This window comes from Neolamprologus multifasciatus, chromosome 9 (assembly GCF_963576455.1).
Source record: "Neolamprologus multifasciatus chromosome 9, fNeoMul1.2, whole genome shotgun sequence".
Lineage (NCBI taxonomy): Eukaryota > Metazoa > Chordata > Actinopteri > Cichliformes > Cichlidae > Neolamprologus > Neolamprologus multifasciatus.
In genome coordinates, this window is record NC_140447.1 from 20,087,332 (window position 1) to 20,375,689 (window position 288,358).

Consider the following 288,358-nt stretch of genomic DNA (forward strand, 5'->3'; position numbering starts at 1 on the left):
TTTGTACTTATGAGCCCAAAGTGTGCAAAGAAGACATCTCCCTCGCCATTACACAACCAGCCAGAAGTGTTGATAGAAGGCAGGATGGATCCATGCTTTAATGTTGTTTACACCAAACGGCAGAAGCAAAAGAAAATGAGATTCATAGCATTCGTTCATTGCAGTGTTTTTCCAGTTTTCTGCTGTGTCTCATTTTGGTGAGCCCGTGTAACTTTTGGCTGTTCTTAACTTAAAGGAATAACACCCAGTGTTGTCTTCTGTTTGCTGTAGCCCACCCGCTTCGAGGTTCAAGGTTTTGCACATTTAGCGATGCTCTTCTTACTCGGTTGTAATGACAGGTGTTGAACTCCAGGCCTCAAGGGCCGGTGTCCTGCAGGTTTTAGATGTGTCCTTGATCCATCGCAGCCGATTCAAATAGCTAAATTACCTCCTCAACATGTCTTGAAGCTCTCCAGAGGCCTGGTAATGAACTAATCATTTGATTCAGGTGTGTTGATTCAGAGTTAGATCTAAAACTTGCAGGACACCGGCCCTCGCGGCCTGGAGTTCGACACCCCTTGATGTGACTGGTGTATTTCCTTCCTTGGCCTTTCTCCTCCAACCTCTGGTATTTTGGCTGGAGAACTTAAACTCACTCGACTTTTTTCTCTTTCAGAGCATTCTCTGTAAACCCCAGCGATCCCATCCCATTAGATAAGCAAGTCTGAAATACCGAGACCAGCCAGTCTGGCACCAGCAGACTGGCTGCTGGTGCCAGGTTCATAGACACTTCTACCCATTCTGACGCTCAGTTTGAAATTCAGCAGGTTTTTGATTGTGTCTAGATGCCTAAATGCACTCAGGTGTTGATAAATAGATATTTGTATCCGTGAGCATCTGAACAGATGTAGCTAATGAAGTGACCGGCAAGTGGCTGCAGCATGAACTGTGGTGGTGATGTGGTGGTTATGGACTGCCTTACACCTAAGATGAAACAGTGGATATCGCTAAAACTGAATAACAAATTTTTGAAAATGTAGGCGATAAACAAATAGCGGGACAACAAGCATGTAAATTAAAAATGAAGCCACTACAAGTTAGTGTGGTTTTTTTCTTAACTTTATTTTGAAATTCTTTGTCAAATGTCAAAAAAGTACTGGAATAATGGAAAATGAACCGTTGAATCATTCTCGCAGACACAAACCAAGCACTGTGAACTACTCTTAGAGGAATTTTGTGCAAATGAGTAGCTAAACACATGGAAAATGCAAACCAGATTTCTCTTTGTCTGAAAATATTGGGCAGTTGCCAAAGCATGAGAAGCACGACAAAAAAATAATAATAACTGGTCAGCTGAGAGCGGGCAAATAAAAATAGTACACTCCAAAAGCACTCAGCCACATCTGAACAGCATTAGAGAATTTCACTCATGTCAACATCACCCAAACTATCAAGAACAGACTCACACACTGTCAAACTCTTTCGGAGACAACTAGCGTTAATTTCAAAACGCTGGCATAGACATGAACCAAAGTATGTGCACTGCACGTCTTTTTGCTCCTTAAAAAAATCCTTAAAAAATAATAATTTAAAGCACGTAGAAACAAAGCAGAACCATTCATCTCTATTCCTCTGTAATGTGCTGTATTTCGTTTACACAGACCCATTCTGCTCAATGTACATTTTGGATAATGAGGCTGCCATCGACTTTGCCAGTTCCTCGTCCCGTTTCTTTTGCATCTGCGAGTTTCGGCACCAGTCCTCATACTCTGGGTTGGGCAGACACCTGTCCAAGAGAACGTCATAGTGACCGTTGCTCAGCCAACTCAGCCAGATAGCCGGTTTGGAAGGATCCTCCTCTCCAAGAAAGTGCACCATGGTGGAGACAGTGGGACTCTCCAAGCTGCCCCCTGTTGTGAGGTGGATGTTGACATTCAGCATCTGGCTCATGGCGAGAAGCTCGGGGTAACCGGCCCAAGTGCCGTCCTGCGCTGCGTTGATCAGGAATTCCCCCACATCCTCTTCAATGATAGGGTTGAACTCGTCAAGGTGGTCAGCGATGTGGTGCACCGTCTGCTCCCTCAGCTCTGCATGTCTCGACTGGTCCCCGTATGTGGCTTTAGACACAGCCCTGTACAGACAGTTGCCATCTGGAATGATTTGATACCTGTATTTGTGCCTCTCCTGGAGGTACTTATTTTGCTTTTCCACTTCAGCCAGGTATCGGGCGACTTTGTCGTTGATCTCCCCTCTCTCCTGGACTCTCTGTGGAGGGGACTCCTGCAGAACACTGAGCTCAAAAGCCCGTCTCTCTTCAGCTGCTGGAGCAGCTTTGGCCGTGCTCATTAAGCTAAAGTCTTCTTTTATGAGACCCTTAGGCTGTACTGCCTTGGGGGGAACCAGCTCCTCGTCTTTCAATGAGGCCCACGTCTTGCTTCTGAAGGGGGTAATAGTCAGTGAAATTCCATCATCCCCACCTGAAGTTTCCACCATTCTCTTGTATTCTTCTATTCTGGGTCCACTGGTGTTGTTGCTGTTGGTAAGCTGATTTCCAGTGAGTTCTGGGCAGTCTGGGAAAAGCTCATCTGTCCCATTGCTCAATTGATCTATCAAGTCCACTATCACATCAGGGTCGCAGTCATTACAGTGCAAAGTTTCACCGCTATGAGAGTCTGGGGAAGGTGGTTTGACTTTGGACTCCCTCATAACATGCACAGGCACAGACCTCTCCACTCCATCAGGTCTCCGGATTAAAATTTCAGCAGTCGAGGTGAAGTAAATTGGCCTCATGGTTGAGGCTTCGTAACACGACAAGGCAGGCATGTTTGCGGAAGACACAGACTCGCTCACCGGATCACCGTTGGTCGCTGAAGTTGCGTCTGGTTGAGTAAATCCCGGCCTGTCAGCCTCAGAGGAACTTGCCCCGTTCAAACGCGCAGAAGCGGTCGACAAAGTTATTGTAACTTTGCGAGACGACCTCGGGTAGTGTGTCAGCACACTGTTGTACAACTGCATTTTGAAAGAGTCCTTTATACTGAACGGCGCGGCTGGGCTGTTACGGAAAGATGACAACAATAGCTAAAAATACTCTCCATGTCATCAACAACAGCAAAGTTGTAGGGAAGGTCTCCATGGCTCTGAGTCCCGCTGTCATTGACACACAGAGACGACTAGACTGTCCAGTTTAGTCCTCTTGCGTCATTTGCAGTTGGGGTGCCTCCCTAATTTTAGACTCCAAACTGTAACAGGACCCAGTCCTCTTCGACAGAATCAAGTCCGACGAAATAAAACCAAAAAACACTTTTCAGTTGGATTATTTCAAAATAAAATCCATGGTTTACGCACACGTGCGCCTTCGTTATGAGCAATCATGCTTAACTGCCTTAGATCAATGAGCAAAAGTTTCTTTAAAAAAAGGCAGAAAAAAATGTTTTCATGCTGATAAACAGGAAAAGATGCTTTAACTTTAAAGTGCAAAAAAAAAAAAAATCCTTACAAAATAGTGAACGTTTTTATTTTTATGTTTTAAGAAGTCTCATAACTAGTTCGCTACGTTTACTGGGTTTTAATTTACTTTCAAAAAAGTCAATTGTGGTGTTGCTTTCATTCAAATAGCCACATAATCATCAAATACACTTTCTTCCTCTTTACTAACATGATGACTTGAAATGAAATGAGCACTTCAAATAACAAGGTAATCTAAATAAAAACAGCACATCCAATTACTCGCAAAGCGTTAATTGAAGCAGATGTTCGTAAAGCTCAGTTTTAGTGTAATTAGGCCTGTGATTTTTATTTATTGATTTATTGCGAATGAACTGGAACAAAGGAAAAACGCAGTCCCATAAATCCCGGATATGGGAACAATTTACCAGATTATGGTTGAACCATAAAGTATTCCGATTCTGATATTTGAACCACAACAATCTTATTTTGAAAGAAAAACCCCACCAGTTTCCTGTACAGTTGTGGCTGTCTGTAACTTCACACAGCTCTCCACGGTCGTCCTGACTGATGCCGCGACGCTCGTGGACAAATGTGAAGGATTTGATGCGTCACAGTCAAATGAGTCGAGTGACACAACAGTAAAGCAGCAGAGCTACCGCTCAGCTAATAATCGTGTCTATTCATTAAACATTCGTTTCCCCTCTAAACAGACTTATGTGGCTCTTGTTATTAATCCTACAAAATAAACATAAAAACATTCATTAAACAAGTGAAGTGTTATCTCGGTCTGGAAAGTATAAAACAAACACTGAGCTTTATTTGTCGTCTTACATCACCACTGAATTCCCGTCATAGTAAGTGTAAATATTAATAAAAGAAATGACTAAAAAAAGCTCGCCAAATGTGTTGATTATACAGAAAGCATGAAAGGCTCAATGTTCAAAATTAGTCATCAGCACAGCTAGTCTATCAGACTAAATGACTATTAATATTACTGCTATTATTAATTACAAAAATCAGCCAATCAATAAATATCATTTGATCTGTCACAACTGATGGGAAGCATACCTAGTATCTGACAGTAGCTGGCTTTGGCCTGCCAAACTTAGTCGTCTCTATTTTTAACAGTGACTGAGCTGGAAAACACACTCACGCTGCTTGTGTTTGATAATAAAAATATTACTTCAGTGAGTGGGTGTACATTTATAGCAGCAAAAACCCCAAAAAAACATTAACATTAATAATCAGTAAAGGTGACTGTTTATTTTTGTTTTGTTTTAATGCTGTAATAGTATACTGAAACATAATAACACTTTCTAATACGGCCTGTGACTAAAGGTGAAATTCCCCTTGACTTTCCATGTATTTGACCTGAAATTACAATATAATTGCATTAACCGACAAATACAACAGAGTAAGGAGGTAATAATTCAAGTATTTACATCAATCATTATACTATCATCACACATTATACATTCATTTTGGCTAGTGTATTCAACAGGAAATCAGACACAAATTATACTCTAAGTAATTTTACGTAGTGCATAATTTCCAGGTATTTTAAGATGCATCAGAGAAGGGACAATGATCTGTCCTCTTTCTCCTCATCTTCATCATAAAAGGGCAAAAAAGCAGAAAAGAGAAAATAAGAAAACGAGCCAAAGAGAAATAAAACAGAAACGTATAAATAAAAGTTTTCATAGCTAATAAGAAAAGTTTATTGTCATTTCTTTTGTGTTTAATATAAATAAAACCCAAATTATTCTTTGGGAGTCTTTCTTCTTTCACATTAATACATTTTTTTGTTTTGTTTTGTTTTCCTCACAGTCCTTTCCTCACAGTCCTTACATTATTTCCAAGCAAAAAAATAAGGTTTGATTTTGCTTCATCATTATAAGATCACATGGGCAGATGTCCTGCAGTGTTTGCTAGTGTTTAATTTTAATTAGGAAAGGGAGAAATAGTCTTCATCACATTGTCACATGTAATACAAGAGGACTTGTTGAATATAATATGATGCACACCAGTGTAAGGCATAATAGAAATGTAACAAGGCAAGGTAAAGCCACTACACAATACGGCTCCCTAAAAGCACACCGTATTTACGATGTAAGCTGTGGAAATTTTGTTGGTTTTTCCACTAAAACACCCAGAAATTACACACTACTTAAAATTGTTTACATTACAATGATTTCTTCTCTTTTGTAAAAGCTATCACACCCTTATTCTAGAGTATCTACTGCTAATTATTTGTAGGTAAATATAAGTACATTGTATTTATTGTAAAATCAGTGGAAATTCCATTTAGTTCGAGCAGAATTGCACTCTTAGTCGTGGGCCGTGCTATAAAGTGTTACCATACTATGTCATTAAAAAAAGGGCAGTTCAGTTCAGTTAATTCTTAATCTTTTTTTGACTATATAACATCTCCACATTTAAAGCAACTTCTTCCTTATCTACGCCTGAATTGCAGTGCAATTAAATCCCCACCAGAGGGACCCCGAGGACCTCGTGTCTGCACGCCGCGTTGCATTCACGTACAGTTCCGCTTGTGCGCACGCGGAGGCGACATTTAGCTTCCGCAAAGAGAACTTGAATGCATGTCTGGAACAAATGCATGCAAAGAAACGATGCTACAGCAGCTGTCGCATGGTTGTGCACCGCATACAAATGAAGGCATTGATCGTTTTCATCGCAGTGCTGCTGTTGTCTTTAGTAAGCCGAGCTGGTGCACTAACCTCCAGCTGCTGCAAGGTTTGATCAATATATCCCGCAGCTACACCCATGTCCACACTGTATTTTTTAAGCATTTCCTCATTCCTGTGAGAAATTACAGCAGCTTCTCCTTATATAATGTTTACAATTCAATCGGGGTGACATCGATAGCGCATAAGAAACACGTTTCACGCCTATCTATAGGGATACAGAAGAATGGACTACTACAGTGATAAGACGGGAGGAAGAGGAGGGGGATGCACAGTAGTATAAATACGAGATTTGCTGCTATTACAATAAACACAACACGAGGCCCCTATTGTAACACACTGCAGCAGCCTATGCGAAGCCACATTGTTAAAAAGCACTCGCATGCACAAGAATTATTGTTGGGAGTACGTGAAGGTAATTCTTCACGATGTAAACAAGCGATACGAAAGGTGATAAACCACAGACTGTGATAAGGCGATGAAGCTTGCGCCACAAAAACACACCGACGCTCATTCGGAAATATCCGGCATAGCCTGTAGCAATAATGTGCTATATATATGTTTTAAATTACTGTGGTTAGTTTAGTTATTTTTAATCTGTAGGTGTTACCACGAGGTCCGCAGTGCTTTCCCCCAGTCTGCTATTGTTGTCATTTTACTTGCCCGCCTAAACAACGCTTTCTGCATATTATATATCTATATAGATATCTATATAGATATATATTCACTTTATTAGTAGGGTCTGCAGCAGTTAAAGCTCAGCAAGACTGTATTCATGTCAGTGGAACAAGCCATGCTGATGTCAGAGATTTTTCCTGTTCTCCACTGGTGGTGGGAGGATCTTTGCGTTTAGTCACGCAGCTGTCAAAGATAGCTGTCACCCAGTTTCAGGATCAAACACACAGTCAATGAGAAAAGGGGCTTTGAGCAGAAAGGGACGCAGAGATCTCAGGTAACCCACAACCCCCCACCCCCTCTCCTGCCACCTCAAGTCTCCAAAGAAGGACGACTAGAAGAGAGAAGAACATCTAAAACGGGAGAAAAGAAGCATTTTTTAATGAACAAGGATTTTCGAGATATCGGATACACGCTGGGGATATCTAGGGGGAAAAACACAGCTCTGACAGAGAATTTGTCTTCTCCGCTTGCCGAGGAATAAGCGGGCATTTTTCAAGATGAAGACCAAAAAGGGTAGGTGGGATTTAAAAAAAATAACATTAAAGTAGAAGGGAAGAAAAAGGGAAACGACTTTAGACGGAGACGGCGTTAAAGAATGAGTAACAGAACCGTTTCCCTCATATGCAAACCATGCAGTCTATTGTTTCCTTTCCAGACATGACAGGGGGGCTTTTTCTGCCATGTGTTGGCGCGATGTCAAAAGTCGACAATAGCAAGGTTTAGCCACCGTTTTAGGTTATCTAAATGTGCTTTATTCAAGTTTTCACACAATAGGCTAACGCACGACTGTGTCGCCGTGTATTGTTTTCCTAGTCGCGGTATAAACTGGGACAACTTTCAGAATGATTTAAAAGACGCTTTCGCTTTTTTTCTGTTACGGTGGAAACCTCATATAAGCTACATTTGTGAAGAAGTTTTTTGGTTCTTAATAAGTGGTGATAGTCGATACAAGTCAAAAGTTGTGCGACTGTTGTGACTTCAGGGGTTGTTACATTTTGGCAGCCTGTAAGCTTTAAAAAAAAAAAAAAAAAACTCGATATTTTGTATCTTTTTTTTAGTCACGAACAGCGAACGGAAACAGCCCTAGCGCCTTTAAAATATGACCAAAATCCAAATGTAGGCTAATGTTCATCCTGACCTCATTGTGGGAACTTGCTGTTGCCTTGTTACATTCATGGACCTCGTGGTGCAGCTCGCTCGCGCACGCACGCACACAAAAGAACCCTCTTACAAGTTGTTCAAACTTAGAAAAACTGTCGCGTTTCTCGGGTTAAAATGTCTTTTTTCTGGCCTTTCTGTGGAAGCGACGTATTTCGGCTGGTGGAAAGTTTGCGCCAAAGTCGCTGTTTGCGAGCAGAAACTTTTGAAACGCGTACAAAGGAGCAGGCAGCCCTGGATTCTTTTGTTTAGTCTGGAGACGCTTATTTGCAACAGGTCTCCCCTCCCCCTTCGCCTCTCCAACCTACGTAATTACCTCATCCTGTTGGCCACTCTTGACTTGGGAACTTTCTTACTTCTTTCCCACTAGTTTGCCCGGGAGCTCACGGTTGTACAATAAATATCCTGGCCTGTTTTATTCGCTATGACCGCTTGGCTTCCCGTACAGTAGCCTAGGTGCTGGTGTCCAGGTGTAAATATTGACCTAAAATCACAGGAGCCAGTCTTTAATAAACCTCAGTGTGTCTTTATCTTAAAGACGAGGGACGCATATTAAGGTTTTATATTGGTTAGATACTAAATGGGACTAAAAATGTAATATATATGCCAGATGGAAAATGGGACAAATTTAAAAGCAGTTCAAAAGCACGTCAGTTTGCCTGGGCTGTACTCTTGACATTCAAAGCAATTCAGAGCACTTCCTTTGATCATGATTGACTTTGATTAGATCCTAAGCCTCCCATTTAAAAATACAGACTCTGTAATCTTTCAGATTCAGCGCTCCTGTTCTTCAAAACAAACTCTCCCCTTTTACACAGAGATTGTTGCTGTGCCAGCTATCAGCCTGTCTAGAATAGACCTGGCTTGTATTTGTTGAGGCAGGTTTTATAACTGACACAGCATCAGGCTAGCCTTTGTGACGTCCCCCCTTTCTACATCCACCCTCCCCTTCTTCCTCCTCCTCACACCCTCCCTGGCTCCTTATATGAATCACATGGCTGAACTTGACAGCTTGCTTCTGACACATCAGCTGCCTCCCAGACAACTTGAGCGGCTGTGGCAGAGCCGCTCTGACAACGGGGTGGCTTGACATTAGAGGATATAAATTCTTCTTTGTCCTGGCCTCACACGCTCTTTTTTTTTTTTTTTTTTTTGTCCTTCTCTTGCACTCGCTCGTGGTTTTTAGGTTTGATGATGCTGTCGGGCAGCGAGACTGACGATGAGGACAGCGTGGACGCCCCTCTGGATCTGTCGTCCAGCGCGGGGAGCAGTGGGAAGAGAAAACGGCGGGGAAATCTGCCCAAGGAGTCCGTTCAGATCCTCAGGGACTGGTTGTATGAGCACCGTTACAACGCCTACCCCTCTGAACAGGAGAAAGCCCTTTTGTCCAAGCAGACCCAGCTCTCTACACTGCAGGTACGGGCACAGATTCTGACGGGAAAAAAGATAGTACCACCTGAAACTCTTTTTTTTTTCTGCCATTAAGCCCAGAGAGTGTAAATAGACCACTGTAAAAGTCAAGAGGAAACAAGTGTCAGCTTGACTGAATCATTTCCTGTCTGGATCACAAACAAATCATGACACATACACACTGTGAATTGAAGGTCATCCAGATCAGCTTGATGTTGCAACATAAAAGTCTGAGACAAAGTGAGTAAACTTACTCCCTGTGTGCTGTGGGCTTGGCCGAGGCACTTGGACAGGAATTTCCCTCCCTCTAGCCCCTTTTCTATCCCAGCTGTCTGGGAACAATGCGGAGTCATTTACATAGCTGAAAGGCTTCCTAAGCCAGTTACGACTAGCCTGGAGGACTGAGAAAAAGAGTGAACTGTGAATGCTGCTATTACAAAAGAAATCTAAACTGACCTTTATTAAAAAGGGGATAGCTTATAATCAGAGGTGTCTTTTGTCATTTCTGCAGTGGTGAAATGATTAAAACAGGAAATGGTTGCAGTGTGTGAAATGTCAGCATGTGATAGGTAGGGTTTACCTTTCACTCGATTTCTCTGCTAACATGTGCAGACTGCACCTGGGGATAAATGTACCAGCAGATTTTCTTTTAAAGCGCAAGGCAGAATGGAAGCGAGCCATGTGACGCACCTTTCTGACTGTGTGGGTTGTTGTTGTTATCGTCTTCTGCAGGTGTGCAACTGGTTCATTAACGCACGCCGGAGACTTCTCCCGGAGATGCTGAGGAAAGATGGCAAAGATCCCAACCAGTTCACCATATCCAGGAAAGGTAGCAAAGCTGGTGACAGCTTCTCTGACAGCTCCCAGTCCCCGAAACACAGCAGCCCCGCGGCAGCCACAGAAGAGAGCTACGACAAACGGGTCCTGCACCCGTCTAGCTTCGACCCCGCCGTTCCCAGCGTCCTGAGAAAAGCGGTGTCCCCCACCGTGCCCTCTCCGACCTCCGCGTCCCCGTCTCCTGGGCTCGTGCCCACCCGGCCTTCTGTCATCTGTCACACTACTGTCACCACAGCAATGCAAACCAGCCCGACAGCTTCCCACCCCAGCGCGCCCGGCATGAACTGTGACAGGGCAGCTGAGTTGTTGCATGCCGTGCAGGCTCAAGCGCTGCTTAGGTGCCGGGAAGAAGGGCCAGGCAGTCAGCCACTACCCAACGCCACCCCCACTACCACCATCCTCAGCAGCACCAGCATAGAAGGCAACCTGAGCCCCCGCAGTGGGCTGTTCAACACCCCTCCCCCCACCCCTCCAGACCTCACACAAGACTTCAGCGGTTTCCAGCTCCTGGTGGATGTGGCCCTCAAACGGGCTGCAGAGATGGAGCTGCAGGCCAAACAGCTGGTCGCTTAAAGGAGGAAAGTTGACAGAAGAGGAGGAACTAGAGACTGACTTTGCATCTCAGCTGTGGAACTCTTCGTTTCAGTGACTCGTCTGCACGTAACAAAGAACAAAATCCACACGAAAGCCTGACCATTTCTATTTTTGGTATACCAATCAAATTGACATGGATGCTTTTTTTCTTTCTTATTGAACAAAAAAAAAAAGAAAAGAAAAACCGTATCGAGGTGCCTTGGCTGTAAGTTGTTTATACATTTCATATACATGTATCTTTATGTATCTACATGTGTATTTTATTTGCACACAGGGACCAAAAATGTTATCAGAACAATGCTGCCTGTCTTTATGTCTTTCCATTATACTGTATTGTAGTAAACGGAGCAAGAGCAAGAATCAGTCCTCCTTCACAGATCGGTCAGGTGGATTGGTCGCACCCACACGTTTTAATTTTTTTTCTTTAATTATTCTTATTATTATTGTTCAACATTTCAGAGATCAGTTCATGATTGGTCTGCCTTGTTTGTTTGCACACTAAAGGCAGAGGAAGGTCATCTCAGTGTCTTAAAAATACTTTGCTCTTGGCATCTATGACAAACTTATTCACTACTGTAGTAAATGTTTGTTTTCATAAGTATAGTTTTGGATTTTTGTTATTTACTTTTAGCTATTTTTAAAAGGAAAAAACCCTTTATGCTTCTTTTTTTTTTTTTTTTTTAAAAACGTTTCTTTTTGTCACCGAGGGGTGTTTCATAAGACCAATGTAGCAGGTTCTTAGCATGAGCCTTTATCCCATCACTCAGCGAAAAATGACGGCCAGTGGACTGGAAAAATTAAACACTACATATGTTTTTCTGCATTTGCTGTTTTACAACCTGACAAAAAAAACAGCCCTTTTTTAAAAAAAATCACCAAAAAACATTTCCTTGTATAATAGGACCATGTGTATAGTTAATGTGACATGATGCCCAATGATGTGATTTCTTTTCATACTGTGCAATGTTTGTGGCAACTAGGGGTCACATGGGATTCAAATAAAGTTTTGTTTTTTCTACATCTCAGAGTTGATCATTTTTATTCGTATTTTGCCCGGCTTTGGATCATTCAGATCACTTAACTCTACTGCACACATTTATCCCTTAATGTTGGAAGTAGTGTGATTAGTTTAATTGTTCAGTGTATATAAAAGAAGGGAATATGAGAAAACAATAGTGTAGCATTCCTGTCTTTCTACAGGAGGCAGTCCTGTGTGTGTGAATGCTTTAAAACAGCTCCCATGCATTAGCATAATCCTGTATAAATTAACACAGGGAAACAGCAGACGTCAACACTTTCTCACTGACAGGGTTTACGTGCCAATAAAGTCAGTGTAAGGAAGCTTACATATGAGTACAGCTGTTCCTATCTGGCAATGCTTCTGTTCTCTGTATTAGGTCAGGCAGGTACACCTTACTGTTTTTGTTATACTAGTCTTTTAAGCTGAACAGCAGTTTACTTTTAGGATTTTAAGGGGATCTTTTTTTAAACATCTTCATTAAAATGATAATCCGCAACGTTACCTGTTCACTAACTAGCAGGCTATGATATGTAACCACTCAAGATCAGGGGTTGAATGCAATTGAACTGCAGTTAATACCATGTAGCACTGACAAATTCAGCATTTATACATGCTGCATAGGCTAACTTTTGATCAACTGATGAAACATTAACTCATTTAATAGCATAATAGGTGGAACAGGCAGGATTCCTTTTGAACCTTTTGTGGGTTCCTGTCAGAGGTGACAGCGGTTGTGGCAGAGGTTGGGTCTAATCTAAATGATGTAATCACTAAGGGTTTAAACAGACCTCCAGGCACACAAGTAGGCAGATGCAGCCCACCATAGTAGACCATATGATGGGTAGATTGACCCAGGGCAGGCCATACACAGAGACAACACCCCCACAACCCTTTACCCTAACTCTAGCCACCGAAGCCAGCACGCCTCGCCTCAGCACGACTGATGTGTGAATGACAAATCACCAGAAGCTGCACGTACAGAAACGTCAAGGCTAAGCCGAGGCCAAAAGCGGCGTCTAATTATGGGGATCCGCCCCTGCGGATGGGAAATGCCCTAAAAACACACCACGCCGGCCTTGTAATCGGTTTAATTATATTCTAATTGAGAACACATGTGACAGGAAAGAAATGAACACAACAAAATTATGGCAATGAGGTTTTTTAATGCTGATAAGAGCTCATACACGTGCCATAACATCAAGAGTGTAATAACATTAATTACAAAATGTATATCTGCTTGTAATATGTTGTTTTGTTCTTTTAGTTTACATTTACATAGGGAAACATTCATGTATGTACAAATGTTTATTTGAAGGTTTTTCTTATAATATAACTACATCACAAGTTTCAGATTTGCCAGGACTGCTGGAGTGAGTTTAGCAATTAAAGCACAATCCAACATTCTGGTTTCTAACTCCCTGCTATACCAGGAGGGTTATATTGATATGTTAATATAATAAACATAAATAAATGAATTGTTTATTCGACAGACAGTTTGACTTGAAACAAGTTCCAAAGAAAAAGTACTAAAATGAGCATTGTCTATATTAAATGGCATGAAGTTTGAACTATACTTATAAGCACCCTCTCTAAAAATATTTATTGACCAACTAAAGGAGTTACAAATCATACTGTATGGTTACATCATCTGAGTTTCTTCACACATCTCTCGATGAAAAGCTCAGGTAGTAGTTCAACATTGTGGGACAAATAACAGGAATATACCGTGTTTCCTATAGTTATCCAATGGCACACAACTTTATCAGATCAATACAGAAAATTGGACTACACACCAAAGTTCTGCTAGTCCGTGAAGAATTAAGTGACCATAAACTTACTCGGGATTGTCTCCACATTCAAGCAGCTGACAGAAGTACCTTGTTTTACTGCAGTAAGCCGGGTTGAGTGCTCAGTAGAAACATAATTGAGAATATGGTATGGACACTGGTTGCTTTATTAAGATCATGGCCTATCCTGCTGGCAGGAATTATGTACAATAAGAGACAACAATATGGGTCATATACAGTCAGATGAAGTCAGTCACACTCTCTCTCTGAACCTCGCCAACACGCAAACACACACTCACTCACACACACACACATCTTCCCCTGAGACTGCAGTTGTGCTCGACTAGCGCGATAGAAATTAAGGCTGATCACTGAAACGGAAAAGACAAAAAAGGCGCCTGTCATGCTGGAGAACATAAATAAAACACAAACACAGTATAAGGGCCTTGTTTTCAGTGCATAATAATAATAATAATATAATAACAATGGCAATAAACAGTCATTGTTCTCCTAATCAATAAATTAAACACTAATACAAAATATTAGAAACTGGATTTTTTTTTTCTCTTTATGACCTTCAAATAATTGTTTCGTTTAGAGGCAGAGGGAGTGCACACACAGTGAGGAGAAATAGTCCTTTCTCAGTCCCGTAGTCTCAATACTGTCCATAAACTCTTCTTGTCTAAAAATGACATAATAAAATATCGTACAACTACCAGTATTGTACCACATATGAGTCCTTTAGCTTAGTCTGTTACACTGAAGAGTTTAAACGTGGTGTGAGTAAGGAATAAATCTGTTAAAAAAGACAAAAATATCAGTTACCTTGTGTAAGCATGCACTTCATGTCATTATATATCCTTTATACAAACTTGTTCTGCTCAGTCTCAATTCAGACAAGACGGGTGATTTGTTTTACAGTCTGCTGATGCTGCTACCTTAATCTTCGATTACAGCTAGGACCCTTTAGACCTAGAAAAATAGGAAGCACTTTTGAAACAAACAAGTTAACCAAAACACGCACACGCTCATTCTGTCACACATACAACACATATTCGGTTTGTGGCATTTTTTGGGAACCTTTCAGGGTACTGCACTCTTTGCAGAGGCTGAAAACCTAACTCCTACTGTCTGAGGAGCCACTTTGCTGAACCTGGAGGAGCAAAATCTAACCTCTTGACCTTTCCTATAGAGTCGCCCTCTTGCAACTGGAAGGACCCACTTTCAGGCAGAAGGTGAACTGTGTTACCAGCTGCCTCTATAAGCAGGCTTTTTAATATTACGTTTTAAAATGTGACCTCAATAGACAAAACACAGACTTTTGTGGCTGTAGTACTCTTAGAGTCAGATATTGATTTCTTTTTAAAAACTAGATTTTTTTTAATAGAAAATATAACATAATAAATATCAAGAATGATTCTGGTCTGGTCGCTTCAGTTGATCTGATAGATTAAATACATCACTTACAACTACCTGTGTGTTTGCACGTATAGACATATAAGCACCTACACACGCACAGAATCCCTCCACCATGTTATTGCGTCCTGGGCTCCTGAAACATATCCGTGTGAAGCAACACTGCTGTGCTACACCAGGTTTATCTTTGTAATATCAGGTCACTTAAAACGTGGGGATTAGTGAGATAATTCTTTGGGAGCAACGAGCAGGTGGAGGTACAAGGAACAGAGGGAGTGCTACATCAAAGCTGGGAGAAGGAAATGAAGGGAAGAAGAGACAGAAAGATAAATTAATTAATTAATAAATAAATATTGTAAGTGTACATTACTTCTTCAACCAGCTTCCATAGCAACTGACTTCACAGTGATCTGGGAAGTCTGCAAAAAATGTGATTATGTTACAGTATGTTAGCACCGTAGCTTTACCATTCAGTGCTATTGTGTTTATGGGACAGTGTACTGGACCTGTGTGTTGTTATATGAGTTTGTGTGTCTCATAGTCTGGTCTGAGCCTCAGGAATATAGATTTCGATACTGTCTGCGCTCTCGGTAGCAGAGCTCTGCCGAACTGACGCGGCGCGTTTGGCAGCTAGCAGGCGTTTGCGAGCCTCCAGACGCTGGCGCTCAGAGCTCTCCAGGGAGCGGTCCCTAGCCAGGGGAGGGTGGCCCTTCTGGGGCTTCTTTGGCACAGGAGGAGGCATCCTTCTCTCCTGGACAGGAATGACAAATAGTCTTAAAGACAGACCAGAGAGTCCTTATGGCAAGCTGCAGGTAAACACATGGACGAGCGACATGACTGCAGCCGGTTTGCATGAGGGTTAGCAAGAGCGGTGTGGCTGTTGCCGGCATAAGCATGCAATTTTTAATGAGGTTATGGTTCACAGTGGCAGCCATTTGTGTGGGGAAAGACAGCACGATGGTGGCCATTGCATGAGGTAAAAGACCATTGGAGATGGACAGGCCCCAACGGTGCATGGCAGGTAGAGTGGCATCTCAAAAGCGGCTCACTGTCGACAAGACAGAACAAAACACACAAATACAAGTGATGGCGTCAGGCAGCCGACAAGACAGTAAGCGACACATGTAAGCATGCTACAACAAAGCTTAACTGTAAATCATTAGGACTTACAATTCAAAGTATACAGTAATGACAGAAGATAGCATGCGGGTTAGTGGAGCATTCCAAAACAACACTGCAGTTAGGTCATTTGATTATTTAAAATGGAGTTGGCTGAAGCTCGTATTTGCCGTATGTGTCAGCACCTGGATTTCTGGAGGAGTCAGAGGTTTCCAGTTGTTGGCTTTCAGTTGGTGGAGTTCATCAAACTTCAGGCTAATGTTCTCGATGGACAGCTGGAGCATGTCCCAGAATCCAGCCAAGTCCTGAGAGACGGGCCGCGGGTGCGCATTTGGATTCTGATACACAAACATCACATGCATGGAAACCACACATAAAAAAATTAATACGGTTTATAAGATTATCACACACTTTTTCGAAAAAATACTATTGCTCTATAATATTTAATAGGATTTAGAGGAATCACAAAATTGGCTTTAACTGTTTAGCCAAACATTTTTTAGAACTGCAATGGAACAGATTTTCTGTAAATCAGGTGAGACAGTTGCATCATATTGTGATAAGTGGGAGTACTGGAGTTGGTCTGAATCATAGATCTGCTGTGATTAAAAAACAGTTTGTTAATCTGTCTTGTCATCCTTCACTTAAGAAGGTTAAGCGATCCATTGCTACATAAACACAAACACAGCAGCATTCCAATTGTATATTTTTGGATTTTTTTTCTCAGTTAGTAAAAGACAAAAATGATTTTTTTAGTTAAATAAATCTCGCTGTTTTTAAATAGCTTAAATGTTTGTTAAATAATCTATAAATAATGCAACATAGAATTTTACATTTTTAACAAAAGGCACAAAAAAACATAAATCTCTGGGTTTTAATGAAGATATGTAAATCCTGGGATCAGCATTCAGATATCCACGCAGCCATGCTCTTTCCTTTCATCTGCGAGTGACTGCAAAGATGTGATGTCTATAGTAGATGCATAGTAAATGAGTTCTGGCCTGGCCTGTCAGAGTGATTTGTGCAGGATGATGTCAGTGTGGGGGAGGGCTGAGGGGAGCATGCAGAGGATGAGGTGACACATACCAGATTCTCCTCACACAGCTCCCGGAACTGCTGGAACTTCTGGGACATCAGCAGCTGGGCACTCCCCACTGCACTGCGGATCTTACCCAGGACTGCAGAAAGACACAGACGCGCATGCATGCACACACACACCCACACACCCACACAATGCAATTACTCACAGGACTGCATACTGCAGGCATGTTGCACCACTAACAGAGGGGCTGCATTAGTAATGCAACAAAAAAGGATGGATTAGAAACCTGCTTCATACGAGCATTTCAAAATACAAAACATCTGTGAACATCAGATGAGAATGACACAATTCTTTTTCCAAAAATACAAAATCATTAAACACACAATGCAAAACACTGCATGTTTTAAGCATGGTCAAATCAAGCACCTGGTCTCAACAGCAACCTTTTATTTTTCTTACAATCACTTTCCAGCAGACTCATGCATAAGATAAAAAAAGACTACACAACTAATTTAAATGTCACTGATCAGTGATATGGACTCAACTGCTAGTACATAAGGCTAGTGCTATTAGAAACTGAGAGGGTGAGTAATGAACCTGTGCTGCAGACAAAGACTTCAACCCCTTCAGGATGCGTGCGAGTGTGTCTGTGTGTGCACGTGTGCATTGTAGTCTGGGATCAGGGAAAATATGACCTTGAGACAGCCTCCCTGTTATCCATGTTCTGTGAGAAAGTCTCTTGCCTGGAACCAAAACACTAGCTGCAAACGCAATGGCATTTTCAGTAAAACATGAAATCAGCTACGCAGTAAGGACAGGTACGAATACAGTGCTTACAGTCTGCGGCTTGTTTACTCAGTCTGGTATGTCTGTTTGAGTGTACGTGTGTAAAACATATTTCGATGTGTGCATACAGGCGAGCGCTGTTCTGTGTGTTACATCAAGATGAAATAGTTGCCTTGAAGGGGCACTCGGCAAACCCCGTGTGAGAGATCGTTATGCAGTGTATCCAGAGGACACAAGCGTGGCTGGGCCCAGCAGTGGCCTATTGATAAGTATGCACGGTATGTCTGTGGAGGCCAGAGGGCCTGAGACAGGAACAAGCAGCTATTGTGGTCCAATACCACGAATACCAGCACCCTCCAAATCAAAAGAGGAGAGGAGGAAAGGAGGAAAAATAGACCTAATATCACTGTATAACAGAGTAGAATTTATCATGACATTTAAACATAATGAATCAACTCACTCTCTTCAGGCAGCTCATTCTCCATCTCGTCCTGCTCCATCTGTTTACACCAGCCCTCCATACGCTCTGTCTCAGCCTGCAGCAACTTGAGGAACCAGCGGCCGTCACGCGGGCACACCGATCGCCCGACCGCCTCCAGAGCCTCACCCTCTGGTTCAGGTACGTTGTCCATCCAGGGGTCAGGAGGAGGCAGGATGGACGGGTCAAAGCCCACCTCCCCGTAGTCATCTCCGGCACAAGCGTGGTAGTGGTTCCCAGAGCCCTGGATGCTGACGGTGGAAGTGGCAGCATCGCGTGAGTGCTGGCGCGGCATGGTGGCGCAGAGACGCGGCGGCAGGTCCGGAGCGTCTGATGGGTCGTCGAGGTCAGCCTGCACAGCTGTGGTTACACTGTTGGAGCGGGTCATTCTGCGGTGACTAGGAGAAGATGTAAGAATAAGTTTACGTGGGACGCACAAAAGTATTATTGATTCTTCACCTGTTAAACATCTGATTAGTTTATTTTTATAGCCTTCCTTTTAGCAGCAATTATCATCACAATGATCTCAGCGATGAATAGCTTTTGTATTGTGGAACATCTTTTGTGTGTGAGTGTGCGTGTATGTTTTGTCACCTGGCTCATTCAATAGCAACAGTGTGTACAGGCCTCTGTCACACCGCAAGCCCTGCTGTGGGACCGCTGCGCATACACAAATAGTGGTAGCACAAAAACACACATGCACACACACTCACACCTGGAACCCTTCTCTACAGCTGGGCGTGCCATGTCGCATTTGACTCAGAGGCTTTGTGCCGCTGTCGTGCAGCCTCTGCCAAGTCTCTCCACACTATGTGCAACAGCAGAGACATGCACACACATACACACACACAGAGCTGGCGATGTTCTATAGAGCAGCTCACCACCCAAGAGATAAATGGGATGTTAGAGGGATGCGGGTGTTGGGAGAGGAGAGGGGGGGAGGGAACTGGCAGGCTAACTTCACAGTGATTGGACAAGCCATTAATCTAATAATTGATTACAGCTCATGACTTAAAGCACATAATCGAATAACATATACAATAATGTAGCAGAGTGGTGGTCATTGAGACACTTTAAAAATAAGTGATACACTTTGATGAAAAGGCATAAAAGCCCTCATGGACATGGGCTCTAAGGATAAAAGAAAATAACTGGGTATTAGTGCTCATTTCAGTTCAACACAAATGCCCCCATTCAAAAATCCATTATCCTACTGTGAGACATATATGGGATTACAATTGTCCTGTCAAAAGACCTTCTCCACCAGGCCTGTTAGCTTTACTCTAAACCAAAAACTGCCCACAGTCCTCTCACACATGAAACCTCAACCTGACCTGCCTGCAGCATGACACACACAAATGATCACCTCTCGCTCAGCCCATCTCCGGACACACACTCCTCCTGAACTCTACCCATTCATCTTTACTTCCCCCTTTTTCTCATTCATCTCCCCTCTTCTGTGAACACAAAAAAAAAAAGAAAGCAAGATGGGAGTGGCGTCGGGTAGATCAAACAGCGTGCATGCGCTTTACGTGTACATGCCAGCAGCCCTTCGTGTGCGTGTATGTTTGTGCGAGTGTGAAGAGCAGTTAAAGAATAACTCCTCCAAGCAGGTGTTCAGATCTAATGACCACAGCCTGCTTTCTATCAGGCTGCTAACAACTTCCTGCAGGGGCAGAAACAGGCAAAGCCAAACACTGCCCAGACAGACAGACGGTTAGATCAACAGACAAGAGGCAGAAGAACAAAAAGAACTAGGGCGTTTTAAAGGATAAAAGTTAATGTGAAAGAGGAAAAAAAACTATAAAACACAAGTAAGGTATGCAAGAGCTAATAAAAATCACAAAAAATCTCTCCTCTTCCTACATTCAAGTAATAGAAAGTGATAAATCACCACAGAGGTTGAGTTGTGCATTCCATATGCTGCTGCTGCTCTGAACCAGAAGGTCCTACGTTTTCTTCATTTTCCTGTCATCTGCAGATACTTGGTTTACACTTAAAAGCAAGAGGAAATGGCCCTAAAAACAGAATCATGCCTTATTTGGATTTAATGTCAATGAAAGCCTTCAGTCAGCTAGGACAAAAACAAAAAGGCTAACATTGCTAATTATCCCTTATATTAAGTTTTCAGGACTAGTGCAGTGCCTGTGTGTAACAAAGGCAGTGCAGTTTGATGGGCTATCAGCCAAATGGTAAATTCCATGGCTGAGAAATGAAGTGTATCAAAAAGAATAAAAAATGGCAGTTTTTAATTAATAAACATTGAAAACAGTTTTGTCTCTGTGGCTAATTTTCTTCTTCATACTAACATAACATGAGGTGTCTGCTAGGCCTCACCTCAGCTAACCCGAGTCACTGAACTGAACCTCTGTACATTGTTTGCAGTACTTTTGCCATTTGGAGACTTTTAAAATGTAATTATCTGAGAAATAGTTTGGTTTGATGTGATTTACAGCCCATCTAAGGAAATTCTGCTTCATTTTTGGTGAGTGTCATGTTATGTAGTATATTAATAACCCAAATTAGCAGGTTTCTTGGTCTGTGTGATGCATCTAAGCAGCAGCTTGCTAACTTCCCTTGCTACCCCTAGCTGATAACTTACTGCTCCACCCCCTCATCCAAATATGGTCACTTCTGGCCATAAAAAACATGGTGGCCGCTAAAACGTCAACTTTGGGGCTTTAAAATGCGGTCCACAAACCAGTAAGTGACATCACTGTGGTTACATCTTTACACTGTTAAAGCCTCTGATGACAAAGGCAGGAAGCTGCTGAAAACATACCATGGTGAAAGTGTGTCAGAAAAGAATTTTTAGCCAAAACATGAGGAACACCTATCTAAACAACTTCATATTAGACACTGGACTTCTGGAACACGAGGTTCAGAGCAAAACATCTGCCGAGTATGAAGTACATCAGATGAATGTTTGGTGAAGAAAGCGAAGAATACACACAAGCACACAAATACAGAGAGAGTCCTTCATAAAACCATAGCAGTGTTAATTCCTCCTCTTGCTGGTGACAGGTAGTGACGGGAAAAATCAGGGCTGGCACTAGCCTTCGTGGTGAGATTAGGAAAGAATCTGTACAGTGTCCAACATACCCTAAATTTAATTTATGGGGTCGTAAAAGACCAACCTACATAAAATAAGTCAATCTGTTCAGTTTGCATTTAAGTAAATGCTTCATATACAAATATTATCATATTAAAAAAAAGAAGTAAAAGAGAGAAGGAAGATGTTTGTCTAAAGACAAGCATGTTATTTGTTCTTTCCAACACTTTTACATCTCTTTTCACTGCCCGTTACTTAATCCTAGTTCAAACAGCAAGCTGAGGTTATGACCTATGACTGCTGCATAAAAACACACAGACACTCACACCCACACACACACCTACAGACACACTGAAGAAGGCCGTAGGAGTCTGGCACTCTCACTGTCTGGGAATCTAATGTAGGGGGCAGCATGCCCAGACCTCCCAGGTGTGCACTCATACACACCCACACACACACCATTAGAGATGAATACCAACAGGTAAACAGTCATGCATGTATCAACAAAAATACATGCCAACCAACACCAAACATTAACCAGAAAAATGCATTAGCTGCAGTCCAGCATAACAACAAGTCCAAACTTAGGTAGACTACAGCCTATCTGGATGAGTTAATATTTGGCTTGGCGTATCCAGGAACTCAGAGCATGGTTGATCAGCTGAGACCTCCTCCTTTCAGAAATCCCCTAACATTCCACGTCCAGCACATGGCGTGGCCCTCTCTGTGACCTTTGATAAAAGCTTATGTCGCTTTGAATTTTAGAAGAATCCCTTCAATGAGTTGCAAAAACCAGAAACTGGCTAAACTGGCTAGCTTTCCTAACTAAACAGAAGGTGACTTAAAAAAACAAAAGTGTGTGTGTGTGTGGGGGGGGGGGGGGGGGGGGAGGAATGAAAGCAGACAAATAAGCCACAAATGGCTGAGTGTCCCACCAGAGAACTTAAAGGAGTTTGGTGCAATGTGAGCTAATGAAACAGCGAGCACACTAGGCTCTTCTCCTCAAACTGGGAACATGCAACAGAATGAACGGCTAACTGACAGCGCAGCGGTCTCTCAGACCTAAACAAACTCAATAAAACTCCCTCCTCTTCTCCCTCTCTCACTCCCTCCCACACATACACAAACACGCAGCCCCAAACAGCCTGAATCACAATGACTGGAGCAACAGATGGCTGTCAACTCACCCCCTCAGCTTTCCAATCTCCCTATACCACATCCTCTGGCCCAGCTGTCATTTGGGGCCCTTAGTTGAGGGGGCTCTGACGCCAGCCACCCCTCAACTGTGGACAGCTGCTGTAGGGAAGCCAGTGCGGAGGGGGTTGGGGGCAAAAGCTTGTAACGCACATTATCAACCTCCCCTGGTTTCAAAAAGCCCTCTTTCTGATATCCCTGTTTCATCTCTCTCCTTAGACTTATCCAGTTTCACTTTAAGAACATCTACTCCCTTTTTTGTTTCTACTCACCATCGCTCGTCCTCCACCTGAATTCCTATCGACTGGAATTTAGACTGCTCCTCTGTGGGCCCTCCTTCTTCTGGGTCCACCTAAGAGAAGGGGGAGAAATTCTCAAACTGTCTGCATGCCAGAAAAACTGGATTAGAACTCTGACTGAAACCCAGTCTCATTTGCAAACCTGGATCCCTATGGACAGGCACTTGCGGAGAGCTTCTCTCTGCGCCTTGGTGTCCGCTGAGACGTGTGCAACTGCGGAAGTGGTGGCGGTGGCAGTGATGGTGATGGTGCTGTTGGTGACGTGCTGGCTCGCAGGGCCGTGCACCTGAGCGTTAGCTGCCTCTATGGCTGCCGTCAGGGCCTTCATGCTATCGATGCTCTCTGTAGAGTTGGACAGGCCCGGCTGGGAGCTGATACCCGTTCGTGTGCCGGGACCCCCGTCCATGTACGCATCCTGGGCGGACTCGGTGCTGCTTTGGGCTGTGATCGATATAAAAGGTTTGGATGGGGTAGTTCGTGGTGGGACCGGAGGAGGGGTCTTTTTGTAGGTGGTGATGCATGATGACACTGCAAAGAAGACGCACACAAAAAGACCGATGTCAGAAATATCTTGGTGCTTGAGTCTGTGTTAGAACCTAGAGGTGCGAGGTTTGAGAGAAGTGGATATTTGTGAAGCAGGGTCCACTTAAATGCAAGTACAATAATAATTTAATAGACATTTAAAGAAGTAAACGTAAAGTAGATGAAGGACATCAAACATACAGTAACCGTCATTGAAATTAATTTTTTACATATATGTAGATAGATGGCAGTTCACCCAGAGGTCTTAGACATCTGTGCTGCAGTCAAAATGTGCAGTAGATTAGAGCCAACTTTGACAAATCAGAGCTGCATCTAGTAATAGGATTAGTATGTCAGACACTTGACCCACTGATCTAGATGGTTAAGCTCTATACGCACTGACTGTACACATCCAGAGCAATGTGATTGTGCCAAATATAGCTCTCCCTGCTTATGCGTCTTTATGTGACAGAAGGTAAATGACACTGCTGAAGCCAGCTACAGAGCTGCATGCACCCCTGAGGCTTTGTGTTAAATGCAAGCATGTATGAAAAAACAAAATCATCATTGCTTTTCCCAGTAACTGTCTTCCTCTTGCATTCTCACCCTCTCATGTTACAGCTACAGGTTGTGTGCAGACAATGGAGCCTCTCTGACACACACACACTGAGTAAGAAGCCTTAGAAACAAGCCAAAAGACAAGAAGCATAGCCTGTGTGAGGAAAGACAAAAACAGCCACCTCCTAACTATATTATGATTTGGAGTCTCCTTCCTGGCTTAGTGCTACCATCAAAAGTAGGTCGCCCTTTCTGCATTCTGTGGCAAAACTAGGACGGCAGGTTTCCTGGATCCCTTTTTAATCCCTACAAAAGACAAACATCCTACCATGGTGAGATCGGGAGTCTGTGCGCGGCACACAACTGTTACCAACCACACCCAGCACACGCAGCTCTCTGTATAACTATTACAGGGAGAGCTCTTGTTTGCTTTGTGTCTTGCCATCTTGCTGACAGCTACAGAGAGGCCTTAACATACTGGAGGTGAGCAGTGGGGCTGACTTCATCCTTTTGGTTTGTCAGAGTCATTCGTTTGTACCCGTCCTCCTCCTCCTCCTAGTGAAGATTTGAGCCTTTTGACAAGCTGGAAAGTATTCAGATAAGATGAAGCACTCACTGAGTGGAGATCACAGCTTGTGAGTGTCTTTGATGATGGCAAAACAAACCACAATAAAGGGAAAAAAGGATGATTTTCTGTATTTCCTTCTGAAGCTAAATACCATATGTAATTCTTTACAGTGTGGGAATTACTGCCAAAACCAAACAAACTTATCTAAGTGTGCCATATTTGCACTGTTGTCTCGTTCTAACAGTTTTCTAGGGAAAATGATCGACATCCAGGTCTAATCTTCAGAAAGGTCACACAGTACAAACCCATAAGCACAAAAAGATGTACATCGCACACACGCATGCACTCACACACAGAGAGAGGGCGAGGTCCTGCCCCTATCAACCATGGGGTTTCAAAAGAGAGCATGCATCATCTTTCAGTTTATATTCCCTGAAGTCATCTAAAAGTCACATGTGTGTGTATGTGCACATGTTGGATGACTGTATATGTGTGTGAACTCCTCTCAAGCCTACGGAAGGGTTAAAAAGGGTTTTCATCTGCTCAAAGGGAAAAAAAAGAAGAAAAAGACTGCATGAAACTGGAGACGACGCGCTGTGTCCCACCCTAGCTGTCACTGTGAGAGCCAGAGACAGTGGAGAATGACAGGGGTTTCAAATGCCAAGACAGGTTAAGTAAACACTCGGGAGTCTGAACATGCCCACGCACAAGTACGCGCACACAGGCCTGGAGAGGCACACAAATAACATTGACACAACCCTGCTTAACATTTCAGCTTCTCCACATCAAGGCAGACCGCACACTTCCTGCCAATGATATGCTCTCTATCCATCAGGAACGGTTGTCAGCAGCGTACCAGCCTGTACCAGTGACTTGTATGCAAACTCATGAAAGGATGTGAAGTCAAGCATTTAACAAAATAAAGGATTTTAGTTTTATGTTGAAAAAACTTTCAATAATGAAATTAAACAAGTGATTCCTTTAACTTTAGCCTGTATGTACAGAAAAATTAGTTGAAAACATCTGACCAAAACAACTCCCCGGATTAGACTGAGACCAAGTTTCCAGTTTCCACATAGCTGATAAGAAAATAGCTTGACCGCCTTACAGCCATGAAAGCATTAGACAGCTATACTGCCCTGGACCTCCCACACTCGCAAGCATTCAAGGACAGAGTAAAGCAGGAATGTGATGCATGACTCCATCAAACCCTTAGAAAGGAATGTGAAAACCTCTCTTTACTAACCACAGATAAACAGTGACGAGCACACAGGGAGGTTTGTCTGTCACTTTATAATATCAGGTCAGTGCAGCCTTGATCAAAGAGTAAAGCAAGTTCATATTCTCTTGTGTGCAAAAAACCAAAACCAAAACAGGACTAACTTCCTCACTTAATGGAAAGAAGAATGTGGAATTTTATCTCTCTTCCCACGGAGAGGTAGGTGCAGCCTGCTGCAAGCATTGTCATCTCCAAGAGGAGAGGAGTTTGTGAATGACAAAACTTTAGTGGCTCTCAGCCAAATCCTCTTTTGACGAACGCTTCAAAAGTCCCATGCAGACAAGTTGGTGTGAATAGCAGTTCTTCTTGGCAAGGCACTCTCCCCACCCGTGGGCTTGATAATATCAAAGAAAGCCCTCTTCCCTCCCCTGAGACAAAGCAAGTCTCCATTCATTTCTCCGGCCTTAGGAACAAAAACAGACTCGCTAGCCACCTCTTTTTTTCCCTTTTCTTTTTTTTGACTGCGCCCCATTTGTGTGCCTGCATAGGTATATGCTGTTTCCTTTATTTAATCACCGTGTTCATGTTACTAGACAGATTGAAGGCAGGCAGCTGCCTTGTAATCTCCAATCTGTATATCTGTGGGATAGGCCACTTCAAAGAGCAGACGGTTTGGTTTAAGAGGCTAGCTAACAGGAATGAGCTCCCCCGTGCGGGGGCCAAGGGCAAATCCACCACCATCCAAAGAAATACAAAGACTGGGATGAGGGGCGGTCGGTATGGGGGAATATTGACAGCTGCGTCCAGCTGCACTATGTTTGGGATCAGGGTCTGCCAGAGGGGAGAGAAGAGCGAACACAGAAGAAGAGTCGAACAAGATGGAGGAGGAGGGACCGGGGTAAATCACAGAGTTACTGCCCGACTCCTTCTGCTCACTTTGTCCATTTGTCCGTCTCACTCCCCATCAAGCACACTCACTCACACAGAGGCCCAGCTGGAGTCTTTTGTGATAGCGTCACCATGGCATCACATAGCAACATAAAGTTTGCTGGGAGGCCTGGTATTTTACCACCAGCAAGCAGAGAAAGAGCTTCCACTGGTCATTTGTTTACTCTGACAGGTTACACCAGTCAACAGGAAAACTTAAAAGCTGAAGTGAAAAAAGTGAAACAAAAAGCAGAATATCAGCAGAGGCACGGCAGCTGAGCGCTCCTGCGCTGTAAATAAATATCCCAGAGCGTTTTGGTTTTTTGGGGGGGTTTTTTGCCTTGAAGAGCTGCCTTTGTACAGCTGAATGCTAAAGTCTACCAACCAGTTTTTCTTGGACTGTTTTCAAAAAGGCTTGTCATTGTGTTTCAGGGACAGTGTTATTGGATGACAAGCACTTGAAAGGTTCAGACCGTATGACGTTTCACTGCTGTTCTGAACAACAGTGCAGCACTAATACCAATCCTGACTCAACACTGCCTCTAGAAGGCTACTTTAAACTGAAAGAAACTGAAAGAGATTACGAGAAGCCTTGTCCTTTAACATTTTCTACATGCTAAAAACAAAACTTAAGATAGCAGATTAGCTGTTTGTTACTTATCACTGTTAAGTTAGTATTACAGACACAACAAACACGGCACATGATATACAATGAAACGTGAACGTTTCTGACAGGCCTGTGAGTCACCTAAAAGTTTCTATGAGACTTCGAAGTCAGTCTGCAGCTCCCAGCCACCAGAGGTCAAAGGGCAGCAGAAAGGGTTTCTGCTCTCCAGATGCCTGAGCACTCAGTAACAATAGCTCACTGTGTGTGCCTATGCATATATGTGAGAAGGAGGGGAAGGTGGCGGTCTGCGACTGCCCTTTAAAGGAGTATATTTAGCATGTGTGAGTGCTTTTGGGGGTGGTAGTCTTTAGTGCAAATGGTGCCAAAGTTGTAAACATCCTGAAACTGCTGATTTAAATGTATTTTTTTTACATTATCATAAGGATGCATATCAGTATGAAACATGTGTCAAATATGCCTCTAGTGTCCTCACAGCAGCAGTGCTATCAACAAAGTTGTGTTCTCAGCATGCCCCTACTGACAGAAACCCGTGTCAACAGTGGGTAACTGCCCTGGCAGGCTTGTGTCTCCTGAATCACTAGATAAGAGTTTGTTTACAACTGTCAGCCACCGCTAAATCTGGCAGGCAGCTGCTCCCTGTTAGGCAATAGATTTATTTCACTTAACCTACTTTCCTGTGTTCCAAGTTCAAATAGAAAGCCTGGTTACCTGGATTCCTCTTTTATGGCTTGATGCTCTCCCCGCCCTGTCAATCAGTGACAGGTGTGGACAGATACAATTAAAAACTAAAGGGGAAAAACAATAAAAACTGAAAGTTCACATTAAGCTTTTCATTTTAGGTGTAGATCTAATGTTTTAGGATCACATCACTCTTGAACTACGCAGCTGATTGTTTTATACATGTATATAAAAATCATCAAATGACTAACAATTACTCTAACAATAGTGTAATTGCCAACATCAACACTGTAAATGCATGCTAGATGACACTTGTTGCACTGACAGGTATAATCAACCAGGCTTTCACATAAATATGTACTCTCAAAGTTCCTCCCAGTACAGTCGTGAAGCATGTGGGCTTGTCTTCTTCCGACAAGCCCACATTTTGTTGTTTTAAATCAAGGGGCTTTCTTGTTAGACCTGCCCTGTGATGGCTCCAGGCCATATTTTTTGTTCTCCCCTTCTCCTCGGCCTGACGAGCCAACAGACACACGAAGAAATACATCAGCCTTTTCTTTCTCTCCAAAAGACCTGCCTGCAGGGGCTGAAAGCAAGCATATAGTCACTCAACATAAGGGGGAGAATTAGAAAAGCGTGAGAGAGAGATAAAGATAAAATAACAGAAAGGGAAGTGAGATGGGACAAAGTGTGCCATGCCGTTTACTTCACTTACTATACATTCCAGCAGCTTTGTGGGCCATAAACCTGAGTATTAGCTCAAACACTAAAGCTAGCACACCCACACATCTCACGCATGCTTTCACTGCACTCATTTCCCACAGCATTGCTCACAGAGTGACTGATACTTTAAGAGCAGACTAGCTCAGTGTGCGCGGTGACACATCAGATGTGCTGGCAATGACAGCATGGGCAACTATAACAAGTCTAGCATACCGAAAAACAGAATCATGTAGCTGAGGGGGAAATCAGATAAGTCATTACGTGAAGTTATATTTGTGATTGAGCAGTGCCTAAGAATATGACACTTGTTCAATTCTTTTTAAAGAAGAAGAGAGAAGCCTTGATGTGGTCTTTTTGTCTTGCTAAGTGGATAACACAAGCCACTTAGGCCAGTGGCTTTTAAACTAAAAATACACACAACACACCAGTGTTGCCACCACACTGTCTCCAAGTGCTGAATACAGTTCAGATAAAACATGACTGTCCTCTAGAACTGAGAGCCTGTGGAATTACAGCCAAGCACAGAAAAATAGAACCACAAGCCTTGGGAATAATGTTCACTGGGCATAAACAGCAAACACAAAGGCGACAAAAACACAAGAGGCTGATACGCAAACACACTTGCACGCACGCACGCACGCACGCACGCACGCTTGCGTGCACAGAGGCATCAGCTTCGGGGCCTGAAACACAATACCGATGTCATGTCATTACATGAAGGATCACTGCTTGCTGCAGTTGTTATTTACATATAAATGCAGCAGAATGTGGTCAAAAGTTCACTTCTTCTTTCCTCCAACAAGAAAAGGCATGCTACAAGCTTCCTGTGGAGTTACACTAAAAGTCCCCCCCTCAAAAAAAAAAAAAAAAAAAAAAAAAAAAAAAAAAAAAAAGTCAAAACTTGATTCATAAAATGACCGGGCACAAAAAGTAAAAGGAAAGCTGGCTTGCTGTTTTTACAAGCGTTTGAGTTTACTCTTCCAGGAATGTCATGAAACATCAGTGTCGGGTGTTGTTTCACAGCATTGGGGTTTTTTCTCCTCGCATTCCTTCCCCCTTTCCCCCTCTTTGACGTTCTTTGTCCTGACCACTTGCACATGGAGGGGAAAGGAGACACTGGCGGCCTAATCCACTGCCAGAGGCACACTAAAGCCATCTGGGCCCAAAACCAAACGTTTGGCCTTCTGTTTCTCCTATATGAGAGGAGAAACTGGGAGGTGGGGGTAGATGGAAAGTTAAGAGAGAGGAAGGGGACAACGAAGGAAAAAGGAAGGCAGAAGGTACAAGAGAGGCTAAAGGGGGATTTGGAACAAGAACCAGGCAACACTAGTGCACAGTCTTTTGTGGTTTTCATTCCTGACCTTCTGACCCTATACATCCTGTTGACGGGGTCGGGGGGGCAGAACGAAAGATGAGATTGCCGCTATAGGCATCTGTGTGCGCCCAAAAGGAATGTGAATGCAACGAGCATGAATCAGGACAAATATGAAAACCTATGAAGGTGATACAGAGCTCTGGGTGTCTCTCTCAGGTGTGACTTTTCACACCCCTCTCTCCCTTCTTCCTGTGTGTTTACATGCACTCCCTGCTGAATCTTATGGGGAAGGAACAATGGTCTCTCCAGCATTCCCACTCTCCTGCTGAGAGCACCCGTTTGTCTCCTGCATTCCTTTTCCCATTCATCTCTTTCTCTCTCTTCCCTCCTGGAAAAAAACTCCTGCTACTTTTTTTTTTTTTTTTTTACAAGGGGGAGGGTTCTGAGCATGTGTCTCAAAAATCTGAGTCAAATCAGTCCCCTTCGACACAGCCTGCCCCCTCCTCTTTCCTCTCTGTTTTACTTGGTTAGTGAAGCAGCAAAGCTTTAAGAAAGGGAGGAGAAAGAGGAGATGCATTCTTTCTCTCCCGCTTGCTGTCTCTCAGTATGCACCAGCGGTGAGTTGCGGCTTATTTTTAATGACTGGTAAAAAAAAGAAAAAAAAAGAAGGAGGGCTGGGTGTCTTCCCCGCCGGCCGCTTGCACACAGGCTCAGTTACTAAGGCATACACACACACGCACACATTACTGTAGCTGAGTCTGGGACTTTCACAGAGAAGTCTTTAATTTGCACTGGGGCCTGGCCTCCCACACTGTACAGCCCAAACCACCCACTTACAGCCATGCACTCTTCCTCTGACTTACTCCAACATATTCTCTCCCCTCTCCAGAACAGTGAAAGCAACAAGAACTCTCAACCACATAATGTTGCTGTCAAATAAAGTAAAAACTTTCAACATTCTGTAAAGATAATATGGCAAAAAAAACATGTTTTTCTGCTCTTCAAAAAAACTCCCATCTCCTTTGGAAGAGATTTAACTATATATCCCACTCCCTCTTATGTTTTCATTCCCTGAGGGGTTTAAGTTTGCAGGCCCTGCCCTGCCCAGCTTTAGCATTCAGGAGCCACGAGGATCATCCATAGTCAACACTAAGGAAATCCTTTCAGGGCTTTGCTTTTCCTTTGCCCCTGATGCCAAAACACAGACAGGAAGAGCAAAAATGGGGAGTGGGATAGTCCCTACCTGACAGTGGAGCCCCTATCCACCTGATCTAACACACCAAATGAGCGGTTTACTCTTTTTAAGTAATCCTCAAAATAAAATAGTGAATTCCTCACATTAACAGGAAACTGTTGTATTTGCACTTTCTGCAGAGTGGAGACAGCAGGGGTGCATTGCCGCAGCCATTCTTTGTGTTTGCAGTAGCCCTGTCAACTCCTCCCCGCGCCCCTTTCTCATTTTCCCCCGCTCGCTTAACTTTGTTCCAAACCAATGGCAGGACGAGAGGAATGAATGACATTCTCTTTGCTTGTGTTTCCTGTGTCAAAAGCACCACTCTTCCTCCTTAAACGGCTATAATCAAAGCATTCCAAGCCGTAACAAGCAGGGACCAATTAAGTCGTAAGTAAATATAGACACCCAGCAGCCACCTAAAAAGCTTTAAGTCCTGCAGATTTATCCTATTCACTTTTATTCTGCTCCAGAGCATGTTGAGGCAGGAAATCACTGATGATTCAGGTCATGGAAACACATAATAATTAAATCTGATTGATGCTATGTTATAGCAAAAGGCCTGCAGAGCCAACTTTTAATCAAAGGTTACTTACGATCACATTGCATCAGACCTTAGGTTGTGCATTATATGGGACAACACTTATAAGTTGGTCCAGATTGCCAAATTGAACTGGCAAAACACTTCAAAGCAGGTGAAACTATGATGACATCTAGTGAAAGATTTCATATTGCATGTCTTTACTTTGCTACATCAGAATCACAAGAGCCGGATTTCCTTCAAATTGAATTTTCTTTTAGATATCTGACGGATAAGAAATTAGGAAGGAAGGTATACGGTCCAGCACATCGATGATACATTTAAAACAGAGCTGGAAAAGCTAGAAAAGCAGATCCACAGATGTAAAACTTTTGAACTAAATTCAATTCCTCTGGATTTATTTATCTTGTGACTAACACTCTTAAGCTGTCACTGTGAAAGAGATGCTCAGTGTTTTCCACTCAAGTCAGTGAAAGAGCGACAGTGCAAGTTCCCACTGGCTTGCATTCTCAGACAGTCGTGACAGGATGAAGTAATTACTGAGCGGCTGACACACCAGCATGGCTAGGATTTATCTTCTCCAGGAAGAGAGATAGCCAAATCACAGTTTACCCACATTGAGCTCCCAGTTTGGGCTTGATCCCGCAGCTGCAAATGGAGAAGCCACACACAAACACTTTGACACCGTCGCATGCATACACACACCCTGATGCTCAAAAAAAAAAACCCATCGAGTTACAGCTGCCAACCGCAACTGAGAATGGCGTCTTTCTCCTTTTTATTCCACATGTGTGCTGCGCCTGTGCTAGTGTGTCACTACATGCCTTGACCCAGCCCTTGTTTCCTGTCAAACACACCTACTCGAACCATCAAAGCAAGTAGAATGACAGCATTATGCAGGTGTGTGTGTGCGTGAGTGTGAGAGAGAGAGAGGGTGCAGAAGAGAGAATCAGAGACAGATGACACCAGAGTACTGTTTAATTTACATCCCTCTTTGAATAATAATTCCACCTTAGAAGATGGCACCTTTGATCCACTAACACACAGGTGTAGTTCACATACAGAGGCGTAGGTTGCTAACACGGGGCTTTATCTATCCCTATAATTAACGGCCAGAGCAGGATTCAGAGAATACTATATGTGTTTGTGCGTTACCGAGGAACAGGCATGGTTCGGAGGATTGATGGAGCTCAAAGGTGCATTCCTGTACAGCGTCCTCAGCAAACACTGTTTGATGTCAGTGTCTTGGAGGCATATATACATCAAGGATAGCATGAATGTCAGTCATCACTCAGGGATACAGCAACTCTTATTGATGACTAATTCCTCTCTCCCAGTCCCTGTGTATGTTACACACACAGAAAAACACACCGGTAGCATTGATGAGGCAGAAACTCCACCAAAAATAATATCTGACAGTAATCTGAGAGGAAAACTTATGACTTGCCTCACATACACAACCTACTGTTGTGGTAAAACACCAAAAGGAATTATTCTACGAGTAGGAATTCAGCTCCCTCTAGTGGTGACCAGCTAGGACTGAAAGAATGATCATTTCATTAGAAACACTGCCCTGTGTTGTTTTTCTGTTTACAAGTAAGATAAAAATAAACAAAAATCTATTTTTATTTAATATCATCTACATATCAGCTTCATATATAAATTACATTTCAGAGAAATTACATTAAAATAATTAGCATAAACTCATTAGCTTGTTTTATGCAAAGAAATCTTGCCGTGTGCTCATATATTTTGTTTATTTCTATAAAAAGCCAAGTCATGGTAGAAAGTTCACAGTTTTTAAAAATGTGCAAGACTGTGACTTTACTTGTTTAATGTTCCAGTTCAAAGATACAGAAGATGAGTTGCAGTTTTTTTTCCTGTTTATTTGAAACTGGAATAATGTGAGTAATAAGAAAAAAATATTTTTGAATGCTGATGTTCAAAAAGGCACCAAAAAAGCCTGCTTCACTAACTAATACACATTCATTATTAAATACTGCATCATAAATCAGAGAGGTATAAACTTCTGTAACCCAAAGAGTTGTAAATAGCACATACCAGAGTAAAAATAATCTTGTACAGCATTTTCAACTTCTTCCAAATAATTGGAGATGTTTTTAAATAATAAAACATGGGTGAAAACATGCAGTTCTATTCAGAAACCCAAAAAATAATCATGTGTTGGTAAGAAGTTGGTTAGAGCTCCAATAGAGCTTCATGGCTTAGTGCTTAGCTGTTTTAATTAACAACATTTTCACCTGACCTCTTTATCTTTGTTCTTTAATCTCATTTCAGCTCTTCGAGTGGATTACCAGAATTAACCACAGTGCAGAGGAATCAGCAGGCTGATGAAAGGGGAAAAGTTGAAAGCGAGTTAAGAAAACCTCAGCAGGAACACCTAAAAGTGAAGGTTAATTCTGGCACATCGCATCCAAAGACATGTCAGTTGCTCTACTAAACAAATGCTGCAGGTGAATGACTCAGTAAATTTTTAGTGAGGTCATAGCTTCTACTTTTTAATTTTCCTTGAGTGTACACATTTATCATGCAACCCCTCATTAAGTCTCTAACCCAAACTCAGTGCGACTAATAATAGCTTCTCTGAGGACTGAATTGAAAGGTAAAAAAGGAGATAGAGAGAAAAAAAGAAAGCGTGACTGAATCTGTTAGTCACACAGATGCACACACCCCAAAACACCTGAGGCAGCTTTGTATCCAATACACTAAACCACTCCTAACTCTCCCAAACTCATAAAATAGAACAAGAGACTCACTGGCCACTTTGTTAGGTACACCTGTTCAACTGTTCATTAACAAAAATTTCTAATCAGCTAATCACAGAGCAGCAACTCAGGCTTGTAGACATGCTCAACAAAAACTGCTTAAGTCCCATTCTGAGTGTCAGAATGGGACAGAAAGGTAATTTAAGGGATTTAGATTGTGGCATGGTTGCTGGTGCCAGCCAATTTACAGAGTGGTCTTGTTTATGTCAGAGGAGAATGGACAGACTGCTTCAAGCTGATAGGAAGGTAACAATAACTCAAACAACCAAGGAATGCAGAAGAGCATCTCTAAACACACAACACGTCAAACCTCGAAGCTCATCTTAATCTTTAATGGGAGATTCCCATCATGGATGTGCAACCAACAAATCTGCAGCAGCAGCTTTGAACATACAGCTTGAAGCAATAAAGTATTGTGCCTATTCTCCAAGAGATATCCAGCATAAAACACATGGTATTACAGTGAGCTGTAGAGGAGCTGATAAAAACAAGAAAATGTGGTAGAGAAGCATTATCCTGTAACTCTGCTGTTTAAAGTTCACTTGCTTTATGGAAACAATAAACATGTATCACACTGCATCAGTTTAAATGGCAAAACATTTGCAGAACTGCCATTTAAAAACTTATAGTGGTGAAACTTTTCCCAAGAGAAAAGAATTTTCTGGGCAAATTTTGAGTTACTGCTGATGACTTGGAACAATTGACTGAATAAAACTGATGGACAGAAATGATCCCTTTGGATAAAGTTTGCACAAACCGTACAGAATGAGGGAAAAAAGCAATATTTGAGATAAGAAATAAAATCAAGAAGAGTGTAGCAGAGGTGTTGATTAAAACTAAAGTGGCAGAATAACTGTCACATTCAAGCTTAATATATAAATAAATATTAGCCTTTACTAACTCTTGAGTTATTCATGACCTGATAATCTGGTGTTCCTGTGATGAAGGTCTTTATGGATTATAATATGTCAGCAGGAGAATTCTCATTAGTTTATATTCAGCTCTTTCACTTACATGATAGCAACATAATCTCACATGACCATGGCCTAGTTGGATCACTGGAGCCATGTGTGTAATGTACATGTGCATGTGTCCAGAGCATGTTGTGCTCAGGAGAGACACTGAGCCTCATCTGAAAATAGAACGGTGAAAGATGGTAGGTGAGCAGGCAGGCAGCATAGCTGGCAACCCTGTGCATGACTCACTCAAACACAGATGGTTGGAAAGAAACATGGGGCCACAGACTGCTCATCTGTCAAGCAGTGGGGACTTAGCAGCCCTCCATCTATCCTCCGAGGCCTTGGACTGGTAAGTAGCACCAGTGATATTCCTCACTGTGGGGCTCAGCATGGTTCTCCTATGCCCTCTGGATGCTCACTTGCACGCACAGAAGTCTGTCATGAACTCCTGAGCACCCCTAAAAATAACTATATTAATAGAAGTAATAACAGCGTATTTTAGTGTTATTTTCTGGAATTATCTTCATTTGTTATATTTTCCTAACATGTCTATTAAAAACTGTACAGGCTAGAGTGCAAACAGACTTTATGTCCAGTGTTGTTGATATCATGATATTACAGTGTGCTCACACAGAGGTTTTGCTGCTTCTGATGCAGGTTTGTCACTAATAGCCTAATAATAACTTTCGTTGCTGCATCAGAAAAAGGATGCAGAGATAATCTCATGCCACAAATCAGTGATGCAGATTCAAAACGCGCTTTAACTGAAATATAGCCAAAGTTCAAGCTGTTGTGATGATGCAGTGACATTGCGGTGTCCTAGCCCAAGAGCTGGTGTTAAAAATGTTTATTCCTGTTCTGGTAGAATTAGGCTTCTGTGTTTGTTTACAGCACAGCTCCAGATCCAGGTGACAACAAGTTGAATGCCACTACACTGATGTGATGGACTACAAATCTATTCTCCACTTGTTAAATAGGGGTACATGACGCTCTGTGCTGAGACTGCATAATAAAGGGAGGCTTTGTATGAATTCATGAACTTTAATATAAAACAACTCTATTACCAGTTTGCTTCGTGTACATGTCTGTGGAGTGGCAGGTTGATTTTCCTATGTCTGTACTGAATAATGCTACTTTAAGTGCTTGATGATTTGGTGAACTGCCTCTATGTGGTCGAGATATAATGTTGTGCATGTTTCTACAACAAACAGTTATTAAACTTCTTTAACGACTCGGACTTTGCCTTGAGTTTTATAGCTAAAGGCTCCACCCTAAAACCAGTGCATTATATTGAAATTTCTGATTTTCACTCTGATTTCCTGAAAGACACTACAATAGGTCATATAACTAATTAGGTTGCCTTTGAGAGATACATTTTAATGTGTATCCAGTTGAATTGAGGTTTGCAAATGTGAAAAGGGCTGATTACATTTGCAAACAGCATATTCCATTAATATTAACTACAAAGCACCGCATGCATCTCATTAAGATCGGGAGTTGAGCCCCCCCCCCCCCCCCCCCCCCCCCTAAAAATGTGAACGTAGAATAGCCCCTGGTTTGACCTAAATAACTAGACCTTGCAGATGACTGTATTGTGATGCTGTGCCAGGGCTTACTCTGCGCCATTCAGGCCACACCTGTTCCCAGCCCCCCACCAAGCCCAATCAGACATATACCAAAATAAACCAGGAGCTGGAACACGATCAACATTTCTGGGCTTTTATGAGCGGAGGCTGAAGGCATGTAACTCGTGGCTAATCTCACAGGGGAGATGTTCAAATGGAGTTCAGTTTGGAGGGAAAGTAGCTGCAGAGGGCCTGAAAGTTAATTTAACAGCATTTTATACAGATGACTCAGCAGAAACTGTTAAAACTTTTAGATTTCAGTTGATTTTATAAGGTTTAAAAATACCACGGAAGGTAAGAATGTACTTTCTTAAAATTATTTTTAAAATTGCATCGCTTAATTTTATTCTCCATTAACATTAAATGAAGCACTTTGGTCATCGTTATATTTTATTGTTTTTAGTTTTTTTTAAGTAATTTCTTTAGAAGCATGAATAAGCAGAAAGAACGGGATGGGCACGGATGATCTCAGTGTAAAGAGTGTCACAATAAAATTTCCGCTCTGGACCTTCACAGTAAAATGCCACTGACGCACTTTAAAATTAAAAAGTACAACTTCCTGCATTTGACAGGTAGGTTTTACGTACATTATTTCTACTGTGGACACCACTTCGACCCTTTAAATATCTTTATCCAAATTATTCAAATAGCCTAACACAATTTCAGCGCGTTACGGGTTCACATTTCGCTGCACATGCTTTTATTTTGAAGGTGCCATCGCTCATCTTCCCCGCTTCTTGCCGCAGCTCGCCTTCGGTCTCACCTCGCTCGCAAACGGCAGACAAACACAACAACAGTTTGTACTCACAAAGGTGTATCCAGTAGTCACACATGGCCACCAGCGCGCTGTACAAACACTGAAGTAACGGCATGTGAAGGGTCAATCGGCAGAACTGTGCTGAGATGAATCTTCTCTCCCGGTTTTCCTCTTTCACTCTGACGATATTGGATCTTCTGTCAGGATGTAGACGCGCCTTCATTTCGCCCCCTCCGCCCCGTGCAAGCAAACTTAATAAGTCATTCAAGGGTGGGACAGTCCCGCGTATGGTCTCAGTGAAAACTGTACGCTAATAAAAATCCCCCCTCTCTCTTCATAAATGCCCCTGTTGCTCAGGGATTTAATCAGATATTCAAATACGTATCGCTTTTTAAATCCTAAATTGGCACCACTATTGCTTCATTTTTAACTTACATATGCGACATATGTCGCATAACTTATGTGTACGACAACTGCGCGTAAAGTATCGAGCCGCTCATCTTTTTATATTTTGCTAGGAAAACTGGATATAGTTTGACTAACTTAAAGAAAATACAGCATGAGGCAAAAAAGAGTTTGTACAATTCCAATTTGCTTTAAAGTCAATGTTTGGTGTGACCACTTTTGTTCTTCAACACAACCTGAACTCTCTTAGGCAAGCTTTCTTCTCATCTCTTTAAGTAGTTTTCAGGAATAGTTCTCCAGGCTTCTTGAAGGACATTCAAACCCCACACTACTTCAGTAATGTTGATGTCCCTGTGACTGATAGCGTCCCATTGTCTGTTTTTCTATTCAGTTATGCTTTTACTGCCTTGGCACTGTGTTTGGATCACTGCCATGCTGAAAAATTAAGCCATTGCCAATCAGACGCTTTTGAGACAGTAGCTGCATAAACTGAAGGGCCAGATGCATCTGTCAGGTCCTGTGTCACATTTTTGATGCATCCTGCCCCCACCACTGGGTTTCTAATTCGTTTTTAGACCTGCCTATTCTTCTTTTGTTCTCCACTTCCCTCAAAATTTCTAAGAACGCACTGCACACCATGCCAAGATATGCCACACGTCTGACTAATAGCTCACCCTACCCCTTAAAAAAGCAAAAAAAAAAAACAAACTATTTTAAATCTGTCAAACTGTGTTACTGTGACGGGCTACTAGTAACAAACGTCCTAAATATACAGTTTAAAATGGGTTGTCTGTTATGTGCACACACAGCACCGATTCAGCCCTTGAATTAGTTGCCTATTTTATGCTTAAATGGTTCATAGTTCAGTGTTAAGGGCATAGCATACAAACACACATAAAGCATTCCTCTGAAAATGGTCAGGTACGAGGAATAAACCAAAATGAGTGAAAAAATCAGCCCATGTCCAAATAAAAACATTGAAAGGCCTTCAGAAAGCCTGGAGCGCTGCGCTTGAGAAAACAATTACAAATAAATAAATAAATAAATCATCACCTTGGAAGCAAAACAAAAAGAATTTAGGGATGGCTCAAGACTTTTCCACAGTACTGTACATATATATATAAAACAACTATTGTATTTTTTTAAAACCGTTATCTTTTATCCACTTACACTTCCCTTTTTTCTTCTTTTTAAAATAGTCATATGTTTGGAGATTTAATCCCTAAACCACAGGAGATCCCTTAAAATGTGGAAATACTTAGAATATGTACAATAGCCAGACAATATAGTCATGCTCCTACTGCAAGCCAATTAGAAGTCTTCCCTTTCTAGCTATCCTCATGTGAGATGGTGTGCCAAAATTTGAGAACTTTACTTCTTTTGACAACCAAATTTGAAAGCAACACAACTGACATCCCTACATATACAACTGGAGTTCCTTTAATGTGAAAACTTGAAAGCACAAAAATAGCCAAACAGAGGATGTGATTCATAAACTCAGTGTGATGACTGCCACCTTGTGGTTTAATAATAAAAAAGTGTCCTTTTGCACTAAGCTGTTCCTAAACCCAATTGGCAGCAATTTTATTGGAGGGTTAGCCTTTGTTATTGCACACAGTTCCTATGGGGGTTGTGGGATTGTTGAAGTTTTGATCTTCTTGTATGCAGATTATATAAAATACAATCTTTTTTTCTCCCCAACATCTGTCTATATCTAATCCCTTTCATTTTATATTGAAAATGAACTTGCAGAATTGGCCACCAGTCAGAATACATGGCAACGACACAATAAAAAATAAGTTGATTGCCCTACATTTTCAGTCCTGACCTTGCTCTGATCTCATCACTCATCAACGGACACAACCGGCAAGCAGATGGCCAAATCCACAGTAACTGACTACCGCAGCCTGAAGCTGAGAAAACCTACTCTGTGGTCATTGTTCATGCGACTGATGGATCTGTCAAACTTAATGCTGCCACAAAGGCCTTTCACCTGTACTCCTCCTTAAACGCACCTTGAGAGAGAGGAAAAAAACAAAACATAGGAGGACACACAGAGAGAGCCCAAAGTGGCATTTTTCTTCCCTTTTATAACATATGAGTCACCCTGACATATGACACACAAAATTCTGCCTTGCTCTGGGATATTTGCGTGGGCTGGTGGAGGTGTGAGGGGAAATCTGGCCCGATGCTTGGCTTGATCTTGATTCGGCCAGACTTCAGCGGTCTGTATCCCAGCCATATATATTTAGCACATCTAGAGATATTTATTCGCACAAGCTCTCTCAGAACAGAGCTCCTGGAAAAAAGCCAGTTATTGTTTTTAATTGGGTCAAGCTGTCTTGTAGTTTTTCATCCGCCCACTCACGGAGCTTCTGAAGGAAGAAAGAGCAGAGGTGTGGTGCTGTGCTTCACTGAGCCCCTGGGGGCAGTGTTGTACAGGATTTATCTCAGCCTGCAGTTCTCTACTGTAAGGCAGAGTTTGGAATACACATGCAGGGCTAGACAGAGTAAAGTCTGAAAACATTGCAGTAAGTTTAGTGTTCCACACTCAGACCAGTATGTTGAGTGTTTTTAAACATAGAAAACCAAATGTGGGAAAATGCTGCTGTCTGTAACTAATAGGAAATACCAAAACCAACAAGGTTTCTGTCATCGCCTCTGGTGACACCTTTCCACTAACTCCTACTGTGAATAACTGCCACTACAGTAAGCTAATATCATTGGTATTAGATATTTGGAAATTACAAATATTTACTACTGATGCAAAAATTATGTTTTTAATTAAGCTATGCTTATTAACAAGATTTTTTTTATTTAAATAAAGCCAATAAGCATATTTCCTCAAGCATTAAACCTTTTCTTACAGGAAATAAGATTCCCTGTCATTTATACTGTGCTTTTTATGAGATCCCCTATTGACTTTTGGTGCAAATACCAAATTTACAGAGGTTTTCTTAGCAGAATGTATTAGATATTTGTTCCGGTTTCGAGAAGTTAGCCTACACTTACTCCCAGCAAGACCACATTTGGTGTGCAAAGGTCTTTAGAAAGTGGTAGAGAAGTAATTAAGAACAAACCTAATCAAATGAGAAAATTCTTAATCCTTTCTCAGTTTATGTGCTGCCTTTTTTAAAATGCAGCACATAAAGCAACTCGGCCGTTCTCTTTCTGAGCAACTAAACCTTTATATTAATTTGCATGTTAAATTATTCTTTTGTCTTTTACTTACACTAAAACATTTTTTAACAAAAGCGGCCAATCTAAACTACAGTTATATATGACAAGTATTTTATTAGTATTAATTTTTTTAATTGCTCTTGTGCAGTGGAAGCAGATAGAAAAAGTATGCTAGAAGCTGCATAAGAGAACTAAACGGTTGTTTTCCCTTCAGTGTTTGCAAGACCATTGGCAATATGGAACACATGCATGCCTTAAATGCTTACTTAAGGAATGCTTTATTCAGCACAATGCCTCTGGTAGGGGCTGTAAAAAATTCACAGCCATTAAATCAAATATTGTCCTATAACTGATTACATGAAGCTAGGGCGTGAATACCTTTTTCTTTTTTTTAAAAAAACCAAATCCTTTGGCACCTCTGAAAAATAGACGCTGGGAAATGTGATAAATGACATTAGGTCAGCAAGCATGAGAAACAAGGGGGAGAGAAAGAGAAACCATAAGAAGCTATGGCAAAATTCCCAGACTTAAGATATGCATGTATACGGTTTCTAATACAAGGTCATTTATTCTTCCTGAAGAAGTGCCACAACAGGTTGATTTACCCACACACCTAGCTTCGCTCGTATAAAGGAAGCGGCTCTAGCTGTTGAGCAAGAAGGCAAGGGAGGACAAGACAAAGCAGGGGTGAGGAGGTGATGAATATGTTAACTGGAGATGACGTGGGGTTGAAGGAGCAGGGCTTAAAGGCAGTAAAATCCTCACATTAACCGATTGCTATGGATTTTCCGAAGCTTTAGAAAGAGGATCTGCTCCAGATTTTGTTAAACCGATCCAAAGGACCTGATGTCTTGGCCAACGTGTCTGTTCGAGGCAATAGCAGTATGTCTGCATTAGTGAGTTTGCAGGTTAACGTGTGTGCGTGTATGTGCCAGTTTAAGCGGGCACGGACGCAGGCAACAGCAGCCACAGCTACTTCACATTCAAAGAGAAGAGATCAAAGGACGACCCTTTACTTCGGTCTCCTTCCTCGGGATTAAAAAGATCATCAATAATAATGGGCTGGAGCAGTGCAGTGGGCAAACCGGAGACAAGCATGAGCGGAAGCTGATAGGTCTCTTGCCTGCTGTGTGTCTGTGCGTGTGTGTGTGATATTTTGGCGTTTTGCCGTGGGGACAAGCGGGAGCTGAAAACCATAAGTGCGGGCTGTTTTTCTGGAACCGGTGCTTGAACCAGCCTTCAGAAACATCATGCAATATTCACTACAACAACGTCTTCATTTCTCGCTTTGGGCTCCCAGACGATTTCCTGTGAAATGTATTAATGTGCGTGTGTTTGCTCGTGTGAGCGATCACATCGCGAAACAACAGAAATAAACTAAACTGTAAAAGCTGTGAATGTTTGCTTAGGAGGACGTCACCGTGCCGACAGTTATATGTTCTTTATAGCCTACTATGTGAGAGCTGAGAGAGAGAGCGAGAGACTGCAAATGTCAAATGTCTGTTATGAATGTGAAATTATAAAATGCATATTGTTTGCTGTATTTTCCCGTGGGTAAAGGGTACTTTGAGTACTGAGTGCTGTAAAATGCTAGCCTACAATAATTTTACAGCAAATCCCCATTATGTGCACACGTTACCTACATTAATATGGACAGGAGGCAAGGTTTACAGCTACCGCACATGCTGCCTTTGACGGCTGAAACACATTCTAGCCTTTTGATTGTTTCTAATCCCAAACAGCACTATAATCCCCCCCCCCCCCCCCCCCCGTGCTTATTTGCCAGTAATTTACTGAAATGACTAAAATGTTGAGATTTCCAGTTCATTTCCAAAAACAGCAGTTAGAAAGAAATTTATAATATCCTTCAATAGTTGGGAAGAAAAACAGAAATTCGTAGCCTCTGTAAAATCTGATTATCAGGTTTAAGGAGTGTTAAGATGTGGGGGGTGTTGTTTCAGTGGTTCGAAACCATCTGCCATCCCTGCACTTTACACACTGCATTAGGAGAACAACTCCTACCTAACTTTAACCAGATGATCACATTAAAAAAGTCATCCATTCAAAATGCAGACACATAGAGACTTTTCCCTCCTCTCTCCAGTCTCCATCTCTTCTTTTACTCTTAATCGCAGTCTCGCCCCAGTGGGAGACAAAGGAGAGGTTGAGATAATTAATCACAGTGACTGATGAATTTGTGATGAAAATCTGAGGTGACGAAGTGTACAGTAGTATAGTTATGACAGTAATCTGAAGCAATCCCCTACCTTTAGTACCAATTACAGTTAAATGCTTTCCTCATCACCTTGTAATATATCACTGTTCTAATGTCCCATGTTGCGTGCTTAAATCTTGGTTGCAACTGATTTTGAGATACCAGGAGGTCGGTGGGAAATAAGGGTCAAGGGTAACAAGAGGTCGACAAAGTACGACACAAACCCGAGACAGAATATTGCCGTCAACTGGAAGGAGTTGTGTTATGTTGCCTCATCAGTACCATACACTGGGCTATTATCTCATCTTTGAAATTCCAAAAAATAAAATATCTGTCCATCATCTGTCCAACTAAGGCATCACAAGGATGTTCATTAAAATGCCAACAGCTATGAGGCAACCGCTTCTAAAATATGTGCTACAGCAAAGAAATCTCTGCTTAGTCACCAGTCACCTGACAAATGTTTAAAGGTGTTGCCTTTGTGTTACAGATCAAGAGCGAGCCCTGCAAGGCGTGTGCGAGACAGCCAGAGAAATAGAGACTTCCTGTACCACGTGTAGCAGCTGTCTAGGATGAAAACCCCATTTTAGTCCCTACAACACTTCACCTGATAGATGATCTTCATTATCTCTTCCTTCCTCCGAGGAGGGAGCTTTGAATGTCTTCCTCTTATCACTCTCTCCGTTTTATAGATCAATAAGTACTACCAAACAACAGAACAATCAAATGAATCCTCCATTGCCTTTAATTGCATTCCTAACTTGGCCTCTTCTTTGATATATAATCATAGAAACAGTGGGGTGCAAATTCATATTTTGTCTAATTTCACTAACTGGAGCAGGAAATGATAGTCTGCAAAGACGTCAGTTGGAGCAGTTTTTAAAGAGCCTTAAATAAATGTTTGCTCAGAGTCAGTAGTAAGCCCTTTTAATTCACTGAACAAGTTTTGCAATTCTTCCAATTTGCAGTTAATGTGTTTAATTAGCTGGCTGTAACCTTTGTCAACCTGGTTTGGGGAAATGCTGTCTTTTAATTGGCATAATTAAATAATAATGGAAGCGAACACCAATGTGCGTCAGGCTATGGTGACTCAACGTGCACCGTGTAAGGGAATGACGTTTGGATTTGCAGCGGGAAGCATAGAAGCACCCAGTGCTGGATGCCAGCACCACTCAGCATCAATACTGCATGCAGTAATGCTGGAAAACTAAGCACTCCAGACCATGAGGCACACAAGAGGGCTAAAATAAGATCCAGCAGTCAGTGAGCTTTACAGCTCAAATAAGCTCTTATGCGAGAAAAAAAAAACAGTCCAGCATTCATCTTATTGTATCAGAGAAGAAAACTGGGTCAGATGGATAATAATATAGAGGGTCTGGGTCTGTGTTTGCAAAGTGAAACTAGTCTGCAGCTGGCTAACCGAGTCAGCTCTTTTTTATGGAAATAACCAAGACTGGGTTTCTTCAGAAGAGGGAAAGAAAGGAGAAGATTTGACTTGATGACCATCAATCATGTGTATTGCAAACTTTCCAGCGAAGTAAGCAAGTAAAGTGCAGTATTAAGATATTCATTCAGAAATCAGAGTGCATCCATAAAATATACTTTCTAAGCTCATATGAATTTATGATAGGTTATGTATGTTCACTCAGTCATGAACACATGAGTATGCATGCTTTAAGCACATGTTCCCACCCACCTGTGCTGCTCTGGATGGTTCTAACAGTGGTGGTGGTGCGTGGGGGTGAGTTGGTCCTCCTGCTTCCCGCGGTTAAGCTCCCCTCTTCCTCTTCCTGTGAGCAGCCTTTCTCGATGGCACGCACGTAGCTGTGGCTCCGCATACGGAAACACCCAGGCATGGGCAGGTCTAGGGCATCCACTGCTTGTGACTCCATCTCACTGAACACTGACTCACACACCGCCTCGATCTGCCCATTCACCTCCACCTCGCTCACCTGTGGAGGAGGGGAAAACAGACAGACATACATACAGTATGTGCACACAAACATCCACACAGAGGAAAAAGAGAACACCTTGAAAAATAACAATGCACAGGTGTATACCAGCACAGTGTATGAGAAAGGTGAATGGACAATATATTATAGTAGCAAAAGCCAGAGAAACATCTTTTAGTGCAGCAAGAATTGCTGTTACTGTACTACTCTACTGCTCAAAGCTTCACCAGGCAGGAGTTTTATATACAAACACAGTTAAAGTGCAAATTGGGTGCTGCAACATAACATTGGGGTTTCAGCGTTACCCATAATTTATGGCAGGCAGATTCACCACATTTGGTCAAAAAAAAGAGAAAAAAATATATTTTTGTTTTGTATAAATGCATCTCTGCCAAGGAGAAATAATAAAAACCGCAAAAGTACTTTTAACAAAACATTTTTCAAATCTTTTGACTGAAATCCAGCCATCGAAATATTTGCTTGCAGTGAATTATGTTCTACAACTCTGTGCCTTTTGGTAATGCATCATACACTATTCAAGCTTTTTTTTAGCACATCAAATCACAGAATTTCCATGTCAGTGCAGAGTACAGCAATTCATTTTTGTCACTGCTTTTACCTCCACGCTGTCTTATGAAGCTTTAAGCCATTTATAGGAATTTCCATATAGCCCACTTAAAATAGAAATACATTGGAGAAAAATAAAAGACTATCCAAGGGGTGCAGAGGGGGAAGAATCCCTGTAGGATAAAACTTCAAAGGGCCATACAACACAGTGAAATACTACGCGTGTTATTAAAGGTGAGAATGGGAAGTGTCAAAGCTAAGACTACTGGGATTTGAAATGTGACTCAAGGACATCTAATTACACCTACATCATTAGCTAGTGCAGCTTCAAAACAGGCTCTAAAGCAAACACAACTCAGAAAACTTGTGACAGACTTGCAAGATGGGTGTGTGGGACAGACTGGGTTATGTGAGGGCAGATAATAGGATAGTTCCCAGGATATCTTCACAGGGAGTGACACAAATGAAAGAAGCAGGACTTGGTAAGCAGAGTGTAGAGTCAGAGGTGTAAGTGCACATTTGTAGAGTTGGGAATCAGGAAGGTTTGTGGACCTTGATTCAGTCTATTGACACCAGCTGACACTAGATGCAAACAGTGAAATAGAGAACCTAAGCAGCACCTTTATTCTTTTTGTTGATGCCAGGTCCAGTGTGACATTCTCTTCTTGGCCTGCTCCATGCCAGGACTTGAAGGGATGTCTCAGGGGTCCATCATTCAGATGGTGAGGCAAACTGTTGCCCCTGGGCTTTAGAGGGGAGTACATATTCCCATTACCCCAGGCAAAAAGGTAAACTAAGTTCCCCTGTCATTACAAATAATGCAATGTATCAAGCACTGCTCAAAATCCCAAATGACTAACATCTTATTTTGCAGCTGGCAATACATTAACAGACCTCCACCAGGCTAGTGTGTGTCTTGTTTCCTGGCCAGTTCTTCAGTATGTTCAATAACTGTCACATCACCTCAAATGCCCGTTATTATTTGGAACCTATCCGACTTTGAATTATTCATAAAAATCACATTGCTGCATGTTAAACGAGTAGAACAGCTTAAGCTTGTCATTTTGGTTCGCAAAATATGCTGATGCAGAAAGAGCGTATTATGGCAAAAGAGGGAACTGAGGGAGGTCTGCATCCCCTCCTGTTTAATTAGCCAATCTGAAAATATCAGTATCATCTGAGCTCCAGAAAACAGCATGCACACGTACACACTAATTAGAAGATTGTTTTTTTTTAAATATTTTTTTCATAATTTGCCGGATGGTGACCTGATTGCTAATTTAGGTCTTAGAATGGCTACCGATGGGATTTCCTCCCACTGCACAGCCTTATCGGATGTAACAGTAGAGGTACGAGGGCCGTAGAGGCTAACAAAAAACAGGCATGGGAGCCAGAGTGCCACCAACCTGGCTGATGGTGCTCATTGCTCTCATGTAGCTCTCGTTTCGGGAGCGGAATTTAGGCGAAGCCAGCAGCCCTGCTGGGTCCAAGCTGTCCAGACTCCTATTGATGGAAACCTCACTCACCGCCCGCAGATAGCTGTGACTCCGGATCTGCAGTTTGGGTGAGTGCTCTGTGGAAATCCTGCCATAAGGGAGGGAAAGAAAGAAAAAAGGAAGGGGTAAAAAACAAACAAAAAAAAGTCAAAACAGGAAAAGCAAGAGATTAGTAAAAAGGTGAAAAACTAAGGATGATAAAGGCAGAAAAAGAGCAGAGGTAAAGAGGGGGCGATGAAAAGAATGCAAGAGAAGGCAATTTCAAGTACTTGGAAGTGTGTGAACCGAAAGATATGGATCAATCCACAATTGCTTCAGGACACACCATTATCTAATCAAACAGCGTAGTTCTATTGAGAACCGCTCACAGTAGCTTAGATAGTTTGTCCTTGAAGCTCCTTGTAAGCACTTTCTAAAACGCTTAATCATGAGAACTCTTGTATATAGAGATATGAACGTCTGTTTCTGTATGCCTGTGAGGTATACTTAATTTAGAGACTGTGACATAAAAACACAGAAATATATTTGATACACATCCTGTATGAAAGGTATGAATAGATGTCTCATTAATTGTCACCTGCTTTCAGCCTGATTGCTTAGCATGCTTCACATCTATGTGCACGTGTGCATTTGCGTACCCGCAAAAAAGGGTGCTTGCTGTTTAGGTTAAATAGCAATTGGATGCAAGTTAAACAACTAATTAATCACAGCAAATAAAACCTAAAAAGCAGACTCACTTCATTCTTGAGGAACATGGCGGTCTACTAAACCAAGTGAGGAAAGAATACATCGCAGATTATATACAAATTCTCAAATTAACGGTGAGAGCCACATCTTTTTGTAGCCTCTCTTATTCCACACACATATAAGAGCATCCGCATATAGATACTTTGCTTATACAACTCTTAGTCTCTGCCTTCATGTCAGGTCAGCTTTAATTATGCATTTCTGCCTTAAAATAGAGCGCGGTTACCACAGCAAAGCAAACTAGATTACTCATTCTTGGATGGAAGATTGGAAAGGCGAGGTGAAGTGGAAGAACAGATAAACTACTGAGATAAGAATAAGTGTGCCGAATGGACAGTTATTAATTTTAAAACATGTCTCCATTTAGCCCGACTGTCCTCCTGGCTCTTTAATATTGAGAATAATATACTAGAAGCTACTCCACAGACACAGAAAAATTCATGAGTTAGTCATGCTGCTGCTTTGTTTGATCAACACAATTGATCATTTTGAGGTCTTCCATCAATGTTTTCTAATAGTTCCGCTGTATTTTTAAGGAAAATCATTTTTTCCACCAGATGACAGGAAAAGAGAAATCTGGTGTATCTGAATCACCAAATAATGTTTTGAGCCAAATGTCATGTTTTATTATATCTTAAGTATTATTAAAGCTAGATGAATTTGATTGAGAAAACAAACTCAACACAGCTATATCATGCCTGGGAGTAACATATAGTGGTAATGGGTGATCTCAGAACCGAACAGAGAACTCATAGACAGAGTCAATTAAACAGCAACTATCACGGACAACCAAGTCCATCCTTGGGATGTACCATCGACAGATAGAGGAACTGGCTGACATAAAGAAATCCTTCCAATAGCTACAAAAGGCCAGGTTAAAAAACAGCACAAGCCTTGAGCACCAGGTCCATAGAAGCAGGAGTCTACTGAAACTGACAGAATCCAAGTTGCAGAGTGTATAAAAGCACCTAAGAGACTATCCAACACATAGTAGCAGGATCTAAGATCCAAGCTGGGACAGCATAGACTAACAGGCCCAACCAAGAGGCTGGGATAGTGTACAGGAAAATATGCACATGGACTAGGAATCCCCAAGTCCTGATGGGAGATGCCACGAAAGGTGGTTGAGAACAACAGAGCTAAAGTCCTGTGGTACAAACAAGCAGTAGCTGCTAAATCAGCCAGGCATAGTGGTGGTTTCCAAGACAAGAGTTGTGATAGATGTGCTAATCCCAGCAGACAGTGACAAGTATCAGGGACTGAAAAAAACAACTGGAGCAGATGTGTAAGTCCAAAGTGTGTAAGTAAGTCCTAATGCATCTGTTACTGGTAACAGATGCATTAGGAGCTGTGACCAGAAAGCAGGCAGATTCCAGGCACAACATCGGAGATCTCTGTCTGGAAGAGGAAGTAGCTGATAAAGAAATCCTACTAATGGCTGGTCAAAGCTGGACTTAAAGACAGCACAGAGGCACTAATCGTGGTTGTGGGGGCTATGGCCCCTAAGGCAATCCAACACGTAACAGAAGAGTGCAAGATTCTGGCAGGCAGGGCATACATCTGTGCTGAGTATGCCCTTTATCTTTAGGTCAAAATAGGATGCGTATAGTGGTCCCCGTGGTAATCCGAGCACTTAGAGCAGTGACCCCCAAACTGGGCAGGTGGGTCCAGGAGATCCCAGGAATGACATCTGAGATCTCTGTCCAGAACAGTACACAGCAAAGATGCTGTGCAGCACCCTCAAGCTTCCAGGTCATTTGAATGATTGCTCCATATGATGCATGATATACTGAGATATTCGAATAACTATCAAATTAAACAACCCATGCACTCCACATGAACACCTTCTGATACTGCCACTAATATCAGAACTCCAACTTTCAAATCAATCAGTTTCCTAATCAAGCATTATTGTGGTTATTTGATTAATTTTAGATATTTTTAAGGAAAAGAAAAAGTCTAAACTTTGGCAATGGTTAAAAGATCATAGCCTGTAGTTTACAGGAGAAAAACAACAATCTCCCATGTTACAGTCAGGCGATTTAACCTTCAACACCAACATACACAACCTCTGTTGCTCCTGAAGAGACTTTTCAGGCTTTTAATTTTGATCTCTTTCCCAAAATTTCCGACCAGTCTGTGTAATTCATGGTTCCAGTGAAAATGTGACAAAACAATTCAAAAAATGTTACACAGAGTAAATATAAAGTTTGTACTCCTGTCTATGTTCCACTGTACCTATAGTTCCCCATGCAGCACTGCCTACAGTACTGCAATGGTTCACTTGATTATAGATTATTTAATTATTTAAACGGTACATATTCTAAAACCAAGAAAGCGAAACTGGTGTGACTCATTCATATCAGCCACCTTGTGTCTTTGGCTGTGGGTGATTCACAGAGGAATCAAGTCAAGGAAGAATCTACCCACATAATTTTTCTATCCACATCTCCTCTTGATTTCCCTGTGGGGCTGATTATAGAACCAATGATGTCTATTGTGGCCACTTAAATTGCAGACCCAGCCAGTAATCAGGACCAGTTAAGGATTGGGGGGAGTTTAGCATGTTGCAAGCTGTTCCACTATGAAACAAGTGACATAAATGAAGACATTACATCAGGAATCTGCCTGTCGTCTGCCGATTTCCTCCACATTTCTCGTTCTTTTCTCATAATTCTACATAATTCTTCTTTTCTGTTTTTCATCTTCACATCATGTCTTTTTTTGCATTTTGCTTCAAATGTTTTTTTCCCCAACCAGTTCCCCCTGCCTCTCCGCGTGACAAGATTTCTCAGTCTAACTGCTTTTACCTTCTCCGCTTTCATCCTTCCCTTGCTTTCCCCTCTTAGTATATCTAAATAAAGAGCCTAAACACGGTGGTTGGAGGGATGGAAGGGTGTGTCTTAGAGACACACAGTAAACATGATAAAATCTAGGCCACAAATAAATGTTTATGGCAAAAAGAAAGCTTGGAGTTTGTGAGTGAGCGAAACAAGAAAGGATGTAATTTTCTCCTGAGCTTGTTGTTGTGTGTCAGAAATAATCCCAACCATTCATATACACTCTTTATCTGCATGCCTTGTGTTTTAATAAAGGAGGAGGTTGCAATTGGACGAGAATTAGCAAATTTCACAACTTCTTAGGAGCAATTCCCAGCTAGTCAAGGACACAATGGCCGCAGAATGAGCTCGAAAACATATGGAACAACAAAGCTGATTATTAAATCATTGCGGAGTGTAACAGACTTGTGCCAGCTCCCAAAAGCAACATTTGAAAACAAGATGTCAGCTGCTCCCGCCTCATTCTCTATCTCCAATGTGCAGCACTGCAGTTTGGTTTGTTCCATTGGGTTCCATCAGATGATGATGGCGTTCCCGGGGCCAAATTCAAGTCATTAGTAGGCCCCAAGCTGTGCCACTTGCACTTACGTAAGGGTGTGTGTGTGTGTGTGTGTGTGTGTGTGTGTGTGTGTGTGTGAAACCAGTAACAATGACGGAGCACTCACTGGTGTTCTTCTCATCTCTGTATATTACACAGCTAATCAGTCACAGCCTCGTGCAGCGCCATCAGACTGTCCTCAGTTCTTTAACTGTTTCAGTGCAGTATGACGTAAGATATCTCCAACGGTCAGATCACGTGTTGTTATACAGAGTGGTGGTATAAAGAAAGGACACCATCAAAAAACAGCAACAGCAATTACATCCTTTCATTATTTATTTCATAAAAACTAAAGTGATAATGCAGAAACAGTGTGTGAAAAGCCAAGCACACTCCTTCTATTGGAATTAAGAGGGAAAGCATTAGCCACATGTTGCTAATCAAATGCACTTTAACTGATTGTAGGCAAGTGTGAGCACCTCCATAAAAGCACAGGTTTTGGCAGCTTGTCTGGGGCATTCAGGTGTGTTAGCACACTGTCAAGGAGGCAAGACATCAGTGATGAGCTTACAGAAGCAATAGTTGCTGCCCATATGTCTGGAAAGGGTTATAAGGCCATTTCAAAACAATTTAAAGTCCATTATTCTACAGTGAGAAAGATTCAAGACAGTTGCCAATCTTCTGAGGAGTGGAAATTCACCGAGAGCTCAGGCCGTGCAAAGTACAGAGAAACTAAAAAAAAACAACCTCAGATGCTACAAGCCTCAGTTAGCATGTTAAATGTTAAAGTTAGGGCGACAGTACAATTGGAAAAAGACTGAACAAGTATGGCTTGTTTGGAAGGGTTACCAGAAAAAAGAACAAGGCAGACTAGCTTACATTTGCATCTTAACTAACAACAAAAAGTCAGGTACAATGTTATTTGGGCAGACAAGACCAAAAGATGTTAAGCCATAATGCTCACAGCATCTCAGCACGAACACCTCATAGCAGCTATGAAGAGCGGTGGCAGAGTAGGTGATGATTTGGGATTGTTTTAAAGCCACGGGAACGTGCACCAACTGCGCTGAAAACAAATATCTTTGGATACCAAAATCCAAAATATCAACTATATCAAAGGTTAGGCCAACAGCTGTCCAACAGCTAAAGCTTGGCCAAAAATGCATTATGCAACAGGACAATGATCAGAAGCACATCAGCAAATCTACAACAGAATGACAGAAAAAGAAAATATTCAAAGTTTAGACCTCTAACTGAAATATTGTGATGGGATTTTAAGTGCTAAATCCAATTGTAAATCCACAAAGCTCCATGAAGTGAAGCAACGTTAGAATAATAGAAGAGACTGATAGTCACACAGAAAGTCATTACCTCAAGTTACTCCAAGTTATTGCTGCTAAAGACTACAAGCAATTGAGGTGCACTTAGTTTTCCACAGGACTATATTTTGGTTTAGTTTTCATTAAATAATGAATAATGTGTAACGTGATTTATTGTTCATCTGCGGTCACATTATTCTAATTCAAAAATCTGTCAATGATTAGATTTTTTTTAAATGATGAAATGATATGTAAAACCTTAGACTCACTGACTGACTGTACATAACAGGGCAATGGATTAAAAAGGCAATTTCTGGTATATTACAACTCAGGTTTTTATGTTTTCGGTCCTTAATTCTGTGATATTACGATAACTGGTACTCCGAGAAGTAACAGGAAACAGGATGACATTGCTACAAGGGAGCTGGGGAAGCAAAAAACACGAGCTGTCAGAGACAATCAGACAGGTTGTAAATAAGCCAACAGATAACCTACACCACTGCACTTGGAGGAAAAATTAAAGCGACTACACTAAAGTTGCAGATAAAACTCCCACACTGCAGAGCAAATCTGTGTATGCGTGTTCACAATTATGCCAAGAAGGGTTGGACAGCAAAATGTAATTGATGACCTCCCACCATGCTTCCTTACCATGAACATTAGCACAGTGTTTTAATATTACAGGAATGCTGGCCAAAACTACAAACGTGGTATGAAATTAAAATGAATACAATTTCAATCAATTTGAAGTTCCAAAAATTGAATGTTCCACTTGTTTGCAAAGAGATTAAGTTCTGCCATTGGGCTTGACAGTGTGGACTAGATAAAATATAAATAAATAAAAATCTTGATGGACTCTGTAACTGCTGAATACTTTATAAACTCGTGCTGTGAAAAAATAGATTGCAGAGCAGAGAATGCCCTATATAACAAGAAACAACAGCTTGAAACTCTTCAAATAATGAAGCTCAGCTTTTAACCTCAGATCATTCGAAAAGAATTGCTTCAAAAGAGAGGCAGAGAGAAATAGCTGATGATGTTCTCCACTCACAATGCATTTCTGAAGAACACAGCGCTTACTTCTTTAAAGAGATTTCAGTAGGTGAGCTGGCATTGTGGATTTTAAATCAGGGCTCAGTCGCTCTCAGTTCAGTGTGTTTGTGTATTTGTATGCCAGCTATGAAAATAGAGGCATGTCTATATTGTTGTAAACACAGAAAAGGTAATTAATCTGTGATCACCAAGAGCCAGGAACTTACACATAAGCCAAACTGCTGCTGGGAGCACGCCTGACTAACACTGACTGCCTCCATCTCAGTTGTTTGTTGACTTTTCTCTTTCACTCTCATTCCCTTCATCTCTCCAGTCTGCTTCACTGACACTGTGCAGAGTGACTCCAGGCTTTCGGCACACTTAACACATTTTATTCAGTAGCATATAATACAGAGGTAGATCTAAAGTTACAAACAGGGGAAAAATGATTAGTCTATTAGGGCTCAAACCCAGGACAGAAATGTAATCAAGATTTTTTCCCACAGATTAACAACAAACAGTCAAAACACAAAACCACTCACAGCTGCTGCTTCAGATGAGCCAACTTTATTTTTTAAAATCTTTTGCATGCTACATTAAAGAAAGGGCAACTCTGTGTTCTTGTGTAAACAGCTTTAGTTTACGCCCGGCATTTTTCTTACCTTTTAGATTTATTTAATTAAGAAAAATCCAAATCTTTACAACGAGTAATTTCAAGTAATAATTTGCGCCCTGGTACACACTCACTTGAGCGTAGTCATCTCTGTGAGAGACGGCTGAGTGGCCTTCAGGTAGCTGGCTCGTCGTGCCTGGACCTTGGGCGAGGGTTTGGGGCTGCAGTCCGAGTCGCCGCTGTCCTCCTCAGCCATGGCCTTGATATAGCTGCCACTGCGCATCCGCCGGCATGGAATCTCGTCATCTTTCCCCAGCGGAGAGAAATTGCTCCACTCATCCTGAGGCACCTGTAGAGATGAGGTGAGATTAGGTAAAGAGGTATTGTATACATGTCACCCTCTGCACTTCAGAGCCCCTGCAGACATACTTACACATGAATCGCGAGCAGACTAAAAAAAACAAAAACAAAAAAAACCCCAAACCCAATATTTTCTCAGTTGTCTGCACTGAACTTTATACCTGTAAAGATTCAGAAGTAACAGCATCAATGCAAAGTCTCCCTTGATCATACCATAAGCCTGCCAGTGCCAGTGGCCTTCTTTTGTCTGTCCTGTGATGCATGCTGCATATCAAATGCAGGGAATTAATTGTTTTGACAAAATGTTGCAGTACCTCAGCTTCTGTGTGCACTCCTGCCTTTTCACAGACACTAATGAAGGTAAAATTAAAAGGAGGTAAAGCTATCTTCTAGCCCTAATCTAAAAGAGAGGGAGTCAAAGACAGCAGACATGGAAAGAGAGAGGGTGGGGGAAACAAAGGGGGTTTTGTTCAACAGAACCACTGCAGTGCTAAGGTGAGTGGCTGTTAGGGCACCAGCTCTGAAGTGAAAGAAATGAGATACAGAGCGAGAAAAAAGTTCACAAGGATCATTCAACAGACTCGTGTGTAGCTAGGAAACCAAGCTGACCTTGATGTCAGGGGTAACTACAGACTGTGTTAACATCTCAGCAACAGTGGTTTGGATGGGGACGTCAAAAGTGAATTATTTTAAGACAGAGTGAAAAAGATGAATTGAAATAAAAAAAGGGTATTAATTTTGCTTTAATCAGCTTTTTGATGGAGCATAAGAGTATGGAGGATGGTGTAGGCCGCTCCCTCTGGGTTGGAAAAAGGACACCAACTCTGAAGTGGCAAAACTGCAGTTCTTCTAACGGCCACTTGAGGTTGGCTCCAAAAGCGAGTCATCTTCAGCTCTTAAACAAACAGCATACTCAAAAAACTATTTATGGTCTCTGTAGCCAATGTTACTCTTTACAACCGATGAGGTAAGGATGACTTTTTATAACCCACCCTTTTGGATTTGGTCTTTTGAGCATTTTTAATGCAGTTACTGGAAGATTTATTGCATGCTATGAGGTAGAGCCCATCCCAGAAGTTTGTGCTTCTGTTTTGATTACTCAAATTCTTTTACTACTATTAACTAACTGCAATTCATGACCCCTGCTTGATAACCAGATGTGCTAGTGTTAGACGTTAACTTACTACCCTGTCAGCCAAAACTTCAGAAACCAGTTGATGACATCATCCCCATTTTAATATGCAGTCTGCGGATGTAACCTCTGAATGTTTCATGAAAAGGGTCAATTAAGTGAGTGTGTGAACTTCAAACACCGGATTACAAAATCCCATCCCACTAGGTGATGCAAATAGCATGTCTTTTTGTTTTAAGCATTCAAAAAGTGTCTGGAGACTAACTTGTCAGGCTGCTCTCCTTGAAAGCCACTTTTCCCTTCCGTCTCGCTCTCTGGAGAAAAAGCAATGGCTCTTTTAGGCTAGAAGAGTTGTTGCCACACTGCAGTGACAACATCCTTCCTTGATCTGCTCACTCCGTTTTTCAGGATGTTAAAATGCATGGCCATACAGAACTTTGTCTTTTATGTTTCCCTACTCTGGCATTCTGCCTTTTACTTTCTCCATTCATGCACTCTTCTGTTGCCCTTATTTGCCCCCCCCAAAAAAAACCCCGCACACACATACACATGCTTTTGTCTATTCTCTCCGGCTTGTCTCTCCATTTCTTTCCTCGGGCCTAAATTTGTAGCTCAGCTCAATGCATGAAAATGCATGAAATCTGAAACACTTTTATCTTTTCCCAGAAAAGTGAAGCATGGTCGGGTCCCTGTGTGCATGTGTCCCTGTGTATTTTTGAGCATGTGTGGCCACCATGCTTAGGAAGTAGAATGGTTTTCTCTTCATTTTTTGTCTGCTGACCTCTGATCTCATAGTAGCACCACACTTTTTCTTTGTAAATAGGATATATTCAGACATTTACAACCATATACCCACCAATCCTGCTATGACCAATGCAATTATAATGTTGACAGCTGTAATAATGTAGTTCCATTCTGCAAGGTGTCATTAATGCTCCACAAACACAAACCAGTCAGGCTTTTACACTGAACAAAGAAATAATTATATTGAAAGTAAATGTAAGTTGTGCATAAGTAATTTTAATTACTTCAAAATTTCCTGGTAATTTAGTGGAAAAACAAATAATATTTTCTGAGCTTACAATGTAAGTACACTGTACTTTCTGGGGTGAGGGCTGTATTATGGAGTGTACTGTAAGTAATCTTAAGTACAATATAAGGTAAAAAGGATGATTAAATAATAAAAAATTCATCAACATAATGAAGATTAATTAACGATGTAACAAAATAAAGCTGTAAAAAGGCTAAATTAATCCACTTAATAATAAGGCTCGTGCCCTGAAAAGTATAGCGTATTTACGATGGGGAAATTTTCTGCGAAATTACCAGGAAATTATGCAATACTTAAGTAATTGTAACTGCATAAGTAATTTTAATTACTTCAATTTATACAGTACATACTTACATACTTAAATTTTGCTTCTTGTAAAAATCTGACTTGTTACACCTTTATTCTAAATTACCTGCCTTTAAGAATTTGTATTTCAATATAATTACATCGTAATTTGAATTATAGGGGAATTAAGCCCTTAAACTCCAGCCATATAATTATAAATATTGTAAATATTTCAGTGCATTCAGCCACAACCACAGAGGATTAGATGGTATGTGATGAGTCTGAAAAATGTTTATGATTATATCAAGAATAAATTCAACAAGAGATCAAAGCTCAGGGGAATGAGATGAACGAGTCTGGGTTGCTGTGACCCTGATTAGTCTCTCTCCATCTCTCTCTCTCTAAATCACAATGACGCATGCAAACAAACAAATGCAGATTTTGTGCAGAAAAACAGAAACATGGAGGAGCGGCTCAAACCAGATGATGCATGAAGCTTGACACATTAGAGGTGGGGCTGTTGTAAACAGTCCTACCTGAAGGAAGTGGCAAGTGCGTCCCTGCTCGGCTTTCACCAGAGCTTTATCTAGGTTGACTGAGGCCTTCTGGTAGACTTCTCTTGCTCTGCTCACCGTCAGAGTAGAAGACCATGAGCTCTTCTTCAGTTGAACTTGGCCATCGAGCGCACTCATCAGCGGCAGCCCTCCACCGCTGCCCCCCGAACACGTTGAGCACTTCACATCGTTGTTGCTACGTGACGTCTTGAGAGACTGGGCGCTGATAGTGTTATAGGACTCCATGAAATACTGCGACTGGGATTTTTCTGGATGACGCCCCATAGTCATGACCCCAGAGGGCAGGCCTCCACTGTTGCCCGCATGTTGATGATGGTAGAGGCACACTTCCCGGTCAAGCGTGTCATCTGAACTCCAGTAGCCTGAGATGGCAGAGCGCATCTTAGGCTCCGACTTGGAGCGGTCTTTGCTCTTACTGCGCTTGCTGTGCTTTAAGGTGCCAGAGGATGATGGTGGATCATCAGGACTGGATTTGCTGCCATTCATCCTCCCACTTCCTCCTCCAGCAGACCCTGAGGGCCCCTCCAGGGAGTGTGACTTTGTGAAAAGCTTCTGGACAGAGTGAACGAGGTGGCGGATTCGACCGGGGCTGTCACTGCGTTGGTGCTCCACAGCAGTGCGCTTATACTGCAGTGTGTGGTAGCCTTCACGCCGCAATGGTGCCTGGCTCTCAAACTGCTCTAGCAGGTTAGAGGGGATGCGATTGTTGTTTCCTCCTCCACCTCCCTTACTGCTCGGCCCGGTGTAAGGCACCAAAGCACCACACTCCTCCTTTAGCTCATGGTGAGAGCTGTACTGTCTGCGAGGGAAAGTGCAGCTGGCCAGATCAGGATAAGTACTGCACTCAGACTGGAAGGAGTTCCTTTGGGTATAGCAAGGGTGGTCAGCAGGATGAGCATCCCCAGAGTTTAGGAAGTAGGACCGACGATCTGAGTGTCCCAGGGTCATCGAGTCGTAAGAAGGGTCGCAGGTCACTGTGTGATGGTGACTGCGACTGCTGGACAGACCTTTCATTGTCATCGTGGCCAGGTCTTCAACTGCTGCAGCAGGAAGTCTGCAAAGGCCCAGAAACTAGCTCTGCAAAGAAATACACAGCCATGGGGAAGAACAGACAAACAAACAAGAACAGAGAGAGACAGAAAACAGAATTATAAATATCTTCTATTTGCATACACTTAAAAGCACAATTTAATGTTTTCATCTGATTTTTTTGAGGAAGATGATTTTTGGCCGTCCTTCACAGCTGAGAAAATCTGATGTTGACAGGGCTTGGACCTATTCTTGCCTCAAAGTCTTTGATTTTTGCCCTTCAAAACTTCAAAAGGAGGATTTCTAAATATAGCAGCCATTTGGCATGTTGTCCCAGACACCCAGATCTGTCCTCAAGCCTCTTCCTCCATTTCTCTGTTTAGTCTACTACATTTCAGTGAACAAAAAAATGACAGTGAATCAAGGAAACAGAGAGAACTAAAGCAAGAAAAGGTAGCAAGGAGACATCAAATCTATTTCAAGTGTGTGCTAAATTTGTTCAAGGCTACTGTAAAATGAAACTTCAATGGAAGTCAAAGATACAAGAAATCAGGGATGGGAATGCAGCGACTTTACCACCACTGTCCCCTGTCTCACAAATTTAATCCAGTGCTTTTATGTTTGGGTAGCACTAAAACAAAAAAGAAAACATATCTAGTTTTGCTTTACAGCTTACCTGCTCGCTGGGTAAATATGCACATCCCCACACCCACAAATACAATCAGTGATCACATATCCCCTCTATACCTCTAGGTCTTCTAGGGGGAAACCAATTGGCCAGTAAAACCCAGCTGACAGCTTCTGGGCTGGTTGAGGCAACTGCAATAAACGGCTTTGCCCTTACAGGGTGACTACAAAAGAGCGGCATACATCAGCACCCTTAAACTGCCTTCCTTACCCATGTGGGGCTGTGGCTGGCTGGTCGGTGAACCCACACTGTTTCCAGTGGACTGGAGGTATAGCTAACAAGACAATAATCGGAGCCCACGCACCTCAGGGTAGCACAGCGACAGCAGTGAGGCTTAGCCTCAGCAGGCAATTCATTACACTGATTTACAATGCAGTACCAAAGGCCACTAAGGTATATTTTATTAAAAGAAAAAATGGGAAAAAAAGGGTTGGGAGTTAGGGTGGGAGAAATGAACATAGGACAAACAAAATGATGGAGGCCGAGCAGCAGAATTAAATATCATGGCAAGCGTTTACTTCCCTTGAGGACATGGTGTTGGGTGCATGTGAGGTGCAGTTAAGTGAATGGCTGTACTGTTGAGAAATTTATTATTTTCTTTGACTGTAAACTAGGTGCTACATTAATTGAAAAACTAGGGGAATAATTCATGCAATTTCCTTGTCTCCGCTAAACCGGAGGATTAAATCACTGAGGGAGAGAATTAAGCAAATAGATTTCTCTTATTGTATGAGTGAAAATGGAAAATCCACAGTGGTCAGTCCCCACCCCCACCCACCATCCGCAACGCACTCACAAGAGTGAATTCACATGCGGCACCCACCGCGTACAACAAAGACATGCACAGTGTCTGCTTCTTGCAGAGCACTTAAAAAGTGGGCTGTGTCCAACTAAAGGTATTCATTGCAGTTGACAGAGATCTCTTCTGTTGGCCACTGAAGCACAGAATGTGACCTAAATAAAAGGCCCTTGCGGTGATCCACAGCAGCGTGTTTGTGGCACAGCTGTCTGCAGAGCTGCGCTAAAGCTGAAAAGCTGAAGTTGGGTCATGTTGGCTATTTGCCTGCTAGCAACAAATACCCATGCGCGCACACACACACACACACACACACACACACACGCACACAGACACACACAAATACGTTAACCTGACAGACTGCATATACATGCAGAATTTTGATGCTGCTCGCTCGTAAAGAGCAGTTTATCAACAACACAAAGGACCTGGTTGTAACGGGTTTGTCAGGTATGGCCTTCAGTTATAAGCGCTCAAAGACACCTGTGGTTATGTATTATGCTGTATGTCCACTGGAGTTGATTGACCCAGTTATGTCTACCTGTCTGGGTAACCAACCACAATTTTGTGTGCCAGGAGTTAATTGTAGTGTCAACTGAACTGTGGAATAGGGGTCTTTATGGCCACACGGTTTCATAGCACATGTAGCTTCTCCTTTATTTTGGCACACACTAAAAGACGGGAGTAACCAAATTGCAAGCTCCTTCATCACTCCTCACAGTGTGCAAATATTACATAGCACATGTTCTGTTGCTCTAATTACAGGACCAGTATGGACCAGGATCAATATGTAAAGAAATGTAAAGCTTGATGAAGGCTTAGCTATGAGTGTAGAGCTGCTGCTTTGGGTCTTCCAGTGAGAAGGGGTGCTTAAAATCATGGCTTCCACAGTACGAAAAGCAACAAGCAAACAAAAGAACATCAAGAACTTTGAGAGAACTTGTTCCTTCTACTTTGTTTAAACAGCCTCTTAAAACTACCGAGAGTTCATTACATTTAAAGTGATTGCTGAACAGCAAGGTGTGCAAACAAAATGCAGGAGTAGATAAAACAAGCCAGGCTATGAATGTTAATGCTCATTAACACCTGTGCTTCATCAGCACAGCGGGAAAAAAATCTATTTGGATGCCAGCTTTCTTTGGGGTTAGATGAGATGAATGTAAAATAGATTTTTCCTCATCATCTAACAGCGTTAGCAGGCAAGGACGCAGCGTCACAGTGGCAAAATCTACTCTTAATCTTCTTCTACCTCGCCATTAGTGAGTCACACTTAAACAAATAAAAAAAAAGTGGCATGGAAATGCAAAGCAGCACTGACTTACAGCACACCATCTTAGGAAGTGTTGGAATCAATAAGCATTAGAGTGAGAAGACTACTGCAGCTTCTGCTGGTGAAAAAATACAAAGCCGCTGTACAGACAGCAGACAGTCTATCTTCCTCAATCAACACTGAAAACTAGTTGCTGGATGGAGCTCGGGGTTTAGAGAGCCCCCATGAAGCCTTTAGAGGCTGCAAGGCTACAGAAAGTCTTCACTTCTCTCTTGAGCCTGGGTAATGCTGTCTCCAAAGAAAAAAAGAACATTACCAATCTCCTCTTCACAGGAGATCAAATCACCACAGCAAATCTGGCTCATACGTGTGTGTTTGTGTGTGCGTCTATGTGTCTGTGCTTGTTTCTAATCAAAAGAAAGAGTTCAGCGCTTTACCTCCAGTTTCCAGATCCAGTAAAGTTCTCCTTTGATCGTGCAAATGTTTGCAGTTAGGCATACTGCATAATATTACTGACCAGACAGGATGTAAAGGTGAAGATGCTATAGACACAAAATAGATATTTTTTTTTTTATTGCTTTCCATGTGTAAGACATAAAAGGGCAATAAGTCTTTACCCATGTGATTTTCAACTGCAATGTATGTCTGTGTAGGTTCTCAGTCATCCAGGTCATGGTAATCTAAGGAGCTTGGAAAGAAAAGCAGTGAGACTTCTTTAAGTTTCTTGAAAGACGCTTCACTCTCATCCAAGAAGCTTCATCAGTTCTAAGATCAAATGGTGGAGAGACCCAGGTATGTAAGACCTAGTAGGAGTTGTCCCTTAAGACGATGGTTGACCCACTATTGATTATGTGACTCATTACATGAGACAACGTGTGAAAAAGTGTAACGCTGACCCTAGATGTGTCAGTTGATCCCAATTACTGCAGTGTACATGCTTCTCAAAAAGACAAATATTTACTCCTACATGCCAAATGATTCAGAATTCAATATGTTTATGACAAAATAGGCAAATAAGATTTTCTTGACATTTCAAATATGACATATTTGTCTCCCAATACTTTGATTACCTGCATGCATACTTACATGTTGCAAAGGTAAGGCGATACTGTACACTGCTCTGCATTTTCATAAAAAGTTGAATGCAAAATACGTATTTGTTTTGGTTTAATGGGCTATCCTGCTCTGCCCTTTTTTCAGGTCAGTATTCGTGCACGTATAACCTGGTGTGCCTACATATGAAGCCATGCTAATAGCTTTGGTTTCATTTCTCTGGTTTTAACATCTGTTTCTGAGCTCTGAGACTGCCACTGCACTTCACCAGCAGGCAAAAGGCTGTGGTGCCTCTAGAGATGACATTTGAAAAGCTTAACTTTAATGTCAAGCAATTTAAAATAAAGTGTCTCTCTGTAAATAAAGCTCTGGTTAATTTGAACGATCCATAGATCTTGCTGGAGTTTTTAAACCGAAACATAACATGCATTTTCTTATGGCTTTTCTTTTCTTACTCGAGAAGGTGGTGCGGGTCAGTCACGTTCACACCTAAGGCCAATTAGAATCAGCAGTTAATGTAGAAGTCAACATAACCTGCAGGTTTGAACCTAATAAATAGCCTTTAACACCTCAGCAATAAAATCCTGAGAGTAGCTGATATCCAATAACTATGAGTAACTAAGTATCCAGTATAGTTTGTTTTTGTGAAATAAGCCATTAAACAGCATAAAAAGACTACAGACTTCATAGATGAACAATATAATTACAGTAATGCTTTTCTGAGTGAACAGATCAACAATGAAACGGAAAGTAAAATGCTGCCTGCAAAATATCGAGTATTTTAAAAAGTACTAAATTCTCTACCTTGCCTCAGACACAAATACATACAAGGTTTATTGAGAAATTCTGTCGAGCCACTTTAGCCACACACTAACAACTTCAACAAAACTCACCCACATTTTTAAATGTACTTGAAAAACACCCATGAGAGAGCTGCAGCTGGCAGTGAAACAACAGTGACAGAGAGGATATTCTCATCCTGAATGTGTGAACAGTGTCTTAGAAAAAAAAATCCCACAGAGAATGATGTTGTAGAACATTTTTAAGACAGCCAGGGGCCCAAAAAAAAAAAAAATTGAGGAAATGGTATTTTTTTTTCTGTGATTATGTAAAAGTGGCTTTTAGGAATGCCAGGAGAGGCTGGGTACCACTAACTTTAATGTCTTGCTGTTAAAATGGCTCTTAAATGATAGATGACTGTCTTGAATGACGGTCCTCACTGACTGCACCAAGACAACACTCTGAACAAAAGCTGCACATGATTGCTTCTGGTTTATGAGATATTCTTCATTAAACGTATGTCTGCACAAGCAATATCAGACATGATAGGAGTCACACAAAAAGGTAAATTGACAGAAATAGCACACTTTCAGCATGCCATCTCATTTCCAGCCCAGAACACTTGATGTTACACCAAGAGATAAGGAGGCAGTATATCTTTACCATATAAATAAATGACAGCTTACGCAACGTGTTTCCACCGTAATTTGTGATTGTTAGTGGGCTTTATTCAAAACACTTGCCACATGCTGCTGGCATCCTATCAAAACATTTTAAATAACTTGACAAATAAACACATATTTAAGGCACAGCTTTAAAGCGTTTTTTTTTTCTTCTTTTGCTTAGCCAAACAGATTCTTCTACCTTCTGATCGAGGTAGTTTCACCTGATGCATAATAAGCGTGCTTCCTTTCACTGTATTGGCTGCATTATAAACCTGCATGCCGTCATGGATGGATTGATGTTCCTGGTTTCCACAAGACAGCTCCTTTGTCACAACCAAACTAATTAGGCTGACTGTCAGGGCTCCCTCTGACAAATGGAGTGACTGTGTTGAGTTATAGCTCAGGACCCATCAGAGACAAATTCCTCTGGTGATGAGGTCTATTTGATGAAGGTAAACAAATTAACGCATGCATTAACTTTACAAAAAGCCTGGTGTTGTTGGTGTCAGGCAGAGCTGTCATTGCAGGATGTTCAAAGAAATTCAATAACACAAACTAATGTACACAATGCCCCAACGGAGGCAACTACGCAAGCGATTCAGAGGTCATTTTAATGTTATGTCAGGGACTGTGGATTGTGCGAGTGCATTTCTGTGTAATTTTTTGATTTGCTCATTTATATTTAATTCAACCTTTCTTCTATTTTGGTTTCCGTTAAGGTACCACCAAACCTAAAAAAATATTTGCTGAGATTTTGAAGGAACTTTAATGTTAACGGTAGTAAACTTAAAAGTCGACTTCTGTTAAAGGTGCTATAAAAATATAATAATAGTTGTTTTTCAAAGTTTAATCCTTGAATTTTTAACACTTTAAAGCCTGAACAACGTAATAGTTGCCAGAAATGTTTAATTTGTTGAGAATTATTTGCGATTTATCTTTGGGTTATATGTGGGAAAAACTACACTTATACTGTGCAGCAGGGTGTTGTTCAACAGCTTTGTCCTGCAACTGTTACTCTCTTATTCTAAGTGAATTTCATCTGTTAAACATTATGAACAGAAACAACAAAAAAGATATAATATAAAAATAGAAAAGCACTGTAAAGCTCCCATGCTGAATAGGATTCTTGACATTTCTCTTAAATAATGTATTCATTCAGGAAGCTTTTGGTCTTTAAAGAAAAGGGACTCGAGTAGCTCTGACACTGCTTTGCCTCCATAACGAAAGGCCATGACTCTGCTGAGATTGCAGTTGTATGGCTTCAGGTTGAATCTATCATGGATATACTGTAAGAATAAAGGACAAAGATGCAGCTTCTAGATGCCACTTTCTTTTTAAAGGGTACGTTTGTAGTCAGATATGATAAAATCAGTTTTATAAGGCAGTCATGTGATCTCTTCAGCTTGCTATTTGTAATTTTAACAACTTTAACAACCCCAATCTATTTTTTTGGGTACAGCTTTTTCTTTTTTAAAAGATATCTACTATGAAATATCTTCTATGATGACTGTAGTATATGTGTATATATGTAACTCTGTATGTACCCCATCTCCTCCTTAAGGGTGGGCCAATCTGAATGAAACTTGCACAAACACAGAGCAGATATTAGCATCTTTATCTTTTAAAACACGTGTTATAAAATCTATTTAAATGAGTCATAAATAGATTTATAATATAAACGAATTAAACTATAAATGATTTATTATTAAATCAGCAGTTTAAGGTTAAATATTACTATGTATTATGTTTCTTAAATGTGTCTTTAACAATTAGAGGCTAAAAATGTAGGTTTATTTGGTGATTATCACTGGCTATACGAACATTATTATATTCCACGTAAACATTAAACCCAAGGTTTTGCTTTCCTTCAAAACTGAACAGATTTATGTCGCCTGACTTTGTAGCTTGTTAAGAAAAAATACAGTGGGGCAAAAAAGTATTTAGTCAGGCACCGATTGTGCAAGTTCCCCCACTTAAAATGATGACAGAGGTCAGTAATTTGCACCAGAGGTACACTTCAACTGTGAGAGACAGAAAGTGAAAAAAATATCCATGAATTCACATGGTAGGATTTGTAAAGAATTTATTCGTAAATCAGGGTGGAAAATAAGTATTTGGTCACCTCAAACAAGGAAAATCCCTGGCTCTCACAGACCTGTAACGTCTTCTGTAAGAAGCTTTTCTGTCCCCCACTCGTTACCTGTATGAATGGCACCTGTTTGACCTCATCATCTGTATAAAAGACACCTGTCCACAGCCTCAACCAGTCAGACTCCAAACTCCGCCATGGCCAAGACCAAAGAGCTTTCGAAGGACACCAGGAAAAGAATTGTAGACCTGCACCAGACTGGGAAGAGTGAATCTACAATAGGCAAGCAGCTTGGTGTGAAAAAATCAACTGTGGGAGCAATCATCAGAAAATGGAAGACATACAAGACCACTGATAATCTCCCTCGATCTGGGGCTCCACGCAAGATCTCATCCCGTGGGGTCAAAATGATCATGAGAACGGTGAGCAAAGATCCCAGAACCACACGGGGGGACCTGGTGAATGACCTGCAGAGAGCTGGGACCAAAGTAACAAAGGTCACCATCAGTAACACACTACAACGGCAGGGAATCAAATCCCGCAGTGCCAGACGTGTTCCGCTGCTGAAGCCAGTGCATGTCCAGGCCCGTCTGAAGTTTGCCAGAGAGCACATGGATGATACAGCAGAGGATTGGGAGAATGTCATGTGGTCAGATGAAACCAAAGTAGAACTTTTTGGTATAAACTCAACTCGTCGTGTTTGGAGGAAGAAGAATACTGAGTTGCATCCCAAGAACACCATACCTACTGTGAAGCATGGGGGTGGAAACATCATGCTATGGGGCTGTTTTTCTGCCAAGGGGACAGGACGACTGATCCGTGTTAAGGACAGAATGAATGGGGCCAAGTATCGTGAGATTTTGAGCCAAAACCTCCTTCCATCAGTGAGAACTTTGAAGATGAAACGAGGCTGGGTCTTCCAACATGACAATGATCCAAAACACACCGCCCGGGCAACAAAGGAGTGGCTCCGTAAGAAGCATTTGAAAGTCCTGGAGTGGCCTAGCCAGTCTCCAGACCTCAACCCCATAGAAAATCTGTGGTGGGAGTTGAAAGTCCGTGTTGCTCGGCGACAGCCCCAAAACATCACTGCTCTTGAGAAGATCTGCATGGAGGAATGGGCCAAAATACCAGCTACTGTGTGTGCAAACCTGGTAAAGACCTATAGTAAACGTTTGACCTCTGTTATTGCCAACAAAGGTTATGTTACAAAGTATTGAGTTGTATTTTTGTTATTGACCAAATACTTATTTTCCACCCTGATTTACGAATAAATTCTTTACAAATCCTACCATGTGAATTCATGGATTTTTTTTTCACATTCTGTCTCTCACAGTTGAAGTGTACCTCTGGTGCAAATTACTGACCTCTGTCATCATTTTAAGTGGGGGAACTTGCACAATCGGTGGCTGACTAAATACTTTTTTGCCCCACTGTAGATATATATTATTATTCTTATATATGTGTATTCTCATTCATATATGAATTTTTTCATATATGAATATGAAAATTTTTTTTCATAAGTGTTTAGAAACAAACAACTTTTGTCATCAGTTTTTTGTGGTTTGATGAAGACATAAAGAAGAACAAGATAAACTAACAATACAACTCTGCGCCACACACAAGCAGTGAAAAAGCGCTGGGGGCCTGCCAAAAACTGCCCCGAGGGCAGGTTTTTCTAATAATAATAATAAAACTCAGATTGTTTGAATATACACAGTATATAAGCACAATAAACCAACAGACTTATACACCAGCAATGGTAATTTATGAAATACCCTACAGGCTACATTATATCAGTGCAGCTGTCCTAAACAAAGCTGTCGGTAACGCCAAAACTGCTGATGAAATATTTCCCTGATAAATTAAAACTTTAGTTTAGTAAAACAATATAGAATAGGCTATTAGGGTTCGGTCCAAAATCCTCAATGTAGACTAGAACATTAAACTTAATACAAAGCAACAACAGAGGTGCACAAACAAGAATAACTGATTATGGGGAGTATGTGTGTTGCCCAAAAGCAATTTTAGAGGATAATAAGGCTATAAGAATAAAAGGTCACTTTGACCTGTTCCAAATAATCCACCTTCACAAACCTTGATATTATATTAGTGTGACAAATTACTATTTTCTTTCTCCTCCCTCTCTCAATTCTTTTTTTTAATAAAGTTCAATAAAGCTATCCATAAAAAGCAGTCAAGGAAATTGGACAAGGGAGGACAGCATCGCCATGGAAACAAATGGATTTTCTGGTGGAAAACAATGTGTTTTCAGCTCAGCTAGTGACAACTCATATGTACCAACCGCTTTGGGATCATACATGCGGACAGCAACAGGAGTCACCATTTCTTGTGCTTTATATCTTCATGTGTCCCCGGGGCATGCAGGGAAACTGTGAAAAATGTGTGAACCTCAGACTTATCATCTACATTTAGAGGGAAGAATTTCTGAGTGGTGACAAACACAATTCTGACCTATTTATTTTTGTTCTTGAAGAAACGTCTAATTTAACATGATGAATGAATAAAAACCCAAAGGATTTCACTTTTGTTTATGATTTTGCACTACAATGACCAAAACACATCTTTATTTATATATTTCTATGGCATGAAAAATGAAGAGCTTCAATCATTCTCCTTAATTTGCATTTTGCAACAATTCCTCTAAGTGGGACGCTGTAACATTTAAAATGCTATTCCGAGCCTGCCAACGCACAAACTCATAAAGCAGAAGGTAAAAAGTATAGCCTGTGTCACACAATCTCACACAATAGTAATGTTTGTGCTTTTATTGTCTCTTAAGAGCTATGAAATCTGGGGCGCCTAATTCGGGACTATGTCGAAGTGGTGTAGTGATGACGGTGAAAGCTAAATCGAAACGTGGAGAGTCAGGATCTATGTGCATGTGCATCTGTGTGCATGTGCTACATAACTCTTTGTACCCATCATCCATCAAGCGCATGCATGACCCACATGTGAAAAAGTTGCTAATGCTGCTGATGTTAATGTACGCCTTGCAACTCTTTCCTCCTTGTGGCATATTTGCTGTGTTAATACACTTGTAGCCAAACGCTGCTTCATTGTTACGGCTAATTTAAGTGATGCAAATGTTTCAGAGCAGCACATATAAACTGAAAAAGGGCATTTAAAACAAGCATTAAATGGGGGGTATATTAGACCGCCTTCTGATTTTTCTTCCTGTTATCCAACACTGTGATGCCGCATGGTGCGTGACTTCATTCATATTGTAAAAGCATTCGTGTTGTGAAAAGGCATAAAGACCCACATTCACTGCAGTAAAAATCAGGTTATGTGCATGCACTTTGCTTGTACAGTATGCACAGTATAGTCACTTGCTACTGTCGGGCAAGATTAGCATCACAGTATTGCCAGAGGCATGGGCAGTGTCACGTGACTTTGAGCAACTGACTCTACAGTTAATTACATGTCAGAAAACAAAGCTGGCATGAAGTGCACATAGCTATGTGTTACTATGCTTTTAGCTAATATAGTACTCTGAACTTTTATTGTACGGGACTGATGCAAAAACAAAACTAATACACATGAGGCCTAATGCCAAACAATGACATGTGATTTGCCAGTATTGTAATTCTATAATGAAATAACTTAAACAGCTTAAAAATCCAGAAAAAAAAAGCCCCTGCAAAAGCATTAATTTTAACATCTGTTTCTGTTTGGTAGGCACTTTCCATTAAGGGCTGGCAGCTGACTGAGGCCTTTTGGTGAGATTACCTGTACACAGGAGTGCAGCAGTGCAACATGGGGAAAAGAATAACTTAGAAATATGTCACATATTAACTTGTTTTGTAAGCTCCAGTATATTTTTCTTTGTTCCAGCTTGACTGTTATCAGCTGGCCTTTGTCACTACTCCAATATTCACGGCTCTTTGTGGATTTAGCCATCTGAATTCAACAATAAGCAGATGTTTCATGAGCTATTGTGACTGATTTCCAACCCCTAGACACCATAAAGCTAGCATTAGATTCCTCCACTGACTCAGCATTATTATCTTAAATATAAATGAATGACTGCTAACCTTGATTTGACCTAGTAACAGTACCCAAGATGTAACCAATCAAACACAGGAATCAAACACAGGATGAAACTGGCTATTATTTCCATGCAATCTTTAAATAACACAAAATTAGTAAACTTCAATTTGCTTTGCAATACGTTTAACAAAAATATGGTTCAGCAACACACCAAATAGAGATCCAATGTCCACAATGTCTGATTTAAAAATTCAAAAATGAATTAGGACATTAAATGTAAGTTTCAAATTTCCAGCCTATAAAATTTCCCTTCCTCTCCTTTCCCCTCTTTCTTACACACTGATGATTTTTATTTCACTGGGAAACAAAGCAGCTGTACATTTCCCTCACACATTTTTTGTGACGACACACAGAAACAGTTTGCTTTTTTTGTTGCTTCTGAAATTTCTTGCCACTTCAAAATATTAATACTTAATTTCAGCTCCTGTTCTGTAGCTATGTAGGTGCACAAGTACTGTGACTATAACTTTACATCTGCACAATGCAACACATCATACTGAAAGTAAAAGGGATGTTGAGGCTGTAAGTGGGCCTTGGGATGTCATTATTTTCTTATTACTAAGCAAGTGTCTCCTTGCTGCCACTGGAAGCAAGGCCAGGATGCCACACGTGAAAAGTTAACCCATTCAACACTAAAATGCATTAACCTGCCTATCAGATTTAATTGCTTATTAATTGAAGGTGTCAAAATGCTACTCTGAATCTTTTAGTCCATCTTTAAGTCCTAACTGTGCAACACCTCTAAGAAAAAGCTTGGCAATTTGTGTCTCTCCCTTGCAGTGGGTGGCATGTCACATCCAGGACATGTCAACAGATGCTTGACAGATCTGGGAGTGTGATCCAACTGAGCAAGAGGGGAGGATGGGGGGTCTAACCCACTGCCTATTTGTATGAGTGCTGGTGGATGCAAATCCAATGTGTCACATACATGCACAAGGCAAGCAATCGTAAAAACAGATACTAGCCAGTGAATAAACATGCTGGACACACACTCACACAGAGGCTAGGAGGCATTCTTCCAGCTCTCCCTGCACACTGTGGAGAGTTGATCCTCAACCAAACATGCTGCCTGCACAGAGAGCAGGTGTCAGACCAGGTGAGTACTGTGCACTGACAGGTAGCATGTGACCTCGCATCAAAACCTGGCGGCACGGACAGGGCGTGCAAATTCCCAACTAAATAGCATCCACAAGGCTCATGTCACCAAAAAAGCATCTCCTGCCAACTCAACCCTAGTCGAGACTCAGCAGCTGGCAGCTGCATAAGATAGTGGTCACCTTCATATATCACTCTGTGCAGATGTTCAACAACATCTATAATCAATAACAAACTATTAGAACAGAACAGAACTGCACCATTTTTAATGATGCACGATCTTATCCTCTTTGATAGAATTACTTGAGCCAATATCCTAAAAGCAAAATAACTCCCAGTTTAATAATTTGCGTGTTTTTTGTGCACATAGGGCCATCTTAATCAATATTTCTGCATACGTAAACCTCCCTTTGCACGATTCAGGGATTTTTCAGGGTCACCTCTCTACTTGCTTCAATGAGATGCATTAAGCAATGTTCAGAATATTCTGCTCTGCTCACAATGTTCTTTTCCATTAAAGAAAGTTTCAATACAAGTAAGTGACTTGCAAATTTTAAAAAGTTATCTACTACTGCTGCACTTGAGCCAAACTACAATATTTAGTTTCAAGCGTGAGGCTGAATACCATCTATTTTCACAGATATCAGGACTACAGTATCATGTAAATCATATCACCTAATTATGCTTAGTCACTGAATTTTTTTTCATTTATACAATGAGCTAAGAACACATTTATAGAAGTATTTCTCAAGTTGGTCCTTTACTGTCAAGGGTTTTTATTAGAAACAAAGCATTAAGTGTTGATAATGCTTTGCTGTTGAGTCTTTTATGAACAGCTAAATGAAGTGTGAAATGTGCAGTTCATTGAGCAAGTTAAATTAGCTTCCCATTTCATAAATTGCTTAGGTACCGACAGATAACAGCCTCCAACTTACCGGTACTGTATACTGAGGTAACAAACAAGCACATTAAACATCACTTACATTTCAGATGTTCTCATGGGAGGAATCATTTTTGCAGGAAAAAGTTTAAACATGTCTTACTGTGAACTACAAAAGTGAGATGTTCAAGCTGGTTTCTACTTCTCTGTCTGACAGACAGTAGATTAAGGCTGATTTGCTGAAAGCTTCCAGAAAAGTTGTGATGCTGTGTAAAATGTAGATAAAAACATAATGCAATTAAATACAATAACATCTCTCAGTTTTTTTTTCTTTGTACTATTTTCAATTAAGATTGTTGTCTAAATGAATTGCACCCTGTTTTTACTCAATGGGCTTGTATACTTAATTTATTATGTGCACAGTGCTACTATTTAAATCATTTACTACTGATTTCTTACACTTAATCTCTCAACTAGTCTCTACTGCAGCCTACTTATGTAAGAAAAAAAGCAGCGAATCACGACTGAAGCCCCCTTGCAGAACAAATGTGCTACTTCTAATGAGACTTGAGCAGATAATCTCATCCTTGCTGTTTTCTGTTAATCTCTGAGTATCATTGACAAGCACATTTGAGTGAATCTGGCATCATTTACACACTGTCAGTGGTGTATGAAATATCCATCTGGATGTCCAGTCATTTACTCCCAAGCACTCTCCCTACTCATTGCCTTACTTATAACCTTTCCCAATTATTTGATGATTCTTCTTCTATCTTCTCCATATTCCCAACCCCAGGTGTTCATTCTGTTCTGCTGTGATTGCTAGTATCAGCATCATGGCTCTCCTCCCACTGGCCAAGATTGACTTCATCTAATTAGGTCCTCATTTGCTACATAATCTCCACAAACACAGTCTAAAGAAGCCTCTCGATGCTGGACACCAAATGTGTCATTTCCACAGGAAAACATCAAGATTTTAGCATTTTCAAAACTGTGAATTGAAGTGTAGCTGCACAGCAGGAATTCTTAGATATATCCTCAGCCGTCGACCCATTTCTGTTTCCTTCACTTCCTTTTCATGCTTCCCTGGGATTCACAGTACTTTGGCTTAGAGTCTGTTGGTAAAGAACATTACTTCTTTTCAAATAGATTCATATGTTGACCCATGCCAATACAATGATATGTTTTCAAATGGTAAGCTGTGCTTGCTGTAAATCCAGCTTTTTGGCAGTATCCCCAGACCTTAGGGTTCATGGTTGGCTTGTGTACAAGAGCTGAGCCAAAAATGTCATCCCATGCATGATTCTGTATTAACCACTAAATGATGATGGACTAGTTCCTATCTAATTCAGCTGCAGAACACACTTTTTATACTGGAAAAATGAAAAAAAACACAAATTTCTGAAAAATACTTCTTATTACATTATTGCACCGTTTCCCATCTAGCTAAACACAATGTGGTAATTTTTTTTTTTAATCAATTTTGTGAAAACAAAAAAATCAAAAACTATGGTTTCAGATTCTGTATTCAGAAACCTGTTTTAGTAATTTGTAGAAGCTCCTTTGGCAGAAAGTGCACACCCAAGGTTTCTTTGGTAAGTCTCCATAAACTCTGCACATCTTTGTGGATTTTATCCCATTCTTTCTGATCTTCAGAAAGAATGGGATAAAGAATGAACTCATGTCAGATTGGATTAGGAGTCGTGATCATCAGGTCTCTCTAAAGATGTTTCTGTGGAGTTTAGGTCTAGGCTCCCATCAAGGACAACCAGAGACTTGTTTTGAAAGAAGGAAGACGAAGGAATGAGTTCATGTAAATGTATATATACACGGCCAAGGCTGTTCTTGGCCATATACATGAACTCATTCCTCCTTCTTCTTCTTCGGGCCGCTTCTTTTAGAGGCCTCCACAGCAGGGATCATACATACATCTCATAGATGTCCTGCACCAGCCTCACATACTTCTCTGCCACTCCTGCCTTCAGGTTGAGTGTCGTACCACTTCACCAATGTCAGGTTTTGGCACTGTAGCAGGTTTTTTGGATTTGGCTGCACTTATCCTTTCTTCACTTTTGACTTCTCTCCATGTCCCTGCTGCTTAGAAGCAAGCCCCATAGCATGATGCTACCACCAACATGCTTCACTTAAGTCACATCATTAGCAATTAGCTAGCATTAATTCATGTTTTCAGAATATGTTGGTTTGAGATCTGCCCAAAGAACTCAGCCTTTGACTCATCAGCCTAGAAAATCTTATTCTCTGCATGCCCAGTCACTGAGTGTGATTGGATGAGCTTCATGAAGGGTTTATTTGAATAAGAGTCCTATTTGTTCCAAAGCTTTTCTCAATTCAATTATTGATACTACTATAGTTAGCCCAAAACTTAATGGTTACACACATAAATCTATAGTTCATAAATTCTGCCCTGATCTGTTAGGATGCCTGGGTCGTTGACCCAGAGTTTTGAGTTTATTATATTATTTATCATTTCTAGTCTTTGGTTTCTTAGAGTTCTATCTTATGGTTTATGTCTCTGTGTCTCCCCTGGTCCCGCGTCTGTTCCCTCTGTTGTAGTGCCTGCCTGTGAGTCTATGTCTGTAAGTTCAGTCTGTGTTATGTTTCCTGTTCTACTTTGAAAGTCCTTGTCTCATGTAAATGCGTCTGGTTGTGCTTCCTTTGTCTCGTTAGGCCTGATTTGCCCCAGCTGTGTTTCCCTCCTGTTACCCATTCCCTGATTGCTCCCTCTGTGTATTTAAGCCCTGTGTTTCAGTTTGTCCGTGTCGTGATCTACCCTCATTTATGCTGTGTGTTCTGGCTGCCTGCTTATGTAAGTTTATTTGGATTTCTGTTACGTTTTGCCATCTAGCAATAAAAGCTGAGTTTGAAGTGCACTTTTGCCTGCTGTGAGTCTGCACTTTGGGTCCACTACTCCTGCCTGCACACAGCGACACATGACATGATCTATGCCATAGATATTATGACTTAAGGTTTTTTTGGCTGACATGCAGTGTGGACTGTAAGAACATATACGAATAAACAGGTGTGTGTTTCTAAGGTTTGTCCAGTCCATTGGCTTTGTCATGCCAATCAAATTACAGACACATTTGATAAATGTGTCGACTGACTGCATGGAGACTGATTTTTTAAGATGTCTGGTGAATATAGAAAGCTAAAATTCTATGCTCATGATTTTACAGCTTTAACTACTACATTTTCACTTAAATTGATATGTTAATATTAATAACAGAATTAACTGAAACAATTACTAAACAGGTCTGGGGTATATGAAGTTTTATATCACAAAACAAGTACTCTACTGAATATGGCTGATGTATCAGTAATACATTTTGTGTGCTCAACACAAACTGAAGTACTTTCTGGGCACAGCTACAGTTTTGCCAGATTGTTTGGTATTATTTATTATTAGTATTATTTTTAGGACATAAAATCCTTAGAACTGGGACTTGGTTATAATGCATGAGGCATACCACCGAGCACTAGGCTAGATCTTTGTTTGTATTTTACGCTATATAGTTGTGTTTTTAAGCACAAAAATGTCAAATTCATGAGCAGGATGGATCACAACATAAAGTAAAAGAAAATGATCAGGTGGGGTTGTTAATCTTAATGCTGGGATTAGCATTTTTATTGTTTCTCCTTAGAAATCCTTTGGCCTCCTGTCTGTTTGTTGTCTCCACCACATTGCTAGAGTGCTTATGCTGGCAGAGTAAACATGTTCAGCACTATTACCCACTATTACACATTTTCACACACCTTTTAAAAAACTGTTTATCTCACCACCACCATCCACTCGGTAACAACTTATCATTACACAAAGAGGGAAAAAAAAACACTTTCATCCAGCAGCCCGAGAGAAACCTTTTTTCTTTTTTACCCATTCATCTCACCTACGCATCTTTCTATCATCCCCCTTTTTTCCTGCCACTCACCCCACAGCCACTCTGTGCTGTGTTTGTGTCTCTTTCTGTTTTTGCTGTCACTGATGGTAGGCTGTCAATCTTGACAGATGTGTTGCCACTAAGGATGCACTAAAAGGTTATATCTGCTGTGCAGAAGAGTGATTGCAAAAGGTCAAGCGTGAATTATGAATGTGCAGGTGCTTTGAGAAGGAGCTTTAATAAAGTTGATATTCTATATGTTAAGGTGTTTCTTTATACTACTTTAGCCACTTTCTAAGTGGTCACTGGCCATGGTGCAATAATAAAGGTGCATCCAAAGCTGCTTATAGCAGCACTTTGTTCAATATAATGATTCAGTGGAGAACAAACATTTAAAATGTAACTCACCTTCTTTACTGCTTCATCTTCGGCATCTTTTCTCTCCTGTGCTTAATTCCACACCCCTTGTTGTCTGCGTATGCACATTTCTCCACCTTGAAGTGAATAAAGAGAGTCAGAATGAATTTATAACATATGAAAACACTCCTGTGGTGCTCTGCTGGCTAACGTGCTGGTCCCTGTGCCATGTGCTCATGCTGTGCTGCTGCTCTCTGCTCTTTTTCTAGGTTCACTTCAGACATACAACAAATAATGTAATAAAAAATTAAATTAATGCACAAATCATTCCCCCTTTTTGTAGAACCAATAAGAAAAGTCTAGTCTTCTTTGGACAGAGTGGTTGGCTTAAGACATTAAATGACTGTGTGCATAATCAGCTAAGCCCCGTGTTGTTTGGCTGTAAAATCACAGCACTAACATGCTTGTTTTCAGCCTAAAACTCATCTTTTGGGGAGCTGTGTTTCAGGAAAGAGGGAGGAGATATGCAGAATTCATTTTAAGCCTATTTGTGCTTATTTAATCTAGTGTGTTAAATCCTTGAGGTGTTTTGAGGGAGGGTGAAAACAGTCTTTGTTTCAGGGTAACTACTCTCTAATATTGAAAAGCAGAGTGTGCAGATCACCTATACTCTTTTTCAGCTTCTGAAAAGTTTTAAAGAAAGGTTTATGTATGAAAAAAACAACAACTGTGAGATGTGTTTTTAGTAAATATTCCTTCCTTGTAATATCCTGTCTAACTAGAGTCACTATGCTTTTGAGAATCAACAAAGCTTTTGCAAATTAGGTTTCTAGAAAGCATCTCTTTTTTATTATTCCATGAAGGTGATGAAGAGGATGTGGCAGGTAGTTCATTGCGAGGGCATGGAACAGATGGTGGTCTGTCTGACGCTCGCCGGGTGGGACTTGGTTTGGACAGGCTGGACATACACCCACTCGCACAGACACAGGTCAAGGCGAGGGCACCAACACTCCAGGGGGCTTTAGGTCTGCTTTACATGACAAGGATGTGTGGATACTCCAAACAGGGTAGTAATGAAAAGTTCATTAGAATTTGGTGCAGAAGTGGAATAAATCATATTCTCTTCATTGTGGTTTTTTGTATTGGTAGATGACCAAGGGATTCACGAGCTTAAACAAATGCTAAGTAAGTGTATATAAAGTCATTTTTGACTTGCCTGAATACAGAAAAGATTATTTCTACCATCCCAGACAGCTAAGTTAAACATGTAAATTAAATAACTTAGCAATATGATATTGCATGTATATAGCACATGTCATAACACAACACACAAACACACAAATAAATACAAGTCTGTGAGAATAAAAAAGGTTTTAAGTTTGTTTTTGAATAGGCAGTTCTAACTGACCTCAGGTCAGCGGGCAGCTTCTTCCAACAACAACTGAAAGCATCCTCAGCACACTGAGATCTAATTCTAGGAGCAGCTAAAAGATGTGCACTTGATGAGCTGAGAGGTCTAGTTGGTGTACACTGAGCAATTCAGGACCTACTGGTGAGGGCCAAACCACTGGGAGCTTCATGACATAAGAGAAGGGTTTTAATGGTAATTCTGTTTTGAACAAAAGTAAGTTGGAGATAATAATTCTCCAACTTTTGACATGTTTAAATGTTAGAAAGCAGTTCTGGTAATCATATTTAAATGGCTATCAAAACTGAAACCATTAACCAAAACAATGCCAAGGTTCCTGACATGTAAATTATTACATGTTAATTACTACCTTAGGAACTTTTTTAAACCAACAACAAATATTTCTATTTCATCTCTGTTGAGTTACAAAAAGGTTTCTAGACATCCACAAGTTAATGTCATGATTGTTTACGATAGTACCAACTAGGAGCATGTAATGGTTAAAGAATAACAGACCAAGAACTAACCCTTGATCAACCCCTGATTTCATTTTTATTTCTGCAGATCTAAAACTACTAATGGAAACAAAAACAACTTCTGCCCTTCAGGTATGATAAAAACTAATCAAGAACCTGACCTATAAAGCCAGCTGAACAAGCTGCGCTTGTCAAACATTTTTAGCTCCAATCATAGACTAATTCTGAGGTCTGGTGCTAGATGAGTGTTTAGAATTAGATGGAATTATCCACACGTAAAATGATCTTGAACACCAAATTCAAACCATGAAGTACTTTATTAAATATTTTTTCCATGTAGGACATAAAAACTATATTTTAATGTCTGCTTGTTCACTATGCTCATATATGAAAAAGCAGACTAATTTATCATAATATGCTTTTATCCTCATTACATAAACGCAAACAGTGAGACATCAAAAACAGCTGATTTCCTTTACAGTAGCATTCCTGTTTGTGGTGCAGTGTCGTTTAAGGGCCTGGAGATCACGGGCATCCAGTATGGGTTTACGCCCTTGACCCTTACGCACAGAGATTGTTCCAGATTCTCTGAATCTTTGGATGATGTTATGCATAGTTGATGATGTTAACTGCAAAGTCTTTGCAATTTTTCGCTGGGTAACACCTTTCTGATATTGTTCCACTATCTTTCTGCGCAACATTGTGGGAATTGGTGATCCTCTACCCATCTTGGCTTCTGAGAGACACTGCCACTCTGAGAAGATCTTTTTATACCCAATCATGTTGCCAATTAACCCAATTAGTGGTAATTGGTCTTCCAGCTTTTCGTTATGCTCAAATTTACTTTTTCCAGCCTCTTATTGCTACTTGTCCCAACTTTTTTGGGATTTGTTGATACCGTGAATTTTGAATGAACATATTATTCCTTTCAAATGATACATTTTCTCGGATTGAACTTTTGATCTGTCATCTACGTTCTATTCTGAATACAATATTGACATTTGCCATCTACACATCATTGCATTCAGTTTTTATTCACAATTTGTTTGGTGTCCCAACTTTTTTGGAATCCGGTTTGTATTAGTGTCAGTCTGTGATGGACACTTATTTACAGATATGCATAACAAAAAATCCAGAGACACTGTTCTAAAAATGGTTTAGCGACATTTATTTACCAAGAGCAACGTAGACGTAGATGTAATGTAGTTTTTGGTATGAATACTGTGCCACTAAAAAACATTATAGCAAAAACTTAAGTCAAAGATGAGATTTCACATCTTCTGTGCCCTCTCTTCTCTGTCAGAAAAGATGAGAATTTCAATTTCACACTCTGCTGGGGTGCATAACACACACATCACTAATACACAGGTACACAAACAGACAGATGGGGGGAGGGTTGGTTTGTTAAAAATGGAGCAACATATGTATTCATGAATGAGTAAACAGCCAAGGGATGAACATAAATGAATACATTCGACACAAGATAAGACCTAAAGACCATATACATGCATTGAAAATTTACCGGCATAACCTTTGTTATATTTATTATATTATTTAACCTAAATGATGCATTTGACTTCAATTAAACATCTCCTTTAATCTTTCTGTAAGTAAACTGCAGCTCTCCATTTTACAGTATTCACTACCTGCACTGTGAATAATTCATGTATGCGGGATAAATAGTTAAATAGGCAAAACACGTCTGTCAAAAGTAAAAATGACTACGACCTTGCCTGCAAAAATAGGTGGAAGTTGGAAGAGGGTTGCATAGACGGGGAAGAGAACCGACAGAAAGATAGAAACAAATCAAAAAAATTGAACAAATGAGAGAAAAATTCCTCTCTTGTTAAAGAAAAAACCTTCATATGCTGGAGTGTGATACGGAAATAGGCCCTCTGTATTCATGAATCTCTTAAGAGCACAATCAATGGGGTAAGCAATACATAAAAGATGAGGCTGAGTTTGACCTGTGCACTGAGGGGGAGGGGAGAGTGTTCTGCAGAGCCTGGACTGGAGGAGATGGCGATTTAGACTCTGTTGGGGCATCCTTTGAAGTTTTGGCAGATGAGGATGGACTGTGGATCAGCCCGTGGCCCTGCTGCATTAACCCCCCAAGCCCCAGCTATGCCTGCACTGAGTCAGCAGCAGTGGCAGGCTCCCTGCCTGGCCAGCATTGTGCATAATCTCTACACTATAGTGTAGCACAGATCCACTACAGAAAGCCATCATTCAAACTTCAGCAGTGATTATCTCTTTGCTTTATTACATTTTCACAGCAGCATGACTTCTCACCAGTCAGCTACAGATCTGATGTTGATGCTCATTTTGGACAATGATGGAATTTGTGGAGCACGAGCTCATAACATCAACCTGAAATCATTGCGGTATTTCTTATCTGCTAGCACACAGCACACAGAAACACATAAATAAAAGCAAGGACCATTATCATGCTGAAGATCAAGATCGGCACAGATTGAAAGTCACACTTACACGCATGGAAGCACGTAAAAATACACACAAGCAAACTGCTAGTGCACTTGTGCCCGATTGTTTAAAGCATGTGCAGACACTAAATAGAGGTGATTCACGTCAGAAAGAGGATTAGAGGGGGTTGTGAAAAAGCCGAGAATTATTGACAGAAAAGAGGGGGATTTAGATTTAGCTTTGCCAGTCCGCAAGTGCCTCTAACTCCTCCCCTCCATGTACAACCACTTACACATAAACTAGCGATGACTCAGTAAGACCGTGTCAGGTCACTTTGAACTGACATTGCTCAGGAAACTTCTTCCAAGCAGTGGTTTGCTCTGACCCAATCTTTTCTATCAGCGCTTACCCTAACGCTATAAACCCAGTCATGTATGCACGTACAGTAAGCATCTCTCAAAGTCCTGAGGGCCATGCATTACATAATGAAAGAAAGAATGATAGAGAGTCAGACGGGAACTTGTAGAATCTCATCTATCTGCAGGAAAACAAACTAATCCGATTCAAAATGCAACCAAATCTCTGTGTGATTAAAATAATTCCAGATTCTGAATTAATCGAGGGAATGACTAAACTAACCAGGATGCATCTTTCAAGGTTAAAGTTTCAGTCATTTTTTTCAGTGCATACAAAAATACCTCAGCTGCTCTGAAATATAGACAAGCCTTTGTTATCGCTACTGTCCAGTGAGACAGATGCAGGGTAAACATTTTGATGTGGGTTAAGCGCGAAGCATGGCTAGATGTATAGACGCATGTGCATGACTGTGAATGTGTGTTTTTACAAGGGCACTGAGATGTGTACAGTATTTGCAATTGAAATGCTGGGCGTGATTCTGAGGCAAGGCGGGAGGCTTGATGGCACCCCACCTGGCTCGTTGGACTTCCAAAGGGCACACTTAATGAATTCACAGTGCTGTAATGTGAGAACCGCACACTGATGACAGGTACTCATTTATTAAAAAGCAGGTGTTTGTGCGTGTGTGTTTGTGCGTACATCAGTATGTGTGAAGATGCATGGAATACAGGACGGAGAATCAAGACAATGTTTGAATCCTTACTGTAGAAGCTTTTGTTGTGTGCCGTCTGAGATGACAAGCATGAATGATACAAGCTTATTTCCAAGTGACAGAAGTTTTATTTTACAGCTGGAGCTTATTTGTGTCATATTGCACGCAACTTCTAAATCTCTTTTTAAAAACTACTTCTTTATATTCTTATCTGTAACGCCAATATTTCAACAGATTCCAGTTTTGTGGGATGTCACCATATTTATGCAACTAGTTTTAAATTTAGTACCTCTCTTAAAGCTATCCAGAGAGAAGAGTAGAGTTGAAAAATTAGATTTAGGATTGCTTCCTTATCCAGCTGTTGATTCTTGATAGATCCAAGCACGAATGTATCTTTGACTACACGGGGGAAAGCATGCTGTAGGTATAAAATTAGACGTGCTATCTTTTGTTGTTATCATCTGTCTATACCTGTTATTATTTTTGACATCTTTGTGAGTTTATGTCAAAACATATTATGGGATAAATCCTAAAACATCCAAAACAGCGTCCAAAGCAGGAAGAGTTTCCAAAACGATCCGCTATAAACTGCAGTTGAAATCTAGTGGAAGCATAAAGAGAACATATGGTGCATTATCCCTGACTGTGTAAGTGCAATGAGTCTTAAAGTAAAGTGAACACCACTGTGATAGAGAAAAGCATAAAGCACCAATCACTCTATACAGTTCTCCACCTTACAGTCTGACTGAGTAGATGGTGATTGGTAGCATAACACAGCCCTGCGGACTATTTCTTTCTCTTTGTCTTTAGGTAAGTGTTACTATTTCCACTGTTAAACAATTTCATACAGTTAATGTGACGCACAACACGTACAGTCATGTGAAACATTAAGTACAGAGCTGTGACAAGTTTATTCTTGTCACAGCTCTCTTAAGGTCTCACCACAGCAGGTGGATTGAGGTTCTACTGGATTGCAGTCTGGACTTTGACTGGGCCATTGCAATACCTTGATTCTTTTCTTTACGAGCCATTTTGTTAAAGTTTTGATACTGTGCTTGGGCTCATCGTTCCCAAGTTTTCCCTGTCAGATAGATGCCCTCACATTTGGCCCAGGAATACTTTGAGTTCATGGTTGACAGGTCCTGTGACTATAAAAGAAGTCCAAATCATCACAGCTCCACCACCATGCTTGATAGCTGGTATGAGGTGTTTGTACTGATATGCTTTGTTTGGTTTTCTCCGACTATAGAATACGGACAGACGAGACCATAATGAAGATGTCTACCCATAATTTTCCAGGAGTCTCGTTCAGATGCCACTTTTTAAACAAGAACATGCTAACCTGTCATGTTCTTTTCAGAGAGACTTTCTACGGGGAAGCCTTCCAAACAAGCCCTACTTTTTAAGTCTTTTTCTAATTGTACTGTCTCAAACTTTGATATTTAACATGCTGATTGAGGCCTGTAGTCCAAGGTGTACCTCTTGGATCAGACATCAGACACAAGGAAGGAATTTTTAAAAATCTCCATACGAGCTCTGATCAGCTTGATCTTTCAGTCTCCCCTTGGCAACTCTGACAGAATTAAGAAATTTGAAAAGCCCAGTTTTTCCCCCAAATTGTCAAAGACTGAGCGTTCAGTTCTCCTGTGTGAGATATGCACACCTGTAGTGATGCCCTTTAATCAAATCAAATTATTGTCCATGAGTCAGGGACGCATTCTGAATGCTAGTACATACACTTCCTTACACCTTATGTGTCCTTACATATGTTATATAAATGCTTAATCTGTGATGCTTTAATAAAATTCCAAAAGGTCAAGTGAAGGTCTATAAAATGTTGCACATTTCCAATAAATTCAGCATTAATTCAATAGACAAAAAGAAAAATTATAAATAAACTGGACTCGCCTCCAAGGCCTTGGCTTTGAGAGACAGAAGTAGAGGGAAAAGCTGTTTTGTCATAGCTCTCCACTCGTCTCTGCCTCTCCATTCATAACCGTTTCTCTTATCTTCTTTCTGTCGCTCGTTTTCCAAGCTTATTGCCCCCACAACCTTATTTCCAATCTTTTCTTCCACTCTTTTGTTCGCTCTCATGCATAATCTGTGTTCTTTCCTGTCCTCACTTTACTTTCCCTGGAGACAATTTTGTCTGTCTTTCCCAAGCTTCTTCTTTTTTCACTCTATCACTTGCCAGTGCTCAGTCAGAATAACAACAGCGATCTATCAGAACATTTTTTTTTTGTAACCAGAGGACAATTTTCTGGACCTGGCAGAGCATCAGCCTATTGCTAACTCTAACAAGACACTGTAATAATAATAATATCAGCAACACAACAAAATCTGATTATTACATTTGTGCTGCAGCAACGGAAGCTGCAATAGTGGCTCAGCAAAAGTCCAGGCCAGTGAGTTCATGCAAATTCCCGAGGTTACCATGGGCTATGAATGACTGACATGAGCGGAGGGGAAGGGTGCATGCAAATAGTGGTTCGAGAGATGGGCGTGCTCAGTGATTAAGTGGAAACACAAGCCTGGGACTCCAATCAGGCCAAATCAATGTGAACAAATTCTGTACCAATTGAGAAACTGTGGTTCAATGCCCAGGACCTAATTTAATTTCTTTCAGAGTCCTTGCTGTGAAGGAATTGATTGAAAGTCCTGGACACATGCCAGTAAAGTGAAAGAACACAGCTATGTGAGGTTTTTTACTCTTCACAGACAGATCTCTTGGTATTCAGGAAATACATTGATTTTGATGCATTTTAATGTATCTACCCCATAGCTCAAGACTCTGCAGTGCTTTGAAGAGATGATAAATGGAGCAAAATGGGAATGGTGAGGATAAGTGAGATGGGGGTGGTGGTGTGATGATACTTTTTTTCACCCTGATTGGCCTCTCTTTGCTAGGTTTTCTTTTATCTCTTTGTAAAAGCCTGCCCCTTTCTCATTTCTAGCCTTTTACTGCATATTAAGAAGTATGTGCACAAAGGTGCCCTCTCCTCCTCACACCACAAGAAAATACAACATTTTCTGAAGTAGACACATGCAAGAAACTCAGGGTGGATTTTTTTTTCTTTCCGCCAAGAGCAAGAGACAGTAGGGGACGTGAAAAAGAGATGGTGACTATGATAGTACAATTTTCCAGAATATAAACTTCCTTGTTGTGAAAATCTCTTTAACAATTTGTGGTGGTTAAAAGTAGCTCCTGGCGCTGTGAGATAAAGGGTTAGATATCACAACAAGGGCTCTGCTATGTTCAGTGTTGTACAGCTGCCAAGTACTGGTTGTAAGCAGAAACTGAATAATGTCTTCATTGTTTATTTTACCTTTGTTTTACCGGGAAGTCCCACTGAGGTTGAAATATTGTTTACAAGAGATATCTGGTCAAGGCAGCAGCTGTAAAATTACATAAAATATTTAAATGCAGGACATGCAACCTGATATACACAAATCTACAACAAAAAGAGCAGTGGGCTATCAAAAAAAAAAAATCCTCCTTCACCACATCCATTATGATGTCCATCATTAATGGGTGTAACTGTACCTAAGTAAAGACCTTATGGCAAATTATTCCTTGTCCAAGGTCTATAATCAGAAAATGGGTGGGCTGAAAGCAGGAGTACATTGAACTAAGGCTCTGTAAAAATGGAAGAGCTTGTATTTGAATACAATAAAATCATGAATCCTAGTCAGAAAATTAAAATCAAAGTAATGGGCCTCATTTCTGCAAAGGGAAATTATTACTTAAAATGCACTATTTACACGTTACAAGTGCTCATTTGTTTTAGGAAATGACTGAACCTTTTTATTCCATCACATGCCAAAAGTGCTCTTGAGATCCCATGACTGTGGAGACCAATTTGTGTACTGTGACTCACTGTCAGGTTCAAAAAACCCATTGAGATGAACTAAGCTTTGATCTGGCTCTTAGAAGATGGGTACACTGTGTTTCCTGTTCTTAGTCGACAGGAGTAGCACCCGGTGTTTCCCATCTGCTTGAAGGTTGAATGTAATGTGGGTTCAGAGATGTCCTTGTGCATGCCTTTGTTGTAAAAAGTGGTTATCTGAGTTACTGATACCGTTCTATAAGCTCAAAGCAGTCTGGTCATTGTCCTCTGACCTCTGGTATCAACATGGTATTTTTTACCTAGAGAACTACCGAGAACTAGGGCTGTTCATATAACAATATATATCGGATGACGATATAAAAACGTCTATCATTTCATTTTATGCTATCGTTTGTTTCGTGGTGTTGCAAAATAAACTGTTTACGGCAATATTTTTTCATCCTTTTGATGGTCACTGCAGTTGCTATATTAATTTCCTAAAGTTCTCTCTTTCTCTTATATTTTATATAACCACACTACTGACGGACAAGCGCCTGTTTTATGCGTTGTGGTTAGCAACAACGACGGTAACACCATCGCGTGTCCGCTTGTTTATGTTCCACATGAACCTTTCACAATAAAGCTCAAGATCCTGTTGAGACTTTTCAAAATAAACTGAATCACGTGAAAGAGCAGATTATTTATGAATGAGAAGTAAAAAAGAGCCGCCAGGTGCTAAAAAATAAACCTTAAACTCAAACGTTAGAACAGGCTTTTCCCTGCAGCACGCCATGTAATAAATACTCACAAAGAAAACGGCGGCCTTTACAACTTATGTCTAAAAATGTATAGTTTCATGCATCGGTTAAAACACTCGACTCCAGGTACACTACGCGCAGCTGGAAACACTTCCCGCAAGTCGAGCTGCCCGAGATTCACATAATTTACAGAAAATGTTAAATTTTTGTGATTTATATTGTTATCGGGACGATAGAATTTCTTATATCGGGATATGAGATTTTGTTCATATCGCACAGCCCTACCGAGAACTGTTGTAGATCAGCAATTTCAGAAATACTCAAACCAGCCTGTCTGTCAGCATCAACCAGACCACATTCAAAGACACTTAAATGACATTTCTTACCTATTCTGATGCTCAGTTTGTTTTCAGTAGGTCATTTTGACCATGTCCCAATGCCTATATGTAAGAAATTGCTGCTACTGCAAAGGGGAATTGACTGGCTGTTTAGATATTTGTGTTAAAAAGAAATTGAACAGATGTGCCTAATGAACTAACCAGTTAGAGTACGTTTTCACAATAACCATTACCTCCATAATGTAAACTATTAAAACTCCGTATTTTACCACTAAATCGACCACAATTAACATTTTTATGTCTGACTATATTGTAGATTATTCAATTTGTCTGGTCAGCGACATCAGAGGTAAACACCAGTCGCAACCCAGAAGGTGGTGCGTTCATGAGTCAAATATTCTGAGAAATGTCACTCCATTGCAGAGATGACTTGAAATGCTTTGCATCTTGAGCTAATGCTTTGTGGCCAGAGCAGACCACAAAGAGCAAAGTGATAAGTAACTCTGGGACGTCTTTGCCAGGCTGGATTATTGACACACACGCACATACACACACATGCACACACACTACCAAACAACAGAAGGTGTTTGATTGTCAGAAGCTGTTTATTTAATTGTGCCAAAGTGTTCTATGCTGTACTGTTTAGTTTTTTTTCGTTTGTTTTTCATGTATTGCCCAAACATAAATTGAGAGAGAACGGTTATTTGAAAAAACACTTAATCCTTTGAATTCATAAAAGTGCTTACATAACTGCAACATCCTCTTGAGAAGTATAATTCACTGAGATTTCCTTGACTTTTTAAGGTTACGCAACTCAGCGTTTCTGCTGTTTTGAATAAATTGATTGGATGAAAGAGAGAAACAGATAGACGGTTCTCACACAGACCTACCAAGCTGAAGGAAGTAAACATCACATCACTGAGCCTGTGTAAAAGTGCAAAGCTCTATCTACACTGTAGGGCAGCAAGCATAGCATATCTTTAACCACACTGTTAAACCCTGACATGGAGTGAGCCTGGCAGAGAGAGTGAGAGCGAAAAACCCTCATGTCATCCGCAGCAAGCAAAGTGGGACCGAATGAGCATCTAGACTGCCACTTGGATGAGTTACAGCTGAGAGACAGATGTATCATACAGGTCAGAGGCCCCACAAAAGAACAAACAGATTAGATTAAAAAAAAAAGGAAACTATTGGACACAAAACACGGTCTGTCAGGGATATAGGTCGGCATTTGAGAAAGCCAGAGTTTTATAATCTTCAGCAAAATTGAAAGACCACATGAAAAATGAGAGAGCATAATAATGTGTGTTTTTGTTTTTTTGTTTTTTTTATACCCAAGCAATATAACATCAAGCAAGCACTGAGTAATTTTGCACTGTTATGAGACAAGGTATTAAATGCCGTAGAAAAGCTACAATTCGTTTGGCTCGAGTACTCTGTTACATGTAATCACATTTCTCTGACACAGCTTTGCTCTCGCTGGCAGGCTGAATACAGTGTAATAAAGCATAGCATGCCCTGTAGTACACACTTATTGTCTCTCGAGAATCCCATGGTTTCCTCACCACACAGACGTAACCTTTACAACCCAAACACAAAAGCATCAATAACCACGAGAACAAAACATCATCAAGAACAAACATCTTGCTTGTTTTCTTCCTCCCCCACTATAATGAAAGCATCAGGGCAGCTCAGTGATGCAGCAGTTAGCATTGTTGCCTCACAGCAACAAGGTCCTGGGTCCAAATCCAGGCTGGGATTTGTATGTTTGGGTGGAATCTCTATCTTCCTCCACCGGTACAAAGAAGAAGAAAAAGGGAAAATGCTAGTTTGGCTGTAGGTATAAATGTGAGACTGTTGTGATGGGGCTGTGATAGGCTCCAGCCTCTCTGTGCCCCTGAACTGGACGAGTGGAAGGAAAATGGATGAATGGATAAATAGATCTTTAAAACACATAAAACCAAGAAGCCAACTTTAACCTTTTATGTAAGGGAGAATTTCCTCATAAGAAAAGCTACAATTTATGTCCTTTTATACTTTACCTCCTGCACACCTACTGCTCCCTCACTACTTCCATAAACTACCGCTTTCACTCTTGTCCAGCATATCTATTATGTTTCTTTAGCACGTGTCCAAAGCAACTAAATCTCAACCCTTTATCCTTGAACTGTGGAACATGAGCTGCCCCTCTGATGTACTCATTACTATTCCTGTCCTTTGTTGCCACTCCCACTCCCAATACTAATCCCAGGTCCTGTTTTTTCAGCCACTTTATTTCAGCAGCACTGTGTGCAACCGATACAACATATCTGGTCTCACTACCATCATGCAAACTTGCCATTCTATGCAAATAGATGTCAATGATAACAAACTGTAAAATTATGAATTTCCTGCATTTTATGGACTCATTTTGCAATGAAAGACTAGAGACAACAGTGGCACTTTACTGCTGTACAATCTATGTGATAACACGTTGTGAGTCCCATATGTAAAATAACAATATGCTCCTATTGTTTTCAGCCATCATTTTAGATTAACTACAATCACAGTGTCATTTGTGCAGCACTGCAGTTAGCTAATTGAATACAATGGACCTTTTTAATTCTGACTTGTTATAGCAGAGGAAGCCAGGTGAGACAAGGTTTGTTTACAATGTTCTCAGAAAGATAATAATAATCAACCCAAACATCAATTTAGCGTAATAGTTCAATTAACAGTGATTGAATAAATAAGAGTATCACAATGTGACCAACATTCTTGCTAATAAAAAAAAGCCCATCACACCATTGTCAACTAAGCAGATTAATAAAACATTAAAACCTGTTCTCTCACTGTGATAAACTGCAATAATTATGCAACACTGTTTGCATAATTTTGCACTACTCTGCACACGTCTTTGTACAGTAGCTCATTTGGCTTCAGGCACTATGTTCATACTCCCGCTCCACTTTCCTCAGTTATCTCTTAAATTTCCTGCAACTACCTTGCACATTAATATTACTGTGCCCCAGTGCACCGGTGGACTGCCACCATCCGAGCAAACTGTAATTTACTTGTTTGAATAAAACGCTATAGGTTATATTTTTCTGCTCTTCCATATACTACCTTTTATGCTAGTTAATGTTTAGGTATGCTTAAAAGAAATAGTTCTATATTTTGAAAAATATATATTATAGAAATATTTACAGAAAATGTTAAATTATTATTATTTTTTTTTAAATGTTAAAATATTAAAAATTTTTAAATATTCCTTCTTGCTGCTGAATTTGATGAAAGCATTAAAACTAATCCCAGGTCTCTGTGTTAATTACCAGAGCCAGGTGCGGGTAGCTTAGCTTACCCATTCAGTGGCATGGGAGGCGCAGCTGAACTGTTATGAGTTATTACTTTTTCTGTCTTGATTATGAGTCTTGACAATGAAGCGATTAAGAAAGCATTTTAAAAAATAAAAAGTACTGTAGTGGCCCGAGGGGAGGGGCAACTCGTGCAAAGACTGGCATTGTTCGTGTGGATGTTAGTGTGTTAAATTACAGTGTTATAACAGTTATTGTAATTATTTTTGTTTGGGTCCCTCAATATTATTGTTAATTTATGATATGGGCTCCAGTGTTTTCTTGTCTGTTTGACTACGTGTGGTGTTGAGTGTAGCTAACAATGGACCACCATGATGGAGACTGCTGAGGCAATACTGTCCATATAAATGTGTGTATTAATACAAATATGAAATCATTCCTGGTATTGGCTGTGGGCGTCACAAAGAGTAAAGTACAACACTCACATCACTGCAACTGTCTTTTCTAATACCAAAGAACATAATACCAACCAACATACCACAGGACTAGTGTAGATAAACTGTACTAACAATATTTGCTGAATTAAAATCAAAGTAAATTAATTAAATTTAATTCTTATTAATCACTAATCTAATGTAATTCTTAATTAAAATTAAGTCAATTTTTAATTTCAATAAAGCTCTTGAAATAACAGAGCAGCACTTCTGAAAAAAGTAATACAAAGTGACCCCAAGAGGACAGACAACCAACAAGACATAACAGCACCACTCACTTTATGTTACCATAAGATATTGACTAACAGATGGATGGTAAACATGTCTAGGAGTCCTTCAGGATTTTTTTCTTCCCCAGGTACTTGAATCACTGCTTTTGTTGTTTGTTGCCCAAACTCAGGTTTCTCTTACTAATACTAATAAATTGGATTGACAAATTTGGGGAAAAACAGTTTAGAATTTATGATCAAGTGAATTAAAAATGCTTAGCTTGTGACAATAAATCTACAAATTAACACAAATAACAAATGACATAATTTAACTATATATTTTGCAGATTCTGGACCCAAATGCATGAAGTGGGAGACAGGAATACACTGGGGGAAAAAAAATCGGCTTTAATACTGTTAGGAGAAAGGAATACAAATAGTGTAAAACATTTGCAGCACAGGCAATCCAAATAGCAGAAATCTTAGAAAGCATTGGGCAAGATGACACACAGATATGGGGGACAATGTGAAAAGACAAGGGAAAGCTCAGACAATTACATGCATCCCAGATACCAGGAGGAGAGGTTTAACTTACACTAATCAAGACAAGAAGACACAGGAAGTAAAACCTAACATGAGATAAAAGAACAAAATAAAACAGGAAGGGAGACACAACTGAATGAGTAAAAACAAAAAAACAAAAAACAACCTGACAACTAAACAGGGAGACAAGAGAGACAAAAAGACAAATACAGAGACAAGACTAGAACTAAACAGCTAAATATTAGAGATGCATCCCAATCATAACCTAACATGTAGGACTTAGAGGAAGAAATACAAACAGAGACTGCTAGAAAATATAAATGGCATACAGAAAAAATATAAACAATATAACCTATGTTACAAAAGAAAAAAGGAACAAACCCCAAATGCAAATGATTCTCAAAACCTAAAAGAATGAACTAAAGAAAAAAAAAAGCTTATGGTCTAAAACCTGGGGATCATGACAACAACAGGTGTAATTCTAATGTTTCACTATGGAACCTCATTAGCCTAGACATCCCTCCATCAGTCCAACCAGATAAATAACAGATAATGTCTATTTAAACATGCAGTGAACCCAAACATTAGCATTTGTGTGCAGAGAGTGAATCACAGACCTGCAGACTAACACTCAACCCTCCATCTGGCTGCCACTTGCTAGCGCTCTCTCGCTAGACAATCCCATAAGAAGCATATAAAGTCATTAAATCAGTGTGTACACACTATATTCTACCTCCCATTAACTTGTTAGCTCGTGTATAATTGTTCACAACTCTCTGCGAGTTACACAATTAATGCAGCGTGGGATCACACTTAGACTTACTGAAAAAAAAAAACGACAAAAAAAAAAACATAGCTCATCAGAAAAGATGCTTGGGCTTCTTTAAGGAAAAACATCTTTTTTTATCATGGCTATGTAACTATTTTTTTGCGATATGAAAAGTATACTTATATGTCCAAACAGACCAAATGCAAGAATGCAAAGCAGATTCCAGTGTGTGTGAGAATGAATACAGATGTGCACTGGAACTGACTTCAAGGGATAATTATAAACACAACCATACACAGCATATGAATTTTATATTCTGCATCTATTTTGTATTCCCTATCCAACTCTATAGCTGCACACTACATGAAGCTAGTTTCATTGTAAGGAACCATGTGTCGTTCTTGATGCTGGTGAGAGGGGCACTTCTTGATCTCTACCTCAGCTAATCTGAAGTGAAAGTAGTCAGGCTATCAGTGGGGACTTTAAGGGGATTACACATGCTGAACAAACTAAGGCTTAGCGAGAATACTACACAACCAGGTGCATAAGCTCATACATATAACATTTACAAAAAGGCAGTGCATGTCTCCATGTCTCAGTCATGTTATTGACTGATGTTATTTTTCCATAGACCCATCAGTCGGTTCTAGAAATCTGTAATTATATTAAATGCTATATAGGCCGCATAGTTAGAGATTAAATAGTCCTCAGATGAATAATTCAATAAAAATTCAAGCAATAGTTGTTAGATTAAGCCTTTTAAAGGACTTCTACAGGCCTTGTGTGTCTTTTTATAATATGCCAACATGAACGTGTTTGACTGCACTTAAATTTTGATGACTCAGTGTCCAACTCTTCTATGCTATCCACTCTCCTCATGCCCAGCTGTGCCAAAGAAGCTGAGAGAGGAGTCGAGATGGGTCGAGTGTAGGTTATAGTTGGCAGCAAGTGTGGCAGTTATATCATCGGACTTATAGTAAGTGCCATCACCTGAGTAGACCGTGGTCCCAGGCGCCAGCAGCATTACACTGACAAGCGGGAATGCTTCCACTGCCTGACAGTTATTTGCTGATCTAAATGTCGACTAAACTGGACACAAACATGTCTAGTTCCCCACTATCCTGCATCGTGCTTACAGGATTCCCATCAAAGAACAACACAAAGATTCAAGTAAATAATTAAATATGCATAGAAATGCTGACTAGATGTGCAAAACACACAGAATAAAGAGTATAGAATATAACCTTCAGCGGGCTGAGCCGACTGCAACACACAATATGATCCTGAAAAATCATCATTAAGGACATGCAAAAAAACAAAACTGCAGTGCAAGATGAAATTTAAGACGGAAGCATATATTTTATCCGATGATCCCATGTCATGATTGTCGCAGTAAGTCTGTATACTGTGTGCCAGAGCTTGTCTGAAATGCTTATCAAAATAAAAGCCTTAGAAAAGGATTTTCCTTTATGAGAAAAACCAAACCCCAAAAGATATAAAAATTAGGCTATAAAAATTTAAAAAGTAGGCCATTATTTTACTTAAACAGCAGATTAAAGAGTCTAATAACAACAGATGTAGTGCATTTCTTCTTCTTCTTGACTAATACAGAATAGTTAGTTAATTATTTTTATTGACATTTGCTTAAGGGCAATCAGAGGATTTTGATGCATCACAACTGTGTGGTCTGGCTGTATTGGGGCTGTGCTTAAATCAATAGACACACATTGATTGTTAGCTATCCTATTACGTTAGCTGTCCAGTTGGCAGACGTTTTGCAGGTTGCTGTAAAAAGGTTAAATATGGTGAATGGTGTTCTTTTAATGTGTTAAAGACATCGGCGTCCTCATTTGCCGTGTAAACATTAAATTAATTTATTCCATTTTTGACTATCAAGAGAATAAAACTATCAGAATTAACGGTTGGCAAGAAACAATAGCTTAATTAGAAATCTAAATGCCTGGTGTGACTTCAACAGGATTTGTTCCAAGAATTTATTGTATGGCTTGCAACCAAACGCAATGTTTTTGTTTGAGCTTTTTTTCCTTCCTATCAAACTGTGTAAAGATGTTGCCCCAAATTGTGTGCCATTTGGAAACATGAGGTATTCCAAAAGCAAAGCCAACATTTAAAGGATGAACACAGGAAAAAATGTGGAATGTGTGTGTTTAGGCTTGAAGGAAATCTGCCATTTATCACAGTTGGGTGTAAGCACGATAATTGCAGCATTTACCAACAAACCTTCAAAAGCACCGAACCAGTAATGATCTCCCCTTGTTCTTATCTCGTGTTTTACATATTTTCCTCAGCTCACCTGTTCACATCAGCCAAAAATAAATGAGTAATAGCTTAATGGTTCACATGAAGCAGAACCATTTCCTTTTAATTTAAGCGACTGCATAAATTACAACATCACGAAGTGTAATGACTCACACATCGGTACATTTTGTTTTTTGCAGCCTGCATATGAAGCAAAAAACCCCAGTGAACAAGGAAGAAAATAGTGTGTTTGGTGACACCCCTTTCCAATACACACACACTTCTCTTTTCCCCATACCTCCCCTCCTACACACCAAATCATTATGACAGTGACTGCTCATCCCTCCGGCTGCCTCCTCGTCAAAGCTGGCCCAGATTCCATCAGATTATACAAATGACATCATCAAAGTATGTGTGTTTTTGTGCATGTGCATAAAATGGATGTACTTTGTCAATACAGTATCTCCCACTCTGTTTTGGGGCAATTGTGTTTACCTGTACATTTCAGAGCTATAAATAAGACCCAATATATATATATATATATATATATATATATATATATATATATATATATATATATATATATATATATATATATATATATATATATATATATATATATATATATATATATTTTTTTTTTTTTTTTTTTTTTTTAAAGACATTATGATAAAACAAACAAAGTGTCTACAGAACATGATGAACCTTTACCCTTAGCTAGGAGATTTCAGTGGACTTTCATCCCACTTAACAAAAGCTTAAGAGACATGGCTTGTGTGACAGGACGTACAGTGCATCTGTTGTTCTGCGGGCCACTGAACTTGAACAACAATATATGATTACATGCATCTGCAGTGAAAAGACAGATGCAGAGAGAAAAAGGCACTTTGACATGGAAAGAATAATCCCAGCAGGAAACAGAGGCATTGTGACTCAGATGACTCCAGACATACTGAAGCTTTCCCTTTCTGATGTGGCTGTTCATGCAGATTAGAAAAAAAATACAATCACCACTTGTGATTGAGGTTTGTAGAGTTAAATTATAAAAAACATATACACCTATGACATACAATTCTGTTTTTAAAAGGTACAATTTTTTAAGTATTTTCTACTTATGGTGGCCCCACCATTCACACTACTCTATCAAATGTATGATAACTACTCCAAGTAAATACCGTGAGAAAATGGTTTGTTGGCAAAGTCGCACCAAGAAGATCTTTTCTCACTCGGTTTATTGGAGCCTGAGAAAATGCCCTGGCTTGTCACAGCTATCCAAAGCTATTGGCTAGTGATGACCCTGACTAAGCCATTTTCTGCTGCCTGTGCACTTGTCTCTCTCTCTGCCAGAACAGCCAAAGAGATTTTGGTGTCCTCACAAATGCCAGTATTTCATGCCTTTGACATGCAGGCTCTTACTGCCTGTCTGCCTGGGAGCGTGGAAAGTGTTTAGTGAAGAGGAAAAAAAAAGTCTGTATCCTCTTCTAGACAACTTGCTAATTATGCTACAAAGCCTTGCTTGCCGTTCATAATGCATTGGACACATCTCATTCAAAAAAATGGGACAATGCTTTTAATTGATTTGCTTCATGACCTCAAATTAGAGCGTAAATAGGTGTCTGTCTGCATTTTCCACTTGATCTTCTTTTTGATGTGCCAAGTGCAAACACAAGACAAGAAAAGAACTTTTGAGAACTTTTAAGTGTAATTCAGACGAGAGCCATCTTGCCCAGACTAGAATGTTCAATGAAATGCCTGTCTAAACGGAGTCAAGGAAGTAAGCTAGACGGAAATGAATATTCAAGTATGGTGGGGATGAAACAGCTTGGAGATGTGTCCCCAGATCCTCTCGACACTGTTAGGCAGGAAACTAGTTTGATCTATCTCATCTGTGCGATGTCAGGCAGCGCCTACTGTACCTAGAAGCTGAACATCACACAAACTCAAGCAGTCATCCTTTTGAAACAAATATGTCTCTACCAGCCAAGACACACTGGAGGCTAAAATGAACAAATATGCTTTTGTATAGAAGGTTCTGAAACCAAGCTGTTGTTTCCGATTGTGTCCAGAAACTACTAGAAAGTGTGATTTTAGGATTTCTATTCTCTATTCTGATGCTTCCTTCTTTTGTGCAATGCCATGCGAGAACCATGAGTGTTTGCCTGCATTTATCTAACTACATTTCCTTAAATGTGTAAGCTTTAAAAAAAAAAAAAAAAAAAAAGCAGATAAATATATCAGGTAATGCTCAGCTCGGTTCCTTTCGCAGGCTGCAATCTTGAGTTCGCTGAGCTTGTCACAGAAAGTTGCCCCTCAGATCTTTGCAGCATTGCAATGTTCATTAATCTATAAACGTGCATTCACTTTTCAATCGGTGCGTGTGTCTGTGTGAACAGATGGCGTGTAGTGATACAGATAAAAGAGTATTGTGATGTGCCTGGAGCATGAGACTCTGTCCGTGGTGCTGAAGTCATTCCTCCAAGCTGCACTAGCTTGCTCTCAGTCAGGGACATTCATTCATCTCTCCCTCTTCCTTTTCCACTATGTCTCTGTCTCACTCACACACAAAAATACACATACAGACACACACACACACCATCACTTAGTTTCAGCCAAAAACATATTTTGATCTCCCTGCAAATCTGCTGTCCTGAATTCAATCCAAAACCACTTTTATTATGTACATCTAGATTATCCATACTAAAAGTGGCATGTCCCTGAAAAGGCTCAACGAGAATGCAGGCGTAGCTGGTGACCTGAAAAAAAAAGCACCAATAACAGGACGAGAAGCCAGCTAATTCCACATCAGCCCCATCGCCCAGGCCACAGGGCCAGACTGATGCCTGACCTCCAGCTGTCAGTCCATTTTGTGCTCAATTAGCAAAGAACTCTCCCCGTCACCCATGTGCACAGATCTCAGCATGTGTGACCTTTTTTTCTTCCCCGCTAATTAAATTACAAATAAATCTAGCCTCTAAATGTCTCAGTCGCTAAAGAGTTGACAGGATGTGGGTGTGGATTTTCAATGAATATTCATTTTTTCCCCTATCTGCATTTAGTGTACATCCCCTGCAATGAATTTTAACAGTCACCATTTAGGTGCATTTTAATGGTGCCCCAGTAAAGAAAACAAAACAAAAGAGGAAAAAAAACACAAGAAAGAAATGGATGTGACCAATTTGTCTTCTTCCTGTGGGTGTGAAATGACTAACAGTGAGCAAATGCATGATGCATGTGCCCCAAAATTGTCACAACTCGCTTACTGTGGTCTGTTATGTAGTTTGAGCCATTTTCGAGCCTGTCAAACACGTCGCAAAAAGAAATGGAAGAAAATGGCCTCTCGTGTATGTAGAAAAATAACCCCTAACACCCCTGAAAATGCTAGTTGCGTGAAAGGGGGCAATCTAGATGATTGGTTATAAATAGGGGTTTGTCCTTCAGTGCCTATACATGCAGCTTATTAGATTGAGAAGAAGGTGTTCCCTTCTCATCTTCTCCCTCTCACTCTCTTCCACCTCCTTCCGTGCCTGCCACCTTGGCATCGGTCGTGTTTTGGCTTTGTACCACAGATTCAGCCCCTCCCTCCCTGCCTCCACTCGTTCTCTTTCCTTCTCTTGCAGTCAACGTGCAACATGGTGATTTACGGCAGAACCTAAAAACACCACACGCGGAGTTGCGTTTATTTTACACCCCTTCTGGCATGTTTTACAGATTCGTGTAGTAGTATCATGTGAAATCGTGAAAACAAGCCCGATAATGGTCAGTGTGTTTGTTGGCCTCTGTAATCTGTATAGACTTGAATTTACAAATGATTGTCCCAGTAAAGCACACAAGAATCCAGAAATTAATGCAAAAAGGATTACTTCTATTTAAGATTTTGTTAAGGAAGTCTTGAATCTGGATAAAAAGCATAACGGTAAGATAATATAATCTGCAAATAGTTTGACACATCAAAACACAATTTTTAACACAGGATGCTAAAAATAACCATCTTTTCTTGCCAATCAAACACTGACAATACTGTTCTTAGCACAACTAATTTATAATCAACTAAATTGAAAACAATATTCAAAAAGTGTTGCTGTCAAAGCTGACCCTGCTCATGAATCACACTGGAATGAAATCAAAACTGCCTGTAAGTCCAAGTCCCTGCTAGCATCAATATCATCAAGTTCAATGAAATATTTAGTTATTTTTTTCCACTTGTTTGTGTGCAAAAACAACCCCAAAGCAGTAGCGTTCACGTATTCACACTGTGACACACACATACAGTCACCATCTGTCATACTGTAACCTCCCCAAGCTCGCTCTCCCTCGCCATCCTGCTGGGACACATGCTCACTAATCATTCCATAACTTTGTTACCACCTCATTATGGCAGTTAGTAAGCACCATTGCTAGATTTAACACTTTGTAATGAACTAGCAGTGTGGACTCATCCACTTGACAATTGTATTGATTCACTGCTCCGTGACAAACAGGACCAGTGAGACTGCGTGGTAGCAATGCTGACCTCCACCTGTCTCAAACTGCTCCCATCATTATATCCATCTGCCTTGTCTTCTTCTACATCTGATAATCCTGCAGTAATGGTTACCACTCAACATTATGTTCAGACTTCAATAAGGCATTGTTGCACACAATGAAAGGCTGTCATGTACAACAGCTTTCAGAGTTGAACTGGCTCCATTCAAAACATGCTGACTGATGTGTTTACACAAACACATCGATAGTTTCACGCCACCTGGGAAAAAAAGAAATATCAGAGCAAAGTGACTTGCCAGGGAACAAAAACAAAAGCAAGCGCCAAGATTTGAAGACCAAAATGAGGAGAGAATTTGTGCCAAATTGGCTCCGTAGCAGAAATCCCTGTGAGGATACAGCATGAGGAACTGCCCAATGCATCTATGATTATATAAGTTAAATGTGCATTGTCTTTATACCGTTTTGGGGGGACTTACTAAAAGATCTTTAAAAGGAGCCTAGAATGATTTTAGGCAAAGGAAGATTCTCCTATTGCCAGAAGGTTTCTTTTGAAAGCAGACAGACAAACCTCAGTGTTTGCAGCTGCTGTGAATTTTTATTTCAGCCAACTGGGAAACATCTCATGGGAAGTGTTATTTAAAAAAAAATGCGAGAGAGAGCTCAGTACAGACTGAGCTACTCTTACTGGTTAGAGTGAAATGGGAAGCTACTATGGGTGGAAACCAAATTAGATTAGTCAGGGACAAAGTTAAGTAGGAGGAGGGGGTTGACTTAAATTCAAACTGGCCCGATGACCTCCTGGTTAAGAGAGAACCAGGTGGTCGTTGAAGCAGATAATCCCTGAACAATCCTGCCCCCAATGCTACCCATCTACTCACACACAAATGTTCAACCCCGGTGATGCACATGCAGTGCCATTTATTTGTTTAATGAGTTTTCCCTAAATTAACTCCTTTATTATGTTTGTGCAAAACACAACTCCCACAAAGAGACCAGAATCATTTACAGAGGTCTTGGTCATACTGGAAGCACTCCCAATAATGTATAACAGAGGAGCAAATGTGATGCATTAGCACTGCACAAGTAATAGATTTCACATCTGCATCTACCTCCAAAGAAAAGTATTTTAATTTAAGGACGGTTGTGACGTGATACACTCCTTTTAACAACTCGTGAAATCATGCTCTCTTGTTTGACTCTTCTGCACAGCACATTAGCCATCTCCTCCTTGTTCTCCCGCTCGCATTGCCTCCTCATTCATTGGCCCTTGTGCCTGATTTAGCCAGTGCCTTGGGCCTGCAGCAACTGGCAGTGGTATAGAGGGCCATGTAAATGTCACCGTCTCAGAGGCTGTGCTCTGCAGAGCGTGAAATGAAATCTGGCAGAGTTTTAGGGCCCTGCCTTTTCTCACATGGACATTCCTCAGTACGTAGGTCCTATATGAAACTCCAGCACATGTTATGATTACATCTAGACCCACACCCTGTGCCTCCTCTCTTTATCAATTATTTAAGTGTCAAAACGTGCTGCAGTGTTACAGTCAGTTTCAAGTGGGAATTAGTTCCCAACCTGATTATTGTTATTAGTTTGAGAACAGATTATTACTGCTGTCATGTGAAAGTTAGCTTCGCTAATCCAAACTAATCCTATGAATCATGCAACCATATCAAGATTACCCCATGTTGTATTCATGTGCTGTATACAAAATGGGACAAATACACTTCATGTTTACCCAGTGATGGACACTTGTAAGCTTCATTTCTAACTACTCAAATATCAATCGTGTAATTTTGAAATTACATCAGCTTACGCTCTGTTCCAATAAGAGAAGCTAGAAGAGCTGAAAAGACTGTAAGCTGCCACTGAAAGTCAATGGGTATTTCAACTTTTCACAGCAGGAAAAGCTCCCTGTAGGGTTTACTGGGAAGATTGGCACTATGCTTGAGGGCCACTCTCTCAATTAAATCCAAAACACAAAGGGGCTTTGAGGCTGCGCCGATGCACTGATGGAGGCCAGTAGGCCGAAATGTTAGCATGTTTGTTGACAGGGCTGGATTAATTAGTGAAATTGAGATAAGTCTACTTTGTCCTGAAGCCCCGCATGTGCTACCTTTTTACCCTAAGTTATTTAACGGTTGATTATATGACATGGTTTAGCACCACAAACTGCTATACTGGGTGCATCCTTTTAATGCTTTAACTAACTTTCAGCCTGCACTGATGCCATTCTGGATCTAAAACAACTGTGTCAAACCTCCCTGCGCAGTCAGTCCTGCCTCTGACGATCTCATGCAGGCTTTTGTTATCAAGGATTGGATGAAAATAAGCATGTGTACTGTGCAGGATTTAAAAAAAGGGGGGGGGAAATGCATCAGAATTCCTGTACGACATTCAGGACACGAGAGCTATCCTTCTAGCTAGCGCTGTCAGGCTTTAGATGAGCTCAATAAAAACCCCATTGAAAAGTGATGAGATCAATTAAAGGCTGTCATCACAAAATATCTACCCTTTCAAATACCCATTGTTAAAATTACCCTCTATTGCTTATCGTTTCCATTCATCTCCCCGCCATGCACTTAAAGTCAGGCACTTGTGGACATTTACAAATAGGCTCCTCTATTCCATTTAGAGCTGTACCTTTTGCAGCTTATCTTGTGTAATGGGCTCTTAAATAAATCTCCTTGCTTTAAATACACAAGAGCCTTGCTCATGGAGGCTTTCCTCGATGTAAGATCACATGACAGTCTGGACCTCCCATGGAGACTGACAGGCACGTGACATGCTAATGCCCACTGCTGAGCGTTCTGCAAAAGGAGGAGATTGAATATATAGCAAGTTAAGTAAAACACTAAAACACCATTATTAGGGAGACTGCAAAGTGCTCTGTCATTAACCAGAAACTAATAAGAGACATACACATGGGCCTTATTAAACAGTCTGCCAAGGCTGAGGAACCACACTTGCCCATGAGCTATAAACTGGATAAATAAAACTGTGATCACACTTTCTCCCTGCGTGACACTGCCCAGCATCTCACGGAGAAGTCGATGCTGGGGATATCTTCGTCATGTCCCTGATTCATCATCTTCCTCCTTCTCCTGTCACAGCTAGTGAGAGGCGGCCAGGCCAGCTGCTAGAGGGCACTGCAGAAAGCTGGGGCACGAAGGGATGCTGGCTGGTCAAGAAAAGCCCCCCCACCCCCTCCCTATTGTTCCTTTAAGCCACTCCTCAGAAAAATAGTATGCTGAGTAATACAATTGTATGATATCTGGGGAAAAGAGGGAAATCCTTGATGGAAACCAATAAAAACTGAAACAATAAAGATAGTTTGACATATGAAAGTAAAAGAAAGTGGAATTTTCCTTTAAGCTTTAATCTTGAAGGCTTAAACTTCATCAAATGCTGTTATCGATACTGTTGATGCTTTTTATGGTGTCATTAATGGCTGACATCCTTTAAATAAAAGTATACTGACAAAAGCAACATGTCCCGAGTTAGATAAGCCCCAATGTTAACAGCCGACTCCATAACCATATCAGACCTGCATTAGTTGAAGGCAAGCTGAATATTGTCTACTGCTGTCACTTCACATCAAAAACAACCAACTAGTAAAACATGGAGTGGCTTTTATTGTGAAGCAGTTACAGCAAATGCAGTACTTTTGTCCCAGAAGTTAATTCTACCCGTAACAGCTTCTGACAGCAGATCAGTTTTCAATATTACTGAAAGTAAATTAAAAAAAAGATTAGATGTTCTGGCGGCTACATATCCAAACAGGAGGGTTTCTGTCCTTGCTATAAAGAGAAAATCCAAAAATGCCAAAAGTAATGACATTAGCCTGTGTTAAAAACAAAACTTTCCTAATTGCGCAATATAAATAATAATAATAACAGTTTAAGCTGTGTGCAATATGTTTGCCCCCACATCAAAACTTCTTTGGTGATCGTGGCTCAAGAGTTGGCAGTTCGTCTTGTAATCGGAAGGTTGCCGGTTCGAGGCCCGGCTCCAACAGTAAGTCACTTCACCCGTTGCCTACTGGTGGTGGCCCGGTGGCGCCAGTGTCCGGCAGCCTCGCCTCTGTCAGTGCGCTCCAGGGCAGCTGTGGCTACAATGTAGCTTGCCATCACCAGTGTGTGAATGGGTGGATGATTGAATATGTAAAGCGCTTTGGGGTCCTTAGGGACTAGTAAGGCACTATACAAATACAGGCTATTTACCATTTTACCATTCTTCAGGAACTGATGGTCCAATAACATGCCTAAGCAGGCTCCGGCTTTTCTTCTTAAATGCCTCTTAAATTTCCGCTCCCTTCCCAAAGGTGCAACACGGTGCATCAGGCTTGGATTGGAAAATCTCCCATCAGTATGAGGCAACGGTGAAAATGTCACATTAATTTATTACCGCAGGGATGGGACACCTGTGCTATTTGATGGTCAAATAGTTTGACATGACACTGATTGTGCTCCTACTAAGCATCCTACCCAGGTGGTTAGGGTTTCATGAGGATGATTGCCATGAAAACATGGGTGCTGCAGCAACAGGACCCACATTAAAAACAGCTGCTAGACTTCTGTCAGACAGTCATCAGATTTTATTTAGTCAATAACAGGCTATATATGTTATAAAATATTTTTTGATTGTTTGGATACAAAAAAAAGACCCCTGCTTTTAGCAAAAATGACAAAATGTAGCAAAATGGACATGTGCACACACTATTATTGGCTTAAAATAAAGCACTGCTCAGGATTACCTTTCACTGTTCTATCGATACCATAATCTTTAATGCCTCCTGCCAAAACAGCAAGATCTTGTCAAAATCTTCTCAAAGAGGCATCAATCCTCTCCTCTCATTACTGTCAGTCTGGGAGACAAGCTATTTAGACTTTCCTAAAGCTTCAGTATGCATGCAAATGAAAGCCCTTGGCTTTACTGTGCACACACGCTTACAGACTTTGGTGCAAAAAAAAAAAAAAATAGCATCAATGCTGCCGCTGGCTTTTCAGATTTTAGTCAGTCAGTGTTGTTTGGAATTATAGGGTGAAATCCTGTTTAAATAACAATGTCATGATGCCACTTCTCATGCATGTGAGACACATGTCTACTAACCTACTAACCCACCTCGCAACTGGGGCATTTAGGGACTTCACTTAGCTGGAAGGGGCTTTTCACACGCATAGAAAAAACACCATGGAGCTGTAAGTGAGAAAAGCAAATGTGTAAACCTTTTCAGGAACAACATGACTGGTATTTGGCTTTTTTAAATAATCCAGCTAATGTTAAAGTGGAGGAATTTCAAATCAGACCATGTGGATGTATCAAGTCATCCTGAACCACTTTTTTAAATGTTCTACTTCGGTGGTTAAATGTAACAATTTCTCAAATTCCTGATTCATGTTTACCTGTGGAGAAATCTAATCTACCAATTTAAAATGTTTTGAGTCATTATATTCAATATGAATTTAGGATCAATGGGCATTCTTTAGGCACTGTAAAAAAATTACATAATTACATTTGTAAGTTGGAATACAGAATACAAGAAGGATTCCCTCAATAGACTCCTTTTTGGCATAGATTTACACATTACATATACAGAAAGCATAACAGCTGTGCAGCAGTTGTTGTTTTGTGTTTTTTCCCCTGAGACTACGCAGTTGTTAAAACTTCTTACATTTGGTTTACACACATCCAGAGCTAAGGAGAATCAAATTTAATGTCCTTCTCCAGTACAGGCAGTCATATAGTGGATTCAGCTTCTCAAATCTAGTACCACTGAGGTCATAACATAATGTTTCCATTGCTTTATGGCATGCATTAGGAATGAAATTGAAAACTGAAACCAAAGAATTTGATTATCTTTTTTTAATGAAATCAAAGTAGTTAGCCAACTACATTTTCTGTTTATCTTCTGGTTTAAATTGTGTACGGATAGATAAATAATACTTTAATCAGGCAGCCTGAATCATGTATATCTCCCTCAAGTGCATCCTCTATCTAATGTGCATATGCATCCAGAGTATGTGGCCTCTATGATGGGAAACCATTCATGCTAATTAGATTGCAAGCAACCCAATACTTGTAAGCACGAGTCTATATGTGATCCATTGTGAGCTACTGCTTCCACTATTAAACCACAAATCTGTTTCTCACAGACACATTATTGTTGGCATCCATTCAGTAGGTGACCACACACTCCACAACACTTGATTAAAACCATCCAGACAGTTATCTATGGGGTACATTTTCACAGAGGAGGCATTTGCATGTCTGTATTTCTTAATCCAGGCCCTCAGTTCGCCATCACCGGAGAGTATCAGGATCTACCACTATCAAAAGACAGTTTAAATGAGGCAAGTAGCAAGCAGAGTGTTTCTGCTCAGAATGGCAACAATAATGGGATGTGTGTGCTGTAACCTCACACACAAGTTCGGTAACACTTCAGAATTGCTTAGCATTCAGCAGCTGATTCCAACACTGAAAGGGATATGCATCTTTACTTAGAGAGAAAGAGAGGGAGAGTGTGTGTATAGGTAGTCCTCCCCAGTGTCTGGCTGAAGGCCTCCCTGGTGGATTATGTTACCCAACAATGGCAGTGGCCTTTCACAGTTGGAGCATGCTGCAATAGCTGGAAGGCAAACGACCATGACTCTCTCCCCATTTCTCTCACTCTCCCACCAGAATTGACATTGTTCCCTGGCAAAAGCAGGTCTAATGTATGTCTTTATACTAACAAATGTGTGCTCTAGTTTCTGGTGTGAGGAAAACAGAAAAGCAGGCAATCACCCCACAGTTTATATATATATATATATATATATATATATATATATATATATATATATATATATATATATATATATATATATATATATATATATCACAGTTTTCAAACATAAAAGCCTTGGACTGCAGATTGGATGTAAAAAGATACACTGTACGCTACTTTGTGTTTTTAAATGCGTATAGAGATGCATGCTGTCAACAGTGAGAAAGAAAGGCAGCCCGGGGCTTAGACTGTAGTGTGACCTACAGGCATTAGCAGGCATGAAGGGAAGCTGTAATGGCAAACAATGCTCCTCATCAGTGACTCAAAAGCTGCTGCACACACAGAAATCCCACAGCGGAGCACTGTATATCCACCAAAGTGACATTATCAGTGTCAGTGTACTTTGCCTCATGCTTTAGCTGCAGTCTGATATCAGGGTCCCCACAAATTAATTATATTTGTCAGCTGAGTGACTGTCTCAGATAAACAAATGAATTATGGCATTCAAGAATATAGAAAAAAATGTACAATATCAGAGATGCTATTACGAGCAAATCCTAGGAAGCAGAAAGCGTTTTGTGGCTTAACCCTTGCCAAAAGACAGATAATCTCAGAAGTGTAGTATTAGTACAGGTTGCCGTGCACCGAGTATACGTTCATTCAGCATCCGGCACAGTGTGTCCCGTTTCACTGGTGATGTCACACCAATTCTTCACGGGGGCCTGTGCACAGTCTCTAATGCAACCGTCTTTATTAAGTTCGTAGTTTGATCCTAAAGAATAACTTTCTTTAGCTTCTCTGAGCTAACCCACAGCTTTTTCTCCTGCTTTAAAAAAGATTCACAGGAGAAAAGCTGAAGAAATTAAATTGGCCTGCTGACAGCTCCCATACGACCAATCTAAGCAGCACCAGAAAGTGCGCAGGCTGAGATTAGACGGGTAGAGCAGGAGTGCTTGAAGAGTCCCCTCAAGCCAAACTAGTAAGTCTTCTTATTGCCAGAGTGAAACTTTGGAAACAGAAGATGTCCTGTTCTCATAAGTGAACCACAGACGAGCAACAAGACGTAGTGAGACCCGACAGGGCTCGGCGCTGCTGAACAGTGCAGTGTAATTAAAATTCAAGAATGAAAAAAAGAACACAGCCTGGATTTATAGCACATCAGAGAATCCGGCAATAGCTGACTCATCATTGCTGTCATCCACAACCATCATTATGATATGACTGTGACTTCTGGTCTTCACTAATAAAACCTGAGGGGCGACAAGTCATGAGTAACAGCTATGTCATCACTGTGCTTTGCGAAATCTTCTTTGCCGTCATCGTGCCTTAATTTTATTGTAAACCCTTGAGGTGTCAGAAAGCAATATTTGTCCCACTGCTAGTCCAAGCCTCCCTTCTGCCCCCCAGGCTTCTCAAATCTGATGGCCCCTTTAATAATTGCACTTTAATTTCAGGCTTCCGTGGCTTAAGAGGCAATCTCATGCAGAAGAGAAAGCAAGCTTGTTTGGCCTGCCCGCGATGATGATACATTTACATCTGGACAGCATTATTTGCATGATTGAGTGAGACTTGGTGAGGAAGGAAGAAGTGTGAAAAGTACAGATATTCAGCATCCATTATCTCACCTCGAAAGCATTCTTAATATTCCACTGGCAGCACCCAGAAAGCAGTAACCGAGGAAGTGTTTAAACGTATTTTTTTGTAGCAGAGCAGATATCATTGCGATTTTAACTAAACAGGATCAACAAAAATACAGTCCGACAAGGACAAGCCCCTCGATTACTGATGTGGACAAAGTAATGGCTACAAATCATCCACAGTTCAGTCAGTTCTTACATTTTCTGTGACTTTGCTGAATATGTGGAAATGACACAAGGGGATGCTACTAGAGCTGATAACAGCATCAAGACAAAAGGGAAGCTAATGAAGGATAGGGTTTAGAGTTCAGCCCCGAGTCCATCATTAACTGACAGGCAAAGACGAAATGCTGCTAATGATCACTCAGACACTCCTCCTCCTCCATGGTGGTATGAAGCCACTGCAGTCAGTAATATGAGATGCAGAGGGTCTGTAAAGGAGGACTGGGTTGGAAAGGTGAGCAGATGTAGGGTCCTTGTGTTTAACAAGGAAAGCGTGCATGATTATAGTTTAAGGAAGTGACACATGCGCCGAGGGAAGATCAACAGATTGAGGGATTGTTCCCTGCTTCTTTCAGATAAGAGAATGCGCTGGGGGGGGGGGGGGGGGGGGGGAGGTCTGCCGTGCAATGCCTTTCAATTTCTGTAGGAATATAAAAGAGGAAGATAACACGGGGAGAGAGGGGGAAAAAAATCATTAAATATGCTTCTTGTTCCGTAGCACATGACCTCAAAATGTGCAGATCTGCATGAGCTGCAGCTTTCAGTCAATAGTCCCATTTCTGTGTGTGTTAAGTGCTTAATTCATTTTGGGAGTCTATTAATGGCTTCTTCATAGTTCGTTAACCTCTTAGCCTTGATCCCTTCCTGTCATTCTTGAATTCTGTTCTCTCTACCTTGTAGCATGCATATGCATATATGCATATATATATATATAAAAATCAGTGCCCCTCCACACACGCAATAATTACTGAGTGTATCATTCCCATCCATAATGAGCCATTAATGCAGCGTTATTTTTGCAGACAAACGCCTTGTGCATTTTTACATCAGACAAGTGATCCATTCACATCACATCTGGAGTTAGTCCAGAGAGTAATTTACAGATGTAGCGTTGTTCATTTGTATGGGCTGAATTACACAGGCTACTACTCGAGGCAGTGTTTTAATGACTGGAATCACACATTCAGGCTGGAAGAAGTGCAGAATACATTCAACACCAAAGCCAATTTCCAAGGAGACTGGGTGACCAAAGAATAGTCTGAATAAACCCACAGAGCAGCTTGACGTGGATATAGAAATAAGGAATTTAACCCCTAATATCCAGCAGAGCTCGCACCATCTCCAAGGCTTCAGCGCTGGATATTAAGAAGTGACCAGAATGCTACAGAATGCTACCCCCAAACCTCTGGACGTGGAGAGTCATGGCACATGTTCTGATGGTCAATGCTGCATCCTCGTCTAACAAGTGGAAGGATCATGTTCTGACCCCCCCCCCCCCCCCCCCAAGCATTCATTAGAAGAATCACTGTTTACTGTGTTCTTGTAAAAGACAAATTCTGCAGTTTTGTCGTCATATTAAAATCCCAAATACGCAATTGCAGACGCGGTTGTTCCGTCAAGGCGCACGGAAAGGGTGATTGGATATTTTTGCCTCATTATCACTTGCGGCAAGTGGTAGGGACAGCTGTCAACGTGCTAAAGGGGAACGTCCAGCCCAACAACTTTGCCCAAATATGAGGCGTTTTGTGTTTTTGTTTTTTTTTTCCTTTTTAGGTGCCCCGTGTTTTAAAGAAACTTGTAAAAAAAAATAAATAAATCTAAACAATAAATCGTGAAAAAAAATAATTTGACAACATGAGAAAAAACAGTATTGCATCCCAGGTTTGCATGTTTTAATAAAAGTAGATGTCGAAACACTACTTGATCAAAGAGAGGATTGTTTTTAAGTCACGACAGGTGCAAACAAATACTCACTGCAGAATGAATGAAACGGGGGGAAAAACAATTTGCGCAGTTGCCCTACCTTGTCAACACAGTAGACTGACCGTCCCACAGTTGCCTCCAGAGTAGTCCTGGGAATTCGGCTGAAATTGCTTCTTTGCTTTGAGATTATTACAAGTCGGGATTGATCATATACGACGTCACTTGGATGATAAGGTCCCACTGACTGTAGTATCTTCCTGTATCGCTCCGTCCGTGAGCTGCAGAGGCATCACTGAACGTATGAAACAGCGCTTCACACGAACGGAGAAAGGGAAAGTCCGACATGGAGTCTGATGCCTGGATTCCTCCGCGGTAGAGTCGTCCGGTTTTGGCTCACGAAACATATTAGAGACCAGCTTTAAAATTCTTACGATGTCATTTGAATTAACACTTAAGCTTAGGTTGTTATAAGCATAAGGCGGGAAAATGTAAATATACTCACAGCTGCATTTAATTAGCTAATTTACAGGCTAGGTTAAAGGTTAATTACTAACAGCTAGAAGCTAATATTGCCATAACTCAACATTTACCTGAACAACAGGAATATTGAGGCTGTACAAGGAGTTATTGACAGGTATGTCTAATAAAAACAATAGCGGCTTCAAAACACTTAATATTGTAAAGCAAAGACCCTACAGTAATACCAGGAAACCCCAAACACCCAGACAAGCGCCCTACGAACAAACACTTGGCGCTATTGGGAAGGAAAAACTCCCTTTTCACAGGAAGAACCCTCCAGCAGGCTAAGGGAGAGGCAGCCATTTTTCCACTGGGGGTGAGGGGAGGAAGACAGCACAAAAGACACACTGAAAGAGAGCCAATATTAGCCTAATAGTAGCTAATGACTAAATGCAGAGTGGTGTTTAAAGGTGAGAGGAGAAGACACAGTGCATCATGGGAAGCCCCAAGCAGCCTAGACCTATTGCAGCATAATTAAGGGAGGATTCAGGGTCACCTGATCCAGCCATGTATGCTTTATCAAAAAGGAAAGTTTTAAGACTAATTTTTTAAAGTAGTTGTCCAAACTGGGAGCTGGTTCTACAGAAGAGGGAGCTGGAAGCTGAAGGCTCTGCCTCCCATTCTACTTTTAAATATCCTAGGAACCACAGTTAAGCCAGTAATCTGAGAGGGAAGTTCTCTAAAATATTAGGGATAAATGATTTAATCTAACACAGCTCTTTAAGCTAAAGTTTTCAATTCCCATCTTTAATAAAGGAATCAAGAACTGCATTTTAGCCTCAGTTTTTAAGCCAATTTATATCAAAAGATTGTACGTGATAAATAAAATAATACAAATTTTAAGCGTGGGTGAAATATGGGCTGGTCGCAGCAGGTGTCGTACAGGTCATGCACCACTGTGGATGTCATCCCATTTGTAAGAAAAATGCATTTGGCAGAGAAAATCTGTTTTTCAGGGGCCCAGTCCATTTACTTAGCTATGCTGCTCAACCCACAAGTGCATTTTTCTTACAATTGTGGCATCATTTAAAAGGGACATAAACAGGCTTTCCAATGATATAAGATTAATTTGCAAGGAGCGTTGTTACAAGAATAAAATATTGAACCAAACACAAATTGCCTTACTTTTTGTGCTAAATTTATACATATTAAAGAAAACTACTGTTTTGCAAACATTCTCATGAGTCGTTATTACTGCATCTACTCTGTGTTCTGCATTATTATTAATCCAGACTTATTTATAGAGATGTTATGTCAAATTTGTTGCGATTTCTGTTGTCCTCTTGGATAGATCTGTCTAGAAAAAAAAAAAAGTAATAATTAATCACACACATACACAAAAAAATTCATAACTGTGTCACATAATGCATACTTCTCCCATTATGCTCTCTCTCTGCCAGTGACACTGCTGAATGACTGGAGGCTACTTTGCTAGTTAAAAAAACAACAAGAACCAACAAAGCATGGCAGCCAGTGTGTTATGCCTGCCAGGCAGCCTGAATCTGATAACAAGGTTGCATACTTCAATGGCAAAACCCTGGTAACAACAGCAGCAGCATCATAGACTGGTGTTGGATTTTGAAAGATCGGGGTTTAACCAAATCACTTATGCATGTAGAATGTGATACATGGCTGTGCTTTGGGTTTGACAGCGCACAAGAAAATAGCTGCATTGACACATTATTAGGAGGATTTACTGTAGCCCAAAGGCTTTTCATCAACAAGCGATCAACAATTTATTGGTGGCAGTCAGTCAATAAAGGCGTTCCCGGAAAGTGTGGGTGAAATCAATATTTCTGTGACCCAACTCACAACCCGAAGTCTGAGAGGGAGGGAGGAAAAAATAAATAAATAGAGCTATAATGAGTTGTTACACTTGCTCTGTATGCAAATAAGATTGATTATTTGCGTTGCTGGTGAAGCATTAAGAATGAACTGAGGTGAAATTTGTACAAATCACACTAGCCAGTTTTTGTTCCTCATTTCACTCCATTTGATGTTCATTATGGGTGTAATGATTCAAGCCTGCCTGATCCCAGTGCGATGACAGACTTTTCTTTCTGAAGGGAAAACTAAATTCTCCCTCGAAGCTGACAGCAGTAAATCTCTCAGAGCTGTCCTTCAAGAACAACAAGGGCAGAGATCTAAACACAGCAGCGTGTGTGTATGCATTGTACTTGGATTGTGTGTGTGCGTGAGTGTGTATGTGATGTCTTCAAGGGAACTTGTGCTTATGCTTTTAGTCCCTGAGGAGGAATGTGTTGTCCGATTTGCATCACAGTATCTCGGATGAGCAGAACACCAATGACGCTTACCTAGGTCCACATATTAAGTGTGTTATGAGGCTTGGTTCCTTCAAAATTTGCCAAGAAAAACAAAATCCATAACGCTAACTTAACCAAATCAGCAAAACGGAAAATATTTAATATTGTATTTTTAAAAAAAGAGAGAAGTGTTTGAAGACATTTTTCAATGAATTTGTACTGAACAGCTACTCTTGGTGTATGCATTTGTGTAGCCGGTCTATGAAAAAATCCGGACCATGTTTTACCCTTCTCTCAGACTCAGCATGCAACAGCCAGCTATTTATCAATAATTCAGTCCAAAGGAGGTTTGCAAACATATAAAAAATGACAGAAAGTGAAAAGTAACTGTTAGATTCTGTCATCACAATTAACCTCAAATGACATCTTGATAGTCTGTCAGGAATCACAGACTCTTCAGCTCTCAAAGAACTCCAAGATGCTATTATAAGAATTAAGAATACATGTCTTGCTTTTCATTTGCCTTTATGTAATTCAATATTAGTAATGTTCAGTATTTTAATGTAAATTTAAGTATTGACTCTTACAACAGAATAATCTGGTGGCTCATGATTACATTTCAGTTTATTTGATTAATCATATTTATGATGCTTGGAGATGAAGCACAAGCCATATTCATGTAAATTATTAATCATTCATTAAAAATTCTGCTGATGCTGCCACAGTAATGACAGCATAACAGTGTCAATCCTAATGAGTCTGTTTAAAAATGAGACCAAAGCATCAACTAGTTGAACTTTTAAAAGAGTAATTTGCTTGCAGAGATAAATATGTTGGGTGAATAAAAGTAAAAGGAATCTGGACTGCATAGCAACTGAAATTGTAAAAAATTAACAAAACAAATATATATTTGCATCCATGACAGCTTATTGATTGCAGCAGAAGTATGCACCAGATGTCAGCCAATTTCAGTTCTACCTTCCAATCCTTTTCTCTACTGCCACTTGTCCTTCTTCTGCTGCTTCTCTCAGAACGATTTCAGACTTGAGAGATTAGCAGTTCTCGGCTACGAGGCGTGGCTGGATGAAATCAGTTTCACTGGATAGGAGACTGTAAGCACATTCCCACCCAGCATTTTTGATCGGTGCTTGTGGAAGAGACCCGAGGGACATGTGAAAACCTTTGATGTTCCCTTCAAGACTGTTGCTTTCCAGCTTGATTTAATCCAAGCCTCTTTGTCTTGGAGAAAATTCATTCCAGGCTGGAAAATAACGGGTAAACATTACTATCTAATTTAAACCTTTCAGTAGTTTTAAACTTAAGTGTGCACACATACAGTGTACTACAATGGCAGATGCTGTGTGTGAAGGTCTGAAGTTAAAGATCGAACAAACATGTTGCATTTTCTAATTTCACAGTTAATGTTGCACATCTTTTAGCCCAAGGAAATGATAACTCATTACAAGTCCTCATGCACATAACTAAACATTCATATTCACAAGAAAGAACAGAAGTGATGCACAAACCAGAGGAATTTGTTTATGATCTGTATGAACATACACAATATGCTGATTATCGTGTTTACTGCATGCTAAGTCTTCTTCTGCAGCCATCTAAACACTAGTAAAATACTAAGAATAGAAATGGCACTGGAGCTAAATAATTCAGATGTAGGGGGTGGAATACAAAATGAGTTTTTCAAAAACTAAAAAATTACAAGCCCCCGAAATGCTGATATTATAAAATCACAAATCATTAGGTAAACATTATTTCAGATCAGGATGAACAAATCGGATCTTGGAATTGTATCATATTGATCCATTTAGGGTGTATTGATTGAGTTCATGTATTAAGGATTATCATAAAATAGTTAACACATACCACTAAAACCAAATTGGTAAAAGTCTTTTTTGTACCTCTGGCCTTACTTTCAACACTCTAAACCGCTGGATTTAAAAAAGAATCAAACTCCTCATCTTTCAGAACAGAATAGGCGACATTTACATTTTTTTACTGCTCACATTTACGCGGCTGCCCTCTGCCATTCATGCTTAGCCTCTCATTCCCCTCTACGGGACTTTTGCTTTTCACACTTAGCTAAACTTTACAAAAGAAATTCATGGGGAAGTATTAAATATTGAACAGTGCGAGTAAGAGTGTAACAGCGGTCATCTGTCAGCACAGGGGATGAGTGGGAAAGAACAAGATTCATGGGTAAAGGAAAACAGCTCCCTACACCAGAGCAAAAAGGAAGAGATGAGAATAAAAATATCTGTTATTGATCTCCATTTTTAACCCATCCTGAAAGCTTGGAGTAGTAGTCCACCAGCATATCCCCGCATGAGGACTGACTAGAAGATCATGTAAACACAGTAAAACCCTGGCCCCATGTGGACTCTCTTACTGTGAAGCAGTGGTGCTTACTACTGAGTCAGTTTCTCAGTATGCCTTGTTTGTGATCATTCGAGTTTCTTAAATTCTCTGCAAATTCTCAGTCTAAAGAATTGATAACTTAACCTATGATATGAGAAGAGGAAACCACAGATATGTCCTGAAATTAAACTGGAAAGTGGTGTGAAAATCAGCACAAACCAGATATTACAGGAAAACACAGACACGTAAAAGCATGTTAATGTGAGGACCCAGTGTAGCAACTTGCCCCTTCCTTTTAAACTGTACTTAATATTGCTGGGCTGCATTTTACATTTTCATTGTTGAGCTGTGAGTGTCCAACTCAAGCAAGTTCGCTGAGAAACATCTTGACAGGACAGAAGACAACTGTCCAGATGAATACACAGCATGGTGCACACACTGAAGCGCTGACCCTTCAGTCATGGGGAAGCCATGGGATAGTCTCTCTAATAACCACAGAGCAGTCTTGACACTACATATTTCATACATTCCAGTGGGCTTTCATTACACAAGATCTTTTCTTTCATTTGAAAGAAAGTCCTACTCTTGGGCATAAGCTCGTACTATTGGTACCATAGCATTGTGTCGTTACCTTCTGTCACCGTGTAGCTACCATGTCCTTCTGGTTGAGACAGACTGGAGCACTTCCTGCCTGAACTGTTCACTGACAGGTAGGAAGGTGCTGACAGAACCAAACAGGGACTACATTATCCTTGCTTCACTGCACTGCTTTCTGTTTCCTTTTCATGCTCTGTGCCCTTTCCTTCTCTCTTCTTCCTTTTCCTATGATTCTGGGCCAAACTGAAATGACAGATGTCAGAAGACCTTCTCTCATATTGACTAAAGACTACGACCTTGAAAAAGGGTCAGTTTGTGTCACATCTATCAGGAGTTCTCTCTATTGCCCAAACCAGTCCAAAAAAACCAAAACAAAACCTAAATACGCTCATGTAAGTTAAGCTATTAAACTATAGGAGCAGAAATGCAGTGTACATTTACTATATTTTTTGAGTTTATATTGAAATAATTTTGTTAATAAATTCTGTCATGATGTTGTACCTGTCAGCGCGTCACTTAATTTCAACAAAAGGGCGCAAATTCAGGGACTGAAAGCTGTGGCTTACAGATTACAAAGTGTAGATTTCTTGCAGCTACAAATTTTAAATGGCACCACTAACTTTACATATTGGAAAAATGATTTGTTATTGCTACTGCTGTACTACTGCTGTACTCTCCAAATTACCCAGATGCAACAAGTACAGTTCTATTTCTGCAGGATGCTGGGAAATACATGGATAACCAACTGCAGCAGAATTAGACATGGCATGGTAATTACAACATTTCAGCACAGAATAATGCAAATGGATAATACAATGTAAAGCACCAAGAATGGAGTTTTTCTAGTTTCAGGGAAAAATGTCTTTGTGAGAAACAAATCCATGCAAACCTTCCCTGGAATCAAGCAGTTTCACATTTGAAACACTCTAACAATGCCACTAAACCACCATGTATTCTGCTGCTGGGAGTTTATAGCTCCGACAGTATTGGATTCAGAGATGAAAGAGCGGGGGTGGGTGGATATGAAAGTAAATCATGGATGATGGATAGAAAGAAAGCTGGTGAATGAGAGACATGCTGCTGCGGGAAGACATGCGCTGTTAAATGTTAGTTTGCAAAAGGAAAGCTTTGACGCTGGGGTATCGGTGCAGGATCATTACTCTAGAGTAACCACAGTTACACTATCAGTAACTTAATGAGATACAACCTCTACAGAAGTATAATTAATCATGACACAGACCAGAGGAGCCAAGCCATACCAAAGCACACATCATCTTATTTCTCTTGATATGGATCTCTCTGCAGTGACTGCTTTTCATAGATTTGTCCCCTTTGGGAGGGCACCAATTAATCTTCTGCATATTAAATGTTCACTTTACCTTCCATTAGCTTTTCTTTCGGTTCAATTATGCATTATTTCTTGGACAGGATGGGTAATTTGCGGAAAACTGTTTATGTTTCATGTGACAGCAAGGAATAGATTTACATGACAGCAACGAAATCTTTAAGTCAACTTCAATATGTGGGCAGTCATGAATATGACAGCACCCATACAGAGGTCTGACAGTGAGAGATGGTCCTTAATTGGGTGATTGGGTGATGGTGGTAAAGAATTCAGTCAAACAAATTAGGATTTGTTTTTAGCCTGTCGTCTTTAAAGACAAAGAAATGTCTGCTTGTCATCCTTCATCTTGGATACATACGCTGTTGGATGTGACATTCTCGTTTTTTCGGAATAGATTTAAAGATGAAGATAAATTAAGACAATAGTTTACAATGAAACAAGTTAAATACTGATATTAGCATGCCAACGTCATCTTTATTCAGTGATTTGGCATAGGCTACTAATATTTGCAAATTAGCACTGACCACAAAGCTTAGACTTATATCAGTTTTGATTGTTTTGCACAGATTTTGTTATATTGTCAAAAGTTTTCATTGAGTAACTTATAAAGAAAACCTGTGTGTGTCGGGGCTAGCGGGCTGGACTCAAGCGCAGGCAGTGGGTTGCGTTCAGTCTTTTAGCTTTATCACACACCAGGTGCTATTTACAAAAGTGAGGGATTGAGGAAGGGCTTCCACGGGTCCACGGGTAGAAGAGGAAAGGGACGGATGCTCCAAACACACGGGGTCTCAGCCGCTCCTCACACTCCGCTCTCAGCTCACTCACGCTCACTTCCCCAGATTGTGGGGAAACAGGAAGGACAGCAATCACTAACGATGCGTGACACAATTCACCGATCTATAAACTGGGATTCTCACTAACGTGGTGATTCAATATTCCAGCGACGAGATGCTCTGAGCTGCTGCCTTTAGTAGGGTCCGGGAATGGTGATAAGCTACAGGTGATTGATTAGTGGCAGTGCATGCCAAGGGCAGGAGCCCGAAGAGAGCTCCGCCCCGGCCGAGTGCTGCAGGAGCAGGAGGGAAGGGAAATGAAAACAAAACAAAAACACATGTAGCCTAGGGGTGGGTTTTTATAATCGATTTATCGATTAAAATCGATTCTGGCTTGGATTACGTAAAATCGATTCATTAAAATCCTGAATCGATTTTTTAATACAAATTTATTTTGCCCGAAATGCCAGAATCTCTGGTGAAATCTCACAAAATTTCAACAACCACCAAACAGCTAAAACAGTAAATGAGAGCAGGAACACGGATTCTGCACAAAGACATAAACACACCCGCGGATCAGAATCAGTTAGATGTCGAATTTCTCACAGTTGGGGCTGAAAGCCGACAGCCCGCTGATTCTGATCTGTCGGCGGGTCCGCGCTTTGTGTTCACGCCCTTTATGCGCTGATTCTAAAGCTGTTAGTTTGATGTCTCTCCAAACAATATTGACCGAACCAGCAGCAAAAGAAGATCCAAACTACGCTTCACATAAACATCGTCATGTATTCACTCTTACTTTTACTGTTTTGCTTCTACCATGAGGCACAGCTCTCTCTCTCTCTCTCTCTCTCTCTCTCTCTCTCTCTCTCTCTCTGTACTGTTTTCTGCATTATTCGCTTGCTTGTTAAGCACAAGTCTACCTTTGTTTACAGCGCTATCGCCGACTTTTTTTTTCTTTCCGTTTTATATACTTCCGAAAAGAAAACCTAATTTCTGCCGTTCAATGCTGAAGAAATTTAAACTTTTTAAAATTATGCAAAATGCAAAACGCTAAGCCGTGTCTCTAATAAAACCGCTGTAACTTCAGAGGTAATGTTCATATGTTGATTAATGGTTTTCTTTCGTTTTTGATGTACTGCAGAATATTTTTATAAAATCCCAGGCCAGGAAAAATCACCTTCATGTGTTTCTGTGTTTTATCTTCAGCTACTTTGACACAAAGGCATCTGCTGTGACGCTCAAACCTTTGATAAAGTCTTGCGTGTGTCAGCTTCCTTTTTATAGATACAAAAATATGTAAATGTACTGATCTGAATTATAATATATCTGACTGTCAAAATTTCCCAGATTCAAATCGAAGTGAATCGAATCGAATCGAATTAAATCGAATTGTGGATCGAATCGATTCTGGACCTTGTGAATCGGAATTGAATCGATTCTAGAAATCAGTGACGATACCCAGCCCTAATGTAGCCTAGCGGGGCTGGCCGGGGAGACACAGGGACCATGACAGTGTGAATAAATATACTAAATAATAATAAATAAACCTACAGTTGTAAATCTCACCACTAGATCTCTGCAGTACTGAGTTGTGGGGTTTTTTTTGTTTGTTTGTTTTTGGTTTTTTTTTTTTACATCATAGCTAAGTGGCCTTTAGGACAAACAACTATGGTTTATGAATCTGTGGTAAGTGTGGGTTGTCAGTCTGCTGTTTACCTTAGCTGTCAATATGTATCCATGTATGCTAACTTTGGAAGAGGCTGTAAAACTTTGTTAAAGGAGTAATATGAGTTTCTAAGTCAATGTAGCTCCCTCCCGTCTAAAGACAGCAGTATTAAGGTGAGGTGTTGAGGATCTGATGAGCTTTTCTGACGATACCTGCTGTTGTTACCCTCTGTTAGCTGGTACCAGTGAAACTTTCTTTGAAGTAGATGTAACACTTTTGGACTTAGCAAATAAGCTCTCATGTCATGTAAGAAGGTAATCAAACTGTTTATCAGAGGAAACGTGTAATTTTGTAAGGCACTCAAGCCTAATAGTAGCTGCCATAATGTGCTCTTGTCAGCTTTCCAAAGACGGGAGGGTCGTGTGTCTAATCTGCTGACAATAAGTACCCGCAACAATATAAATGAGCCTGTTTATTAATGTTTTCATGTGTTGGAGCCCCCACTTCAGTTAAGGAGGTGAGGCTTGATGTGAAGAGGAAGAGGATAACGTTTAATCCAGTTCCAGTCGCGTCTCTTTCCTTTTCTTTTGCTTCTTTGGTAAAAGGGATCATAATAATATCTCATGATGAAATGATAAAACATAGGTATGATCCTTCATATCACGAGCGTGTAGATGCTGATGTAAATTAAAATTTGCCGCAAACGCCCACGAGTTCTCTTCTCCTCTGCCTTTGGTATACTAGTTATGCAGACATGCATAAAACATGCCTAGGCCGAACAGGGATGTCCATCTGTATTAAAGATGATTGGGCAACAGGACAGCTTCCACAAACTGGCATCTGCTACAATGTATGTTTTTTTATCAATTCAAATTTTATGAGAATGAATCAGTTACACACTAATCAATGTATATTTATGTGTACAATCTAATTTCTTCAATCAGATAACCTCAAAAAACGATGTACATTTAAAACGGGGACACTAACGTTTGCGTCACATTTCAAGGCAATCAATCAAACAGTCTGAGATATATTAGAATGGCAACAAGTGGTGTTTTATGTACTTTTCCCACCAGGGTTTTGTCTCTCAGCCTCTCTGATTCATCTTGCTCTGGTGACCAACATTTCTGAGAACCAGAGCTGTTACACTCTGATTGCATGTTGCCCATGAAGCCATGTCATGTCTCAGTTTTCTGCTGCATAAACTCTACCTTTCATTACTTACATGGCAAGCATGCCACTGAACTATCAACACAACTATAAAAGCCTTTTCATATTTCATACAAGAACGTTTATTTGAGAGTGATCTATTATTTTTGTTGTTGTACCAATTGTAGTTCTAGGTCAAGCTGAGAAGATTTAATCTTTAAAATCAAATTTAGTACACCGTCACATGGCTTGCCTGATAGCCATCTAACATTTTCACACTGCACTTGCAGCGCAGACAACCCGCGGCATTTAGAAAGGTTGTAAGTCTATTCTGTAAGCAACCTGAGTTTTATCTGTGTCCAAACTTGATCTTCACTGATAATGCAGGCTTACAGTAAACAACAGTAGCTAGCATAGTTTTAAAAGAATGAAAATTTTATTTGAACAGACTCCACCAGAACAAAATGATTTCATTTCAGTTTCTGTTCTTGTATGACTTATGTGAGTGAAAAAAAGCAAGGTTATCACACTGAATGTGATACATGTGAAAACTATATCAGAGAAAACATGGAGTCTACTGCTTGGTCAAAAGGAGTGAGTCATTTTTAGATTCCTAACAAACCCCACTGAGGTGTAACTCATAGTTTTGTTTAAGCCTGTGCTTTAGAGACTTAAACATCTTATTTTTCTTTCCTAAAGATTCAATGGTGTGTACAGTTTTAACACGTCTCTAATAAAGGGCTAAATTAGAGTTCTGGGACTCTGAGTAAGTCTTGATTAAATCTGGGGGCTAATATCCTCCACTCTCACCTTTGCTGTCCTTTGCCATCCTCATTTGTAATCTAGTTGGCACAGTCACCGCTATTGGTCATGGCAGTGTAATAGTGACATTAGGCGCCTTGGTTCCAGAGGGATCCACAAATGTCGTCCATAAATACAGCGTGAAAGTCACATAGCCTGGGCTGCGAGAAGATAAACGGTCCAAACACACAGAGCTTGTTAGTCACGGTCCCTAATTACCAAACGGTTCATGTAGAAATGTCCCAATTGTCCAATCTAGTTTGAACAGAAATGATGCTGGGGAAGCTGTTGCCATGCATAGCTGTAATTTTAAGATCTTTTCAAACACACTTTTTTCTTTTTCTTGCTGTGATTGATCACGAATTCTAGCGACAAACTGTTCTGTTCTTTTTATCTGATTCCCTGTCTGTCCAAGGTAATTGCTTTTCATGCTGGCACCCCCCAAAAAATGTTGACAGTATGTTAATATTTAGCAGTATTTGGATGTAATCGCTGTGTGATTCAGAAGGGGGTGAAAATTCACTGTTGCCAAGATGTACATGAGTACATGAATCATAATGTATTACCAAGCTGACAGTGATCTTTAATAAAACCCATCATGCACAGATCTCTCATAATGTAAGTGATCAAAGATGGCGGGCGTGTAATTGGATATGATTTCATTCATTAGATGATGAGCAGCCGACAAATTGGACCTTGTCCTCTGCCAGCAGTACGGGTCACAGCAATCACTCAGTCAACTTGAAAGAATCATCCAGACCCACTGTGGGATAACAGCATCATAAAAAAGTAGTATAGTTGTATATTTAGTGTCTTAACAAAGAGCCTGTGGACTTGATGGTCATGTTAGTATTCATGAGCATCAAAAAATGTGAGTCTTCCATATATAATAGCATACCTGTGTTTATGACTCCACGTGTTTGTCCATAAAAGCCCGCAATCCAAGTTCCACTGGGGGAACTCAGCATTAATTATTGCAGAGCGTTAAGTGGAACACACCACTAGACAACAGCTGGTGCTGGGTGAGGAATCTGGTGGGGGAGTTTTCCTGGATTGAGTGCTCCCTTTAACCTCAGCTGTGCTGCCGTGTCACAGTCCGGCTGCCCACGATCTCAATCCTTGGCAGCAGAATAATTATATCATCGGAAAAATGACACAGAAAGACACAAACACCCATGTTTTATATGATTTTACCAGCTATAGTCTTACTATTACGCTGGTTTCCTCCCACAGTTCAAAGGCATGCATGTTAGGTTAACCTGTGAAATCAGGTACAGTAGACCTGTGAGACACTGGTGATCTGTCCAAGGTGTACCCACTACCACTCACTCAGTGTTAATTGGCATCGGTTCCAACCATGCTATTGTAGTTGGATGTTGGACTGTTCTTTGCTAAAGTCTTAGTAGCTTTAAAATGCAAAATAAACAATGGAAACACGTTCACCTGTCACAAAATGACACACAAGTTAAGGAATATATCAAACTGTTTTTGACAATTTTTACAAATTTTTACAATTGTCAACACACAACCAAAGCAACACACAAAGTGTATTTGACAGTTTGTAAAAATTGCCAAATACACTTTGTGTGTTGCTTTGGTTGGTAGAAAACTGTCGTCTTCGAGGTGAAAAAGAGTCGCCTAACTAAACTGAATTTTATGGGGTGGCTGTGGCTCAGGTAGTAGAGCAGATCAGCTACTGATTGGAAGGTTGGTGGTTTGATCCTTGGCTTCCCCAGTCTGCATGTCAAATATCCTTGGGCAAGGAGTTGCCCTCCGATGTGTTCATCGGAGTGTGAATGTAGATTAGTTTGCACTTGTGTTTAGAAGTGCTTGTATGAGTGGGGTGAATGAAGCATGTTGTATACAGCGCTTTGAGTACTCCAGGAGAGTAGAAAAGCGCTATATAAGAATCAGTCCATTTCAGCTCTGTATAGCCTGTTACAGTTTTCCAGTGGCTCTCATCCTGTTATCTGTCCCATTTTGATAGTGTAAAATAATTTATGCCCCACACTTTTAATCAATAATAAAACTGCAGTCACCATGATCGCTTGCTTATTTTTAACTCAGTTTGGTCATCTACACCCTGCCATGCACCGTGCCTCAACCAGAGTCATAATTTTAGGATCACTTCTCTAGTAGGAATGAAAACAGCATCATAACCCCAAAATGTACTTTCCTTTAAAATGATACAATTACAGATTAATTACATATACAATGTACTGATGAGCTATAGTGTTACTGGCACTTCTATACAGTATGCACTCAAACACTGCCACAGTATCATGCAATGGTGCCACTGTGTGGAAGCAAGCTGCATACACAAAACCTGCACTGATTTATCTTTAAAGTGACTTACATGTGGAAAAAAAACTCTCACTGTAATAAAAAAATAATCAGTGGAAGTGTAGTTTCTTAAAAACTCATAATTTTTTTTTTAAAAATATATGTAATCTGCATAAACATATGTTTTAATAATGAAAATCATGTTATAATATCAAATACCATATCATAGAAAACATGTTATTGAGCCCAATGTTTGTAGTTTGCTTGTAATCCGTGCTTATAAGCTTTTTCCTTGTAGGTAGGTTAATGCTGTTTGTTTTTACTCTCTCTCTCCTCAATTATGCTAGCATATTCTTTTCACAAGCTCTTCACTACTCTTTAACCTGCTTTTAACTGCTTTAACAGCAATCTCTTTATGATAGGTAAAGATAACCTGCCGCTCACTGCAGCAACATAAAAAGATATGACACAATATATATCAACCCAAGGCAAGCTGTTATTTTGTGGCATTTTCTGACCTGTAGGACATTAACTGCATTTGTTGAAGGAATGGGAAAGACTACACAAGTGTAGATTTGGCTACTTACAAAAATATTTGAGAATATATATATATTTCATTGCTAATTATTTATAATTGACCAATTATCCTCTTGTGGACTTTTACCCTCCAGCAAAACATCATGGCAAATCAAAACCCAGCCCGTGTGGTGCTCATGTTGGTTGGATTGTGTACCTTTTTAGCATCCATCACGTTCGACTCGCTTTCAGGATTTGGTTCCAGATCAGGTAAATATTTCCAGAAGAATTCATTCATGTAAAAAGAACTCAATTATAGTACTGGGAAAATAACAAACTGCTTACAACAGTGCAATGCTTATCTCCCTACAGTTGTATTCAAGCAGAGCATAGAGGATGTGACACTTAAGTATACAACACAGATAACTCCTGCTCAGTGGACTTTTTTCGTGTGGGATTTCACATACTTTTGGGTTTTGGCCATGTATATATACTTTTTACTTGCGCTCTGCAGAAGGTATGTCCCATTTGTTGTATTTACACATACAATTCGCATGAGACTGCAATGTTTGGCAACTGCATCACACTCCAGAAAAGATTCGATTTTTGTATTCTTTTATCTCACATATGAAAAATTGCATGTGGAAAATCATCCCACCTGGTCCAGAGGCAATTTAGACTGCCTCCGTGCAGTCATTTTCTCTTTAGATATTGCAGATTGTTCTCACGCTGTATTATGAGTCTGATTGTTTCCCCACAGGCACTCTTTCTGCACTCTTTCTCCCAATCTAACAATATTATCCATGCTCCCCACAGGAATGCTTATGACTGGATGTACACCATGCCAGCAGTGCTACCCTATGGATTTCATGTCTCTATTATAATCAGCCTTTGTTTGAACATTACATGGCTGTTTCTTTATGACAGAGAGTAAGTGAACGAGCACAGTTAAAGATAATCAGCTGTATCATTTACTGTCATTTGGGCCAGTTTAAATGTCTGTTTTCTGTGTGTCTGTGTGTCTGTGTTTGTGTGTATAGATTGTTGCTGCCAACACTGATAACCTCAGTATTGATGATGCTCACCGATTACATTATCCTATTTTTCTCCTGTCATGGTCTGAAGATCTATGGAGCCTGGTTGAACAAATACCACATCACAGACCTCTGGCTCTTCAGAATCCTGGTAAAACTATATATACAGTCCAGTGAAAAGCTAAGGGCAGCCTTACTACTCCCACTGGAATTAAGAGGGTTAAGTGGCAGCCAGGTGTTGCTAATGAAATGCATTTGATTAATATTAATAAAATGCCAAAAAAAAACAAAACAAAACAAAAAAAACAAGAGCTACAACTCAAAAATTACAGGCCTCAGTTAGCATGTTGAAAATTGTTATTTACTGTTCAAATTCATGGCAGCCACTTCTCAATAGTCCAGTCCAGGTCCAGACCTCAAGCTGTTTGAAATGCTGTGATGAGACATGAAGGGAGCTATGCACAAATGCCTACAAGCCCCAATGAACTGAAACAACACTATAAAGTTTAGTAGGCCAAAATTCCTCTACGACCATAATAGAGACTGAAAAAGTCAAACAGAACTTTTTTTTTTCAACTTGCAGCTAAAGGTGGTCCTACAAGCTTGTGAATCGTGGGGTGTACTTAGCTTTTTACACACTGCTACTATATTTTGGCCTAATTTTGTTAAATAAATAATGACACAGTGCAAAATGTCACCTGTCATTGTTTATCTAAAAAAAAAATATGATACCTATAAAAAGCAATTTTTATATGGTGGTACTAACTGCCATTCAGTATTCACGTGTGCTCGTAACATAATCCAGGATGGAAGTAGGTAGAATTTAAAAGCAGTAGTAAATTCCAGAAAGTTCTTCATATAAAGGGCTAAAAACAGTCCAAGGTAGTCTATGTCAGAGTAAAGGTAAAGACAGCACTTTATATAAGACTGTAACACCTTTACGTGTTTTATAAATGTATCAGTAGCTTTCCATTCACAGTCACTCTTCCATAAAAGCTGCTGGCTGTGCCAACACCATATTCATAAATTATAGGTCCTACTGGCTGTGTGGTGTCTGCGCAAAAGGCGACAGTGGTGTGACATTTGATGATTAAAGTCAGCCGAAAACAAACAAACAAAACATAAATCTGCTTCCTTTGTGTTTATCTGTGAACATGTTAAAGTGTCACATGTGAGAAACTTCTAGTCTTACGAGCGCTTCAGGATCAACTACTGAAGCAGGTCACAACTTCCAAACTGTCTGCTTGTAATTCTGAAATGATGAGTGAATTGAATGATTTAAAAAAATGACTGACAACAAATTTGATAATGAAGTAGTATTCATCAAGTTAAAAAAAATCCATACACACCTGGTTCAACCCATATGGAAAAGATATATATAAATCTTATAAAGTTTGTATCTGTCTTGTGTGAAACTTGTATGAAAAGCATACAAGAGTGAAAACAGATATAAGATCCCTTGAAAAATTATATAAATGAAACTTGTATGTTTTGGATACTTACTAAAACAATATATGAAAGTAATGAGAAAGTGGCCACTTTCATGAGTAAATCATATAAGCCTTATATGATTCACTATATGAAGTAGGCCACATCTTATGCAAGTTTTTACTATTTCTTTTCCACATGGGAATACATCAATGGTCATATTGCATTACTTTCTGAGATTGTACAGACTAGCCAACCAATAAAAAAATAAATCACTTTTGGAAATCGCTCTTAATTATTGTTTGCACTATTAGCTTTTATTATACTCTTTGGATTTAGACGCAGGCTGCTATGGATAATTCTATTGTGCATTAACATGCATTGGCTTTGTTGAGCAATATAATACTTACTTACTTACTTCATTGTATTGTACAAGGTTCAAAATGGAGTAGCAGTGTGTGCAACGTGGGGGACCCTCTCTGCCTTGCTGAACCTGACGATATATTTGCAGTATCAGGCAGAAACAGCGAGATGTGACTGTTCAATGATAGCACTGACGCTGCTTCTGATGGAGCTGCTGGTCTGGTGAGTGTGCTTCCTCGCTGTGTTCTATAATTTCACCAGTGGTGTTTCTGGCATAAGCAGAGGGCACCAGAGGACAATCCTTTGTTTCTGTCCTCCTTTGCGTTCAGGTTTCTGTTGGAGAACTTCTGCTTGGATAAGCATGTGCGTTATGTTGTGACATGCTACCCTGTGGTAATCCTGTGGTTAACAGGCACCCTGAACAACTCAGAATCTCAGGGAAGTTTCATTTACATCTTTGCAGGTAAAGTTTGCACTGAGGTGAAATTAGCATTCTTGATTTTTGAAGAAGAAGAAAGCTTTTTTCTACACACTGTTAATTATTTACATTAAAATATTTGATCTCCTCTTCTCTTCTCAGCTGTGATCCTGAGTGCTTCCTGTATCATGTTTGTGATTCGTATTGCTCTTGTCACATGGAGGCATCACAAAGTTCCACTTTACAAAGACAGCGAACCGACTATGTCACCGGTTGAAATAGCCTTGAGACAAAGAAAAATCTTTCTATGAATACTAGTTTGAATAGTTACAATGTAAGTTTTTGTTCAAGTGTTGTGTTGGTGTTTACATTTATGCTCATTTTTTTCCTGGAAAATGTCATTTAATAATTTTTAAAACTGAATTGTAAACAATTTTAGATTTAAAAATGTAGAACATGGATAAATAATTGGATTGTGCTGTTTTTTAATGATGAATGAAAACGGAAATAAATGAATAATATGCTAAACTCATTATAAGGAATATTAACAAGGAAGAGGGATAAGACTATCATGCCATAATTCACCGTATTTATTTGTCTTTTTTTATTGGAATGAACATTTTGTTCTATTTAATTTTCTTGTTTTTAAGTATAAATAAAATGTATATACCAAAACATAAAATCTGCACTAAAACCTTTAACTGATTATATGTTCTATTTAATGAGTTATGGAAAAAATACATACACAAGTTTTATGTGTGTGAGAGCCTTAGTAATCAATAAAATGTTTCAAGGATATACTATTTTTGCCTATTACTAAGACATATAATTTCCTTAATTGTCCCACTGAACAAAAACCCTGCTGGAGATGGAAAGAAATGCACTCAGCTGTGTTGCTGTCATGTCCCCCATCTATCCCTGTTGTCTTGGGTAAGAGATTCTGGGCTATACTTTTCTCCCAGTCTAACACAGCAGGCTAAAAGTGTCTCTGTATTTTAATAACTGCAGCGTGGTTATAACAACCGGTAAAGGCAAAATTCAATATAGGGGAATTTCTTTTTATAAGAAGCTTGAAAACGCACGTTGCGCCACACAGGCTCATCCTGTTGTCGTCGTTAATATGTAAGTGTGCTACATATTCACTGTTTATGGGTGTTTTTTAGTTCAATGTTCAGGTGAAGTTATTGGGTCCATGACCTCACTGCAAAGACGGTCCGCTATGTGTCATGGATAAATGTTTAGTGATCTTTATGTCTTTTTAAAAAAAATATGTGGGTCCATTCTGGATTCTATCACCTTTAGGTTTCATTTTCCTTCTGATAACCATCATGAGCTTAAGCTGTTAAAGCCTTGACTCTCCATGCTGGTCAAGGAGAGTCAAGGAAGGGCAGCTTAAAGTTTCTTGTAGAAATTCAACCTCTTTCAGCAATAATGGAGGACAGTTGAGGATCTAATATGTGTTGCAATAAAGATGATTTAATTTCTTTTAAAAAAGCATCCACCCAAGCACTCTAACTTACTTACAGTTTTTTTTAAATTAAATATCCGATACAAAGACCCAAACTGAATCTGATTTTTTTTTTTTAAAAAAAGGCTATTAACTCAGTCATTAATACTTATAACAAAATTCTATTTTACAGTCAGCACATTGCTCTTGTTTTTTCCAAAACTGTACAGTTTATATTTGTCACCAAAAGGGGGCAGCATTCACTTATTTCACGTGAAATGGTAGATTACTGTGTTGCACCAGGAGATGGCACCTTGGTTCAAGCTTTCTCAACTCTCAGCATAAGATAGGAAACTGAATTGAATAAATAAAAAACACACTTACCCAATACAATACAAATCATACAACAGTGTGGTTCATACTAACTATGTTGGGGGAGGGGGGGGGGGGTAGGACACATTTGATCTTAGCCTTTGCTCAAAACATTAAACCTTAAAATCAAAGCATAACCTGGAAGAAGATAATAACATCATAGCTCACTCCCTCGCCCTCTCTCTGTTTTGTGTGGTTGTGTGTTTAAACCCAAATCCATTTTTCTTCATCTGAGTGTATTACTGTGTCTGTGATGTGAGAGCACAGAGATAATCACACACACGCTCAAGTTTTTAAGTGCCCTCTTTCTTGACGCAGCTTAAAGAACAGAATATCAAACACGTTCGCTGGCTGCGGGGAAGTGCAGCACGACCTTTGATGAGGTGGCTGAGCTGAATGGAGCTGAACATCACATGAAAGCAACGGGGTGGAAAAAAGACAATGGGGATACAATGAATGTGGCCATGGGTGGACAACGATGACCACGCAGCTGAGCGTATTTATCTCCATCTGCAGCATGGTTTTTGTTTGGTGGGACAAAAAAGAAAGAAAGAAAGAAACGCAAAATGCCGATTGTTTGTTTATTTTCATATATTCTTTGTGAGAAGCAGAAATAGTACATCCTTGAAACATTTTCTTGATTATTTAACAAACTATTGAAATTGTAATTTTTTTTCCACTGCTCTTGGTGAAGGGTTATTTTGGTGTTTACAGACTGAGATTAAATTGCAAAACCGCCTTCTGTGGTGGGTGGACATCTGTGACCCTGATCATAAAGTCACAGTGACAATTTATTTGGCTGCCTCGTTTGGAGAAAACTCTGCAGAACATTGTTTTCTCTGGCATAAAGCAGAACCGATTCGCTTTCAGGGTCATTGTACGTGGAGCTTGTGTTAGAGCACAGAGGACTGCAAAATCACTAATTAGCAGACATACCACTGCAATTTAGCTTTGCGTGGATGTTTGGGTAATTAATCTATTTCCAAAAGCATCGATTGGTAGAGACCTGCAATAACAACGGTGCGGCTCACAGGAAGCTTACCACTGAGGTTTGGTTTGAACCTCTTTACTACCATAAGGAAGTCTTTGAGAAAGCTTTGTAGAGCAGTGACAGTCACTTAACTGATGACCGCTTGAGAGTAATTGGGACTAATCATTCAATCAATGGCCTTTGTTTCCAGCTACAACTGTGAGAAAACACGGAGTGAAATTAGATGCGTATCTAGTTCTAGTTTTAATATGGTAGACAACCAGAAACACTGTTAAGGATTACTTAAGCTCCACTGAGGTCAAGGAAGAGTGATTAAGTAGAAGGTGATATTTGGACTATGCGATTGTACCCTTGGTGCTTTGAAACCTGCTGTGAGCAGAGTGCATAGATGATCAGATGCTTACTGGTTAATAACTTTTCAATCAGGGGTCTATCAGTATACCCTGATTAATCCATATTTTTTATGCTAATTATGACAAATAATTTACCCAAATTAACTTCATGTTTTATTCAGTATGGCTTGAAACTAGTGATTGAGCCCATAAAAAAAAAGACTTTACTGAGGTCACAGAGCAAGGTGGGAAGTCCTTTGGCAAACACAGGAGTCACATGCCCGTGCACTTCCACACTAGCTTCACATTTCAGACCCAGAAGGTTTTTATAGTCTCTACCGGTTGTGTCTGCAGCTGCTGAATCACTTTTGCAAGCATGGAGGCAAAATGAATTAGAAAAATGCTCATATTAGTGCAGTGAAAATTGCCTTTTTGTGGTGAGATATAATAACTGTTTCTCAAAAAGAAACATTTCTGCGACTGTCTCCAGACATCTACTGGAGCAATTTTCAATACAAAAATATAAGTAACTTAAAATAATAAGTAGCTTCCTTTCGAGCAGCATGTTCCAGTAGTCGATTCGCCTCTGACAGCCTAATGTACCACCTTATATGATTAGAAAGCTCTGGATTTTGGCCCAGTGTTCTTACAAAAGTCTTTCTCCCAGCATTTATGAGACAGTATCAGATCAGACAGTTCCAATCAAATTTTCTTTAGAACTTAATTTCAACTGTTCCCTCCTGGGCAAAACAAATTATAAATACCTACGAGTAATTTAAAGATGTCAGGTGAAGTCCATTAAATTGCTTCATGCCTCTGACTCCTGCACATATTGCAAAGTGACGTTATCACATCTTTCCTCTAGAGGCCAAATCCTCCCTGGAGTAAAACACTGAGTGGAAATGGTAGATGTGAAGCAAGAAATGGAGGTATTTTACTGTCTGACTGCCTTGTAATTGTTTCTATAATCTCTAAAGACCCTTTTCTCCATAAGAGAAATAACCTAGATATGCAAATGTACATTCCCAATTAATTTAATTCACATAATTATGCAGAGAAAAGAGATTGGGTTGGAAAAGAAGTCGCACCTCATGCCAAGTTGTCCTCCCACTCAAGCCCCCTCGCTCTGCAGGGTACAGCTAAATTAGCTCGGAATACTGAAGCATGCTTGGCTACACAGATGAGCATCAATTATCGCTAACATTTTAATGAGTGGTCTTCAGCATTTGCAATCAACAAACGGTGAGCTGGTGGTAGAAATCAATAAAAGCGCAAGTTTAAATGCAGTGACTGAATGCACAAACACGACCCGTGACCCTATGTTCAGCATTTATTAATGCTCCATTTTTAATTTGCAACTTCACAGAGGCCTATTTGAGCTGATTTTACTGCAGTGTACTACTACATTTTGTTGCTTTGCCATCAAAGTTCAGTTTAAAAGCCCCTTAAAAAGTTTAATGGACTCTAACTGATAAAAGGGGTGGGAGTTTAAAGATGGCTACAGGATGAGGAAGAAACCGTAGACTGTATATATGAGATGGATGTGATCTCCTTGCCATCACCCACTGGTTAGTGCAGCCCCATCTTAAAGATTTGATCGAATCATTTTGAAACTGGACATGGTAAGCAAAGGGTGGATTTCATTTCATGTTCATGAGTTAGCAGGTCATCAATCACAAAGTAGACCTGCCTTTATAATGCTGTGCTTTACTGGACTTACTGACTTTAGCTGGCGCCATCATTTACAAATTGAACTCCACGTTGTATTCAGTAAGACTTGAAACTAGACTGAGCCCATAAACTCAGCAGTAAAGTGTTCTAAGGTCATAGAAGCAGCTGAACGGCTGTTCTTCCTTGCAATTATACAAATATTTAGCAACATTTCCAGATTACCTTCACTTGTCTTACCTGGAAGCTAATTCCCTCTTTTACATACAGTTTATTTAAATAATACCCTTTTTGAAAACCGTGTGAAAGTGTTTTATTCCTGCTCTGCATGATTTATTTATAGTCTAAAAAGAGATTTAGTATAAGATCAAAATATTATGAGCTCAGCTGCCTTTAGAAATCATTCAAATTTTAGTCATTGTTAGCTTGTATGACTTTTTTCTGTTTGGTGCTTGCTATTAATTAGAATAAAGTTAAATTCATCAGTCAGAAACTCACTTTTATGAGCTCTTTTATGAGTCATTAAATAACTCATGACTAAAATGATTTTTATATTTATTTTGTACAACTGAGACCGAACATTAAATATATCTGCTCACTTATTAGCAGTATTATAGTCTATCAGCACTCAGTATAATATTAGCACAGTGCAAACAACATAATAATACCCTATATGTTCTGCTTTTATTGCAGTAATTATGGCACCTCACTGAAATTACTGGGCCTAACCTAAAGCTGTAAAGATCAAACTTTGAACACATGACTCTATGTTGGCTTTGGATGGAAGCAAACAAATTTTGTCAGATCTCATTATTAAAACTGAACATGGTAATGCCAATTACCTTGCCAATTAGACAATTAGAGTATATGTGTAAATGCTGTGAATTAATTAATCCCATGACGAGGATGCATTAATTAGCTGGTAATCCTTGACTCTGATTGCTCCATACTTATGTTAAACCCACTCAGTCCAGATATGGGGACAGAACACACCAAAGTGTGAAATCTGTAGGAATAATTATTCCTTTAAACGAATGGGTTTAAAAAAAAATAGATCTGGCTAATTAGCGGCATTACTTCTCTGTCTGTGCAAATGAGCATTGACAGATGTCTTCTAGGACGCAGGCAAACCAACAAGGAGCATGTTGATGTTAATCAAAAGATATAGATTTAATTTACAGTTGTAATTAAGAGGGTAATAATTATAGTGAACATGGTTCTCTAGTGGTCTTTAAATGACTTTAAAAAGACAGAAATGTAATTCATTCATTATAAAGGGTCTAAAGTGCCGAAGAGCTGACAATTATGCTGTTATGTGTTTATATGCTTTCCTCAACTCTGATTTCAGTACAATCTGCTCATTATCACATTGCTTCCATGCAAAACTAGATGGTTGACTAAATTTGTTGCATGGCTCTAAATTGTGGAAATCATGTCAAAATACAAACCACTTTAATGTGTCACTGTTTAAAAAATCATCATTATGGTGATGGAATCCCTTTAAGTTAGCAAAACTGGGCCTAAATTCCCAATAATGCTGAAGTGATGCAATTATAAGTGCATGCCAGTATTTTGTAGGATTTATCGTGTGAAGTCTATGATAAAATGTCACTCTACTGAAAAAAATTTCTACAGTTTGGTTGAATTGCTAACTAGTAACTAGTAACTCTTTGTTGATATGTTAACTTTTTTGCAGGGGTTTGTTGTGTGACCTTCATGTAAAAGAGAAAGTAAACCCTCTTATAAGTCTAAGACTTTATATAAACAGGCAAAATAAAACGTAATCAGGCTCTTAGCTGTTCTTAAAATCAGTTAAGACCTCAGGTGAATAGCAACAAATGCGATATTACATCATGTAATAAGCGAAAATGCAGAATCGGTGTGTGAAAAACTAGCACAACCTTACTTCTTTCATAGTAATTAAGAGGATCATTAGAAGCCAGGTGCTGCTGATGAAATGGACTTTGATTAATTGATCTTCAGAAAGTGTCACCATTTCTATGAACGCAGATGTTTTGATCATTTAGCAAGGAAGAAAAACATCAACAATGATCTTAGAGAAGCAATTATTGCTGCCCATCAATCTGGGAAGGGTTATAAGGCAGTTTTCAAACGATTTGAAGTCCAGCTTTTCATAAATAGAAAGGTTATTCACAAGTGGAAAACATTCAAGACAGTTGTCAGTCACCCAGGATTGGACAGACTGCATTGTGCCATGCATCCATTTTCTTCTACTTATCCATGTCAGGTTTTTAGGGGTGCTGCAATCTGTCGCAGCTGTCACAGGGCAAGAGGGGCATACCCTGAACAGGTCAGAATGTGCATGCATGCTATCCTCAGGGAAACTGCAAAAACCCCAAAAGCTACATCTCAGATTCTTACAGTCTGAGATGTAGCTCATGACAGTAAATCATGATGACAGTAGTTTGGAAAGGTGGCCAGGAGAAAGAACATGGCATGGCATAATGCGCAACCAAAGTTTATTGGAAACTGGGTCATAGAACAAGAAAATGATCACAAGCACAGCAGCAAATGTACAACTGAATGGTTGAAAAAGAAAAAAAAGATCAGGGTGTAAAACGTGTCAGAGTCTAGACCTCAACCTGACTAAAATGCTCTAGTGGGACCTGAAGAGAGCTGTGAATAAATTAATGTCTGCAAGACTTAATGAACTGAAGCAACATTATAAAGATGACTGGGTGTGATGGCCTCAGCCACACATGGGTAAAAGCAGTCCACACACTCACCACATTAGTTTGGTTTGCAGTTAAACATGCATTTCAGTAATATAATTCATTCATTTCTCTGCTTAAATCTAACAGTGATATTATGAAGTGCACACATAATTAGTATTGGTGTTTGTTCTGTCCCCTATTGTAAATAAATGATTTGGTGTGTCTTTGTGTTTAGGTAGGTTTGTGAGTTTAGTTGTGTAAACTTTGTGGGTATTTAAAGTTTTATATGTCACTTTTTGATTGAGTTATATTTAGCTGATCTCTTATGGCCCCATTCATTATAGTTTGAATTTTGTCTTTTTTTAACTCTATGGGGGGGGGGGGGGGGGTCAAGATTTAAAAACAAACAAAAAAAACCCCTCTGCCTTTGCTGTTTGGTCCTTCACAGTGGGTCAAAAGTCCTCCACAGTGATGTCAGAGACCGACAAATTCATACAGAAAACAGTTACTTATAAAGCTGGTTCTCCAAGCTATTGAATCATGGGTGTACTTATTTTTTTAGAAAAATATCTTTGCTCTCTTATAACCTCAGCACATGCTGCATACTTGAATATTAAAGTCCCCCAAATGCCACGGCCGTAGAGGTCAATTCTGTCTAATGAAATGTTGGCACAAGTTGGCTTAGATGTCAGCATGGCTTTATTTATATAGTGCCAAATCATAACAACAGTTGCCTCAAGTCGCTTAATATTATAAGATAAAGACTACAATAATAGAGAGAAAACATACAAAACTCCAACAATTAGATGCCCTCAAAGCAAGCACTTGGCGAAAGTGGGAAGGAAAAACTCCCTTTTAACAGGAAGAACCAGGCACCATCTGCTGGAATCGGTTTCTTTCAAACTGAAAGAAACAAAGATAAAATAAATCCAAGTAACTGTTTCAGTGCAAATGGTAAACCCAAGTCAGGAGACACTAAAAATAGCAGGAAATGAGAATTTAGCAGAGAATAAGGTTCATGAGTAATCTAACAGCCAGTAGCCCATTTTTATTCATGTTACGCAGAAGACAATTTGTTACAGCGCCATATTTGCAAAAGCATCTAGTACTGAAGTGATAGCCTCTCAACAGCCCTATCTGCCACCAAGGACACACATTTCCGTTGAAGCCAGTTCAGTTAAAGCGTTTGTGTGAACGTTCATTTCCTTTCACCAACTCAGAAACTCCTGCTAAAGTTTCTGATTTAGCAGGAACCTTTCCTTAACGTAAATTTTGTTTGTCCAACCAAATATAGCAAATTTCTCTGATTGTGTTGAAGCGGCCGTTTAATCTACAAGTGAAATGGATTTCCGCTACAGTCACTATTGTTTTAAATGAATTTTAATGTCAAGGGAAATATTCCTGGAGCTGGGAGAATTATGGTAAATAGCGATTTTCATGGGCTCAGTGGATGCTGTTTTGAAATAGGGCTCCGAGCTGTGTCAGTGTGGTGCATAATTTAATTTAAATTTCTGTAAGATTAATGTAGGGTGAAAATTACACGCTCGCGGGATCAAGACCTGTACTAGAGGCCGTAAAAAATGCTGGGAAAGAAGACCGGCTCATCTTTCTAAATTAGATGTGTCATTGGTGACTACATATTAAGCCTACCGACAAGGCAAGGCAAGGAGCTTACAGATGGAGGCAAAAAAATAGGACAGTATACCCTCGTTGTATGGTGTCTGGCAACAGAAGCGAGGGATCAATTTCAAGTATATGACTCACTGTACCCCAAAGGTCCAGGGTCTCTGATTGCAGCAAATTACAGCTTAAAGGGTCCTTCATACTGTTACACAAGTGCTCCAGACACACTGGCTGATGTCTGTGATGACATGTGATGCACTGGGCAGGGTTGGGGTGTGTATCAGAGTGTGTGTGTTGTTGGAGGGCAGCGGGCTTTAGTTCTTCCTCCCACTATTTATTTTTTTTACCAAGCAAGGTGACAAGGGGATTCGAGTGAAACAGCCAATGTGTCAGATACATAAAATGAAGGGAAATAATTATGCCCTGACAGCAAACTGCATGCATGTGCCTCACCCGCTAAGCAGTGCACGGATGCCTCCTCAAAGAATATGTTTAATGAATTTCCTGGCTGCAGCAAAAAAATATCAGATGAGCTGGTGGAAGTCCAAACCACGGCGTTTCCCAAGCTTCTGTTCAAAAATGCTAATGTGATTTTAAAATAACATGAAGCTTCAGCCTGTTTTACCTTGGATGGTCCCTGGGAGCAGTATGGATGGCTTCTCTCATGCTTTCGTGGCACATGACCTTGAGTGCTTTATTAATTTCCTTATTTTTTTAGGGCAAGACCTCGGGCTATTCACCTAAAAGATGAGTCAGGGGATCACTTGAGGCATTAAATCTTAAATTAGACAATTTCCAGTTAAAAAGACTTAAGCAGTTCATTAACTGCTTTAATTATATATTTTTTTTTGGTGGAAGAATAGTTAAATTACAATTATCAAATTAGCCTCATTGCTTTATGCGCAAGCTTCCCTTTCAATTAGTCAAAAGGTTGGAATTATTTAAGATCTTTGGTGACCAAAGTCTGGTTAGCATCCAGTCGTGTCAGGATCGTTCACTGGGAAAACAGTGGATGCATAATACCTCCATGCTGGATTACAGATAGGACTTTAAAAAGATAAACGCAGGAGAGATTGTCTTGCGGAATAATCCGATTGTGAAGTGGAGATGCTTTGAAAATGCTTCACTCAAACTGGCATTTAACCACTTGAATTAGAAGTCTTATTCACAAAGAGGATAAACTGTGCTGGAACAATCGGTTTCTCAGCTGAAAGCTATGAATGAGAAACTGTGTTTGCTTTTGGAGAGAAGAGATGTGGGTTCATTTTTTGACAGATATCTATAATGCCGTTTACTCGAGGAGTTAAGTGACCGAGGATGCACAGTTCTCGCACTGACTCATTGTGTTTTGAAATGCGCTGCACTCCATGTGTCATCTCTCTAAATGTGTGAATAAGGCTGAATATCATCTGCATTGTGGCGCTTGAAAACTCATTTCCTGACTGACATATACTAAATCTCTTTACTGCCTTTTGTAAGATCTAAATATAAAGTGAAATATATTAGTAGCAACAACAAGGGGAAACAACAGTTAAGTGCATATTTATTCCCTTGGAAACAAGCTGTGAAAGCATAAAGGGGTCAGATTTACATGGTTAGCTTGCATGGAGTCATAACGTATAAATATGAACATTCCTCTTGTATCATATTACCCTGAAAATTGCATTTGTAGAAAAGAAAAGCCTCATTCTGTCATTTGCAGCAGCTTGAAATTCTCATAACATAGGAGTGTGTTACAGGATTTCTAGTCTAGCTCTACAGCCAGAGTAATTTATCATGATGATTGCTGTACAATAAGGACACCTCAGTCCACCACGGTATGTGCAACGCCTAACAAGCAACCAGATATTTCAGAGAAGATCATATAGATGGAATAAAAAAGGTAGTGTGTCGATAACAACTTAAAATTCAATGCTAGATGCAAAGATATGTAAACAACCATAACAACCAAAATCTAAAAAATAAAATAAAATAAAATGTGATCATCTGAAATCAATGGCTTATAGCTGTAGATGATATATCACAGCCATTCCTTTGGGTGCCTTAATGACAACAAGTTATTATAACACAAAGACAGAATAAAATTGCACTGATGCAGACAGAAGGTTCTAAATAAACACTTTACATCCAAGATTAGACAGAAAACACAAAGATCCAAACAAATCAAGAAATGAAGTCACTACAATGATCAGCACACACTAATCATGATGAAGATGAATGAAGACTTGAAGGAGATTGCAACCTATTTTGGCTGTAATAAGGAAATAAGTGGGATAAACCTGAACGTGTCAGTCACAGGGCCAAAACAGGGAGACGTGCAAGCATCCACACCTATTTTTAGAGGGTAGCTTTTTAATAATGACAAATCTTTTTCTCAGTCAGGCTACAACTGTGTAAAAATACGACCTTTTAAATGTTACAGCATGTCATTATTTATTTAGCGCAAATTAAGTCAAAATGCAGTGTGTGGAAAAACAAAGTGCACCCTTACTGCTTTCAGAAAAATTAAGATGAATGGATGCCATGGAAGAAAGACATCAGCTATGATCTTAAAGAAGCAACTGATGCTGCTCATCAATCTAGGAAGGGTTACAATGCCATGCCCAAACAATTTGAAGTCCATCTTTCTAGAGTCAGAAAGGTTATTCACAAGTAGAAACCATTCAAGACAGTTGTCAATCTTCCCAGGAGTGGACATCCCAGCAAATTCATCACAAGGTCAGACTGTATTATGACACACATCCATTTCCTTCTGCTTATCCATTTCAGAGTTGCGGGGGTGCCGGAGTCTATCACAGATGTCATAATGCAAAAGAGATGCACCTTGGTCAACAAAACCCAGAAGCTACATCTCAGGCTCTACAGACCTCGGCTGATATGTTAAAATTCATGACATCACAATTAGAAAAAAGACTGAAGAAGTATGACTTGTTTAAAAGAGCTGCCAGGATAAAGTGTCTTCTCTCTAAAAAGTCTGTGGCAGCAAATTTGGAACAAACCGCTAACCTTGCTCACTGGATGCAACCGAATTTGAGATATTTGCTCACCACATGTGGCAAAAACTAAACACAGCATATTAGCACAAACACCTCATACCAACTGCAAAGCACAGTGGTGGAGGGGTGATGGTTTGGGCTCCTTCTGAATTTTGGCTTCGATTGTGTTAAATAAACAACAGCACTATGTAATATGGCATGTGTTGCCAAGTTGTACTCACCTACAGATTTTATTTGATTTTTTTTATCATATCCGGGTATGTAAAACCTGAGAGGAGGAGCGTGCACTTTCGTTTTACCGTGGCTGTATTTTTAGTACAAGCTGGGACCATTATTCATGAGCAGCAATTTCTGCTCCCTGTGTGCTGTGCCAACAGCCTGTCGAAAGAGAACCGCCACATCTTCATTTTCTTGATGTATTGAATCACTTCTTCCTTTCCTTTATCTAGTGGTCCTTGCTGCTCGCCTCAGCACATCGTGGCTGAACACCTTGCCTGTCTGAACCCAGTCCTGCTTCGCCAGCTACTGACATACAGATGCTTTAATTAGGTGTGGGTGTTACAGTGAAGACCTTTAGCTTTAACTTTCAAGGAGAGCTGGCACTGAATCTTGACAGTGTACAGGTGTGCAAGTTTAGTATTTTAGATTCACCAGTATATTTAGCCCGTCACATCATTTAGTGTCACCTATGGAAGTGTGCTGAACCCCCCCAGTGCAAAAGGCAAGGACATTGTGCACATTCGCCTTTCTATAGCATGTTAAATTATGCGAAAGTACTGAGTAGCCAATGAATAGCTATTAACATGATGGTTGGGGATGTGGACTCCTATATTACATTTATGACCCTCTGAAAGGCTCAATAAATCATTTCACTGCTTCAGTTGAGCAGCTTCACTTTTATTATATATAATACATTGACACAAATGACCCACATGTGACTCTGTAGGATCATATAGCAAAGGGAAGTTGCTCTAAAATGAAATTCTATGTTTATCTGTATGTCTATTCTGTATATACCATTCCATCATTCACTGCACAATAACTGCAAACCAGACACGCAGGCACAGCCTGTGATTTACCAGCAAAGCCTCTGTCCCAAGGCCATATCATAATTTCTCCCTGGCCCTTTTCCACAACCTAAAGTTATAGTTACTGGGAGCATAAAATTCTTGTAGTAATGGGAATAATTGATCACTGGCTATTTATGGGGATGGGAGCAGTCTGGCGTAACAAGGTCAGAGATGTGATTTGCAGGACAGTGCCTGGAGAATAAAGAGAAAATAAGGGAGATTCTTTGCCTCAGATAAGAGGGAACAGAGAGTGGAGGAAGTTTGATGTTTACATTTAAGGTGAATCACAGCAGCTCAGAACAGGATGCAGTGTACTTCATCCAGTGACACGCTCAAAAGCACAGTTCAGTTATGAAAATAACTGAAGAACAGATTACACTCCATGATGTGAGACCCATCCGGCGCTTTTTTTTTTTTATTAACTGCAGTGTATTTTCATCAGCTTGAAACTAAACAGCTGGAAGTGCAAGTATATCATCTGTTCTAATGAGGAGCACATTGCAGTGTCACTTTAAGTGGTCTGCATTAATGCCTTTGTAGCTCTATAATTAGCAAGATACAATTTTGCAAAACAGGTTATTCAGCAGTGACTGCGGAAGCCACCGCTAAGCTGATTTGATTTTCTGCCTCACCTGTAAGGGGCTGTTAAGGAGGAAGAAGAGGGAGGGGAGGAGGGGGTGATTGGGTAGGAGGCAGGGATGTAGTAGAGTCATATAAATGTTTTCCTTGAGCAGAAGATGGTGTGATTTAAAAAATAAATAAATAAATTTAAAAAAGTCCAAGAGTGCCTCTGGCTGTAAACAGCTGCATATTTCAGGGTTAGTGATAGACCACACTTACTCTGCTTGAGCATTTTCAAGCTAATCCCAAGGATTAGGAGGAGGTAAGTGTTACCTGTAAGATGCTGAATCTTGTGCTGAAACAAACTGGATTTATTTATGATGCTATATTGTTTACTAAAAATAAATAAATAAATGAATAAATAAATAAATAAATGTAGGGGTGATGTTGCTGACCATGGTGCTGAAACCACAATTTTTATATGGGTACACCTATTATCAGTCACTGTAGGGACAGCTGGTCTTTTTATAGCTAAGGCATTGCTCAGACGACTTCTAATGTATTTCTCGATAGCTTGATGTCAGTCTCATTCACAGCCTGACATTATAAAATCTGACGGGAGCACCTTTCTCTGTCCACCTACAGCTCTATTATTTTTTCGCAGGCAATCACCATTAAGAAGAAAATCTGTTTTGTATCCGGATGGAACCATCACCAATAGATTCTTAAGTGACAGATGGCCGGCTAAACAGCCTCGCAGTGTTCTGGTGCTGACTGTGATGATTTAATTAAATTAATCATTTTCTCAGGCCATTTTCGCGGGACAAATGAAGTTTCCCAGTGGGTATTCCACAAAGCCCAGTCGAGAGAAACTCGATTACAAGTTGTACACAGCCGCGATCCTGCACACAAATTGGATCTGAATTACATTCCGCGAAATATGGATTAATCAAGATGGTGTGGGTTAGAGGAAATGCCACGGGAGTGGTGGTGGCACGAATATCATCCATCATAAAGCAGCATGAGCCGTGTCTCCTCAAGCCACATCTGATCCCTGCAGAGTAAGACTAATTAGCGAGAGGGAATGTTTTCTGAGCAGGATGAAAACTCTGACGGGCCCGAGACGTCGTCTTCTCCCGCGCCACGCGCATCTCAAAATAAAGCGCTTCCCTCGTAAAAACGTGCGCGCGCGCACGTCTCTCGCACGCCCGGAAAGCCAGTGCTTATCATTTGAGTGCACTCAGTTCCCCCTCCAGACCACCAGTGTGGTTCATTCCAGCGCCTCTGTATCCTCAGTGCGAGGTGTGCTTCTGCTGTCATCCGCACTGAGCGAGGCGGTTCAATCACTCCTCTGACAGACAGCAAAGTGAAATACGATGGAGAGCGAGCAGAGCTGGTCTTGTGCTGGACGCGTATCTGGCAACGGGGTGAGTTAACAATGAATTGATACGAATCATTGGCCGCCCAGGGTTTTTTTTCCCCTTTCTTCTTTTCTAACAAGCAACGGGGCTATAATTTCTTTTTACACTGGAGTTCAAAAGTGGGGACGCGTTTTGTGAGGTGATGTGTAACAAGTGTCTTTGGCTTGATTATCGTCTGCAAGCAGAGACGAGCGCAGATAGGAAACCTCACGGGACAAGTGATCTCCACTGAGATGAGATTTGTGATTATTAAAATGGTAAAGTTTGATTGTTTTTGTCAAATTGCCGTAAATTTCAAAGAACCACATAAAGAGTTGTAAAGATCATGTGATCCGAGGATTTGGAAAACAGGAGACCCACAGAGAAAGAGAGAGTAGACTGGTATGAAATCATGGTAGAGGTGCTGAACGCACAAGAGATTTAGAGGTTTGCTATATGCTGCCTTGTGCTTTTATTATCACTCAAGTCAGAGGACACATCTACATAGCTCCCCTCCATACACCTCCAAATGTCAGCTCCGAGATTCCCCATGGGGAAAATTGTATAACAAATGAATATACAACAGTTTCAGAGTGGCGAGCTTAACACAACGAGTATGTCATCCACACTCTTGCAGATTTAATCAAAAGGCTGTGGAAGTGCTTTTGGACACGAAGATGAAAATGAAAATAACAAAACAAATTCCTTTCTTACCCAACTCTGTTTCTGGAGCAATCCAGGGAATATATTGTTTAAAATTGCAAGCTGATTGCAGTAGTATTAAAAAAACACATATTATCAGAAGCAGCATAAATAAAGGGCGAGCAAAACTCTTTCTCTTTTACAGCAGGAGGTCAGAAATAAGTGCAACAATAAAAAGCAATCTTAGCAAACGTATAAAAGGCATTCTCCTATTTTTGCTGCCCCCAATCAAATAAAGGAATGGCTTCTTGATTGCTGCAGTATTGGCTGCAGTGTGGTTATCCTTCAAAAGAGTCTGAAGTTCAGAAACAGATTTCAAATGCAGATAGATTTGTTAATTTGAACTGCATTATCTTTCGCAGGTCTGTCAGGATCATGAAAATTCGTCACGGTTATAAATATCATTTCTCTTTGGTCCTCCTACCACAAAGTACCCTGTGTACAGATCTTCTCAGACAGATCTTTTCTCAAGTAAAATCCCCAAAGGATGGCAAGCACATATGCTCAGTGAACCAGCTGGCACAAGTATTAAGACAACATCTGACCTGAACTGACATTTTCCCAACACAGCTGTGTGAAATAACATTAAAAACGAGATCGATTCAGCTCTCATGCTTTGATTTTGCTATCTTAGACTTTTCTGCCAGTGTCTCACTCTTCGCTCTTCTCCCATATGCTTACACATACAATTGCATTTGTTGTATTTTTTATTCTTTCTGCCATGTGCCTCAGACTTTGAGTGAGTGGCAGCCGTCTTTTGAGACACCTGGCCTGTGATGTCCCTGGAGAAACTGCAGCATTGCTTTGCCGAATGCTGCATGTTTTGATTGCCTCTTCCTTTCATAACAGTTGTCCAATTTCATGGCTATTAGGCTTGTTAATAGGAGCGGGGAGAAGAGAGAGCACAGAGCCCATTGGTGTGCTTGAGGTGGAACCTTTGATTAGAGGGGATGGATTGTGATGCTAAGAGACGGTGTCACATGTCACTTATGTATAGAAACTGATAGAGACGTGGCCTGTGTTGTTATTACCCATCGGGCCTTACTCATAAAGCCCAGTGATTGATAAAAGGTAACTCAATCTGACACGGTCCCTTGGGTGTAGAAGCATGAATGAAGCATTTCACAGAGTTTATTTTAGTTACCCTTCTTGGTTGATTGTACTACAGGAAAAAAGGTAGAATTTGGGCAAACTTTAGCTTATTTATCATATTGATTGTTTCATAATATAGCCAAAAGTAATGCAGCCAAACAGCCAGAAAACTTTCGTCCTACTGATTAAATTCTGTAATTAAAAAGAAATTAATAAAAAAAAAAACCTCAGTTACAGCCAATTATTTCAGCAGCATAATGTGCATTAGTTGTGGTCATTATCGACACTTTGCTTCAAGACCTTGTAAAAAAAACCCGAGCTAGAAGAAGAGCCATGCAAAATGAATGATTTTATTCAATATTCCACATCACAGGTACAAATCTGCTTTAAATGTCTCCGGTACACTGGGTCAAACTCAGAAACTGTGATCTGTGCTTTTAAAAAGCTTGGGAGGATTCCCGAAAGACAGAATAAGTCATAGGAATATGCTAAAGCAGGAAGAGTAATTCAAACTGTGAATGTATAAATAAGGACTCACGATTAATGACTAAAATTAACATTGCTAAATTAGGTTTGTCTGAATATGTGTCCCAAAACACGATGCATGAAATCATTATTGCCCCGAGAGATGCTGCCAAAAATGAGGCTCCTGTGAGTCAGATGTGTATTGGCTATCATACCACAGTCCTGTGGGTAAACAAACCAGTATAGATTTTTAATGTTAGGCAAATGCGTTTGTATATTTTCAAAGTTTGTTGGTAATGTGGCCATTTATCAAACTTTTTCTCTGGTGAGGGAGTTGGTCTCTTCAGAGCGTTTACAGTAGTTGCGAGCTGTACAGATCAATACTTTACAAACAGCCAGCTGTCAGAGTTGAAGTGGCTGGTGTTTTAGGATTCATTGTTTCTGCACTGCTGAAAATTGTGTAGAGCAGCTCGCCGAGCCTCTCCTGTGAATCTATTGATAGAGCTGGCATGTCAAATCTTTTCATTCCGAGCTTGAAACTGAGATAGTTGTATGGTAATGCGGAGGGTCTCTCAACCACACAGTCTCGTTTAAAGTGAAACAGATTCCCCTTCCTGCGACAACAGAAAGCACACAGCTCCGCAATGCTTAACGGTGGCATCTCTCAATTAAAAATGAGATCTTCCCAAAGGAGTCTGCAACAACGACTCCACTTAAAACTGTCCATTGTGCAACAGGCCTGACTTTGATGGAAATCAAAGGACAGCAGTGGGATGATAAAACTGAATATTTATGGCCTTTTCCTGAACCAGAGATGTCCCCGAGTACTTTTGAGCCTTTTTAACAGCAGATGAAATTGCACTTGAAAGTTGTAGGCAGGTTGCTCGACAACTGAAATGAGGAGCTCAAGTGCCTTTTACTATTGTGAACAAATCACTGAACTACCGCTTTGGTCAATGACACATAGGTGCAGACTGGTGCATTTGCACACTCGTGCAAACCCAGAAGTAAAAGCTACTAATTATTTGAGCACTGCATCTTTAACCTTTAGTGTGTAGGGCACTGTTAAGGTTTAAATCTGTGTCTTTTTCTCTCGCCCTGCTGCAGAATGCATGAACTGTCTGCAGACGCTGTTGCCGAATCGTCTTTGGCTGCAGGGCTGTGAGCAGCTACCATGACGTACCCTAACACCAGCACGCTCACAGTCAACTTCACTGGAGCTTTGGACGGCCATGACTCCGGAGGAAACATCTACCGCCCCTTTTCTGTCTTCAGCGTTCTCACTCTCACTTTACTGGCGATGCTGGTGGTGGCCACCTTCGTGTGGAACTTGCTGGTGCTGGTCACCATCCTGAGGGTGAGAACGTTTCACCGAGTGCCCCACAACCTGGTGGCTTCGATGGCCATCTCAGATGTGATGGTGGCTGCTCTGGTCATGCCACTAAGCCTAGTCCACGAGCTGAACGGCAGACTGTGGAAACTGGGGCGCGTCCTGTGCCAGGTGTGGATCTCATTCGACGTGCTCTGCTGCACAGCCAGCATCTGGAACGTGACGGCCATTGCGCTGGACCGCTACTGGTCCATCACCAGACACCTGGAGTACACACTCAAGACACGCAAAAAGATCTCCAACGTGATGATAGCGCTCACTTGGCTGCTGTCCTCTATCATCTCCTTGTCACCGCTCTTCGGCTGGGGAGAGACTTACTCAGAGGGGATGAAGTGCCAGGTGAGCCAGGAGCCTTCCTACACCATTTTCTCCACCTTTGGGGCGTTTTACCTCCCTCTTTGTGTGGTTCTCTTTGTTTATTGGAAGATCTACAAGGCTGCCAAATTTCGGATTGGCTCCCGCAAGTCCAACACAATCACACCCATGGCTGAGGTAATTACTTTAATTTTATATAATAATTCCTCACGTAGGTTACAGTATCACCGCTCTCCCTTTCCTTCATCAACCAGCTATTGCCCCTGACCTGCAAATATGGATTCCTGTGCGGTTATTTTTCATATTGGCTGATAAATTACTCTGATGTGATCAGGGAAACATAAGTATCCGGTGTGTGAGCATAAAGCCTCCTGCTCATCACCATCAGACTGTTAATGTGCGTAGGAAGATGGTAGAAAACTATAAATACTCCGGCATCTTTCATGAAACATGCATCTGGCTTTGGTGTTATTATAATCAGCAAATATGAAAGGTCTCCATTAAGCAAACATTTAATCAGGGAAGTTTTCTTTTCACTTAGATTTATAACACATCAGTGATAGATTATGTTACTTTTACAGTCTTACAAAAACGATCCTTTTCCTTAAACTGTGAAAGGCTACTTATAAAGTCATTTAGCATCCAGGGATTCTCAGGCTTTAGCAAGCAGCCACAGAAGTAAAAACAAAAAAAATGCAAAGTGTTGGGATTTTATTTATCTCATTTATTAATTTCATTTATGTAATGTCCATAAGTTTCCCAATTCCTCAAAATACACATTTGTTATGCAAGCGTGACAAAATGATTAACTCTTGGTCAAGGAGGGCCGATCACCCAGTAAATTATCCACATCTGTTATTGCTTTGATGAACATTCTTGTCAAGTTTCATTACACAGACAATCATTCATCCAGCTATAGCAATTATACAATGCGGAATATGTCTAATTTGTGATTTTTGTTTTCCACAGACATATCCACCACTGGTTACGTTTTGTGTCTCTGAGTATTTCGTCAAAGTTTACTCTAATCATTTCCAAGCATACACCGAGCCCTCCAGTGTGCCTGCACCGATGTATGATGTGAGCAGTGGCATCAGCATCCAAGATAAAAAAACTTCCTACACTGATCCATTAAAAACACCCACTCACACACATGCATAAACACACAATGCACCAGAAATAGAGTTCACTGAGGTAAGATTCCTGACCTAGTTGCACAGATAACTTGAGGATGCCAAAAGCCATATTATTTGGCTCCACAAATCCTAATGCATCAGTCTTTTGGACTGTGTTCAAGCTTTCAGTAAAAAATTACTGTCAAACTGTGTTGACAGCATTTTATATTTTAGCCCAAACATAAAATAACTGCACAAACATTAGCTGTAAGCCAGCTTCTTGTCCCTGTGCACTCATGAAACAGATTCTAAATTAATACGCTGATATTTACCTCATGCAATCGCTTAAACTTACCTAAGAACTAAAGAAAAAACTTGAACTTTTTACACATCTTAGACTCATTCACCTGCTGTATATAAAGGCATACTTGCAGTTATATAAGTGCCCATTTTAGCAGCTGCATCTTTTACTATTATATTGAACCATTTCTTAAATTATAAGCCCCCATGCCAGCGGCAATATGCTTTTAACTCCTGGCCTCTGCTGTAAAAGGATTTGCTTCGTCTATCTCATCCGTTATATTGTACAGTGACCTGTATTGATTCAACTAAATTTACTCCAGAGAGTAAAAGTTCCTGTACCGGAGTGCAGGTTCGTGCTTAAATGTTGTACAGGACACAACAGTGTAGACTGTTGTCCTTTCTGCTTTTCTTCCAACACATTTTGACAGATAGTTTGTCTTTATAAATGCTGCGACCTGAACTTAACCGGATGAACAAGAAATAACGTCGGCCTTGAGATCCACCAGGCGACAGTAAGAGAGGAGAAAGTCAGAGGATAAATGTTGACATTTCTCTTCCCGGCTGTGCTTGTGTTTGCAAAATGGAGAAAATGGGCTTCTGGAAACTGCAGATTAAAACACGGCTCTGGCTTTGGATTCTCAGTGTGTGTGTGTGTGTCAAATGAAAGAATAAGCTTTGGCTTGTTGATCAACCAGCTGATCCACACATCATTTCCCCACCAGCCTAATATCCATCTTCTGCTGAGCAGCCTCAACATTTTCACTTCCACATTTACTTATCTCTGACCTGCTTTGTAAAAGAATTGCTTTGCTTATTTAAGACCTAATCAGATTTCCCAGATTGATTAATAATTCAATGGGTTAAGTGATTTATTTCCTGATTGGCTGTCTCCTAGGTAAAAGAGGAGACACAGCAGCCCCAGATGGTGTTTACCGTGCGCCACGCCACCGTGACCTTCCAGACAGATGGGGACACGTGGCGCGAGCAGAAGGAGAAGAAGGCTGCGCTGATGGTAGGCATTCTGATTGGCGTGTTTGTCCTCTGCTGGATCCCGTTCTTCATCACCGAGCTCATCGTCCCGCTGTGTTCCTGCGACATCCCACCTATCTGGAAGAGCATCTTCTTGTGGCTGGGCTACTCCAACTCCTTCTTTAACCCACTTATATACACCGCATTCAATAAGAACTACAACAATGCCCTGAGGAACCTCTTTTCCAGGCAGCGATAAGCCGTTCTGCAAGCTTGGCCGACACGCTACACCAGCATCTGCTCCACAGTGTTAGCCTACTTCTCATGACGAATCTGTGTCGGCTACTCCATCACTATCAGGTGGATGGTAGCCTAACACTGTATATAACAGTCACCATAATGGGCTGTAGACTAATGTTTTGAAGTGAGGAGTTCAGTGTTTTGGTGACTGCAAGTATGGTTTTTGGAAACCAGAAGTGGCAGAAGTGTTGGATGGGACTCCTGAACCCCAGGACGCTATGCAAGCAGTGCCCAAAACCGTACCCAGCGTTATTGTCTATTTTTGCTATAAATGGGACCACAATTTTCAAAATGAACACCATGCTGCTTTGGAGAGGATTTAAAAATAGCGAAATGCTTACTGAGCCTGTATCTCAAGTGTACATTGGGTGGGGGTGGGTGGGTTCTCATGGAGTGCTGTACAGTCTGACTACTTGTCACAACCAGAGAAGTTGTTCGCTGCTGGCCAGTAGGAAAGATGCAGGTTTAAGGAATTCAAACACTATGAGAGCGCATTTAGACACAGTTCTCACAGCCACGAATGGCACCATGGGCCAAAAGTGTCATCATCAGTGCTGGCACACCCTTTGGTGTTGTTTCAGCTGTTCGAGTACCTCTGGGTTTTTGTAACCAGGTGCCGCAGTCAGGGTCAAGACACAAATCAGTCTTTTAGCAGCATTTTAATGATATATAAGTACAGAAGCTTGGCGATTCACAGATTTTACAGAGGGAGGCTTCTTTGCTTCTGGTTTTGACGTCTCCTCTTATACCAGCACTGCAGTGGAGGTTCTCTCTGAAGGCCGACACCTGTTGTTCAGGAGAACACTGTGGCGAGTACTTGTGCCCTCAGCACTTATATAAGGGCCCCATTATACCTGCCAAATTGGTCACTTTGTGTACTGACAGAAATCGCACAGCTGCATCCGTTTACGCTTGCCGTATGACGATTTTGCGGCAATGGAAAAACACTAAAGGTTACGGCGAGCATACTGGGTCCATAGATGGTAAGGAGCTGTAGCGGCATCACTCTTTTTGTGCAAAGAGACCAATCTGGCGAGCATAAATTAGCCATAAAAACACCGAGGTCCCATCTATTTTTATGTAGTCTATAATGAAAACCAGAAACTGTGTTTGTAAGAAAAAAGAAAGAAAAGTCTTTCAGTTTTTTTGGTCTGTCTATTAGAGAAAGTAACCTCACAGCTGGACTGAGCTAATATGTCCGCAAGAAGGAAAATAAATTGGTTGTGCTGCGGCGGCAGCAGCAGGTATGGCGCTGTCTACATGTTAGCTTTCTCCCGCCTCGCTCATTTCAAGCTTGTTAACGAGAAATGCGTGTTAACGTGCTTGTCAACAATTTCATCATGTGTGAGCCTGCTGAGATTAAAAAGTAGAGCTGGAATAAAATTTCAGAAAAGTAGGGTAGAGCCGAGCGAGCTGAACTTCATAAATGATAAATTGAGAACCAGCTGGGGATTTTGTGCTGTAACACATCAAAATACTCATCGTCAGTAACATCTCAAGCAAAGGATTTTATCTAATTATAGAAAAGATGAGTTGTAGTACACAACCCTCTAGGAAAACTGTTGAAAAACGTCTACTTTTTAGCTAGATACACGCTGTGGTATCACATAAAAATCATTCAGACATGCTTGCTGATAAATGTGCATTCTGTCCTCTAGTGCTGACGAGCTACACACTAATATTTCTTGCACTTTGTCTATACACTAGTGAGAGTTTTATGAAAGCGGAGAAAAATAGCCACACAAGACATTATTTTCATTTGTTTGAATAAATCCTTTGTTGAGAAGCTGCAGCCACAAATGATCACATCTTACTCCTATTCCAATAACAGATGGATACAAAAGATCTTTTGAGTGTTGCAAAGCCCTCCAAAGCATTATCACAATAATAGATTCCAACACGTCAGTCGGAATTGAATTGAGCTATAAAAATAGGGGCGTTAAACTTGATTATACTGTAGTATGACGGTTACGAGAGTAAGTAAACCTGTCAAGTGACCAACATCCCTGAACAGCTCAAAAAAACCAACACAAAACACAGAGATGATAGAGTTGATTTTTTAGTGTTTTCCATTTTTAGATCTTTTTGTATCACTCCCCTGTTTTCCTGCATAAATTATTTTCTACATAATCATTCCCCACTGTGGAATCGGTTAATGAACCTTTACTTTTTGTGAAATAGACTGTGTTGTGAGGAATCAAATATGAGAAATGGATTTTCAATTAAAAAAAAACAAAATGCCCTACAGTATTTTGCAAATTCTTCAGCTGCCCCACATCTTTTTTTAAAAGAATTTGTTAGGAAACGTCAGAAATAGGTGCAGTGAATTATTGAGATGTGCAAACATAAATGAAAATACAGTATTTAATGCAAAATCTGAGTTAATTCTAATGATCTTGAAAGTCAATATTTGGCTTGAACGCACAGCCTGAACTCTCTTGGGAAACTTTTCATTTCTTCAGGAATAGTTTTCCAGGTTTCCTGAAAGCTCTTTTTTAGATGTTGGCTGTCTTGTCTTCTATATTTCCTCAAGATGATCCCACGCTGCTTCAGTAATGCTGAGGGCCGGGCTCTGTGGAGCTCGATCAATGGCCAGAGTTGTGTTTTTCTGTCCGAGTTATACTGCACTGCCAGTGTGTTTCAGTTCAATTCAACTGTATTTCTGTATCAAATCACCACAACAGTTGCTTCAAAGAGCTTTAATGTTTGGGATCATTGTCGTGCTGAAAGAAGCCAGACATTGTCCAGATAATATTGCATTGTGGCTCAAAATATTTTCCGTTTTCATAATTCCACCAGTTTGGTCTGGATCGACAACAACACTGACTGAAATCAAGCACTAAGCCATGACAGCTCCTCCACAGTTTTACAGATGGCTGTAGATCAGGGGTGGGCAACTCCAGGCCTCGAGGGCCGGTGTCCCTGCAGGTTTTAGATGTGTCCTTGAACCAACACAGCTGATTTAAATGGCTAAATTAGCTCCCTAACATGTCCTGCAGTTCTCCAGAGGCCTGGTAATGACCTAATCATGTGATTCAGGTGTGTTGACCCAAGGTGAGATCTAAAACCTGCAAGACACCGGCCCTTGAGGCCTGGAATTGCCCACCCCTGCTGTAGATGCTCGACATTGTACCTTTCTCCTGACCTCTGAAGATAACTTGAACCAAAAATTTCAAATCTGAATCATTACTAAGACCTGCTGCCACTGATTTTCAGTCCAGTTCTGGTGCAATATGGCAGACCTGAACCGTTTTCCCCTCTTTCCCTTCCTTAAGAATGGCTTCTTCCGCTAAGACCGTTTCAGTGAAGAGTAGATGGATTCACTGAAGGGCCAGATGCATCTCTCAGGTCAGGTCTTTGCTGGATTTGTTCCTTATTTCTTAACAGCATGACTTTAACATACTGTTCATCTGCTTTCAATAGTTTTTTTTAGGCCTGACACTTATTTAGTCCTCCACTTTGTCAGTTTCCTCAAATTTTTTAAGGACACAAAGCACTGTATATACACCAATATCTGCCAAGGTTTCAGCTGAGAATCATATCATTGGTGCAAAAACACTATTTTCTACCTGTCAGACTGTTATTTTGGGCATAATTCATGGATTCAGCAAAAGAAATGGAAACATGATTGACAGTTTTTGCAACTGGCTGCTAGTAACAAAGTGCCTAATGACACCTTTTAAATTTGGTTCTTTGCTAAGTCGTCTGCTATCTGTAGATACAACACTGGCTCTTCCCTTGGTGCCTTTTTTATGCTTGAATTATTCATAGGTCAGTGTTCAGTGGCTTGATGAAAAGCAAACAAACAAAACACATTCTTCTGAAACTTGCACTGGACTGAACTGAACATGAGTGAAAAAACAGCCAATGGCCAAAGAAAAAACTTTGAAAGATCTTCAGATAGCCTGGAGAACAATCTGTTATTCGCAAGACCATTTTAAAAAACTGCAGCAACGTCTATCTCCTTAGAAGCAAAATATAAAGAAATAAGGGTGGCTGAAGACTTTTGCACAGTACTGGAGAACATCTTTAAGGTTTCTTGCACCATTGCCATAAAATGTTCTCTTTTTTACCCTGTTTAATCTGATGTGGTAAGATGATAAAGTGCAAAAAAACAAAAAACAAAAAAAAAAACAGCTGACAATATTTTGTGATGAATAAAGAAAATGCATGAAGAAAAATCCTGATTGTTATTACATTCGTTGTGATATTCTTTGGTAAATATCATCCTTTGGGATTCTTTCATCGATTGACTTCATGCTAATCAATAAAAGTGCTCTCTAGATTCTTCACCCTTCTTTTTTTCTTTTCTTTTCTTTGTGTGTGTTATGACCCAGCTCAGGAAATGCAAAGTGGCCCTGTTTACCATCTGTTCCGTGTGTCCTATTCAGAAAAAGAATAAAAAAAACCAAACCTTCATGTTCAACCGTGTCAACCTTTTTTTCATTTGCGCATGCTCTGCTGCACACAAATCCTGGATGATAAAATTAACAATAAACAAACAAACACTCCGTTTCAGATAAAGCAAGTCAAGTTCACAACTTCTGTTTAATTTATGAAAGTAACAGCTGTAGAGGCTGAGCCACGAGGCACACTGCTAGGTATTTGTTAACTGTTGGCATGCACTTGCCTGGAATAATGCATAAAGCGAGCTGGGGAAAAGAAAATATCATTAAGAAAGAATTTTGCAGCATTTTCGTTTTGGTAAGAATTCAATCACTGCCAAGCCACTGGGGTCATTTTATAAAACAGGCACTGGCATGTCTTTAACTCTCTATGGAGCCACTGCCAGCATGCATATTTGAGCGCCAGCAGAGAGCCTGCTGCTGTTCAAAGGAGCATATTCATCCGTGTCCAAGGAAGACAGCATACATGAAAATGTGGCCTGCCTAAACGGACTTAGGATTAGAACCTCTGGCAAGGCAAACCTGTGCTTTAGCTACTGAATTTTGCAGTAATAGTTGCAGCAAGCCCCTTCATGACACGTGGACAGTGATTAAATGTACTCTCCTACCACAGCAAAGCAAAATATATATATATAATTATATGGAAAAATGATTGGAGCTTGCAACCAACACCTATTTATTATATTACAGCTATTTTATGCATATGTGCAAGATTTTAGAGCTTTTTTTTTTCAAATTTGCTATTTCCACTCTAATATATGTGTCTACCAGTAAAGAAGCTTGTCCCTAGTTTGCCACCACAGCCTCTGGTAACAATAGACCAGACCTGAGGTAATGGGTGAACTGCATGAGGTGTGGCTAGAGTGACCAGATAGGACGAGATGTCCTATACTGCCATGACTCTCTTATCTCAACAACAAATTGGACTCAGTCTCTTCTTTTCTTGTTGACTCTGTGAGTGTGTTTTTGTTCCACTTGCCACTCGTGGCAGCTCCGTTTCATCCAAATGGAAACTGCACAGCAGGACTGCGGAGAAGAAAATCCTGGTGAGGGAGGGAGAGAGCACATGTATGTATGTGTGATCGGAATGACATCACATTCGCTTTCTCGCCTTCCGCTTCACCCTTTTGCTTGCTTTTAATTCAGGTTCTGGGGGCAAAAACAGAAGTGACTGTGGGAGAATGAAGAAATTGGAAATTCTGAAATACTCCAGAGGAGGTACAAGCTGATAAATCTTTTTTTCGCCTCAAGCCACAAAAGGGATGGACACTGCTTACTGCATTTTTTACATTTTTTTTTTTTTTTTAGCTTTCTTTGTTTTCTTTTTTTATATTTCATTACATGAACTCTGGTGATGCACTGTGTTGGACCTAAAAAGAAAAAAAATGTTAAGGAATTTTTAATCAGCTTTTGATGCAATATGAAAAACTCAGCGGTATAAATGAATAACTATGAGTTTGTAGATTTTGTTTATTTGACAGCACAAATTTCTATGAAAATTTGACCCCAAAGGCAGGAAAAAAAGCATCATCTCGTGGTTATATTACTTTGCCAAGCAGTCAAGTTGCATTTTATATCAATATCTGCCAGGCTTACAAAGTACACTGTGTGTTGCAAATACTCAAAAGACATTAAATCAAACAAATTAAGTGTGTTTATGTCTGACCAGTAAAAATGATTATGATAGAACACAAATCTGTGTACAGTTTCCAGATGAGCACCCAAGTCAGTAAATATGAAATATTGTCACAATCTTCCCTTCTGTCCTTGAGTTGTGCCAGTGAATAATAGAAAAAGTCTTTTTTGCAGAAGGTATTGTGCTCACCAGGGATGGAGAAATGGTGGGACGTGGAATGTGGGACAGACAGGAAAAATAAAGTATCTCGGCATGTCTGCCACCACATAAATAATAAAAATAATACAAACACAGAAATGTACAAAAGTGAAAACAGGACTGCTAATACAATTTTTGCCTGGTATTCACTGCCCGGTTCCACTCTGCAGTCAAACCCGTAGATGGCTACACTGCCTGTGCCTTCAACTGCTGAATTAGTCAAGTTTGGGGAGCTTTTCGTGCCCTTGCCAAACTTAGTGTTCAAGTCCCGTGGTGCTCTTTGGGTATGAATCGTGGGCCCTGACCAAATTTGAGAGCAACAAATTGGATAGAGCCTGCACTCGCATGCTTCATGCCACCCTAAATCACCTACATGCACCTCTGTCGTGGCCTGAAGATCTCAAGCATCATCTTGCTCTTGTTGGCCATGTGATGCATAAAGATAAGATGGCTGTGATACCATCAGGATCTGATGGTATCAATGCGATGATTTACATCCAATCTGTAGCATGAGAATATATGCGGATAACAAAACATGCAACTCATTCATTCAAGCAACTACGTTACCAGGGATACCAAAGTTACACAATTTATGCACAAAATTTCAGGATAAACTGTCTAATGAATATTTAAACATTTCTGGCTGTACTGCCGTGGCTGCCCAACCAGCCAACATGCTGGCATCACTTTAACAATAAAGTGCGCCATCAGTTTTAAACAGCCAGCTCATAATGAAGCTGGTATTTTATTGTTAAGTATATGGGATGTGAATGTAAAATGTTTTGGTAAAGACTTAAAGGGAAAAGATTAGGAACCTGAAAGAAAACGCTGCCAAGAAATCTTGTGCACTGACTCATCTGTCTTTTGTCTAAACACAAGTAATGTCCTCAACGTCATCTCCGACTAAGAACTGATGGATTTTTGGGGCTTCTTTTTGTCTCTGACCCCTTTCACTCATACACAATAATAACAATCTCGGCAAGGCCATGAATAGTTAATACGCTCTATGTATAAAGCAGATACTTCCACTGATGAGTTTTGACAAGACTGTGACATTTAAATATTTTTACTTCCTTCTCTTCATTGTTCTGCTATCTAAGTCTTTTTAAGTGGTACTGCATCCTCTTCTCATAATGTCCTCCATTATGAGCCAACTTCAGTTCTTTCAAAACATCCTTTTCATGTAGCATCACAGCAATAAGATGATTTTTTTTTTTAATTGAGCTGAGGTGGAATAAAAAGAACAAATAAAAATAGCTGTATACATTTTGTGTTGTTTGGTTGTCTGCATTTTAATTTAACACCCGACTGGGCTTGGTTCAACCGATGCATACATGGAGATAGAGCAGAGAGACCTTTGAGAGGACTTGAATGTAAAAGAGACATTTTACAGGCTGATGAGTCTAAATGCTGATACAAGAGAGCTGGCTCCCGATGAGATTAGGCAGGTGGTGTTGTTATTTCGAGATTGCTTGAACTCACTACCAGACTAATTCAGGGGGGTGATTGCTCAGAGTGGGTAAATGGCAAGATGTGGGGAGTCTCAGTGTGTGTTCATCAGGGAGGCAGACACAGACATATATATTTATGCATACAAACACAGATGAGGAGTGGTTGCGTCGCTGATATTCAATCATTCCACTGCAGGAGATCGAAGGCAGAAGCAGGTGATTCCCTGATTCTTTAGCACTTCATCAGTTCAGAAACGATAAACCTAAACGTCCTCATGCTCTGTTGCTATGGCACCAAGGCTCAAAGAAAGCTCAGTACATATCTGTGAAGATTCCCAGTCAGTAGGTTATATGGTGCTAAGTCAAAGAAAGGCATGTGGTAATGTTTGTTTCTTCACCAAGAAAGTCCTGAAACATGCCCAGCAAGTCTGCTCTCCTTTAACTTGCCACTTCCAATTTCCCTGTATAAAACACAAACAGGAAAAACAGAAACCATCTGCTGGTTACATTTCTGAATTAGTGCACATTTCCACCTCTGCAAGCATGTGTTTTGTGCAGTCTACTCGGGTTTGATTCAGAGCTGAAATCCTTGGCAAAGTTTTTATAAAACAATCCCAGAAACAGCAATGTCGTGCCTGAGTGAAGGCACTTCTCTTGGCAAGCGAGCCATTCTGAGACTGGAATCAAGGAGGAGGGGGACGTCATTTGGCACAAGTGCGTGGCACTTTGGTAAAGAACAGAATGTATTGTCATTCCTTCTGCCCTCCCTCTCAATCAGCCCAGAGGATGTTTGCAGGCGCCTCTTTGAAGTCTGATGATGTGCATGTTGGCGCTTTTATCATTACTCACATTATATGCACTGAGTGTGTGAGCTTCTGGTTTTGAATTCCCTTGAAGAAGCATTACAATATGAATGAGATCAATTGCACAAGAACAGACTGTGGTTGATTACCTACGGCTGATGATCAGGACAAGGGTGGAAGCAGCGTGACCAGGAGCTTCAGTGGCTTTTGTGTGTGTGTGTGTGTGCGTGTGCGCGTGTGTGTGACTTGCTTAGGATTTTACTGAGAAAATCCTCCCAGGTGTGTACTCTAACAAGGATTCAGTGCTGCATTAGGAGCCATGCTGACCCAACCTCTGCTGGAACGAGCACTCCGCTTGCATTACAGCTCATATGTTAGCACCATGAGCCCCAGGGGAAAACAGCCTTTGTTTTGCATCCCATTGTTTCAATGCATTCATATTCAGGGAAGCTTATAGCACCTTGACACATATTGAAATTGACTGCATGGCGCCAAACACCATATTCCTTCATTTGAAACCCTCTGAAGACATATTTATGGTCTTTTACAGAGATGAGCATCATTAGAAGCTGCAACATTTTCCCCAGGTTGTTGCTATGGTGTTTTGCAGAACAAATATATTTGTACAAGCTTAACTGGAGCCTTTTTTCTAAGATTAAAGATTCATTTTAATTATCGCTGTGCAGCATGAGGTTATAAGCTTAAATGAGTACATTTAGCTTCCTTAGTTAACTTAAGAAGTGTTCCTGAATTTTCTCTAACAGTGTTTATCTGCTCTAACTCAGCTCCACTGATGTAAACAGCGGTGTGTAAAATTTGCCTCCTTTATTTTTTTTCCCACTATGCAAGCTGCAATAACATGAGTACATCCTTGTTTTATAAATGGTAATCCCATTTCTGAATTCAGCATAATTTCCTTTTCCACAAACGCTATTTTCATCTCCATTTTATTCATTTGTCTATCCTTAGCCACATCCACAAGATTCAGAAATATCTATGTGGCATTTTCATTAGTCCGGCAAATTGTGCATTGCTGAAAGGCCTGCAGTGGAAAATGTTTCTGGACAGCTGATTGCCTCTTAGTTTCCATTTGTTTTTGAGAGGTTCACACAGCCCAAGGAAATGTTAAATTAGCATATTGCTGCTGTCTAGTAAGGAGCACATTATAACTAAATTGTGTCAAATGGAATGGCAGATTCGAACATAATCTTTCATTGCTCAATAAAATTTCTAACGCTTTCTAAAGGTTTATATGGAAAAGAAGCTTTTTTTTGTGCTACTGTCAAAAATGGGAGGAAACGTGTTGATTTCAGTCTTGGTGTCTCCTCAAACAGACTGCTGGAACAAAAGGAACAATGCAACAGTTCATTATGTGTCAGTGTCAGATGACTTCTTGCCTACTAGTTTGTGTTTTTTGTGCTTGTCATTGGTGGTCTCTTTATTTTTCTTCTTCTTCCCTTCAACCTCTGATGGCACCCTTATACAGCTCTTGTCACAGTCCTGGGTCAGTGACCCAGTGTTTTGAGTTTCTTGTGCCTCTGAGTTTTTTGTATTATGTTCTTAGTTCTCTTTGTTGTCCCAGCTTATTCTTTAGTGTAGTGTCTTAGTTCGGTTTTCTTGTATTCTGTTTAGTTCTCTGAGTATTTAGTAGCTGCCCTCTGTGTCTCTTTGTTGTTGGTGTTGTCTGTGTTTCTTAGTTGCTCTGTCTCCCCTAGTCTAGTTTGCATCTGTGCTAATTCCTGTTTTACTTTGAAGGTCTGTGTCTCGTGTGAGTGTATCCTACTTTGCTCCCTTGTCTCCTCAGTTCTGATTTCTCCCAGCTGTGCCCTCCTTCTGTGTCTCATTCCCCTCGTTATTTCCCAGTGTATTTAAACCCTGTGTTTCTCTGAGTCAGTGTCGCGTCGTCCCTCTTGCTGTGTGGATCTCCCTGTGAGTTTTAGTTTGTTGTTTCCCAGTTTAGTTTGTATGTTTTTTTCCTGCCAGCCAATAAAGCTGTGACTTTGAGTTAACACCTTGAGTCTGAGCGCCTGCATTTTGGGTCCTACTCCTGCCTGCCACACTGCACTCCTTGACAGTTCTCTGCTCCGATGAAAAGGGAGTTCTTCCTCCCGACTGTCGCCAAGTGCATCATAGAGGAGTCACTCTCTCTCTAATATTCCAGGGTCTATACTTATATATAAATGTAAATGAAACTGCATAGATTCAAAGTGACTTGAACATCAAAGCGCAAAGAGAGTGCTGTATCTTAACAGTCTGGAGGGGATAGTAAGCAAAGGAGATACTAAGTGCTGTTTGATGTTCAGCTACACACCAGGCAAAATGACTCATTTTTTGTTACTGGGAGAGTATGCAACACTAGCTTTCTGTGAGCATACAAAGAAATTAAAACACCCACATGAGACCAATAAACAGAGCACAAGAAGAGAAACGTATGACAATCCTGACAACCCTCTCTGCCCTGTTTTCTCTGTCGAAAGATATAACTATATAAATAGGTTCATTTGTTGGCCATCTTGGCTTTTAATGGGCAACACTACAGCTCAAAAAAGATTGTCATTTGTTACAGGTACACAGAAGAGCCAGAGGGCATCAGTCACTGCCCTACAGTGTCAAATAAGCAAGACTGCAACAGAAACAAACTCTCTATTGCCTCTGAAGGACCACAATTTCGAAACTATCTGAGACAGATCTTTACACAGACACAAAAAAGATTACAGCCATAAGTGGCCACAAGTGCAAAACATATCTTAAGAGATATTGGCAACTAAAACAGCAGGACCGGAGAAAGTGAGCAAAGATCTTTGCCACAGCAGGCGATACAACTTAACCTAACAAAAAACTATGAGCCATATAGGCAGTTTTCCAGGCAGCTGAGCACATGGGAGAGTTTAAGTCTGTCTTAAAGGAACAAGAGAACAGCTCTTTTACTCAGTGTAATTGTTTTTAATGTACTCTTAATTTGATCTGTTATTGTATATCTTACACATGTTGGTATGGGATATTGTATTTGTTTTAAATGTTATATACCTATGTGGTATGTGACTTTTGTTGCCATGATGCCAGGTCTCTCTTGGAAATGAGATTTTTAATCTCAATGAGATTTTTTACCTGGATAAATAAAGGACTAAAATAAAAAATACATCTCCACAAATATACTGGCTGTTCAACTGACTCAGGCTGGTTGACTATTGTAACCACGTCTCCCAAGCCTACTATGTGCAGTCACCCAGAAGGGGCTATTACTTTGTAAGAGCCCTGTTTTATGAATGCTTATGTGTACAAGTTAATAAAAGCAGTAAAAACTGGAACACGTCTACAATATATATGCTAATTTAACATTTCCTTGGGCTGTGTAAAACTTCCATATTACCATACCTGGTAATTGCTTAATAAAAGCTAAGGGATTTGGGCTGATCAACACCTCACTGTGATGTCATAATAATATATCGCAACCTGCTGTGAATTATTTCTTAACATTTGCTGGCAAACTTTAAGAAAATTTGTGTTTAGACTGTTGTCTACCATGATCTTGTGCTTTTCATAGCCACAGCTGGTCCACGCCAACTCCACTTTCCACAGCCCACTTCTCACTTAAAATGTACTCTTGGGCTTCAGCACTTAGCAACATGTTCACTCTACTAACCCAGGAAAGCTGAATATCCCCTAAATTACAGAAGAACAAATAAAGAGGTGAACTTAAAATGTAGTGCACATTCTGCACAGGAAACCACCAATTGTTGCGCTCTTCAGATATGTCAAGGAAAAATGGTTTGAGTATTTTACAACCGGAGAGCTTAGAATCTGAATCACTGCTTTGAAAGGCTCAACTAAATGTGAGATAACAAAAGAGCAAATGAGGTAGTGAATGAGTCCTCGAGGAACAAAAAAGGGGGAATTTTCATGTTATATAGCAAGATTGCTGCTGGGAGCCGGCCAGACACCAACTATAGATCTCTCTGTATCCACTCTTTACATGGTTATATTGTTTCAGCAGTTTCTAAGTGTATCCTGCAGTGTTCATTACATTATTGATTATTCAATTAGGAACATCACAATGTGCTGAGTGAGCAGAATGAAGAGGAGGGAGATGTCCCATTAGCTAAACTATGTGGACTCTGTGGGGTTGAACATAGCACTGACCAGTGGAAATCGTGTCAAAATAAAAGCAGTGGATGTACAGCAGAGCCTCAACTCTGTCAGCTGAAAGTTTGCCACTGCTAACTCGACAGTCAAGCTGCTTATTGTTCACCCCTCAAATCCAGTGTTGCACACTTTAGTCATTAAAATCTCAGTTATATTTCAAAACTCTCTGCAGAAAAAAAACGCTACATTGTCTGTCAATGTACTCTCTCTACTCTAAACTACTACAACTGTTCCTACATCTTGTGTCATTTCCTTTTATCCCACACAACATATCATTAGACGTACAAAGCCTGTCAGCGGGTATGATCTCTATAAAGAGAGTCTGCATGTGACTATGTAGAATCTGAGGACAAGGGATAAGATTATTGCTATCAGAAGCTTTTTGGCCTTCTTTTATGAACTGCTGGTTGTCTGAATGCTGCTGAAATATCACAGTTGAGCAGGCGAGAGAGTTAGTTGCATGCTGGTAAATAGTCCACGTGAAGAGCAAAAGAGTGATGGTGCGTGCCGAAATAGATCTGATAACCACTGCCTATAATCTCATGCTGATTCAGTTTTACATTCCCTTTTTCAGTACAGCTGCATTCAGCTGTAAACAGTGACTGTCAGGTTTAATTAGAATTATGGGCCGGATATCTTCTGGCTACATAGGAAACTTCGACGAATTGGCTGTTGTCTGTTGCAAGTCTGAGGGCTCCCAGATTGGACTTGCTTGTCAAAGCAGCCAATTGGGAACAAAGTTTCTCTAATATTAATTTCGATGTTTAAATGTTGACAGAGGGGGGAGGGGGTGAATTTTAAAACCCAGAGCAGTCTGCTTGTGATGTAATATAGAGGAAAATTTGGAAAAATTTACAAATAAATGCATTATATAGATGGAGTGGGGTGTAATATAATATACCATATAATGTAATATTTATATGGCAGTACTATACATTAAAAATTGATTATTACATATTTTAAAAAGAAATGCTTTTAAATCATTATAGATCCATGCATATAAATGTATACATTAATATGACATGGGACTGTGTAGTAGATAAGGATATTTATTTGTAGTACATGTACATAATTTTGATTGGATAATCAAAACAGATATATAAGATTAGAGATATATAAGAGTTAGATAAGGGTAGGAATTAATAAGCATTTGCTTCCAAAACACCTTTTTAAATAGGAAATTGTTAACATTTTCCCCATGTGATGGATTTCACTCATTTTGTGTTCGAAAATAAAAAATTGGTTGATTTAGAACTGGAAATATTAGCAGCAACACACAATTAGCTGTTTGATAATCTAGTCACCTAAAGGCCCATCAATCACTGCTACATTTATCATATTGCCATGCTGATGCATGGACTATTTGTTAGGATGCCTGGGTCGTTGAACCAGGGATTTTGAGTTTATTATATTATTTATAATTTCTAGTCTTTGGGTTTTCGTTAGAGTCATGTCTTATGGTTTGTTTCTGTGTAATCCTTGGTTGCTGTCTCCCCTGTCTGCTATATCCCCGTGTCCAGTCGGTGTCTGTGTCTGCCCTGGTCCCACATCTCTGTTCCCTCTGTTGTAGTGCCTGCATGTGAGTCTGTGTCTTTTGTTCAGTCTGTGTTATGTGTTTCCTGTTTTACTTTGAAGGTCTCTGTCTTATCTCAGTGTGTTCAGTTTACGCTTCCTTGTCTCATCAGTTCTGATTTGCCCCAGCTGTGTTTCCCTCCTGTTGTCCATTCCCTGATTGCTCCCTCTATGTATTTAAGCCCTGTGTTTCAGTTTGTCATTGTCGCGATCTACCGTTTATTTAGCTGTGTGTTCTGTCCGTCCTGCATATAACAGAAGATCGCGACCAGAACATGGACCCCGCAGACTCTTTTCCCTCGGAGTTCAACGGCGAGATGATGCGGATGGTGAGTCTGCTCGACCGCATTGCCCAGTCACAGGATTTACGGACTATGGCAGTCGGGCTAAGTGCAGTAGATGCCATCATTCATCATAACCCTCAGCTCTCTCAGTTTGCTAAGGACACTAAGTTGGATGACACCATTACTGCCTGGAGAGAGCAAGTCAAGGCTGGTGAGCTTGCTCTCTCACTCACTACATCTTCCCAACCTCTGCCCCAGGACAACACACACTCTCCACCTGTCTCAACACTGCCACGGACTTCCTCTCCCTCCCCACACCAGCCGGGTCCCCGTTCGCCTGCCTTTTTCCTGGCGGCTATGTGGTCAGAGGATGAGGAGGAGGTCTCCTTTTCTCCACCGGTTCCTGTTTCCTCATCCCGAAGGAAACGGCGTTCAGGCCGCCGCCACTCCAGGATGGTTGAGCAAACTCCTCTCGGGGGAGACGGTGACTGTTTATTGTATGCTCCATTTGAGCATTCTGACTCTGGACATTCTGGCATCACACCCACTTCATCTGTTGGTCCCGCTGGGGGTTCTGGAGAACCGCTTCAGCCGCCTGTTCTCGCTGGAGGGTCCGAGGGGCCCGTCCAGCCTCCTGCTCCCGCTGGAGGGTCCGAGGGACCGCTTCAGCCTCCTGCTCCCGCTGGAGGGTCCGAGGGGCCCGTCCAGCCTCCTGTTCCCGCTGGAGGGTCCGAGGGGCCCGTCCAGCCTCCTGTTCCCGCTGGAGGGTCCGAGGGGCCCGTCCAGCCTCCTGTTCCCGCTGGAGGGTCCGAGGGGCCCGTCCAGCCTCCTGTTCCCGCTGGAGGGTCCAAGGGGCCCATCCAGCGACCTGCGTCGCCTGCAGCGCCACCACCTGCGGCTCCCACGCCGTTCCCTGCAGCGCCGCCCTCGCCTGGTCCAGCCTCCGAGTCTTCGCCTTCGGCGTCGCCTGGTCCAGCCTCCGAGTCTTCGCCTTCGGCGTCGCCTGGTCCAGCCTCCGAGTCTTCGCCTTCGGCGTCGCCTGGTCCAGCCTCCGAGTCTTCGCCTTCGGCGTCGCCTGGTCCAGCCTCCGAGTCTTCGCCTTCGGCGTCGCCTGGTCCTGCCTCGCTCTGTCTAGCTTCGTCTGCGCCTGAGGTCCCCATGCCGTCTGGGCCTGTCCGGCCTGCTCGGCGTGCTCGGCGTGCACGTCCTGCACGGCCTGCTCGTCCTGCACGACCTGTCCAGCCTGCTCGTCCTGTCCGGCCTGCTCGTCCTGCACGTCCTGTCCGGCCGCTTTCCGGGCCGATGACTGGACATCATTGCCGTCATGGACGGCCCCCTGAACTACGTCGCCGCCGATGCCTCCCGCCCGGCCGGCCTCCTGACCTGCTCGGTCGCCGCCGGTGCCTCCCGCCCGGCCGGCCCCCTGAACTGTCCTCTTGGCTCTTGGGCCGCTCCCCTGAACTGTCCTTTTGGCTCTGGGGCCGCCTGCCTCCGGGCCGCCCCCCTGAACTGCCCGGGTTTGGACTGTTGTGCCGTCAGCCTCCAGGCCGGCCTCCTGTACCTTTTCGAGACTGGTGCCTGGGCCTCTGCGCCTTTCATTGGCTTTTTGTCTGTTTTCTTTTGGACTGTTGCTGGGCCGCAGTGCGGTTGTTTTGGGCTTTTGCTCCCTGTATTTTTTTGTCTCTGGCTCCGTGTGTTTGTTTCGTTTCGGTCCCTCCGTCCTGTTCCCCCGCCGCCCACCCTGGTTGGGTTGTTTTTTGTTTTGGTGTTTCGGGTTGGGCTGTCTGGGAGCCAGCCCTTTAGGGGGGGATACTGTTAGGATGCCTGGGTCGTTGAACCAGGGTTTTTGAGTTTATTATATTATTTATAATTTCTAGTCTTTGGGTTTTCGTTAGAGTCATGTCTTATGGTTTGTTTCTGTGTAATCCTTGGTTGCTGTCTCCCCTGTCTGCTATATCCCCGTGTCCAGTCGGTGTCTGTGTCTGTCCTGGTCCCACATCTCTGTTCCCTCTGTTGTAGTGCCTGCATGTGAGTCTGTGTCTTTTGTTCAGTCTGTGTTATGTGTTTCCTGTTTTACTTTGAAGGTCTCTGTCTTATCTCAGTGTGTTCAGTTTACGCTTCCTTGTCTCATCAGTTCTGATTTGATGTATTTAAGCCCTGTGTTTCAGTTTGTCATTGTCGCGATCTACCGTTTATTTAGCTGTGTGTTTTCCCCAGTCCTCCAGTGTAAGTTTATTTTTGATATTTCCAGTTATGTTATATTTGAGTTTAACATTAAAGCGGTTTTGAGTTTAAGTTTTGCCTCCGAGTGTCTGCACCTTGGGTCCTATTCCTGTCTGCACACAGCCGTTCCCTAACACTATTGTGCTGCTGACCATCTGATCCGTAGTGAGAGTAAGAAGGAGGTGGAAGTATGGTCTGGATAGAAAAGGAATGAAATTCAGTAGAAGGAGAAACAAAATACGTGTGAGTGAATGAGAAGAAGATCGCTGAATAGATGTCCAGAGATATAGTAGATATACTGGACAAAGGATGTTGAAGATGGAGGTACCAGGCAGGTAGACCACAGAGAAGGTTCATGGATGCTGTGCAGATGGTTGGTGTAACAGAGGCAGATGATCCACTGTGATAACGCTTAAAGAGAGAAGCCGAGTAGTAGCAAAAGACTTTTTCCAGTTTGAACGCGTACAATGTGTTATTGTACAGTGCACAGGGCAAAGTTTGTTTTGTCCTTCATGCAGACTTAGTTAAAAAGAATGCATTCCCAAATTTGAGAGATATGGAGTTGCTAATCTTAAGCCCATCATAAAAGTAATAAATAAAGTTAACAATTACCTAACACACGGATACAGGGTATAAATTGTCCATTGTGTGTGTGGTGTGTGTTTTTGTATGTGTACATGCATGTTGAGTCATTTCTCATCATCAAGACAGGAAGGAGCTGGCAGACAGAAGCCAATCAAACCTTCATCACAGCCCACTGATTCACAGGAAATGTATGCACAACACAATAAAGCACAGACAAGCACACAATAATCTTCAGAGCAGACTGAGCATCATCAGTCTGCTTGCTGCGTGTGCACTGATAACGCGTGAAACCAGTTCAGGCCGCATGCAGGGACTCCCAAGAAATATATGCCAAACCTCTAAAGTGTTACCTTATTGCTTAACGCAGTATCAGCCTACGGTGCTTGTGAATATGATATAAATACCAAAGAAATGGATTAAAATCTAACACATTTATTATTAAAACTTGTGTTTAAAAGCTCATTATCTCAAAAGGGATATATAAATATTAAAAGCTATATTAGTATTCTGGCTTTCACATTACAACCGTAAAATACACTAATGTTTGCACAGTTTCAGGTCTCCTGCTGTGCACGTTTGCTTTTGAGGCCTGTTTGACAGCAGCTCACACTAACAAAGTAGGTTTTGGTAAAAAATAATCAAAGGAGCTGCGTCCTCTGTGTCTCTTCTTTCCCCTCTAATAAGCCCATCGGTGTGCAGAACATTTGAAGGGAATTCCTGGAGATGTCTGTATTATATTGGTGATAATGCAGCTTTTCTCCTGAGAGCATCAACATAAAAGCAAGAATCTTGAAATGCTCCTTCCCCCCTGTGCTATCATGTGCAGAAACCTTCTACTGGGAACCAATCCATCTCATTAACACTGTTTGCTGTTAATCTGTCGCTGCCAAAGCATAAATTTCTTGGCTTTGCACATCTGTCAGTTCTAGGGGATGTGCAATCTCGATAGTCCGTTGGTCCTATTGTCACGCTGATAGATTGCCAATAACTGATTCAAGTTGTGATAAACTCCAATAAGGTTATCTTCAGTTCACTTATCTCTTCCACAAACACTCATGGTCAAACAGAGAGCAGAGGTGACAATGGGAATGTTATTCCTCTGCTCTTCTTCTCTGTGTATTTGCTTTAATCCTGTGATTTTAATGCAACTACACATTAATTTTAAAGTCTGCGGAGAACATGAACAGTGTGCATACGCACATGTGCAAGGCTGCAAGAGTTAGTCATATAAAGGAAAGGCCAGCATGTAAATAAGTACGATATAACTGTGTTTAATATTTAAAATAATTTACTGATTTAAAAATAGCACTGATGATAAAGCTAACAAAATATCATATTGACATTATTCATCCTTTAGATCTCTGTCCTGCAGTTTAAAGCCATAATTCAAAATGTCCAGCGTGGTGGGTGTGCATGGCAAAAGATCCCAGCTGTGTAGCTTAATTGAGATTCACGGTGTAATTTAGTGCACCATATGTGGATTTGTGTGTTTGTCTCCAGAGTCTGCACCGTTATCAGTCACGGTCATCTACGTGGGCCTGTGTCAGTGTAATTGTAAGACATAATTATCATCATTATTGATTTGAGATTTCAATAAAAGCAGCTGCTCGATAGATCATCGATAGATAGACAGATGTGCAAAGACATCAGTGTCGAAGTCAAACACGGTGAACTGGCACTTTACTGAATAGGTCTCAATTCCGTTGCAGATAATCGTTCCCACATTGTCATCAGCAATCTTAATTAGCATCCCAGTGCTCCCTGTTCTGCCCAATAAATTCTGCTCAAATCCAGTTCTACAGCTCATCAGTTACACCTTAATGTCTTCTGTTATCGTGTGACTTTTCTCTTCCAAAGACAAAAATAGATTTCAATGTACAGTGCATTGCTTTTTACGTTATTCATGCTTCACCACTTATTGCCACACAATTAACTGCAATTACCACCTCAGCTGTTAGTGTGTTGTATTAGTGTGAAAGCTCATGCACCAAACAGAAAAAAAATCTTTCACATGCTTCAGTGTCCAATATGTGGCATATGTCATTATCACTCCTGTCTGTTTCTGAGTTGAAATGTTGCCATTTTAATGGTTTAGAAGGGAATAGCTTTTGACCTTTTAGGTAGAAAATGTCATCAGTTTAACATTTTATCCTACATGACACCTGCATCCTTGAGTCCAGGTGGATATTTGTGGCAAATTTGAAAAAAATCTCTCAAGGAGGCTTTCTAGCTAATTTTTTTTTTTCATTTTAGATTGAGTCTTATTCAATTTTAAGCTAAAGCTAGCTGCTAATGGAGCAGAAAGTTAGCAACCTATGCTAGCTGCACCATGGAGAGTTTGAGATGCATTTTCAAAAAGGTAAGAAGTTTAAAAAAAAATCTCTACGTTATCAGCACATATTCAAACTGCCTGCTAACCCATGTGATCTACGTGATGGCCCTGAATTTTATTTAATCTATATGAGTAAAAGGAAAATTCACAAGCTGTGTTTAATTGCATAAAATGAGGAGCAGACTGATGTATTAAACTTCTAGTTTTGTTGGGTGAGAAATTCCTGGCATCTCATAACTGTCTTGAGTCACAATGAAAAGCTATGAGAGCTTTTCATCAGGTTGATTTTTGCTAAATGGGTCTAAAAGTGCAGAGATGATAGGGGAGACCGGGGATAGTTGTAACATTTTTGACATTTCTGTCTGTAAATTGGAGCTCTTTTAAGGTAGTGGATTCAAAATGTAATGCAAAGTATTTACATGTCTCTGCTATTAAATAGTGCAGCTATTTTCTCTGCAGCACAATTACCCATTGCATGGTATGGTCTCAAACACAAAGAGTGAAATGTTACAATTAACCCCATAGTCTGGGTTAGTTGTAACATATCCTTGGGTGAAATGTAACACAATGAAATAAGGGTACTAACAAAACATTAACATGTAATCTTTGTTTATTCAACACATGAATGCAATTAGAGCCATTTATGTAACTATGTGTGTGTGTGACAGAATGCAGAAATCTAGCTTTTGAACATATGTCAACCCCCCAAAAAAGACAAATTATGGAATTTTCTGCAACTGAATATTTCATTAATTTTGATTGGTCTTCCTTGAGTTTGGCCTCATTGGCTCCATGGGCATTATAACCTACAACTCTTGCACCAATTTTGAACATAACAATGAAGCTGAAAAAATGTAGTTGTTCACCAGCATCGCAATTCCATTACTTTTTATCATGGCTTACCTTGGTGTGGTTTGCAAAGTGCTTCAGAAAGATGAGGAAATCTGTTTCTTGCACCCATCCTGATTTATTTCCACTACCAATACTTCCTACTGGTCCATCTCTGACACAGTGGTCTGCATAATGTATTTGTGGGAACACAAACAGTGGAGGAATTGTGTTGCCAATGGCATTAACCGCATATACAAAAGCGACCAGTGAACCTCTCTCTGCTGATGTCTTTGCCCCAACTTGTTTAATATAAGTTAAAGTAATAGTGTGGTAAGTAGTAACATCTGCATTATTGTTACAACTAACCCAGACTGTTGCTGTTACAACTGACCCAGACTCATATAGCCATGAACTAGCTAACATTACAGCCAACGGCTAAAACATTAGCACTAAAGACCTACACAGAATATATCCCCATAGACATACAAATAACACAATTTAAGTTTGATGAGTTTAACTGCAAAGCAGATAATGCTATTAGAAATTGAAATAAAGTAGAAAAACTTACTTTTTGGCATAAAAATTACTTTTTTTCGTGTTAAATTGTCTGTGTTTGACAAAATGTGCTGATTTTTCACATGTGATAACAGAACTGAATTGGGCATGCACAGGATGAGTCACATCATTTGAAACTTAGCCCTGATTGGAGAAATTGCAAGTGTTACAACTGACCCACGTTACAACTATCCCCGGTCTCCCCTACAAACACCTATCATCCTTAGCTTGTACCGGGATTTTAAAAGTGATATTCACTTAATTAAAGATGCAGCAAAATGATATGTTATCTCTAAGGGGGTTCTGCTGCTGCACCACCATCAACAGTTACAAGCACTTGCTGAAGAAGTGCAGGAGGAAAAAATGACAGGGCTGACTTTTTGTCCCAGTCCTGGCCACAAACTGTTAGTCCTGACTTCAGTTCAGGAGATGAGGCTTGAGGTGAGAAGGAAGAGGACAACATTTGAGTAAGATGCCAGTGTCGTTGACTATTTCCTTCACTTTTCTTCTTCTTTGGTGAAGGGGACCAATTCTTCAAAGATAACACTTATGTATAATGCTTCATATCTTGAGTCTAAAGGTCCAGGTGTGAGTTTAAATGTCCATCCACCTCACACGAATACCTGTGAGCTCTCTACTTTTCTCCTCTGGCGTACTGTTATACTTTGTAGGTCTTTAGCCACATAAGTAAAACTACAATTAGTCCTTCCAAGCCTCTGCATTCAAATATGGTGGGGGAACATTGTAAACCTCCTCCAATGTATTTTTAATAGATTTGTTATAAGTTCATGAGAATGCTTAAAGATGTAATGTAACTGTTCTGTTCTTTATTTATGATTACATTATACTTTTTGTATTGAATAACCTCATAAAATTACTCTCTGTACCTTTAGATCAAACAACATAGAGGCAGAGTTAACAAAATAAAGAACATATTGAAGCATTTAGCAGCAGAAGAGCCATATACAACCCTCATGAGTTGGCAGACACCAAATCTGAGTCAGAACTCTGAAGTGTGAGGAGCAGGTGCCACTGATCCTGGAAGCAAAATCCCTACTGTTTTCCAGACAAAACATTTTTTACCTCACTTGTATGGTTTGAATTGATATTTATATTGAATCTCTAAATCACAAGTCAAATTAACAACAACATCTGTTTAATTAAATGCTCAGTTTCCAAGTGTTTGTATTATTTTTTCCATTTGTGTTAAAACTTTGGGCTTTCAGTCAAAAGGTTTGAAAACAACATTTGATCCATTGCGAAATTTATAAGCCAACAATATTAACAAGCAAAAGGTTAAATGTTGAGTACCTTGGGAGTTCGGACCTGGCTTCACCATCTGAGCCTATGGTTCAAAAGCAGCCAGCATATATGACTCCACAAAGCTTTTACAGTTCCAATACATTTTGATAACCTAAAATGAATTATTCACTGGATAACACTGCAGAAAGCAACTAAACACAAAGGTAGGTGCTGATGGAGAAGAGACCTCATCCACCCAGTGATTAGCAGGGATAAAAGACAGAGCGAAAGAACAGGTTAATAATGATGATAAAACAAACAATAAAGTGAGGGCAATCGTGGAGGTGCACAGAGGCGTAAGAGCTACCACTAAAAGAATGAAAGTGCATTAGGCAGAAACTGTACTCAAGGTTACATTCACATATCTTCGCAGTATGTAATTTAATTTTTTTAATTCATTTTATGAAGACCAAGTTCCATATAATTGGCGTCGTAAGAAGACAACACTACAAGAAGACCGTGTCCTCACCCTGTCAGCACTTAGAGACTGTAGGCAGTCTTCTAAAGCGCTGCAGAACAATATGGCTAATGGCTCTCTACCCAGACAATCTGGAACACACTGCACACAGCCAGCCTCCAGTCTCACAGGGCCTGCCATCACTGCCCTTCACCATCAGGTCTGTTTGCACTGGTGTCTGCAACATGTAACGTTTTGTTCGGCAAGGAGTCCAGATTTTGTTTATAGCAGCTGGACTGTAGGGTAGAAAAGATACTGACTGCTGCACTGATAAGGTAACAGCTTTTGCTGGAGGCAGTATAATAGTGTAGGGCGGCATCTCCCTCACTGGAAAAACAAGGCTTGTCATCATTGGAGGGAATCTCGATGCAGAGAGATATCGAAATGACATTCTGTAACCGGTGTAATCCCATATCTCCACAGTCTGGGACTGAACTCTATCCTCCAAGATGACAACACTTAAACACATAGAGAGGGGTTTATCAGAGACTACCCCCATTTGCCTGCAGTCCTGACCTCAACCTTAATGAACACTTTTTGAATCCGCTTGTGGGTGCTGCTATGCCTGAGTGACCAAAACAACCACATTGGCTGATATGTGACAAATGCTGGTTGAAGAATGGGATACCCCAGCAGCGTGTGACCAAACTGGTGACCAGCATGAGGAGGAGGTGCCAGGCTGTTGTAGTTGTGTATGGTTCTTCCACATGCTCCTGAGGCCTCTCCTCAGGCCTTTGTTAAATTGTTCAATTGCTAATATGTCTGGTTTCTTCAGACTTCAATCATCCAATCCAGTAAACGACATCAAACAACAGTCAGTAGTAGAATAAGCTGTTTGGCATTGGCAGAGAAGATCTGGTAAATTTTTCATAGTCTGCTGCTTAACCCACAAATGCATTTTCCGTACAAATGTGACACAATAAGTGGAAATAAACAGGATTTCCAATAGTATAAGATTTATTGCCGAGCGGCATTGTTACAAGAAGAAATAATCAACCAAGCAAGTACAGATTTCCTAAGAGACAGGAAATTTATTTTTCATTTAAATCTAGTTTTAAGGACTTTTAGTGAGGTAATCTTCTTCTTGTCATTATTATATAATATTATACCTATAAACCTAACTGATCAGAAAAATTATGTTTAAAGAATTTACAGGCCATGTACTCTACACAAACCCAGCAAAAAAAATTTGTTCTGCACTCAAAATAACAGAGATAAAAAGAAAGGGCTCGTGGTGCTGTTTTCTCCTGATTCTGTTCACAAAGAAGAGTCTTTCATTTACAAGCAAGCGTTTTTTCCTTCACTAGAAATGATCTGAGCACAAGAAGCAGAGCGACATAGGAAAAGATGAAAAGGCAGGATACTTTCTATCCTTCAGTGTGGTTAAAACGTTAAAATTATACACTTTAACTGTCAATTTCCCAAGTGACAGATAAGGAAATCTCTCTCTCTCTCTCTCTCTCTCTCTCTCTCTCTCTCTCTCTCTCTCATTTTGATAAAATTTGTTCACATAGATCAAAAAATGATGCATGGCATGCACAAATATTTGTTTGGAAATTTCCTTGGCATCAAAAGACTAACAAAAGACAGAACAGGGAAAAACTGGAGATGCAAAGAGATTTGCTCCAAAGCAAAGGCGATATCAGTCGAAACCCTAATGAGGCCATTTGATGTGATTACCCGCAGGGCAATTATTGATCCTTTCCAAAAGCTAAAAATTATAATCCGGCAAACTGAAGATGATGAAATTCTGATTATTTGGATTTTATTATATTTTCACAAAAGCCTTTTTAGTTTATCTCTTGGCTGTAATTAAAATGATTTGCAATCAGATTTTTCATGATGTTATGAATACATTATAACAGATGAAAACATATTTAGGCTTTAACTTGATGTGTTTCACATTGTTATGTTCCATAAATTTAAGCAGGACTGTGTCTGAATATCGGAGACAGCGAGGGTAAAAATCCCATCTGTATCGCAGTGCAACTTCTGTACTGTCTTTGAGGCAAAAACCATCACACACATGAACACACACCCCTCAACAGTCCTAAAGCGCAACAGAAAAAAGAAGATGAAGACAAGAAACAAAAAAAGCAAAAACCTGAAGCCATGCCATTACTCCAGCACTCATCCAATGCATTGGGATGCTACAAATGCATAAATATGCTTTTAGGTTTGGTAAATTTGAATCTATTCTAAACAGCTGGTCATGAAGCTAATTTAATTAGGCTATTGCTGAATGTATTTTATTTGGCAAATGCTACTACCTAGAGTGCATTTTATTCCACTTCTATGTGTGTTGTAAATTTCAGCAAAGCCCCCACAAAGCTCTGTGGAGGCATCCACCTATTGCTTGCACAGTCACTATACGACCAATTAAATTAAATTTTATTTTTATAGTGCCCAATCACAACAAATTATATATATATATATATATATATATATATATATATATATATATATATATATATATATATATATATACATACAGTAGATCCTACAATAATAGATACAGAGAAAAACCCAGCAATCATACGACCCCCTATGAGCAAGCACTTTGGCGACAGTGAGAAGGAAAAACTCCCTTTTAACAGGAAGAAACCTCCAGCAGAACCAGGCTCAGGGAGGGGCGGGGCCATCTGCTGGGACCGGTTGGAGTGTGAGAAGGAAGACAGGATAAAAGACATGCTGTGGAAGACAGCCAGAGATTAATAACAAGTATGATTCAATGCAGAGAGGTCTATTAACACATAGTGAGTGAGAAAGGTGACTGGAAAGGAAAAAACTCAACGCATAATGGGAATCCCCCCGGTAGCCTACGTCTATTGCAGCATAACTAAGGGACCGGCACATCAACTGTGCTCTTCAAACAGACTACATACTAGTGTGTCCACAAGGGAGTTTAAATTGCCATTAGACTAGACTACTGTTAGTCTTACAATAGCCAGGCGCAGTGGTTTGCAGCATGGACTGGACCAGTGGAAATCTAATAGCCTTCCTCCCATCACCAGTTGTGACAGATGGCTGTTCCTTCCTGAGTCTGGTTCCCTTAGTCCTAGTCAGCCAACCAGTCATGGCAGACCATGGCCCTTCCTGAAACCTGTATTTTTCTCTGGAGAGAGAGTTTTTCCTCCCCACCATCGCCAAGTGCTTGCTCTAAATTCTATATTATTCATTGAACTCCACGACCTGTGTCCCTTAACTGAAATGGGCAGCTCACAGTTAAGTCATGCTGTGTGAAGAGGAGTTAAATGGCGCGTCAGTCACACATTATTATAGAATAGCGCACAAGGCCTGATGAAAAAGGAAAATTGGTACCCACCTTTGTGAAACTCATTATCTCTAAATGGCTTTTTAATGGTTTTTCCGCAACCTACTAATGCAAAGAAAGTGTATGTCAAATTTACTTGGTAATGCACCCCTCTGCACATTACTTCCTCTGCAGTTTTTTGGGTCTGCTCAGTTTTGGCAGCTTCCACAAAGTCAACAAAAGTCATCATCCAAATGTTCATTTGCTTCACACCAGTTTCAGGGACCAAAACAGACACCATCTGCACTCTTTATGAAACTAAAGCAGTGGATGGCTTTTTAAGCATTAGAATCAATAAAACCCTTACAATTTACACATCCAAAACATGTTTTGTTTGTCTTGATGTTATTCCATGCTTCGTAAAAATTCTTCAGTTCTTCAGAATGTAAAAATATCATTTGATTATTAGTGTAAAATTACACGCAGGACAATTTCAACATTAGCAATGAGCTCTTTCATTTAAATATTATGAACCAAGCCAATCATGTCCAGCTGTTCAGTTATGAAAAGGAAGTTACCCAGAATTAGTCTGTTAAATTGATGTTTTTGGAAGGTTCCCTACCCTTGCATTAACCCACTCAAACACAGCATTGCTCAGAAATGCCTACACAAATGGCTATTTTAAATTCTCACAGCATATCTCTGTGTAGGAAAAGGTGTAGGTGTAAACCGCTTTAATACTGCTACACTGGGCCTGTTTGCTCTCCACCACAATGATCTGAAATCACAAGGAAAACCATGCAATAGATAGACTTAAATAGATGGATTCCACAGTGTAACACCAAATAAATCAAAGGCAGAGAGCTTGAGATAGTCATAGAGAGGCACTCCGTGAAGAGATCAAAAGTAGAGCATTTCTGCACCTGCCAGTGACTGTGTGATGCATGTCATGGATGGCTGGCTCACTGAGGGAAAAGGGGACTATACACCCTGTATCATGGTGGCACACTGGAGACTGATGTTTCTATGCATACATCACGACTTGTCAGGTCTTATTTGTAATTACCTTGTTGCTCAAGGTTTAGGATGATGTGATTTGCAGAGAGTGACATATGCAAATGAAAACATGCATTCTTTTGAGATGATGCATCAAAGTGTCTCATTCAAGAAGTGTGATGTCTGACATCTTCCAAACACATCACGTAAGTGCAAATGGTGAGATAGAAAGTGTCCTTTCCTCCAGGGAGTTTCAGGGACAGATGCAAAATACTTGTTGCTTGTGCTTGAACAAACACGTTGCTCTCGAACGCTTTTGCTTTTCTTTGGTCTTACTGATCAGTTTTTAGTTTCCAGAATTCTGCAGAACTTTCCAAATATTATTCAATTGTTATTTTGACTCAACTCGAGAGTTACATGAACTAAAATTCAAAATATCAAAGAAACAAGAGCAGAATATTAAAAATCCTCCAAAGTTTTTCCCTCTCTTTCTATTTTTAACTTATATCAAAGTAGTCCTTTACTGAAAACAGTGTACCATAAAAAATGCTATTATTTAGTTCTACTGGTACCCTTCACTGAACAATCCATCAAATATAAAGACCTACATTTGAATCACCCACTGCTGTGATCACATTTTAGCCAGAGCTGTTTTACATTTCGATTTTAGCCTGATTGCACTTAGACTGCACAAGACATTTAAGTTACTTTTAATTAAATTTTTCTATTAATTTGTTGTTATTTTGCTACATAATGGCCAACTATTGGCTAATATATTGGTACTAGTATTTGTAACAACCCATGATCAAAACATTATCTGTGAACTGAATTTGCCATGCTATATACAAATGCAAGTTAAAGCTCTGTTATGCAAAAATGAAGCCATATGTGAACAAGATTCAGAAAATGACCATCTTCTCTGAGCCAAAGCTCATTAAAAATGCACTAAAGAGAAGGGTAAAAGTGTTCAGACAAATCTATATTTGAAATTCGCCTTTGAAAAACATGGACTCCACATCCTCTAGACTAAAGAGGAGAAAGATCATCCTGCTTTTTATGAGCTCTCACTTCTTACTTGCATCTCTAATAGTACAGGGGTGCTTTAGTTGCTGTGGAATTGGCAGCTTGCAATGCATACGGATTTCGGAGCAACATATTCTTCCATCCAGACGATGTCTTTTTCAGGGAAGGCCTTGCATATTTCAGCAACACAATACAAAAACACATATTGCAGCTATTCTAACTGATGGCTTAATAGTAGAAAAGTTCAGCTGCTGAAAGGGCCTGCCTGAATTTTAAGTGATCTAAATATGTTGGTTTATTTTTTTTAAATTGAGACATTTAAGGTTAATTACTTTATACCAATTTCTTTGTTTGAGCCTCATTAAAATCATTGCAGTGTAATATGCTGCAATACTTATGCTATGTATCTTGAGAGATTACAGACTTTACAAAAGAACGTTAGTCGTATCATGGTCCAAGGTAGATGCTCCCACTGATTCTTTTTGTTATGGTTATAAAGTTCTAAAGTTAACTGAATGTAACATCTTCCATATTCTTGTGTGATCCATAATGTAGTTTTTAGGCTCAAGAATACTTTTTTCCAATTTATAATTTCACTCACGAAAAAACTTCTGAGGGGGAAGAAAGATAAACTAAAAACTAAAGTTTTAGTGTGATCAGTAGAAGCCCACAGATTTGGAATAAACTTCAAAGTACTATTAAAACTATAAAATCTTCAAACAGACAGCAACAGATGTTGCTAAAATATAGCTAATTTTAAACCCTGTCTCTTCTTGATCTATTGTATTAGTGATACATATGTGATGGGATCTTGGGTGTCTTAGTGATTTTGTTTACAATGATCATGTATGTTGGGATTTATATGCATTTGGTGTATATTATTTAGCTCACAAATACAAATCTGAATATTTTTGTATTGTATTGTATTTTTGTAATGATTTGTGTGAAGCATCAAAATATAAACACATGCATATTTTCTTAAAATGGTACATTTTCTCAGTTTGAACACTTTTCTATATTCTATTGTGAATAAAATATCTGCCTTAGCTTGAGGTTTTGGTTCCGTTATTTTCCTCTCTCACTCATTTTCTTTAAGTCCATTCTCAGTTTAGGCAGAGTTGTAGCCTGGTGCTTTCCAGGTCCACCTTTAGGCTGGACACTCTCTCTTTGTTGTCATTCCACACCTGTTTCAGCTCTCTTTAGCTGGAGTATCTAGTAGCTGGTGGAGCTGCAGATCTTCACCAAATGTCTATGCCAACCACGGTGGTAATTAGGCTCTCTTTGTTAACCTCATATTCTAGCTACTTGCATTTGATAACCTTGCTTCTGTCTGCCTCCTGCTTGCATTTCTTGTTTCTGACCTCGTTGCATTCTCAAGGAGCTCAGCTTGAATATTCAGCCAAACATCTGCCTGCCTACTCTTCCCAGCGATCAACCTTACCTCCCTGGAAACCTGCCTGCCCTCTCTACTCTGCATTTACTTTGGCCAGCAACCAGTTACCACTCCCGAGTCACTTACCTGCTCTCTAATCATTCCAGTTGCCTGTTCAATTAATCCTTTAAAACTGCAGTCAGTGTACTGACGCTGTCTGTTGAGTCTGACCCCTTTTCAAAGCTTTGCAAATCACTGCATTCAGTTTTTATTCTTCATTTTGAGTTTTCTTTTGGGTTGCTAATAGACAGGCAGCTAGACAGATGCATGAAATCAAGGTTGAAGTAAAGCAGGGTGAACTGGCACGTCGTTGAGACCATTTACTGAATGAGCTGTTCCATCTCACCTCTCTTGCAGATAATGGGTCCTACATTGTTGCCAGCAACTTTAATCAGCATCCTAGTGCTCCCTGGTCTGGCCACTAACTTCCACTCAAATTCCACTGACATTTTATTATTGACAAATGGATGGAATTTTAGTCACACAGAAGGACAATACTTTTCCAGGACATGCCAATAAAATTTGTCAGAAAGTCTCCTCATATTTTGGTTTTCATTTTTATAATTATAGAGGTAATTTTCTTATGCATCAATGAGTTTTCCACTTTGTTCTCAGTGTTTGCCGGATTTGGTTATGTCCCATGATTTCAAACAGTCCACCCCTACCACAAGTGCAATGACCATTAGGCACGTTTTTTTTCTCTGAGAAAACGTGAGTCAGAACCTCTCTAGCTATATGAGTCAATTTACCAATATCGTGAATATGATGGATATAAAGATTACTGTAAATCTTGAGACTCGGGCCATTGTGGGATTATCTTTGCTAAAGTACACGTGTCCCCTAAGGTTAAATTAGGAGGAGACGGAGTCATACTCTAGTATATTGTTTACATCCTTCATGGGTTTTGCACTAGGAATATCACATTATAGGACATTTACCTGATATTGAGTATTTTGGGAGATTTGACTGAAATTGATAGCAATCATATGTAGAAGCATGTGACTTTTCTCCATAGCGTTTTGACATGTGGTGGATTTGGCTACTGTAGTTAGGATATTTGGCCACAAGAGTGCTCTGTTGATTACCTAATTGCCCATACAGCAACACCGTACAGTGCTGCATGAAGTTCGGCAACAGGAGCAAAGAAAAATGATGGTCGGCACCACTCCAGGCATATCTACTATTTGCACTGATCGCCCAAACAGACTGCAGAAAGTCTTGCTAGAGGTTGTGAAGGTGCCTCTTCAATCTAAGAAAGGAGTTCGAGACACTTCCACTGAGAACTGTTTGTCATGATGTGAGCCGCCTTTAGGGGGCCTTTTGAGATTTCACCAGCCCATGATCCGCTTTTACGTGCACAGTTATCCCATTAAGGCACTCATTCGTAAATATGTGCAATTGTAGGACTCCCACTTTCTCCCATGGACACAGTACAGCCCTTGGTCCTCATTGGCTCAAACTTTCCTCACCCACTTGTCCCAACAAACCTGCATGGCCTGGTCCCCCTGGGGGTCCATTGGCAGTCTGCATACACCTTGGATGGGCAATGGAGGGTCCAGCTACCTTAGCCCGGTTCCCTGTGGAAGAGCAACAGTGTCTCTTTACTGTTTCCCCAAGCTTGGATCTTCTTCAACGTGTGGAACGGTGTGGAAGGTGGATATGCTCCCATATACAAATGTGAAGACTGCAACACATTCTAAGGAGGATCAGAAAGTGCTTGAAGTTCTTGAGCAGTACCCCACTAGAGTTGTGGTAGATGGTGTAACAAGTATGCACGCCCCTCCTCCATCACAAGGACAGTTTGGCTTCCGGCACCCAAGAGGGCATTGTTAACACAGCTGTGGAGTAGAGATATGAAACAGGTGGAGACCTACTGTGAGGAAGTGCAGAAACTGGAGATGGCAGAGGAACTATTCTCTGCCAGAAGGTGGATTTCTCCAGCAAGTCATGGTTTCATGTAGTTCACCACAATGGCAAGGCTAGACTTTTATTCAGCTGTTCATACCAATACAATGGGCTAAGACTCAACAGCCAGTTGCTTCCTTGTCCAGTCCTGGGACCTTTACTGCTTGGGGTCCTCCGCCGCTGCAGAGAACATACAGTGGCCATAAGTGGAGATATCAAAGCAATTTTCCACCTAATTCACTTGCTGCAAGAAGACAAACCTCTACTCCACCCTCTGTGGAGAGCTATGAGGAAGGAGGAGGAGTCGGGTTTGTACGAGTGGCAGGTTCTGAAGTCCCTGTTGTGCCAAATATGCCCTCCAAAGACATGTAAGGGACAACAGCCAGGGCAGTAAATATATGTTGGACACAGTGGAGAGGGGCTTCAGTATTGGTAACTGTTTGCATAGTACTCAACTGTTTGCATAGTACGTAATGTAACAGCATGCAAGGTCTGCTGTTGCTTTATCAAGCAACCAAACAAAACAAGAACAAAATATGCAGTTTAATTATTAGTAATCTGATTATGTCGTGATACCGAAAGGAACTGCAGGCGTTGTTATCTTCATCATTATCACTAATGAAAACAAGAGCTGACAGAGAACACAACTCCTGTCAGAAGGGCAAGGGCTTTACTAAAAATGTGATGTTTTATGTTTTTATTACAATCTGATGACATCAGCCTGTTATTGTGTCACTGTAACATTGGGTGTCATACTAAAAAAATAAAAAGTGTGCTGTACAGCTCTCTCCATGCCCTTTTATATGAAATATTACTCTCTATAGTTTCATGTCATTTCTTTTCAAGATTTTCAATCGCTAACAATGAAGGTCAAGGTCAAATGCCTAGCAAACCTAGGAACCTGTATCCCCCAAGGCCTAGTATATTGTTTTAAAGTAAAAGGATAATTGCAAAAGGCTGCAAATGCGAGTATGAATGGTTGTCCGTTTCTCTGTGACAGACTGGCCTGGTGTACTCTGTGGTTTAGGCTAAAGCGCCCCTGGATCCTGAATTGAATAAGCGTCAGAAGAGCAGCACAATCATGTTTGTTGTTAATTTACTATTTAAAGGGTTAACAACTAATAGGCTACCATAGCTAACTTTCTGAGTTGAATGAAAGTAAGCCCAGCACTCTTATTTGTGGACAAAACAAACCTAGTAGAATAGCATGCTGAATGTTGCAACATCATAATATTGTTGTATGCATTAGCTTGGTGGCTAGCATGTGTAAAGGAAAAATGTTTGTTTGTGGATTCTGACTCAAAAACAGTAATGTGTTAAATATTTGCTGATACCCTTTTTTAAAAGGTAGAGCATAAAATTACTACCTGGAGAAAGTAATTTGTTGTACTCCTTGTTATATTACTTTTCTGTTATTCTGCAATAGAAATACCTCAGTACCTAATACCTATATACCTATGAGATAACAATAGAAACCTTAGGCTACTGTCACACACAGTGAAACACATTTCTATCCTAATGAGGAAAGAGACTCTTTGTTACCAAGATGAAAGATCAAATCAAAGATGAGAGCAAAGCTTTAAATCTGCACAAAGAGCTGTTCATGATGTTAACCATTAGCTGATGCGCTGTTACTCCCCCGCCCGCCTCACCTCTATTCTTTGTTGAAAAGCAGTTCAAAAAAATCAAAAGTTGTGTCAATGTTCAAGACATTCATCATTAGCTGGTCACACTCCTTTTAATCACCTGAACATGTTAGAATATCTGACAGAATAGTTTTACATTATCATTAGAACAAAATGAAATGAATCAAATATTCTTGATATTAGAGAGAAGAGTTAAAAACATCAAGAAAATATATATACTCCAAGGACAACTCAGACTCCTGACCCCCTGCTCTGAGCTCCATTTCTCATCATACCAGCAACGTGAGCAGACAGTCAAGTGTTCATATCATAGGTTTATAATGCTGACATCAGGGACTGAGATAAGATGAATGTGATACTCCAGGATGCTGTGGGTTGTCGGTTTACAACCATTCACTAACCTGATTAGCTGACAGTCAAATGTTATTGCATAAGAAAAAAAGACCAGTAGATTTAATTCATATATTTCGCTTCATAAGAGACACTCTGACCTTTCTTTTATTGTATGTGGAAACAATACCAGTATCCATTGATGCAGAGCTGTTCACATTGTGAATGTTGCCAAATTCTGTCATAACTGGCAAAATTCCAGTTAAACCGCCAAGGACAATCAATGCAATCAATCATACTCAAGCGAAAGAAGCTATGCACACTTTGTATTGTATTTCAGTTGTCCTTGAACCAATTCAAAGCATCAAATTAAAGTAGCTAAGTTATGTGTCTAGGCAAACAGTTGGACAAGTGTGAATACTAAGTCAGAATAACTGGAAGGTTTTCATGTTCTTTCTGTTCCACCAATGCCAAGTAGAGTTAAAGGCTACGTAGACCTCTGCTGTGCTGGGGATTATTTGATGTCAAAAAATATGAATTAAAGACACAGACAACCCTGTAAAATGTTATCTGTAACTGCTGCAAGAAGCAGGAATGTGAAAGAGCTGTACACATGCATACGGAGATGAAAAGAGAACTAATTAAGTGAAAACACGTGTGCTGTGACTATGAATGTATAGGTGCTTTAATATAGCCTTCAGATGTTGAAGCTTTAGGGCCCTCTTGTGCTCGTTCACCATCATGCCTTACTGAAATATTTAAATAGAGCGGGAACATATAATTTTATAGCACAATATATTAAATCTTTGCTTTTCCTTACCTGCAGTAATGAAGCAAAACTCTTTACATTTTATGTGCATTCATATGAGGTGTGGTTATTAAATAGCTAGATTGTTACCCACAACTCTCATAAGGTCCCGCTACTGCATTCGTCTGAGTTGAAGTCTAGACTTTGACTGTGCCATTGCAACACCTTGTTTCTTTTTATTTTCAGACATTCTGTAGTAGACTTGCTGCTGTGTTTGGAGTCATTATCCTATTGCATGACCCAGGTGATCCACATGGTTCCACATTTGACTCTAGATGGCTTTGGTATACAGAGGGGTACACGGTTAACTTAATGACTGCAAGGTGCCAGGATACTGTGCAGCTGGTGTGAGGTTTTGCTATGTGCTGTGATATGTGCTGAAATGACATGGTTGGTTTTCACCAAATATGGTGCTGTGCATTATGGCCAAACAGCTCAAGTTTCATCTGTTCAAAGGACATTATTCCAGAATTCTTGTGGTTTTTCAGATGGCACTGCAAACCTAAGCTATGCAGCTACGTTCTTGTTAGAGAAAAAAGGCTTTCTCCTGGCAACCCTTCAAACAAGTCAAACTTGTTCAATCTTTCCCTAATTTTATTATCATGAACTTTAATATTTAACATGCTAACTGAAGCCTACAGGGCTTGGGTTGTTTCAAGTTCACTGACCTTGGGATGAATTTGCTGAGATGTCCACTCCTGGCAAGATAATGAATGTTGAATGTTGATTGTTTCCCACTTCTGAATAATCGTTCTGACTGTAGGATGATAGACTTTTTGATAGACTGATGATAGACTGTTTGGAAATTACCCCATAACCCTTCCCAGACTAATGAGCAGCAACGGCTGCTTCTTTACAATCATTGCTTGGCATTATGTTAACAAACACTTGATTGTTCCAGACAAGCAAATTGCCAAAACGTCTGCTTTTAGAGATGCTTGATGATCAATTAATCAAGTGTATTTGATTAGCAGCACCTGGTTGCTCCTTACCTGTTATAGAAGCAGCAAAGGTATACTTAGTTTCTCACAGGACTGTATACATTTTCCAAAGTGTGTATGAACAGCCACTAAAAATCTGCCTTAGTCTGGAATTCATACATAATGGCTAACTTTGCCAAATCAATTAAAAGGTGTATATTTGCCTAAGGTGTAATATGAATTTCAGTAGGGCAGCAATTAACTTGATTTCCAAATAATAAACGGACTGAATAAACTGATCTGGTCGCACAATAATATAATTGGATAGTCTGTGAAAAACATATAACTGCAGGTTCCAATAAAAATGTTCATTAAACTGCTGATTCTTGTTGGAGCTGACTTCCTTGGCACTGATGCGTACTCACCTTTCAGAACAATGCCTCGGCCTGCTTTTAGTCAAGACAATTGACATATGAAAAGAATTATTCTGGCAAATTGTAACGTATTATTTCAAACCCTAGGCTAAAAGGCTCCACTTTTAATTAGCAGAGAATGAGAGTCCCCACAAGACATAATTTTCAATTTTCCAATGACTGTTCTTAACACAAGTAATCTCCTCGATCTGTTAATAACCTCTAAGTTGATTAAAGAGCAAAATCGTCTTTATTCCTCTTTAATCTATTAAAGTACTATCATTCATTTCCTCAAACTTTGTTCTGTCTCAAGGACTTTGATAATTTGTGTTCTGGTACGTGACATGGATAACATGTCTCAGTTTAGCTTTTTTCCTTCTGTTTGCTCAGGATGATAATGACAGACTGTGCACACACACACACACACACACACACACACACACACACACACACACACACAGGCTGGTATATTTGCTTGGAGAGGATCTTAAAGTATCTGTTTGACTTTCTGGATTCAGTGCCACCTTAGGGGCTTTTACCAGCCAAGAGACACACAAGTCCTCAGGCAAAGATGAACATTGTGCTCCTTTTGGAGTCTCACTGCAGTATGTCAGTGCGGTTGAACTGACTTATTAGCAGAACATAAAGAAAAATGTGATCCTTTCAGTTTTTCACTCGCAGATTTGAATGTATGATGATCTAAATGTGCTGCAAGTGTAAGTGGCTGATGGATATGTAGAATATACACATGAAAAAAAATTATTAAACTGATATGTTCAGGCTGAGATGAAAGGTTTTTCTACTAAAACTGTAGTGACGTCAAGCTCGTCCACTTGACAGCCAAAGTAGGGTTTCTGATATGAATATTCACTGAAATTATCATCTCGTGATTTCATTATCTGCAATTAAATAACAAGAGAACTTTTATAGTAATTGCCTGCAATTACCGGATAGCCAAAGCCCATTAGCATTTTGCTTGTTTCATGATTTAAATTGCCCTGCAAACCGCCAAGTGTAATAGTTCTATGAGGAACAATTACTTTTAAAGGGATGATAATGACACTCCAAGTAGAAAACAATGAACGTGCTCGTCTAACAGCAAAGGGGGACTATCTTGCTTTTAATAGAAAGAGAGTAAATAATATAAAACAATATACAGCAATACAGTGATAAGGTTGTATTTATCAGGACATAACAAAATAAAATAATCTGGTCCTCAACAGGTTTAATGTTTATTAACATACAGCCTCAGCAACAGCAACATATAATATTTAACTTTTTATCTGAACAAACCACAAGACCTCTGACATATCCTTTGGAAAGGTGAGACCATAGTGGTGATGTTTGGCCATAATGCACAGTATCACATTTGGAGAAAACCAAACACCTCATATCGACTGCACAGCGGTTGAGGGGAGCTTGCTTTGCAGCTAGAGCACCCGGGCATCTTTTAGTCACTATGCCGTCTATGAACTCCTCTGTATACCAAAGTATTCAGAGTCAAATGTGAGGACATCTGTCTGACATCTAAATTTTGGCTGAAATTGGGTCAAACAGCACAGCGATCCCAAACACCACAGCAAATCCACAACAGAATGACTGAAAAAGATTAAAGATCTTGCAATGACTCAAAGTCCAGAACTCAACCTGATAAAAAATGTTGTGGTGAGACCCTACGAGGGCTGTGCGTTAATGATTTTTGACAAACCTCAAAGAAAGGAAGCAATGCTGTAATAAAGAGCGGGCCCCAAATTTCTCCACAACAATGGAGAGACTGATGAAGTCATACAGAAAAACATTACTTCAAGCTATTGCTGCTAAAAGCGGTTCTCCAAGCTACTAAATCATAGGGTCTACTTTTCCATTTCGGCTTAGTTTTTGTGAAATAAATAATGACACAGCGATGAAAGTGCATGAAACACAAGCTTTGTGCCACTGCCAAAATGTTTGGCCACGACTATGAGTGACAGAACGTTTTGTAACAATTAAAACTGTTTGTCATGAAAAAACTCAGACTATCAGCAGCAGCAGATTGAGTGTGCATTTAAAACATGTTATCCCTGTAAAGTGAAGTTCATTCACAGGTAATAGACACTCTGGATTCAGCGCTGGAGAGTCACATTTCTTTGACCCCTCCGGCCACCAGAAGACCTGTTATCGACAAATATGTCTGTCACCTCAGTGGACCCTGCTGGAATATGTAAAATGAGCCAAGGAAAAGCTTGCTCAGGATTTATAACGCCTGCCTCTGTTTACACCTGAAAATAAGCAAGTTTTTTGACAACAGCAATTCCAAAGTGGCAGTCGTGCATCAAAATTCCCCCATTTGTTCACAGCTGCAGAAAGCACACAAATATGTAATTAGCAAGTGTATCAGAGGCTTTTGAATTTTGACAAAGTCACGTCATGCATTTTCCTTTTCAGTACTGTCAGAGTTGTTTGTTTGTTTTTTTTCACAAATGTGTCAGACAAACTAAAGATGAATGACATGTGCTTTTGTCTGGGTGCTATAGCAACATAGTCATGCAAGTATTGCAGAAAGAATAAGAAGAAAGCTCCTGATTTAATTCTCCAGTGAGCCATCTAACTGAAATGCTAAGTAGGTGATGCACTTTATCGATACAATCATTCTGGTTCAGTCAGACGCAGGTGTAAAGATTGGATCTTTCAGCCTGAAGCTTGGTTCTGTCCCCACTTTTTTTCTTACTGTACATAAGAAAGAAACTGGGGGTAAATCTATTTATACTTCCATTCACTGTCATGTGGGCGCCATCTGCTGGTTATTAATGTGCAAAAACTGAAGAGAAAGCCTTAAACTACCACTAGGAGGACACTGCACTACTGCATACTGTTTATTCCTTCAAACACAGCCTGTAATAACCTGCAGTGTTTTGAACATACTTACCTGATTAAGTCTTGTTTTTCTATGTTATCTTACAGATAAAGTCATTCATGCTCTTAACAGTATCACAAGTTATCAGAGATGATAGATCAGTCACAGGCTTCCTCTCCCTGTATTGTATTACACCCAGCAATAACTGCTGCTTTTATTAAAGACGCAATGTACAATAACCCCTCACACATAATGATAAGAAAGCTGAAAAGTCATAACATAATTAGTAAACGTGTTCCACTTGATAAGTAGAGCGTGCCATAAATTACAGAAATGGATCCCTACATAAAATCAACCTTAGCAGTATTTGAAGGCAGTCATCATGATGCTGCAGTCAAGTGTCATTTGGCTGAACTGCCATTACCCTCCATAAAAAGAATCATATTAAAACATCTTTAATCATCTTTCATCTATTCATTGGCTGAGTTATGCATTTGCATAATTTAAACAATGATCCAACGATCAAATTGCTCATCAAAAAACAAGCAAACCAACAATTTGCCATGAGCCAAAACTGCTCGTGTTCACGTAAAAGACTATTTTTCACCACATCTGATTTTATTGGCGAATATTTTTAAGGCTTTGTGTGACATCCTAAAAAAATCTGTGCAAAAATGAAAAGCAGCGCTGGGATTCAAGGCCAAAGAAACCATTTCAAATGAAAGAAAAGCAAATGCTCACGAGGAATAAAGGACTCAGCTCTGACAAGTGCAGGCCATGCCAACAAGGACATTTTTAGGACTGTGTGAGACATACTGTTTACATCTCTGTCATATCCCATGACTTTCACAATCACATGAGTGAGTGGCGTGAGTAGTGTAATCACACAGTGACATCAAGGTTTTGAACTATGAAACATCGGGAGCCCCTGTTTGAGCTATGTTTTCTTCTTTCCCTCTCAACATTTTATTTATGTTGATTTAAAAACATGTTAATGCAAAGAATATTGCTGTTTGTTTAACTATCTTGCAGCTTTTTTACGACTTAGACAAGTTTATTTGGCTACATTTTGAGTTTAAGTTAAAACGTGTTATATTTTCACGAAAACTTTAACATAGTATTGCTCATTTGTACAAACGTAACTCATGATAGTAAAATGACCTGGGTTTTCTTGTAAATGGGGACATGTGGAAATAATCTGAGAACAGTAAACATGTTGAGTTTACTTTTTAACTTTGGCTGTCCTTTTTTTTCCCACACTAATGTTCTTTGGCACAGAGTTCAGTACTTCCACTGATATGAGCCCACTACAGTGCGTTAAACATTAAGCTTTAGCCACAAACAACTCAAGGGGATGTTGCTTCAGGTAAACGTTGCATGATTGAAATAAGTCTTTAACAGGTGCTGTAAGAAAGGCACCGTATAAAATAATTAGACCCACACTCAGTAAAACACAGACCTTTAAATGTGAAAGTTCTGCCAAAGGTTTTTGGATTAGCTTAGCACAAAGCAGAATGGAAAGCAGGTAGCCAGGCTGAATTTGAAAAGTAGCTTACCCATGGAAAAACCCACTCCAAATTACAATCCTGTGTTTATTCACCACAAAAGCTAAGGTGAAGAAACATCAGGGGATAGTTCAACAATGTTAAAGTTTTACAATAAATAGTTGCCACTTATAAGTGCACTTTGCTAGTACTGGGTTGGCTCTTCTGTTCCTTCATAAATGCCTGAATTCTTTATGACATAAGTTCAACAAAGTGCCAGAAACATTTGGTCCATATTGATGATAGCATCACATGTACAGTATATGGTAAGTATATGAAACATCAGTATTTGAATGTATTTGAATTTAATGGCACTAATAGGAGATTCTTTTGGAAGCAGGTTATGAATAAGATTCTCTCTTTAGTGATTAGAAGTGATTCCTCAGGTCAGTGAGTTTTATTATAGGCAAGTATGGTACATAGATATATGTGTCCCAATAGCAGAGTGAATACTCACTATGATCGTGATAATTGTTGTGGTCTACAGAAAGGGATAATAATCGTGATAATATGTTAGATTTAATTCACAAAATCTAAATGAAAATCATGTATGACTTGTGGAACAGAGATCTCATAACAAACATGAAAAAGGAAGAACTTACTGTAAAAGACCTGAAAAAAGTAAAAGACCTGCCTGGAAACATAAACATTACGTGTTAACATACGTTATTGACAATGAAGTTTTATCTCAGCTATGCATGCAGCAGGTGCAGAAAATCCCATCTTGTCAAAGGAGGACAACCAGATTTATCAGCTGTAAGTCACACGTATTCCTCTAACAGCAGCTCTAATGCTGAGTCGTCCTCCTATTCACTGTCTATAAAGAAACCAGAGGATTCGTAGCACTTACTACTCATATATCACTCTTTCTCCCTCATACAAAACAGCCAACTGAGGCAGCGGCTATGATTGGTCTAGAATGACATCTGATTAGACAGCCGGGAGTAATTAGGGTGCTCATTGGCTGCTGGAACTGTGCTGTTTGTGACACTTGTAGTGTAAGCTGGCTTGAATGGAGCTATTGTGTAAACGTGCCACATATACAGCTATGGGCCTGGTAGGGTTGGGGCAGCACCTGTGCAGTCCAATGAACCAGCTCTGCAACAAAACAATATCTTTTTAAAAGCTCATATTGTTCAGTTCCTATCAGACAGCCATTGATTCAACACTGTGATTGTGAACTGTTTACCAGACTGCAGAAAACTCATAAAGCAATTGAAAATACAACCACCATCCCCCCTGTAGATGGAGTACTTATCACTGTTGTGCAATTTCCTTAAAAGAAAGATAAGAACCTGAAGCATCAGCTTTCAAGTGGAAAAGCTATTAGGGGGTCAAAGGCAGGAATAAGCTTAGCACTGAGAAGATCAGAAATGATAAGTGTAGCTCAGCAAACAAACGAACAAACAAGGAAGGCTATATAATGCACTGCAAACATTGTTTTAATGCATTTTCCTTGCGATGACCAGCAAAAACAAGCCAAAAGAATCAATATTCTCCTTTTAGACAGCCCCTTCTTTCTTGAGCACAAGTTTCAGGGTACTTGGCAGGTAGGTTGTTCCAGACATTTTGGAGAAAGTCAAAGCTTTTGGGAATTTAACCTCAGTGTTCCAGACTGACTCTATCAGGGCTCTGTGTTGGTATTTTGTTTAGCTGTAGGACTCATTGTTCATGTCACTGAAGGTAGCTCTTCGAAGCCGTGGCTATATGTTTGTCGCGGTCGTGATGCAGATCAAATTTTGGGCAATGGTGATCAATTTTAAGTACCTAAAACTATTATAGCAACATAAAAAAACAATAGTTTGAGAGTAAGACGAGAGGCTCGATGTCAGTTTTGCATCTTTAGAAGGCTATGCTCACTATTAAGCTTTTTTAAATGTTATTTCTTTAATTCCAGTTTGTAAGCTTAGCTAAACTAAGCGAATACTGGCTCAAGCTGCATATTTATCATACAGACATGAGAGTGGCAACCATCTTCCTTTTTTACTCTTGACAAGAAAAGCGAATGAGCGTCTTCCACTAAATATCAAACTACCCCTTTAAGCAACCATTACATGTGAGTCACCATCTCAGAAATAAAAACACTCTCAATAGCAGGGGTTGCTTTTTTTTGAGACAGCAGTTCTGAATCAGGATTTGTGTATAAGCCCAACATATTCTTTCTGTTTTGCCATGAATACTCTCAGAAAATAAGCACAGTGTAGCGGAAAGTGTGTAGGATCTGGCTATGAGCTGCTCTGAAACAATTTCAGAGCTGAGCACTAAAGAACAAAGGGGCGAGTTAGAATCCTGGTGCCACGCCCTCGGGGTGTAGAGTCAGGGCCTTTATGGCAACCTTTTAAGCTGGTTTATACAGTCTATAACCCAGAATCCCCTTTCATCTTCCGTGGCACACAGAAAAGGTTCACCACTGAGAAGGTGAAGGGTATCCAGAAGAGTATTGACAACACACTGAAGCAGTGTTAGGGGAGAAAAAAAAGAAGGCAGAGTTAGAGAAATGTTAAAGAAACTGTGGATTAATCTTCCAGTAAAAATGGATGGATGCCACAGTTGACTTACCATTATTATTATTATTACTATTGATTTATTAATAACTTAAAAGCGCTTTGGTGCTTACCCAAATGTGTAGCTGAGAACTTGGGAAACGCAATGATTTTTGACACCTGAGCAAACGGGGTAAATAGGATGAAGCTGAAACTGTTTCCGTCTTAATCCGCTATCTGAGAGGGTGGATTATGATGTTTCCTTTCATAATTTCACACAGGATTGGGGTAAAAAATTGTCAAGCTTGAGTTTGATAGATCAATTTGCCAGCTGTTCCAGCAGCCCTCTCCTTTTTCTATAATAAAATCCCTCCCAGTCTAACGGCATAATCTATGACACGCTTGATCTGCTATTCATTTGAAGTGTCGTGGCATCCTGCTTTATCTTCTGACGTGGCGGAGACCTCCTCTACACCAGCGCCAACACTGTTGGTTGCTAGGAGCTATTTGCTATATGCCGAGTCATTTTCACGGTTGTTATGGCCCTGCATTAGCTAACATAGGACTCGTGATTCCAGCCTTCAAATTAATGCACATGTTACTGTCAGAGGAAGCATGAAGCGCTATCTAAAATCCCACAGCATCTCTCTATTACTCACTGAAAAAAATTAGCTTCCCGTCTTCATTAAGAAATGGAACATGTTTCCTTGTGTCACAGTCATCTCAGGTCGCACGTATCTGACACTACACGTTTTATTTCTACTAGATTAACACATATGTAACACATGCACGCTCAGGCAAAGGCACTGATTTACACACTCACACCCCCACACACTCACTGCTGTAGGCTTTTATCCTCAGGCACCTGGATAGCTAAGAATTACACAGAAAGAAACTTATTCATTTGGGGAATATACACATACTCCTTCCCTGAGACAACCTTTTGTCCTGAGGCAGAGAAGAATACTATTGTTGGATTACCGGGGTGGTGTTAGTTTGGGGCCTTGGGGAGCTCCCCGTAGGTGCACCCTTCTCTTTTTGACCTCCCCACCCCCACCCTTTTATGAAACTGTGAGGCTCGGGCGATTTATCTGCATTAACCACATGGAGCACTGAATTTAGGGTGTAGTAAATATGACTGATGACATTATCTATGGACAGCAGGCAAGTGAAAAGTCTCTGAATGTCATTCTAGGACAGCAAAAGAGTGTTTAGGGAGAGGAGTGAGTGAGGATCTGTGAAATGATGTCTAAGTGTCTTTTAAGAAAGCGGTGAAAAGAGTTCTTCTTTGACACTTCTTATCATGACATGCAGTATTTGTCCAAGCCTACTGCATGTATTGACACTGCTCTAAATACTCAGAAATAAAACCAGGGAGACAAACATTTTAACCCTCAATTTACTTTCACGCATGGCTTTATAATATAAACAACTCTCAGAAAGTGCAGCTGTGACGTATATATTTACCCATTCAGTTATCAGACCCATTTTTTCTCATTCTACCCAGTGAAGGCGTTTTTAGAGCCAATCACTTTGAATGTGCAGTCTGGACTTTAACATCTAATAATACATAGTTAATAGTATTATTTAAAGACTCATTCTCAGGCTGTTCTAGATCGAATGAAAAGCCTGATTTATTTTTTAAATTGTGCAATAACATGGTGACGGCACAGAGTAAGAAATTTCTCCACTACATTTGCCATCACTTTATGTGCCGTACAATCATACTCATCATTTAGGAGGTTGTACTTGCTGCTGCAGGGGAACCATCAGAGTTATTATAATTTATCCTGATGGGCACGTGAATGTCTATATATTTGCAGAAATCCATCTAGTTTACAATTAATCATAACACTAAAAGAAGTAATGGAAATCTGTGTATGAGGTTCATTAAAATCCAAAACACTGCAAGTACTGTAAAGGACTACAAAGAAAAATCGCCTGGTTATTTGCTCCCTGAAAAACCCAGATAGACTTTTAAATCCTTCAAAGCCCGTAATCATCAAACCTCAAATCATCAAACTCAGTCATCCTTTAAAGACCTCATAGAACTGTATAATGCCAATAGAGCACTTTAGAGTGTAGTTTCCTTGTTTTTCTTGATTATGTTCGCAAGAGTAAAATGGGAGCATATTTGACCCTACTCCCAGTTTGGGTTCAGAAGAGAAGCATCCAACTACTTTAAGACTCATCTAAAAACCTCTTTTTGATGATGCTTTTATTTGGAGCTGGATCATGTGACCCTGAGCCATCCTTTAGTTATATATGAGCTACAGGCTCAAGCTGTGACACAATGCAGACCTCTCCTTTCTTCTCTTTTGCTCACAACACATTCTGCAGTCTATAGGCTGTGCTGCTTGTTATCTTGCTATAAATTTAAAGTAAAATAAACTTTATTTACAAAGTGCTTTTCACAAAAAGTCACACTTACTATACAACAATTAATATCAATAGAGAACCGTGCTAAAATAGAATAAAAAAGCAAGCAAAATGTATTTATATATTCAACTGTTTTCTTTAAAAGGATTCTACCGAATCTGCTAACAAGGGGTAAAGCATTAAATTGTTTCATTGCCTTGATGCACAGACTAAGAGGCTCTGTTCTCCTATGGTCTTCAGTATGAGGGAAAATTGATATATAATATAGTCTGGAGCATGTCTGTTTAGTGCTTCAAGTGTGAGAATTTTAAAAACGTGATTGAAAATCAATGTAAATGTAAAGAGAAGAAAATAGGAGTAGTGTGAGCTTGCTCGCTGGAGCATTTTTTATTGCTTGGAGGTGTAAAAGAGAAGAGATGAGCAGTAAATAGGGTATTACAATAACCTCGGTGCAATGACACAAATACATGACTGTAGATCACAATTTCAAAATGCTCCTTAAATGAAAAAAAAGGAAGGTGAAAAAGATTTTATATGTTATATATGTTATATGTTATATATTTTATATGTTATATATGTTATATGTTATATGTTCTTTTTTCTCAGATCGTGCAGGAGTCAACAGGATTCCTCTGGTTAAAGTTTCCAAGTGCTTGCTCAAAGAGGTTTTCCATCCACGATGTTCTAAAGTACACTGCTTAGACAACAAAAAGTCAGGCACTCTATAATTTCATTGGACTACCTTTAGCTTTTAATGAAGGCATGTATTCGACCTGGTATTATTTTGGTAAGCAAAATCAGATTGCTGGGTAACGTCTTCTCCAGCACATCCCAGAGATTCTGTGGGGTAAAGGTCTGGACTCTGTGGTGGCCAATCCATGAATGAAAATGATGTCTCATTCTCCCTGAACCACTCTTTCAGTTTGAGCCCAGTGAACTCTGATATCAGGGAAGAATAAAATCCATTGATGGGAAAACCTGGTCATTCAGCATCGTCAGGTAGTCAGCTGACCTCATTTTTGTTGCTGAGCCTAGAAATGACCGACTGAAGCAACCCCAGATCATAACACTGACTACTCAGGCTTTAAGGTAGGCGGATTCAGTGGCATCACTGAATCCTCTCTTCTTACCCTAATGTCCCCATAACTTTGGAACAGGGTAAAGTCTGGACTAATCAGACCAATTTCTCCAATTAGCGTCAGTGGATTTCTTAAGGCTGCACAGCTGTACAGCTACACACCCCAATCCCTTCAGTTCTTTTCTTAGTGTGTGTGTGTGTTTGTGAGAAAATGCTCTTACTATCACTTTTAACATGGCCATGAGGTTTATTGTTGCTGTTTTTATTTAATTTGACCAGATGTTTAAGTGAAATCCAGTCACAATCACTCAGGATTTTTATATAATACCATTTCTTCCTGAAAGGTGCCGGTTCATCAATAACCTTCCAGGTTTTAACAATACAGTTAAAACCTGGACAGTTCTTAATGAGAAGCTTCTCACTGCTTCAGTTACAGTTAAACAGCCAGCTGAATCATATTGATCCCTGCATAAATTCTGGTTAGTTAAATACAAGCGGTGCCTTTTGTTTTTTTCACTGGGCGGTGTATTTAACTGAGTAATAATACTGAGATTCTGGGGGACCAATAACATAACTACGAAAAATAGTGTGAATCCAACAAGTAGATGCTGATACATATTTAACAGGATAACTGCTGCCTTTAATCTGTTTGTGGTGCTAGAATAAAAGTCAGAGAATCAACAGACTCATTATGATTTGACCCCTGAAGACTCTGATTGTGTTCACCAAATGTCATGGCCATGCAGCCGAAGTGGTGAAGCAACCAAACCCTAGAGCCAAAACCACTAGCAAAACTAAAAAGTCCTTGGTGTGCCCACAGTGTTACCATGTCCATTATTATTATTATTGTTATTATAAATACAGTTATTTCCACAAATACTCCTGATAAATCGTACATTGTTTTTCTCCACACTGCACATCAAATCAGCCATAACTAAGAAGAGATAAATTCGGCAGCTGGGTGGAAGCTTTGAAGCTGAACACTGGGTGAAAACCAACACTGCACCCTGATTTAGTGCCAAACTCTCTACATTTGAACACCACAAATGTGCCAAAAACACACACACACGATTAATATAATACCCCCAAAATATCAAGAGCACTGTTAATTACACCCCCCAAAAAATACATTTAATTAAACCTAATTGAAATGAAATGCTGTCACACTGATACGGTCTCTGTTTTTGTTTACCACATTTGCTCCAGGTCATGAGGCATCAACTCACTTTTTCCAAGTCTTATTTGCATAAAGAAATGATTCATCCATGGTATTGCTTTCTAAGTGCCAGAAGCTGATATTATTAAGTAAATGTGGCTCAGGTTTTTTGTGGGGCTTTTACAAATGAAAAGAACTGAAAACGTTTGATTTATCTTTTTTGGAAACACAACAAGTGAGAAAGCTTGCACGGGAGTAGATTTGCATCCACGTGCGAGGTGAGGTTTTCCTCGGGCTCAGAAGCAAAATGTGCTCCGGTAGTTGCATGTGTCCTGCTGCACGTATCCAGCAGGAGGGTGCTTGTTATTGTACTGACCTACTCACGACCGACTGGATAACGCAGATTCTTGCAAAACACTTTTTCGCGTTGTTGTCGAACGAGCCCCAAAAGTCTACATGTGATCGGGGTATTGAACTTTTCAGAATACACGTTATCTCTAACAGACGTGCGCTGGCACTACACGCCTTCCCGAGCCTCCTTCCAAGCCACACCTCCTCAAAAGTGACCCAAAGTTTACCGGTTCGTTTGTTTGTTTTTTTTAAACAAACGAACTGTGCCACTGACCCCATTTCCCAAAGGCTTTATATATAAGGGTGCAGAGGACTGCTGTTTGTTTAGTTACAAACGAAGAAAAGCAGGGTTTGTTTAGAGAATATCAGTGAATAATTCAACACCTAAGCGAGGTGGAGCTTGAGATCTGCCTGGTGAACGCACATTTACCTTTAAAAAAATGAGTAATATTCTAGTTGAATATAAAGCTAAAGCTGTGGTACTGTGGTAGTTTAGCCATAGTTACTACTTTTATTCCACATGTTTTTAACCGCCTCCTCTGTCTCTTAGATTTCTTTTATACTTTCTTGTAAACTATCATAGAGAATAAAGGCTTTTTTTTAAAGAGCCGTTGTTTGGTGTTTCCACTTTCACTTCTGCTCTCCAGCCTCCCTGTTTGTGCGTCTGTCCCGGACGAAGTGGGCGGTGGGGTGGCGTCACGTCATATCAGCCGCCGCGCTCTGATTGGCTGCCGATTCTCACCCGACACAGCTGTGATTGTTTTCTGCAGAGGAAGCTCTCGTCGGTGGTATGAGGTCTGTGCGGTGGAATGGAGGAGCACTGTGTGTTTTTTCTCTCTCGCTCTGCGTGTGTTTGCTGACGATGATGTGAACAAACAACGTGACTGCAGTTCTCTTGTTGTAAAAGAGCAGGAAAACGAGGAGGAGGGATCCTGGCTTAAATCTGCTTGCCGAGGCGCGAATGAACAGGAGAAGAGGATTCTGCTTGGAGCTGACTCTGAAGACGTCTGGAGATCAAGGTATGCAGCCGGAACAATTTTAAAACAATTTCTTCGAATTTTTTTTTTTCTTTCAACGTGAAAACAGTGGCACTCGTGTGTTGACTGTCTCGGTTCCTTCTTTAGCTTTAAAGTGCCAAATGCCCAGGCTGGAGGAGCATTGTTGGAGCTGCTCCACTTCATCAAAGACCGAAACTAAGCACCCATCTTCTGGCGCAAACTGGTTGGCATCCAGAGCTGAAGAGATGATGTCAATCATCACATCGGTGCTCAGCAGTGCCTACATCTCCTTGCAGGACGTCCGGACGGCCAACCTGATCCGCCGGGGTGTCGTCCTCTTCACGGTCGGAGTGTTCCTGGCCCTGGTGCTCAACTTGCTCCAGATACAAAGAAATGTTACCCTCTTCCCCGAGGAGGTGATGACAACTTTGTTTTCGTCCGCATGGTGGATCCCACCTTGCTGCGGTACAGGAGCCGGTGAGTGAATAACAGGCTGATTTTATCAAGCTTACTTGGTGCTTTATAAACGACCCTGCAAGGGTAGTTTTACCCGGGTGATCAGTAGTTTGCAGCTAATTTGGGGACAAAGGAATGCAGAGAGGGGAGGAGTTAGAGCACAACAGCCTTCCCTTATGAAGAGAAAACGACACTTTAAATAATATGTGGTGTGTTTTACCACTTGTGTATATAAAATGGGCTCTTGTGGTCAGGAAATCCCCCTTTGTGGGCCGGATTTTGCCATAATAAGCAGCAGAAATTTAAACCGCACACAGCAGAAGCACATCCCTTTTCTCATCACCACTGTCGGGAGCATTTGTATGATCAGATGACAATGAATCACCATTCAGTTTTGTTTTTGTTTCATATTAATTATCAGTTTTGAAGGCATCGTTAAGTCTGGCTGTTATCAAAAAGAAAAAAATGGCTTGGAACGGATGTTGCTTTTTCTTGCGCTCTGATTGGTTGCAGCAGCCGGACACGAGGCGAGCTGCGAGCTCATTGGATGGTGTCATAACGGGTGAGCTGAGAGGGGAGGTACTTTTAGGGCCAGAAACAGGGAAGTGAGGGAAAGAAAGAAGCGCGTAAATGCTGGGCTCTTCCTCCTCCTGTCGTCATTGCATGCTGCAGGACAGAAACAAACTGAGAAATAAGAGATGTAGGCTTCTTATGGTTCTTTACTTTCCCACACCTGAAGGTGATGTCATTAAATGTAAGATAAGATGAGATAACATTTATTAGTCCCACACGTGGGAAATTTGTTGTCTTCTTATGCTTGATAAATAGTCCAAGAAACCGATGATATTTCAGTTTCCACAACAAGCAACTGCCACAGATCTCATTTCTGTCAACTATGAGTTCACCAGGACAATTGATTCAGCCTCATCTAAGCATGCTATTCTTAGTAGGATTGCAGCTAAAGATTGTCCATGAGGAGTCAAATGAGGTATTTTCTCAGATAAAAGCTTCTTGGAGCCTGAATAAGGTGAAAAATATACTAACAAAAGCTAGAAGGGTAAAGTAAATCCTCTGACTTAAGAGGCTGGTATTAAAGAGCATCTGGCACCAGTGACAAATTGAATGTCAAAATGGTTTCATATTCATTTTCTCGTGACTCAGGTACTAATTCCTGTAACTCCTCCACCTCTTCTTGTAAGATATGCACTGTGTCCACTTTTTACATTCTAATAGTGTGGTTACATAGTTTCCTTCACAAATTCTTGGACTTTTAATGACAGTATGTAGGGAGTTAGATTAAAAAAGTCGCAAACTTAAAAAGTAAAATAGAGCTTTAAAATTAAAGCTAATGTTTATGCATGTTCCTCATGTGGGGATTTTTGAAGTGCATGTACAGCAGGTGTGTCGCTAACTGTGGAAATGCACCTTCAGCAGTCTGTCTCTATGACACAGTTTGCCCTATTTTTTTCACAGTTCTGCTTATCTGGCACAATTCAAGACTGTTTGTTCCCTTTTTTGTGTTTTTTTGCAGCTGTTATCGGCCTGCTGTATCCCTGTCTCGACAGCCACTTGGGAGAGCCGCACAAGTTCAAGAGGGAGTGGGCGAGCGTCATGAGGTGTATCGCTGTGTTCGTCGGTATCAACCACGCCAGTGTTGTATCCTTTCACCATGTCCTCAAATGCACTTTTGCTACTTTTGTGATTGTTTGTTACAGTAGAGTGGAAAAGTACACCAGTAATTAACTCAAGTTTGGCTGCTGTCTGCATCAGCTCAGTAATCTGCTTTATCCTTTTGCAAAAAGAGGTGGTGCAACTTGTTGGTGGCCAAATATTTGCGTAAGAAATAATCATATGTTATCCTCGTGCTGTTTGATTTTTTTTGTCCTTAACTTCCTGGAACACAGAAACTAGACTTCGACAACAACGTGCAGCTCTCCTTAACGCTAGCGGCCTTGTCCCTGGGTCTGTGGTGGACATTCGACCGGTCCAGGAGCGGCTTCGGACTGGGCATCACCACTGCCTTTTTAGCTACTGTGATCACACAGCTGCTGGTCTACAATGGAGTCTACCAGTAAGTTCTCTATCAGCAACAACAGGGTGTTCAAGGAAAGCCTTTAAAAGTGGAACAAAAACATTCTTGAGTATCTTTTTCTGAGGAAACAAAACGAATGCAGTGATTTGTCATCACCATTCTTTTATTTCTTATTACACCCATGACTAAAATTACAGTGTTTGGTGTGGGTGTTGGTTATCCAGCTGTGAGAGTAAACCCAGCTTTGGTATGAGGATATGGAATGAAGTCAGTGAAGTGTTAGCCAATACAATAATAAGTAAAAAAGTACAGCAGAGAGAGAAAAACACAGCTGCAGATCATCCTGATTTTACAAAATAGAAACCGGAGGTAAGGGATGAGGGGAGGTAATGATTTGGTAATAACTGCAACTCATACTTGTGCTTGGGATGGCTTTCTTAACTTTTATTATTTTCTGAAGTGTGACTTCTTTTCTCGTTTTCTCTTAAGGTACACATCTCCAGACTTCCTGTACGTACGCTCCTGGCTCCCGTGCATATTCTTCTCCGGCGGTGTTACTGTGGGTAACATAGGACGCCAACTAGCCATGGTAAAGTCTGCAAGTCTTGATCACTCTCTCATCCTTTAACTGAAGGTTCAGACTGATATGTTGATGTTTGTGTGAAGTGCTGATTTCACGAGGTAACACTTACCTGGCTTTATTGGAATATTACCAGTTGAAACAAGCCAATACTCACTGCAAGAAACCACTGTTTACTGTCCTGTGATCATCATATTTAGGGGCTATAACAAAGTCCGTAGAGTCCATTGTATATATTCTGGAGTCAGATAGCTAGGTTTTCTCGCTTATTTACTAAATTTTGCAGATTTCAGAATTAAGGGTTTTAAAAAAAGGAGCATTTGCATATTTGGAGTTTTCTTGTCTTTTATGTGCAAAACAGCATACAGTGTAAGCAGTGATAAGGTTGGATGCTGACATGTTCATTTTCACTTTTGAGATGAACTGTTCCTTTAAAGAGCTACCAAGACTTCAAGTTTCAGTGGAAACCAGTCACATGACTCTCTTGATCCAAAAGGTTTTTCTAATTGGCCATGTTAAAAGTTGGAGGATAAAGTGGCAATTCTGTGTTGATGGTTTGAAAAGTTTTCGGTATGTCGTATTTGTGCAAAATATCCCTCCGCATTTATCGTTATCAGCCTCTGCTCTGTGTCTAAAGAGCTGACTTCAAAAGCTTCCCCTGCGCCACACGTGCTTTATTTGCAATTATTCTGCTGAGGCGCGGCAGCAGATAACATTGTCAAATGGTTTAAAACTGTGCAAAGAGCATTGGACGCCCCCCTTCCTTCATAATTATCCCAGCAAGTCAGCTTTGATGTCTTCATTAAGCTTCTGCCCAGAAGCCTCACCTCATTCTGTCTGTAAAGTACCAGTCCCCATCACTGCCTCAGTTTGACTCACTGAAAGCGTGAAAGCAGATTAAGAGCTGTTGTTTTTCACAGTCGTGGTGAGACACAGAGCCAGTCTGGACTCGGCTGACCAGAGGGTCATTTGCTACTTGTTGTTTTTGTTTTCGTGATGAGGCCTGAGGAATGTTGGCACAAGTCTGAACTCGTGGTTTTGTTCTGTGTTTTTTCGCTCACTCGCTTCAGTGGGTCATTTATGAGAAGAATCAGGAGGCACACGAGACCTTTTTTTGTTTTATTTTCTGGAAATGACAGTGATAGAGTCTGTTTAGTTGGATTAACCATGGACAAAAACACCCTTTATTACACATTAGCTGTGATTTTAAACTGAATGGCTGATAAATGTAACTATTTTAGGAGCTCATGAGCAAATAAGTTGATTAAGCATGTAACAAAACAAGCCGATGTTGAGAAGGAAGTACTTTCTTCCCCCGATTCTGCAAAATGTTAGGTTGCCATTGGGCAGAAAGAAAAAGGGAACTGATTGTAATATCATGTCCTGATTATGAGTCAGATCAACAAACCATGCTACCTTTATACTGTGAGTAAATACAAGTATTAACCTGTTGCTGCATTACAAATTGATTGATATATAACTAACCATAGGCCTTGTTTTTCTTCTCCAGGGCGGTGTTGAGAAACCCCACATGGACTGATTGGTGGACGACCGGGCGAGAGCATCCGAGAAAAAATGGATGCGTTCTGTGAGGAACGAGAAGAATGATGTGAGGAAAGACTCTTTGTCACGACCTCATCTTTTGCTCAGATGACAAAAGTGCAGGTCAGAAAAGCCCCTCATCAAACGTGCCATGTCCTCTGCATCTCTTTGCAGCCAAACAGCCCCTTCCCGCCTCTGTTGTGCTCCATTAGCATTAAGGCTTCCTTCACACTACACAGGCGGACAGCCCTTGCCTTTTTTGTGTGTGTGTGTGTGTGTGTCCTCGTTTGAAGTGAACAGGAGAGGGGTTTAATTTCATGAAGTGGACGCGTGCTCCTGGGCGTGATTGTATCCTGGAAATGGCAAAAAAGAAATGGTGGGGGTGCTATGTTTTCTTTTCTTTCTTTCTTTTCATTTTTGTATGATCATAAAAGGGAAGTGTTACTCTAGTGGGCAAAATGATGCTCGCTCGCACAAAGAGATCCTTTCGTTTTTCCAATGTAGAATCCCAATGAAACCAAATTGAAGTATTTATTTTCCAAGCATCCAGTGACCACCGCCCCCAAACTAAATGTATGTATGGTAATGAACGGTGTTTCACATTTTTCGAAGGACTAGTTCAATGTCTTGGGAAATATTTGGCGAAACTGCTTTCTCGTCTTATTCCCAGCAGGAAAGCAAATAATTTTTCTGATTTATTAACACTTGATTATAATACATGATTAAAGAAGGCGCCAAGAGTTGACTACCAATTTAACTTTATATATTCACAAACAGTGAAGATCACTGAAGCACAAAATTCAAGCTGCTTCATTTTTTTTTAGAATGGAAATTAGTTGTTTTTGCCAGCGAATAGTATTATTTTTAATCAGTTATCAAGCTTGTCTTTGCTGTAAAACGACAGAGAGGACTGTTTTAAAGGAAGCGTTAGTCGGGAATGGGAGTTGAGATGAACCATAGAGGTGACGCATGCTTTGAAAGAATGTACCAGGTATACTAGCAGTTTAAAAAAAAAAAACCCTTTCCAGTGCATTTTTATAGAATGGACCTTACATTCCCATTTGGAAAAACACTTTACTGTGGGATCGTACATGTTTTCGACTTCAACAGCATCCTCAAACTAGAGATGATAGTTTGGGAACAGACACCAGTTAAAATGGGAGAGGACGGGACGTTATTACGTAAGATTTGCAATCTGTGATTGCCTGTGTATTATAGAATGTAGTGCTTTTGTCACTATTACAGTTTAGTTGTATCCTTGTAAAAAACATAATGACATTACTGCTTGTGTGTATAATGGCTTGCTTGTGTAATCAGACAGGTATTATTACCATACTAGACCTACAGTACGTTAGTGTTTGGGGGTCTAGAGGATTAAGTGCAATCAGACCATACATGAGCCAATTATTCTTCCTTATTTATTATTTCTGACAAAGGCTAAAAAAATATTTGTAACTTTAAAGTATATGCAGTGTGGATCATTCAAAACAGCAATAATATCCTCTCTTTCTTATGTTTTTTTTTTTTTTTTTTTTTTTTTTGTAAACAACAATGCTTTTGTCAGAGATTACATGCCTTCAGAGTCAATACCAATGACTCTAACCAGAGAGACAGCATAAAAAAATATATTGTGTCAAACTGTTGTTTAAAAAATCTCATTTAGTAACATTACTGAAGGAAACATGATTTATTTTTTTAAATCCTTTTTTGTGGCAGATCACTTCAGGTCGAATCTGCGTACATTCAGGTGTGCTAAAACTGAAGAGGAAGCTTTATGTTTTGAGGTGGTGAAGCACCTTCTGTCTCAATGTTTTAGAGTTTCCGTGTGTGTGCGTGCGTCTGATAATTCAGCTGTGTATCCTTTTTGCTACTTTGGATTTAAGTGAAAAATAAAAACACTTGACAAAAACGTCTTTGTGATTTATTTTATTTTATTGTGTTACTCGCGTGTGGGGCTGGAGGGACTTTGTGACTGCTGTGATGTGACATACGGATACTATCTGGTTGAAAATAACAGACACTGTAGCTTCCCCTGTGGTGATATGAACCTGATACCATCATTCATAATTAAACTGATTACTAGACACTTGCCTAATTACACATCTCTGCAGCTCCAGTAAGACACTAGCCCGCAGATTTTATTTGGTTGTCAAATGCAGCTGCAGCTTAATTGGAATGAAGCTTTCTGGGGTGCTGATGATGGCATTTGTTGTGTCTGCTGTCACGGTCATGTTGAATAGATGAGGACACTCTTTTGTCCCTTCCTTTGTACTGTCTTTGGCTGCATCTTCCCTCTCCTTCCTCTTCTCTGTAAGACCCTCTGCAACCCACCAAAAAACCCTGAAACCACCCCCCTCTGCTGTGTGTCACTGGGATCATGAGGAACTGCCCTCCCTCCCCTCCTCTGTCTACCCCCTCTCTGAACACGCCTTTCTGGAGGGCAGACTTCTATTTATACCTAGCAGGGGACTGACAGTTAACCTTTTGCACTGGGGGGAAATTTCTGGGAGCGGGGCCAATGGCTGTGGGCTATTCTGAATCAATCCCTCGTTCTGGAAGTCCCTCTATACTTGCATGCATCTGTTTTTGTTTTCCATCAATCCTTCTATCCCATCTATCCATCCATCCATCTACCCATCCTCTAACAGGGCAACGGCGCCACACGCCATCTCTTTCCTCTCCCTCCTCTTTCAGTCTCCTACTCTTCTCAGGCAGAATAATTGGCCAGGCTTCAACCTCCTTTCATTTCCAGCCACAGCAAACTGAAAGACTCCATTAGAGAACCCCCCTCATTGCCAAAAGCGCCCCCTCCCCTCCGTCTCTCCGTCTCTCTATCCTTCCTTCCAGGCAAGAAGACAAGCGAGGGCACATCAGATATATTGATTCATGGCACCTATAGGTTTGCTCCGGCAGACTGCTATCATCTCTTTGCAGCACTTTTTTGACTTTGAAATTTGTGTTACTTGGCCTCGCATTTCATGCAGCGAGTCGACTGCCAGCAAACATGAAGACAAAGATTTACAACTCTACACTGGAGTATGGCAAATTTAACTCGTTTACTTTGTATTTAACTTAATTCTCTTTGCAATTTTGTGTCTCTTGAAATGAGAGTCTCACTTACTGCGTCTGTTTAGTACATATCACGGTATACAAGATGGCTAAAATCAGATTTAAAAAATAGCTTTATTGGTCCTAGGAGGAAAACAGCAGCAGAAAGAACAAGACAAGAAGGTATATTCATATAAAAAATACACTGTACAGATATATATTTGTTTTAAACTAGCCAAAGAAAATGAGAGAGACTCCAAAATAAAGTGGAAAATGATTAGTGCAGCTTTCCAGAATAAGTTGGCACGATAGAAGAAGTATGAGTTTTGCTCATGTAACACACCGGTGGTATTGCCATTAAAATATAACAGTATGATACAGCAGAGTTTAAGGCCAATATGTATGTAATGTAATAATAATAATAGTTATTATTATGGGTGGCTGTGGCTACAATGTAGCTTGCCATCACCAGTGTGTGAATGGGTGGGTGAATGGGTGGGTGACTGGATGTGTAAAGCGCTTTGGGGTCCTTAGGGACCCCAAAGCGCTTTACAAATACAGGACATTTACCATTTTAGTTCTTTGCTGCACTGTGTGGTTCTGTAATTTTATAGTATTTCTTAGTTTCTCACTTTAATGAGTTCTTAGGAGATAAAAAAAAAAAAAAAAGCAGCTCAAACTCGAAAAAGGCTTCAGGAATTCAGAGCAACTCTAGTGGTGTTGGCACTTTTGAATATATTTGCCTTTGAGAGTTTTTTTGTGATGAGGCAATATTTCAAAAACTAATTTTTTCAAGGGAAAAAAGGTGGTGTTCAGATGTGTACTGAGAAAGAAGATGCAATCCTATACTAAACTGCTTCTTTAGATTTGCTCTCTTTCGTTTACTGCCCCTCAACAGTGTAGAAGGCAGTGAGTATTACTATTTTGTGCTACTTTACGCTTCATCTGGATTATATTTCAGATTTGGTTTTGTTCCTTTCACTGTATTGCATTTCAGGAATACACCATTGGACAGTTTGCAAACAGGATGGCATTTACAATGTCACCAGAAGATGTTTACAATTTTTACAGCTCTTCTATTTGTATCTGAAAAGACTAAATTTGGCCAAATTATTATTTTAAATATGTGTATTAGTGAATTGCTGGAACTTCTAAATGTATGCAACAGCTGAAGACTTTACATATCACAATGGTGCACGTAAGGCATAATTATAAAATACATTAAAAACCATTAAACCAACAGGTATTAATCTTATGGGATTGTGACCATTTTCAGCAGATCCGCCCATCAAAATAAACGTTTGCTTTAGAAATCTTATCACTTAAACAGCTGTTCAAACTTAACAAGAAACAAAATGTTCATAATTCGGTGCATAATTTGTAGTAAAACTTTATTGTCATCACTTTCTTACCCCAGTCTTGCAAGCATTCAGATTTGTCTTAGTAGAAAAACTAGTCTCACACTAATGCATCTGCATCTGCAATCTGAAAAAATGTAATAAAACCATCAGCTACTTTCACGTTTATTCTTTCTTTTCCTATCTAAACATTTGAATGCTGAACTTCTCCTCTCCTCTATAACTTCTGACTTTGTCTTCACTGAACGCTGGTGGCCTGCCTCGCTTTGAACACGCGTCTCTGCGGTAAACCCGTCTGGGGGAGCGCCTGTCATCTCACCTGGGCTGTCACACACATTTAAAATCTGTGAGCTGCTGTTACACAGGCACTGTTTGCTTTATTTCCTGCTCCACCTGTGGCACTAAACTTCTGTTTGTTTCATCCAGGACAAAGACAAATGAAATCTTGACTACTTTATTAGTTTTGTTGTTTAAAAAAACTAAATGTATTGTAAAGTACCGCGTTGTGGTGTGGTAGTGGATAAAGATATTAAGATGCATATATTCTGGGGAAAGAAAACATGCAGTATAGTACCAGATTACCCAGTAGTGATGGCTTTTGTTACCACCAGATGACAGTATTTATCCTCCCAGCTTGTCTGGACAGGACATCTATAGACCCCTAGTGGAAGGACAAGGAAAAGGAAGATCTGGAAGGGCCTCATCTATGTAGAGGTTTTCACCTAACTACTTGTATGGAAATGTAGAAAAAACAAGTCTTCAGAGGCGTCGAACAAAGAACAACCGGAGTGTTGCGATCTGAGAAAGCAAGAAAACACAGCACATGAAGAAAAGTAAAGGCAATTAAAAGTAAAAGTAATTACAAATACGCTCATATTCTCCTTAAAGCCTCTTAAAACTTTGGATTCAGAAAGATAATTTATTAAAACAGCAGAGGAATATTATCCTTGGAATATTTATCTCACAGTGCAGTGAGCGGGCAGAGTCACATGCATGATAGAAAAGGTCAATGAAATGGATTGAGTGTGGAGAAAATCATTGCACTTTTTTTCTCTGCCAAAAGGTCTTCAGTGGCATTAATGTCCTGCTCTCTCTGAAATATAATGAAAGATTTTGTGTGTGCAAGTGCGTGTGCGAGTGTGTGCGAGACTGGTTTAGGTCTACTGAGTCTTCATTACACCAGAGCTGGGTCCACTCTGTCCTCTGCCCTCGCTCATTGCCTCTCCCAGTGCCGGCCAGGAATAATGAATTACAGTGGATGCCATGGGGGGGCTGAGTGAGTGGCTCAGAAGTGGACTCCATTTTAGCTCAAATTACCTCTCAGATCCATTCAAATGGCAGTCTCGGGCTGCTCTCTGCCTTCTCTGCGTATTCCTCTCTGAGGGTGAAATGATCCATTCACACCTTTTCTCCCTTTAAGTGGCTGTGATTCTCTTTTTGGTCGCAGTTCCTCCAGTGCTCTGGGTAAAATCACGGGGGGGAAAAAAACCCAAACAAATAAAAGTATGTACACTTAAAAACATTAAACAGACTGATACAGAATCATCATTAGAAGTGCTTGTGTCGTGTGAGATTTATCAGTTCAGTCAACATGCTCAGCCTTGTGTGCCATTCCAGTTGATTCCTTTTCTTCCACCGCAGGACAATAATAAAATGACAGCATAAACCTCAGGTGATGGCACATTATGCATGCCATCCAAACAAATCCTTCCCAGTGTAAATTAAACACACCCAGTGCATCCTAGCGCCCAGATCAGACTCTGTAAATCGACCAGGGTAATAATAATAATAATAATACTAATAACAGCTGAATAAAAGGTAATGGAATAAATCAAGGTGAGCATTTCCATTGCGAGATCTATCCTGGGAGGCAGACAACAACATCTCACGAACAGAGAGAAGGCTAAAATTTACACCACAGGTCAATATCCGTGTGTATTCTTTAGTTTTCTGAAAGAAAAAGAAAGAAAAAAAGAATTAAATAGTAGGAGATTCATTTAAAAATAAAATGTGGATTTGAGATTCAAAAAGATTAGCTGGTTGTGGCCATTAGCTGTATAAATGAAGCACGTTTAAAATATTACAATATTAAAACATATATACATATATATATAAGCCCTTACGTTTGCATGATTTTACAACTAATGTGGACAGTCTGCTTATGTCTTACTGTATGTCGCCCGTGTGTATATTGTCAAATAGGCTAACAGACTTCATTTCCATATACCAGTAATCTAAGACACGCTTGCAGCCCTACTTAGGATGCACTAAAGGTCGATGTTTGTCATGTTTTAATTAGTGTTCATTAGTACGCGTAAGCATAATTCAAGCAACAGGATTGCAGTCTATCCACTTCGCTCCGGAGAAATGCACAAAGTTGGCAGGCTAAACCCATGTGGGAAAGTTCTTGCGTCTAAAATGTCCTTTGACAAGCCCCTCTCCTGGTAGGTGACAAATTCACAACATATAAGTTACTGGGGGGTAAAAACAACTCGGGTGCACTGGGTGGGACGGGGTGCACATGGTAAATCCAGAGTCCAGAACTATTTTGGCGACTTTAACGGTAAAGGGCGCGATGCCACACAAGGAGCCGGGTCAAATATCCGCTTATGACTGACCTCCTTCCACTATAATTAAAGTTGCTGGACGCGGGGACATAACTTAAATTGTATCTCGCAATTAGAAAGAGCCTCGGTATGAACAAATGAAAAAGCACTGATGCCGATGCTTGATTTAATCCCTTAGCATTTACCACTCGCACTAAATGTGTAACTTTAAAATCTCTGTGATGCGATATGATTACATCTAACTTGTGGGTTTGGCGTTTGTAACTGACGCAAAATCCGAACTGGCTGGGGTAAATCTACTTTCAGCTTAACATAAACGCGAATACGATTTGTACTATTATTATTTTTTAAATATATATGTATAGATTTTGCCATAATTTAAGAGGAATTTCTCCTCTTCGTCGTTTTAAAGGAAATAAAAGTTACAGATTTGGTTATGCAGTTAAACGATCACACGTTTAACTGCACTTCCTGCGGACGTGAGGTTCTTCTAATAAAATCTAATTAGCTCATATAACGACAAAGAACAAATATGAGCTTCAGCAAGTGATTTCCACCTGTCTTTGTCCCACTTGTTCCTTGCTTCCCCGCGACAGACAGGTGCACGTGGCATGCGGACAATCCAAAAACCGCAAAGCTTCCCGGATGGCCCACACAGGGGAATCAAGGACCCCAAAAAACTTTAGGGGCCAGCGAGCTGAGCTGATTGAACATAAGGTACACACTACTTCCTTCTTCTTCTTCTTCTTCTTCTTTTTTACATTACACTGGCTTTGCTTTGAGGTCTGTTTGGCGGCACATTTTCATTCATAAATGCCCCCCCTCTGGTCCCTCTCAAACTGAACCTGTCCACCCCCACCCACACCATAGCCTATTTGTTCTGTATGACTGAGAATGTAAACCCATTAACCTTACAGAGATAGCCACCACGTGCAGTTCATTCTTTGCTGTCCGAAGTAAGACGTCCCGACACGTGAAAAGTCCCGCAGACCAGCCACAAAACTACAGTAGGAGAAGAGCTCTGTGGGCCTGACACCAGTTGAGCGTCACGCAGATAACTGTGCGCTTTATGTACCTACAGGATTACAGAGCGGACCCTTAGAGGCTTTTACACTCTGTGAAAAATAGCCAGTTATTATTAAAGATATGAGGATCTTTACAGTGTTATTTTCTGATGTGTATATAAGTACAAAAGCACACTAGAAAAGGGAAATTCTGATCTTTAACGGGATACAAAGTGAGAGTTGCGTGCATAGTGAAGTTTCTTTTTTCACTTTAAAACCTTTTTAAAAAATCTTTTATGGCTGTTAATGAGGCACTATGGGTCATTAAGAGTGTCTCTGAGTTATTTCAAAATAGAAGAAAGAAGGTGGGCAATGCTTTTTTTTTAATGCATGAGGAATTTTTTTTTCTTGCAGCCGCTGTAAAGGTTTTTCTGTTCAAACTTTTATTCCTGTTGGTGCACTTTATATATCTGTTGCATTATTTTTTAGAGTTTCATTCTTAGAGATGGTTGTTCTGTTCGCTATAGATTTTGGTTGTCCTTAAATTTATATTTTAAAATCTAATTTTCTCCTTTAAACCTTAATCTCCGGATCAGAATTATGTTATTTTTCTCTCTTGTAAAGAAAAAAAAACAACAACTTTGGATCACAGTAAGCATATGCAGTTTTCTTTTCCCCCTCCGCTCAGAAAACAGTTAAATAGTTGCAAAACAATCCAGAGTGGCACTGATTGGCAAGAACAGAAATTTGATTTGTCAAAGATATAAGCTTTCTATGTCTGCAACCCACACAGTATGCACCACAGCTAGGTTCTCCAAATCTGTGTCTCTTATGCGCAAAGAGAAAACTTGAAAAGAAGAAAAGTTTTGCCTATTTTTCCTCTCTAAAATGATGCAAATAAAGATTGGAGTGTTGCTGCTTCGTGTCTAAAAGAAAATGCACTTTTTCACTTTTTACCCTAAAAATACAGATAAAATAATAATAATAATAATAATAATGATCAGTGACCATCAACTGGTATTATTCATTGTATTAATTCAAGAGTTTGCTGATGGGAAGTCAGCTGCATTCAATTACCCTTCATCTAATTTAGCTGAAGCCTTAATTGCGCTCAGGGTGGTGCGGTTGTTTGTGCTAAACTCTGTAGACTTCTGTGGAGAAATACGACCCGCCTCTTAAGAACAATCCAAATTCAAATGAGACTTATCTACGCCAGACTGATCAGACGGATTAAGAGTTATTAAAACCTATAAAGGGCTGAAAGCAGAAGATTCAGCAGCCCCAAAGTCCGCTACGTGGCGACTCTAGAGGATTTCTCTGTAAACACAATCAAACCACGGGAAGAAAAATTATATAGACATCATCTACATAGAGCCTGTGATGAATAAGCAGCTGTAAAAATTATATACTGCGCTTTTTCCACTGGAAAAAGGGAGCATAAAATTAATCAAACGGATTTAGAGAAACACCACCTGAGCATGATTTTGCTTTAAAAATCTAACAATGTAAACTTGGAGGAACACCTACAGTATTTCAGCCCAAGAAGGCAGTTTTGTAAAGACTATTACTACAATTGTATCCATGTATCGATGTCAGATACCAAAAAACTGCTTTTGTTTCTTATCCATGTGTTTCTTTTCTTTGGGATTTATCCTGTTATGGTTATATCTGAAACACTGCGAAGACCGATTCTGGAAAATTCCGGGGAAACAATGAAAAAATAGATACTGGTGTCAAGTCCCTCTAACCTATTTTTTATTCCGATGAACCACACTTCTAAAACTGATTGACTTTTTGTATTGCCCACTAAATGCAGCTCGGCCAGCTTTCTAATCTAGTCTAATTCGGCTGCCATGCTCTTGGCCCATAATAAAAGAGTGGGCAGCGAGCTTCTAGGCCCACAAAACCACGACAATAAAAAAGAAAAGAGAAAAAAGAAAGAAAAAAATCATACAGGATCATCAAATAGAAGAGAGGTGCTTTTAGGTTTTGAAAGGCACAGGAAGCTGGAGGATTTGGTTAGACCCCTGCAATGGTGACAGAGCTGATATTAGAGACCCCCATTCATCTGGAGGGAGGGGTGGTGTGATGGAGGGGGTGCATCTGCAGAGGGCCCACCGCCCTCTGATCTGTGAGCTGGCACACATCACGGCGTCCATTCACAAATCCTCCTTCTGCGCGTCACCTTTTGTAGTACTCCATAGTACTGAGCGCTGGTGACGTATAAGACAATCCTACCCAGAAAAATACAGAGGAAAAAAAATAGGTTATAGGAACTCAAGGACAGGGCACATGCGCACAATGCATGCGATACATTATAATAGTAGGAGGGGTATATGTCTGTATATATGCGTGTGTGTATGTGCGCGTGTGAGGTAGAGGGGAGGGGTATAGAGCTATAAGTGATTATGAAACACACCTGGTTAGTGTGTATATACGCTGCACGCAAAATATGCATTCAAAGACAGGGAATATTAACCCTTTCAGGGCAAAAGAAGAGATGCCCCAATGCTTTTTTTTTTTTTTTTTTTTTTTGCAGACAAACAAAAAGACAGAAGAAAACGGAAGCATTCACTTATTTAGTAGAACCTGACAGATATGACAAGTACAATAATCAATGTTTCCTGCTTCCGTGAACAAGAACAGAATATAATCATAAGAAATGCCCATTTTATAGGCTATGTTTTAACCATAAGGCGGCACCCGGGATGCAGAATTCAAGAAAAGCTAACCAGCTAAATGAATAATGTTGAGCCTATATGTGGGAGGAAAAAATCCTTATAGCGGGATCAAGAATTTTTAAATCTTTATATCTTTGATTAGAGCTTTGACGGGCCTGCTGGAGGCTATTTTGGAGGTTACCTGGCAGCATGTTAAAGAGCAAATGATGGCAAACAGGGTCCAGGAAATGAAAATATTTCACATGTTGTGTTCAAAATGTTAAATGGTTGCAGGGGATGCTTCTGACTCGCCAGAAAATTATTATCCCCCCCCCCAAAAAAACAGCTGTCTCTGGCTCTATGGCTGCTACTCTTTGACCAGTGGACTTTTGTTGTTGTTGTTCTTCTTCTTCTTCTTGTCAAAATATAAAAAGTCATCTTGAACAAAAACTACAGCTAGGGTGAAGGTATAGCCCCTGCACTACAATGGTTAGGTTATAACAGTAACTATAAGATTATAAGTTGATTGACTGGGAAAATAGCACAAGCAAAAATAAAGTAATTGTAATTGTTCAGTAATTTGATCATTTACTTGCGTGTGGAAAGTCTGGGCCCAGGCTTGGTGAGGCAGGGGAGACTGATAAGTTACCGTCGTTAAAGCTTGTGATTTAAAAATCACGTTTTACAAATCAGTAAATAAGGGAAACAAAGCGCATTCTGAAGAAAATGCAGTGGCGCCACCAAATCACCACAAGAGCCGAAACAGAGAAAGTAATATAGCAGCTCTCGTTGGCTGTTCTGGCATATAAGCGTGCCAAAACAGGCAAACATGAATAAAAGACCGTGCCAATAAAACACAGTTTTATAGATGTCAGTTAACACCTGCCTATATTTAAAGTATTGATGAGAATATGTCGATAACTGCATTGTATGGTACTATTTTAACCGCTAATAAACCAGATCAGACCGTCCTGGAAAATATAATTTGACAAAAACCCGAAAAAGGTCGACCAGAAAGTCTCGTTAGCATCCAGCACCACAGAAATGTTCAGCAGGCAAAGCAATAACTGATTATTAGGAGCTAAAACAGAGCACGATCCTTTTGTCTTTTCATCAGTCATACTCAAAACAAGCCAGTCCAAAGTGGGCAGACAATAGGGAATCAGAACCCCCACAATGACCGGGATTATGGGTTTGTACAGCATAAAGAAATAAGCATGTGTGTTCCAGATTTGAGTCAAAACCTTGTTTTCGTCTAAAAACTGCAGCAGGCTGAGATGACTTCCTTGCACCGCACAGAAGCAGCACTGAGAAATAGCTCAAAGAGTCATTATTTCCAAATCCGACTTTCAAACAAATCTCGTCCTTTGTTTAAAAACGCTTCAACAATATGAGCCAATGGAGTGATATTAGTGGACGCTCTTTCACTCTAAAGACAAATAATATTTCAGGCTTAGATTCGTTTAGATGTGCATATTTTTTAGTGCACAAAGGCCCCTATTATAATTCAGTCTGAAATGGTGTCATTTCCTCCAGACATCCCTGTTTTGCTATGAGGTTAGAGGCCAAGCCCAGGCGGTAGCGGCCTGTCTGTGAATCCATTGTGTGCTGCTTATTTAGCGCTCAACATTAATCTGCGCTTCCCCTCACAAGTGAGAAACAATCGCAGCGTGAGAGTGGCCTGTCTAATTACATCTTTCACTCCCAACTTTCACTGTTTGGATTGGGCCCTTTTGTGACTGGGGAGATGTTAGACGGGAGCAGAAGGTGCTGCTCAGGTATGGTGTAAAAATACTAAACAGAAGCAGCATTATCACAAAGCAAGAATTTTATTTTAAATCAAATCAGCTAGAAGCATGTGATGGTGCACGGTGCACTTTGCAAATCTCTGCAAATAGGAGCTGGGCATAGCCGTGGAAACGCGCACTGTGTGAACTCCAAGAAAATATTTTGCTGTGCTGCTTCACCGCTATTGCTTTGCAAAAAATAAATTCATAAAGCCTGTATTTAACAAGTGAGAAAAAATAATCAAGAAAATTATGTCTCCGGGGGGGGGGGGGGGGGGGGGGGGGGGGGGGGGGGGGGGGGGAGACGGGCATAGACAAAACCACCTTAAATTACAGATTTTTGCGTTGCACAAATAGAAATGAAAACAGCTTTGTACTCTACTTCTCAGCCAACCTTCACAGTTTCCCCAAACCCAAAGCATGTGCACAAATCAAATCAAATAAATACATCACATCAGAGCAAACTGCCGGCTTGTGGTGCCCAAATAATTAGCTAACACGAGGAAACAGGTTATGTGTCCTGAATTAATTTGAAGAATCTAAGAGGCGCCAGCCTGAAAACCTAGTGTCTAAGACAAAGCGTTTTTCTAATAATAAAAATAAGCCAGCCGAAAAACTCCTCACTCAGTCTCAGTCTTGCTGCTCCTCGGGTCATCCCCGATCCACTCTGGCTCTCTTTCTTTTTTTTTTAAATGCACTTCTCCGGTTCAAACGGCAGAGAAGAGCCGTCCTCGCGAGCCGGTGGCGTCCTGGGAAGTGAAGCGCAAACTTGGTGCTGGTCAGCAAAGTTACTCAAAGTTTTGTCTTTGGCGCGACTCTGTATCCCGAGCACCGCGCACAAAACAGTTTGTTTGCATCACTGATTTCTTTTAAAGGGATATGGACCCAGTTCTTGGTCGACCGCAGCGTCACGACAGGCGAACATGAGAACATCAAAAATACTCAGCGCACTTCCCCGTGCGTTTGAAAGCAGACAGGGAAGACTCTTTTGGCTGTCACGTTTTAGTTTTGATGCAATTTGTTGCCAGTTATGAGGCGACTGAAAGCAACATGACACATCCGACCACCCTGCACATCAGTGATGAGTAAACAGAAAATCTGCTGTTTATTTGAGGGATAAAGGACATAAATGCTCGGAGATTAAGTTGCATTTTTTAAAGTAAACACACATACATTACTTTTAGGTGAAAATATGAGCACGTAGACACCCAGAAAAAAGGCTATCCGCATTTAACCTTGGCCAGGACGGAGTGTTCTCAAGCCTTAGTTGACCTTACGAGTGCTCTAACTACATTTAATAAAGCTAAATTGTAATGTATAAACTCAACAAGTAGTTATTTTATTGTTGTAGTGTTTTCAGATGGCATTTTAAAACACGCCTCAAAGATCTTCATATCACGCATCCCCACGCATGTCTGCATTGGACCAGTTAACCATTTTGTTAAAATTCCGTCTCATTTGCCTTCATATGAGTAAATCATTACTTCTTATTATGTTAAAATGAAACTGTATTTAATTGCGGACGTGCGTAAAAGTGTCGAAATTAAACTTTATAGTTATAAAAATGTTAATGGGTAAAAAATATATATATACGTGTATAAATGGGCTATATAGTAAAAATTGCTACTTGTGTTATTGGGAATCCCTGCTTGCCCTGCAAGCAAGGAACCCCGGGGGTCCCCGCAGCTCAATTTGACAACCGATGCTCCAGTGTCCTATTGTTTTAATATACACGACAAAAACCGACATGCATGGCGTTTTTAAATTGAAAACCCCAAAGCGCCCCAAAATAGAATAAAATAAGTCACAGATTCATAAACACTGATGAAATATTGTGAGTATGTGGGTGCATGCCTTGGATTTAAATTAGGTCTCTTCTCCTTTAGTCCAGCACTCTTTCTCTTTTACTAAGGAGAGGATGGGCGTTTGTAGACTGCTCTGGAGCCTGCGTCACGTGGCCTGGTTTCTGCCGTCCCATTGGTCCAAGGCACGTGTCTGGGAGGACGGTGGGAAAACGTCACTCGGGGGGCTCGTATTGAAAATAAGAACAAAACTCCAGAGTGAGAGTATTAGAGCATCAGTTTAGGAGCCTCTTTATTTACCCTTAGTTTAGTTTAGGTGTAGGCATTACCGAGCACGCTGATATTGGATGACACTAAATTGGATGGTGCGCAAATGGCAAATGTTTTAGCTGTGCGAGATCAGTTGTAACCCGAGATTGGGGGGATATATGTCAAAAAGTATGCTTTTCTCAGAGGACACAGTCGCAAGGCTTTGCATGGTGTCCGAGGCACTCACTAGTATTTGAGTTTTCTTTTTTATTTATTTTACTCGTGCAGTTTTTGCAGTCTAATTCCCCTAAAGTTGTTCGCGAATTTTATTGCAACGGGGAGAGCGATAAAGGGGTTAAAGAGAGTAAAGCGGGGGAAAGTGAATCAGTATGGAAGAAAATGATCACGGCAACAGAGATGTGGTGGAGCGGCAGGAGTCGGCGGACGAATCAAACAGAGCCATCCTTCCCCTCTTACAGGCGCCGGGGAACTTGCAGATCCCTCACCGGGTCACCAATTTTTTCATCGACAACATCCTGCGGCCGGATTTCGGACGGAAAAAGGACGGTGGCGCAAACCACGAAGAGAGTAGCCTTGCGTCGCGGGAGAGCCACAACAGCCCAACCGCCCCTCAGACCGAACCGGTGGGGAGCACTGTGCCAGCAGAAGGGACCTCCACTCCACACACGGTTACCGGGACCAAGAAGCCTGCTATAGCCGCCGAGGAGCCCCTGAAACCCCGCGGGGAGAATGGAGACCAGTGCCTAAGCTCAGACTCAGACAGTTCCCAAGCCAGCTCAAACCCATCCATGTCTCAGCCCATGCTGTGGCCAGCCTGGGTCTACTGCACCAGATACTCGGATAGGCCTTCTTCAGGTTGGTGTGCGTTTTTTTTTTTAATTTTCTATACCGAGTTCTCGGTAACCTGAAATACCCCGTAACACTGACCCCGAATGCCTTGACCGACTTCTCGAGAGTAGAGAAGCGAACCGTGCTGTGCAGAGCAGGCTGAGAATTTGCACACACACAAAAGAAAACCATCAAAAATTATTTAACGCAGGAATAATATCCACAGGAAGACAATAACAGGGTGTGAATTTACAGAGCGGAAAAACACAACATGAAAAGCTTTTGGCGAGGGGAAATTTTAATGCAAATGACAGAGAGGAGATTATGTCTTTTTTTCCTTAAAAAATATATAAATATTTTAAATACTAAAAATACGGAAATTGAATATATATGGGGGGCAATATTGCACAGAAATTTAAATTTTTGTCTGAAAATCTCACATTCAAGCAGTCATCAGTTTCACGTTGTTATGAATATTATAATATCGGAGTCCTACTTCCATTAAAAATAAGCAGCTGCGTGTCTTCCAAAGAATTTACTCCAAATGAATATTTAGTGCACTTTGCGTGGACGTGTTGCTCTTTAAACGCGTTGCAGAAGTTGTTTGAGGTGAATTAAATATGAATATGCTTTCAAATGATGGCTGCAGTAGGACTTGTAGGCTACACGCTGGCCGGTAGAGAGCTTGGTGGTATTTCTTTCTAATCTTCAGTTACAAGAATGCGTGGAAAGTCGCTTCTCATCTAGCAAGCTAGGTTAATAGCTCGTGTATTTTTCTGTGTCTGTCAAAAAAAGTGGAGTACAACTTGTTCTCATGCATTATGTAACGCCATATAGAGTGGCGTAGGCGACTACTACCGAGTTGTAGAGCTGCAGGTTTTTATTTGGGGGGGGGGGGGGGGGGGGGAGTTATGGGCACACACATCATGCACGTTGATTCATGAGGGTTCGACTCGTATTAAGTAGTTTCATTAATGTTTTCCGCGCTGTTTGGAGGAGGCGACCGAACACAGACTGCCAACGGCTCCACAAAACAGGCCTCCATCCAGACGGAAAATTAATGTGTATCTAATGTGTGCTGCTCACATTCTGTTCACGTTTGTCCACTGAGGAGCTTTTCAAGTGGCCCACAAAAACTAAAATGCAAAGTAGCTTCACTGAAATTGATCCTGGTTTTTTTTTTCAGCCAACCTGCTAAACAGTGGCTGAGTTGTGTCAGCGATGCTTTATGCTAATAATTTCACATTGCTCCAGAGTTTGCGTGTGTGTGTGAGAGAGAGAGTGTGTGCGTGTGTGTGTGTGTATCCATACGTAGTATGTGTAAGCGGGGAAGAGGGATAAAAACAGAGGGGGGAAGGGAAGGTTTTGTTTCTGCTTCGTCAACATTTAACAAGCATCCCTGTTCAGTTTTTACAAGTTTCTAAACATGTTTTGTGAGTTAATTCACACTTATTCTGCGATTTTTTTTAAAAGGCACGGTGACCAGAGCAGTAAGACACAGAGCCATTTGTTTTCATACTTATTATATGGGGGGTTAAATAAGCTTTATAAAATCTAGATTATTATAAAATACGCTTTACGCACGGGTTTGTAGGCACTACTGTGAATACAAATTAGCACAACAGTGTAATGATCATATGTTGATTGAGGATTTTAATACATAAATAAGAAAAAATGAATCAAAATTGTTTCTGAACTTTATAAAACAGCTCTGATAATGGGCAGTGTATCTTTTATTATGATTTTATTCTCTTTTATTCTTCTCGTGTTCGGATGCTGACAAACCCATACATGTGTATCTGTGAACCCCACCTCCCAACTCCCCGCACTACAGGGCCAAGATCTCGGAAACCAAAGAAGAAAACGACCAGCAAAGAGGACAAGCGACCACGGACGGCCTTCACAGCAGAACAGCTGCAAAGACTCAAATCGGAGTTTCAGACAAATCGGTATCTGACGGAGCAGAGGCGGCAGAACCTGGCGCAGGAACTGGGCCTGAACGAATCCCAGATCAAGATCTGGTTTCAGAACAAGAGGGCCAAAATCAAGAAGGCTAGCGGCGCTAAAAACTCTCTGGCCTTGCACCTGATGGCACAGGGACTGTACAATCACTCCACCGTCACGTCGAAAGACGAAAAATCAGACAGCGATTGATTTCCAGAGAAGTAAAAGCAGCCTCCTGACGAAAAAGAACCTATAGTAATCCTATTATAGATTTTTATAGAGATATCACAGAAAAAAACTCTACTTACAGGAATATTTAATGATGCCACAGCAGATAAAAATACTACAAAGTACTATTACTATTACTCCACGCTAACTCAGTAGCCTACAGATGTACATCGCGTCCAGGGCACCGTTAAAAATACAATACTACACAAAAAAAAGTAAGAATAAGATTGCTACTACTTCGAGTCCCTACAGGAATTTTAATGCTACCATAGGTCTCTGTATGTTCCTATGGGAATATTATAGTGCTTTTTCGTTATATGGGAGGTTTAGACAAGCCTACAATGCAATAATTTCACCGAATAAAGGGCCAGTGTATAGAGTATACCAGCATAAATTGTTTGAAAAAAAGAGAGATATTTCTGCAATATCACGTCTATAAAAGATGTTGTATAAAGGTATGTTTTCATTGTTTGTTGTCCCCCAACCCAGCCCAGCCCAAGCTCAACCCCAACAACCCCCCCTGAGGTGCAAACGCTTACTCCCTTCATTTTTATATACCGTATAGGATTACTGCTACCCATGATTGTCATCGTTTCACATTTTACTAACTGGCACCTGACGTTTGGATTTGTCAGTGAAGTGAGCAAACTTTAAGTCCAAAGAGTATTTTTCTGCTGCATCCAGGCTACTGTGAATTTAAATAAATGCTAACGCGGTTTTTATCTTCCATGCTTGTTGGGTTTTTTGGGGGAGGGAGGGTTGATTGTGTTTGATGTAAAATAGGCAGAAGAAGGTGTTGCGTGTCAGCTGCAAAACTAATCGGGCAGACTCTGAATTTTGATACTTTTTTTTTTTTTAAATTCACAGTTTCTTACAAGTGACCGGGAGAGGTAGGGATTTTTTTTCTCTCTAACACACCACTTAACTAAAATGCTAATTTAGGCCTTGCTTATGTTTGTGGTCATCTCATAGCCTTTAAACAAATATTATGTGCGTATTCCATTCGTTATACCAATGCATCAGTGCAGCTATTATAGTTTTAAATAGCAATACGAATCATTTTTTGTAGCTAAGCGAAGGCTATAATGCTGCCTATTACGTCACAGAAACAACTCTGTAGCATAAAGACAATGATGATGCCCATTTTTGCGCACTCTCACGAGTATCTTCTAGAAATGCAGGTTATTGGATGTTCTTGTTAAATCTTTCTCTATATACATTTTTATTACATATCCATATATCATAAAAAGAAGGCAAATCCGTCAGTGACTGTATTACAAATGTTGGAAATCTCTTATCGTTGTTGAAAGGACTTCATATGTGTATTTATATAGATTATATTGACAAAAAAAATCTATCCAATGACCAGTGTTGCTTTAGAGTAGATATCTGAGGTGTTTACACTGCTTGTTTATCTTGCAATAACTTCTTTTTGTTTTATTTTTCTTTTTCTTTTGTTTTTTGGGTTTTTTTTGTGAATGAAAAATTGTTTATGGGGCCTTTTGCATGAAAGCTGCAATTTGTTGTACTTGGGCAAATAACTGTGTTTATAAAACTTTGGTCTTTATCAACGAAAGTATGATCGAGCTAAGTTTCAGACTGTATCCATACCAAATTGTGGATTATTTGCCTTTCAAAGTCTTTTTGTTGTGTATCTGCAAAAAGTGTGTGTGAATTAAAATCCACCAAACAGAAAACACACTTTGCCTTAAAGTTCAAGTGTGAACTTTTTATGAAACAGAACTGTGCCGAATCAGAGAAGCAGTATTACTTCAAATGCAGACTACTCAAGTTTAATGCCTTTATGAAAAACTGCTGGTACGACATTATGAATTTACTCATCAGCGTATATCTATCTATATATGAACATGTTTAAATAAAATTACAACACAGAGTTGTAGAATACAATGCTATTTTTTATTTTATGTTGGAAGTATTCTTTGGTATAAATGTACATAATTTGTATCATGTATTAATTGTGTAATTAACTGCCACCTGAAAACTGCAGAAGAAGAGTAAATAAACCTTGAAGATTATACACAAACATGTTTCTGAACTCTGTATGATGCTCTAAAACCCATAAGCATTAGCCGAGGCCTTGATAGAACAGCAAACGGGACCTTCAGTCTCTCCTGATAGTGTGCACACATCATAACTTGAAGAAAAAACAAATAATTTACAAACTAAAACACAGCATTTGTTCTTTTTAAAGAAAATTACAGACATTATTCATTTGCACAGCACAGCAGTCCTTTCCATGCAAACACACACTTGTTTATGTTCAGAATCGTCGCTGAAAATCAGAATCATGGGTTTTGAGATTAAAACATTTGCAAAAGCTTCAAACATTATGCAAGGGAAAGCCTTGAACAATTCCCAGGCATGTTTCCTCAACAATGCCTTATCTGCATTTCCATACTTGCACCACTAGTCTTTGAACGCCATGTCTAACGGCCAGTGACTAGCATTAGAGCAAATAGGGCTGCACCCAGCACTGTCTTTGAGACGGTCAGTGTTCCTCGTTGCTTCTGAAAAGAGCCTGTGCTTCTATCACAAGGAAGAAATTGGAGTCGAAGGGAGAGAGCGAGAGAGGGTAGGGGAGGGAGGGGTGAGTGCAAGAGGGGGAGAGAGAGAGTGAGAGAGAGAGCAATGAAGGTCAAAGCCTGTCATGGCTGCAGGTGGCTGGTTTCCCCCTCCCGCTCCTCAGTAACCCATTCTCCACACACAGCTTTTTCACTCGCCAACTCATACTCTGTCTCATACACACACACACACATACACACACACACACACAATGCACACATATCTCAGTATCACTTGGTTTATTTTATTCTTGCATGGCACACATACACACACACATCCAAATACTCCATTCAATTCTGTTCCTCCTCACATGCGCACGCAGCCCTGTTGTTTTGATCCTTCATTCAGCGCATCAATAGGAAGCTTCATCAAAATATTCACAGGCAAAGAAGCTCCCCTGAAGTTCAGATAGGGACACCAGTGCATGAACAAAAGCTAAAGCTGTTAGGCTGCATGGGCATTTCTTTCCTGGAACAAAAGGTTTTATCTGAGAATAATTTGTCTCGTATTGGGAAGTAGAGATTCAGGTGGTCAAATGACCACCAGCGGTCCTTTTTTGAGGCTCCTCGCGGTTCAGAAAAGTCTTGCATTGCTGCCAAAATACCATATATGACCGTGTAAAGCTGGAGAGGTAACACAGAGATAAAAATCTCTGCAGAAACTCTTAAAAATGCCTGGGATAAAAGCAATTTTATTCAGTACTGCAGACAATTTTAGAGAGTTCTCATGTTGTAAAAAATGGAAGTGGGTGCAGGATACATCAGGAAAGTATCAATGTCTACCTCTACACACAAAAGGGCCCCATCCTGCTATGACCTCTCCCACCATCCTCCCCCTCCCCTACTGTGTCATTTACCCACAGTTTCTAAATGCTTCCTACGGCCAGAGTGGAATCTGCTCAGAGGTGCCTGGGCTTTGTGGCGGAAACATAATTAAAGTGGTGAAAGATGTAAAAGGTGAAGAATGGGGATGACATCAGGCCAATTTCACACTTGGCACTCGAATGGCTAGGTCCAAGCCAGGACTCTTGCCTCGCAACACAGATCAAAGCCCACTGTCACCGCACCAGTGCAGGAAAAAAAAGAGGCAAAAGGACACCTAACTATGCTAATCCCCAGGACGAATATATTTTAATCTTGTTAGAATACAAGTTAATGCTGTGGCTCAGTGGCTGAACTTTTTTGGCAAGAATGAGAGGTGGACAGAACTACTTTTACCTTTTCTACATGAGGTGCCTCTGTCTGGCACCGGATAAACAGTCAGAGTCTGAACAAACTTTCTTTTGGACAAACTCACCGTATTATCGAGCCACATACTGTACAGGGCAGCAGATAGCAGTGAAAAGGCAGTGAAAAGGCAAGCAACAGTTTTCATTAAGAACAACGATGGAAAAAAGAAAAACTGTGTCAGTGACCCCGGCTGAATCCCCACTAGGGCACCTAACATGCAAAGGAAATGAGTATTTTGTGGACTGGTTTGTCCCCTCTCACACTGAGCCCTTCTTTCTCAAAAGCACCTTGGTAACCCTTGATCTCTCATGTATGGAAGTCAGGGTGCTGGGGCCTGCAGAAGTTGACTAGGCAGACAATAGCAAGCGGATGCTTTCTGGAGAAGTCACACCCAGGCAACTCTCATTTCACACACCGTGTTTGAGTGACCCTTGAAAAAAAAGAAGATGCAAGACTTTTAAGCAAAGATTCTTTTTGTTCACTTGAAGAAATTCAGGAAAAAGAAAAATCATCAATGCACCTTTTCCCATGTAGCTACCATATTTGTTTCCTAAAGTAATGTTTTCTGCTCAGCGAGACCAAATTTTATGCTGCGTTCAAATTTCACAAAGTTGTTTTTAACGCAGCATGAGTTGCACAGCTTGTTCTCTATACTGGTGGATTCATGGATGTGTCATATATTTTTAACAAAAAGATGGTAAAAGAAATATAGGAACAAAATAAGAGAAGCAATTACAGAATAGGAAATGTTTATTAATAAAAAGTTATTTAATATTACGGTCATAGTTATCTTACATTTAATTTAACATATTTACATCATTTCTTGCAGTTGCACCTGAAGTTGAATCATGTCTTTTGCAGAATGCGTCTGGTGTAACACTGACTACGGCTTTGGATAAACTCTTGTCTTTGATTGCTGCTACAAAATATTACAATAGCACTTTAGAACTCAAAAAAAAACCACCAACTTTTAAAATAATTTCCTAATATGTCTTATGGGTCATCTTTTTTGGCAAGTGGAAGCAAATATGTTGCATGGAACAAAACACAATGTTTTCTTTTGGAACATCTGCAGATATCAATTTCTGAATGTGCATTTACACTTAAAAGCAGCAACTACAAAAATTATTCTCACTAATCATCATTATATTCTTTAAATTTTGCATTGATCATTTATTGTTCAGACATTAGATACACAAAATCCCCAAACATTATCATCAGATTAACAGTTTTATCTGATTAACAGTCTAAAATCCATATATTTTTAAATTTGTCAGTACATGAATATAACAAAAAAAAGGCCAGAAATAAAACAGATATTTTATCGCAATTCAATAAATTCAAAAATTTCTTCTCAATTGGACACCTTCTCAAACTGATCAGGTATTTGCTCTAATAAGAAATCCTGAGATGTGGATAACATTTTCCAGACCCCTCATTTTGAGTGCATCGTGTACAAACGTTAAACCATCTTTAAGTATTGCAACACCTAGTGCTGCAGCTGATTAACAGTGGAACATTTTTCTACCATTTGACCACATATCCTGTACAACAGCTATATTAATAAAGATTTTCTCAATCATCAGCTTCAGTTATTTTAAGTGAAAAAAAATCAAAAAGCTAATTTGAGTGAATATACCACTTTGCAACTTCAAACCTGAGTAAAATTTACCCTCAGTAATGAACAGATTTATGTTTCCTTGCATGAGCGTGTTATTTAAACCATATGTAATGCACTGGAGTAAACAGTGTATACAAAATTTGTGCTGAGTTTGTCTAAAACAGGTCTGTAACAACATCACAAAGCCAAGATTAAAACATCAGCACTCTGGTGGAACAGAAATGCACACAAAGGTATCAAAGGTATCAATTTGTAATGTGCGCTTCATTATAATTTCAAAATGAGTCTAGCAACAACAAAAAAACTGATCCACTTAACAGAAAAACTCAGGTTGGTTCTGTTTCTCCTACATTCTTCTTCTACATACTAAATAAAGATGTACAATGTACAGTCATGCCAGTTTTGGCCTTTTTTTTTTCTTTTTCTTTTTTTTTTTACAGAGTTTGTGTTGCTCGCTGACACACAGCCAGACAGGGTCAAGGATACATCTGACTCACCTCAGGCCCCCTTGCTTTCCCCAGGGACTGGCCTGTCACTCACTTTGTGGTTACGGATCATAGCTGACAGAGGCACAAAGTGAGAGCTCGATGCTGCATCAACAGTAGCAACATCATCACCAAAACCCATCCTTAGCATGACATCTTCCTCCTAGTACACCAGCTAGCTCCCTGCACTGTGGAAAGGAAATAAACACATTCACACCAAGAGGATCATAATAAACTGTCATTCAGCAAAAGTAGGAAGAGCTAAAAATAAAAATTTGGACATTTACCTTTAAATTTTCCACACTGCAGTTTGGATGTAGAGTGCCTTGCAATAGAGCTGTTAAGAAGAAGCTGCCAGTCCTGCAAAGGTTTAAAATGATTGGGTATAATGCTTAATTTCAACCAGTTTACTGAGATTGGTTATATCCATCTATGCTCTGTGAGCCATTTTAAAAGGGTCTCAAGCTCATTGAAACAGCACTGGGTTGGTGTAGCGTACAGCCTTTAATTGGTATTAGTTAGATGACATAATAAGCACATTCACAGAGCTGTTTAAGAGCAAAGGGTTTCAAAAATCACTGATCGCACTACTTTGTTCTGTCAACATTAAAAATGAATATGGTCGCTGAAATACTGTACTGTATCACTTCAGAATACAAATGATGCAGTGGCCAATGCGTGCAGTAAAAACAAATACATATTATGAGTAAAATATGAATATTTTAGGGTTTTTTTGTTTTTTAACATCTTTAGATAGTACACAGCAGAAAATCCTGTGATAATCACACAGAGCCCATAAGCAGTTGTATAAACCTGTAACCAAAAACATGAAGAATGGCAGCACGCCAAAGAGCATGTTCATGTTCAATTACAGTGTAGTAAGTGTAACGTCTAATAAAATATTGCATACGAAGGGTTCGCTAATCATATTAGCCCTATTACAAGTTTTGAAATCAGCTCATAAAGAAGAATATATGATTGTTTTGAGTAAAATTTCTCACAAACTGTTGCTCAAAACAGAGCGTTACAGTAAAATACAGATGGCGGATGAATCTGTGACAAAATTTGCTAACTATTCAGTGAATTCAGCAGCGTGTTCTCGTCTAGACATTTTCGGATTCACATTGTACTCAGACGACTGAAAACACCAAAAAAATAATGATCTCGCTTTGAGCTGGCATACGAGGCGAGCTACAGCTCAGTCGACTGTGCCTTAGCTCACAGTAGTGGGCGTTTCCCTCTTTCTCCCTCTCACTCATTTTGCTGCGTGCTGCCATTTTAACTGTTCCTGAGTGGCAGGCGAGAGGGCGGGGTTGGAAGTGGCGGCCATGATGGTGGAATCGCTACACCCACTCCTGAGAAACAGCCTCAACATCAAAGCCAGTTCACACATTAGGCTATGTTCTGGTTCAGGCCAAAATCAGCGACTGTAGGCATAGGATAAAGAGTGACATGTGGTAAATAATAAAAGAAACATTTCACTGTGTCTGTGGCGAAAGATTCCCATTAAGGAATAATGGTGCTAATTTTTTTTTTCTAAGCCTATTAAAATAGTTTGTTTTGTTTTTTTTTTTTTTTTTTAAAAGGAACAAAGAAAAAAAAATCTAGACATTTGTGCATATTGGCATAAAAATTCTAGACAAAATCTGATTTGTGATTTTTAAAATTCAAACTCTTCATTACTACTTTTCAGTGTTTGTCTTCTTTGGTTTCCAGATTACGTTTAAATCTTTTCCAAGGAATTATCTATGCATAAGCTCTGAGTAAGCAGAGATAAAGAGAAACACTGTGCTGGATATTAATTTGAGCAACTGAAAAATAAAATTAAAAATGTGAAAAAGGTTGAGCAACATACGAGCATAACAATGTGTAACCACACAGAAAATCTGTCTCTCGCTCAACAAGAAGGCATTAAAGCCGCTCGGACAGACAAGTGCTACTCAGCATTTGTTAAAAGTAAGCAAGTAACTAAACTGAATTTATATAAAACATTTAAAACCAAAGTGCTTTCCAATAAATTAAAATAAATAAAGGGCCTAAAGACTGGTGCTTCACACAAAAACAGCTTATGTTAGTAGTCAGTTTTTGTAAGTAAGAGTTTAATTAATATATTAATATTTCTATTGGTTTTACCTCCAATTTAATGACTGAATATCACATTTGTAAATGAAATTAAGATTACTTACTGTGTATGATGAAGAAAACATCCAAAAGTGCATCCAGTAAACAGCAAAATCACAATACAAGTCTTCCATTTTGTAACCCAACTGAAATTACCATACAATATAACTAGCAAATAATTAAATAAATAAAAAAATAAAACCAGTTTTGCCAACAAATTCATGCCTGTGGTTTCTGAAAGCAGATTGCGCATTATGTAGGTCACATCCATACCCCGCCTCATTTCCCCACCTCCAACCCTGAAATTAAAAAGAAAAAAAAATGTCTTTCTTGGATGACCAAAGTAGCTCCTAACCAACTACAGTTGAGGTCAAAGTTCACTGTGTCCCCCTTGGCAACACCAGGGCAACAAACAACAACTGTGTCTAGACAGGTCATGGTACACCCCCGCACCATGCCCAACCCAACCCTCTACCCCCTGGCTTCTTCCGGAAGGAGGTGTCAGCAGTAGCCAAGTACAGGGTAAACAGGGCAAGGGGGTGGAGGGGGGTGCCCTTTGGCCCTCATGAGGTCGGATCAGCACCTCCACCCTCCACTGATCAAAGATCAGCGTCCTTCATGCCAGGGCCTTGGTCAAAGGGGGCAGGGTCGAGAGATGAACTCTACATTTCTGTAAGCTAGAGGTGTCCAGACCCAATTGTCTTCTTTCACGGCCCAAAATGGACCCTTCCGGTGCTGCTGATTACATTAGGGAACGACAACCTCTTTTCAAAAGAAGCACCCAGACAAAAGAGGCGCTTCCGTGCCCCTCGCCATCTGGTCCCAAAATAACAGAAAAAGTCCTAGGGATAAAAAGCCCAGCCAGCACACAGCTTTAAATAAAAGGAAAGCTGTTTGAATAGATGGGATGGCTGGACAGATAAGCAAACATACAGTAAAGCCTCACATTTACGCAGAGATTGGAACCCAATCTACATCAGCAAATAAAGCAGTGTACATGGGCTCTGAGTAGAGGCCTGGAAATGGTATTCTGCCTGTGCACCAGCTAGAGAAAAGTGCCACACATATATCATCATCACTATTATTGGAACATATACAACGCCAAAGGCTCTTGATCAGGTTAAACTTATTCGTAATGGAAATTAGATTAAAACCATTAAAATATAAGACAGTTCTGAACTGGTAATACAATATAGTCAATAGAAATTAAGATAAATAATTCAGGGCAGAGTACGTCAGGCACCACTGCACGAAAAAAGCCAATGTATTGGGAATTCAAAAGGATTTTCAACACATTAGGTTGATTGCTAATTGATTTGCAACCACAGGCACCGTGTGCTGTCTGTCCTATCCCTAGTAGTTTGTTTTTAGTACTTAGTCCTCTTCATCAGATGAGTTTCTATTTTGCATGTCATGACTTTTGAATGCCCATGATTCAAACAAAGCAAAAAAAAACATTGATGCAGCTGATGTCAAAGATGATTTGGCCTATTTGCAGCTCAAGTTGCCTCGAAAGAGAAGAGAAATGCTACTGACTAGCAGTTAGCACATTGTTATAGTGTTATTTATTACAGAGTCCAAGTAAAGAGCACAGTAATATCTTATATGGATAGTCACCATTGAAAAAACATTGTTTATTACTGAGAAATCTTTGTAAATTTGGGAAAATCTGACATGAAATTAATTTCTCTAATTAAAGTCCTAAAAATGTTGACTCTAAAATAAAGCAACGGGAAGTTCTGAAACTCTTTTTTTTTTTCAAAGATTATGACCTATTACAATTAAATACACTTTTGTCCGAAGTGTAAACATACAGGCAATTTAGGTAAGAAATATGGGATCCTGCTGTCACCTATTCTATAAAATGGGACTTTTGGAGCTCTGTTTTGCTAATGCTAATTATGTGCTCTGCTATGCATGGCCCGTTTTCCCTCTCAGTTTAAGTCCACAAGGATATTTGGGGGAATAAACAACCTCATTAGTGGCAAAGGTGATGCTGCCCTTGATCTTGAATGCTTCTGTCAGGAGAAAGGACAATGTGCAGCATTGAGAAGTAAAGTTAGATTGAGCAGTCTCCCCACTTGGGACTAACAGCTATGTTAAGAAAACTGATTTATTTTTTAAAATAAAAATGCAACTGCAATGTGGAAAAAGCACAGCATGAAACCCAACTTCAAACATTAGTCATTACATTAGATAACTTGTTTAGGCCCAAAGCTGCTAAAAGGCTCTCCAATCAAATACTGCCCATCGATCCGCACTTTGATTATTTAGCATTGCTGCCTCTTTAAACTCCATCTTCACATAACAAGAGCTTAGCATTGTGTTTTAATTGAATGCTTTTATTTAAGGTTTAAGTCACCAAAAGTTTAAATATGAATAAAAGGGATGTAGGAAATATCAAATAATGCTAGTGCCGGGAGAAAATGATGATTTAATATCCAATGAACCTGAAGAAGTGTTTCTTTTCAGTTTTCTTTTAATTTTAGAGACATTCTGCAAATATATGGCTGGTCTTACATAGTGCAAGTTTTATACAAAGATTATTTTCCAACCTTTTCTATCTTTTCTTCACATGCTTCACTCTTCTTGTTTTCTTTTAGGAACTCAACCTAAATCCCACTCTAGTTTTATGTTTTAAACATCATACAAATAAGTAAAATGTGCGTGAACACAACCAAATAATTAAAAAAATATGGCTGCACACTAAGTGATCCACATCTAAGCTGTCGAAAATGGTCAGAGGCTATAAATACACCAGCTAATTCATAAAAATGAACTGAATGCAAATGGAATTCTGCTGGTAGGAATTCTGACAGCTAAATCCAGAGAGGAGTGGAAATTACCGTCGACTTCAATGTCTTAAAAGACCAACTCCACACATGACAACAAGCTCCTCTTATCCCCGCTGTGATGCAGCAACATCCTGCAAGATGATATTTTCATCTGTGTCATTTCTAGAAAAAGCTGTTCATATCGAAACAATATGAAGAGAATAAACGAAGGTGGTGAGGCGCTGTGATGTGTAAAGCTCCAGAGTAAAATAAGATATCAAAATAAGAGTTTGTTTTATTTTTAATAAACACTCCAAAGTTTTAAACTTCAGACATGTCACTCTGATACATACAGGTATAACTGCTCTAAAATGCTAAAGACAGACTGCATTGATGTGCATTTAGACCAGAATTTGACATGTATAAATATGGCTCAGTCACTCAATTGCCAATGCTGTAAAAGTGTAATGATGTCGCTTTCTTCAAGCTGAAAGTCAAACCTCTATAACACAGGCAAACCCAAATGCACATGCACAAATTCGTGGTTGATTTTCTTTGCTTTTTGTTTTCTCAAGAAGTACTTTTTGGCTTTGCAATTATTAATAAAGGCAGTTATAGACAAGAATATCAAATTACAGGACAGCTACAGTCAAAATGTGGAATCTGTCAGGTTTTTTTAAGGTTTGCATGCTCCAGGATGACAATTACTGCTATACCGTAAATACCTCTCAATCAAGGAAACTTTAAAATTTACATTAAATGTGCACCAATCGCATGCACGATATAGCTGTTAGCCAATTACCATCCACACAGCATGACAATTACAGATAATTATTATTTGCATGTCCTGAACCAGTGCAACACTGTCATAAATGTTAGAGCTGGTTACTGCACTGTTCATTTTACTGTACATGAACTACCTCCCCATTATTTTTCCAACTAGGAGAAAAAAATAAGTAGAAAGAAAACAGCTACAACCAGAACTAAGCAAACTCTTCATACTGCACAGCAAATAGTCACACACTTGCTGAAAATTTCTACCATCTTAGAAAAAAATATGTCAGACAAAATGCAAGAAAACAAAGCTTCTTTAGACTACAAACATGAGAAAAACTCTCTACAGTGCACTGACTCTCTAATCTTTCTATCTCACTAAGGAGAGTACACTTCCTGTTGCTGTCGTTGACTGACCTTTCAATCCACCAAATCATCTACAAACTTGTTTACCTATAACAGCAACACAGTAAAGCCCAACCCACCACTGAGTCACTGCATGGGTGTCTGCTGGGGGTTGCACATAACTGGCAGACACTAGCTCAGTGGGATAAGAGAAGCGAGTGTAACATATAGAGGGGCAGGTGGTGCCAGTCATGTGGAGTACATGTGCGTCGTCCCAGTCTGTACCGTCTTAGCTCCATAATGAGTTTTTTCCTTTAGCAATCCCTAAAATTATGTCATCAGGCCTTACAGAGTACTCATTATTGACTGCAACAAACAAGCTGAAATAGCACTCAATCCTATGGAGACATGAGAAATGCATTCCAGGGAGGGACTTGAGTCGCTGTGTGAAACCAACAAGAACCAACATGACACCTGGCATTTTACAGCTAAAGTGGGTTGATGCACACTGCTGAGCACAGTAGCGAAATGGCGAGACATGCTTCTTAATTGTGCAGATTTGAGTGTAGTGTTCAAAATAAATAAATATTTAACATATGGTTGTCCAAAAAACCTGAAGCCTTCTTTTGGTTTTGCAGACAGATGAGGTTTACCAAGTTTAAAGAAGGAACTAAATCTTAATATTAGGAAAGAAATAGAACATTTAAAAACAGATTTTTGTTTTTTGGTGGATCTTTTTTTTTTTTAAGGATGAAATGTCTCTACAATTTTTTTAAAGTGCATTTAAGTAAAGTTCATGCAATGCACAGTGGGAGAAAAAGGTTCCTACAATAAGTTTTTCACATTAGAAACCATAGGTTAAAAGCATAATGCAGTTTTTAGGGGAACAATTGTGATGTTGGTGCTGTGGGAAAATGTTCACCAATACATCTACGTGTAAATCTAATATAAAGGTGACTAATTCAAAGCGCACAGCAGTCAGAACATAACTTTTTAAATCAGTGTTTTTATGACAGCACAAGGTTTCAATGCATTTGAAAGAAAATTCTCATACACATTAAAAATTAACATAAGCAAAACTTTTGCAGAAAACTCAAATACTGCTGAGCCCAAAGAAAACTTTACTCTACTAACTTTATTTGCTTTACTCGGTAGTTTTACAAACAAATACAAATAAAATACCCCTTTAATGTCACTTGTAAAACATCGTGTAACACAACAGATTTATGTGCCGCTAGTTTGTAGATGCAAGGAAATTAAAAGGACACACCTTTGGAAAATATGTAATGTAATGAGCAATTACTCAAATGTACATCAAGTGTTTAGTAAAGGCGTTTTTCTAATTTACAAATGTGTGTGATGACTTCTGATTGCTATTGTGAATAGTCAAACTAAAATAAGTAACGTAAATGATTAGTGCGTAGCGAGAGTTCTAATATTTAAAGTTGAGTATTTTTAGAGTTGGAAATTGACAGCTGGAATTTAAAAAAACGAATCTTATATAATACTAGACTAACAAAATCAAAGTCAAAAGAAACCCTGAAGAACTGATGCCGCCTGCATTTCTGAAGTCTTGCAGCGTCTGTGCTTTCATAAAAGTGACATGTACCCTGACTTAAAGACTGTGCAAACATTTTAAAGAGGGTAATTAGTAAATAGTTAAAGGAAGCAATCACCTAGCAATGAAGATAAAAGGACTCAAAGGAAAACAAACTGGAAATGGGCTGGTACCATTCACATCACAGTCGGATTCCAGAGGTTATATGCTAAGTCCTGTTAAGAGTCTCAAAGGGCAAAACATTGAACACTGAGGACTTCTGCATGAGTGTTCATAAAACCCAGCCTGAGTTTAAGCACACAAACATGAAAAATATCAATTTCACATTTGGTTTAACGCTTTCACACTTTGTGTCACTGACACCCAGAGAGAAGGGCTGTGGAAGACAAAACACAGCTCCTGGATAAGGATCATGTTAATGCCTATCAATTAGGATCAAAAAGGGATTAACCGGCATGGTTGCAGCAGTGGGATGGGAGCCCATGCAAAGTCACTGAATACTAGGGGTCAAACCCCCGACTTCATTAGGCCTGACCTTTCCACGCCATTGTGTGACAGAGAGATCCTGCAGTCTGTGGGTGCAGTCTTACCCATCTTTTAAGGTTTGGGAGTCAGATATGAGACATGCAGAAAAGCTGTTGGAGATAAGTGAAATATGAAATATTCACTTTCAAAGTCCAGGGAGACTTATTAGGTTACTGCAACTTAGTGCAGGTGGGTATTTACTCATCAACCCCCACACTCTGCAAAGGAAATCAGTTTTTCACCTTAGAGAGAAGTGAGATTTACTAATTAGTCATGGTGCAGCCTTCCCTCAGTATGATGTACCGCAGGGTTGATGAGCTCTAACTCTGTCTTGCCATCTTAATTCACAAAAGGTCAAATGGCAGAATGAAAGCAGGTATTCCAGGTGTGTTAAAATAAGACCCAATTAGGGAAAAATGCAAGTGCACCCTCAAGTCTCAGAAATCCAGCTTTGAGGGAAACTTTTACCAAAGCCACCGCAGTGGTGAAATTTTAATGCTTTAGTATGTTAACGAAGCAGTTTTTGTAAGATATGAAACAAATGACAAAAATATAAAGCAGTAACATACACACCGATCTGCTCTACATACTATTTGCACCAAACTACTGGCTAGTCCACAAATGACGTTTCTGACTTTTCACTATAAAAGTATTTTGCAGATTTATTCTTACATCTTCATTTTTGTGAATATAAAGTTAATGCAACAAGTTACACTTCATCCCAAGTATGTCTTTTGTTAAAATAACCAAAATTTGTAGACGATGGCAATGTGTACTATATTACACAGAGGCAAGGAGGGCTCTTGAACTGCCATATTATCTTACCAAATGTTTATACTCACTCGTGGTGATAGTAGTTGATCAACCAAGCAGCTATCAATTTTAGAAGATGTCTTGATTAAAATATGCACAAAACAATATCTAATAACTCGTCACAATAAGAATGTGTTTTGTCTTCCTAATTACAAAAATCTGTCCTTTAATAATGATACAAGTCAAGCTTTATATAGTGACTACTGCACTGGTATACCATTTACTACACGTTCAAACCTTCATTAGAAAGCCGAATACTGTTACGAACAATAAAACCTCCAAAAAGCATTGTGCAATATGTTAAACACTACTGTAAAAGCATACATGTCTTTTGACACAAACAAACTGTATAACTAAGGTCATTTTCAAAGCCGTTGTCCACTGTAATATCCTATGTGTTGACATCTCAGAGAAAGAGTTACACAAGCAGAAGTTCACCTCAACCCAAAAGTTTCCTCCCAGAAGGTAAGTACTTGTTGAGGCTGTTGCTCACTATAAGCAAGCACACAGCCTTGCAGTGCAATCAAACAGTGATCACCAGGCATTATGACCTTGTTTGTATCGTTTATGAGGGTGTTGTAGATGAGCACACTCCATTTAAAAGTCAGTGGTGGTTTTGCAATCAAATGAAACCAGGAAGTACTGCTGAAGCTGTCAGTGCAACGCAGCTGAGTGGGAACAGACATGCTGCGTGTGCACATCTTAAGACTGGCTGGATCACAGCTAGTTGTAACAAATGCAAGCAAACACACTCCAGTCAATGAAAAGAGGTTATTTACTTACCTTCACAACTCTCAGAAATAACCGTGACATTTACATTAAAGTCAATGTGGAATTTCAGGCAGGCAGCCTTCTGCTAATGAAGAACTAATATTCATGTGATATGATGTTGTGGCTGCAGATTACATTTACAGCCTCAGTGAGTGTGTGCCGACTGTGATTCTTTAGTGATTTAAAATAAAAGAAATTTAAAAAAAAAAAAAAAAAAGGTCTGTTATCTCCAAGCCAAGATCCAACTGTTGACCTAAGATCAATTCAATACTTCAAAAATGTTATTTTGGCTCAAAACGACAGAAAAATTCACCAGATAAACAGCTTTTTATTGTTCTGTTATTAAGGTTTAATGGAAACACTTAAAGAAACATTTTGAAGAGTAACATTGGATCAAAACGGTGAAAACAATTTAGGCTTATTAACAAAAGCATCTGCAGTCAAATGAACCAATAATAAATATTAATAAGTGTTCGACGCAATCAGGATTTCAGCTGAAATAATTTAGTTTTAGTAATCATAATTTCAAGTGGAAACTATCTAAACCACCTGCATGCATAAGCTGAACTTAATATGGTTTAGTGTGGCTCATACATTTTTTAAAATTCATTTAATTATTTTTATAACAAAATCTAACAGGTCTGACATTAATCTATAGGTTTGGTAATTCTGACCTGCCTCCTGGCCTCATAACACCTAAATACGTGCATAAATCCAAAGTCCCTTTTCCTCTCTCTATTTTAATGGCAACAAAGCACAGACCCAGCTTAATGTTACTGACAGCCACTGTTGTGTTACATGGCATCAGAATACAGTGTGGCTTTACATAAGTGGAGGAAAACAAGTATTCAGTGGGTGGGTAAAGGTTAACTAAATAGTTTCGTAAGACAAACTAGCAGTTCTACATCCTTTTATACAGTACATTTAAAATAAACATTGCAATGGGTGGACTTTACTTTCCAGTGCAGTCATTAGCTCATACAACTTCATTAAAAAGATGCATCACTTATAAGAGCCTGACTGAAATCTAACACACACAAAAATACAGCACTATATCGCTCTAATATAATTTAGCGTCAATAAGCATAACTTTTCTATGCTATTCTATAATATACAAACAATATTTTATTACACTCATTACATTTTGGAGATTTATACACTCTGCTCAATAAAATAAAAACGAACTGTGTTTAAATAAATGATTAAAAATAACTTCAATAAATACGAACAATGCGTAATAATCGTACAAATCAGAAATAAATCTGCTATCAAACCGTTAATGCTGCTAAAATTTTATTACAAAAAAAATATAAAAGGTTTAAGATGCACAACACGCTGAAAAAAAACATTTTATTAATCGTGTAAATGTATTATTTTAATGCGCGTTTTTATTATCGCCGAATGCCTATAACTTTTCGACAATTTACAGAGCAAATAAAATTTAAAATCAAAAATCAAACAAACAGTTATTGCTTCAGAATCTTCTCTCGAATAATCATTTACATGGCGTGAGTTAGTGATCGTCATTTAAGTCTGATAGACTTCAATAAATAACAAATAACAAAATATGTGTATTGCACGTTATATTTTAAAGCATGTATTTCATGTTAAACTTTTAATAGTACGTTATTAGAATATATTACGCTGGCGCTTAATACTTTTGATTTAAATCTGAGGTGATGAGCATTTTCAGTAAATCATCTTAAACGTGGCATCAAAAACATTTGAAAGTCAATTTAAACATTAGAAAATGAAAAAAGAAAGCATTACAGCAATAAGAAAAAACACGCTTCACTGAACAAAAATTAAAACTTTAAAAGACAAACTAAAATACTACTATTACTACGCTAAAAGTACGTTTCACATATACCCATAAATCTCTTTGACTGGAAAGTTTTAGTTCATACAAGTTGTGCCGTTTTCTGTTAGGATTTATGCCGAGAGCTCAGATTTCCTTTTCTACGGGCTACATTACAGTTCTTCTCTTTTGTCAGTGCCTAAACCTAAGATGGACGTTGATGGCTTTGCGATATCAATGGCTAAGACCGGCTGAGGGTCACAGCTGTGCAGCTGTTAGAGGAGAAAAGGGAAATGGATCCATGCTTTGGCAGACTGCCAGGAGACATCTTAAATACAGAGAAAACCTTGATTTAAAAAGAAAAAAAATGCCACACCATTGTCAAAGGAAACTGCGTCATTACGTAGCAAAAGCCTGGTGAGTTAAACATCCCACCATTTACAGGAGACAATGGCAGGTGCTGCTGCTGTACAGAGCAATGCTTTGAAACAGGCTCAGATTTTAGTTTGTATGTGCACAGAAATAACCCACGAAAAGCCTGTTTTTCCCAGACATCATCATGATGCTAGACCTCGTGACTGCACTTGTGGGTGGAGACAATCATCCAATAGAAAAACAGGATGAAGATTCAGAGCGCCTCTTGCATCAGCATTTTCCAGTCAAAGCCTCAAGTATAACTTATAAGATCCATATCTATGATTATATTATGAAGAGATCAAAAATGTGTGTTGGTAAAAAAATAAAATAAAAAAAATAGTGAATGACAGCAGTGGATTTGATTAGCCAATTCTCACCATCATATCATGCAGAACTGGCATTGCAGGCAGGAGCTCAAGCTCTGGAAATGCTGGTGTGCAGCGGACTGATATTTCCCTCAGGCAATCGCATTCACTCACTGCAGCACCTTAAAGCATTCCTTGAATTGCTTTTCTCAACTTTAAACGTGCCCAAATGTGCTCTAATGAACAGGTCAACACAGATCTTACCATTTGGGCGGGTACACTTCAGGGTCAAACATATGAAGGCATGACAGACTTCAAGAAACCAGGGCTCTCCTGTGAAAATGAAAGAAAAAAAAAAGCATTACAGGACAACTGTGTGTCTTAGTCAACGCTCACGTTCTTTTGCACCACACAGAACACAGCAGAAAACTGAAATGCCAAGGATTAAATTAAACACTTTGTTTTTTTCTTGTTTATCACAGCTTTCTTCAAACTATTCCAACTAAGTCTGCGGCTAAAAAGTCACCACACATAAATGCCATATTGGCTAGACGGTAAGTGTGGCTGAAACAGTTTAAAAACAAATCGTAATTGTGCGGAAACACTTAAGCTGCAATCGTTATTCACTTTATGGTAGCTGACACAATTACAGATACATAATTTAGGAATGATTTTATTTGAAGTTAGCTTTAAGCGATGCATCGCTTTAATTTACTGTTTGATTGGAGGTAGTAGTGATTAAATAAATACTCGTTTAATTAATATTGTGGTCACAGTTACAAATAATAAGTAAGACATTTCACTAAAACTGCATTACAAAAAAAAAGAACAAAAAAAATCTGAAAATGAATCAGTAACGTATTATTCTGTGTAGCATACACCCCCCAAAATAGCTCGCTATTCTGTGCTATTGTGCTACTGTAGATAAATCACTTTTTTAAAAAAAAAAAGGTATCAAAAAGAAATATAAGACTGCTTTGTGCGCATTTCTTACCTTTCTAATTGCATTTCCAATCATTTTTTGTCAGACACTGGTTCAGGTTAGGGACAGGCCTGCAAAAATACTGCATGTTTTATATGTGGCTACATGATCAACAAGCTCACAAAAACACCTGAAAAGGATGAGACTAAAGAAGCCGTCAGACATCAGAAGAGTATGCACTAAGTAGGTGTTAATGAAGAGATCTGTCCAGGCTGGTCACTGATATGGCAAACAGATAAACATCACAGACTTAAGCAGTGGAAATAACTCGTAATGTCAGAGGAAAGCTTGAAGCACTTTTACAAGTCAAAGTTAATACTGCCTGCCTCCCTCTCTTTAAAGGGGATTCTGTAAAGCATTAAGACCGCTGCTACTATTTTTCAATAGCGTAATACCACTGTTATAAATCAATATCCACTTCAGGTGAAGCAATGCATCTCCCAAAGACATTGTAAACTTTTTTTTTTCTTCTGTTATCGTGCATCCCACTTTACAGGACTACCTGTGGTATGAACACACTGGCTGTTAATACAAGACTCATTCATGTCTAAAGCAACAAAAGCTTTAAAATAAAAAATTACAAATCATAAAAACTAAAGTATAATCTTACAGACTACATCATTATTCCAAGTAATGCTTTCTCCTATGTTAGGTTACTTTTTAGTGCCACTATTTGTCTAAGACTCGCTGGATTTTTTATGAACACAAAAATATAAACATTCACACTCTCAAATTTCATTTTCAACAACACTGGAGCACGACTGCATTTTGTACTGCGTATTCCTGTTGAGACCACAGCCTTCTGAAGGTGCAGGGCCAAATGCTCAGAAATGCTGAGTAGTTGCACAACAAATTTTGGAATACCCTGCAAGCCTTATGCAGTGATGAATAAGACAAAATGGCTACCAAGCGCCCCTATAAAAGACCGGCATGCAGCAGAAGAGAAAGAAGTGGGGAGGAAAGCTCTCAGATAGTCAAGAACTGCACAAAAACATTGCAACTTTCCATTTACTGGGTTGCACTGATCCAAGGATGCTAACTAGTAGCAATCAATAATCGACCAAAGAAATAACTGAGCTGACGATTACAATAAATGTAAGTTTGAAAAAAATCAGTGAAAAGAGCTGATATTCATTACCCTTTCTATGTTGGTGTCATTTATAATAAGACGTGTGACCATTTTTGCCACCGTTTTCCTCCTTTACGTTGATTCATATATATACGTCATGGGTTGCAACAATACTTTAGCAGCCATCTTGCCCTAAAAGAGCAGACACTGAAAGGAGGGAGGAATTCTCCCCAAGTCATATGACTGCACTGTCTGCAGACAACTGCAGTGAAGGAGGAAAAGTGTCTAGACTAGTCTGTGGCAGCAGCACATCAGGTACACAGCCACAGTGGCACACAGATTACTTTGATCGTGTTGTTAAAGCCTTACCAATATTTCTCTGTTTTCTGTAAAGTCTTGTGTTTTAGGATAAGAAACTGTTTGACAAAAACATCTTTCGGTGGTCAAACCAAATTCATCCAGGCTGGGCTACAAAAGATGTTTAAAAGCACACGTAGGGATTTCAGTTTGGTGCAATGCTGTAGCCAGATTTATTACATTTATTAAAATATGTGTGCATTTTGAATATAGTATAGATTTCTAGATGTATTTTTTTATCCACAGTAAGTGTTTTATTATACTTTGAAGCTACAAAAGGGAGAAGTTCAGGACAAATTCTGAAAACTTTTAGAATTCAAATATTAATATCATGTTTTGAAGACTATTTTCAGTTAATTTACAAAGCTAATAACATCCTGCATAACATCAGCCCACACTATAAGTCAGTTCAAAAATCTCTATCTTAGCCTAATGCGCACAGCAACAAACCTTTCTGTGCTCTTGTAGGCTGCCTTCTGGATGGTGCACTCCTCTTGAACTCCAGGGCTGAAGGGTGATTCCCTGCAGAGCACAAGCAAAGATAGGAAAAGAAGAAAAAGAATTCATACAGTGTTCATTTTCCACTACCCTGTAGTCACATATACGAATTTAGAATCCGTAAATGTGCGTCTACTTGCAAAAGAAATGCATTGTAATCAAAAATGTGGTCTTTTTTTTGTCAGTGTAGCTGAAAGGGTTAAACTGAGAATAGAAGAGTCCACCGAAGGCAGCATTTGCCTTCAGGTGTCTGCTGACTAACAGGTAGCTAAAGCGCGCATGGGGTTAATCAACAACCTCACGTCAGCAAAGGTGCATCACCTGCGCGTCTTCCTGAAGTAGTGAATGAGGTGAAGCCCCCACAACAAAAGAAGCTACTGCTAGTCGAATTAACACAAGTAAATAAAAATATCACAATGTGCGTTATTTTATTATTTTTTACAGTCTGCTACGTAAAACAAGCTGCCTTAGATTTTAAGGTCTGCAATTTAACTGTTTTCTATTTTTTATTTATTTTTTTTTAAGTCAAAAACACATAGCTAACATTCACAAATAAACAGGTTTAAAATGAATTTAAAAAATAAATAAAATAAAAAATAAAATAAAAACCAGCTGTGTAATGCTGCAGTACACCGGGCAACTCTCACTCTGACGCTTGCCGTACCTACCTGTGCATAAAGAGCTGTCTCCTGATAGACTGCAGAAGAAAAAACTTTCACAACGTTTATCTAGAAAAAAAATCTACATTTTTGCCAGAGCGTGGCGACTGGTGGGCGAAGGCGCTCGAGGAGGAGAGCAAAGATCCCATTTTCCAACACGCGGCTTCCTTGTAAATGAACACAGATATCTAAAAGTCCATTTTCAATTTTATCTATTTCAGACAGACTCCAGACAGTCTCCAAACGGTTACGTGCCTGGTCCTGCATGCGCGTGCACGCCGAATGGCGCGGGAAGCGGCAATAACAGATCGAGAGCGACAGCGCGAGTGGCCAATGGGCAAGACGAGTCGAATCTAGTGTCCAATAATAATGGACCATAAGCGTAAGCCCCGCCCGTCCTCCTCCTCAGCCGTCTGTTGACAGTGCACTGAATAAAACAACAGTCTGAGTTAAGCAGTTCATTGCGCTGAGATGTGGGTCACTGACTGCAGCCTATCCACGCTGGGAAAAAGGCACAGATGCATGGTGTTGTGTACTCAAGAAAAAGCATATAGTCTAAAACAGTTAACATTTTAGGGTTAAGACAGTTAAAATCATTCATACCCTTTTTAAAAAATGTAGCATGTTCCTCAAGATGGATAGATAGATGTTTAAATACATATAAAGGCCAGACAGCTTTGATAGATATGGTCTGCATAATGCTAGAGTTATTGATTTTATGCACAAGATGAAAAAGAAAGTTGTTGAATACATTAACCCTAATAGTTTCCATGTTGCCAAGGACTTTCCCCTTATTGAGAAAACTGAACCAATTTGAACCTTCAAATCAGCATCAGAAGGTCTCGGCTGATTTTTTTTTTTTTTTCTTTCTTTCAAAGTTTCATTCATTCACAAAAATATTCCTACAGACCATTACAGCCCACCCCACCCCATCCCACAGCCTTAGCATCACTTTCTCCAGACAGCTGCTGATCCTTATGAACTGACATCTAAAACTCATTGTCTGGCACAAAACAACTTCCAGGTTGGCATTTATATTCTGTCAAAGTCTACACAAGGCATACAGGCGAGTTTGTTGTAAAGAACCTCTGTCCTTTGGGTGGAGAATAACAAGTCTTGTCTCCTTCGGCTTTGCACCCTGTAATTTGCATTGTTATGGAAAACCGCTGGATTTGGACAGAGCACAGAATCATTGAGGTCAGCATAATAGAGTGTGACAGGTCCCCTTTTCAAATCTATTTGGAAGTAAAATCAAAATTCCTGGGAAAGTAGATCCATGGAGCATAGAAATATCTTATACAGCTTTGAAAACAGATGTTGTGAGTGAACATGTAATGAGGTGTGGAATATATGTATTGATATGGACTGCACCTGCAGAGGTTGGGAGGCTGAAACACCAGACCTTTATAATGTCAGAAAGCATGTTATGGGCTATAAAAGCACCTGCAATGGGTCTTGCCAGATACAATTTTGGTTCCAACTTGCAAACTATTACAAATATGGGCTTGTTAAATTTCAGCACAGTATTGGGTGTGTCTGCAAATTTGCAATGCTTTGGATAAACAGTTTTTCATATTAGTTTAAAAGAAAAAAAGGCAAAGTCCGCATTTTGTCTATCAGTAGCTGCAGTCTATTAGAATTCACCGACTATATTTCACTAACAAAGTCCCTTTACACTTTCTCAAATTAAAAATCTCACAGCATATCCCCTCCATCACCCTGGCTTTCAGATATTGACCTTGTGGTGCTACAAAATAGCTTCTTCCTCACTGCGGGACCCCATAATGAGCCAATACAATGAGGCTTCAGTTCACTGCTCACCTCTCTTTGGTGTCTCTCGGGGTCTTTGTTGACGTTTGTCAGCCCAAGAGGAATTTGGGGGTTAGAATTCTGCTGTAGTCTAACGGCCAGACTCAGACGAAACTTTGACTCCCAGACTTAAGCACAAAAGAGGGAAAAAAAATAGCGTTGAGATAAGCAGGCTGTGACCTTACAGGGAAGAAAAATCAAAGGAGTGAAATGAATAAAGATAAGGCCAGATTTTGAATTTCAGCCAAAGCGACCATTTGAAAAGGACAAGCATTTACATGACCGCTGTACTCTGTTACATTAAAACTGAAAACCAAGCACTTGTTTTTTTGTTTTTTAACTTTGACAGCTTTGCAGCAAATAACAGATCTGATGAGTCATGATACCTGCCTGCAGGGGAAAGTAAAGCTACAACTCATGTGAGTGAGAGAAGCTCTGCACATTCAGATGCCACCTCCAGATATCAAAACATAAAATTGGACTGCAAAGCAGATCAGAGACCCCCACTGGAGAAATTCCAGAAACAATGACCATCTATGGACCCTGACTGATTTTTGTACAGTCAAATTTAGGCTTGTTATTAAAAAGTGGTAGACGGTGGGGTATACGTACAAAGAGGAAATGCAGAATTGGACCCCTCTACTACTTACAGTCTATAAACAAATGTAATACTTAACAACCAGGGAGACACTGCATGCACTAGGACCATGTGGAAGAAGAGCATTCAAACTACTCCTCCCCATCCTTTCTCATTCATGTCAACAGCCAAACAGCAGAAATGTCCAAACCCCAACCCTAAATGTTAAAAAAGGGGGGGATATAAGCGATGTCTTCAATATATTGACTTAGCTAATGTTAAAAATATTCACAGTCAGGACACGCTGGAAGATGAATATCAATATGTGGCCATTTTATTAATTTAGTTAATTGTTAGCTAAATAGAAATTGTTAAGCTGCTGTTATTACATATTATATGTAATATTATATATATATGTATATGTATATATATATATATATATATATATATATATATATATATATATATATATATATATATATATATATACAGTGGGGCAAAAAAGTATTTAGTCAGCCACCGATTGTGCAAGTTCCCCCACTTAAAATGATGACAGAGGTCAGTAATTTGCACCAAAGGTACACTTCAACTGTGAGAGACAGAATGTGAAAAAAAATCCATGAATTCACATGGTAGGATTTGTAAAGAATTTATTCGTAAATCAGGGTGGAAAATAAGTATTTGGTCACCTCAAACAAGGAAAATCCCTGGCTCTCACAGACCTGTAACGTCTTCTGTAAGAAGCTTTTCTGTCCCCCACTCGTTACCTGTATGAATGGCACCTGTTTGACCTCATCATCTGTATAAAAGACACCTGTCCACAGCCTCAACCAGTCAGTCTCCAAACTCCGCCATGGCCAAGACCAAAGAGCTTTCGAAGGACACCAGGAAAAGAATTGTAGACCTGCACCAGACTGGGAAGAGTGAATCTACAATAGGCAAGCAGCTTGGTGTGAAAAAATCAACTGTGGGAGCAATCATCAGAAAATGGAAGACATACAAGACCACTGATAATCTCCCTCGATCTGGGGCTCCACGCAAGATCTCATCCCGTGGGGTCAAAATGATCATGAGAACGGTGAGCAAAGATCCCAGAACCACACGGGGGGACCTGGTGAATGACCTGCAGAGAGCTGGGACCAAAGTAACAAAGGTCACCATCAGTAACACACTACAACGGCAGGGAATCAAATCCCGCAGTGCCAGACGTGTTCCGCTGCTGAAGCCAGTGCATGTCCAGGCCCGTCTGAAGTTTGCCAGAGAGCACATGGATGATACAGCAGAGGATTGGGAGAATGTCATGTGGTCAGATGAAACCAAAGTAGAACTTTTTGGTATAAACTCAACTCGTCGTGTTTGGAGGAAGAAGAACGAAACGTTTGACCTCTGTTATTGCCAACAAAGGTTATGTTACAAAGTATTGAGTTGTATTTTTGTTATTGACCAAATACTTATTTTCCACCCTGATTTACGAATAAATTCTTTACAAATCCACCATGTGAATTCATGGATTTTATTTTTTTTTCACATTCTGTCTCTCACAGTTGAAGTGTACCTCTGGTGCAAATTACTGACCTCTGTCATCATTTTAAGTGGGGGAACTTGCACAATCGGTGGCTGACTAAATACTTTTTTGCCCCACTGTGTGTGTGTGTGTATATATGTATGTATGTATATATATATATATATATATATATATATATATATATATATATATATATTTGGCATAATATGTAATAACAGTAACTTAACAATTTCTACTTAGCTAACAATTAGCTAAATTGTTAGGCTGAATGTGGAGGAACATTCAGCCCTACTTCAGGCCCTTGCATAGCTTTTAGGTGTATTTAGGGCGTGAATCCTGCTTCTCCATAAACATGCAAACTAGAGGCTGTCGCATGTTTGAAGAATGAGCCACTTCTCTTCGGTGAAAGTCAGTACAACTCAGTGCAACTCCAGAGAAAAGATACACTCAGATTTACTTATTCCTACCATGTCTTACACACTTATGATACTGATACGCTAATCTCTAACTTAAGTGATCAGTAAATAGATTTTCTCTTTTCAATTCACTCACTTTGAAATACTGTGTTTTAATCCAATCATCCATCTGGCCTTTTTGTTCCCTTTTTGGTTCAGAGACCACTATCAAGATAACCACAACAGTAACCATGGCAGTTCTTTTTCTGACTGGAGTCTTGCATCCTTTGTTTATCAAATTCTGCAATTGGCATAATTTTTGTTTTAAAGCTTTCATTGAGCTTTTGGTCTTGCTGATATTACTTTACTTTACTTTACTTACTCTCTTAATATCTGTTAGTCTGACAATATCTGACATATAATGATAGGTAATAATCAAGTTTCTTTTGTAAAATAGGGGGAAGTCATATTTATAACAAGTGAATAATGGCTACTTAAACAAGTCTTTGATGAGCAGATCAAATCAACCCAAGTGTCATCTAAATGCTTCAATAGAAGGGAAACAGTTCGAGGAACTCTGAGCTTTTGTTCTCATTCTTTGTTTGATCATTGGCATAGATACTGTGCAGAATCTTAAATATCCGTTGCCATAAGTTGTTGAGTTTTTTATGTTTTTCAAATAGAATATGACAAATATGAATTCTATTGGCTGAACCATGAAACAATGTAAAGCTGCTTACCTTTAAGTTTTCCTACATATAGACAGTTAATTTGATGAAGGTACTTTTGCTACTGACTATAAAAGGATTTATTTTAACTCATAAGTAAGTAAAAGTAAGTAAAATGTATATAAATAGCACTTTTCACAGATATAAATCACAAAGTGTTTTACAATAAAACCAGAAATAAATATAAGACAATAAAATGAAAAAATAAAACAACAAATGAATTAAAAGCTTGTCTGTATAGAAATGTCTTCAGCTGCTTTTTAAAAGAATCACTGGAGCCTGTACAGCGTAAAGACCGAGGAAGAGAACCCCACAAACTTCCACAGCTCATATCATGATCTTTTGCTTTGTTCTATTATAAATGTTTTACCAGTATGTTTAAGCCATGGTTCTATCTTGTGAACAGAGGCCTAACTTGATTTATATAATATACATTTTCCTTATGAATTGAATTTCTGAAAAGTCTTGGTGACAAATATGCTGGGAAATACTTTACTTGTCTTTTGACCTTGGTGCCCATGGATGATGTGCACGAACTTGTTGACATCAAGTTTTCTGTAGGCTGTACTATAGAGGACTTTGTCAGCATAGCAGCATTATAAATTATATTTAGCAAGCCAAAGTAAAAATGTGGTGCTCAGAAGAGGAAGGAGAGAAGAGAGCAGGATGATAGACTTTGTATTTGAGCAGTGTTATCAATGTGTTGCTAAGATAAAGTTCTTTTTCTAAATGACTGAAACATTATTACCACCTGCATGTGAAAATACATCTAGAAGCTGGTCGACTGGAAATGATTGTTGAATGTGGTTAATGGGCTTCTCTCCTTTGTTCCATGTTTATAGTAATACAGTTGTCTTCATGTCACTTTAACTAGTCGAGTTTATAGCACTAAACGAGCACTAAATGTGTCCATTCTCCGACTTCTGAGTGCAGCTTCTGTCCACAGTGCTGTTCAAAAGCTAGAATGATGTTGTATTGTATTGATTATTGAGAAATATAGAGAGAATGTGAGATGGTGTTTTTGCTCTGGTGGCAGTAAGGGCCCAAAAAATATCTGCCCCAGGCCCATTATAGAGTTGTTACGCCTGTGTTTAAACTAAAATACAACTGAAAACAAAGCCTAACAAAGGCCAAAGTTGACTCTTGGTTTCACATGGGACACAAACTCCAGGTGTCTCCTAGGAGAAAGTCTTGTGCTCTGCCCATTCATCCACCCTTACCTCCTCCCTATTCCAACACGTTTCACTTTTTATACTAGCTTACCATAGACCTCATAAAGTCTTCTGCCTTGAGGCTTTCTAGCAGACACCCTAAGGACAAACTTCACCCACTAGCATAAAGCTGACCAATGGAAAGAAGTTTTTCTTTGTTCTCTGTTCTGGTGTTAATGTATTTATGTGGCACTGAAACATATGGAATCCAATTAACAACCAGAGTATTTTGTATTATTGATGAGTTTCAAGTGTTCTAAGCCAGTTTGTGATCTCTTCTCTGTATTGAAAAAAATCTCATGTCAAGACAATAAATACAAACTTTTGAATGCCTGAGGTTGTTTCCTTTCTAAAGATAGCAAGTATTTATTTTGTTCTTCATGATTTTATGTGTGCAAAATAGCATATTCAGCTGAGCAGGGGACTGAATTGGTTTCCTTTTCCAAGTTTCAGATTCAATCAGAAAAAAGACTCCTGGTTTTTGTTGTTACTCATTGTTTTTTCTTAGTGCAGAACCTGTCTACTCTTCCTTTAGGGAGCAAAGTTATCAGCGAGTTGATTGAGACTTGACAAAAGGAAAAGGAAGTACCTAGCACGACTGTCCCTTTTAGGGAACAGTCTCCACTAAAGCTTTGATATTGTGCAAGAGTACAGGTGTGCTTTTTATAGCAAAAAGGAAGATAAAAGTTTTGGTTTTAAAATGTATTTTTTGAAATTAGAAAAATAAAACTGCAAAACTAGAATTTAAAAAAGGCTTTATTTATAACAGGATTACCACTGGTGTAAGTGTTATAAAAACCTCATCAGCCTTGCCGAAATAATGCATGACAAAAACCATTATGTTTCTATAACATTATCCTTCCATTAGTGCAAGTAGTTCCCCAACACAGGTGGAAATCCTAATTTTTCATACCTTGGAAAAACATTACAAGGAGAGGTTTGAGGGCAGGATTAATCCAGCTAAAGCATGTTCATTCTTAAATGATTATTAAAAATTGAATGAGTACCATGAATGTTTAAAGCTGTGGGGGAAAGAAGCAGAAAACATTTAAAGAACAGAGAGCGCATAGGAACTTAAAATGTGCATTTCTTTTTCCTCTGTGGATGATGCTTAACTACAAAAAGAAGGATAGATTAAAGGTATTGCAGTGCAATGTACCCTTCATTTTATACTTTTCAATAAAGTTTTGTATAGTACTGAATTTTGTAAATGAGCTGGTACATATGTAGTGCAGAACTCTATTTGAGCATTTAAAGTGCTTTCTTACTGCAGTCCTTATTCATCCATTCAAACACACACACACGTTTTTTCTATGCCTAATGACTTTTAAGAATTCACACGCTCACACTCGGGGGAAACTGCGGGTTCAGTATCCACAGTAAATCATGCATACTAAAAGTGCTGGGAATCAAACCACCAGCCTGATGGTAGACCCGCTCTACCTCCAGAGCCACAGCTGCCCTAACCTGAAAAAAAGGCTGAAAAGGTCACTTTGAATTTATAGGTAATACACTTACTTACCAATATGCCACATAATATTCAGATTTATTATTGTGTTAATGATGTATGCTTTTTGTAGAACTAATACAAAGTCAACTTCATACCTTATCCAGATGTAAAGTAAATATCCCTCCCTCATCTTGCATGTAGCCTAGTAGTAGAGGGTGAACATATGTCTACGGAGAGAGCTCGATTTCCTGCAGCAAACCGATCCAGGGAGCTGGACTTTCCCCACCCACAATGCATCATCGCTGCAAACCCATCTCTAGCATGCTTGTATCCTGGTCGGGATCTGAAGTCATTGCCGCATAGAAGCTCTTGCCAGTCTGATATTTTAAACCATGAAAATGGTGAAGTACTGAAGATTAAATGCACTCTGCAGTACAGTAATTACACTGTAAGCGGGACGGGCCTTGCATCATGTCATCCAACGACCAGGGTGAGTAATATCAGTTCATTTTGTCGATAGTGCTAAGTTAGCTTGACTTAGCTCTGAGGCTAACTTAGCTCGTTCGTACTGTCAACAGACGGCTTCAATGAGAGAAGGCCGCACGCTAGCCAGTAGCTAAACCAGCTTTGTAAAACGAAAACGAATATAAGCAGACGAAAATACCGGACACAACGTTAACTCAACAAGTTTAAATTTGTAATACGCTCCAGCTGTGCATAATTCCCAAAGCTATTGTTAATACATTGAGGACAAAGTCAAGCGCTGATTAGCGTTGAATTTCTTTTTTGGCCTGTTTGCTAACATTATTAGCAAATACGCTCGCTGCTAGTCTGGTATCTGGTGGGATTGAAAAAAACCTTGATTCCTGAATAGCTAAGCATAATATAATTTAAGCCATGGGTCCTATTTGCCTTCTCTTGAATTTTAAAGCAGATATAATTGTTCTCTAATCAGGTATTTTCCCCTTTTTGATCGCAGTAGCGCTTTTATCGATAGCTAATTTTGATAGCTCAAGGTAGTCTTCTCCCCCCCCCCCCAACTCTTATGGATGATTAACACTGATTATGCACCTAACTACCTGGCTGTTATTCTATGGCTTTTTCGCCAGTATCGTAGCTATACTCACAACTGCATATGTCTATAAGGGCACTATGACGCAGTTAACGCGGTCCGTATATCCCCACAGTGATTCCTACGTTGTGTTTGGATAGCATTGCTTTGTAGAGGCCATCTTACGATCACAATTACAGTAAGAGTTAATACATTTGATTACAAGCGGTAAAATACAGGCACCAGACTCTAAACACTTGAACAAAATTGGGATCATTTGGATGTTGGAATTGGTTGGGACCCCAAGGCCGGACTGACCAATGGCTTTTACCTCAAATAAAACCCATACAGAGATTGCATCTCTAAGAGATTGCTGGAGGGGGCAGTTAAAAATGTCACTTTATTCAGTATAAATAAGAGGATGATAATGCACCAAACAGCTGCAATCCTATTTTCTGCACATCAGTTCTGCTACTACATTGGCAGACTACATTTAGGAGGCCATACTGACTTGGATGAAGGACCTCACACTGGATGACTGAATTGCGACTTGGCGGCAGCCTAAAATAAAAAATATTGCAACCAGTTGCAACAGATGGCTTCCACTTCCTGAGCCTACTTGTGCAGAGGTTTCTTCCTGCTTTCTTTTTCCCCACTGTTGCCAAGTGCTTGCTTAAAGGGTGGTTGTTTGTTTGTTGGGGTCTCTCTGTTATTGTAGGGCATTTACCATACAATATAACTTGCTTTGATTCGACTGTTGTTGTCACTTGGCCCTGTATAAATACAATTTAAATCAAATATTATAGTGTTTAAATAAGACCACATCTTGCCAGCTGTCTGATATGCACCACTGAACAAGTCATGATGAAACACACTGTATTGGGACTTTGTTAAACAGCAGTAAAGAGCCACTACAGGCTTTAGACATGAGATTTCTTACCAAAAACAGATTTTATGTTTTGTTTTTTACTTGTTTGTTTGTTTTTTTCCATCTACTTCTTCTTATGGGTTATTTTATTTGCCTTTATGGGCCAGCTCTGGCTGTATTTTTGGCTGTACGTGACTTAGCAAGTAATCACACTTAGATATTTTATTTTGATTACCATTTCTGACAGCATGAGCATACTGGAATGCTATGGCTTTTCTTTTTGTCAAGTTCATATGTTAAATTAACCAGTTATTCTCCTGCACTGCATGAATGCAGAAACTTTTTTAGCCTAACTTCAATGCCAAATGTAAGAGTTTGTGATTCGTGCCTTTAACAGTCCATTAAACAACTGACTCATACATAATTATTGTTGACACTGATGGTGGTCAACTGTACAACAGTTTTTCTGTTGAAATCCCATGCTCAGTGCATGGCTGCTTTTCTAGGATGTTATTTAAAAATGGCAGCTTTATCAGGCTCTACTGTCAGAGTAGATTTTCGAGCTGAAAGCACAGATACAGAATAATTAGATGAGCAGAGACTGAATTATTAGGCAAACCAGATTCAAGAACCCACTTTAAAGCTGCTAATTTGCCCTTTGAGTAGAAAAACCTTTGCCAGAACAGAAAATGTGCAAATGTAAAAATTAAAATTGATAATAGGTTAATTAAATTTTGCTACATTATTTTCAGGGTTTTGAATATAGTTCTTGTTGCATCACTGACACACAGTTATTAACCTCTGAGCACACTGCTGGGGGAAACCTGCATGTCATGCCTTGTGTGTGTTTATGTGTGACACATGCTTCCTGCAACAGTTGTTAGGTACTTAATAGCACAAGTGGCTCTCTGGTTGACGTTGCCATAGACTGTAGACAAGGTAGTAGGTTCTGTGAAAGATGAAAATGTCTGCCAGTGGGAGTTCATTGTTAAACTTGTTTTTAATGGTTGGCTGTGCTGCTGTTGGCCGACATGCTTCCATTCGCTTTATCTTTATTAATTATTGGAATTATTTTTGGAGGGAAAGACGTGATGTGTTGCTTCATTCTGTTTGAATACTCTGAAGGTGCAAAGCGTTCTCACTACTGATACACCCGACTTCCCACCGTCACCAGTGACTCCCGCCATGCTGTGTAGCTTTTAACACTTTACTGATAAAACAGAAAATTATTCTGAATTACATCGTGTAATTTACCAGATAAAAGTTTTATGCTCGACTGTCTGTCAGGGAGCACCAGCCTTAGTTTTGGGGAGGGTCATGAAGGATAGTCTGCTCGAGATGGGTAGAGGCGAGAAAGGTTCATGGATGTAGAAGGACGCCCATGAGCTAAACTTGATATTTAAATCACAATTAAATTACCTGAGCCTCTTCCAGTTTTGTCGAAGTCAGCAGAGCAGAGCACATTGTTATATCCACCCGTCTTAGAATCAAAGTAGAGATCGCAATTTTCTTGGTTGAGTCTGATTTTTATTTATTTATTAGTGTGTGACCTTTCATTATCAGCTTTTGCCAATCCGGATTTTCTTTCTAAGGGGTATAATTGATAGCGTGCACAAAGAAAAATCAACTTTTGCTAACGGGACACTGACATTTTTCTCTCATACCAAGGCTTCTGCTTTGTGACTGGCTCTGATGTCTTTGGATTGATGGATAGCTGGATGGATTTGGATAGCTTTAGCTTTAGTTGCCTTTTGTAGCTTCTTTAAAATGTTTATGTGAGGGTGTTTTAAGTGTCTTATTAAGTTTGTTGTTACAAATGTTTTCGTGCTAGTTTCGTGCCTTACTTTGATGAACTTTTGGTTTTCACTCACACTGAAGCGCTTGCATGTTAATAGGAATTTTAGTATGTGGCCTGTATGAAACACACTGGCTGGTAATTGGACATAGGGCTTACAATGCTGAAAATGCACTGATTCCAATCCCTGGCTGATCAGTCAGTGCATCCCTAATTTAAACAATTTCAATTTGTCAGTATTTTGAGCATCCGTCCCTTTTTTGCTCATATGGTGTCTGGCTTTCAGATAATCAGAGGTTGCATTTTGCCTCATTTGCTGTGTTCTAAGTGTAGGGATGCTATCTTGAATAGAATGAGCCTGACAGATTCTATTCAAGGCTGTTTGGAAAACCTGCTAAAATTGAGTTCTTCAGATTTAGGTGAGCCCACATAATTTAATCTGTGTTCTTTTATCTCTGATTTAATTCTGAAAGTTCTGATCAGAGTGGTTAACATCTCAGCTGCTTTGACATTCATTGATCATGTTGCTGCAGTGAGTTTTACCCCAGTTGCATCAAGGTCTATAACGTTTGAACGGAACTTTTATTGATTTAATGGAGGCCAAATCTGCTTCAGTGCTAGCCATTTTCAAACAAAACCTAAAATCCGGTTATTGATCACTGCCTTTAAACTTATCAGATAACTGTGCCTTTTTATTGACACATGAGGCCCATCGCTTATTGAGTACACATCATTGTACACTGCACTCCTTTGTATTATGTGTATTTTTTAACCTATTCCTATATAAATAAAGTTGGTTTGCCTGAATTGGCTACTGTGACAAATTAAGATCGTCCATGATAGACGATCTGTGTTCTTTCTGAGAAAGGCTTCGAAGAGTTTGATCAGTTTGCTTAATAGGCTTTTGATACACATGTCATTGCAACAACAACGGCAGTTTGTTGGGGTAAGGAGCATGTGCAGCAGGGTGTTTGCAGTTTAGGGGCATTTCAGATTGTGAAAAGCACATGGTCTGTTGCAGGGCTGCACAATTATGGCCAAAATAATAAAAAAATAAATAATAAAAATATGGACAATCATTTGATTATTGCTTTTATTGAGGAAAAATACACTGTGCTACATTTCAGGTAACTAAAGAAGCTTTTCAGACAAGGTGTTTATTGACTTGACTCAAGTGCATCTCCTAGAAGGAAAATATAAAGTCTTTCATTCCATTAATCAAACCTGGGCGATGGATATGACTAAAACTTGTAGCAAAGTACTTTAAAAGAGATTCCTCTTTATTTATCCTTTGATTGTTTGCATATAGCGCAGGTTTTGCTACTTTGGAAAAATGATTGCGCTGAGGGGTAGCCTATCTTTAGTCCAGTAAATGTATCATTTCCCTGAAGCTTTCATTATGTAAAGTGTTTATTGGGTGCTTATTTTGGCTAAATGTGATTGCATTGGTTTTTCAGTGTATTTTTGTGAGCTGGATGGAAACTGATGCACTGCACAGGCTCACTTTCATGGATGTCTGAGTTAACGTTGAACGAGTCACGGTAGCACCCATTGCTTTTTCCCTCGGCCTTCATTGCAGTGCAGTTTGTGGTGTGTTTTAAGGGAGTTGAATAAGTTCATTGTGTTGCTGGTTGGTTGACAAAATTTGCCTTAAATCCAAAGTATTTCCAAAGAACAAATGATGTTCTCTTCACCACCTGCTGTATTAGACATTTGAAGTTTGTTGTATTTCTGTCTTTTAACATTATGTTACTTGTCCAGACTAGTCCAGGAAAATTGAAGCTTTGTTGCACAGGGAACAGCTGTGATTGGCACATGCAGGCACGTGGTCAGGTGCTGATTTAGGAAGCACTTGATTTGCCTCTGCTTTGTGTTCCATTGGGGAAGCACGCGTTTTCAGTGTCGCTTGATCAATTTCAATTAATTGGGGGAAGCCAAAATGGTGATCGAGATTAAAATTCAATTAATTGTGGAGCCCGATTCCATAATGTTAGTCTAATGCTTTACATATTAAAGGAATTTCTTAGCTTTAAGATACATAAAATATATCTTCTTAAAAGCGCTAGTTTCCAACCCAACATTTAAATATTTTAATATATTTTGATTTACTACAAATCAGCTTTAACATGATGGTGGAGAAACATGCCCATCTGCGTTAGTCCTGCCAAGACATAAATTCATGTGTGGCTCGACGTTCAGCTCAAGTGTTGCATCATGGCTGGTAGAAAAGAGACACTAGTCTTCAGTGTTTTTGACCAACATTTGCAAAGTAAACGTAAAAGTTTAATTGTACAGGCAAGGAGCCTCCTCCATTTTTAACGGATACACGGTCCCACTAAAACAAGCATCATAGTGAGAATAATAGGCCTATGGCATATGAAGGAAATGTGGGTTATGTCTCACCTTAAAACTAATTTTTATATATTTTGTAGTTATTTTAAGCCGGTGCCAGATTTCCCAAATCATGTTGAAAATGCAGATATATTTATTTTTGGGTTTATCTTTTCATGGAGTGATTTTTATCCTGCTTAATGTGTAACGACGTGATTGTTCATTGTTAAATCTTACTGACGCCGCATGTGATTTGGTCTTAACAGATCTGCACAAATGATAAAAAAGTGGCTCGAGCCACTATCCTGCTTGCCGCCTACCACCCACCTCTAAGTCCATGTGGGAGCCTTCTGTTAGTATTTTACGTTGCTCTTGTTAGAGCTAATTTTTAAGCACAACTGTCCTTTTTGCAGATTTTGACTTTGATGAATATGACAAACCCGGTGCTGAGCGGTCACGCAGAAGGAGAGGTGAAGATCATGATCTTGAGAGGTAAACTATTTCATCCATCTCTTTATTGTATTAAATGGCACAACCTGCTGTTATCATTGAAATGTCTGTAATGGATTTTGGCCTGTGTTTTAGAACTTTTACATCCCTTGTATTGGTCAAGATGCTACTGAAATTACTTATCTTTTATTGCAATAATATTGTTATTGTTAAAAGTTGAGAATTCTATATATATCTTTTAAGAAGAGTTTACCTAAACAGGTTTAACTTGCTAGTTGAATAGAGAGTTGACAGTATTATATAAGGCAGTATTAAGTAACATGCTGATGTCTAACTCTACTCACCTGTCATTGTTTGTCTTTTTGCCACAAAAGTGATTTGGAAGAGGATTTGTTGGAAGAGGACTGGCTGTCAGGTAAAAAGGTAAGAATAAGCTAAAAGCTTTTAAAAGTCACTTTTTTTTTTTTTTGCTGTGTGTGCTTTGTGCCAAGCTGTTGGTATGGTTTCTCTGCTTAAAAACCGGAAAACAACATCCTAAACATTAGTTGATGGTGTTTGTGGAACATTTAGAAAGTGATGCGATCAGTGGATTTGTAGCAGGTGGCTCCTCCACAGGGGGAATTGTTGATGTGAACCAGGAGGAAGTACAGTGGACAAAAAAGCACTCTGTTGACCTGTCCAGATTGCCTTCACCACATGGGAATAGAGCATCCTTTGGGGTTGGAGGTGGTCCCCTGCCCCCACACCTTAAACAGACACACCAACACACGCACACGTCTAAAGAACAGTATGTTAAACACCATAATGGTCCTGTTTGTTTGTTTGTTTCAGAATCCATCAGAAATGTCAGATGAAGAGCTGAATGATGATCTTCTCAGAAGTGATGATGAAGACGTAGATCAAAGGTAATCCACTTATATCTGTGTCCTCATCTTTGCTTAGACTTCCATCATCCCTCATTTCTGTTTTATGGGATGTTAAAAATGTTTTCACTTCCTCTCAGTGGTCAGAATATCAGCCTCAATGCCACATATACCCTGGGCACATCCTATGACCAGCAGGACAACTCACAGGAAGCAGACTATACCGATGACGTTGTGAACCTCGGTGCAGAGGGCTGTGAAGAAGGGGATGTGGAGGAGGCGGAAGAGTACCAGCAAGAGGATGAGGCATATACAGAGGAATATGGCCAAGAAGATGGCGCAGAGATTTCCGAAGGCCAAATGGGTTACGCCGGAGAGCCAGCAGAGGCTGACGACGACTATCAGGATGGTGTGCTAAACATCCAAATCAATGAGCCTATTGATGGTGAATTTCAAGTGAGTTCTCACATTTCCTCAGTTGTTCAAATCTATGCCTAAACACACACACACACACACACACACACACACACACACACACACACACACACACACACACACACACACTTCTCCCCCCCTTTTCTGCCCAGCTCTATTGTGTCCAAGAGATAATGTCAATTTTCTTGTCTCAGTACAGGGTCAGTCAGGATTGAAAATCTATTCAGGAGAAGGAGATGTTGGTCGGTGTTTTTTGGCAGGGGAGGATTAGATTCATTATCACTTCCTGCCAGTTAATTTCTCCATCTTGCTGACAAAGTTTTGTTGACAGCTTGTTTGGCGTGAGGTAATGCTCTGCTGTCGCCTCCAAATCCCTGTGCCATTGTGACCTTGGGCCTTGTATCTTTGGGGGAGTAAGAAGCTGCTTTGTGTCAGGGAGATGTGCTGCCAATCGGCAGAGGTTAATGTGGGGGGCTTTTATCTCTGCCTTTAGACTGGATCTGATAAAGTCTCATGCAGGTGAAAAGATTATTGACCTTCCCGAGGACACTCCATACAGTTTTCTAATGATTGATGTGAGTTTCCCTTTTATTCGTTTTCCTTTCCTCTTAGCCTGGGCTAAGAGGATCAAAGATAAGACCAGATCCATGTGCAAATGTCTGTTATGCTCCATTTACTATGGTGTGATTGTGTTTGTCACCTGACAGAGATATATTAGCCTACCGTCTTTCTCCAAACAACGATAAGATGTTGACCTTCTTAGCACAAGTGGCTGCCTATTTTGGATTGGATATTTTGGAGATGTCTGCAGGTGTGGATGTGTATTTCAGCTATCTGCAATGCCTGTTTACAAGGTCACTAGACTGCATGGCCTTGACATTTTGCTCACTGTGGTATTCATTGAGCATTTTGTGGAACAGTTTAAAGGATTAAGCTGTTCTTGTGCCTCCCTTGGGGCTTACTGTCCATCCGCCTGGTTTGGTTGGAATACCCCCCCCCCCTTTTTTTTCCCCTGCCTTTTTACGTGGCACTGCTGCTGGCAGGTTAATGGAGCACAACACCTAACATCACCTAACATCACTGCAAGACATACAATCTGACCTTATTCAGCAATTGGTATTTGTTAGAGGGTATTGTGCAGTTTGGATGCTGGAATCGCTGGCAGCTCATATTCCAGCTATATTGCACCTTTTGTGTGTTGATTTTTTTTTTTGACTGAGTTGTGTATTTGGATCACAGCTCAGTGTTTGCATCATGGGTTGAAGTGAAATCGGCGTGGACAGTAACGGAGTGATTTGTGAGGAGTCAGTCAATGATATTTTCACCATCATTGAAGCGGGGAGGAGTGTTTTTATCTGCGCCTGCATTTCTGTATATCATGTCAAACATTTACATCTCATTGAATTTCAAATGCTGTCAGGAATAGTAATGAAGCCTTGCTCCTACTGTTATGATAATTTGGGTTTGGAAGGGGTGGGGTTGTCTGGTGCCTCCCCAAAAACCTCACCATAGTATTTTATTGTGCTTGCTCTGTATGATTTTTATTTTATTTATTTTTTTGTCCTTTTTTTAATGAGAAAAGTTGAAATTTTATCAATCTGCACTGCAAAGTATGTCATCATGTCACCTCTTGCGTTCATTTCAGCTCTTAGTGATGGGAAAAAAAGATAATCTATAACAGCATTTTTATTAAACAGAATGTTTTTTTATTTTCAACAGAAACAGGAAAAATAAAAAATTATTTGCTCATTGCCTAATCAGAAATCTGTTGTCAATTTATTGATGCATATTAACCGTTTCATCTTTAAAGGATGAAGAATACGAAACCCCCTATGGTGATGAGCCTCTTGATGAAGATGGAGCCCAGCAGGAGGAGGGTGCAGGGGAGGACACAGAGGAGGTGGAGGGAAATCGGCAGAATGAAGACACTGCTGAAGGGACTCGAGTCTATGACATGGAGGAGGTATTCTGAAGCCAGCTTCTTTAGATTCATTGTTTTTATTTCAGTGTTGAAACAGGATGAAGAAGTGGTGCAACAACTTCACATGGTACAATCAAGCTTGAGGGCTGGCTTTGTTAGCTAGGAATGCATAGAGCTTGATTGGAGTATATGCTTTAACCTTCTGGCTACTGGCCCCCAACTGTTGGTGTATATTCAATAAACACCAGCATGAATTTTAGGATGTCCTTTCATGCAATAAAGCCAATGATGAAATTAAACACAGCAAGCCACAGAGTAAAAATGGTGAAGCAAATGTTAGGATAGGAGACGTCTTCTGCTTCTAACATCGGAGCATGTCCTTCAGGGTGAAAATGAGGCTGTACGAGAAGAAGAAGAAGAAACAAAGGAGGAATCGGATGAAGAAGACGAGGAAGATGAAGAGTCTGGCCGCATAAGGTTCAAATCTGAAAGAAAGGAGGGCGTTGTTGTGCGCCTGGCAGATGCAGGCTCCAAAAGGCGGAACATCCCTGAAACACTAGGTACAAATTATTCCTACTGGGAATAATTTATTCTGTATCCACTGACAGCCTGAATGCTTAAAGATGCTGAAACATTGAATCTCTCTAAACTCTTATAGGCTTCATTTACATTACTTACACTTCCATTGATTTAAGTTTAATGTGTGAGTGCCTCCTTTTCCTTTTCCACGTATAAACAGAACTGTCAGAGAAGGCCAAGCGAGATTTGATGGAATTCGAGGAGCAAGAACGGCAGAAGAAACAAAATCGTCACGGAGGCAGAGGCCGAGGTGGGGGACGAGGAGGCAGAGGAAGAGGAGGCTTCCCAGGGTTTGAAATGGGAGACTATAGAGGAGGAAACCGAGGAAGAATGAACGACCAGAGATTCCCCCCGATGAGAAACATGGGCATGCAGGTAAAGCACTGTCAAGCCATCCACCTGAATGTTTTTAAACCGTTCTCCTATTTGGCTGCACAGAGTATTGCATCACTCAGTACTGTGTCACTTCACTGTAAGGGAGCATGAGGGCTTCACTGAATAAGATGATTTGAAATGGCTCAACTTTTTACCTCCTTGTATTCGTCACAGTTACAAGGCAGCGTGTCTAAGTACTTGACATGTATTTATTTTGCTGCTGCTCTCCTTCCTATCTAAAAGCACCACAGCAATGGTTGATTACACATGGAAAGAAAGTCAAAGCACTCTCTGCTCTCCTGTAGTCAGTGATATATGGATTATAGAAAATGATTTAGCAGTTGTTCATTTAGACAGCATTATAAAAAATTGTTTGCTCTTTACACAGGACTGAGCTCCAACCATTTAATCTTTCGATATGCATTTATTATTGGTGAAAAAGTCACATTGAGCATGTACCATGATATGCATGTGTATGTGCAAGTAACGAATACTTTTTCAGCACATCCTGGGCCTTTTTATACACTGGTATATGATATAAATAGTTACAATGTAAATTAATTTATCAAATAAAAATTTTATTCTTTTTTTTAAAAAATAAAACAAATTGTGTAGGTGTGTTGGGTTTCTTTACGTTTTTAGATCAAGGCTTCAGGCAACAAATAAAAGTATGAGTTGGGTGTTTCCCCCGTTGTTCACAGCTTGAGACTGTGATTAAAGTGATTCTTTTCCAAGGCTAGATGAAATCCAACTCCAGCACTGCATTATTTTAGGTTGTATTAATTAGTGTTAATAGGCTTTAAAATTCAAAACCAAACGTAAACACTGGAAATGAAAATTTAATGGCACAGGGATGACATGCCAACACCACAAACATCCTGCTGGTTGCCGTTAATGAGTGTGCGCTTTTTACAAGGCACTCTAGTTGTCAGGCTTAACTATTTGACTAATTTGGTCACTGGCATGTTTGTTTGTTTGCTCGGTAAACATATTGACCAATTATCAAGGACCCATTTGAAACATCACCTAACTATATAATTATTTTTTTGATGCATCGATGGCAGGGATATTCCAGTGGTAGCAGGTGGCATGACTTTTAAGTGTTGGCTTTGTTTGTTTTTCTTAATTTTTGTAGCATATTTCAAAGATTTTATATTTTTATTGAATGAAGGTTGATGAAATCTAACGCTGGGTTCACAGTGCAAAATATTTCTACCTGTTATGATGGTCACTGTGGCAGAGTTAGCGATCATAGTCATTAAAAACCTGCCTTTTTGTAACTGAGAGACATGACGGAGTACTTGCTGTTTCTCCTTTATTAATCATGATTGCACAGGATATCTCTTGAGCTATACTGGCAGCATCATACCTGTTTTACTTTTCTCATAATGGTCAACCTCACAAAATATTCTGACATAGCAGGTTGTCAGGACACTTGCTCCAGTTTCCATCCATTGTTATCGTTTTCGATTAACAGTGAAGCCTACATGATCTGTATGAGGCCACAATCAGGCTCTTATCACAGTCTGAACCCAGCATAAAGAAAACAGACGTACATCCTATTTCTACCATACCGTCTTTGTTCTTGCTGTTGAATTGACTTGTTGGTGTGTCCTCGCATCATAACAGAATCCAAAAGAACGGAAGGTGTTTTGACGGGTTGTTTTGGTTTTCCCTCCTCTCTGCTTTCCTTTCTCTTTCCAATTAACAGCAGTCCTCGCGAATGCTTCCTCCTCATCAGTCTCATCAGCAGCAGCTGCATTCCCCGCAGCACCACCCCTCACGTCCAAGCGGACCGCCTCACTTCCAAGATCACGGGCGTCCGCTTCCTCAGCAGCCCCTTCAGCCCCTCATCCCTCCGCACATGTCTCATCGCTCCCCGCCGCTGCGACCTCAGATGGAGCCGCCACCACGACTGATGAATTCCCCGCCACCCAACTTCCCTCCACATCACCAGCAACAGGCTCCACAACCCAAGAACATCCACATTAACCCCCACTTCAGAGGGCCTGCAACGTCACCCGTTCAAGGTACTTTTCTCCAGCATCAACCCAGTGCTTTGTTTGACTTTTGGTATTTAACTTAATATTTCCCTCTTATTCAGTTTTTCTTTGGATTAGTGTTAAAACTAAAATTGCTGGAGAACTTATATATTCAACAGTTCTGTCCATTAACAAGGGGATCAAGCCAACCTCTCATAATTATATACACATTTACAAGTTTTAATGCATAAGAAACCACATTGCTTTAGAGTCTTATTTGTTGTGTGGAACCTTTTGGAGTCAAAGACATAACATACAAAAAGTCGAGAAATTGACAAGAAACTGAGAATCCCACCTGCGCACAAAGTCAGTCAAACGGTGACTTCATTAGCATTTCCAGTGTTTGTTATTGTAGCTTCAGTGTCTGCAAATAATTCTCCAAGTGGAAAAAATTAGTTTATTGAACAGTTTCCGATGCATAAACTTCAAGTAAGCAACACACTGTTTTGCCCCGGGTCCTTGTCCGGCAAACCTCTCGGCTGTGAGGTGGGGAGGGAACCCCCACTCAGTGTAGCCACACACGCCTGAGGCTGCGACCTAGCCAGTCTGCCATCCCATTAGTGATGATGGTCAGTTCTTTATCTTTGGGCCGTGGTAGTAATTGTAACTGATGGTTTCTTATAAACTCAGTGAAGTTACAAGAGGCTCTTTATCTATTTGCCTGTTTATTAAACCACAGTAACTGGCAATGGATACTATTAGACATCTTTAATTTAAAACAAACAAACAAAACAAAATGGTAAATGGCCTGTATTTGTATAGTGCTTTACTACAAAAACGCTTTACTACAAACAGGAAATGAACACAGATTAAGGACAAAGATAAAAGTTAATCTAGAAGTTGAAAATCTGGGCTTTGGCCTGGCTTTCATATGCTGCGAAAACAAAGCTAAAACCCAAATTAAGCCATGTTTCTTTATGGTGGCTGGAAATGTATTTAAACACTTTTTAGAGTAGATTCACAAAATGTTGCCATATATGACCCGATGAGATGTCTTGTCAGATTTTCTGACTTAAATTTGTTAGTATGGGCAGTGAAGATGAACAGTGTTACAATACCTCAAGTATGCATTCATTCACTGAGATGGGTTATCTGGCCTGTCTGTCCAGGCCGATATTGAAATTGTGTTAGGAAAGCGTGTGCAGTGTGGGCTGTGCTCCCAAGAGAAAGGCATTTGCTGGAAGATCTGGGGGTGCCTGAGGTTAGGATTGTGTGTGCATATGTGTGCAAGTGCATTTTATTTATTTATTTTTGTACATCTGTGTTGTGTAGTTTATATGTTCCACTTTAATTTTCTTTACCAGTGCTGGATGTTGGCATATGGTTTCACCAATGCTTATTAAGAAAATCCCATTTAAAAAAAATAACATTTCAAACAATAAGAAATTTCTTCTTTTATATTTGTTGATTCAAGCACGTATTTACTATTTCCTTGAGCTCCCTGGTCTGTACCTAACTGGGGAGGGGGCAGATTTGTGCAGCAACACTGAGCTAAAATTTAACATGTACCCCTGACTAAGAGCCTTTAGCATGGATATTTCTAATGGTCTCCTTCCTTTCTACAATCACCACCCTCTCTCTCTCTCTGCCTACTGCCTCTCATTTTCATTTTCTCCCCCTCCCCCTCCTTCTCTTGCTCTCTTTCTACCTCTCATTGCAGTGCCCTTGATGCCTCCTGCTCAGAGCCAGCCCAGACCTGCTGTGGGTCCTCAGAGGTTCCCTGTGAGTAGCAGCTGCTCCTCTACCTCTCTTTCGCCTCACTTTCTCTCCTCCTTCACACGGTTAGCGTCCCTTTTAGTGAGGGCAATATCATTACTTCAATTAGACTGTCTGCCCAGGCCAAATACTGTTAAAGCAAATCTGTAAACACTGATAGGAGCCTGGCTGCACAACTGGAAATGCGTGATAGGGGCTTTAGGCGGTCGACTTTTAGAGGTTGGGGCTGCAGTGGCGGGACTTACTTAGTAGCTCTTTATGGATGGGCTGGGGCTCAGACTAGCCAGCTTGGCATATAATGGAATTGTGAAACCAGGATATACTGCCAGTTAAAATTCACTTTCCACAAGTTTGTATCCCAAAGGCACAGAGACCTTTTTCGAACAGTATCTAAATTAGTGAAACGGGGTGGTGGTTTGATGGGCTCGGGTGTACCACATATTGCAAAGGCAGAATTTCACGTCAGACGGGCTGATCTTAAGTCAGTGATTTCCTGAAAGAAAAGGTCCTTTATTTCACTCACAAAGAGCCCATCCAAGACATGACAGAAATGCCTTTAAAGTAATTACTGTATTGAAGGAAATGACTCGCTAGAAAGTCACCCAGGGTGCCTTAAGTTACTCCATCCTTCTACTTAATGATGCTCAGGCATCAGGTGGTGCTGGTACTGACTGACATCTTTCTGGAGAGCGCCTTTTATATGGATTTATGCAAATGAGCCATTGGAAATGGCTGCATCCAATTGAGCTCATGTGATTTTACAACCCTGCTGCCAGATGCCAGACCTCTGCACAGTAGTCAGTCTTTGTCAAAAATGTATTTTTATTTACACACATTTCTGGCCTTTAGTGTCAGTATCACAGCATTCCGGTTTCTTGAGGTCTGTGATTGTGCTGGTTATTGATGGCACCGTAGCAAAGAGCTGTTTTGGCAGTGCAAGGGTGGGTTGGAAAGGTATCCAGACAACTGGACTGATGAACAGCATAGTGTTGGATTCCCCAGCTGTCAATTGCATTTAGGCTGGTGTTGCCAAGGACACAATTTGAAATGCAGGTGACATACCAGCCGGCAACATCCCATTTATCGGCGGGCACCTGATTACTCATGATTATCATACATTATCATCCCATCAAATTTAATTGTTAATAGGCCAGGCGAATTGGGGGTCATAGCCTCTAGTATTACTGCATTAAATTTTTGCTGGTGGAGACAGGTTTTGAAATATTAATCTCAACACCAATTAAAGTCATTATTACGAATATTTTTACTCTTCACACATTTAGTTTCACCACAAAAGAGCTGCAACTAAGGATTATTTTGACAATTATTTTGATTTGGTGCCCGTTCTCAGTGAAATATTGATTAATGTAATGGAAAAACCAGGAAATAGCCAAGCATGCGCTTTCTATCTGCTCAAAGCTAACTGTTAAAGTCAGAAAGCTTGTGTTGTCTTAAACCTAAACAACAAATGCGTTTTAAAAAATTATCCGATGATGAGTCGTGTCTGAGAAAGAGACGCCTGCTCTGCAGACACTTTGTAGGAATCTTTTCTCCTTAGCTATTATTAATTTACAGCAGTGTTCACTACTTTGAAAATAGCACAAGTAGTAAATGATATCAGTCTTATGTTAAACCCAGAAACAAAAACTCAAGTTTCCATTCTTTGTTATATAGTTTGACATTTGGCCCATCTCTGTTATATTTGTCACGGTTATCCCATCACAACTAAGCACTGTCCTTGCATCAGTTACATACCGAGTCGACTGTTTATCAAGGATTAGACGTGAGAGGATGAGCCGTGTTATTCGAGAGGTATTATATGGACACTGGAGTCCTCATTGTGCAAACCTGCCTGCCTGACCTTTCAGAATGGCATGATTGTGCCCCCATTGTGATCCTCAGTCTTTGTAAGCCTCTTTGATTAACTTTATGTTAAGCAAGTTTTTGGGACTCTGGCCTTCTAGCTTTCTAACACCTCTTCTCTCTAAATACCTCCACACAGCAGTGGAATAAAGATGGATTAAGCCTTGATAGCATCTTAAGTAATTTACAATAGGCTTGGAGGAGGCAAGCAGCCCATTTGTGGAAGTGGCACGTGTTGAATAGCAGGTTAATTTTTCAACAGAGATGGATGTTTAAAAGAATAAAGGAGACAGTTATGAGGGGGATTCGAATTCCAAGGAGGGATTAAATGGTTATCTAGTTTTCCTTGGAAGATAGATTGGGAGTGGTGTGCATGCGATGAGTGGAAAGCTGTCTAACATACAAAGTGGTTGAAACAAAGATGAGGGCACTTATCCCCTCCTGAAATACCCTTTCCTTGTTAGAAAAAAAGCCTATTAGAAGCCCCGAGTAGCATTAATGCAGGTTTGCTCACAAATTCATGCTGAAGGGTTTCTTTAATATTGGCATGCATATTGATGTTTACAACTCAAGATTCTGCATCTTTTTAATGACCCTAGCACCTCAATTACAAGCGCTTTCTGCCCAATGCAATACCTCACAAATTCCCATTTTTCATTAGTTTAATTTGTTTGTGATTATTGAGTTCCCAGAATGGCCTATAATTCATGAGTTTTGTGTTTTCCCAGGGACCGGGAGACTTTCAGCAGCACATGCCTGGTAATTTTGGTCAGCCCCAGCGGCCCCCTCATCACATGGAGCCTTTTAGGAACCAGCCACCTCAAGGCCCCCAGGACAGAGAACCCCTCTTTATGGGAGGTGAGTCTCACATCCAGCCTTGATGAGGATAACAAAGCTCTCTTAGCATATTTAACCCTGTTCATCATCACCTCTGGCGCTATACCTACAGGGTATGCTGCTAGCTTTCTGGTTAGCAGAACTCATGTAGAATTCATGTGTATATATATTTATATACGTCAGAATGAAACCTGGAAATGGCATTATACATATTTCATTTGCAGAGTTAATAACCAACATGTTTGTTTTTCCGTTCACCTTGAGAGAGCTGGCTGTATCCGTTTTTCATGCTATAACAGTATACATCCGGAGTCTTAGTTACCGGTGTAGTCTCAAGGAAAGAAAGCTGACATCTCCCTTATGTTGTTGTTATTCCTCATGTGGAAATAGAGCGCACAGATTCAACACGGTTTCCAGGGCAGCACATGTTTGATCACCAGGGCCCCGGCCCTCTGATGAACAGCAGCAACAACCTCCACCAGCAGCAGCTGCCCAGCCAGGGCCACATGGGCTTCGGCCCACCAGGACCAGCCTTCAACCACCCGGGCCAGGGCCCGCTTGGACTGTTTGGGAGAGAACCCCCAAGACACAACATCCCTCCCCACCAAAATCACCCAGGAATGGTGAACTTAAATCAACAAGGTGGACCCCCCAACCAGCCCAGGCCTTTCATGGGCCCTCGTCAAGCTTTTGGCCAACAGGGGAACCTTTTCCCTCCTACACAAGTTCCGTTTGGGATGCAGGTACGACTAAGAGTAAGTGATTTCTATAACCACTAGATGTCTGTGTGTATTTGTGTGTGTTTGTTTAGTGAATGTTTGTTTATTTAACCCTTTTTCTCCTCTTCTACCACAGTTAGACGTGCTTTCTAAATTCAATAATTTGGTCTGACTAGTAATCATATTCATTGCTGCTAAAGTGTTGAGGCTCTTGTGTTTGGCACTGCTGCATTTTGACTGGAGACATAGACAAGAGTGCCCTCTAGTGATTAAAGCATTATTTTAGTACTATTTAGTTGGATGCATGAGGACACAAGTTAGAGCTCAATTATGTAGAAATTGCTCGTTCCAATGTTGGGAACAATTTTCAGAAAAACTAGTGCAGTTTCTGTTGTTTCAGAAAAAGATGTGTTCATTGAGCTTCCTTTCCTCCTGATTTTTCAGGGCTTAATGCACGGCCCTCCTGTTTCCCAGCTTCCACATCATGATCCGCTGTCACCCCATCAGCCCATGCACCAGCAGCAGCAACACCATAGGCAGGACTTACCCCACCATCAGCAGCCGCAGCTAAATCTCGGTGAGCCTCGCCCCATGATGCACCATGGCCAGAATCCTTTCCATCAGCAGCAGGGGCATGGCAGCCCAAGGCAGATGAATCCCCGCCCTCTGAACCCCCAACAGCGCCACATGTCTAACAGGCAGAGAATGGTGAGTGATTATCATATTATCTCATTAATTTTATTCTTAAACTGGTCGCAGTTTAAGAATGAAAGAATAAAATGTTGCCATCGTTGTTATATGTATCGCGTCTATTTTTAATCAGTAAATAAAAACTGAGCTAAATGGTTTGAAAACACAAAATTTGGCCTTTTCTTCAGAACACACCTGTCTCCAAGCAAATGCAGCAGCGCAACAGCAACCTACGTGAGCTCCCTGTAGCACCTGGCAACACAAACATGAACAGCGCCCGCCCTGCCACCACCCCCACCTCCCCCGCTGCCAACATCAAGCCTGTTGCCAGGACAACACAGGGGATGCGTCCTGGGCAGAACACTCAGCCGATGCCTGACGGTGGCAAAGGAAGAGGCCAAGCTGTTGCGAAGACTGAATCACAGCCTGAGGGAGCAGGCAGGACAGTTGTTCGCAAGGAAATTCCACGCACGCCGTCCGGCGTGACACCACAGGTCAGGACTCGAAGATCGCAGTTTTGTTGTTTGTTTTTTTTGTCAGAGACAAGGACAAAAAAAGTACATTTTTAAAAAATGAGCGTGTTTGGATAATACATAATGTGTTTATAGTAATGTGATGATTTTTTTTTTCCAAATACACTTTTTTTATAAATCCTCTGGTATATAACACAGTGTCAAAAATGTTATTTACAGCATTGTTTTTCCTGCATCATGAAATTCAAACCATCTTAAGCTCGTGTCCCAAAAGTAAAAGAAGGAAATCAGTGTTAGAGATGAACATTTCAAGCTAAAATACTCTAAAGTAGTCATAGGAAGCTATTTGACTATTTTACCCCTCGGCACCCACTCTCATATGACTGTGGATATATATGCTCTATATACCTGGAAAACTATGGAGTGGGCGTTGTTGTCATTCATTCTTTAGAACTTTTTAATGGCCATAGATGTTTTTTTCTTTTTTTGTTTGTATCAGAGCATCTAATGTGTGTCTAGTAATTGTTGGTGAAGGCGGTATTCTTCTGTTTTAGTTAGAATTTATAATAGGCTTGGAGGAGACTGGCAGACAACTTATAATTTCATTGCTGCCACCTTCTGGTAGTACTATTGCATTACATACTACTAGATGCCAGTAAAAACAGGGGAATATTAATATATAATAATAATACTATACATTATTTTTTTAAAGTGATGTAATCTAAACACATCGATGTGTGTAATAAGTACAAAAAATTACTTGTCGTATACTAAAGTCTTTGGATTTTTACTTGTGCTAAAAATTGACCAAAAACCAAATCATATATTTGCTGATGACATTTTCACATGCTTTAGACTTAATGCCCAACCCAAGCACTAATGATTAAAATAAGACACAGTACTACATCCAGGAAGTGAAGTGTGGCAGGCATATTTCCAGCTTGTGTTTTGTGCTACAGGATCCTGATGAGGATGAGGAGACACGGCAGTATCGTCTGAAGATTGAGGAGCAGAAGCGTCTGAGAGAGGAGATTCTAAAGAGGAAGGAGATGCGACGGCAGATGCAGGCTGGTGTCAGGAAGAAGGAGCTGCTTGAAAGACTTAATGCCCAGGCACCAAGCCAAGGCACCACTACTACACAAGCTCAGCCCGAGCAACCAAATAAGCAAATACCACACCCTGTACCTCCAGCACAACAGCAGCAGCAGCAGCAGCAACAGGCGCAGCAGCAACCACCACCAGAACACAAACCACAACAGCAACTGCAACCACAACCACAACCACAACAGCAAAGACAGTTTCCTCAGAGAACACAACAATCAGTAAATCCCACATTAAAGACTGGCAATATAGGTAACACTATCCCACCCAGCAGTGCTGCTCAAACCCCCGCGCCCCGTCCCAATGTCAAGACACGGCTGCAGATGGTAAAAGGCAGCATTCAGCAGCAACAGCCTGCCCGGCCTGTTAAGCAACCCCAACAAAATCAGCTGCAGCCAGTGCAGCAGCGAAGGAACAGCGCTTTGCAGAACGTAAACCGATCTGGTGCTCCGATCCAAACCGTTCAAGTTCCTCAAAGGAACGTACCTGATACTCCTTCAGCGAGTCCAGCCCTGGCTCAGGCTCAAGGACCTAAACTCGGCGCTAAAAGAACTGTGATGCAGCGGGCAAGGAGTACTAGCTTCGAGCGCCAGCAGGTGCCGCAAAAAGTCAGAGTCGTCAAACTTTCAGGAGCGGTGAGCATATGATTTCATTTTTATCCTACACCTCTTTGCCTGTTTTGGTTTGACATTTATTTGATCCTCCTCAGCAGATTTTACCCACATGGGAAACTACACAGTTTTGAAAGGAAATGCCACTGATTGCCCTCACTGTCTGTGTTGCAGTCCAGATGATATCTAACCTATGGGAATGACATAGTGATGTCTGTGTCATTTTGGAAAAATTGATCTGTTAAGAGTTTCCTCTCTTAAGCTTTGGGATCTGGTATTTAAGCCACAGCGCCTTTACATACATTTTGCCTAGAGAACACAGAAAGGCTGGAGGCATTAAAAGAGAGCAATATGACATTTATCTGTAGAGTTGGGGACACCTCATCACTGCTCCTAAAGGTTGATATCCTCTTTTCAGGACAGAAGAGTATTCTTTTAATGATAAAGGCCTCGGAGGGGGTAAAATAAGAATGACGGTAACGGCGGTAAAGTCCAGAATTACCACTGCTGTCTGTTTTTGTGCTTGCTTGATAAGTTACTGCTGTGGCCTTAATTGCACATTAATCTTTATTGAAAAACCACAAAAGCGTGCATGTTAAACATTCATACTTGTCACTGATGAGATGTGTTGGTGGGATATGATAGTATTTAAAATAAGCTGCTTTTCGACTTCATCCCAGAGGATCAAGCCGCCGAGCCAAAATCGCAGGCTGGCTGCAGATGAAGATAACTGGGTGTCAGCGCGTTAATGGAAACCTGCGCAGAGCTATCTGATGTAGCGCATCTTGGAGAAAAAAAGAGGAGTGGGATGTGAAGTGGGGAAAGAGAGCGATGGAAAGGGAAAGAAACGGCTAGGGCCCTATAGCAGCAGTGAAAAGAACAATCTCCAGGTGCTCTCTCTTCCACATTGTTCTGCTGTCATCAACGGGAGCTTGACAATGTTATCTCCTTTCCTTATTTTTCCTCACACTCTCTCTCTCCCTTTCTTGTCATCCCTCAGTTGCTTTTTTTCCCTCAGCCCATCTCTCAGGTGCGAAGCAACAAAAGATGCCAATCCAAGACTCTTGTAATTAATCTTTTTTGGTTGAAGGTGGTGGCGGTGGGGGGAGAAACATAATACCTGTGTAAGAAAGTTGCCACTTTTGAGGATTTGGATTTGTATGGCTTAGGCACACAGATAAGAGGCAAATTATATTTTCATCAGGGATAATACAAAGCAGTGCAAAACACAAAAGCTGGGGAGGAGGGGAGCGCGCAAGGGAGATGGGGTACACATCGAGCTGCTGTCGTTTCAGTGTAATGCAGCTTAGCATTTGATGGGCGCAATCAGGAGCTGTGATTTCTATAGGAGGGATTAATCCATTTATTCTCAGCTGGGGACAGGTCAGAGATATCGCCTCTTTTCTTCCCTCGTATTGATCTGTCACATCTTTCTGCAGACTCGGGGAGGAGACGACCTTCAATTCCTCCCTGCATGTCAACACAGTTGAGCTGTGACTTTATTTGATAATGAGACCATCACCTTGTTGAGCTGATCTTTATTCTCCACAGCCTGGCGGATACGAATCCAGCGTCCAGTCCTGACAGATTTTAACGTTGTAGATATGTCCTTGCATTTCTCCCAGTTGCCCATAAACCACTTTCCCTAAATGCTTAATGTGCATAAGGTGATTTTAAAAAGTGGGAAGTTTATAATTAATTATTATTTTTTTTGAGATGCTAAATTAGTTTTGCCCTCCGTCATTCCCATCCAGAGTGGAAAGGGGCCTGAGGCCACAAGCAGCCCAGTACAGGAACAAGGCGCCTGGCCAGCAGCTACGCTCAACCAGGGCATCCAAAGGAAAGTTACCATGACAGGACAACAGCAACAGGGACCAGGTGGACCGTCACAGGCTAGCCGCGGGGGCATGGGCAACCCACAACAAAACAGGGTATGCTCAAAATGAGCTCTGTTTCTTTTGTGGTGTAGACACTAGAGAGAATTTCGCCTGAAATGTGATTATTAATGGAGGTCACTGCACATGCGATGGCAGTTCTGCTATAAAAGAAGCTGAAATGACTCCTGTAAAGTTGTCCTGTGCCCGTGGCACTCCTGTGGCATTCAGTAGACGTACCAATCGAGGAGTTGTAATAAGACAGGACAGTATGCCAGGTGCGGGAGTATTGACAGGCTGAAAATGGTGTAACACAGGGGGACTACACAAGGTCCCCTGGCCTCTCTGCACGCCTGTCACCGCCAGGCTCCTGTCACTGTTGCCGTACTCACTGGCGCTGACAGGGTAAGGCAGCCACCATAACGCTTGCATGGCTCCTCTCCCTTTATGCTCCTCCGCCCCCCAACACATACAGACATATTCCCACTAGCTCCTCTCCTCTCTTCTTCCTCCCCCTCTTCTTCCTCCCCCTCTGCTGCTGAAGCAACATATCTCTCACTCACAAGCTCATATGAAGATATGCCACGCCGCTTGCATTGTGTTCTGATGTTGATGTTCAATGCAGAAATATGACGAGTCAATCATGTGAAAGCGTGACAAGGCTGAGAGGTGTGAGAGGGAAACGTGCAGAATTTAAAAAATTTGCCTTTGTGCTCAGAAAACTCTCCACACGGCTGAATGCACCTGCGTGCCCGTTTTTAGGAGGAGAAGTTTCACTCTGTACATTTGTGGTCTCTCTCCCTGTTTTTAAAATGACTCCTTCCATCGATTTTAGGTTGTTGTGTCAGGCCGGGGCCGAGGTAGAGGGGGTAGCCAGATGGGTCGAGGTCGTCCGATGCCCACCAGACAGAGCCAAAAGACTGCTGAGAGTGAGCGCTGCACTGTGTCCATTGAAGGCCTCTCCTCATCTACAACCGATTTGCAGCTTCAGAACCTTCTGAGGTCCATCGGCCCCATAAAGGTGGGTACCAAATACATCACACTGGAGAATATTTATATTGTGTTTTCATACCTTGTTGACATGGCTTGGCTAAAGCTGAATTTATGCATTGTTTTTACATTAAAGCCTCATACCTCACACAGGTGATCTGCTTTAATGGTCAGATTGTCCTGTTGTAACCCTTTAGGGATTGCCAGTCACTGATAGCATTGCTACTAGGGTAGTTTGGCAGAGAAGGTTAAAGTGGATCCTTTTAGAGTATACATGTGTATAGATACACTAAGTTATTCATCTTGGGGGTCTTCACTTCCCCCCACCCCCCCCCAAGATTAATAAAAGAAATGAGCTCATTGAGTATCTCTGTACGTTTAGTCAGATTATTCTCCAAATTGAAAAATCCCCCCTCGTATGACGATGCTGCATACACACATTAATTTTAAAGTGTGCAGAAGTCTGAGCGTGTGTTTGCGTGCACATCTCCGTGCACACCCAGACACATCTGCGTTTGCAAGTGTTGCTTATATGTTATGTGACATGAAACTGTAGCGAGGTAGATTCAGTTTTGAATAATTTATGTTATTTATTTAAAAGATTAAATTAGGAAATTAGGTAAGAATTGGCGAGATATTGCTGATCACTTTGGTCATCTTGACGCCCTACTTCACACTGAAAACTTAGAAACCACATATTTAGTGGCACCCACCAGTGACAGCAATGGCGTTTTTTTATCTGCAATCCCACAGCGCCCTCTGTTGTAGTGATTCGGTAGGTTAGCTTTGAAGATCCAATTGATTATTCCCTTTCTTGTTACCACCCCCGCTCCCCCTTGCGGAGGAAAGGAGTATGCACTTCTATTTAGTTGGGCCTTTTCCCCCCATTTTTATCCACTTGCAGACTTTCAAAATGATGCCCCAGCAGAGGAAAGCATTTGCTACATTTTCCAGTCCCCAACATGCAGCAAGTTTCCAAATGAGCTTCCACAGGTACTGAACACACCTCCTTCCTTTTATCTTTGTAAACATGTGAGACATACTCCAGTAGACCTTTTCTATTTTCCAGTTTAGCTGCTGTACAGTGTCATAGGTATCTCCATCCACAGTGGCTCAAACATTGTTATCACAATTACCACACAGGCACATGATTGATTTGTCCCACATTGATGTGTCGCTGATTGACGGATGAGGAGCGTTATAAAGCCAGCGGGTCCTTTTGCAAGAAGTCGCTCTCTCCCAACGCTGGAGGGTCTCCTGCACAGCTCCAACCTGGTCTACAGATACTTCTCCATTTCTTTTGGGGGTCACTAACATTCAACGCCTCTGCACATCATTCATCAAGTCGTCTCCCATCGAGCTGGGACAGTGAACACAAAGACATTTAGCTGAGAGCATGCCTGTGTTTGACTTTTTCTACCAAGTGTCTGCAGTTGTGAAAATGGCACTGGAGAGATACTGGATACCTTCTGCTGTTTCAATGTAGTTTGTGAGGAATGTTTATTTTGCATCTGACACGGACACTATAAGTAGAGCTCGTCACGGGATAATGGTTGCTCCCCTCTTTAGTGAAATCCTTCGTGACAAATGACACTTGAACGCTGTGATTCTAACGTGACCACTTAATAGAATTTTTTATGTTATTAGTGGTGTGGTGCTCATGCAGGGGGACTGGTTGTGGTGGGATGCGGCCAGCCTGTTCATGCAGTGGGTCTCCCCTGTCTGTAGATGGCAGTATTTTATCACTATTGGTGTTTCAGTCTTTCTCTCGTAGCCCTGCATTCGGGTAGCTGTGAAGTCTGTTTTTTGGTCTATGGCACTACCTAGTGGGGTTCCTGCATATAGGCAGAGGTGTCCTGGTTGTGATGATTCAAGATGTCATAGCAGTGACCTAAACCCAGCTGGAATAGGCTGTGATTATTTTTTTGCTAAATTCCCTGTGGTTTAAAGAATTGTAAATGTGGGCACTGTTGAGTTGATTTCTCCTGTTTTTCAGTTTTATTGTTGCTTACTAAGTCCTTTCTATATCTCTCTCCCCCTGTCTCTCTCTCTCTCTCTCTCTCTCTCTCGTTTAAGTTAGTTGGTTATTACTCAGCTTTTAACTGTTAACTAGAAAACATTGTGGATGAACCTTTCATGCCTTGTTTGACCTGCATTTTAGTTGGATGTCTGATTATGAAGTAGTTAGATTTAGGTTGTGCCGAGTGTGCTTTGTGCCAGTGAGTATGTAGACATGTTTTTTGAGTTTTCTTTCTTTCTTTTTAATGAGCTTGGCAGGGTATTTGACATTGTTGGTAGATGGAAAAGAACTGTTTCCAGTTCTCTGCAGGATAAACAGACATTTCTGTGAAGTTCCTCGAGGATACATTCCTTACTCTCCTCTGGAATTGGAATAAGTTTGGAAATATTTACCCAAATTTGAGTGACTATCAGCTTGGTGCCTTATTGATCAGTAAGCTGCACAGCAGACTGTTTTTCCTTCACGCAGAGCGGTCAGTTTGGATAAAAGAGGAGGAAATATAAAGAAAAATTCACCTTAATATTTTGCCATGGAGACTGTAGAGAGATACATTTCCTAAATACACTAACTTCTCTTTTGTCAGTTTTACACATTTTTTCCAAGGCATCACTTACTAGCTCGTCACATTTTAAAAAATTTTGTTATTCAGATTTTTTTCTCCTCATCACAAAATTGTTTGTGTACTGTAGTTGTAAAACTGTGTTAAAAGTTTAAATGCAGACGTTTTTTCACATCGAAGACTGAAATTGTTTTATATGCATTATTCAAAGGGACGAGACGGAACAACGAGAGGGGGCAACCATTACCCGCGTAGTGATCATGTGCATAAGTCAGGCTTTCACTCGATATTTAACTCCTTAAATTTTTTTGAGTTCACTCACGTTGTATCAGGAAAAACAACTTTTATATGTAAAGGATATGCTGAAGTGTCCAGATATAAGTCATTTTTACAAGTATTTTGTTTGTATTTTCAAACGAGGAATGACTGGACCACATTTGTGTTAAACAATACATTTGACAAAAAGTTTAAGGTAAAAAGAAAAAACGAACAAATAACCAAAAACAAAAGTGTAAATAAAAATATGGCCAATATACCGTGAACATGCAGGTATGTGAAGCCACTTGAACTTTAGCCCAAAGACGTGTGGTTGTGTGTGATGTCCATGTGTTATGTGCCTTTATGATAACGTAGTTTTCATCTTCTGTGCCACACTTTCTACTCTTTTGTACTTTTTAACGTATTCTGTAAGTTTGGGGGTTTTAACTATGCAACATATGACGCAAATGCGTTTGGAAACTTGCGTATTTTCTTGGGATGAACCACTTTTTAAAGTCATTTTTGATTTTGTAGGTTTATAGACGCACAAAAAAACAAAACAAAAAATGAGCAGTATTATGGGAAGAGATACTACCTCAAAGTTGAAGGGGAATATCACTGAATTTATTTCCTTAAATGAGAAATTTTGGCCTGAAAATTTAGCATTGATGTCATCTGAATGTGCAGCTCCATAAAATGAGAAGCATTGCTACTCGGCTGGTAGGGAAAAAGTACGAGTTTTATGCCAAAAAAAGGTCACCACTTTTATTTTATTCTTTTAATCTGTCTGGAAGTCTGTTCCCAGCTGTGCCTCTAGGTGGCGCTACAGATTAACCTCCCTGATTTTGCGGTTTGAGAAATGTGTATTAATTGGCTTCTCTGTCCTGTCTGCATGTGTTGAATCACATCACAAATTTAGTGGTATTTCCCTTATGTTACTTGAAGTTACTAATAATCCATAAAGGTTTAAAATAAGCCACCAGTACATTCTCAGCAAGTACCCAAAGTATTCGATCCCCCAAATTTCCTCTTCTTCATATAAACAGTGAAGTTGTGCCGTTTCTTTAAATTAATTATTGTTTTATTTATTTTTTTGTATGTTGCAGAAATCTGGTTTATTTATGTTTTATTCTTTTTTTGTTTGACATTTTTGAGCTTTTTCTGTGTATTGACGGTTATGTATTTATTGTCTTTCATGTTGTGGGTTACTCGCTCGAGTTGCTACGCTAAATCCTGTGGATTTGAAAGAGTAACGGCAATGCCAGGTCGTAGTGATATTGTTATAAGACGTCAGGTCTTTTAATGCCAGAACAGATTCATATTGAATCTTATCTGTACCTTAATGTGAAGAATTTCATACAGACGTGTACTGTGAATTTTTAAAAGTGATTAATTTTAATTGGGGGAAAAAGGCTTATTTAAGCTACAGCATGTTTTTCCAAACATGCCACCTCATATGGTTGTAGTAGGTATTTAACATAGAAGGGCTTGCCTGTCAGATGTGAATGCAGCTTTCTTATGTTTGCATAAGAAACCTCCATAAAGGCTGCTGATGATTATAGTGAGAATATTTAGCATATTTGGGTCAAAGGTTGAGTTTTGCACAGCACTAACTTGTAACTTTTTTTTAACAGGTACATTTAAGGTGCAGAGTCGCTGAATTAATCACTGAATTCTGTCTTTTTCTTCAGATCAAATCCTCTACCATGGAGCAGAGTGACAAATGCATTTTTTAAAAGCAAATTTTAGAGGCCATACCAAAGGTTTAACATGTTTTAGTCAATCAACAAAGTGCATTTGCGAGTGACCTGAAATTAAGCAGGCTGTTTATATTAATCTGCTAAAAGTATCCCCTGTTTATGTTGCTAATGTAATCATCTGAGGCCTTTTCCCAGAAACCTATCAGGTCATTTAACATCATATAACCTCACCCAGTTTCTCAAAGCCTTTGTTGTTCTGCTAGAAAAATAATCAACCTGTTTTCTGAGCAGGGAATTCTTCAAGGATCTTTTTTATTTTTTACAGTTAATTTCAGTTCAGTTTTATTTGTAGACTTCCAATTCACAACAACAGTTTGCTTAAGGCGCTTTATATTCTAAGGTAAAGACCCTACAGCGATGCAGAGAAAAGCCCAACAATCAGACGACCCCCTATGAGCGAGCACTTGGTGACAGTGGAGGGGAAAAACTGCCTTTTAACAGGAAAACTAAAAAACAGTGTTAAATGACCTGTGACTGATTCAGTCATTAACTAAGAGGTTGAGTAAAAGCATGAAACACCTCTGGTGTGGTCCCACACTTGCTCTTGTGGTGCTCTTTGTTTGATCACACTTGGTGGCACGATGGTGCAGTTGAGATTTGATTCACCTGACGTGACCGCCAGCCATCTCAGGTGCGAGTACAACAGAGAGACATCTGTAACTAACGCATACTTTTACTTTATTTTAACAGCGTGCCAGTAAGAGGAGCCATTGACCAGCTTAAACCATGATAATGCCTTAACTCATTCGCTTAACACTTCACGTTCTTTCACAGCCTCGCCATCTCCGACTCCGAGATGAAGATTTCATTTCCCTCACTCGACAGTTGTTGGTGCGTTCAGGTTATCGGGCCTGTCGCCTTTTTCCTAACCGCTTTCCCTGCTGTCACTGTTCTTTCAACTTGACCGTATCTCGTCTTTTCCTTCCCGCTGCTGTTCTTCAATGAACTTAAAACTTCTGTATCAAGCAGGGTGGCCTGCCCGGATTACCATTGTTTGTTAGCCCAGTGGATGGAGGTTTCCATCTGTGTGACGACAGCCGGGTTCACTGAGCAGACACATAAACCTCTAAAGCAAGCTGCTTCATGGCTTTCACTGCACCAAAGGTCATTCCAGCTTCTTGACACTCACTGTTTGGTTGGAGTTTTAACACAAAGACACTGCACTGGTTTCGTCATCTCGAACTGTATGGTGCTCCAAATGACTGTAAACCCAGCCCGTTGGGTTCTGACCAAAACAAAAAGCAAACTTTGAAGACATCTGTGTTTTTCACACTCGTGTCATAAGAAGGAATCATGTTGTGTTTGAATTATTCTGAAATGATTGTGCAATTTGTTCTGATGCTGTAAAAATGGGATTTTTCTACTATGACATGAAGACTTTTAAAGATACTTCATTTTTTAAGTACATTTAAGTTTTTATTCTTTATACCTCAAACTCATGAAAAATAAAAGTTTTTGATGCACTTTAATATTTCTGTGTTTTTATTGTTTTTGGCTTTTTTTGCTCAAAACTTCAATCAAAATGAATAAAAGTCCTGTAGCTAGAAGTGAATCGAAGCTAATCAAGACAAATAAATACTTAGACAAATAAATTTGAAGATTGGTGATCCATTCATCTTCATAATAAATGTTATTTATAGGCACCATTGTTTTTGTTTTTTTTAATTATTACATTATTTTTATTAATTTGACTCTTGATTGTTTGTCATATGTCAAACAAATGCAAGTTGGGAAGTTTATGTTCTAAAAGTAGCTGATGTAATCATCTGAAGCTTCCCCTGACCTTACCTGGTGACGTAAAACATTGAAATGTTTGCTGCAAAAAGTTTCTATATAAGCAATTACATGTTTTATTTCCAGTTTAGCTTTTTTTGTAATTTTTACTTTAACAGAACAAAGTTTCTTAATTAGAGCTAAAATACAAAGATACTTAAAAGGCTATTTTCCTTAGTTCATTCGTGTTTCACAGCATAGAATTGCATCTTTGACCTTTCTGGACATCTTTTTTTCTTGTCCAGTGCCTAACATTTGATCTTTGTTCCTGAACCTCCACCCAGTTCAGTTCTGAGCTTTTTGCCACTGCAGGACTTCCCCTGGCCTAAGGTTGAAGTCCTGTATCTCAAATTTAGTAACCAGTGTCACGAGCTAGTGTAATCCTTGTCCTAGATAAATGGGACTGTTGAGTTAGGACCGGCATATTTTGGCCTTCAGGGAGAAAAAATGAAGCAACCAAAATTACTGTAGTTATTTCTACAGACGTTCTCTCATGGGTTTATACTTTATTGGGAATTCTAAACTGGACAAGAGTGTGTTCGGCTCACTGTGTGTGTGTTAGCTCTGTGATAGTGGCGACCTGTCCAGTGTGTACGCTGCCTTTTGCCTTACGACAGCTGACCGACCCCGAAGTGGAAAAGTGGACGAAGATGAATTTAACAAATTTGGAACAAATTGGAAATTTGTTGGCCTCAGATTTTTGCCTGGTTAAAAACAAGGCAACACTCGTGAAATATGGAAATATCAAAGATGTTTTAATGCAGATCAACTGGAAAACCATCTGGTCCCGCCCTTTGACTCTAGATTTCCTCTTCCCTCGTCGGACTTACAGTTAACCTATCTAACAGTCTGTGCAGCATTTGTGAGTCTGCTTTGACCTCTGGATTGTTCAAGTTTGTTTCAAAGATTTCTAACCTCACTCTTGTCTGACAACTTGACTGATTTTCTTTTCAGTTATAGTCTTAAGACAGTTCCAGTCACTCTGAGAGCCACTAACTTGTCATACTTTGACTTTACAACCACAAACTTAAACACGTAGAAATCAGGGGTGTCAAACATAAGGCCCAGTGTCCCAAATCAGCCAGGACGACCACTCCAATCCGGCCCACCGGATGGCTTTTAGAAAAGGTGAAGTAGGGAGTAGAGTTTGGACTTTTAACTTTATTTTAACTGAATTTTTGGATCATGTAGAAAAACTGGGACATACTACACTTCTTTAAATATATATATATATATATATATATATATATATATATCTGCATTTTGAGATGTGTGGGAAAACTTTACACTGACAAAAAGGGGGTTTCACCTGTCCGGCCCACTTAAGATCAAAGTGGGTTGCACGTGGCCTGCAACGTAAAATGAGGTTGATAATCTTGGTTTAAATGCTTCTCACGTCATGCATGTAATGTCTGTGTTTTATTAAATTTGAAGAAGTCACAGAGCTATTTATGCTTTAAGAGCCATCTAGGGGACAGAGTGCAGACTGGAGTAGCAGAGGAATCTATTAGCCAACCTTTTGATTGGTGGACGACCCGCTCTACCTCCTGAGCCACAGCCTTCTCTTCCAGAGAATATTCTGCTTTTCCAGTCATTGCTGTTGTTCCAACTTGCTGTACGTGCATTCGAACATATCTCATCTGTTCTCTGAACTTAAGACTTCTGTACCAAGCAGGAGCAGGGTGGCCTGCCTGGATTAACACTGTTTGCTAGTCCAGTGGATGGAGGTTTCCATCTGACGACAGCCGGGTTCACTGAGGAGACACATAACTCTAAAGCAAGTTGCTTCACGGCTTTCACTTCACCAGAAGCTCCTTCCAGCTTCATCGCTGTTATATATTTTATTTATTTTTTAACCTGGTGTCATCATCTCGGATGGTTTGACGCTACAAATAATGACTGAAATTCTGACTGAAACTTTTAACCGATCACCTTGTGGTGTGTTTTCATCCCGATCACACGAGTCAGAAGAAGGGATCGTGTTGTCTGCTGGATTATTAAAAAACAACAACAAATACTGCATTTGGTCTGTTTTTTATGTCTTATATTTGGAAAATGATTCAAGATATTCAATATTTTATGTAAATTGAAAATGTCACATTTGATACCAGAAACAGGTGTGAAATAAACTTCTTGGTGACCTTTCTGTCATTCAGCCTTGTGTAACTTTGAGTAGAAATAGATGAAGCAGAATGAGTCCCAGTTAAAGAACTATTTTGTACTCTTACTTGCCTTAAAGTTAAGTAGTGCTCATTTGTAAACCCCGGTTACTGTAGGGTATGCTTTCTATAAGTCAGAAGTATGAGGGACGAATGCTTAGCACTGTTACCTTGCAGCAAAGTTCAGGGTTTTAATACAGGCAGCGTCACTCTGGGTGGAATTTGTGTTCCTCAGACCATCAGAAACTTAATGCTGCTCAGCTCGGCCAAATATCAGAGAACAGAGTGTAGAAAAAGGGGCCAAAAGGTGTAACTATGTAGCTGTGATTCTGAAGTGGAAAACTTGTTGCAGTGTGTTCACCTTAAACCATGAACCAGTATCAGTTTATTCAAATTAAATAGTTTCGTTGGAAAATCACAATTGCCATTTTTAACCAAAGTGATGGGTGCATACTCTCCCATCTCTGCAGGCCTGTATCCATCCATCTATCCATGCTGGCCTGTCACAAAAAGTTCTGCTTTCTTCTTTGCTCTATTAATACTACATTAGTAGGAATAAAGGGACATCTCTCAATTAAGGCCTTGTGGATCTCTGCTTCCCTCTAACTTGCCACTTCCACGTTGAGCACTCTGCTGGCTGCTGCCGCAAAGGAGCGAAAGCTGCCTGCAGAGAGGACGAGCTCTGCCGTTTGCAGAACTCTCTTAGAAACGGGGGAGTTTTGTTTTTGCAGAATGCCAGACTGTTCATGTTTGCAAATGTCAACATTTGTAAAAGCCGTCGTTGAGCTCCAGCAGACTGAGGGCCCCCAGAGGGATTAGAGGAGGCTCTGTTTACCTGCTCTGAGGAATGCTGCCCTGCACCGACGCTTTTGTATCTGACAGGGACCCAAGGTCACAGTGCCGGGAGAGATGGGCCGCTTTGTCCCTCCCTGAAGTTTCCACCTCACAATATCAACAGCACAACACAATGCGGGAGACGAAAATGGAATTCCTGCTCATGTTGCAACAGTGTTCAGAAACCCAGGTTCAGAGGCCCCTTTTACCTTTGATGGGTCTGAGTGATTCACCAACATTTATCTTTTTTTGTGTGCGTGGGCTTTTTTTTTTTTTTTTTTTTTAATTTGAATTTATAGTCTCACATTTTCAGAACTGCTTTTTTTCTTCTGCTTGATTTATATGATTTTGCTCCCAGCTTTACAAACACATTGACTAGAGTTGGTTATATTAAAATCCTTTTTCCAGAACTTAATTCTGGGTTTTACGTTAAGTATTTACACCCAGCTGCAGAATATTACTTCCAATTGTCTAATTTAACCACAAGGTGTCGCCCTATCACTGAAGATGATATCTCCAAAAAAGCTAATGCTGTAATCGATTTGAGAAGATGTGCAGCCCGATGCCAAATCGCTCCACTAGAGGACAAAAACGCATCTCTGAGAGCTCACTATTAAGTGCTGCATGCGCACTATAAGTCTATGAAAATACTGCAGGATTATAGTGATTTGTTAAGACTAACAAAGCTGTAATGTGGACTAGTGGGACTGCAGCGTTTCTTTATAATGAGCCCCGACTGTCAGTTACTGTCGGATGGAGCGATCTGACCTGAACCAGCAGACGCCGAGAGGCAGACCTGTGGCCAACAAAGACGCTTCTGTTTAATTTGTCTGCGCGTTGGAAGTTATTTGCGGAGGGCAGACCTCGTTAAATTTGACATAGGCTTTCAACATTTCGCAAGCATGCAAAAGGTAGATCAAAGCGCAATATTCTCCCCGTTTTTTGTGCGTAAGCCATCCAATAGGCTCTGGCGATTTTTTTGGCGGGGGGCGGGCGTGAACCAAGTCCATTGATATATCTCTCGACTGAGTCCAGATTATAATTTGGTTGTAAATGTCCAAATAATATGGCCAAAAAGCCCCCGTTCTTCACACTACTTTGTGGTTCCTCTGGCACTGTTTTTTGAAAAAGACATATAACAACTCCAAGTTTGAAAATGTTCTTTATCTCATTTTATAATAAACATATAAATAATAAATTCTAGACATTTTTTGACACATCGCCCTGTTATGAAAGTTAACTGGTAGGTCTGCCTATATATAGTCTATTCAAACTGTGCATCAGCCTGCAGTTCATTTCTATAAAACTATTTCCCTATTACAAAATATGAAAAGAAAAATAAGATTTTAGTACATTTACAGGAGTTACTTATTAATTTATTTAACGAAACGGTTTCAGTACTACTTTAACTGTTACTGAATTGTCAGAATCTGCATTTGATATTATTTTTTCTCAAAAGAAAACAGAAAAGAAACACATACACATAAAAAAGCAGAGAATGCAGACATGGGGCAGAATATCTGTCCCTCTCCAACAACTGAAACGAACAGTTTACAAAATAATAAAATTCTTAATAAACCAAGCAGTACAAGATTTTCCAACACTTTCCCAGCTACTGTATTTAAATTAAAATATATTTTCATATCTTACACTATTTCAAATAACGAAATGTGATTCGGTAGCGATCTGTCAAAATCTAATTTACAATTCTGTGTATAAAAATATAATTTATGGAACCCCGCGAGGTTATTTTTTTCCTCTCTCCCCAAAATATAACAGTCAGCTGTGATATATATATATATATATATATATATATATATATATATATATATGAAACTTACAGCCTGTCAAAGTCAGCTCCGTTTTACATGATCTTCTTTCTGTTTCCGATTTTTTTTTCCCCATTTTTCAATTTTTTTCTTCATTTTTCTTTCTTTTTTTTGCATTTGATATTTACAAAAATAGATTATGCACAATTTGCTGCTCACACAGTTTCAGAATCCATTTATGTGACAGCAGCAGAGTTCACATGAGAATAAATTATTCAAAGAGAAACTTTTTAAGGCTCCATTCATTCTTTGAAAGGGGGACACATCATGGAAAAGTCACTGAAATAAATATCCCAACTCCGCTGGGGCCCTTGTCATGTCACGTCTGTCTGTCAGTTCGCTTTTTTTCTTTCTCTCTTTCTCTTTTTAATTATTATTATTATTATTATTATTATTATTTTAATCTACTGTATAGTTCGTGTGTCCTACATTTAAAGTCTCGTTCTGCTCCTGTCGCAGCTGTTTCAACTTGGGTATACCGACATTCCAAGTGGATGGATCGAGTGGCTGTCCAAGAGCCATGTCCCTAATTGATAAAGGATTTTGGAGTACCAGTGCACTCCTTCGTTTTGTACACTGCTTGGAGGTTGGGAGCTAAATAGGAACGAGGACACCCAGTGGGCGAGCCTGACGGGTGCCAGGGCCCAGTGTGCCAAGTCGTGGTCTTCGATCACTGCGTAACAGGACGCAAGGACCTGGTCCACCACGATGGTCCCCTGTGCAGTCACGGGCGCAAAGGAACCCTCATGACTTTGCGTGTAAATCCGTTTGACGGTCACAGGCTCGAGTCGACTTCGCTTTGCGTCAAAGACGAACACTTTCTGTCCAGGCTGGACTTGACTGGCGAAAATCGCAGACATCCGCTTCTCCGCCTCGCTGGAGCTGTTGCGGCTGACGAAGAGGAGGTGCGCGGCGGTGAGGGTTATTTTCTGGCCCGAGTCGGTTTCGATCACATAGAAGATCCTCCTCAGCATCGAATCTCGGTCTATAAACATGATGAAGTCGCTGTAAATTACATTTCCGTCGTGATCTGCTGTCATGACCCTGTCGCCGCTTTTGAGATCTTTGACTGCTTTCTTGGTGCCATCCTGAAGGGTGACCGTGGAGGATCCGGGGAAGCAGCCGCCTGACTTTGCTGCCACTGAATTTTCTGTTAGAAGAAACAAGAAAAACATTAAGTCGTTTTTCCTCACTGCGAGATTTTTATTAATAATTTTTAACGCGTGCAAAGAAACATCACATGCGCTTTGAACATTTCCAGCCCAGAACTCATTCAAAGGCCCATTCATAATAATTCAAATTGTTTGAAAAATCCACCTTTATCTGTATTTTTTCTGCCTCTACACAACACGGTGGGCCGTATGCATTTTGCATAATGATGTCGGCTCCTTGATGCCAGATGCGTATTAGCTTAGCCCACGTTGTCTGAGACGGGAAAACTGAAAGCCCTGGCTCATCTATTCTTAATTAAAAACCCCAATGAAGAGCAGGCATTGTTATTCTAAATCAACTTGTGGATCGAGCTACTCTCCGTAAAGAACACTTACGCCTTTCCCAGCTACTCTTCCCATATTTACTCAGGTGCAGAAACCTCTATGTGACAATTCACACAAATAGGCGACTCACAACTACTATTTACCCAGTGGAGCCACTTTTCCAAGCCTCTCGAGTTGTAGATTTGAATTTAAATGAGGGCCCGGACTCTTAAATGCTTTCTGTTGTGCAACATCAATGTCCCCCCTCTCCCTGTCTACCACCTCTCCCTGCTTTGTTGTCAATCTTGATGACAATAATTTTGGCCTTGGTGGAACTCTTCACATACCAGTCTCTAGGATCACACTGTCCTGCACAGAGGGAGAAAAAAGGGTTTCCTACTCAGAATTTGGGGCTTTTAATCTTCTTTTAAGATTCCCGAGCATGAAATAAGGTGACAACTGAAAACCAGATTTACCCCAAACCAATTCAACATTGTTCAGCCAAATCCTTTTGGTAAAGTCGCATGACCTCCAATGACACGTCGGCCTAGCTCATACTGTGATCTCAAAACGTGTGTGCAGAATGATAAGTAAGGGATTTATCAATTTAAAAAAAAGAAGGAAAAAGCACCATGGTTCATCAGTCAAAGTGGAGAAATATTTTCTGGGCGTCATAGGTGTCCAGTAGTGATGGCCTGGGTAGATTATGAGCCTCGATAAACCCCAAAAAACCAAACAAACAAACGGAAATGAACGCCTCGAAGAGAAAATTCTTATGATTTTCTCACATATAATTAAAAACGATTACCAAATTCACCTTGCAGCACTTATTTTTATCAGAGAGCGAGAAAAATGTGCTATTTCTAGGTCACGCCGAGCAGCCTCGTTAGACTATGGTAGCGGTTCCCACCAGGAGACAGTGTGGGGCGGTGTAAGATCAAGAAATAAGCTGCAACGAGAAACGCTTATAACGCCTTTAACCGGGAAATGCCTATACATCACTCAGAGAAATGACTACTTACAGTTTCATAAAAACTATCCAGTTAAAACAAATGGAAAGATCTGAAACATCTGACTTCTGGACTTAAATGACCCCTCAAACACTATGATTCTGTGATTAATCACTGAAATCATTGAATTGATCAGTGGTCACACTTGTCCACAATAACCATCAGATCAGTAAGCCCATGATAAGTATTATTGCGACTCTATTTTACTTTCCCATCACAATCAGCTGATACAATCTAGTCTTGGGTGAAACTTTTCCAGAAGATAAAGCAGGGCTGCTGCTTCCCTGAGCTGCACCTGTTGTTACAAACGATTGCAATCACGCCTGATGGGAAATGCGCGCCGTTATCCTACAGACAGTGGTGCGCATGGCAGATTATCAGCGCAGTTCTGTTTTTCTTTTTACTTTGGAGCCATACCTGCTTTCACGGAGCAGTGGATGTGGGCCTTGGATTCATAGTAGACCCAGTCAAATCCAGCTTCCACCGCCAGCCTGGACAGAGTGCCGTATTTGCTCTTGTCTCTGTCTGAAGTGGTGATGTCCACGGCTCTGCCCTCGTAGTGAAGAGAGTCTTCTAAATGGTGTCCGTCCTCGTCCCAGCCCTCGGTGACCCGCAGCTTCACTCCGGGCCACTGGTTCATCACGGAGATGGCTAGCGAGTTCAGTTTGTCTTTACATCTCTGTGGGAACAAGAAATGAATCCATGCATCACTGGAACTGCCAGAAACAGCACCACAGTGCGCAAATGTCAGCTTTTATGAAGTGAAAATCACTCAAATCACGCGTTGCACTGACACAGCTTAGCTGACGAGAGAAATATGGGCTGATAAGCGGTCAGAGAAATAAAATATTAGATCATCTAATCAGCCTCCCGACAGATTTATTACATTTCAGCAATTACCCTTTGTGCCAGAAGAACTGTGTGCTTTATCATCATTTCCACCTCAGATTCCGGTTCATTTTCTGCGAAGAACATATAAAGCATCACACTGTAGCCCCCACACTCATGTGGTCATAGAAGTGTGGTCGTGCTGGTGTCCCTTCACTCTCTCCTCCTCGTCCTGCATGACTTGCTGTTGCTGTGCGCGCTTGTTTTTTCTTTCTTTCTTTCTGTCTGCTCCTGCTATTTCCGCACAAAGTTCCAACTTTGTTAAACCTGCACCTGTCTGCTCCCTCATCCCCGCACATTATACCCTTTGTCCCAACTACAAATCGAGGAGGAGCACAACTAATAAACAGCTTTGCTAGGGAGGCTCCTTATCGATCAATATCTATGATTTTAGACGAGAAAGAGAGGATTTGGAACACGATGAGATTTTAGTACATGAGGACTTTTGCCTTTATTGGGAGGACAGTGCAGACAGGAGGGTGAAGAGAAGCTCATCAGCAGACAGCAAGGTGGAGAAAAAGTGAAACTAAATGGCCTTCTCGTCCAAGGAATGAAGCATCCCACGTGGCAACGTGGCAACGTGGTCCAGCCAGGACCAACACACTTTTCATCACCGATCAGGAGACATTCCCCGATCTATTCTAGATCCAGTAGCAACAAAAAGAAGAGGTGAAATGTTTGTGGGCAAGAAACACATGTGCACACACAGCAAAAGTGCCCCCCATGTGTTGTGTAGAAGCTGTTAAACAAACAGGCTGTTTGTTTAACGAGGTTGAGTTACATAGATTCATATGATTCACAACATTTTTATATTTAGATATTTATGATATTTTCTCACAAAAACGAGCAGCGCTTTAGTTCATAAATACGCTCTGACGGAGGTAAATTCCACATATTGGCCATATGTGTGGATTTTATTGCTTAGAACTGAGAAAGTAAACATCTGTTAAACCAGATCCGCCAATGTTGCCCGAGTAACAAAAGCATGAACACCACACAAGGGTTAATATCAATTAAAGATTAAAACTGGACCAACTGAGGCCTCTCGCACAACTCCATCCCCCCACCCACCTGACTCCCCTGTTTCCTCCCAGCTGAGGTGAAACACTGGAGCTGAACTGCGTCTCTGATCCTGAGCTTGCATTTCTCAGTGTTAGCAGCAGCGTCAGAGGGCACATCTCGGGTAAGAAAGCTGCTGATAAAATATTGATAAGGCACTGCATTCGCTTCACTGGCCTATAACATATGGGTCTTTGGTCTTGGAGAGGTGCGAGCAGTGACCCTTTTCTATCCAGAAGTGTTGCATTAAAAACAACATTAATACAGTATGAATTCACGAGTCTGCATTAGGCGATGAATGAGGGAGTCTTTTGTCAGTTGCTTGTTTTCT

The 288,358-nt window shown here is 40.2% G+C and overlaps 9 protein-coding genes and 1 long non-coding RNA gene across 17 annotated transcripts in view; 6 read left to right on the forward strand and 4 right to left on the reverse strand.

Annotated features, from left to right (window-relative positions):
* Positions 1–919: 919 nt before the first annotated feature.
* Positions 920–3,338, reverse strand: otud1 (OTU deubiquitinase 1). Its single transcript, XM_085173257.1, has one exon. The coding sequence runs from the start codon at positions 2,992–2,994 to the stop codon at positions 1,633–1,635; it is 1,362 nt and encodes a 453-aa protein (XP_085029383.1). The 5' UTR covers positions 2,995–3,338; the 3' UTR covers positions 920–1,632.
* A 3,590-nt stretch (positions 3,339–6,928) lies between these two features.
* Positions 6,929–11,828, forward strand: tgif1 (TGFB-induced factor homeobox 1). The gene is made up of 3 exons (XM_085173265.1): positions 6,929–7,322; positions 9,154–9,383; positions 10,110–11,828. The coding sequence occupies exons 1-3, from the start codon at positions 7,307–7,309 to the stop codon at positions 10,785–10,787; spliced, it is 924 nt and encodes a 307-aa protein (XP_085029391.1). The 5' UTR covers positions 6,929–7,306; the 3' UTR covers positions 10,788–11,828.
* A 1,144-nt stretch (positions 11,829–12,972) lies between these two features.
* dlgap1b (discs, large (Drosophila) homolog-associated protein 1b) lies at positions 12,973–110,015 on the reverse strand. Of its 3 annotated transcripts, none has more exons than XM_085173248.1 (13): positions 109,794–110,015; positions 77,073–77,158; positions 58,308–59,423; positions 55,078–55,292; positions 47,765–47,942; positions 46,979–47,104; positions 45,536–45,791; positions 23,145–23,530; positions 22,976–23,055; positions 18,440–18,855; positions 17,238–17,329; positions 16,337–16,489; positions 12,973–15,783 (listed from the first exon to the last, which is right to left on the reverse strand). In XM_085173248.1, exons 3-13 carry the CDS (start codon positions 59,364–59,366, stop codon positions 15,568–15,570), a joined length of 3,177 nt encoding a protein of 1,058 aa, XP_085029374.1. In that variant the 5' UTR covers positions 59,367–59,423; positions 77,073–77,158; positions 109,794–110,015; the 3' UTR covers positions 12,973–15,567. The 3 variants fall into 3 exon arrangements, with proteins under 3 accessions (XP_085029374.1, XP_085029375.1, XP_085029376.1); XM_085173250.1 differs by having other exon boundaries at positions 15,665–16,080; positions 109,794–110,014; XM_085173249.1 differs by lacking the exon at positions 46,979–47,104 and having other exon boundaries at positions 109,794–110,013.
* Positions 110,016–124,029: 14,014 nt separating this feature from the next.
* LOC146511489 (uncharacterized) lies at positions 124,030–127,914 on the forward strand. The gene is made up of 7 exons (XM_085172528.1): positions 124,030–124,249; positions 124,352–124,496; positions 124,796–124,909; positions 125,020–125,164; positions 126,878–127,026; positions 127,134–127,267; positions 127,385–127,914. The coding sequence occupies exons 1-7, from the start codon at positions 124,144–124,146 to the stop codon at positions 127,531–127,533; spliced, it is 942 nt and encodes a 313-aa protein (XP_085028654.1). The 5' UTR covers positions 124,030–124,143; the 3' UTR covers positions 127,534–127,914.
* A 14,237-nt stretch (positions 127,915–142,151) lies between these two features.
* Positions 142,152–155,666, forward strand: htr5ab (5-hydroxytryptamine (serotonin) receptor 5A, genome duplicate b). Of its 2 annotated transcripts, none has more exons than XM_085173171.1 (3): positions 142,152–142,384; positions 145,724–146,345; positions 148,635–155,666. In XM_085173171.1, the coding sequence occupies exons 2-3, from the start codon at positions 145,791–145,793 to the stop codon at positions 148,965–148,967; spliced, it is 888 nt and encodes a 295-aa protein (XP_085029297.1). In that variant the 5' UTR covers positions 142,152–142,384; positions 145,724–145,790; the 3' UTR covers positions 148,968–155,666. The 2 variants fall into 2 exon arrangements, with proteins under 2 accessions (XP_085029297.1, XP_085029296.1); XM_085173170.1 differs by having other exon boundaries at positions 142,162–142,384; positions 145,724–146,498; positions 148,635–155,665.
* A 40,962-nt stretch (positions 155,667–196,628) lies between these two features.
* On the forward strand, positions 196,629–203,853 carry insig1 (insulin induced gene 1). Of its 3 annotated transcripts, none has more exons than XM_085172598.1 (8): positions 196,629–196,750; positions 196,984–197,131; positions 197,244–197,355; positions 197,461–197,811; positions 199,322–199,446; positions 199,695–199,861; positions 200,312–200,411; positions 201,913–203,853. In XM_085172598.1, exons 3-8 carry the CDS (start codon positions 197,298–197,300, stop codon positions 201,940–201,942), a joined length of 831 nt encoding a protein of 276 aa, XP_085028724.1. In that variant the 5' UTR covers positions 196,629–196,750; positions 196,984–197,131; positions 197,244–197,297; the 3' UTR covers positions 201,943–203,853. The 3 variants fall into 3 exon arrangements, with proteins under 3 accessions (XP_085028724.1, XP_085028723.1, XP_085028725.1); XM_085172597.1 differs by having other exon boundaries at positions 197,249–197,355; XM_085172599.1 differs by lacking the exon at positions 196,629–196,750 and having other exon boundaries at positions 196,932–197,131.
* An 11,338-nt stretch (positions 203,854–215,191) lies between these two features.
* On the forward strand, positions 215,192–223,767 carry en2a (engrailed homeobox 2a). The gene is made up of 2 exons (XM_085172600.1): positions 215,192–217,295; positions 219,103–223,767. Exons 1-2 carry the CDS (start codon positions 216,809–216,811, stop codon positions 219,420–219,422), a joined length of 807 nt encoding a protein of 268 aa, XP_085028726.1. The 5' UTR covers positions 215,192–216,808; the 3' UTR covers positions 219,423–223,767.
* On the reverse strand, positions 218,161–241,427 carry LOC146511493 (uncharacterized). Its single transcript, XR_014876060.1, has 5 exons — positions 241,134–241,427; positions 240,418–240,489; positions 238,554–238,612; positions 225,646–237,892; positions 218,161–225,546 (listed from the first exon to the last, which is right to left on the reverse strand). It is a non-coding gene; the product is annotated as an uncharacterized LOC146511493 (long non-coding RNA).
* A 7,631-nt stretch (positions 241,428–249,058) lies between these two features.
* Positions 249,059–278,463, forward strand: rbm33a (RNA binding motif protein 33a). 3 transcript variants are annotated; one of them, XM_085172067.1, is made up of 19 exons: positions 249,060–249,309; positions 255,278–255,356; positions 255,689–255,737; positions 256,146–256,219; positions 256,318–256,633; positions 258,423–258,575; positions 258,919–259,093; positions 259,273–259,487; positions 261,199–261,517; positions 263,190–263,251; positions 265,837–265,966; positions 266,336–266,700; positions 267,109–267,372; positions 267,543–267,848; positions 268,787–269,563; positions 271,294–271,470; positions 272,249–272,434; positions 273,308–273,396; positions 273,547–278,463. In XM_085172067.1, the coding sequence occupies exons 1-19, from the start codon at positions 249,291–249,293 to the stop codon at positions 273,593–273,595; spliced, it is 3,804 nt and encodes a 1,267-aa protein (XP_085028193.1). In that variant the 5' UTR covers positions 249,060–249,290; the 3' UTR covers positions 273,596–278,463. The 3 variants fall into 3 exon arrangements, with proteins under 3 accessions (XP_085028195.1, XP_085028193.1, XP_085028194.1); XM_085172068.1 differs by having other exon boundaries at positions 266,336–266,688; XM_085172069.1 differs by lacking the exon at positions 271,294–271,470 and having other exon boundaries at positions 249,059–249,309.
* Positions 278,464–280,032: 1,569 nt separating this feature from the next.
* The window catches only part of shha (sonic hedgehog signaling molecule a), a 12,138-nt gene continuing 3,812 nt past the window's right edge, over positions 280,033–288,358 (reverse strand). The window contains exons 2-3 of the mRNA XM_085172075.1: positions 286,498–286,759; positions 280,033–284,745 (exon numbers count right to left, since the gene is read on the reverse strand). Coding sequence (XP_085028201.1) covers positions 284,060–284,745; positions 286,498–286,759 — 948 coding nt within the window. The 3' untranslated portion in view covers positions 280,033–284,059. The remainder of the gene's footprint in view (positions 284,746–286,497; positions 286,760–288,358) is intronic.

Bases quoted from the DNA above. Each gene is read 5' to 3' on its own strand.
- htr5ab (XM_085173170.1), top strand. From the start codon at position 145,791: ATGACGTACCCTAACACCAGCACGCTCACAGTCAACTTCACTGGAGCT. The intron at 146,499-148,634 runs GTAATTACTTTA...GCTGTCTCCTAG, and splicing joins CAATCACACCCATGGCTGAG to GTAAAAGAGGAGACACAGCA.
- tgif1 (XM_085173265.1), top strand. The intron at 9,384-10,109 runs GTACGGGCACAG...CGTCTTCTGCAG, and splicing joins CCCAGCTCTCTACACTGCAG to GTGTGCAACTGGTTCATTAA.
- dlgap1b (XM_085173248.1), bottom strand. From the start codon at position 59,366: ATGACAATGAAAGGTCTGTCCAGCAGTCGCAGTCACCATCACACAGTG. The intron at 55,293-58,307 runs GTAGGACTGTTT...TCATCTCTACAG, and splicing joins GCACTTGCCACTTCCTTCAG to GTGCCTCAGGATGAGTGGAG. The intron at 45,792-46,978 runs GTGCTGCTTAGG...CCTCCTCCACAG, and splicing joins CATCAACAAAAAGAATAAAG to GTGAGCGAGGTGGAGGTGAA.
- en2a (XM_085172600.1), top strand. From the start codon at position 216,809: ATGGAAGAAAATGATCACGGCAACAGAGATGTGGTGGAGCGGCAGGAG. The intron at 217,296-219,102 runs GTTGGTGTGCGT...CCCGCACTACAG, and splicing joins CTCGGATAGGCCTTCTTCAG to GGCCAAGATCTCGGAAACCA.
- rbm33a (XM_085172067.1), top strand. The intron at 258,576-258,918 runs GTATTCTGAAGC...CATGTCCTTCAG, and splicing joins GAGTCTATGACATGGAGGAG to GGTGAAAATGAGGCTGTACG. The intron at 266,701-267,108 runs GTAAGTGATTTC...CTGATTTTTCAG, and splicing joins GGATGCAGGTACGACTAAGA to GGCTTAATGCACGGCCCTCC.
- LOC146511489 (XM_085172528.1), top strand. From the start codon at position 124,144: ATGGCAAATCAAAACCCAGCCCGTGTGGTGCTCATGTTGGTTGGATTG. The intron at 124,497-124,795 runs GTATGTCCCATT...TGCTCCCCACAG, and splicing joins TTACTTGCGCTCTGCAGAAG to GAATGCTTATGACTGGATGT. The intron at 127,027-127,133 runs GTGAGTGTGCTT...CTTTGCGTTCAG, and splicing joins CTGATGGAGCTGCTGGTCTG to GTTTCTGTTGGAGAACTTCT.
- insig1 (XM_085172597.1), top strand. The intron at 197,356-197,460 runs GTATGCAGCCGG...TTCCTTCTTTAG, and splicing joins GAAGACGTCTGGAGATCAAG to CTTTAAAGTGCCAAATGCCC. The intron at 197,812-199,321 runs GTGAGTGAATAA...GTTTTTTTGCAG, and splicing joins TTGCTGCGGTACAGGAGCCG to CTGTTATCGGCCTGCTGTAT.
- otud1 (XM_085173257.1), bottom strand. From the start codon at position 2,994: ATGCAGTTGTACAACAGTGTGCTGACACACTACCCGAGGTCGTCTCGC.